The 288358-nt window shown below is 40.3% G+C and overlaps 1 protein-coding gene across 1 annotated transcript; it reads right to left on the reverse strand.

Moving 5' to 3' along the window:
- Positions 1-40039: 40039 nt before the first annotated feature.
- AR (androgen receptor) lies at positions 40040-231294 on the reverse strand. Its single transcript, XM_062184530.1, has 8 exons — positions 228976-231294; positions 140314-140465; positions 79626-79742; positions 59664-59951; positions 53553-53697; positions 48794-48924; positions 47656-47813; positions 40040-46990 (listed from the first exon to the last, which is right to left on the reverse strand). The coding sequence occupies exons 1-8, from the start codon at positions 230532-230534 to the stop codon at positions 46835-46837; spliced, it is 2706 nt and encodes a 901-aa protein (XP_062040514.1). The 5' UTR covers positions 230535-231294; the 3' UTR covers positions 40040-46834.
- Between the last annotated feature and the right edge of the window lie 57064 nt (positions 231295-288358).

The raw sequence follows: 288358 nt of genomic DNA on the forward strand, positions 1-288358 counted from the left end.
TGATCTAGTCCATATTTGTGAGAATTCCCTTTGGCCGCCTTGAGATCCATGAGCCTTCTTATTAAGCTTCTACTGTATGCCAGGTACTGTGCTTAGAGCTGTACTTGGGATTATCTCACAGAATAATCACCAAAAATCCACCATGGATTTTATCTCCATTTTCTAGATGAAAAACTAAAGCTTCAGAGACGCAAAGTGACTAGTTAAGATCACCACATCTTTTTCATCTCTGATCCTGCTTGCCAGGGCTTTGCACTGAGTAGTAAAGTGGGTGAGTCACAATCCAAGAAAGACTCTAATAAAGACATTGAACATTGGATTTATAGTAAAACAAAATTAAGGTTAGCTTTAAAATATAATCTTTGGGCCGGCGCTGTGGCGCAGTGGGTTAACACCCTGGCCTGAAGTGCAGGCATCCCATATGGGCGCTGGTTCTAGTCCTGGCTGCTCCTCTTCCGATCCAGGTCTCTGCTATGGCCTGGGAAAGCAGTAGAAGATGGCCCAAGCCCTTGGGCCCCTGCACCCATGTGGGAGACCCAGAAGAAGCTCCTGGCTCCTGGCTTCAGATCGGTGTAGCCCTGGCCATTGCAGCCATTTGGGGAGTGAACTATTGGATGGAAGCCCTCTCTCTCTCTCTCTCTCTCTCTCTCTCTCTCTCTCTCTCTCTCCCTGCCTCTCCTTCTTTGTATAACTCTTCCTTTCAAATAAATAAATAAATCTTTTAAAAAATTCTGAAATATTTACGCATTAAATAACGGGTGTCTAGGATTTGCTTTAAAATATCCCTAGAGGGAAATGCATGGAGTGTGGATAAATGAAGTAAGATGGGCCATAGACTGATAGGTACATGAGAGTTATTATTCTGTATTCTCTACTTTTGTATACAGTAGAAAATTTTCATAACACCAAGTTAACAAATAGAAGTTTAAAAAGAAAATTCCTTAACACTGAGGTATGAGCCTACTAAAGCACTGCGAGGATAGAGAGGAGGGAGTAGTTTTAACTGCCAAATAAAAACATCACTAAAAACAGGCTTGCTGGCATCTGTGAACCAGAAAGGGAGCTAATAAGACCTTCTTGGTGCACTTGTCCAATGGGATAGCCACTTTTGTATGTGGCTAGTGAGTGCTTGAGATGTAGATATTGCAAAATGAGATTTATGGAAATGTAAAATACATACTGAATTTTAAACTTTTAGCATGAAACAAGCAATACAAATCATCTTACTAATATATTTAAAAATGACTATATGTTGGGGCTGGCGCCATGGCTCACTTGGTTAATCCTCCATCTGTGGCGCCGGCATCCCATATGGGCACCGGGTTCTAGTTCCAGTTGCTCCTCTTCCAGTCCAGCTCTCTTCTGTGGCCCGGGAGGGCAGTGGAGGATGGCCCAAGTGCTTGGGCTCTTGCACCCACCTGGGAGACCAGGAGGAAGCCCCTGGCTCCTGGCTTCAGATCGGCGTAGCTGCGGCCCTAGCGGCCATTTGGGGAGTGAACCAACAGAAGGAAGACCTTTCTCTCTGTCTCTCTCTCACTGTCTAACTCTGCCTGTCAAAAAAAAAAAATGACTACATGTTGAAATGACTTTTGTGATGCAGTAGATAAAGCAAACATTCTTGCTAAAATTCATCTGATTTGTCTAAAAAAGCTTAAAAATGTGGTCACTTAAAAATTTAAAATTATGTGTTATGCTCACATCTATTGAATAACAAAATGTCATCACTCTTCAAAGTTGGTTTCACTGTCACTTACTCATTCCTTCACTCATTTCAATTCTCAGGCTGGTATTGAGTTCTTCCAAAACTCTTTTGGAGTTATGGTGAAAGGGAAAGCATGAGTTTCAGAGTCACATGAATATGTTGTTTACCAGCTCTGTGATGATCTTGAACAAATTACTTAACCTTTCTAAATTTTAGTCTTTTCATCAATAAAACCCATGGCTCAAGGTTGTTGACGGTCTTTAACATAATTTATTTCCACATTTCACCAAAGCTAAGAAGCAATTGATTGAAATCACACCATCATTACATGGAAGACTAAGAAATAAACATACTATCGATTATACTACAACACACTAGCAAGATACTATTGGTCTCAAGATGCCACCAAATTTCAGAAGTGTCAAAATGTGAAACACTTGCTTGTCATACTGCACATGCCATTATTGTTTGCAGATAATTATTTGTGGTACTAGTGAAAGTCTATTTCCATTTGACTGTGAGCTATTTAAGGACATAATCTGGATGTAAATCATTTCTTTCTCCCTCAAACAAGGCCTAGTACAGAGTAGGCAATTAATGTTTTTTAGGTGAATTGTCTTGACGTCCTTTCCTCCTCATTTGCTCTGTGACAAGTACTGGGGTGGCAGAGATGAAGCTGACTTGGCCCCTATCCTCTAAGGCTTCAAAATCTGTAAGCAACAACAACCATAACTTCCACTCATTGAATTCTTGCTATGTGAAGGTGTGTTATCATTATATTCACATATATCTTTCTCAATTGTTTTTAAAGTTTACTCCACTTATTTAAATTTATTTGAGTCTTTAAAATGGGTTTTTACAGACTCAACCCATTTAGTTGAATTTTTCTTTTAATACATTTTGACCATCTCTTTTAATTTGTGTATTTGAAACATTCATGGTTGAAGTCATTATTGGTATATTTGAATTAATATTTAATTGTTTTCTATTTGTTATAGTTGCTCTGTTTTGCATTTCCCCTTATTTTTCTGACTTTTCTGAATTTCATTGAACATTTTATATTGTTTCTTTTCCTCTTCTCTCTTAACACATAGATTATACATCTTTAAAAATATTGTGGGGGGTTGGCATTATGGTGTAGCAGGATAAACCTCTGCCTGCAACGCTGACACTCCATATGGGTGCCAATTCATGTCCCGGCTGCTCCACTTCCCTTCCAGCTCCTTGTTAATGTGCTGGGAAAGCAGCAAAATATGGCTCAAGTGCTTGGGTTCCTGCACCCATCTGGGAGACCCAGATGAAGCTCCTGGCTCCTGGCTTTGTCCTGGCCAGCTCCATCCATTGTGGCCACTTGATGAGTGAGCCAGCAGATGGAAGGTCTCTCTCTCTCTCTCTCTGTCTTTCCTTCTCTCTCTCTCTTTCTGTAACTCTGTATTTCAAATAAATAAAATTTGAAAAAAAATAGAAGTATTGTCATCGTGTTAACGTTTGCAATATAACCTATGGCCAACTTACCTACATCCACTTTCATGTCTCATTGCAGGTACTTTAGAAAATTCCTGATTCCTTCCTCCTAACCTTTATTATATTTCTGTCATTCATTTCCCTTACCTGTATGCTATAATTAGGTAATACAATGTCACTAATATCACTTTATTTTTTAAAGATTTATTTATTTATTTGAAAGGCAGAGTTACAGAGGGAGAGAGAGAGAGACAGACACACACACACATAGAGGTCTCCATCCACTGGTCCACTCTCCAAATGGCCACAATGGCTGGAGCTGGGTCAATATGAAGCCAGGAGCCAGGAGCTTCATCTGGATCTCCCATGTGGGTGCAGGGATCCAAGTATGTGGGCAATCTTCCACTGCTTTCCTAGGCCATTAGCAGGGACCTGGATGGGAAGTGGAGCAGCTGGGACTCAAACTTGCTCCCATATAGGGTGCTGGGGTCACAGGCGGCAGCTTAACTTGCTACTCCACAATGCCGGCCCACTAGTATCACTTTAAGCAAGATAAATTATGCATAAGAAAAATATTTTATTTTACTTTCACTTTTTCCTTCTCAGTGCTCTTCCTTTATTTATGTACATTCAAGTCTGTAAACTGTATCATTTTACTGTTCTTTGAATAAGTATTTCAACATTTCTTGCAGAGAAGTTCTGATGACAAAAATTCTTTTAGTTATTGTTTTTCTGAAAAAAACTTTTATCTCTCCCTTATTTGTAAAGGATACCTTTGTTGGATATGAAGATCAAGGTTAACGATATTTTTGTTTGTTTCAACACTTTAAATTAGCCTCTCCACTCTCTTCTTGCTTGCAAAGTTTCACGTGAGAATTCTGTGTAACTCTTTTTTTAAAAGATTTATTTATTTTATTTGAAAGGCAGAATTACAGAGAGGCAGAGAGAGAGAGAGAGAGAGAGAGAGAGAGAGAGAGAGAGAGAGAGTCTTCCATCTGCTGGTTCACTCCCCAGATAGTCGCAACAGCCAGAGCTGAGCCGATCTGAAGCCAGGAGCCAGGAGCTTCTTCCAGTTCTCCCACTCGGGTGCGAAGGTTCAAGGACTTGGGCCATCTTCTACTGCTTTCCCAGTGCATAGCATATTCAGATTCCCTTATATAGGGTGGACATTTAGCATTGGTTAGGACACCCACTCCTATGGCAGAATGCCTCACTTTGATATCCAGCTCCAGCTCCTGACTCCAGCTTCCCAATAACACAGATGCTCAGAGGCCACAGTGATGGCTTAAATGACTGGATCCCTGAAACCCACATGGGAGTCCTGTATTGAGTTCCTGGCTCCTGGCTTCAGCCTCAGCTTGCAGCTGTTGCAGACATTTGGGCGAGTGAGCCAGCAATTGGGAGTCCTCTCTCCATATGTCTCACTGGCTCTCATATTTTAAAAAAAAATCCCTTATATAAATGTCTCATTATTTTTAACCCAGCCATTGTTTACCTTCTCTACTTGGAATTCTATTATGAGGAACAAGTAAGGCCATTCAATACCTAACAGAAATGAGAGGTTATTGGTTTGTCATTCTCTCTCATTGGAGCTACATTACAAGTTAGCCATCTGGGCTTTGATTAGTCCTATTCTCCTCAGGGGTTCTGTCTTGGGAACTTATGGGGGAGAGTTTCAGGCTTGGTGATGGAAAGGCCCTGTCTTCATAATACTGGCCCCATAACACCTGGGATGGGGGACAAGCATTGGAAATAATTGTCAGTGAGTGAATCAATACTTGAGAGGATTATGAATTGCAGCAACAGGCAGGCTGCCTCTCACTCCCCTCAGATTAATGCACCAGATTGTCTTCATTATGCTTTCTAATCAGAATCCCTGGTACTCCCTAACTTGCAGAAAAGATGGTGACAACCCCCTTGCTTATAGAACTTGGAGCAAAGCTGATGCCTTTTCCTCACCTGAGATTGGAAGAGCCCCTTCTCATTTTCAAAATGGCGTCCATGCCGAGGGAATTAGGCACATTTAGGAAGTACTAGAGAGCCTCACTCCCACTTGTGGGAAGGAGCCACATCAGGTTGAGCTATGCCACAGTGCTGGTCCTGGTGGGTAGCTCTTGAGCAAGGCCTCTAAACAATAGTCTTTGTTTAACTGATCTAAAGTTACCTCATAGAAACTGCTCCCCAGTGAAGTTCTTCCAATGCCAAATCTTATGACCTTTGGATAAGAACCATGGAGATCTGTAAAAATCTTCCATTGTTTTTCCAGCCAAGGCGGATTACCTGAGGCCCTGCTCCTTATATGATTACTTTGGAAGCTTTTGCTCAAGGAAAGTAGGACTAACACCTGATGACTTACTCTGCCTGCACTTTCCCTTCTGGTGATGATAATCAAGGCCGCAATGTAGGCTTGCACTATTTGTGCCATACACAGCAAGTATACTCAGCTGAGAGCAGACAGCACTGAAAGGCAGATTGTCCTGCTTGTCAAATGACTGCTATAGTATTTCATCCACCCAGTTTGTGTACTTGTTATACCCAAAGAGGGTGTCTTTTTGAAAATTCACACTGTATTGGTGATTCCAGTATTGATGAGATCCTGAGGGCTCCTTTTGAGTGAAGTACTAAGAAGCTTTTCTGAGTTGAGTCCAAACTGTTTTGAGTCCAAAAGAAGGAGTCTCTGAGAACTGGGTCCTCCATGCCCAGTTAACTCTTTGGATTCCTCTACTTCAAGACTTCAAGTCTGCCTTATATGTTGATTTGTTCTCATCCTAATTCGCTAACCATACTTCTTTCCTGAATTCCAGGCAGGTATTAGCTGATTACCAATCCATCTAGCAGGTAGTAGTCTACTTGGAGAACCCATAGGCACTTCACACTCAAGGCACCTTCCAAGCTTCCTTCCCTGCCAATATTTGCCATCTGCACAGCAGGGCATTTTCAACTCACCATTCCATACTCTTTCTCCACCATTCTTTACACTGCTATACTTGCTACAACTATGACTTGCACATTCTTATTGCCTTCTTTGATTCTCCTTCTCGCATCCCTGTTAGCACTCTGGGTTTGGGGTGAGCAGGTTGTATATGTGAATGTCTTCCCTGGCAGAAACTGATTCCTTTGAGGGTAGGGGACATGTGATGTTCATCTCAGTAGCCACAATGACTGTCAGAGGGCTTGTCACTTCCTAAGTATTCAAAGAATACTGAAACAAAGCAGATGTTTTCTATTTTTCTTTCTTTTCTTTTTGTTTTGTTTTCGGAGTGTATGAGTATGCACTCAAGCAGTAGTGAGGGCAGTGGGGAGTCTGGAGATCACAACAAAGGAGGAGAGAGAGATTGAAACCAAGGGTGATGAATGAAATAGCACTAAAGAAGCAAGGCCTGAAAGAATTGTGATCTAGTGCGCACCTATTGCATGCCAGGCTCCTTTAGCTCAGAGAAATTAAATAACTTTCCTGAGGACACAAGACCAACTAATAAGTAGCTGAAAAAGTTGAAAGAAGCATTGAAACAGATTACCAGGTGTTGCTGAACTATGGAAATATTGAAAGGAAGGAAAGGAGTCAGTGGTTGGACTGGCAAGAGTTTACAGGATCCCATTCTCCAGTGGTGGCCAGGAGCATCATGCTTACTAGGTTCTTCACACGATACTAATACAACCAATGTGGGAACCACTTTGAGAAATACTAATGTATACAATGAGATCTGCTAAAGACTTTGTGATCTAAAAAAATCATTAAATAATTTAATCTCAGAGCTGGAAGTCACAGATATCCTCTTTCCAACATCCCTGCTAAAAGTAATCCAGTTCCTATTCCCATATCATCAGTGTGGAACTCTTACCACTTTAAAAGATAGGCTAACCAGTTTAGTGCTAAACTGACAACCCAAATTACTAGAAAATTCTTTCTTAAGCAAAATATAAATTGACCCCCGGGGCAGCCATTTGGTTCAGCAGTTAAGAACCTACTTGAGTCACCCACATCTCGTATTGGAGAGCCTGGGTGTGAGTCTTTGCTCCACTCCAGATCCTGGCTTCCTGCTAATATGCACTCCAGGAAGCAGTAGTTACGGCTCAAGTAATTGGATTCCTGCCACTGGCATAGGAGACCTAGGATGAGTTCTAGGCTCGTGGCTTTGACTTGGTCCAGTCCTGGCTGTTGGGGACATTTGGGGAGTGAGCCAGCAAATGAGAGAAGTTTCTGTCTGTCTGTCTGTCTCTCTCTCTCTGAATCTTTCTCTCCATTTTCCTCCAGATAGTTAAATTTAAAAAATAAGTGAATTGCCTCCACTACACCCATCACTCATGAAACTTAGCTCTGCTTTCTTTAGTAACACAAAGCAAGTTAGTTTTGGAACTACATGGAAGACACCTACAATACTCTGGGCCCTTTTACTGGGAGTAGGTAGGCAGAAATGATTGAAGAGGAATGTGAGAAGCAGGGTTTTCAGAAGGGAAGGAACTGTTGAGTAGAGATACTTCTCAACTTTTGACCTTTTGTCTCCCAATTGCCCCAAAGAGATCTTTCCTCAACTGTGATCACAGCATACTGAGTTAGGTAGTTTCATTTAATGAGTCATTGTATTCATATTATATGTGTATGCATCTGTTGAAAAATTACATTGTACTCCATAAAATTGTATGAGTATTACATGCCAAACAAAAAATTTTAAAAACATAATAAAGAGAAAATTATTTATGAAAAAATGGAATTATGAACTTTTTGAAGATCCCGCATATGTGTACTAGAAGTAATATAATATTACAAAATAATAGCCAATATTTATTAAATATTTTATATGGGCATGGCGTATTCTAAGTACTTAAAATGGATGAACCTGGTTAATCCCCATAGATCTCCAAAGCGTTAGGCATTATTTTTATCCCCACTTTACATATGAAGAAACTGGAGCATAGAGAGATGCCTGAGCTACCACGGCTAGAAAGCGTCAGAATCAAGGCCCAAATTTACAAGGTTTGAAAGAGCCTTTGTTGGACAGTACAAAGGATTAGAATTAAACTCTGGCTCTGTCCCCTAAGTCAGTGCATAGCTGTCCCCTCTCCTTATCCCAGTTTCCATATTTGTAACACAGAATGTAATAAAATAGGGAGCAGAGGCTTCAATGAGCTGACTCTTAATGGGTCTTCCAGCTCATTCATTCTGCCAGTCTAAACATTTTCGTTAATCACATCTTCAAAGCCAGGCCTTGTTGTGGATAGGGCATTTTCTCTGTCACCAAGAGCTTCTGCTTTAAACAAGGCCAGGGAGCCTGCACTAACACACTCTAAGTCTGGGGATGCGTTGTCTGAATGTGCATGTGTGTGCATCAGTGTGTGGGTATGCATGTTTGTAAGTATAGAAGATGCTGGGGGAAGCTTAGCATGGTGGAAGTTATCTCAGGTTGTACACAGAGGGTATGGAGGGGGAGAAAGCCCAGAAGGTAGCCCGTTTTGTGTTGTCTGTGCTCCCCTAGATAATGTTCATGATCTTACTCCAAAGATTTCCACTGGAAAACACAATTGCTGCTCATATACGCCAGCTTCAACGGGGATATGGCTTCTTTGTTAACGATTAATTATTTGGAATCTTTATGTACTAAGTGCTCCAAAAGGACCCAGGGTGGTGAAGGTGGGCTGAAGAAACACTATGAAGGCACGGGGGGGATACATCTGGCGATTTTGGCAGGAGGTTGGGGAAGACACCTGGGGGTAAGGGGAAGGAGGTCAGAAAGGGGTGAAGGAGGGAAGGACAGGAGGGGAGGTTCAGAGAGAGTGAGAGGGAAGTCATCCTATCTCTTCTACAGAACCTGAGTTATCAATAAATGCTTTTTTACAGTCTTTCAGTCCTTGAACCCCACAGGTTTCAAGTAACTTGTCTAAGAGTACACGATTTAAAGGACCAAAATGACAGTCAGCTCCAGCTCTATCACCTGTGTGGTGGTTGCTAAAGAGTGTGGGGATCCCAAGTGGTATAGAAAAGCACCGAATAGAGACTACAGCTGGAAAGTCCATTTCCATTCTCCAAAATTTCAGAAATGTTATCCTATGTGTCATTACTATCAGTTTCCAGCCAGCTTTCAATCATTTCTTGCTGTGGGGCTCATTAATAAGTCTCAGGCTATCCCCTTGGTTCTTCCCAGAGTTATTAACTGATGATAGAATTCTAAATTTTGGGTCAACTGATGGAGAGCTACATTTCAAAATCTGGAATGGTAATAGCGTAATAAGGATTACAGCAGACCGTCTTCTGGCTGTACACAAATCACTAACTGATGACATCATTTTCTTTAGCAAAACTTAGGTACTGGTCTCAGAATCATACTCTAGTACTGAATAAGCATTTGAGTGAAAAAGTATATCTGGGCCAGTGCTGTGGCATAGCGGGTGAAGCCACTTCTAGTCCTGGCTGTTCTTCTTCCAATCCAGCTCTCTGCTGTGGCCTGGGAAAGCAGTAGAAGATGGCCCAAGTCCTTGGGCCCCTGCACCCACATGGGAGACCTGGAGGAAGCTCCTGGCTCCTGGCTTTGGATTGGCGCAGCTCTGGCCATTGCAGCCATCTGGGGAGTGAACCAGCAGATGGAAGACCTCTCTCTCTGTCTCTACCTCTCTCTGTAAGTCTGTATTTTAAATAAATCTTTTAAAAAATTTTATCTATTTGTAATTCCACTTTGGTCTTCAGATCATATTAAGTAAGCAACTAACTATTCTACGTGTGCAGACACCCATGGTTGGAAGCAGCATTGCGTCTATGGGGGCTCATTTAGTGCATGTTTTTTTATGTGCTGTGAACACAACCTTAGAAAGAATCAGAGCAGGGAGCCCTGAAAGCATTCGTAGATTTCACCTAAGTTACTGAGGCATGAATACTTCTTGTAGGGAGGTTAGCTTCCTGGAAGCTAGAGAAAAAAGGGAAATATACTGGGCTATATCATTTCTACATTTGAGAAAAGGAGTTCCTCAGGTTATACAGACATCAGTTCAAGTGGTTGGGTCCATGCCACTCACTTGAGAGATCCAGATGGAGCTGGCTCCTGGCTTTGGCTTGCCCCAGCCTTGGTGGTTGTTACAGGCCTTTAGGGACCTAACCAGTGGGTGGGAGACCATTGTCTCTTTGTCTTTCAAATAAACAATAAGTCATTATTTTAGAGTATATACACTGGCAAGAAATTTTCTTAATTTTATTTCATTTGAGAAGGATTTTATTTTCCCTTTCTTGCTGAAGCTTGTTTTATCTGAACATAAAATTATAGACTAATCATTCCTTTCTCTCAATACTCACAAAATGTGTCATTTCCTTCTGTTTTCCATGTCTTAAACTCCAATGATACAAATATTGAATCAACTATTATTGTTCTATAGGTTATCCATTCTCTGTTCATGTTTTTTTTTTCAGTTTATTTTCTGTCTGTTATGTGAATTCTATCATGCTATTCTGTTTCTAATTTTACGTGCTGTAATTTGCACATTATATTGAACTAAATTAGTGATGGCTTTTCTGCCATTGTATTTTTCAGTTCCATAATTTCAATTAGTTCTTTTGTGTAACTTCTTTCTTAACTGAGGTTTGATAACTTTTCCCTTTGATTCCAGAAAAATTGCAATTGCTTGTTGAAGGACTTTATGATGGCTGCTTTAAAATTGTTGTTAGATAATTCCAACATCTCAGCCATCTTGGTATTGGTGTCATTTGATTGTTTTTGCTCATTCAAGTTGTGATTTTCCTGGTTAGTGTGATATGTGATTTTTTAAAATAATAAGATCCCAGATTTTATGGATGTTATGTTATGGCATTCTGAGTTCTATGTAAAGTGCTACTTTATCCAATTTTAAAACAGAAAGTCTCCCTCTTGAGGTGTAGTACAAGGATCAGGTTGGTGTGTATGTTCAGCTTTTCACTGGGACCTATGGATTTCAGCTCTGTAGAAGTGGTACACTGACTCGTGTTACTTCATTGCAAGTGGAAAGGGTAGAAGTTTAGCTGCCCCTTCAACTCCTTTGGCACTTAACCAATGAAGTCAGAGCACTCTCTTATTGCCTTCAAGTGGTGGTGTAAGAGCAACCCCTCACTAATTCCGCTGCCCCCACTGGAAGGCTGGTTCAAATTGCTCTGTTGCTGCAGGTTGAGGATGAAATCTCAGCTTCCAGTACACTCTGCTGACACAGGAGGAGATTGGAGGAGAGAGAAGAAGTGCCAACTAGCTCTGCTTTGTGCTGCTGCTTACAGATTTATTGCTGGCAGTGTGTCTGCAGGTTCAGCTCCAGCCTCATTGGTGCTACACCTATACCATCTTGGAAGAAACAGAAGTATAGCTTTTTAAATAAAGTTTTATGCCTGCATATGTATGCACAAAATTATAGACAGGTTTGTCTTTCTACAAACTTTATTTTAATGAAATCATACCGTGTATATATTTTTGCTTCTTTGGCTCAAGATGATGCTTTAAGATCAACACATACTATTGCATATAGCTATACTTCCTTATTCCCATTATCATAGAGTATCCCATCATAAAAATACATTACAATATATTCACTCTACATGAACATTTTGGCTGCATCAAAATTGGTACTACTAAGAAAAACATGTACTATCATGACAATTCTTGTATTTGTATTATGGTGCACAGGTACATTAGTTTTCAGATTATATCAGTTATTGAGGAGAATCTATATTATAGGGTATTCATGTGTCCAAATTAAATAGATAGTAACATAAATATTTATGAAGTGGATGTACCAATTTACAATGCTACCAACAACATGAGGGAACTTTAAAGAGTTTATGTAAGCAGTATTATAAATAAAAATATAAATTATATTTTCCATTAAACATAATGATAATAGTCATTTACTCTATTCCTAAAGAAATGAGGGTCCTCGGGACTGGCATTGTGGCAGCTCCACTTCTGATCCAGCTCCCTGATGATGCACCTGGGACAACAGCAGAGGATGGCCCAAGTACTTGGGCCCTGCAACCAGGTGGGAGACCAGGATGAAGTTCCTGGCTTCAGCCTGGCCCAGTCCTGGCTGTTTCGACCATTTGGGGAGTGAATATGCTCAATAGATGATTCTCTCTCTCTCCCCCCTCTTTAAATTTGCCTTTCAAATAAATAAATAAATCTTTTTTAAAAAAAGAAATAAAGGTATTGGAAGTTTAAAACATGTAGATTGAGTCTTTCTTACATTAACTGAAGTAAAATGGATGCCATTTAAAGATTTTTGAATGTTAGTAAGCAAAAAGGAATCAGGAGGAACCAAATCAATAGTGTAGGTTGGTTACCTAATGATTTTCCTGCCAAAATTCTTGTGAAGTTCCTCCTGTTTGAGTAGAGGAATGAGCAGGAACATTGTCAAGGTTGGGAATAAATCTGTTGCATCTTTCCCAGAAGTTTTTGTGCTAAAGCTTTGGCCATCTTTTCCTAAACATTTTCTTATTAAGAAGGTGTTATAATTCTTTGTTCAGAAAGCCAACAAGCACACTGCCTTGAGTATCCCAAAAACTTGTTGCTATGACCTTTGCTGTTGACTGGTCTTCATTTACTTTGAGTGGGCCACTTCTACCTTTTGGTAGAGTCGCTGCCTTATTCTGATCGGCTAAAAAGCCCATGAGAGCATTTCAGGCAAGGGAAATCAAGACATTGTGGCAAAAAAATGACCTTCATGAAAGATCTCTGTGAGTGAGATCCCTGTGGAAAGAATGGGCCATCAAAGAAGAAGGTACATTTCTCTGAAGGGAGGAGAGAACTTCCATTTTGACTATCACCTTGTCTAAATAAGGTCAGAGTTTGTGAACTCAAGAGGCTTCCATAGCCTTGGCAGCTCATGACAAGAGCCTCGGGTGATTACTGACGTCACAAATAAGAGTGTCAATTGTTAAATCAACAGCAGGAATCATTGTGCATTTGTTCCCCACGTAGGACCTCTGTCCTTAATGAGTTCTACTATGAGAATTAATGGTAAAACTAGTCTTCAAACAGTACTGTATACTTTGTGTGTCTGTGTGGGTGCAAACTGTTGAAATGTTTACTTAGTATAAAGTTGATCTTCTGTATATAAAGATAATTACAAATGAATATTACTGAAAAATGTGATGGGAGAGGGAATAGGAAATGGGATAGTTTGGGGGTGGGAGGGTGGGTATGAAGGGAAGACCGCTATAATCCAAAAGTTGTACCTATGAAATTTATAATTATTAAGTAAAAGTTTTCTATTAAAAACAAACAAACAAAAAGTTCCTTGCTCCTGATTTCAGCCTGGCCCCACCCTGGCTGTTACATGCTTTTGGGGAGTGAATCCATGGATGATAGGTTCTCTGTCTCTGTCTCGCTACCTTTTAAATACATTTTTTAAAGATTTATTTTATTTATTTGAAAGACAGAGTTACAGAGAGAGGTAGAGACAGAGAGAAAGGTCTTCCATCCGCTGGTTCACTCCCCAGATGGATACAACAGCCAGAGCTGTGCCGATCCGAAGCCAGGAGCCAGGAGCCTTTTCTAATCAGAATAAAAAGCAATGTTTCACCATGATTGTACTTTGTCTTCGGGATTTTACTGGTAAAGCCATGTCTCATCTCCTGTTCCAACCCTTTGAATAAATGTTTCAGGATCTTGATCTCACTTGTTAAAATTTCCATTGAAAACTCTTATATTATCTGCAGCTGATCTGGGTGCAACCAATTTTTTTATTATTTTTTTTTATTTTTGACAGGCAGAGTGGACAGTGAGAGAGAGACAGAGAGAAAGGTCTTCCTTTTGCCGTTGGTTCACCCTCCAATGGCAGCCGCGGTAGGCGCGCTGCGGCCGGCGCACCGCGCTGATCCAATGGCAGGAGCCAGGTGCTTCTCCTGGTCTCCCATGGGGTGCAGGGCCCAAGCACTTGGGCCATCCTCCACTGCACTCCCTGGCCACAGCAGAGAGCTGGCCTGGAAGAGGGGCAACCGGGACAGGATCGGTGCCCCGACCGGGACTAGAACCGGGTGTGCCGGCGCTGCAAGGCGGAGGATTAGCCTAGTGAGCCGCGGCGCCAGCTGGGTGCAACCATTTTGATGCCCATTGAGCAGAAAGTTTGTTCCACTTTATTTTTTCCAGTCAGGATTGGATAAGCAGAAACAATTGAGATACCTGTGGGATTGGCTCTTGTTCCTGCTGTTAATCATGGGTTCCCTTTAATTAAGGCAGAAACAAGACTAATTTTTTTTTCCTTGCAAATTGATGCGGGTGGTTTGCCACTACAGGCTTCATCTCCCACATTCTCTTGTAGAGTCTTAAAATGAGTACTCAATGTGTAAACTGCTGATTTCATTGGTTCACTGTTCCCATAATCTTCTCATCAGACATCAATGATTTTATTTTGCCATTCTTCCATCCAAGCTTCACTATAAATTTGATATGTCTTCTTGCTCCAATATGAGCAGACCCCACATGGCTCTGATAGGGCCTCTTTTCTTTTTTTAATATTTTATTTATTTATTTGAGAGGTACAGTTACAGACAGTAGAGGGAGAGACAGAGAGAAAGGTCTTCCTTCCGCTGGTTCACTCCCCAAATGGCTGCAATGGCCGGAGCTGCGCCGATCTGAAGCCAGGAGCCAGGAGCCAGGTGCTTCTTCCTGGTCTCCCATGCGTGTGCAGGGGCCCAAGGACTTGGGCCTTCTTCTACTGCTTTCCCAGGCCACAGCAGAGAGCTGGATTGGAAGAAGAGCAGTCGGGACTACAACTGGTGCCCATATGGGATGCCAGCACCACAGGTGGAGGATTAACCTACTGTGCCATGGCGCCGGCCCCAGGCCCTCTTTTCAAACTGATGTCTTACTCTGCTTAGTGTCTGAAATTATACTCTGTTCAGAAAAGTTATAACAAATTCATATGAGTTTATTCAGGCACTGACTATGTTTAAAATCCAAGCAAAGGTTTTTTCTTTTTTTCATAGCATGCATCTTCCATGAACTTTCTGAAGATGCCTTCATATGAGAGCTCCCATTACTCAGCATCGTTACCACCACCTATTATTGTCAGTCTTCTAAATGTTCTCCAATATGACAGATATGGCAGTTGTGCACTTTAAAAAAGATATCTCTGATGAGAAGCATGTCTTTTGGAAACAGTAGAACATATCTTCAATAGCAGTCTTATAGATGATGTAGACATACTCTTCATCTTAACTCAGATGACTATTACAGCAATGACATGTTGGAATAATAGAACTGTGACTAAAAACACCTTTCAGCCAGTGGAGGGAGAAGGAAAGAAGTTATTTCTAAGAATGTCTGGGAAACTATTGATTTAGTCATAGGGTCCCCCAGTTAGGAACTGAAGTTTATCAGGGATCATGGTGAATTCAAGGAGCATCATGGGATATTTTAAAGTTTGAGGGAAAACACAGTAGTATTTGACATCTTTCAGACATCTCACAAGCTCCTAGCTTGAGATACTTCACAGTTTTTTTTTTAAATATTGTTTATTTGAAAGGCAGGCTAAACAGAGGAACCCTCCCTAAATAGCCTCAATGGCCAGGGCTAAACTAGACCAAAGCCAGGAGCCAGGAACTCCATCCAGGTCTCCCACATAGGTGGCAGGGGCCCAAGAACTTGGGCCACCATTTGCTGCTTTCTCAGATGCACAAGCAGGGAGCTGGATTAGAAGTGGAGCAGCTGGAACTCCAACCAGCGCTCATATGGGATGCCAGCATTGCAGGTGGTGGCTTAACCTATTGTGCCATAGCGCCAACCCAAGTTCACAGTTTCAACATTAAATCATCTTCCATTCCTTTTGATGGGAGCTGTGATAAAAATCTAGTACTGTGTGAAAAAATCATGTAGAACAACAAATGAAGGTTATGGTATCCAATCTGATTGCAAGATCTAAGAAGCTGTGTACTGCTTGAAAGGTACAATTTACTATGTGTATCAGGTTTTCTTTTTTTATATGTGTATCACATTCTATGCAGTTACTAAGTTATTAGGGCAAAAACACTCACTGCATTGTGTGAACTTAATGGCTCCATAAATGGAACTATTAGATATTTCTTTTGACTGAAATACACTATGAAAAAAATAATGAGATGCAAAGGACATTGACCACAAGAAAGTTTGGGAACTTCTGCTATAACTTCATGAACTACAAGAAATGGATTGGGAAGGTGACCTCTGGCCTTTCTCCCTGTTATGTGATAAACATCATAAAATAGCTTAGAGTTTCTTTCCAGTTTTTCCGTCCTTTGTCCCTAACCCCTGACTGCTTAAGACACAGGCAATTGCTGTGGGGAGGGATTCGAGCATTTAGATATCTGATCTGACTGCAGAAGAAAAAAATGTCTTCGAATGGATCCCTTAAGTATGCATTGTAGTTTCTGATTTGGGGATAGATTTTTTTCACAGATCATAATAAAATGATTTTATCTACTCTATATTTGCAGTAGCACCTTATCTGTAGGAGAGGAATGTTAGTTATACATTCACATTGTCAATGGACAAAATTACATTTTAAGCTCCACTTAGAAGAAAAAAAAGACTCACAAAAAAGTTATTACAATCAGAAAAGGAATTACCATATATTTAACTGATGTTATTTTACACTGGCATAAGGGACTCTAATTCTCTAAAGGCTATGCTTAATACAGGTAGGTAGGTAGACATGTAGACAGATATATAGGCAAGTAATAGAAAGTATAGAAATGATAGATATAGATAGATAATAGATTGATAATTATAGAAATGAATACATGGATAGATGATAGATAGATAGATAAATAGATAGAAAGATAGATAGAAGGAAGATATAGGTTCTATATATATATATATATATATATATATATATATATATATATATAAAATGTCAAAACTAACCACTGAGGAAAAATATTAAACATTTAAATGTTTTCATTAAGAAGGACAAGGAAAAAAAAACTCAAGGCAAGGTACTGATGTGGAATGAAGACTACAGAATGTTTGGTAGGGTATCTGGAGATCCTTTGACCACATTATAGATGGGACATCAGAGAAGTAGATTCTAACAGAGGAAGTGCAATTTGTGAGGGAGAGACTGTTAGGACAGCAGCAAGTCCTGCGCCCTTGTTTGCTGAGAGAATAAGCACAGAGTAAAAGTTCACATGGTCCCTTTGTTACATGCTTTCATATTGTTATCATTATTGTCCCTTTCTTATATATTGGCAATCAAAACGTCAATGTATTATCTCTCTTTTAACGTTAAAAAACTCGGGGCTGGTGCTGTGCTGTAGTGGATAAAGCCACTGCTTGTGATGCCAGCATCCCATGTGGACACTGGTTCAAGTCCTGGCTACTCCACATCTGATCCAGCTCCCTGTTAATGAGCCTGGGAAAGCAGTGGAGGATGACCCAAGTCCTCATGCCCCTGCACTGATGTGGGAGACCTGTATGAAACTCCTGGCTCCTGGCTTCTGACTGGCCCAGCTCCGGCAGTTGCAGCTATTTGAGGACTGTACTAGTGGATGGAAAAAAATCTCTCTCTCTCTCTCTCTCTCTCTCTCTCTCTCTCTCACCAACTCTGACTTTCAAATAAATAAATAAATCTTTAAAAAATAAAATTGAAAATTAAAAAAAAAACTGTCACTGGAAGAATGTGATTAGGTGAGTGATTGCAGTTGTTCTGGGGGATTCTGATGAGTGAGATGGGGAAAAAGACTTCAATGTCACAGGCCAAGAATCCATGGCTCCTGACTGAAAGGCTAAGGCTCTATTCAGTCAATCCTAAGGTCCTGCTCCTATCACCCAGTACAGTGAGTCAGGAAAATTATAATCCAAACAAGTTTCCTGAATTTATCTGGGCTGAGAGACTCTTTCAGCCCAGGCAACTTGGCTTCCACATCTGATTTCAGGCCAACTGCTGAGTTTGCTGCACTGAGAAACTCTCTAGACTTGTCTTGGGCTCTTGACTTCCCTACCTACTAGCTCAAGGGGAAAAGATGGTGAATCTCTTGGAGTAGCTGGGATTTGAAGTCCCATCTGGGAGATGTACTGAAATGCTTGTACTGAGCTGGTCCTGAAAGGATACAAGGACAAAGGAGAAAAATGAGGATGGAAGCAAAGAGGCAGCGAGGTAGGGAGTTCCTCCTTCCAACTGTCCCACCCAGCAGGCACTAGCCAGGACCATTAGGCCCAGCAATCTTGGCCTCAGGAGGCAGAGATTTGAAGATTGTTTTGCTGGCTGGGATCCACCATCCTTTTTTTTTTTTTGTCTCCTTCTGTGTGGGTTATGGTGACCCAAAACAGCTCTCACAGTGAGTTCTGAGGCAGCCGTGTCTGAGAATAGCTCACAGAGCAGCAGCAATCTTCCCCACCCTCTGCAAAGACAAGCATGGGGAAAACTGTTCTGCTCCTCCTACTCCTAAGTGATTTGGGAGGCTGAGCTCTAGGGGGCTTGGAAAGTCAGGGCTTTATGGTATTTGATATTGGTTTTGACTGCATTCAAGGCGTTAAAAGCACATAAACAATGAAGCTAAAAAAAAAAAAAAAAACCGAAGGGCTAGAAAATGGGCCAGGCACAGACTGTGGGCTCCCAAAGAGCTATGGCTCTGCTCTCAGGCTTGGCTGGCTCACTATCCTTCCACAGTGCAGACTTGAGACAGGCCATGGCCGGTTGGCAGAAATTAGCGGATTTTGGTGGCATACACGATTTGGAACTATAGTGAGCTTTGTACAGGAAAGACAACGAAGGCAAAAATGGTGACCCTTAAGGCTCCATTTGTAGCATCCATGGATGCAAGACTAAAGTTGGTTTCCTTCCAGACAGCATTTGCTCCAACCAGCCTGAGAATATTAGGTTATTGTTGCCAGTATGCTCACCAGGGAATTCTGGGCTAAGAAGTAGGAGATGCGGACCTACCAGGGATAGGGGCATCAGGATGGAAGTAAAAGTACATGTGTCTGATCCTCAGCATGTGGTCCAAGCCATGGAAGATGCCTTATTCAGGCAGATACTAGGGAAACACTGAGAGACCTCTAGGAGTGCAAGGATAAACAGAAATCATCAGTGCCTGTTCTTTGATTATCTAGTGGTGGGAAGAGCCAAGCGAATAAATGAGTAAATAAATAAATAATATCTGTAGAAGTCACCTGTAAATGGCTTATCATCACTACCACACAGGGTTGTTCAATTGAGTATAAGACAAGAAGGGGGCCTTTGCCACATAGACCTTATTGAGGTGGAGGCAGAGGGCTAGATTATCCCAGAGGGGTTCTTAATGAAAGGGCATTATATTTGCAGTTAGAAAGCCATATTCTTGACTACTCTTTTTCTTCTTCTAAAGATTTGTTTGTTTATTTGACAGTCAGAGTTACAGAGGGAGAGGGAGGGGGAGGGGGATGGGGATGTTGAGGGGGAGGGGGAGGAGGAAAGGGAGGATCTTCTGTTTGCTGGTTCATTCCCCCAGATGGCTGCAATGGCCAGGGCTGGGCCAGGCCAAAGTCAGGAGACATGAGCTTCCTCCAGGTTTTGCACATGGGTGCAGGGGCCCAAGTACTTGGGCCATCTGCCACTGCTTTCCCAGGTGCATTAGCAGGGAGCTGGATTGGAAGTGGAGCAGCTGGGACATGAACTGGCACCTATATGGGATACTTGTGTTGCAGGCAGTGACTTTACCTGCTATGCCACAGTGCCAGCCCCTCTGCTGCTTCTTAACTATGCGATCTTGCACACATATATCACCTTCCTTTCAACCTCAGTTTTCTCATCTAAAAAGTGTTTATAGGACCACTGTTCTGATTAAATGAGAAAACTAATGTGTTTGAGAAGTGTCCAGTATATACATAGCACTCAACAGATTCTAATGCCCCCTCCTATTTATTAAAATCTAGGCCAGAAAAGGACAAGTGGAGAGGTTTTGGGACACTTCTGTATATAAAGATAATTGAAAATGAATCTTGATGTGAATGGAATGGGAGAGGGAGCGGGAGATGGGAGGGGTGCAAGTGGGAGGGAAATTATGGGGGGGGGAAGCCATTGTAATCCATAAACTGTACTTTGGAAATTTATATTTACTAAATAAAAAAAGAAATAAAAAAGAAAACCCAGATGATTCAGAGAGGGACAGCTTTCACCTGATGGAGGTCAAGTACACTTTCTTTTTCACACAGAAGTGATGAAGATGGGGACCTAGTGATAGGTGACTTGGCAACTACACTGGGCATTCTTGTAACTACCGTTTCTCTTCACCCTATTTGAGAATAGCCTTAACTCTGGTAATATCCCTCCCCGCCTGACATCCATCCTATCTTTAGCTTGCCAGGAGTCACCAGATCCCTGTTCTACTTGTCTAATACAGCCAACTGGCCTGAAGCCCAGTCTACGCAGCAGTAAAGGACAATCTTGGGATTTCCTGTCTCTTCCCTCATGTAGCCAGCAGGAAAGAGTCAGAGCAGCATGAAATTCACTTAATCCTTATAGATAAACTTCAATGATGACTTTCTGAGATTAAGATTGTAAAAATTTATAGAAGGGGAAACTGAGGCTTAGAGTTTAAACTGATTTATCTTCAGATGCTTAGTGAGATGATGGAGACAGGACTGGCATTCAGGCCTATCTATAGGCATATCTGTAGGCATCATACCTATGATGAAAACTTATGAGGGCATTCCTTAAAAGAAGAATAACCTACTATATAATGTGCGAACAAATAGAAGAAAAAAACCTTTAAGCCTCCATCAAATTCTAAAGTAATGTCAAAGAAAGTGAAATGTTGATTATCCTGTTTGATTAGTATATATCATACACACATATTGAAATATCACACTCTAGCCAATGTATATGTACAATTATTGCAGATTTAAAAAAATCTATTGGAATTTAAATGTGTGAAAGTGGGTGGGCATTGTGGCACAGTAGATTGTCACCACTTGGGATGCTTGCATCCCATATTTCAGAGTACCAGTTGGAATCCTGGCCTCTCTACTTCCCATCCAGATTATAGAAAATGAATTCTAGGAAACATCAGATGTTGACTCAGGTACTTGATCCCCTGCCATTCTTGTGGAAGACCTGATGGAGCTCCTGGCTCCTGGGTTCAACCTGGCCCAGGGGAATGAACCAGTAGACAGAATCAATATCTCTCTCTCTCTTTTTTTTTCTCTCTCTCTAATCCTCTCTCCCTCCCCTCTCTCTCCCTTCGCTCTCTATCACTCTGCCTTTCAGATAAAGAAATCTTTAATAAATAAAAATATAATGTGAGAAAGGCAAGGTCTCCCTAACCCATTTCTCTTCAACAACTTGATTCCTAAGCTTTTGTTCATTACTTCCCCTTTGGCCAGTTTTCTTAAGGCAGTCAGGCTCTCATGCACTGATAAAGACAAATTTTCTTGGGTTGTACACACTCAAATATAGAATTTAAAATTTAATCCAAATCTCTGGCTATAAGGCATGACTCAGGCAAGTATTTTTTATTCCCCTGATTCCTTCTTCATTGTAGGTTAGCCCTTCCTTTTCAACCTCCAAGAAACGAGTTTCTTCTGGTAGATTTGACTGCTACCACTGGAGTCCTAACTACTAATATCCCTCTGACAACTCTCCCACCTCTGAGATGGATGCTATCATCACTAGTCCCAATGTCAAAGTGTTTCTCCAGATTCATGTCTTTCCCAGATACCTGCTCCATCCTTTTTCCCATTACTAGCTCATCTTACTGCTGCTTTACCAACTTAGTCCTTTCTCCTGGGCTCACTCTTCAGTCTTTCTTTGTTGAAGCACTACCAAGTGGCCTTCCTAGGATTCCAATTTCCTTCCTTTAGTTCTGTATGTACCAAATTCTATAGGCTTTTCTTCTTGTCAGTTTCTCTTCATTTTTTTCTTTCCAGGCAGAATTTATTCTATCTAGCCTGAAATGATCAAGGTTCTTCTGCCAGCCTGTCCAGCCAGGAATTCGTTGCTAGTAATAAGTCTCAAGGGCTCCATATTTGTAAGGATGCTTCTGTGCTAACACTTACTACACTAAAATACTAAATCTCCCTGCCTCCAGCTGATATGATAAAGCAATATGATAGTTCACAAACCATCACGGGGAAAGAGGAAGCCTACTTTTACTACTCTTGGGCCCCCAAAACAGACATAGTGGGGATCTGGATCTTCCTGTGGCTGATTCTCGGATCATGGTGCAAGTGGGTGGGTGCCAATTATTGCAGTAAGAGTTCTGTGTCAGAATCATTATGCTTCAAAATGAAATATTTGTATGACATTTTTTCTCCTATTTCCAATAAAATTAAGAGCTTTGGGGTCTAAATGCTATAACCTTCAAAAATACAGTCTGAGCATAGCAGTGTTTGTCTATGTACCAGAATAAAGCTTATAAATTAGAATCTGTCAGTCAGAGTTCTCCATGGAAAGGTTATGCTGTACCTGAGAAACATGTACTATCTAATTAATTCTAGTCTGGATTGTGGCAGTAAAAGAAAGATAATGTGATGGGGGAGGAGATCAGGCTTAAATCTTCACTTGAGCTTAAAGTTTGATTTCTCATGACTCAGCTACAGGACTTCTAGGGGGCCCCAGGACCTTTATGACATACTCCTGATGGGGAGAAAATAGCCCATGGGGAAACTATACTTATTGCAATCATAGGGCTCTGTACATACAGGTAGCCTCAGCAGGGCAAAACGAGGCAGTGAAGAATTGCAGACCACTTTACCACTTGCATGGTGGGTGACATGACAACAGGTTGTGGATAACAGATGAGAGGAGTGGAAGGCTTAGAAGTGGAACCTATTCTCAGATGAAAAAGGCTAGGGGTTGGCACTGTGGCATAAAGAGTTAAGCAGCTGCCTGCAATGTCGGCATCCCTTATGGGCCCTGGTTTGAGTCCCAGCTGCTGTACTTCACAGCCAGCTCCCTGTTAATGCGCCTGAGAAAGCAGTAGAGGATGGCCCAGGTGCTTGTGCCCCTGCACCCATGTGGGAGACCCAGATGAAGCTCCTAGCTGTTTGGAATGAGCCAGCAGATGGAAAATCTCTCTCTCTCTCTCTCTCTCTCTCTCTCTCTCTCTTTCTCTCTCTCCCCTCCCTCTCTCTTCCCCCAGCTCTCTGTCTAGAACTCTGCTTTACAAATAAATAAAATAAATCTTAAAAAAAGAAGTAAAACACTAACTTTAGAGGGGCTCTGACTATGTGTTCAGAATTCCAGTCGTAGGCTCGCGCCGTGGCTCACTTGGCTAATCCTCCACCGGCACCCTGGGTTCTAGTTCCGGTTGGGGCGCCAGATTCTGTCCTGGTTGCTCCTCTTCCAGTCCAGCTCTCTGCTGTGGCCCGGGAAGACAGTGGAGGATGGCCTAACTGCTTGGGCCCCTGCACCCACGTGGGAGACCAGGAGGAAGCACCTGGCTCCTGGCTTCGGATCAGCACAATGCGCAGGCCGTGACGGCCATTTGGGGGGTGAACCAACGGAATGAAGACCTTTCTTTCTGTCTCTCTCTCTCACTGTTTAACTCTGCCTGTCAAAAAAAAAAAAAAAAGAATTCCAGTGCTAGAGCTGCATGTGACAGTGTAACTAGGCAGGAGGCCAAATGTATACCCTGGAAAATCATGAGCTAAGGGGACTCAGCACTGTAACTGGAGGCATATAATGATGCTCATGTCTCCCTCCTGCTCTTCCAGGTATCAGACACAATTCACACCAAAGATGACTAGGGAGAAGTAAAAGACATAGCAATGTAACCCAGGGCCAGGCCTCAGGTCTGAGGAATGCAACTTCTTTCCAGGCTACATTGGCTGGAGGGGTTCAAAATTCTAAGATTCTTTCTGTCATGGTCCAGATGGGTTAAGGAACTAGGGAAGAGGTCTGAGACTGAGGTCATGATGGCTGCAAATTTGGGGTGGAAAATTAGGCAGGTGGGAAACTGGGGCTTATTCCTCTCCTGTCCCCTCCTCATACCTACCTTCAACTTCTCTCTGCCTTAGCTCTTGGATAGGTATTAATCACTCCCAGCCAGGTATAGCGAGAATAACATAGACTTCAGAAAAGGGTATAAATCTTAATTCTGCATCTTTTTATTACTGTGATTTTAGCCATGCCTGTTTTTTTCTCTGGATATCACCGCTCAGTTCTGTTTTCTTATTTGAAAAAGGAGAGTAACATTCTATTCTTTCTCTGAATGCATGTTATGAAGTGTCAATGAAATTATGCATAATGTAATCAAGTTTAAAGTCTGATATTTAGAGGTTGCTCTATAATTATGGATTGAATTGGAGTATGTGAGACAAAGCTTGGTATCTATTTGAGGAGAATATTGAACCTAGTACCTTTCAAAGCTAACTACATTTAGCTTTGTACAGTCATGCAGCAGGAACGGGAAGTGCTTAGAAAACAGGGCCTGAGAGGACTCACAGGTAAGATTGGAAAAAGGAGAAAGAAACTGAGGTTGTAGATAGAGTGAAAGAAACTGATCTGGGAGAAAGGCAAGAGACAGATGAAATGAGACAGAAGAAGAACCTAAAGACAAGAGAAAGCAAGAGAGAGAGAGACAGAAAATATGAGAAGCAATAATGAAAGGAAAAGAAAGAAGCAGGAAGAGAGAAAGACCAAAACAGCAAGTGAGAGAGAGGTGGCAAAGATAGGAAATGAGAGTGGCAGAGAACAAGTGACAGAAAGCATGAAAGAGAAGGACAAAGAAAATGAAGGTGGTCTTGGAATTCACTAAATTAAGTTGCCATTTGAGGGTATCCTGCTATGAAACCTGTAGAAGAGTGGCCTGGAAAGTGAGCCATAAAGGATATTTTGACAAAATGTGTGTTATAGAGCCTTTGTGTATCTGATGGAGTAATACAATGGCAAGGACATTACTCTGCCAATCCTCTGCCCCCAATCCTCCCTCCTTTACTGCTAGTCTATCCAAGAAACTAGGTTTCATGTGGGTTTCCCATATTCTTGGCTGCTTCTCAAATCATTCTTTCTAAAGACCCCTTTTCTCCTCTAAGTGGTGCTTCCCTCCTTCCTTCTCCCACGCCTTTTCATCATTGTCAATAAATCCTCTTTGAGTCAGGAGGGACAAGTTATACTAGGCTTGATACCAGGCCTGACCACTAATGTGAGAGAAGACAGACACTGAAGTTTGTGGTATGCCTCCTACTAACATTGTAAGAAATCCCAAAGTTCTGCCCATGTTATCAACCATAGCCTGATCTTCTTGGATCGGTAAATCAAGGTGCACAGGCCCTAGATATGAAGAGGCTTTTGGGCGCCTTTTACCTGGAAATAGGCTGCTAGACTACTGTTTAGCTGTATGAATACTTCTCTTTTGGAATAACCTTGAAAGTACATTGATCTAGACTTTTCTTTGCTTGTGACCAATCATGCACCCTATCTTCTAGAATAAATGGTCTGTGGACTCCAAATCAAAAGGATCCAGGGTGATCTATCATTTGGAGCCTCCTCCTTTTACTTTGGTGACTTTCCTCTTCTGTGTGTCACAGACTTGAAAACACTGTATTTTTGTTATGTATTTACTTGGACCATGTACTCCTCAAGGGAAAATATCATGCACTCTCCTCCTCAGCAGCTATCAAAATGCCTGATAAACAGCGCACATTGATGGAGATTTCTTGACTGTATGAATGAATAAATGGAAGTTCTCACTTAGGTTGTATGCCTAGCACAGTCAATAACATAGTCATGAGTGTCATTTCAATTTCTGGAATAACCTCTAAGTTCAGGAGTTGTATAATAGACATTGGATACATAATTTTACATATTTGCTTATTTTTTAACACAAAATACAAAATTTGTCTTAGCTGAAGGGTATGAAGAAATCACACACATTTGGTATCTACTAAACTGAATGAAAAAAATATTTAAAGGCACCAAAACTAGTATAGCATAAAACTCTCCAGTGAACTTGTCTCACAGGCATTACCAATGACATCTGGATGGCCAGTGTCAATGGACACTTTCATTCCTTATAATGAAGTAGGTGTTTAATAAATACCTCTTGAATGACTACATGACTGAAAGAAGGTATGTTATTCTACTCTGCTCTAGGTACTAAATTAGGTATTGTGAAGGATACAAAGTTGAGCAAATGGAGGAGACATGCTCCTCCATTTGAACATACTGAATTAAAAGAGCATAAGACTTATCAGTTGAAGACATGAGTTTTAGTCCAAGCTTGAAGCCATTTTTAGTGGCTTTAGTGTGAATCTGAATAAGTAATTCTCTTCTTCTCTTGATAATCCAAATGTTTTCCATCTGAATGTCCCTCAATTCCTTCAGCCTGTGGGAAGCAAAAGTTTCCTTTAATACCTCAATTTAAAAAACTCAGTGATTTTCTACACAAACTGTCCCACTGCATAATCAAATAATAGGTGAAGGAAATTTTCTCTTTATGAAACTATTACAGATGGTAGATGGAGAATGATATGATTGTAATGTTATTGTTGTTCATCACCTAATGAATTAGTGAATCTAGTGATCATTAATGGCTGCTGCCATAGCAGAGACACAACTAGAAATTTTGATCCTTAAGATTAGAAGCACCTGTGAAGTAACTTTGCCAAAAAATGAAGTAAGTTTCATCTACCAACTTGTAGAAAATACAAAGGACCAAGAAACTTGTTAAACTATACTGTGAGGAAGCAAACAGTGAAATCCAAACTGTAATTCTTATTTACAATAGCATCAAAAAGGTTAAAACACTTAGGAATAAATTTAACCAAGGGGGATAAAGGAGTATACACTGAAAACTGCAAAACATGCTGGAAAAAATTAAAGGACTAAATAAATGGAAAGACATTCCATGTTATGTTCATAGTTTGAAAGACTTAGTGTTGTCAAAATGATAATTCCTCCCAAATTGAACTACAGATCCAGCACAATCCGTATGAAAATCCCAGCTGTCATTTTCTTGAAATTGACAGCAGATTCCAAAATTCATATTAAATTGAAAGGAACCTCAAACAGCCAAAACAATACTGAGAAAGAAGGGCATAGTTGTACAACTCACACTTTCTAATTCTAAAACTTTCCATAAAGCCATATATATATATATATATATATATATATATATATATATATATATAGAATGTGATACTGGTGTAAGGATATTCAAGTTGAACAACAGGATAGAATTGAGAGCACAGAAATAAACCTTTATATATACTATCAATTGATTTTTATAATAATGCTAAGAAAATCAAGGGGAGGAAGTAATAACTTTTTTTCAACACATGATGCTGAGACAACTAAACATCCACATGCCTGAGAATACAATTGGACTCATTTGTCACACTGCATACAAAATGAGTTAAGAACTAAAGGTAACAGCTAAAACTATAAAATTCTTACAAGAAAACAAAAATTATTCAGATCTTGGATTAAGCAATGGTTTCTTAGATAGGACTCCAATGGAAAAAGCAGCATAAGAAATAATAGATACAGTAGGTACCATCAAATTGAAAAAAAATTTTGAACTTCAAAGAAATAATCAAGAAAGTGAAAAGATTTCCCATAGAATGGGTGGCTGGTGGATAAATTTTGCAAATCATGTAAGGGTATTATTTCCAGAATATATAAAGAAATTACAACTCAGTAATAACAAGCCAAATAATCCAATTTGTAAATAGGCAAATTATGTGAAAGGACATTTCTTCAAGTAAGATATACAAATGCCCAATAAGCACACAAAAAGGTATTCACCATCATTAGCCATTAGGGAGATGCAAATCAAAGGAGAGAACTTCCACTTTGACTATGACCCTATCGGAATAAGATCAAAGTCAGCGAACTCTAAAGGCTTCCATAGCCCTGGCAACTCATGACTAGAGCCTAGGGAGATTACTGACGCCATGAACAGGAGTGTCAAATTGTTAAGTCAGGAACAGGAGTCACTGTGTACTTACATCCCATGTGATATCTGTCCTTAATGTGTTGTCTAATGTGCAGTGATGATATAACTAGTACTGAAACAATATTTTTACACTTTGTGTTTCTGTGTGGGTACAAACTGATGAGATCTTTACTAATTATATACTGAATCAATCTTCTGTATATAAAGAGAATTGGAAATGAAAAAACTGGTGTTAAATTGGAAATGGCATAGAAAATTAATTAATTTAAAAAAATTATGTAGGATCTCTGTCTTTAATGTGCTGTACACTGTTATTTAATGCTATAACTAGTACTCCAACAGTATTTTTTTCATTTTGTGTTGCTATATGGGGGCAAACTGTTGAAATCTTTACCTAATATATACTAAACTGATCTTCTGTATATAAAGAGAATTGAAAATGAATCTTGATGTGAATGGAAGGGGAGAGGGAGCGGGAAAGGGGAGGGTTGCGGGTGGGAGGGAAGTTATGGGAGGGGGGAAGCCATTGTAACCCGTAAGCTGTACTTTGGAAATTTATATTCATTAAACAAAAGTTTAATAAATGAAAACAAAAACAAAAAAACAAACAACAACAAAAAAACACAATGAGATCTCACTTCATACACACTAAAATTGTAATGACCAAAGCAGTGAACAACAACAAATGTTGGTAAGGATGTAGAAAAATTGAAATCCTCATACAACGTTGGTGGGAATGGAAGCTGCTTTAGGTACTGTAAAAAACAGGGTGGTCATTCCTCAAAATGTTAATCACAGAGTTGCCATATAATCCCAAAATTCTACTCCTGGGTATATACCCATGAAAAATAAAAACAGATGTCTAAAATCTTGTACACATAAGTTCATAGTAGTATTATTTATAATAGTTCAAAGATCAAAAATACATAAATGTCCATCAACTAATGAATGGATAATCACAATGTAATGTGTCCATACAATGAGATTTCATTTGTCAATAAAAATTGAGAGAGTGATACATACTGCAATATGGACGGACTTTGTAAACAAGTCAAAAAGGACAGAATATTTTATGATTCGATTACATAAAGTGCCCAGAATATCAAATGTATAGAGACAGAAAGCAGATTAGGAGCTCGGTAGGACTTCAGGATGGAAGTGGAGTGTGGAGGAATTAGAGGCTGATGGTAAGGAGTATGGAATTTCCTTCTATGATAATAAAAATGCTCTATAACTGATGTGGCAACGGACCCAAAAATCAGTGATGGATCTGCTAAATTATACACTATAAATGAGTTAAATGTATGGTGTGTGAATTGTATCTCAATAAAATGTTAAACATATATAACAAAAAACAGGCAGCAGACTGGATTTTACTCAACAGCTGTAATTTTCTGAACCCTGGCTGTTCAAGTCTCCTATTATTTTTACTTACTTTTTGGCTTTCTTAATCTATGAATTTCTGAGTGAAGCATGTTAAAATCTGTCACTATGGGGATGGCATTTTGGCATAGCTGGGTAAGCTACCGCTTATGATGTCAGTGTCCCATATGAGCACTGGCTCATGTCCCAGCTGCTCCACTGCTGATCCAGCTCCCTGCTAATGTGCCTGGGAAAGAAGCAGAAGATGGCCCAAGTGCTTGGGTCCCTGTTACCCATGTGGGAGACTCAGAAGAAGCTCCTGGTTCCTAGCTTTGGCCTGGCCTGGCCTTGGCTGCTGTGGACATTTGTGGAGTAAACCAGTAGATGGAAGGTATTCCTTTCTCTTTCTCTCCTTCCCTCCCTCCCTCTGTCTCTCCCTTTCTGTAATTCTGCCTTTCAAATGAAACAAATAAATCTTTAAAAAAAAACTCTCATTATGATATTGGGTTTGGTAACTGTGTTACATTTGTTCAGGCTTATTTAAAATGCTGTATCATACTTGTAAACTGGTTTCGTTATCATCATGAATTAATTCTCTGTTTATAGTAATGTTTTCATCATAAAGTTCATCATTAGTATAAATATACAAGTTTTATTCCATTAACATTTCCCTGGTATATGTTTTTCCATTCTATGGCCATAATACTTTCTGGATATCTAAGCAATTTTAAAGTAGGTAATTAATAGAGTTTGAAACTAATGAGTTTAATCTTCTTTCTTACCAACTTAAGGACCTTGGAACGACTCAACTCCAATTATTTCCTGTCTGTGTGTAAATTTTTATCCAGTTCTTTAAGTTTATCTTACTACTGCCTCACAGATACGACATTTTTATTTGTCGGTGCTGTGGAGTAGCATGTGGAGCCGCTGCCTACAGTATGGCATCCCATGTGGGCGCCAGTTCAAGTCCCCACTGATCCAGCTCTCTGTTATGGCCTGGGAAAGCAGTAGAAGATGGCTCAAGTCCTTGGGCCCCTCCACCTGCATGGGAGACCCAGAGGAAGCTCCTGGCTCCTGGTTTAGAATTGGCACAGCTCTGGCCATTGTGGCCATCTGGGGAGTGAACCATTGGATGGAAGACTCTCTCTCTCTCTCTCTCCCTCTCTCTCTCTGCCTCTGCCTCTCTGTAACTCTGCTTTTCAAATAAATAAATAAATCTTAAAAAAGACATTACTACTATTTTTGTATATGGCCAATGGATGCTTAGATTTACTCAGATGCCCTTTATTATTTACTATGTCTCAGACCTTCTATCCAGGATTGTGTTCCTTCTATCTGAAATAGTCATTTAAAATTACTTCTACCCCTACTTATCATTTCGCTGTCATAAGAATACTTATAATCTGGGCCGGCGCCGTGGCGCAGTAGGTTAATCCTCCACCTGCAGTGCTGGCATCCCATATGGGCCTGGTTCTAGTCCCGGCTTCTCCTCTTCCAATCTAGCTCTCTGCTGTGGCCTGGGAAAGCAGTAGAAGATGGCCCAAGTCCTTGGGCCCCTGCACCCACGTGGGAGACCTGGAAGAAGCTCCTGGCTCCTGGCTTCGGATCAGTGCAGCTCTGGCCGTTGCAGCCATCTAGGGAGTGAACCAGTGGATGGGAGACCTTTCTCTCTGTCTCTATCTCTCTCTGCAACTGTGCCTGTCAAATAAATCTTTAAAAAATTTTTAAAAAAATAAATAAAATCTTTAAAAAAAGAATACTTATAATTTGCAATGTTCTTATCTCTCAAATACACAATATATTATTATTAACCATAGTCACCTTGATATGTAATACTCAAAGCTCTCAAATCTATTCTTCTCATCTAACTGAAATTTTGTATCCTTTGACACATATATCCCCATTTCACCCTGGAGTTTAATAAACACCATTTCTGATTTTGACTTTTATATTTTAAAAAAATTACCTGTAACCTAGATCTGGTTTAAAATGTCTTTCATTTTAACTTTCTTAAAAGATAATTCTTCTAAGTTCAAAATTCTTTCAGTACACTGAAAGTATTTTCCAACTCTCTTCAGCTGTCATTATTATAGGTGGAAAGTTAACCTTAAATCTAATGAGTGTTTTTAACCTGGTGTTAAAATGGAAATGGCATAGAAAATTAATTAATTTGAAAAAAAATTATGTAGGATCTCTGTCTTTAATGTGCTGTACATTGCTATTTAATGCTATAATTAGTAATCCAATGATAGTTTTTTCACTTGATGTTGCTATATGGGCAAAATGTTGAAATCTTTACCTAATATACACTAAACTGATCTTCTGTATACAAAGAGAATTGAAAATGAATCTTTACATGAATGGAAGGGGAAAGGGAGCGGGAAAGGGGAGGGTTGCGGGCGGGAGGGAAGTTATGGGAGGGGGGAAGCCATTGTAACCCATAAGCTATACTTTGGAAATTTATATTCATTAAATAAAAGTTTAAAAAAAATCTAATGAGTGTTTTTTTTTTTGCATATGGTTTGTTCTGCTCTCATTTTACTTTTATGATATAGTCTTTTTATTGGGTATTCTGCAAAAGTACTATGATGTGCTAGTTGGGTTTCCTTTTATTTGTCTAGTTTAGGTTTTGTAAGGATTCAAAGGGTGTGCATTTGTCTGAGTGGTTAAGATGTTGGCACCCCATATCACAGTTCCTGGGTTCAAGTCCCAGCTCTAGCTCTTGATTCCAAGCCTCCTGATAATACACACTTTGTGAGGCATCACGGGTAGGCTCAAGTTGTTGGGTCCCTCACTCCCATATGGGTGACCTAGCTTGAGTTGTCTTCAGCCACAGCTGTTGTGGGCATTGGGAGTGTTAATTTGCATATAGGTCTCTTTCTCTCTCCAATAATAAAAAAATGAATATCTTACAACAATGTTGGAAAATTCTCAACTATTATGTCTTTGAATATTGGCTCTTTCCTATTCTGACTGCTCTGGAACTCTAGTTATGTATATAAAAGATCTATCTTTTCTACCTTCATGTCTTTCAATCTCCTGTATTTTCCACTTTCGTGCTTTTCAGTGTTACAATATGGATAATTTATTTGAATTCGTTTCCCCAATTGTCTCTTCAGTTGTATATACTCTGTACTTTACCATTGTATTTTTGATTCCACTATTGTTTCTAATTCTAGACATTTTTATTTCTTTTACATCACCTTTTTGAAAATTATTTTGCTTTTAAAAGTTTTGGTTAGCATGCAATACTTGTACATTTTTATGGGATACATGCACTATTTCAGCACCGCACATATACACAAAACCTAGCAAACCAGGCAAGAAGCCTTTCCATTTTCTTATTTTTCCTTTGTATTTTAAGCATACCAGCTCCTCTCTTTCTGTTCTTTATACAATATATATTATTGTAAGCTATAGTCACCCCATTGTACTGAGGACCACTCGAATCTGGAATTTCTATCTAAATGTGCTTAATACCTCTAATCCATTCTCCCTCATCTCCTCTACTCCCATGCTTCCATCTCTTTCATAATCATGATCTTGAGTTAACAGCCACTATTTTTAATTTAATTTCAATATATGAAAGAGAATATGCAGTATTTGTCTTTCTGCATTTGGGTTATTACACTTAAACATAATGGTCTCCAATTATATTCATTTTGCTGTAAATGTCAGGATTTCATTTTCTTATGGCTGAATGATATTCCATTGTGTGTATATACTACATTGTTCCTTATAGTCTCTTATTCCTTGCTCATTATCATATTTCAATAAGTTTTAAAATCTTAACCACTTTCAATAAAAGTTACTTTATGTATTGCATGTGATGGTTCTACATTTTGAAGTCCATGAGTCTTATTCTGATGCTTCTTCTTTATGTGAGGTTTTACTCGGGGTGGCTTGTTTATTTGTATGTTTTGTAACTTTTAAGGAAATTACATGAGAGACAGAGAGAGGGTTTCCAGCTACCAGTTCACTTCCTAAATGCCCACAACAGCTGGAAGTGAACAAAGCTGAAGCCAGGATCTGTGAACTCAGTCCAGAGCTCTCATATGGTTGGCAGGAATCCAAGTATTTGAGTCATCACTGCTGCCTTCCTGGGTTCAGATTAGCAATAAGCTGAAATCAGGAGTGGAGCTTACATTTGAACCCTGGTGCTCTGATACAGGATGTGGGCATCTAAACCACCCAAATGCCTACCCTTGTTTTATAACTTTTGACTGTTAAATGCTCATTTTCTTTAGACCTTTATCAGTTGAACTTTCAAAGCCTGACTCAAAGTTATATTCTTCTATAGATGATTTGCTTTTGCCAACTAATCATCATTAGTACTGTTGATTGGGAATCTCTGCTTTTGGGTTTTCAGACCTCATTAAGTATCATGAACTAGGACTACAAAACCATCTGAGGACCTCTGTGGTTACACATTCTTATGAGATATGTATTTTCTCTCTCCACCCAGAGCTAAGATGAAACCAAGCAATTTTCCTTGCTATCCCCTTTCTAAAAGACAGATGTCGTTCTTATTAAAGAGAATACGGCTCTTCAGTGCACTACCATTATGTGACTCCACTTCTTGCGCAAGCCTCTGTCTTCCTCTCCTACTTCCCTCACCTTTTATAATCATCAAAATAGAAATTTGAGAGCTCCTAGAGTTTGGTAAAATTCTCAGGGCAAAGTCTGGCTTTGACACTCATTTATCTCCAGGATTTCTGCTTTCATTTCCTTTATTGCTTGTGTGAATTCCTTACTATCATACTAGTTCCTAATTGAAATTTAAGAGATTATTTTAATACTTTACTTAGCATTGTAGTTGTTTTCATTGGGAGGGTCATTCAGGATATCTAGCAAGACACAGTCCTAGAAATAGAAATCTTCAGCCATGCTTCCTTCCTGTCACATATTTAACCAGGTTATTAATTCCTGTCTTGCTTTCTGTTTAGGGTCCTTGTGAACCTTCAATGACATAGTGGATATCAAAAGTGCTGTAAGCTATAAAGCACTCTTAATTGGCAGTACTTTGCTGTTGTAAGTAAATGGGAAGCCAAACCAGTGATTTGTGTTTAGAGGACAGAGATTCAAAGTTTAAGGGAAAGAGAACTCATTTCCAATTGAGGAAATCAGGGAAAACATCATGGAATTGGCTTGTGAGCTGAGCCTTAATATTTAGAACGTATTTGCCCATGCAGAAATGGAGGAAGGCATTTCATAAGGAAGGAACCACAAGCACAAATGTATTGCCTATTCCCAATCGGGAAGCCCTTGGTCTGTTTCTTGACTATTAGTGTTTTTCCAGTGGCACAGTGGCCTGTACTGTTTCATATAAGTTCATACCACGTCTACCAGAGAGATTCCCCAAGCTGCTACAATTGCCTACACTGATTCTGAATGGGATACTTATTTTTCAGAATCTTTGGTCTAAATCAGACTACTCTGGATATAGGATGACATAAGGAACAATAGTAGAAATACATTCCCACCAGAATCGCCGTGTGTTTAGAAATGGCAGACATTGGAGTGTGCTGTAGTGAGGGAGGCTTATTATGGAACAACAAGCACTATATTAGTCAGGAGATGAGGCACTGGACATTTGCAAGATCAGCAAACCATGTCACTGGTCTTTTCTTTTTTTTAGTTTTGACAGGCAGAGTGGACAGTGAGAGAGAGAGAGAGAGAGAGAGAGAGAGAAAGGTCTTCCTTTGTGCCATTGGTTCACCCTCCAATGGCAGCCGCGGTAGGCGCGCTGCAGCCGGCGCACCTCGTTGATCCAATGGCAGGAGCCAGGTGCTTCTCCTGATCTCCCATGGGGTGCAGGGCCCAAGCACTTGGGCCATCCTCCACTGCACTCCCGGGCCACAGCAGAGAGCTGGCCTGGAAGAGGGGCAACCGGGACAGGATCAGTGCCCCGACCGGGACTAGAACCCGGTGTGCCGGCGCCGCAAGGCGGAGGATTAGCCTATTGAGCCACGGCGCCGGCCACACTAATCATTTTAAAACATAGATTACGTACATTGCAGTGAAATAAAGTGGGAAATTTGAAGAATGGCAAAATTCTGGTTGTAATTAGCAATTTCAGAGTAGAAGAAGTCCTATGAGAGCTAGAAGAAATAAGTTCAGTCTCTATCTCCCTTGCTCTACATATTGGGATCCTGAGACCCAGAAAGGGGAAAGGACCTACTTAAGTTTACCTATTGATTAGTGGCAGAAGCTGGTTTCCTGATTCCTGGTCATGTGCTCTTTCCCTTTGTATCATAGATTTATCAGATACCCAATGAATTGCTGTGCCACAGGTACCTTTAACTAGGAATAGGAAGGAGAAGCAAGAGCCTCAGTAAGACACTTGATGATAGGTCTGGAGACCATTATTTGCCCTAGCAATCCGAAGTTTGGGGAAAAGGCTTTTGGAAATCATGAACTCACATATACTAGGCATAACTATCTCTCTTAGAGTGGGTGGTTGTGAAGACAATTCCATTATGATACTGCTCCTTCTTTACTCTTTTTTTTTTTATTTGACAGGTAGAGTTAGAGAGAGAGAGAGAGAGAGAGGAAGGTCTTCATTCCATTGGTTCACTCCCCACATGGCTGCTACGGCCAACGCTGCACTGATCCGAAGCCAGGAGCTAGGTGCTTCTTCCTGGTCTCCCATGCGGGTGCAGGGGCTCGAGAACTTGGGCCATCCTCCACTGCCCTCCTGGGCCAGAGCAGAGAGCTGGACTGGAAGAGGAGCAACTGGGACTAGAACCCAGTGCCCATATGAGATGCTGGTGCCACAGGCGGAGGATTAGCCAAATGAGCCAAGGCGCTGGCCCCTCCTTTATTCTTTACAGGGCTGCCTGTGTTGGAGCCAACCAGCCCTTCAAGCAAGAAACTATCATGCAGAGAGTTTGAGTTTAGATTTTAGTGCTTATAGAAACAACCTTGAGTCTAGGCCTGAAACACTGTTAGCCAGTGCCTCGGTTTCTTTATCTATAGGAGGATAACTGTGCATAGTTCATAGGGTTGATGGGAGGATAATAACATATATAGTATAAACAGCTTAGACTTAGCATTTTCTGGCACCTAGTAAGTGCTCAATACAGCTTATTATTGTTGCTGTTGTTAATTCCACCCTTGAGTTAATCTCTGCCTCACTTCACTTACTCTCTAACACAATAAATCTTAGCATAAGCTTCAATATATCCAAAATAATTATGGTACACCTTTGTTAAAAATTCCTTAGTTATCTCAGCTGGTGTTCCGTAATCAGTTGTGAGGTGCAGAGAGTAATCCATTAATAAAATTTTAAACATTGAAGTTTGTGGATAATTTCCTTAAAAATATACTATCCATGGTTCAAATGTTTTCCTTTCAACACTGTTGCCTCATTTACATGCATATTTGCTTTCTTAAGTGAGAGAAAAAAGGGGGCTCAATGATAGTTGGGGGTCAGGAATTGTATCTACTCTGGTGGCTCCCTTGAGAATGTATCACGTGTGTGGCAATTTTCATTCACATGTAGCTACTGAGAACGACTAGCCTAAAAAAAAGAAATTCTATTTCTTAACAGGATGCATCAGTCTTTCCACAGTGCGTCCTATACCAGACTCCAACTCTTAGACTGTACTAGTTCTCACTTGCTTTGACTGTCCCCAAACAGAAGCCATACTTTTTTTCTTGGTCTCTTATGCAGTTGTTCAGGCTGTTCCTTCTGCTTTGTTTGCTTGTGCAGCTACCTTCTCTTCCTGTGAAATTTCATCTCATTGTTCAATGCCAGAGTCAGATATTATCTCCTCTAGGAAGGTGGAGTATTATATCCTCTCCTCCAGAACTTTTTTTTTTTATTTCCTGCTTGGAAATTAAGGACTAACTTAGCTAATTTCCAGCAGCCTGCACTACTTCTTCAACACAGTGCTATTGCTCTGCTCTGGAGGCCCCTGTCTGCCATTTGGGATCCCTGTGCTAGGCCTCTCATACAATCTTCATACTCTACTGGCCTACTTTCTGATCTGAATTTTCTTCAGTTGATCAATAGTAGTTGCATGTATTTATGGGGTATATTATGAAAATTTGATACATGTATATAATCAGCGTAATAGGCATTTCTCTGCTTAAAATACCATTGACTTATGCTAGGACGCTTTGAACTCTTTTCTTCTAGTGCTTTATAGTTCTGTTTGCTTTGTTGTAGAACATTAGAACTTATGCCAACTATGTATTTTGGTATCCATTATATGGCCTCCCACTATGTCTCTTTCCTCCTCCCCTTCCTAGTCTCTAATGACCACTACTGTACAATCTATCTACTCCTTGGAAATTGTGTCTTTTATCTTCCACATATGAGTGAGAACTGCTCCAATGGGAGTGCAGGGAGAGCTATGTGCACAATCTGGTTTAAACCAGTTGTTTTTGGTGTGGAGCCTTGCTGATTGGCAGCTAGATTGAGTTCCACAAATGATTTCTCCTAGCTTGAAGGCCCCTGGGGAAGAAGTGAGACAACAGGCGAGGCTGCGGCCTGAAAAATGGTGACAGGATAATCTGAGGATTTGAATCATCTGCATCTGCCTATTAACTCAGAAAGCCAAGTTCTCATTCCTCAGCGTGTCTTTTAAATCTTTCTCATTGCTTCTGCAGTCCCTATTCCAGTTCCTATAAAACTTGTCTCCTTTAACCCTCCCCTATAGCAGCATGAAGAAAGTCACTTAGAGCAGGTGGTAGGTGGAGTAAGTATTGTGGTTAGGGTTGAGAATCTTGTTCTGCATACGTGAGAGCCAGACAAGAAAATACGGAGACTCTTCCGAGCTATGAGACAGCATGAAAGGGGATGGTAGGGGTTTGCAGGTGCTCTGCCACCTTGACAGACTGCCTTCAGTCACATGAAAGGGCCAGGAGCTGAGTGTTCTAGGGATGGTCTCTGGCCACAGATCCTAGTTCACAGTAACATCCATCAAATTTCGTGGCTGAGCTTCCTCATGTGAAAAATAAGTTTGGGTTAGACAATGTCAAACGTCTTAAAGGCAGCTATTCTAAATCAGAGATCAGTCCAATCTCTTTGAAGGGAAGGATGTGGGATGGGCAGCAGGGGGTGTGGTAGGTTGAAGTCCCAGATCGTCTGGCCTAAGGAATTTTAATAGATTGTAAAGTCACTGAAGGCACAGATAGTGCATGGACTGGGGCTTGACTCCCACTTATCTCTGGTATTCACGGTATAATTTCAATGGTAAACAAATTATTTCACATTTGAGCCTCTTCCTTATCCATCAAAGATCTGGCATCTTTTATTACATGGGACTCAACTGAAGTTTTGACCCTCTGCCCCCTATCTGTTTTGTGAATGTTTGTGATTCTAGCTCCAGAACTCTTCTCAGGGTAGTAAATGTCCCTTTCCTTTCACCTTACGTAATCATGAAGACATTATTGTAGTTTGCAGTAACCGTTGTGCCTACACCGGAAGCCACTTCTCATCTAGTCCTATTCATCACCCAATATAGATAGTTTACATAGGAGAAACTGGAAAAGGCAGAGGGATTCCTAGTGTCATCTAGTGACTCCTAGTGGGCCAGAATCCTAGTGATACACTAGCTGTGTGACCGTGAGCAAGTTATATATAGGACTCCTGAATCCAGGTTCTTTTCAACTTAGGTGTCCCAAGGCTCCCTGACTTTGCTTTGCTACTCCTTGGAAAACCTATGCTAACCACATCATCACTTTAGGTAGGATCTGAATGATGAGTGATGATGTGCTAAGGGGGCTCTTAGGTTATTCTCTATAGATGTATAAGAAGAGGACTGCATAATGGTGATCCGAGGGGGCTCCTCTGGAGGCAGACTCTGACTTACACACAACTCACAAACATACACTCTGTTTCTTACTTAAGACACTCACAAACCCATATCCCATGAATTTCTCATTTTCCTCTTCTCTTCATCAAGCACTGATCTCAAGAAAAAAATTGAGAACTTCATCTACTCTTAGGTAGTCAATGATAAACATGGTTCAGAGTGGGACCCCTCGGGTTCTGGCATTTGTACAAGGAATAAAGCCAGAGCAAACAACCTAGCAGCTGTGTCACATGTGTTCTCACTGAATCTCCAACACTTCCTGGGGGGAGGGATGTATGGTGATAACCCCTATTACTAGAGAGGACCTTGAGGCATATGGAACATCCAGAACAAATCCGTGACACCTCCTTGATGGCCTGTAAGTCAACATACAGAAATTCAATTTGGAATCTTAGAAGCACTCGCACTGGGGAGTGACAGAAAGGGGACTTGCTTGAGCTGAAATCCCCAAGAGAAGACTGATTTGGATTCGATCTTAGTGGTCCAGGATGGCATGAACTGTAAAAAACAGGTTATGAACTTATTATCTGAGTATTGTTCACAACTAGGCAGTGACGCCACCATTTTATGCTCTCACAAGCACGAGAATGTGAGTGTAAGCTGTTGGGCCCTGCTTGGCTTTGTAGCAGCTGGCAAGCTTGGGATTTTCTCAGGAGAGGTTGTGATGGGCAGCCAATGTCCATGTGTGATTTTTACTGTTATTTTTGAGGTCCCATGTCAACCTACGCTAAGGCCAACACAGGGAAAATCTAAAAACCCTGCAAAAAGATTTTTCCTGAAAATATATGAAAATGAAAGTAGCATAAAAGGCCACTGGGCATGATACCAATGCTTGACTTCAAAAAAGCTGGTCAATAAAAAGAGCTAATTAAAAGAACCCTGATGACATTCATCTGAAATTTTAGATGGTTTTATGTTTTAACAAATTAACAACAGTGATAAGAGGACATTAGCAGCTTTTGTAGGGTCTCTTTGTTAACAATAACTTGAGCCCGCAGCCACACCAGAGGCTGAGGCCAAGTTTTAGCTGGCAGATCAGTAAGGCAATAATTCACACAGTGGATGACATTTCTGAAAGCAGACGCAGAGACAAATCCAGAGTCACACATGTATTCCAACAAACAAGATTCTGCCATTTTTTTAATTGTATTTAGAGCAACAAAAAGATTTCAAAATTACAAAAAGAGAACAGAACACTAGCGCTTGGGGCTGCTTCTGCTGCCCAATGGAGGCCAAGGGCCACTGTGAAGCCCCGTCAAAAGAAGTTTCAAGCAAAATTAGTTTCTTTTTGTAAAAAACAGAAAAACCAAACCAAACAAAACAAAACGACTTTGTATGATGTTTTCTTTCTCTCTCTCTTTTGTCTTTCTTTTTTCCCTCAACATCGAAAATTAATTCTTATCTCTGGTTACATAGTCTGTTCCCTCCTGCTGCCAAATTAATCTCAAGGACAGCACAAGAATGTCATGTCCGAGGCACTCCCTAATCAATGTTCCAGTCTAGGAGAAAGCAGAAAGGTGTCACTGGGTGGCAAGGGAATTCTTGGTTTTTGTTGTGTGTGTGTGTTTGCTTGGGGCATCCTGATGGTGGCTGCTCTCAGCACCAAAGTGGCTTATGGGCCAGGACAACCCTATAGGCACTCCACTGCAGGACAGTTAGCACCAAGGGCTAAGGTTGTAAGATACTTCAAGCCTGGCTTGTCTCCTGTGCCGACTACAGGGTCCCAGTCTGTGAGGCAGCAGCCAGAAAGGGCACTGCCACAGAAGCAACCACATTTCAGAATGGTCTTTCCTTGGAGGGTATGGTACATGTGTGTGTTCCAGTCAATGGTCAATGGAATCTCCAGCTACATGACTATTTAGTTAAGTAGCTCATGTGGGAACTGTTTGAGGCCACAAGGGCCACTTATTTCACCGTTTCTCATTTAACGCCATAAAAGGCTAGGAAACATGGGCAAAGAAATAAACCCATATCCCTCTTAGACTAGTTTGGAATTGGAAACCAACTGATGCACATTACATACTTTCTGGCCAAATAAAATGAAGAAAAATCGAAGCTGGGTCGAAGGCTGTTTTTCATTCTAAAATTCCACCTAAATGTTCAAATAGCTACCGCAGCCTTTTTTTTTTGGGGGGGGGGGGATGGAGGAATTCCAAATAACTTGGTGCAATTTGTTCAGATATTTGCTGAAATGTCTGAGGAAGAGTGGCTAATATGGATGCGTCTGCCTTCACCTAGAAATGGTTGAGAGTTGGGAGGCTCTGAGTAACATATCCCAGTGTTGAACTCATACTCAAAGAGAAACACCCCAACCGTGGGCAGAGGTGGACCTGTATACCTACAGAGATACAACTTCTATTACACTGACAAGTTCTAACAGAGAAAAACACATTAGCATTTTTCAAAGTCTTTACAGAACATATTCAAAACCAGAATGAAAGCACAGAGACACCCAGTAGCAAGAGCACCTCAATCGCAGTGGAGGGAATTGGTGTTAAAGATGGAGCACTTGCTCCAGGTTCCCAAGTGCAGGCAACCGCCCTTTTCTGACAAGGATGGCGAAGACGAAGGAACAGCCTTCCTTCTCCCAAAGGCTCAGGTCCCAATAGGGGGTGACTGGCCAGTTACTTGGGCAGGCCTTCAGCTCTAAGCATGAGCCTTCCCTATGGGAAATCTCAGTCAGGTCCAATGAGTCTTCACCATCCTTTCCACATTCATCTGTCTTATGTCAGTAAAGTGCAATACATCATGTACCCGATGCTTTTCCCCCACTCTGTCCCTTCACAAGACCTGGAGTTCAGGCCCAACCAGGGCAGAGATCTCTTAATTTTTCGATCAATCCAGGTGTCTTGTCCATTCTGAGAGAGATACCAAAATGTAACTACAGCCTCTCTCACAAGCACATGGCATTGGATATGACCTGGAACCAAACATAAAGGTGCAGAGAAAGATAAAGCTATTAGAACACATTATATCTATATATATATAATTCAATTTTGAAACATGGATACAAATACTCATTTACAATATACTTCAACTTTCTGCCTTAAACTGCAGAAAACTTTTTATGCCATCCAAGTTGGGCAGAAATGAGGGTTTCTGCCTGCTGTCCTTCTAGTGCAAAATCTAGTCCTTTAAACACATCCCTTCTCAACAAGGGCTTCACATCTTCAGAGAAGCTTACATGGGCAACAGAAAACACAGTGGCCAAGACCAGCTCTATTTCCAACCATGCATTGATGGAGCTTCAAGAATTTGCTTAGCAATTATTAGAGAAAAGGAACGCTAGTTCTGCTTATAAAATCACTTAATGAAGGACCCACAATCCCATGTTTTCCAAATAATTTTCAACTCTTCTAAAAATGCATATTGTGAGGAAAAAACCCTACAAAACTCTTAAAAGTCAGTCACCAGCAAAGTCTGTTAGTCTGTCTTTGGATAGCTTACCAAAATGGTACTAATGCTTGCTCCCTCCCTGCCCTTAAAAATTTTGGCATCTTAGCAGATACACTGTAATCTTTGGTTACATAATGTGATGCTTTCAAATCTTTTTCTGTCTTTTTAAACAGTACTTTCAAAGAATTTCAAAGAGATCAGTGGTGAGAACAGGTATGCCTATAAGGACATCAAGGGGAAAAACTTTCTTTTCCAAGAAATTGCACATGCTAAATGGCTTGATTTGACTTTAAGATGGGGACAGGATCTGGTGCTTTAGTATTTCTGGTTCTCGTGACCCTTCACACAGGGTCAAGCATGGAAACGACTCCCTTGGCCCAGTGCCCTCTCACCTGGGTCACTGGCATAGGACAATGAGTAGTCATTCTCTTGTTTTGCAAGGTTGTGAAGGGAGAACAGAAAAAAAAAATGCAAGATATGCAGGATACTTAGTAGATTGTCTGGAGAAGGTCTCATGAAATGCAGTGCTGGCACAGGCTAGAAAGGGGCAGAGGGAGTGGCTTGGGCTTTGTGTCCTGCTGAATATCAAGGGAGAAAAGGGGGAACAAGGCCACATCTGTGCTGTGCCTCATGAAAATGATGTTCAGAATCTTCCTGAAGCTCAAAGTTAGGTCATTTTGTAGTGTCAATATCAGGTAGATGGTGGACATACTTTCTCTTAAAGTACAAGTCAAATACATCCTGTTATATATGTCTGTAAGTCTTTAGAAAGAGTATGGACAGGGAGGGATTTTAGCATCAGCACATTATTTGTTAACCTGAAAAATTACCTCAGCAACTACCCAAAGGACAGAGTGAAGCTCTTGGTTTTTTTTTTTTGTTTTTTGGTTTTTTTTGTTTTTTTGAGTGCCAGTGAACATACATAAAAATATACATACTACTGATTTTCATTTTTCAAAGATATATGACAGAATCCTTCCAAAAATCCCTTTCTTGGAGTAAGGTAATTAAAAAAATAATGAACTTTCCAAGAACAACAATGTTGCCTGTGGCATAGAAAAGCTATGGAACAAAGAATCTAACCCCCATGTTAGCTCAGAGGCCAGGCCCAGGCAAGAAGCCCAATGAATGAGAGTTGAAACTGCCACAGGGCTCTTTTCTTTGACCACAGAGTTCATGACTTTGGCAGCTGTCAGCAGCTGGGCCTTCCTCTCTTTGCTCCTTCTTTTTTTCTTCCTCACTCTCCGTGTACATCAAGCCCTGCAAACTTCTTTGGAGATGCTTCCCGTGACTTGTCCAGTAGATGATCCTCATCTTCCAGCTCACCAGGTGAATGGTTGTGGGAGACCAGTTCTTCAAGGGTGAGCACAGCGGTACATCAACTCTGTAGAGCAGAGTGCGTGCAAAATGAGACTTCTGTCTATTATACTGGCTGGAACATCAATGGCAAAAAAAGAAAGAAAAAAAGAAAGAAAGAAAGAAAGATAAAAAAATCCTCCCCTTTTTATCCATGGGAGAACAACAAAGCTGAAACCTCCTTTGCTCACTCAAACCCCAGTGCAGTAACAGTAGGCTAAAAACCTTGTTTAGACCATTTTTCCTTAGTCTTGCCATCTGGAAATTCAGAGCAAACCAGTTGTTGTTGCTTTGAATTACAATGCTGTTTCACTTGATTTTTTTGGCTTTTGCAAATAAAGAACATATATTCATAAAGGGTCAAATTTGGGCAATCCATCAAGATGATTTTGATAGAGATATGGAAAGAAGAGCCTCTAGTATTTACAAGGATAGTTATTAGAAAGATACAATTGAGTCTGTGTACCACAAAAGATGAAAATCGCTTTAAAACAAATGCAAAGGAGCTATTAAAATGTAACCTAGTTTAACTGAAAAGAGTGGTGATTTTTTTTTTCTGTTTAAAACAGCTAGAAGTGATCCTCTACATAAATCAGATGATGTTACAGAAAGAAAATCAGAATCTCTCTATCCTACCCCTGAAAGGGACTCTGCTATCTTTAGTTTTGCCCAGCAATCTTGCATTGGCATGTCACCCATTTTAGGTTCCCCTATCCCTTATTATTTAAAGAAGTTGTTTTGAAAGTTTATTTGGTTATTAATGTCAACACAGAAAACCATGGAAACCCATGTGGATAAATCATGTCATTCTGAATCTATCTTCTCAACAAGTAGAGTGAACCAACTGAAAAATGGGCAGCTTGGAAATTGCCCCTGATTTCTTGAGTTTAACATATGATCAGCCATGTGAAGAGGTGGTGGTCAAGATGAAAAGCAAAATAGGTGGACATTCCTCTTCGCATTTGAGGTTGGGGAACAAAATCCACAGAACAGAGGTGTCCCAAAGCATGATATGAAATCAGTGTCCTGGGAACATATCGTGAGTTTACAGGGTGCAGCCTACTAAAGTCACACCAACCGGAACTTTCCAAAGGAAGCCAAAGTTCTGAAGAACATCTCAATATTTCAACCTCCCTCTAATGGATAGGCAGCAACAATGGTGGGGAATCGGAGTATGGCCAATGTGAGAGCCCCGAATCAGCTGCAGAGGAGAATGGTAAGTAACCTCGCCGGATGGTTCCCATCTGGCTTTAGGTTTTGCCTAAAGTCAACGTCTCCTCTTGGTTCTTCTCATGACTTCTGCACGTGGATATGCTGGGTGGCAAGTACAGCATTTACAGGGTCTCTGGTTCTAATGCCTTTGTTCATCCTTGGTAACTGAGTTTTTTTTTCAACTTTGATCTGAGTAGCTGCATTAGCCCCTCTGAAGAAGGAATGGACATTTGTCCACATGGTGGGAGGATATCAGCTCCGGTGGACAAGGGCAAGACGCTCACTTGTCCTATCCCTCTGATACCATCTTACCAGTTTGTGGAAGGGCTCCAGCGATCTGACAGTTGATGAGAAAGTTTTGAGACTATAGTCAACTACAGAGAGATGTCAGTGCTGCTGGCCTGCTAGCCATTTTGGAGGTGGTGGGTCTCTTAGCAAAGAGTCTGTGGACAAGCCCAAAGAAGTGAACAAGTATCACCACCATGACTGAAATGCAATGTAGTGAAGTTCAGTCCCCCCAAAACACTAAAGGGACTGTGGAGAGAGCTTGTGGCCACATGAAGTCTGACAGAAAACTTCATTCAGGTATTTTAAAGATGGGAGAAGGAGTGGTATTAGTGAGAGGTCAATGTCCTAGGCAGAGGAATAGCTAAGTCATCACTTCCTTTTCCTCTGACTCCAACTGCAAGCTTCTCCCTGGATCACACATGGGAAATCAGTCCTGGATCCAAATGGAGCCTTAAAGGGTCAGAGCTCTCCTCATCTTCTCAGTGGTCTGACTCTTCAGTGGAAGCGGCCAAGTTTTGGCTAAAGATAACATTCAACTCAAAGCTCTTAGAAAGCCATTGAGAGTCAATTTGAGGATGGAGGTAGAGGATGAGAGAGAAGATTTGAGATGGGAAGGTGTTTACATGCAGACAAGTTTTCAAACAAGAAGCACATCTGTATTACAATGAATTTCACTCCAGGACCAAGGCTGTGGGCAGTTAATAGTGATCTATCTGCCCTCCTGGTCCTCTCCTAGCTCTGTCACCCCCCCTCCAACTCGGTTCGAGATCACCCTAGCCTCTAATGGCAATAGCCATTGGCAAAAATAAAGTCTTCCAGGGAGGAGGAGGGGAAACCAAAGCACTGACTCCCCATGGGCCTGCAATTTTCACCTTCTTCTAGTCACTGTTGGCCTCATTGGGGATTTCTATTGTTTATTTCCATTTTTTAAGAAGGAAAAAAAAATCCTAGCAAGGTTCTTTTTTTTTCTGTTGAGTTTTTTGTCTTTTGCTTTTTTTTCCTTGGTTTTGTTTTTGTTTATTTTCCCCAGATGCTCTTAGTTCTCTAAACTTCCCGTGGCGTGGCATAGGTAAGTAAATGTTTGCGTGGCTGGCTCACAGCATGGTGCTGTAAACAAGCACAACTTTAAACTGGGCCACGTGAGGATCATCATATATTTAAAGAAATACAACACCATTCAAAACACAGATAGTAGCCACAAGAGGGAGCAGAGTCTGAAGGTGCCATGGGAGAGTCAGAAAGGGAAGAAGAAAAAAAAGGAAGAAAAGAGAAAAAAAAAAGCCCAGCCAATAGAACTCAGGAACATGTTCATGACAGATTGTACGTCAATAGAGGAAATTCCCCAAGGCACTGCAGAGAAGTAGTGCAGTTATAACAGGCAGAAGACATCAGAAAAAAGGAGTGGGGTGGAGTAGGGAAATGGACACTTCCAAAGCTTCACTGCGTGTGGAAATAGATGGGCTTGACTTTCCCAGAAAGAATCTTGGGCACTTGCACAGAGATGATCTCTGCCATCATTTCTGGAAAGTCTACGCTCACCATGTGAGACTTAATAAGCAGGTCAAAAGTGAACTGGTGCAGCTCTCTTGCAATCTGCAGGGGACAATAAGAGAGAGAGAGAGAGAAAAAAAAACAGGGTTGACAAGGCGTTGACTTCTGCCAGACTCTCCCCCCATCTCTTATCTCTGCTTCTTTCAGTTTTTTTGTCCCCGCCCATCTTCTTGATCTTTCCCCAGGAGGCTGTGTGTGTATGAGTGCGAGTAAGAGAAAGAGAAAGAGAGAGTGAGAAATGGTCTCCAGGGAGTCCTTGAGGGCTCTCAAGAGATCACTTACACCATTGCAAGCTCTCTGGTTCAGGCCTGGATGTTTCTCTTTCACAGTACACACACACACGCACACACACACATCCTCACTCCTTCTTACACACACAGGCGAGTTCATATGCACATGACTGTGAAGAAAAGGAACAACACCCAGATCTGTTTTGTCTGCCTGGAGTATTCATCTGCTCGAAGCCCTTCCCCTGAGTCCCAGCTGCTCTGTCCTCAGCTCCTCCACCCCTTTCACAACATCCAGCTGAGACACAGTGACCTGTGTTCCCCTCTTCACTATTGCATTTTTTTCTCTGGACTACACTCAAAGGCATAGGCGAATGGAAGCACCACCTAGTAGGTGGTGCCAGACCCAAGAGGATCATATTATCACATCGCTCTATCAGGCTGCTCTCCTTGATCAAGCACCCTCCATCATTTGCTTACAGGCTGCACAGAGTCCAGGAGCTTGGTGAGCTGGTAGAAGCGCCTTGAGCAGGATGTGGGATTTTTTCGTTTGCATGCAATGATACGATCGAGTTCCTTGATGTAGTTCATTCGAAGTTCATCAAAGAATTTTTGATTTTTCAGCCCATCCACTGGAACTGATGTGGGATGAAGACAGAATGGGGAGGGGAAGCATGCCCACGAAGGAGCATTAGACAAAACACCAAATTTTCTGACCACAAACTTGACCCCCACCCACACAGGGAGGGAACATCTACTTGACTTCCTATCAGCTGAAGTCTGTGTGTCTGGGGCCTTCAAATCTCTCATGGAGAATTCAGAGAAAAGTATAGCTGGACGCAATCTGAAAGGGAGTCAAGGAAACAAAATTAACTGAATCTTTGCTCTTTATACTCTTCTCATGTACCCATTTCTTAGGATCTTACATTTTATGTCATTCACAGTTCAGTTCTGATTTAGCAAACTAAAACACATGACTTTGCATATCCAATTTTGCCTCCTTTCTCCTTCACAGAGGCAAAGGCAGTACTGCGCTTAGGGGAGATATTAACAAAGGATTCCTTGGCTTTCAAAAAGAACCCTTCTGAGTTGCTCACATAGATTTCCTCCTGTTGGCAGAAGAGGAAATCCCTCTTGCTGTACTATCCTGCAAGGAAAGAGTATAAGGGTACTACCAAAAGTCCATGGAAAATGAAATTAAAGTGTGGAGTTCATTTTGGTGCACAAAATATTGAAATGTATGCATGGTTTGTCCATAATATACATTTTCCATGAACTTTATGAAGATCTCACATACAAAGCAGTCCCTGCTTACTCTATAGCCAAAGCTGCAGAAATGTTCAGTGATCTAGTATATTCAGCCACGAGGTCTTATCCCAAAGAGAAATTGGGAGTAGGTGGAGAACTGATGGAGGATGAACTCTGGTAAAGAAATTGACCTCTATCCATGAAGTTGGTCTTTATTAGGATACAGGATGCTGATGGAAAGTGGAGGGGATGGGGGAAAGAATGGAAATGTCCAGGAACTGACTTCTCTCTGATAATTGTTTAATGGTAAAAGTGACCCCTCTGAACTTCCACGCCCCCAGGGGCATTCCCTGCACCTCTAAGCACTTACTAATGCTGAAGAGTAGCAAGGCTTTCATGCACAGGAATTCCTGGGGCGTTATTTGGAGCCATCCAAACTCTTGAGAGAGGTGCCTCATTCGGACACACTGGCTGTACATCCGGGACTTGTGCATACGGTACCTGGGAAGGAAACACACAAGGGAAGAAGAGGAATGTTAAATGAGACTTAAAGTTAAGTCCAGAAGGAATGTCTATAGTTGCCCTCTTTCCCTATGGTCTCCAAAGAAAGCTTGTTGTTTCTCTGTTGATGCTTCAGTGACAGGGAACAAGGATGTTCCTTTTTCACTCATCTTCTCTGGTCAGAATATGGGTCAATATATGGAAATTCCAGGTTTCCTTGCACCTTCTGTTGCTCTAGACAGGGACAGGAAAGCACAACCAAATGAACAGAATTGGACAAGCACTTTGTCTGCCTCCAGTTTTAGCATCACAGCTAGAGCTAGAAGCTGCATCCCAGGCAGCCCAACCTGGGAGAATTCTAGAGGAAAGGAGCCAGCAATCAGTTCTTAACATAAGGACTAAAGATTTGCAAGTGATCACAGGTGTTCTTCCTCCTGCTTGCCTCTTGGTTTAAATGCCATTTCTCATGCTAGCAATTGAGTCATTTCTTCAAAAATCCCCAATGATGTGGTTTCCACAGTGTTCTTTCTAATTGAGCTCCAGTTCTTACGTCTGCCAGGGAGGGTTGCTGACTGTCTAATTTCAATGTTCCCTGCTGAAGTGGAACCTCTACCTCATATACTGGCTGTTCGTTACCCCAGTTTGGGATCTGTAAACACATGTGAGATGCTTTTATTATAGTGACTTGTAAACAGATCATCACATTATCACCTATAAATTATGTGGGGAAATGTGCAAGGCTTGGAAAACTTTTCAGAGGGGAGTGACCTCTCTGTTCTGTGACTGGCCATGGCATGCCTCTCAGAGAAGACAGGATATCCTCCTGCTAGTAGGCCTTCTGGGTTTCAGAACTTAAGAAATTAAGTGTGTGTGTGTGTGTGTGTTTAAGATAGAAACTCATAGCATGTGGATAAGGGAAAAGAAATCTGACACACACTTAAGTGGTAAGGACAAGGACTTCCCAGATGGATCCTAAAGGCTGTGGTTTGACATTTTGGTCCCCAAGTCACTAGCCTGGTGCATAGGCCAAGAAGGCCTGGTATTGCCTGTGTGGAAGCTCAGAAATCTATCTTAGAGAGATGTTTGGCCCTGCTGGAGAAAGAGGAAAGGAGACAGTGTAGAATTATTCAGTTCAGGTTAAAGCCCAATTACAAAGAGGTAATAATAATACCATCTAAAGATGGTATTACAAGTCAGTTGACCAGAACAGTGTTGTCCCAAGCTCTTTGACTACATAAGACTTTTAAGTCTTTTTTTAATTTATTTGAAGGCAGATTAAAAAAAAAGAGCAAGAGAGATATTTTCTGTCTCTTGATTTACTCCTTAAATGCCCAAAATAGACAGGGCCTATCACTCTAAAGCCTGGATTCAGGAGCTCAATCTGGGTCACCTGTGTGGGTGGCAGGGACCCACATACTTGAACCTTTCTGCTTCCCAGAGTGACCATTAGCAGAAATCTGGAATAGGGATGAGAGTCAGGACTCAAACCCAGACACTCTGATATGGGATTTGGGTATCCCAAGCAGTGTTTTAAACAGTGCATCAAATGTCTGCTCCAACTCTAGAGAGTTTTTCAGTAAGATCTGCTGATCCTGGGGCATGGGCCTACTCCAGACTCCACTGTATTTCCGTACCTCTACTGAGCCAACATGGCAGTGTTTTGTTCATTAAGATCATTATCCTGGTATGGAAGATTCCTAGAAAATTGCTTCAGGTTCTCAGAACAGAGAAGCTGGAGAATGTAGGGTGTGGAGGGCAAAAGGCAAAGGAAGTAATTCAGAAAGAAAGGGAACAGGAAGGGGAAAGAAAAGGCAAAGGGAAAAAAGAGAGTTAAAGTCAATGGAGAAGAAAGTGGCAGGTAGCAAATGAGAAGCAGAAATGAGAGTGGAAAATGAAGACTGGGAGACACTGAATACAGTGACTGGCACATAGTAAATGTTCCATAAATGATATGTTGGAAGATGCTATTCTGATACTATTCATCATTTTGCAGACAAGATTTGAAGGTCAGAGAAATTCAGTAATTTATCCAAGATCACATTACTAGGGTTCAGGTTAATTATCCTTATAGCACATGGTCTGATAAAAAGGGAAGGAAAGAAGAAAACAGGGTTGATGACAGGGATTGGGCCCAGAGAGATCAGTAAATGGTTTGGCCCAGCTTGGGTAAGTCCTTCTCCTTCTCTTTGGCCTTCAGAATCCCCATGGGTACCTTGATGAGACTGGTAGCAACGAGTGGTTCTCAACAGTGCCCACTAGAGATGTGTTGGGGCATCTGGAGCCATCAGAGTGACTAGAATCCTATTTAGTAGGTAGTGCACAGGTGCTAGGATGCTCAGCATACCAATATGCAGGGATGTTTTGAACAATGAAAAAATTATTCTTCTCCAAATGTCAATAGCATCCATATTGAGAAACACTACTATAGATCTTTGTGGAGACCCTGAGAACTCTAATACAGTGAGTTCCAATAGGAAGAAGAGGCTACTGGTTGTTTTAAGAGCCCTGGAACTTGATCGGTCTACTGGGGGTAGCGCTGTTGCATGTGTTGATATGATGGGTTTGGTTGAGTCAGAAAGCTGGGGTGGGATTTCGTATGCTTTCTCAGAGACAGAGAAGGAGATAGGGACTTAGAAAGTCACCAATCATCACCTTTCAAAATTTCAAAGTTCTCAGGACTCTGAGGAAGATGGAGCAGGTACTCAAGAAATTGATTCAATCACTCAATGACATTAGGGGTTTGGGGGTAGAAGATAAGCATGCAGGAAGTTTTTCAAGGCCTACCCCCAGAAGATGGCATCACATGTAACTCTTTGGAGGTCTGGAAACCACAAAGTGGGTGATGCCAAAAGCCCAGTGGTTATTCTTAGCTTCTGGCTAGCAGGGCTGGCAGGGTTGGGAAAGGGCATCTGGGGACGGTCACCTTCTCTTGCATGGCACTTCTGTACTGTAAGGAACCAATGGCCTGTAGATTTTATTTGATGGCTCTTCTGTGCTAAAGGGATGAAGGAGAGGAAAGATCAATTCCTGCTCTGACCAAAAGGAGTCCCTACGGTGAGACTAATTCAAAATCCTTGGGAAGGTTTTTCTGACTAGCTTCATAAAATAATGTCATTGAGAGTGACCTCAAACAGTAGATGTAGAGAAGATTACCACTATTAAGCAAAGAAGGAATTGGAAAAGAATTTATTTCTCTTTATTTCTTCCCTTCTATGGGCCGGATATTCTACATCCATTACTTCCCATTTATTTGTCATAATTAAACATTCAAAAGGGTTCTACTATTATTGGCAGATGGGGAAATAGAGGGTCAAGATTAAAGATCTTGTCCAAATATGATGATGTAGGCAGTATGAAAACTGAGATTTTAGCGGAAAAGTATAGAAGTCCAAAATCTGTGCCTATAGCTAAATTAATAAAGAATAATTAAAGCTGGTGGCAAGGCAGGCACTAATTAAATCTGCTTAAGGGAAGGGAAATGGCAGAGCCAGGGTACACAGCTGGAGATTGGTAGAGCTGCTTTTCTTCATCAGTCATCACCATGAGGTAGAAGAAGAGCTGGATGTAATGCTGACATTTTTAAAAAGATTTGTTTATTTTTAATTTTTTTTTAACTGAGAAGCAGAATGACAGAGAGGGAGAGAAAGATGGAATGAGAGAAAGAAGGATGGGAGAGACAGAGAGAAAGAGGGAGAGAGAGAGAGAGAGAGAGAGAGAGGGAGAGAGAGAGAGCCATCCACCCATTGGTTCACTCTCCAAACACCCAGAACAGCTAGGGCTGGGCCAGGCTAAAGCTTGAAGCTAGGAAGCCTATGTCAGTCTCCCATATATGTGGCAAGGACCATCCAGGTGATAGGAGATAATTATTCCCCTACCTCCCAAGTGCATTAGTAGGAAGCTATATTGGAAGTGGAGTAACAGACTCAAACCAGGGCTTGCATATGGGATATGGACATCCCAAGAAGTGGCATAACCTGCTGTACTACAATTCCTGCTCCTGACATACTTTTGAATCTTGTATCCCACATGCACTAGCTGTGTGACCTTGAGTGAGTCATGTCTTTTTGCTGAGCTTGACTTTCCCCACCCATAAAAAAGCAGGGGGAGGGGAAGCTTTCTATAAAAAGGAGAGATCAGGTTACTATGAGGACTTAACTGAGATAGGATTTTAGAAAGTATTTGAACTATCTAGTATAGTCCTGGAATAAAGTAGCTGCTGCACAAATGGTGACTCACAGTAGTCCTCTGTGGGTAGCAAAGGGATCAAAGTAATGTTATTCCTCACAACCAGAGTCTCTCTGCCTCTTCCGGATGTTTCTCAGATTGAAGAGGAGGAATTTTTACATGAGTTCCTGAGATGAGCTACAAATCAGAAGTACAACCACAAGCTCAGGACTGGGTCTTGGATGGGAAAGGGGTGGCCTCAGCAACACTGCTCTTGCTTCCCACCATTTGACCTTCCAGTCAGGGCAAAGCTCCCCTCAGATTGAACTGGCTGGCTGGGACCTCCACTGCGCCATCTGTAGGTCAAATGGTTTAAACTCCACTGTTGGCCGCATCACCATAGCCACCAAGCAGGCCTGGCCAGGCTACTGCATTTATGTGCTGTCTGGACCCAGGGAACTTACTCATTGAAAACCAGGTCAGGGGCAAAGTACAGCATCCTGGAGTTGACATTAGTGAAGGATCGCCAGCCCATGGCAAACACCATGAGTCCCATCCAGGAGTACTGGATGACTGCCATCTGGTCATCCACATGCAAGTTACGGAAGCCTGCAAGAGAAAGGAGAAAGGCAGTGGTCATTCTGGGCACTGATGGTCTGTGACAATCGTGGGCCTCTCCTAGGCTGAGATTGTGGCACTAGGTGGCCCCTGAGGAGCCTCAGGAGTCATTAAGGCTGTTTTCTGAAGGGTGGAGGGAGATAACAAAGTATGTAGTAGGTCTGATATTCCTTGCCATCCCTGCTTCACTGAGCTGCTCAAGTGAGATGATGATGGAGACAAAAAGTGCATTGTCAGTTGGAAGAGAATAATAATCTAGCACTTACTGCTTTCAATGTTTGAATCTTTCTAAGCACTTTACATATATTACCTCCTTCAATCTGCAAGGCAAATGAGTAAAGCAAGTATTATCACTAACTCCATTCTGTGAATTAGTAAAAGTGAGTCAAAGAGAGGTGAAGGAACATGTCCAAGAACATATGGCTGGTAAGCAGCAGATCAAGTTCCAAAGTAAAAGTGGTCTAGACTCCAAAGCCTATGTTCTCAATTGCCTTCTGAAGATACAGTGGAACAATCACTTCTCACACACAACCACACTTTTCACTTTACAAAGCTCTTTTCTAGCTGTAATTTGATCCGATTCCTTTAACAAAACTGGGAGAGGGATATCTGTACTTTTCAACATCTAGGAGACACCTTGACAGCCATTGCCTTCTCTACAGCACCTCCGGGCTCCCTCTCTTCTCTTTGACCCTATTTCTTGATCAAACTCATTCTCTCCATTCTTTTATGAAACAGGTACCTTGTCCCTCTTATTTTCCTACTCCACTGCCACGACTACCCACAAACACAACCCCTGCCTACACTAGCTTCTTGCCACTTGCCTTCTAGCCATTCAAGTCCCAGTCATTCAGAAAATCTTACAACTTGTTGAACATATTATGCCTTCACATGCCTCTAATAGCTCAGCTATCTCTGCACAAGCAGTTGCCTTTTCCTAGAATGCATTTCCCCTCCACAGCCTTTCCATCTGATCAACACTTAGTCATCTTTCAAGTCTTCATTCAAACACTGCCTCCTCTGTGAGGCCTTTTCCAAGACATTCAAGTAGCAAGCTTGAGGATGCTTTATTCGCCTTCTCATTGCATGTTGTGCAGTCACACGATTACAGTGCTTATTTTACAGCAGTATTTACCTGTATTCATGCTTGTCTCTTCCACATGATTTAGAGCTTCCAAAAGATAGGTACTATATCTTTTTGTTCCTCTTTGCCTTATACTTAGCACAGTCCAGGTATTCAAGTTATCACCTGAGAAATATTACTTAAACAGATGAGTTAACGATACTCAATTTTTATTCTATTTTGTAAGATGGAAATCACAAGATCTCCAAATTACTTCCCTTAAGCTCAGAGAACAGAGGTTTCCAGAGGCTACCTCCACAATAACACATAGGTAGAACAGATATGGACACATACTACTGGAAGGTTTCAAAAATTGGATGTTTAAAGTTGTAAAGGCATGATGTCAGAGATCATCTGGAGCAGTGCTACCTTTCTCTTCGCCATAACAAATCTGGAACTATAGGAAATTTTATGTTGCTATACTTCACTAAAAATGCTTCCTTGAATTTAGGCCAAGCCTACCACTTTCCTGTTGACCTCAGATAGCCCTCACAATAAGCCCAGAGGGTAGGTGGTATGACAACTAGCTTACAACAAGGAACCTGCGGGCAAGAAAAGTTAGCTGACTAGCTTAAGATCATGTAGACTACCAGTGGCTGGAACAGGGATAAGAATCCAGGTGCTCTTATTTTTTTTTGCCAGTGGTTTGTCCATTCCACTGCTGAAAGTCACAGCTCAGGAAGTACCAAGATCACGGCTTGCTTTTACCATATGCTCAGGTCTGAAATCTATACTATCCAGACACATTGTTCTGCTTCATTGGCCCCTGCCCACTCAAACACCCCGCTTCCCTTTCTTCGCTTTTAGAATCCAAGTCTCTCAGACTTCAGGGATTTTAGAGAGTTCCCCATTCAAAACTCCCTGTGCTCCTAACCTCCCAATCTTACCCCGCCACCACTTCCAGTGTACTGACATGCTGACTGATTAGAACCTCAAGCCCCAGAATATTTCCTCTCTTGAGCCCTTCTCTACCAGACTGCCTGGAGCTGACCTTGCTAGTAGGAAACAAGAATCAGGGTCTAAGCATATACCATTCAAGTATCTCTTGGAGAAGAGATCCGAGAGCTTAAATCCTGCATTTTTGGGATGGGAGGCAGTGGAGAGCAAGGAAAGTCTGGCAGTTATCTTTGAATGGACATGTAACTGTAAGAGCACATGGAGGAATGAGGAATAAACTGTGCAACGATCAAGGAATCTGGCCATACTGATGCTTCTATTTCCCTCCATGGGATGTTAGAGAACTAACAAAGATGATACAAAATGGGAAGCTTCATTTGGCTGTCACAGTGGTTATTAGTGAGAGCTGTTCAGCATTCAAGCCTAATGACTGTGCAGCTATCAGCAACATGGACAGCTAATTTTCCTATAGATCCAATATGATGAAGATATTCTGCTATTGAATGCCCAGATTTTGAAGTCGTCTGTTCATGTAGCATGGCCATGAGGGAAGACTTAAGGAAACAGTAAGAAACCTGAGCCCTGCAAATGTCCTTAGGCATGCAGCCATTCAATACATATTTGCTACTGTGTTAGGATAGAAAAGAGACATTCTCAGGTTTCGAAGCACACCAATCAGTTTATGGAAGCAGGGAGAGTTTCTTTGATACTCTAATTACTTTCTCATTAGCATCCAATTCACATCAGGTTTTTACAATCTGCAGTGGAGATTTGTAGTCCTGTGTTTTGTCTGGGAGCATAGGCTCAAAAAAGGGATAGTTTAGAAATCTTTGCTTCTTTAGTGCACTTGCCAGTCAAGGTCTTCTAAGAAGACAATTCAACCTTGGGGTCCATGCATGAGCTTCCCAGGCAAGGCTAGCTTATCTTAAATTGAACACAGTTAAAACAGCTACTTAGCACTCAAGCCTCACAATGGTAAGCCACGATTTAAAGAACACATACTCTATCTCAGCAACTATATTAGATGCTCTTCAAACAAAAAAGAAATCTGGTGATAACAGTTTTTAAGGTAGCAAATATTCTACCACCTCTACCAACAAGGAAAGAGTAGAAAAAAAAAACCCTAAACCCTAAAACCCAAACCAAAACAAGAAGTAATTTGTTCAAGTTCATAACCAGTACATAGCTAGGATTTCAAACAAGATAATTTGATTTTAAATATACTGTGTATACACAATCTACTCAATCACCCCTAATTAATAGTTGCAATTTACTAATGTGCCAGGTCCCCTACTATGCAATTTCCAAATATCATAATAATCTCAGAAAGCTTACAACAAAATTTATCTGACCAGGTGACTTAGCAGGGTTCCTCACACTGGACAGGAACTCAATCTATTGAATAAACAAATTATTTGAATTAGTAAGTGATTATAGATAATGTAACAGTTCTTATGAATGTGGTAATCAGCCTTCTTTTGAAGCTATTCTTTTGAATAACTAAAGGTCAGAGATCTTTACCCTAGCAAGGTAGATGGCTAATTGATTTGACTTGCAGACTTGTTAATATAAGGAGAGGGTTTCCCATACTAGAGGTTGGGTCATAGAAAGCCAGAAAATCTACAGTCATACACATTCTGCCATGGTCATTTGCACTAGGCTGTTGTCAAGACCACCAAATTGGAAATCAGAGAGTCTGCACTCAAGTTCTTGTTTGATGTATTAAGTGACCAGTGGAGCAAGTTAGTTAAGCCTTGGCATGTGAAATAACAGAAATAACATTCTCTATGGTTCATAGGGCTGTTGTTAGGATTAAGTGGGATCATATATAGGAAAAGACTCTGTATCCTATAAAATGAGATATGCCAAGTATTTAGAAGCTGCTTGTAAAGATTTAACTGGGTATCTATCAAACACATGACTTCAAGGCATCCAGCTGAGTAAGTGATAAGAATTAAAGCAACTTTCTCTTCTGTTGGTCTTTTTCTTTCCTCCCTGTGTGAACCCTCTGTTTTAACATGGTGTATATCCAGCACAATTCCTTGGGCCTTCTTCCCAATTATATATATATATATATATATATATATATATATATATATAGACAGGCAGAGTTAGACAGAGAGAGAGAGAGAGAGAGAGAGAGAGAAAGGTCTTCCTTTTCCGTTGGTTCATCCCCCAAAATGGCCGCTATGGCCGGTGCGCAGCGCTGATCTGAAGCCAGGAGTCAGGTGCTTCCTCCTGGTCTCCCATGCGGGTGTAGGGCCCAAGCACTTGGGCCATTCTCCACTGCCTTCCCGGGCTACAGCAGAGAGCTGGACTGGAAGAGGAGCAAGTGGGACAGGACTGGCGCCCCAACTGGGACTAGAACCCGGGATGTCGGCGCCGCAGGCAGAGGATTAGCCTAGTGAGCCACAGTGCTGGGCCCCAATGATATTACTGGCTAGTCAACCTCAGCTTCCTGCACTGTGAAAGTGTTAGTGATGGTCTAGTGCCTGCAACTGGACTTTGCGAGTTGAAAATACAAAATAGGGGCTTCATAGCCAACAGGCAATGTCTTCAAATATAACAAATCTACAGTCTGATCCAAGTGGTCTTTAGTGAACACTGTAAAGCCCAGGGCTAGAGAACTGTTGGGGTGCTTCAGACTACAGGTAACTTGGAAGAAATGTGGAATTAAGAGGGGCTCTGGGCTCAAGTTCTTGCCCTGCTACATTCTGATTGTAACTGTAAGCCAATCACATCACTTCTCAGCACCTCAGCACCTGTCTGTAAAATAGGAGAAAGAACCTCTATTTTATAGGATTCTCATGAGGATCAAATCAGGCGACACATAGGAAACTGCCCTGTTTACTATAAATTTCCACTTGAATGGCAGTTATTATTAGAAGGCAGGTGAATCATTGACTCCACAAGAGGTTTGGTTGGTCATATTTCAAAAGAATCTTTGAATAATTAATCTCAGGATTAGATGAACCTCTAACAAACACATGCTTCATTGGTTTTCAAACTTGGAGCTAGAGCTCCCTACAGCTCCAAGACTCTTCAAGATTGACCTCAGCCTTCCGTGGGATAGTGAGGGAGAGAGAGCCAGAGCTGGTGCGGTCCAGGCCATAGACTATGTCTTTAAATCTGAAAGCTCCACTTTGACCCTGCATAATGCTTTTGAGAAACAAAGTGCTTAGCTACTAGAACAAGGTTTGTGAATCCTTTGATCGAAGGTCTCTAAGGTTTCCTTAAGCGGCAATACTTTAACAATCAGATTTGTTTAAATAATAGATGACCTACTGAAGAAGTGTCTTCTTTATCACTGGAGATATCCAACCAGACATTAGGCAAATACTTGGTAATTTGTTCACTAACCTAATAATTTAGTCTAAATCATTTTTATACATTATTCTGACAGAGAAACAGACCCATAAGGGGAAGGGTCACACTATGAGTTTTATCAGCAGAACTAAGACTAGAAATGAAGTGTTCTAACTCCCAACTCCATGTTCTTTCTACCATACCAAACTAGAAGAGTGCCCAAGGTGTAGCTCCTTAAGGGGACATTGAAGTCAGATTGTTAACGAGGCTTGAGATTATATTGAAGGTGAGCCTATGTGTACATACATAGAAGGGTACTCTAAGATGCATGTGGGGTATGTATGTGATTGGGAGTTTGCTAACCATGACTGTGAATTCAACATGAAAGCATGACCACAAGACATCTAGGTGAGCCATACGGGATACTCCATGGTGCTGCCTTCCTACGTGACTTCTGAGACTCCATTCCCTTATGTTTAAAGTGAGGATTATAACAATCCCTTCCCCATAGAGTGATGGTGATGACCACATGAATAAAAGGGCAGGAAAGTACCAGACATGCTGCCTGGCCCTGGGAGTATTCCTTAATGTGATCTCTCTTATCCCATGCCATCAATTTCCTTTTCCTTACCGGGCAAGGCCTTGGCCCACTTGACCACATGGACAAGTTGTCTTTCGCCCAGTTCATTGAGGCTTGAGAGCAAGGCTGCGAAGGAGTCAGGCTGATTGTTGTCGTGTCCAGCACACACCACACCTGGCTCAATGGCTTCCAGGACATTGAGGAAGATGGGCTGACACTCATAGCCTTCCATGTGTGATACTGTCAACTTCTGAGTTGTATCTTCAGTGGGGCTGGTGGCACTGGAAGACTCGCCTTCCTCTTGCAGTTTCAGATTTCCAAGTTTCTTCAGCTTCCGTGCTAGTTGGAAGGAAGAGACATTTGAATTTATTATGATCAGTGGCCCCCGAACACACAGCACAACTACTCTGTTTAAAAGCTGCTTGAGCTAAGAAAATAAGGATGCTCATTCTTCCTTGTCACAGACTCGAAACTCCTTTAGGACAGATGTTCAATACCAGTTGAATGAAAATTAATTCATCATCCCAAAGTAAATAAATGACTATCCTCCTGTAAAATGAGAATCATGGCAGGAGGCATTAGTTAGAAATGACAAAGATTACATTATTTAAAAAAACAAAAATAACTCAAAGCTCAAATCTTAAGAACTATCCTTCACACGTACTCACACACATTTTTTAAAGATTTATTTATTTGAGTTACACACAGAGAGAAGGAGAGACAGAAAGAGAGAGAGAGAGAGAGAGAGAGAGAGAGAGAGAGGTCTTCCATCCACTGGTTCACTCCCCAACTGGCCTCAATGGCCGGAGCTGCGCCCATCCGAAACCAGGAGCCAGGAGCTTCTTCCAGATCTCCCACATGGATGCAGGGGCCCAAGCACTTGGGCCATCTTCCATTGCCTTCCCAGGCCATAGCAGAGAACTGGATCGGAAGTGAAGTAGCCAGGACTCTAATGGGCACTCATATGGGATGCCAGCACTGCAGGCGGCGGCTTTACCTGTTATGCCACATTGTGAACCCCTCCCCCCACAATTTAGAGGTCCTTGGGCATTCCCATGTTTACACTGTACTATTTTCCATAGAATTTATATTGACAAAATTATAAATAATTTAAACAATCCTAACTTTGAGGTCTACACAGGCAGTTGCACTAGAGTGGGCCATAAATCACTTATTTCCAATCTATTACAGTAATAATAATAAATTAATAAAAAGTATAAAACAGAATTTGATTACTCAACTGAAATGGGTAACTATGAAAAACTCTATGGCTCTTTTGTTCTGGTTCTGCAGAAAAAATATATATATCTGGAACTGATTTGGTTCTAATCAGAAAAAAAAAATGTCTTGTTGTGCAAACTCCAATTGTAGTGTCACTGAGTAAATTGATGTAGGAATGAATCACTTGTTTGAATTGTCACCTAAGGTAAGGAAGAAGAAAATGGTGGGATTGGTGGTATACGAGGAGAAAGAACTTGTTTGGGTAAAATAACAAGGAAGCCTGCAAATTAATTCTTACTGCAAGATGACCTCATCCAAAAATCATTCCTGCATGGCTTGGGCACAGGCAGTTATAAGGAGACATGTACACCCACTCTTAACTCCCACCAAGGCTAGAAGGTATGGCATAGGCCAAGCCCATCTTCTTGCAGAGCTAGCCTGTACTCCATATTATCATGTCATCTGGTGAACTCACTGCTAACATAGATTCTCATTCACAGATCCACAGGCTGGTGGTACCTGTAACATCTGTTCCCCTGTTGCAGTTCCTACAAGCACACTGCACTTCCCCCAATCACTAGTATTTTCCAGCCTTGAGCTCAGGACTTTGCAGACCAGGGAGTCATCCTTCCAGCCCAGAAGAGATGCGTAATTAGGCATATGCTTGAGGTGACTAAGAGAAATAAGGATAGCTACTAGTTTTTTTTTTATGCCCTTCTATGTACCTCACTTTGTGAACACGCTCTATCATTTAATTACACAGTGATCATAGAAGATTAGTTATATTTCTTTTCCTGGTTTGCAAATGAGTACACTGACATAACACAGTTATCAGCAGGGGGAACCCAATACTATGAACCTGCTCTGCTAACTAAACAGTCCATTTTCCCTGTATTATATCATTTTGCCTCCCTAAGGAGTCTGAAGCCCTGACTGCTCCTTCTGGTCTAAAAGCAGAGTTGAGGAGTGGGGCTGCGATTTCATCCTCCTTGCCTTGCACCTTTATCTTTGACTCCAAATTTCAGTAATTTAGCATCACATACAGAAGGCAGGAGACGAAAAGCTATGAGAATACTACAGTCATCTGCCCAAACAGAGACAGATTTGAGGCAACACTGTGGCTTAAATATTCACAGCATGACAAAACAGGAATGGTCTTTGAAGTTATCTGATTGGGACTGTTGTTGTGGCATAGAAGGTTAAGCCTTTGCCTGCAGCACCAGCATCCCATATGGGCACTGGTTCAAGTCCTGGCTGTTCCATGTCTGATCCAGCTCCCTGCTAGTGTGCCTGGGGAAGCAGCAGAAGATAGCCCAAGTGCTTGCAATGCTGCTACTCATGTGAGAGTCCCAGAAGAAGCTCCTGACTCCTGACTTTGGCCTGACTCAGCCCCAGCCATTATAGTCATTTTGGTGAGTGAACTAGCAGATGGAAGAATATCTCTCTCTCTCTGTCTCTGTCTCTCTCTCTCTCGCTCTCTGTAATTCTGCATTTCACATAAATAAATAAATAAATAAATAAAATTTTAAAAATAAATTATCTTATCAAGGCATCTCTGATTAAAATACCTTCAGGGTGTAGGCAGGTATACAGTGATACATGTATGTGTGTGCATGTGCATGTAAGGAAATGGCTGCTGAACTGGAATGAACTCCTTTCCTGTCTTCCTGCTTCTGCATACACACACATACAGGCACACACACAGCTACTAGACATATGTGGCTATTTAATTTAAATTATATATAATAAAAAACATAGAAGGTATAATCTCTCAGTCTCACTGGCTGCACTTCTAGTGTTCAAAAGTCACATGTCACTAGTGGCTGCTATATGGGAAATCACATGTAGAGAACATTTTCATCATCTCAGGAAGTTCCATTGAAGAGTGCTATCCTCTGCGGCAGTTGTCCATTTACCATATACCCTATTAAAGTTATTGGCAATGAGGAAAAGAATCTAAATGAATACAGAAGACTCCATGGGCTTTGTAAAAAGGTGGAGAGCCACACAGAGCAACTGGTACTGGGACAATCAGTGAGATAATTTCTGTCACTTCGATTCATCCACCAAGAGTTCCAATCTCAGTGGAGTGATGACTCGTGGCCCTAAGCAAGCTCATTACAAGCAAGATCAATATGTGTAGAGACCGTGTGGAGAATCCATCAAGATGAAATAATTCCCCTTTTGCTGAGTAGTGCCAGTGAGAAATTGGCTAGTGATTTCACATGCTCCTCTCCTAGACCTATAAGGCATCTGCTTGAAGGAAAGAAGCCACATTGCCACTTGCCTCTAAATCTCAGTAACGTGCTGTCCCTTTGGCCACAGTGGCCCAAGTTGCACCAGGTGTTCTGGCCTTTCTGCCTGAAGAGGATGACTGTACTGAACATAATTGAAATCAGATTCCATTCATTCTGCCGGGGAATCCTCTGTTCTCTTTCTGCAGCACAGGCCAGCATGTTGCTAGACGACTTGGAATGCTGGACAATGAGGATTGCTAGCCTCAGCTGTTACTCAATGCCCAAGGCCTTGTTTTCTTCTATGAAAGCCACCCCTACACCCCTCCCGTCCCCTGCACCTGAGCCCCAGAGTCAAATCTATCTCTTTCATATAAGGCACAGGCCAGTTAGCTGCTGTGTCAAGGCAGAGATTCATTGACTTAGGTTGAGTGATACAACAAGAAAAGGTGTATTCAAGGTGAGTGAGTGCATGAGTTACTCTGCATCTGTCTTTCAGTTTTAGGTCTCAGCAGTGACACAAAACGACTACTGGCAACGTACTTCCCTGTCTCCATCAGCCCTTTACCATATTGCCTATTGGAGCGCTTGGCCTGACACGATGTTTGAGTCTCATGGGAAACTCACTTTTCAGTCCTAGGGCACGATATCCTTATTGGAGCTGTCACTATAACACCAGATAATGATTTTTTTTTAATTTTAAATTTTGTTTATTTATATAAAGGAAGAGGGAGGGGGGAGGGGGAGGAGAGAGAGGGGGAGTGGGAGGGAGAGGGGGAGCGGGAGGAGGAGGGAGAAGGGTAGGGAGGAGGGGGAGGGAGGGGGAGGGAGGGGGAGGGAGGGGGAGGGGGAGGAAGAGGGGAAGGGAGAGGAAGAGGGATAAAGATTGATTTTGCATCCACTGGTTCACTCCCCAAATGACTGCAACTTCTGGGGCCGGGCCAGCACAAAACCAGGAGATCAGAACTCAGTCTGTATCTCCCATGTGGATGGCAGGAACACAAGTTACTTGAAACATAACCTTCTGTCTCCCAGGGTGCATATTAGTAGGAAGCAGAATCAGAAGCAGAGTAGATGGCACTCAAAATCTAGAGCATTCCAAGCAGCATTTTAACTATTGTTTCAAATGCCTACCCCCAGGATTTTTCAAATCAAGTTCCCCAGTGTATTTGATTAATTTGTAATTTCTCTAGCTTCTGTGACTTTCTGCTCTGTTCTACCTTTATTTTTTGCTATCCCAAGATAGCAGGCCTTCTCACCGATGGGCGAGTGAAATTTCCAAAGTGTTAGAAACTTTGAAACTTAGAAACATAGGATCAAGGATGTTTCTCTTTTCCAGATTTCAGTAGTGTTTGGAACATAAAAAGATAACCTGTGTTAGGCTGACTTCTATGTTGGCCCCCAACATTCTGAGATTCTGAAATACACATATATTCTAGTTATTCAGTCAAACATTGATCTGGATACTGTTGTGAGATGATTGGGCAGATGCAAGCTTTTAAAAAGCATTTATACAAATTAATGGTAAAACTACTAGTCAAACAGTACTCTATACTTTGTGTGTCTGTGTGGGTGCAGTCTGTTGAAATCTTTCCTTAGTATACACTAAGTTGATCTTCTGTATATAAAGATAATTGAAAATGAATCTTGCTGTGAATGGGATGGGAGAGGGAGTGGGAGATGGGACGGTTGCGGGTGGGAGGGAGGTTATGGGGGGAAAAGCCACTATACTCCAAAAGTTGTACTTTGGAAATTTATATTTATTAAATAAAAGTTGAATAAAAAGCATTTATCTATCTGACAGAGAGAAAGCTCTATCTACCGACTGACTTGCAAAATGCCCACAGCAGTCAAGACGGGGCCAGTCTGATGCTGGGAGCTGAAGCTGGGATCCAGGAACTCAACCCAGATTTCCCACATGGATGGAAGGAACACAATCACTGGAACCAGCGCCACTACTTCCCAGAGTCTGCATTAGCAGGAAGCTAGAGTCAGCAGCCTGAGCCCAGTACTGAACCCAGGTACTCTGACATTGGACTCAAGGCTAAGTGCCCACTCAGGCAGATATAATTAAGGTCCAAATTCATTTAAATTTTAGGGATAGTTATCTTTTGGTGAACCTGACATGATCAGGTGAATCCTTAAAAAGGACTGGGCTGTTCCTGAAGACACGAATCATGGGGTGACAAAGATTAAACACAAGGACGATCCTCTAATTCTTGCTTTGAAGGTGTTGGGGCCTCCATGGCAAGGGAAGAGGGCAGTCTCTGTGAGCTCAGAGTAGTCCTTGACTGACAGCCAGCAGGCTAACAGGAATCTCAGTCCTTCAACTGAGCCTGGAAGAGGACTCTGAGCACTAGACTAGAACACAGCCTAGAGACTTCTGATACATAGAACTGTGAGTTGATAAATAGGTGTTGTTTGAAGCTGCTAAATTTGTGGTAATGTGTTATGCAGCAAAAGAAAATGAGTAAAACTGCCTTATAGAAATGTGCTGTTAAGTGAAAAGACTGGGTTTTGGAGTCAAACCATCTTGGGTTCACTGCCCAGCTCTGTCAGTTAGTAGCTTAGTAACTAGGAGCCCTTTGTTTACCTTCTCTGAAATCCAATTTCTTCATTTGCAAAATGGGGATGCTGCCATCTATCTCTTAGGACACTTGTGAGAACTAAAGGAGAGACTATCTAGCACATAATGAGCCCTCCAAAATGTTTTTTTTTCACTATCTATCCTTTCCTAGAGAATAAGGAGAGAAAAGCTTGTAGGCGCGAGGAAAAGGGGAATAAAGGATTGAGAGGGGAGCAGATAGACCAGAGAAGGGAAGGCTGGCACAATACGAAATGAAAAACAACCACGTTTCTTCAGCACATGATTGCCTATAAAACTAAACTGAGACCTTAAATGTGATTCTAAATGCTAAGTAAACATAAAGGTCTGTTTGGTGCAGAGCTGTGAATTCCTTGTGAAACCAGTCCAGGCTGTACTTATAAGACCATGTATGTGTGTGATACTTATAATGCTTAGATCTAGGGGTCATGAATTCCAATGCCTTCACAAGCCAGGCAGATATATACATGGAAATAAAAGTCTATTGAACACAAATAAGAGGGGTTGAGGAGAGTGACAGTGATTGGTGCCTCGTCCAGGCACCAATTTCATAAACAAACATTGTATTGGACAAACAGAATTCTGCAGGTGACATTTAGCCTGGGGAAAACCAGTTTGCGCCCTTTGGCTTAAATAATGCCAGCCATATTTGCATGTATTAGGATTAGAGGGGGGGTCTCATTATATGATTTTAGGATTGGAAGGTCAGAAGAATACAGGACTAGGAGCCAGGGAACTCACTGTGGTATCTTGGAAATATCCCTTTCCTTTCTGTTTCTCAGTTTCCTTATACATGTAGAAAGAGTAGTAGTTAAGAGTAAAGATTCTAGAATCAGACTGTCATGTTCGTAACCCTTGTTCTAATGCTGACCAGCTGTGTGACTTTGGGCCAGACCCAGGCCCTCTGTGCTCCAGTTTCCTCATTTGTAAAAATGGGGATAATAGATACCTGATTAATAATGCTGTTAATGAGGAACGCAGAAACTGGTTGATGTCTGAGAGCAGAAGGCAGATTCTATAACACTAAAAGGACTCTGCAAGACTGATGTATTGGGAAAAATAAACTGAAGTCTTGGAGGCAGAATGCATCACTGACATTGAAATTCTAAAATGCTCTCACACAAAAAGGACTTATTATTATTTGGTTACAGTATTCAGAGTTTTATGGGATGTGTGACCTTGAACAAATCCCTTGTTCTCTCCTATATCTCAATTTTCTCATCTATATCATGGTGACAATCTGACCTGACTACAGCAGATGCCAAATTTTAGAAGGAAATGAGATCTGCCTAGTGAAACTCTTCTAAACCCAGTGCCATTGTATGCCAGTAGTCAGGTTAAGACTTCTTTCACAAATGGATCTACTAGAAAACTTTCTGAAAACCAGCCTACAGTGGCAGACTATAAGAATTCCCTTCCATCTTGGGCAATTGGCATAAAATCAGAAGCTGAGGGCCAAACAGACAGGTTTTATAATCCAAGCATAAGAACAGGATCTATCTCACAAGGTTGGTGGGATTTTCCAAATGGGAATCTGTGGAAAATGCTTAGCAAAAAGTAAATTCTAAAGACCGCATTGATCTCTGTTACTATTTCTAGTTACTGAGCCTCATATAGCTCCCCTCATGTATTTTATCCCAACCAAGCAAACTTCTTTCTGACCAAGCTAGATAATTTCTACTATTTACTTGTTGACTAGTATGGTTATTGGTGCATTAAGCCTGTGATTATAGAGTGGACTGAAATTATGTTTCTGCAAAAATTAAAGAAAAAAAAAGAAATGAAGGAAGGAGGGGGTTGAGGGAAGGATACGTGGAAAGAGGAAAGTATGATTGTCTTAGAATTGTACCTATGAAATCGCTTCTATTTATATTAATACAAATTTTAAAAAAAGAAAACAGTTTCCACAGGGAATGGAATCTAATAGGATAGAGGATCATCAGAGTTATAAGGATTCCCAGATATCCACCTAGCACAGTAGTAGAATTCCAAGCATCTTACAAGGGTTTTGGAAGAGCCATGAGAAGAGGTGAAGTGGACATGAGCATGTGACCCCAGGCACCCCTCCTTCTTTCAAGCCAGGGTAGCAATCCTTTATTCTCTACCTTTATCTGTGGAGCTGTGTCAGACTTCATTTGAAGAAAAGGTTCCATTTCCAGAAAAAGAGTTTTAAAGAATTTTGTTTATCCCTTCCTCTCCCCTCCAAACCAATCCTTCTTTTAAAGATGAAGAGACTGAAGTCCAAAGGTAAGCCTTGCCCAAGGTCATACAGCTAGATAGTAGCAGAGAAGTTTGCAGAACCCAGGTATCCTGATTGAATAACAGGCTACTGGAGAGGAGGCTGAGTAGTAGGAGTTGGAGATGGGTGGAGAGAACCAGGATTGCCACAAGCGGCAGGGAACCGAGCCAGTCCTTGGCACACATGGAGTGAGAGATTTTAGTTAGGGGATGCAATCAAGTGGGATTAATAAGTGCATTGCCAAAGTTCCTCAAGCAAGAAGATTCCTTTGGCCTGCCCCTGAATCCCCTATCTTCCCTCTAGCCCCCATTCTCTGTCAGAGGAATAGCCAAGGGAAAGAATATCAAATTTTATCTTTCAAGGTTTATGTTGGACTATTTAGTCTAATGGTTTTTAGTTCACGGAGGAGTAAATGTAATTAATAATAGAATGATATGCAATGCTGAACATCCTTGCCAAAGCACAGGATCTGGCAGAAACTATTTCCAAGTCTCCTCTCTGACTACTGAGCCAGAAAAAAGGGGCCCACTGTCCAGATGCCATCCTGAGTGAGGGTCACAAGGTCATTGCCAAAAACCTGCTCATGTGACATGACAGAGTCTGGAAAGGTTTTCACAAGCAGGCTTTTCCACTGGAAAAAGTAACTACGTGAATTTAGAGCATACATGCTTTTACAATTACATTTAAACTGACATTAAAAACAAATGCGAAACAGTCCATGCTGAACAGGTCAGCATGACCTGGAAAGCAAACGAGAAGGGAAAAAAAAGAAAAAAGAAAAAGAAAAAAAGGCCTAATGTTAACAGCATTAATTCTGTCAGTCTGTTGTAAATAAGAAAATACCATTGGTGCATTAATGGCTTTATTAAAGGAAAATTTCACTAGCAGAAATATGCAACACTCAAACAAACAGAAAGTAGTTATTTTTAAAAAAAGAGAAAAAAACAACAAACTACATTAGTCTTTTAATTCACATTAGGGAACTTCTTATTGGCTTGGTGATTAAAAGTGTGCCCTGAGGAGGGGGAAATTCCCCTCCTAAAGTTCTTCCTTGGCTTTTCTCCAAAACATTGCTGAGTCAGGGGAAAGAGAAATATGTGTATGTATGTGTGTGAACGCAAGTGTGTGTGTGTGTGTGTGTGTGTGGGCAGAGACTGGAATAAGAAGAGAGTGGGAAAGGCAAAGCAGGAAGAGTACTTCTGACTCTCATATTTGTCTGCCTTGGGCCTCACAGAGTCAACCTCCACCAGAAGGAAATCGGCTATAATATGGAGGCTCTGAGGCAAAAACCGGGAGATCTCACAAACCCTAAATGCTTCTTTGACATTAGCGGAGTGCTTGGAGTCAGCTTGGAGGAAGAAAGAGGCCTCACATCTGGTGAAGAGGCAAGCATGTGGTATGAGGGAGCGGTGGGGGAATGCAGGACCAAGAAAGACAAGTCTGACTTGTTTTCCTCCGTCATCCTAACTTTAATAGGAAACAAGATAAGTAGGCACTGGTTCCCATGTTTTTGCCTTCCTCCTCCTTATGAAAGGTTCAAATGTGTGTGAGCTCCTGCAAACACAGTCAGCGCGACTTTGGGAACAAGAAAAGGAGAAGTGTCTGACTCTAGTCTCCTGGTATGTTTGAAGAGAAGGGCTGGCTGACTTCTCCTCCAGGAGAAGCAGAAATTTGGTCCTTCTTTTCTGACTATCTGTAGGTCAGCTATTACTTTCAGCTAAATGATGGGGTCTAAGACAAAAGGTTAGGTGCTTGATATGGGTCTGAAACAATGCTGTCAAAGGAAAACTCTATAAATTACCAAATAAACAAATAGAGATGGGTGGCCACATGAGCCTCAGACAGGCACAGTGGCTTCTTGTCAAAGGCAGAACCTTGAGTTCCATCAGCAAAGTTTCTTCCCGGAAGCACATCATGAGAAGTAAGCAACGGAGCCAGAACTTCATGGCATCTGTCTGAGTCAGTACTTGGCTGTGATCATATATGATCCAGAACAAATCAAGAGCGCTCTGTCAGTACCAAGCCACAGGATAGGAAATAGCAATCATGATACACAAAATTATAGGAATGGAAACTGCTGCTACTTCTAGAATGGGTCCTGACAACATCCCTGTGAGGTAGGGAAACACTATTGGTCTCATTGGCTAGCAACAGTAGCCCTCGGTCTTAATGCCAGAGTCTGTATTGGGAAGCAAAAGCATAAGCTCTTAAATTTCAGATTCTGGGGTTTTCTAGGCTATCCACTAGAGCCCTCCAGAGCCCTCATTTTGAATGAGACAGTTATGTAAGCTTTCCTTTGGTATTGAGATGCTTGCAACTGCCAACCTGGAATTTTTCTAATATGAAAGAGAAACACTAGTGCGTTTAACACCTTAAAGATGGGCTTTCACCTAGTAGACTCCATAAATAGATGCCTGGAAGTCAGGACTTCTGATATAGGAAGCAACATGGAAAGAGGGGCGGTGGTTGCCATTTTGAATGAGGATTACTTTTTCTTTATTCTTATGTATCTGTAAAATTGTGATGAGATGGAGAAACAGAAAATTGTTTACTTAGAATTTTTGTCACCTTTTCTGTGTTATTCACGAATATGCTGAAGTGTGTGTGTGTGTGTGTGTGTGTGTGAGAGAGAGAGAGAGAGAGAGAGAGAGAGAGAGAGATGTATGTATGTGCCTTTCTGCATACAGTGACCAAGCATTGTGGTAAGGGAGGATGTTGGGAAAGAGAAGGGAGACAGAATTTAACAATTTCATTATAGATTCTCAGAGAAAAAGAAAACTTACTGGAGGACGTCTGAATTTCTCGGGGCAAACAATTCCAGAATACGATAAACATTATCACTTGGCCTGGAGATGAAATTGCTTTCACATTAATATCTGTGTGCCTGAAAGCCTACTAATCAAAGCTGCATGACTCACTTTCCATCCTGGGGAGAGTTATCAATCTTTCAGTTTCACTGTGGACAGCATGGCACCTTCAGTGCAAACTTGGGCTGATGACCTTTTGCCTTGGCCAGATCCAGATTTTCTTCCTGGTTGCAGATAACTACTCCAAGTTTCTGCAGGTGCTCAGTGCTTAGATTTTGAACTGCTGACTCTCGGGATGCCGAAATGTTCCTCAACAATCAAGTGTCACTTCAGCCACAGAAACATTGGTCCAGTGGGGGATATTAAGAAGAGAAAAGGAAGAAGTTTATATGCCTGACTTAAGAGATCTAAAAGCTTAGCAAGAATGAACTAGAATGAGGAAAATAGAGCCTAATTCTAAACTTCAGAGTAGGGATGTCATTTTCCAGTTTACATTTTAAATAGCTGTTGTCATGGAATCATTATCATTAACAGATGATCTGAAGACTCTACTGACTTCTGGGTAGTTGTGTGTTTTTCTTCTTAGTTCTACTTCTTAGCAACATGATCCCAAAAGATGTGCAAAAGTCTCTTTTAAAAGCGTCTTGTTCGGGTAACTGTGTATGAGTTCAGGACAATAAGAAAATGGTTTGAACTTTTGTAAAGTTAAGGACTATGTCCTAGAGTCTGCAGAAACAGGTGGCACTCCTCTTAATCAAAAGTAAAATGTCTTAAAACAAGTAGCTACGTTATCCACGAATATGAAACCTTTTCCCTCGATTTTTGTATTAGGAAAATTCTTGCCTTTATAAATACATGGTCTATTGTGTGCTGTGTACTCTTAGTTTTCTGTCTACCACCTTTGAAAAACATTGCATGTGACATCATTTTACTTCCTCAAGAGCAACTGAGGGATTATGAGGAACTCAAAGCAAAAGTAAACAACCATAAAAAATTTTTACTATTACACTTTAAAAAGAATTTTAAGTAGAAATTTTACAGGTGAGATACTCATTCAAATATTAGATACAGGGTTTCAACAGTTTTGATGATTAAAAAAATTATTTACCCATAACCACAACTCTCTAAAAGTAAATACTAAGAAACACAGCACAACAAATAAAAGGATATTTCAAAAGTTGATGGGAAGCAGATTCAAAGATACGTTTAGGGGGAGGTATTTACCTGGCAGTTAATATTCTGGATAAGATACCTACATCTGTTATTGGAGTATCTAAGTTCAAGTTCTGGCTCTAGCTCCTGGCTCCAGCTTCCTGCCAATGCAGACTCTGGGAGGCAGCAGCGGCGGCCCAACTAGTTGGGTTCCTGGCACACATGTAGGAGACCTGGACTGAGTTCTTGGCCCAGCCCTAGCTGTTGTGGGCATTTGGGGAGTGACCCAGTAGATGAGAGTACTCTCTCTCTCTCTCTCTCTCTCTCTCTCACACACACACACACACACAAATAAATAAACAAATAAATAAATGTTTTTGGTGCAAAAGACCCAAAATCTTACGCTAACTTTTCCATAATACACATTTCCATGAAGTTTTTGAAGATTTTTATATACATGGATTTAATTTTTTTTCACCAAAATAACTTATCTCTCTTTTTAAAAAAGATCACATTTATTTATTTCAGAGGTAGAGTTACAGACAAAGAGAGAGAGAAAGAGAGAAAGAGAGAGATTTTTTTTCATCTGCTAGTTCACTCCCCAAATGGCCTCAAACAGCCAGAGCTGGACCTACCCAAAGCCAGGAGCTTCTTCTGGGTCTTCTATGTGAGTGCAGGGGCCCAAGCACTTGGGCCATCTTCTACTGCTTTCCCAGGCCATAGCAGAGAGCAAAATCAGAAGTGGGGCAGCTGGGACTCGAACTGATGCCCATATGGGATGCTTGCATGCAAGCAGAAGCTTAGCCTACTATGCCACAACGCCGGCCCTAATTCTCATTCATCTCTCTCTCTCTCTCTCTGATTTTTATCTATTTGAAAGGAAGAGTTACAGAGAGGGGGGGGGGAGAGATCTTCCATCCACTCATTCACTCCCTAAATGGCGACAATGACCACAGTTGTGCCAGTCAAGAGCCAGGAGCCAGGAGCTTCTTCTGGGTCTCTCACCTGGGTACAGAGGCCCAAGGACTTGGACCATCTTCCACTGCTTTCCCAGGCCATTAACAGGGAGCTTGGATTGGAAGTGGAGCAGCCAGCACTTGAAAGGGTGCTCATATAGGATGCCGGTATGGCAGGCAGTGGCTTTTTAGCTGTTATGCCACAATGCCAGTATGTGTTGTCCTAAATAACTTGATTTGGAGGAATTAGAGATAGAGTCTCTGATCTCTCTCTATGTAAATTCCTGTGAGAACTACAATTATAGAGCACCATAATTGTTTCCCCTCCCCCCTACAAATTGTCAGCAAATATGTACATTAACCAACTGAGAGGTGGCAATCTAAGCCACTGAGAGCAGATTTCAGGGGTTGTTTCAAGGGCAATTCAGAGACCAAATAACTGAATAAGGAACAAAAGCCACACCATAATAACAGAGAAAAATGTGCCAGTATTGCTCAGAAATGCAAAGAAAGACCAATTTTCACCCAAGAAAGAAGAGGGGAATACAGTGATATGTACTATGTGCCTACAATGTATAAACATCTTTCATACTTAGAGCAATTTTGTAAGAAAGGTTTTATTTTCAAAGCATAGTCAGGGAAACTGAGGCTCAGAGAGATCTAATCATTTGACCAAAATCGTCAACATAGTGAGTTGTAGGGCCATGGGTAAAAACAAGTCCTATCTATAGCTGGGTTGTAATTTCAACTATTCTATTTGACTTCTATTTTAAAAAAAGCAAACAAAAAAACCATACAAAACTCCCAGAGGTTCTGGCTGCCGAGTCACATGTTATGTAAGCTGATGCCAAAATTTGTAGATGATTCTGCTCCTCTGTCCATGTTTAGTTACCTAGATCTGTTGGAGTATTCAGGGACCTGAGAACTGTGTTTGAGAAGCAGCTGAGTTCCACGTTGTTAATTCTTTAGGCCACTCGTTTATACTGTTTGCTGAGTAGGAGGTAGAGGGGATTCAATCACTGAGCGACTTTAACAAGTCTGTGATTTCTAGGCCTTCTACTTTAGCAATGAGGTTATGTGATACCATCACAATGTGGTTCTGGGAGATATCAGAATGCTACTTACGTTGTAGAAATGGACTATTAAACTCTAGAATGGAATGTCTAGATATCCAAAGTATTTAGTGGTCACTCTCCATGATACTGGAAGTCCTTGCATTTCTTTGAAATAAGTTGTCCAGCATGAACCTCGAATCAGGAATATGCACTTGTGGTGATTACATGACTTGAGCAATAACCATGTTTCAGTCTAAGATGCTTTTGCATTCTCTCCTTGGTGTATGATAACAATGCTATAGACCCAATATTGTTCACTTCAGTGGCTTTGGGAGCCACTGGTGCATAGTCCTGAGGTGTAATTAGGATGGAGTGGTCTTGTTAATTAGTGCACTCCTGATTTATTCTCCCACTGAAAGATGTCACACGTCTGTAAAATGGATGACCTGGGCTAGTGTTGTCTGTCTACAGGATACAGTCTAATTATACCCAAGTTTTCTAATGTGTATTCCAGAGAACAGTGAGTTTTTAGGTTGTTAACAGGTGTTACATGCAAAAGGGTGATCTGGGGTTGCAGTAAATTTGGGAATCCTGAGTTATAAAGTTATAAAGCTCCTCAGGTTACTTTATTGCAATCCTTGCTGGGACCTGTGATATGCTAACATGCATTAAGAATTTCTCCAAGTAGTCCAAGCAGAGCCATAATTCACAGGTTGCCCTCACTTATTTGGCCATACAAATCATTTTTTCACAGAGCATGTCATAGCACTAGTTTTCTCAGAATCCACACTGGGAAACAATGGCCTAGACCAATGCAAATGGCTTTTGGCATACCAGTAAGCCCCTTATTTAAGCCAGTTGTTCTAGTTTAGGCCAGTGTTTCCTCATGTATGTTAGCAATACTTGCAGTTATCAAACCAGTAACTAGCCCCAGAGTGAATCCTAGGTGTTTAGGAAAATTTTATGCTAGAAATTTCTATGCATATTATTATCTCCCTTTCTTAAATATAAGCAACATTCACGCTGCTACCAATCATCTCAAAAAATAAACATACAAGTAAGCAAAATGAACTTCAACTTCTCAAAATCTAAACTTAGCATAAGAAGAAACTTCATTGTTGATGTAGCTTCATTTTGCCTTCTGCATTCTCTAGCACAGGCCATATTAAACCACTTGCTGTTTCTCAATAAACCCTTAATGTATTCTGTTCATGTCTCTGTGACTTTATTCCAACTGTGCTCTTTTCCTTGAATGCCTTTCCCTTCCATCTCACTAAACGTCTCAATAATTTCCAACTATCCTTTAAAACTAACCTGTATTCATTTTCTTTTCTTTCTTTCTTTCTTTCTTTTTTTTTTTTTTGACAGGCAGAGTGGACAGTGAGAGAGAGAGAGACAGAGAGAAAGGTCTTCCTTTTCCGTTGGTTCACCCCACAATGGCCATTGCGGCCGGCGCACCACGCTGATCCGATGGCAGGAGCCAGGTGCTTCTCCTGGTCTCCCATGCGGGTGCAGGGCCCAAGCACTTGGCCATCCTCCACTGTACTCCTGGGCCATAGCAGAGAGCTGCCCTGGAAGAGGGGCAACCGAGACAGAATCCGGCGCCCCGACTGGGACTAGAACACAGTGTGCTGGCACCGCAAGGCGGAGGATTAGCCTGTTGAGCCGCAGTGCAGGCCGCTGTATTCATTTTCACTGTCTGTATCCTCCTGTTGAACTGTGAGGGTAGCAATCATATTTTATTCTACTTCTCCAAAATGTCTAACACAGTTTCTGGCACATACTTGGAGTTAAACAAATATTTTCTATATGAATGAATAGATGAATGAGTAGATGGAAAGATGAAAACCCTATCTTCTTGGCTGGCTGGAAGGATGGATGAATAGTTATATGTATGAATAAACGTTGTGAAGAACCATGCCATGAGTGGTATTTCAGGATTGTAATTATTCTCTTGCATCAAGGATGTGTGATGTGGAGAGGGGAAAAACTAGACTTCTCTTAAGTATGGAGCACTGGAAACTTCAAGGAAGTTCAGAGAGTCCATGATGGCATCAGAACATGGCCAGAGGCTGTCTGAACCATTCTCCCAGCTGAAGAATTCATAGAAGTTGTTTAAAATCTGCAGATCTCTTAAGCTTTCATTCTCAGGTGCAGAGTTCAGTCTCCTAGGAGATTTCTCACATATGCTAGAAAAACATTTGAAAAATATGTTGTATGTCTCAGATTTTCACATATTCTGGGGGCTCTGTGTTCCTTCTCTTCTTCTGGGATTTGGCTGCCACCTAAAATTCCTAAAAGGCCTATAAACTTCCATGGGCCAGGAGAGGAAGGGGTAAACAGAGGCTAATACCAATTACTGAAAGCTGAGAATTCAAGAGTTGGAAAACACAAAAAGAAATGCTGTTTTCAGAGAAGCAGTAGGGATAGTGTGAAGAAGGGAAAGCTAAAGGGAAAAGAGGGCAGCAAAGGCAATTTTTTTCTTTCTTGTTCCATCTTGGAAACTGAGAGTATATTCATGGGAGGGGCAGAGAAAAGTGTGACATGGAGTTGTGCATTCGCCCTAATTATGTGCTGTGAAAAAACCTCAGCTAATTCACTGGAAGGAAGGTTTTTAGCTGAACAGTTATATTTATAAGTGTTTTCTTGGATGAAAAGTAGGAAAGTGTTTAAATTCTTGAAGTAATTAGCAATATGCACTTTTCAAAAGGAGCCAGAAATGAATGTTCCACAAAGAAAGATTTATCTTTTCTGTGGATGGGCAGTTGTGAACCTGGAAGAGGCCTTTAAGGGAATCATTCTGAGAATCCAATCACCCCTACAATCCTTTCAGAAATATCAAGAGCTGGTAAGAATCAAAGCAACAGGGAAGTAGGCCTGGAAGCAGGAAAGAAAAGGCCATATACACCTCTGAGTTGGAAGATTCCACCACCAAACAGTTAATGGAACAAAATAGAGAAAGCTGGACTAGAGATCTTGAGGCCTCAAGAACAAGCAGCCATCAACTGTACAGTGCCAGAAAACCTTCCATTCACACACAGACAACCTTTTCGCCCTCCATCCCCTCAATAATCTCCATCCAGTCTACTTTTTGACACATACTATGTCTTCTGTAGGTGTGAATGGAGGTAGCTAAAATTACTGTGCAAAAAAAGCACCCACATTTTGACTATACTTTGGGGAGCAGGGCAAAAACAATCCAAGAAAGGGCTGATACATTTGTAATCCTTTCTGGGTGGCTATAGCTATCAGATCAGTGCCAGAAAGTCCCTGCTGAAACTTGCCATCTTTTACGATGGGAAAACTAAACCTCACAGGCAGGAAGAAACTTGCCAAAGGCCACATTCTTAGTTGCGATTTTCTAATGTATTATGTAATTTTGATTTGAGTGATGGAGAAAAGAAAACAAAATTATATGAATTATCCTTTGAGCTGATCAAAATGTCTATGCCAGACCCTTGCCAGTGAAGTTAGTAGTGACCTCACTGTCGTACTAAACTTCCAGATTTGACTAGTACTTTGTCATTTAGCAGGGATGCTCACACTCACTCTGTCATCTGATCATCATTATAAGGCTGTAAAGGCAGAATTTCTAAAGTACAGACGAAGAAGTTGAGGCTCAGAAGAGGGACATAACAAAGAATGGAGATGGGCCTTTAACCCAAGTATGCCTGATAGCAAAGGCAAGGCCAATTAGACAATATCAAGAATGCTTATATCTTTTGGGCAGCTGCAAGCTCTAATACTTAACACAGTATCCTGTCTACAGCTGACACTCAGTAATACCATGTAAATAGAACTGAAAAGAAAGCCAGTCACAGCACTTCTCAGTTTGTCTTCATTGTGTTGACTAAGTCCACTCAGATTGGAGCACTCTAGCTAATAAATCAACCTGAAAAATTATTGTATCTCTCTGTGCAATGAATCAATTTACAAAGTTTTGTCTCACTGCTATACGGTATAGTGAAATTATCTTTTCAAAAGGTGTTCACTGAAATAATTTCACAGGCTGCTATATAACACAGGATATTCAACAAGACATGGAACTCATTTTAAGATTTATACTTACATATTTATAAGGATTTCTGTTATCACTAAACTTTACCTTTATCAATGTACATTTGTAATTCAAATAAGCAGATGGCAAGCCAAGGAGTTCTTTACCTGGGAATTCCTATATTTTCCATTTAATTCAGAGAAGGCTAAATAATACACAGTTCTATGTATCAGAACCCTCATTCTGGGGTTACAATATTCATTTGAGGAAACATTTCCTCTTGCCAATTACTGTGTCACCCTTCCTGGATTTCTCTCTGCATCCCCTCACCCCAGTCCTGCCTCTTCCCCTCCACTGCAGACCACAATTACAGGGCTTCCTTGGAGTACACCAAGTAAAGAAAAACAAGGTTAGGCTTCCTCAGATATTTGACTCTCATTTGATAATGCTGCCTAGAAAGCCACTCAGAGAACCTGCCTGTGAAGTCTGAGAGTACTAGATGCTACTCGAGATGCTTCTGTTGATACTACCTCAGGTGGAGCCTAGGTCAACACATATGTAGTACTCTGGCCTGCTTAAATACGACTGGCCTATAAGGAGGGGAGGGTATAATTATACAAAGTCTCACACATGACCCAGGCCAGGGTTAGGAAACTTGTTGCTATCTATAGATGTGCACAAAGGCAGACAAAGTATTGACTACCTCACAGAAAGCTGGACACAACTGCTGTAAATTACCCTTGAGAAGGGAGGGAAGAGGGTCAGATTCCAGGCATGTGGGTGTTCCAAGCTGATAATGAATAATCAGGTATGTGGCTACAGTTTTGGGCACTGAAAAATAGGCTTTCCTTTCTTCGGGTTCTATTCATAAATGAAAGTAGACTAATGAGCTTGCTTTTCTCATGAAAGAGGCACCTTTTGGAAGCAGCAGGCAGCAGGGAGGACCCTGGCATGGGGTAGATATAAACATGAATAAATGAGGAAATTGGAGGGGGAAATATTTGTCACTCAACTGATGTCAAGCCTTTCTGGAATGGTGACAGCAGTCACGGTGGGACACAGGCTCAGGGGACTGAGATCCTTAAGATAGAGGGTATGCCCTTAAAAAAGCTGTATCTTCCTTCTATCAAGCTTCTGTACTACTGAAAATGCTTTTGGAAACGATCAATGGGTTTTCAAAGAAAAGGAAATGATTAAAAGGCCTGCTCATTCCTAGCAAATGTAGGAAAGGAAATTGGCTGTGTTTGGCAACCTAGTCACAGTCTCCAAAGAGCAGCAGCTTGTCATTCCAGGTGGCCAGTCCTACAACATGGGCATCAGTTAGCTGAAGGATATTCCTGGGCATTCGGGGCCAGCCTGTGCTTGGGTCATCCTGCTCTTGTGGCTGCTCTTGATTTCTTAGTTCCATCATCCTAACTAACATTGAACCACACTGGTCAGTATCCTTATGTTCCCTGAGGAACTCTTCCTCATCAAGTCCACACTCACACATCCTCTGTTGGTCCTTGATCCCCGATTGTTGCTTCTTGTTCATATGGTGAACATGAGAAGACAGAGTGGCATTGTTTAAAAAGAAAGACAAGATACCAACTAGCTGATGGCCACTTTGGCTATGAAAGGATCAACATGCATCTACAGCATGGCTGGTCTCCTTGGAAGCAACAAAGAGGAAAATCTGGCTGAAAGAGAGAACCAGAGAGCAAGGGAGGGAGAAGAAGGAGGAGACAGAGGAATAAAAGTATCATACCTCCCAGAGTCATCCCTGCTTCGTAGCATTTCCGGAGACGGCAAGAAGGACAATTTTTCCTTCGGAATTTGTCAATGGTGCAATCATTTCTGCTGGCACACAGGTACTTCTGTTTGCCTGGGAAAACAAACACGACAGGAAACAGACATGTTAATGCACTTCCAGGGCCATCTCACTTTGAGTATTTCTACACAGAAAAGACCTGAAGACATATCCTACTAGATGAGAGATGTGGACAGAGAAGGTCCCAAAATAGTCTGATCACATGGAATTTATATTGAATTCAGTGCTGTACTCATATTGTTTGCTTTTCATTGACATTCTCTGAAGGGATAAACAATTCAGGTCCTGCTGATACCTCCATTATTAGGACTACTCAATGGTTTCGGGGGAAAAAAGATGCTTCACCTTTACCAAATGCCAGAAATATCTAGAAGAAAATGATCAATTGTGGAAATTGTTACTCTTTCAACATGGCACAGCAGAGGCTATGCTAAATTAATGTTTCCTCCCTTTGACACCTGTAAGCATGCATAGGATTGTACTCAGGCTAATAAGATGTTTATTTTTCAAAACACAAGTACAGGTAAAACCTTTATAGAAGACAGCTCCATGGGATTTCTAACTAGTTTTCAGTTCCAAGTGGAGTGATCACATCTCCAATCTTGCAGGTAATAAAAATCAGAGATAAAACCCACTCTTTTCATGGTGAAACACAGAAAGTAAAATGGAGTCCTCTGAAGCCAGCAGAGGAATAAAGGAATAAAGAATACTCATATGATGACGATAGGTATACATATACACAGAAACACACACACACACACACACACAGAGAGAGAGAGAGAGAGAGAGAGAGAGAGAGAGAGAGAGAGAGAGAGGCTCAAATCCAAAGATCCTCATATTTGATCACAGCTGCTCAATGATGTGGAGATCTACCCAAACCACAAATTTCACTCAATGCTTTGCTGTTTTGTTCCCACTACAAGCCTGGCACACACTAGAACCCCCAGTAAACACGGCAAGAGATGTGAAGGCACACAGACTCACAAGCATAAATAGACAAAGAGAAATCCCCAGCTGCCCTGAAACATGCAGAACTCCTCATGCTCAGATCCCTGTTGCAGCCTGCCCATGTGCATCCCTGCATTCCACTCTTTGGTTCTTCAAGCCCCTGATACTTCTTCCTCATATTTACTGCCATCCTTCTAACTTAATGAACAGGCTCTGGTTTTAGGGAAACTTCTTTTGGCAGAGGAGGAACGTTTGTCTTTTTTTTTTTTTTTTTTTGACAGGCAGAGTGGATAGTGAGAGAGACAGAGAGAAAGGTCTTCCTTTTTGCCGTTGGTTCACCCTCCAATGGCCACTGTGGCCAGCGTATTGCACTGATCCAAAGCCAGGAGCCAGGTGCTTGTCCTGGTCTCCCATGCGGGTGCAGGGCCCAACCACTTGGGCCATCCTCCACTGCACTCCCTGGCCACAGCAGAGAGCTGGCCTGAAAGAGGGGCAACCGGGATAGAATCCGGAGCCCCGACCGGGACTAGAACCCGGTGTGCCGGCACCACAAGGTGGAGGATTAGCCTGTTAAGCCACGGCGCCGGCTAGGAACGTTTGTGATGAGAGAAAGGAGGAAAAACAAAAGATAATTAGTACTTGATAATAGGAAAAGCAACAACCATCCAACATAAATTTAGCTTCTGCTCAGTTTTCCTCTCCCTTCACCAGGCCTAGAATATGCACACCAGGTGCAGAAATTCTTTTCTTTTTAGTAATTATTTTATGTAGAAGACTCAGTATTGACCAGGTCAGTAAAGCATTGCTTTTAAGGGCTACTTGCAAGAACATGGGTTAGCCTTATTATACAAAGGATTATTTTTTGCCTTCTTTACCTTTAGTATTATTCTTTTTTTTAATTTCTTTTTTCCCTTTTATTCTTTCTTCATCCTTTTGTCAAAGAACCCAAAAATGATGACTCAAAAGAACTATTAAAAATCACAACAGTACAATTCTTCCTTCCAAGGATGGGTTCTGGGGAAGTGACTTGCCTCAAGAATGAAGGCATGCACTGAATTAGAGGTCTCTGAAGGAAGGAAACTACCATTTATTGGGCACCTAATAGGAACCAAGACTGTGTTGGGGTTTTTACATATGCTATTCAAATGAATCATCTCAGCGGTGCTTTGAGATAGGTACTATTATCTCCTTCATTTAACAGATGAAAAACCTAAGGCCTCTAGGCCAGTACTCTTTCAACCATACTGCAGGATGTTATTTGTATAAAGAGAACACGTAATTTGTTAATAGCTTCTTTCCTGTTGCAAACTGAGGATTGTAATGTGTACCAATTCAGCCTTTGGGTGTCTGCTACAATGCCAGCTCATCACACTGACTACTGCAATAAGCTCCAGTTAGAATACTTGACTTCTTTGAGAAATCGTTCTTCTTCCACAAGAAAATATTATTTCCTGGACCCTAGTTTGCCAAGAAATGGCTGTCCAATCAGTGGAATGAGGCTCCCAGAGGGGTTCTAGATTGCATTTCTGAAAAAGGGATCATCTTGCGATTAAGGGAAATTGCAGTGGATAAAACATGAAATAGTTTTTTTTTTTTTTAATTGGAACTCAGATAGTTTCCCAGGGGGCCTCTTGGCTTAAAACAAGATGACCTAAAACACAGATATATTTAATGATTTACTCAGAAGTAAGTGCAAAGTCCACCATAACAAATGCCACTGTACATTAATTTAAGATTTACCAATCATGTATTATATGCCAGGCACTATAACAGCTGTTGAGATTACAGAGGAAATTTTCTACTGAAGAAAAGAATCAAAGGTCCGGATAAGAGAAAGAGCACTGGCTCAGAAATCAGAAGATCTCTATTCTTGTTCAATCTCACCACTAATGCGGTATATGAATTTGAACAGATGCATTTCTCTCTCTGGATCCCATTGATCAGGTGAGAGGCTGGACTTAAAAGGCATTAAAACCTTTTCCAGTTCTAGGCTTCTTGAAGGATAGCTGAGTTACATCTGTAATATATTTGAAAACTGTTTTGTACAAAGGAGTTACTTGTTGTTGGTAAACAAGAAATGATCCAACATTATGGTCTCTTTTCTCTTTACTCTGGCCTTTTAGAAAACTTACTGCAATGTTATCTCTTTCTTTTTGTTAATTTTATTTAAGTTATACAAGTTTTGTGTATTTCATATATACGGATTTAGGAACATAGTAATACTTCCCACCCTCCCTCCCTCTCATCCATGTTCCAATCCCTCTTCCTCCTCCCTCTCCTACTCCCACTCTTAATTTTTACAAAGATCTAAAATATCTATTTTCAGTTTACTTAATGATAGTAAGGTTAACCCTGTACTAAGTAAAGAGTTAAATAAACAGTATGAAGGGAAAAACACTGTTCCTCAACAGAAGAGATAAGGGCTGTAAACAATAATCGAATCTCAAAATGTTCATTTCACTTCAATGCGTTATATTTCAGGTACTCTATTAGTTACTTTGGATCAGGGAGAACATATGATATCTCTCTTTTTGGGACTGGCTTATTTCACTTAGTATAATGGTTTTCAGTTGCATACATTTTGTCACAAAACACAGGATTTCATTTCTTTTTACAGCTGAACAGTACTCCACAGTGTATATATGTCATAATTTCTTTATCCAGTCAAATGTTGATGGACATCTGGGTTGATTCCATATCTTAGCCTTGTGAATTGAGCTGCAATGAACATGGGGGTACAGATCACTCTTTCATATGAGTCATTTGGTCTCTTTTCTTTGTTTTCTAAAGCCCTCCAAAAAATCAAGATTCTCAATAGAGCTTTAGAGAGGCACAGAGGCTGTGAGCCACATGCAGCATCAATAAAACAACATGCTTATGCACACACGTGTATTCATACACATGTGAGTGCCCAGGTATTGTGTTCTGAATTATCTCTATGTGCTTATAAGTGTGATAACATACAGCATGCAACACACTAAAACATAAACATACATTTATTTATTTTGAAAAATAATAATGTATTTCATGTTTGAATAGACATTTAAGAGTGACAAAAGTGGTTGATGATTAAAAAGAAGTATATGGAAGGAATGTCTTTTTCTGGAGGTCCTAAAACAGGAGCAGGACTAACCTGTATAGTTTGGATTAGGGACAGAGTAAGGGTATGGAGATAACAATGTCTTAAGGTTGCTTCCAACACTCTTCTATCTAAATTATCACTTCCTGAAATGATAATGGTTTGCTATCTCTTTTTTCTTATTTATTCTACCTCCCTAAATATATACCTGATGTTATCAGAGTTCTTAATAATAATTATCCCTCCCATTTGCTTATTTTACATAGGTTAATAACAATCTTGTAGAAAGTATAACATGGATTATTATATGTCCCATTCTATGTTGAAGAAAATGAAGCTTATGACAATGAAATAGGCTAGGACTTCCAGCAGTACATTTAAAAGTAGCAAGAATGGGTATCCTTGTCTTCTTATTGATCTTAGGGGAAAAGCTTTCAATTTTTTACTACTGAGTATGATATTAACTGTGGATTTGTCATATATAGCCTTTATTGTGTTGAAGAAAATTCCTTCTATATCTAGTCTGTTGAGCGTTTTTATCAGGAAATAATTTTTCAAGGGCTTTTTCTGCATTTATTGAGATTATAATATGGTGCATGTTCTTCATGTTGCTAATATGGTGAACCACATATTTGAATTGCATATGTTGAACCACCCTTGCTTCCCAGGAATAAATGCCACTTAATCATGGCAAATGGTCCTTTTAATGTGCTGTTGGATTTGGTTTGCTAGCATTTTTTTTATGATATATGCCTCTATGTTCATCAGGGAGATTGGCCTACTTGACATTGCATCCTTGGTTTGCTCCAAATCAGTCCCTAAGGTATGGGTCACAGAGATTGGGAAGAATTTTAAACTCAATTTGTTCACACCACACTCTTCTATACAAGGCTTGAATTACCTCTGAAGCATCCTTGTGAAGTGACTGTTCGACCCTTTAATTCAGCCCATTCTGTCCTTGGACTCAAACTCTTCCTTCCAGGAAATTACCATCTCCTTGTAGGTGCAATCCATTGGGTCTAATTAGAAACACAGGACCCCTCGGCTTTAAAGGACCTTTAAGACTTTCTAATAAAATATCCCAATGTGTAAGTTACATGCACCAAGCCACAGCATGTTCATGGTAATGTCAGCACAACATCTGAAAACTTCATCTAATTGCAACATGGTGTGGGGTGGTTGTAGTCTGAAGATAAAGCATTCTGAATGTGTCAGGTTATATCTTGGTCATTTGTCTAGGAAGTGTATAACCCTGTGGTTACTCTCTATGTGGTCAGTTGATAGAAGAGTATGTAAGTGGGATCTGGACCTGGTCCAAGGTGGTTCTAGAGGTATTGTAGTCTAGTTGACTGAATAACTGACACAGAAAACAATCTCCCATCCAGCTTTCCCTCTTCATAAGAGTACAACCATTACATCCAGTTTTTCAACACAATTGACTTCTCACAGCAAAACTGTATCAACCACCTATAATCAAGATCTCACAAAAAGTTGTGAAATGATTGGAAAAATACAGAAATGCTCTCTCATGTTGAACAATATAAGGTCATACTCTACAGTTGAAAACAGACCACTCATTTAAATGCTTGATTAACTGCTTTATTAGAACAATCCCCAAACCTTTGACTTCCAAGAGTGATCATGTCATGGGCTAGCAAGAGGTCCTCTACATATCAGCTGGTTCTGAAATCCCTGACTGGCTTGATGGTGTTGTGCATCTTTCTTTATGGTCTTATTTTCTTTCATCATAAATGTTAAGTATGATTCAAAGCTCCAGCAGGAACTAAAGCCATGAGACAGCCTTCAGATTTTTTTTTTCTCCATGGGCTTCCTATTTCTGTTGTTTTCTGTCAGCCCTGTGGTGCTTCATGCAGTAGGTGTTGAGATCAATGTTTGATTAGGCTGAATTCAATTTGTTCATTCTGAAAAATCCTGTTTAGAGAAGAGGTGCTAAGAGAGGAAAGTTACCACTATTAATGGCATCACATCACACAAATGAAGAAAGGCTTGAGCTATCATATTCATTATTAACCTACAGAGAAGACTGAAGAAAATAGTTGTATGTAAGTGTTTATACACTTCATATCTGTAAGTGTTAATGCAGGACTTATGTGGACAAAATTAAAAAAATTTAATAGAGGTAGAGAAGAGGAGATCTGAATTAAATTTACAGATGTATCTTGTTCCTGGATGGAAAGAAGTAATTTTGCAGGGATTTCAGTTCCCCTGCAATGAACTCCATATATTTTGAACAATTCAAACAAAATTGTGACAAAATAATTTCAAAGTTTATATGAAGGAATAATAATAAAAATGCTATGATACTTATGAAAAGAAAGTAATATTTCCCTATACAACATTTAAAGTATTAAAAAGCTGTAACAATTACAACAGTTTGATATTGGCTCCAGTATAGGTCGATCGGTGGGAGATAACAGAAAAGGCAAAAAGAGATACAGGACATTTAGTCATTCCAATTTAGCCAAGAAAGAAGAAATTATTCACTAACCAGTGTCAGAACAACAGCTTAATCATTTGGAAAATAGAGTAAATTTCAATTACTTGTTAAAATCAAAATAAATCCCAGGGGCATTAATGATGCCATTACAAAACAAAAGGAAATTATCAAAGCACTGTTAGAAAACATAGGTGAAAATTAAACCTTTTTTTGAGATACAGATGGGATTTTTAAAGTATGGCAGTGGGGGAGGGAAGCACTGTGGTGCAGTAGGTTAATCCTCTGCCTATGGTGCCAGCATCCCATTTTGGCACTGGTTCTAGTCCCTGCTCCTCTTCCAATCCAGCTCTCTGCTAGGGCCTGGGAAGGCACTGGAAGATGGCCCAAGTGCTTGGGCCCCTGCACCCACGTGGAAGACCTGGAGGAAGCTCCTGGCTCCTGGCTTCCACCGGATGGAAGACTTTTCTCTCTGTCTCTCCTTCTCACTGTATGTGACTCTACTTCCCAAATAAATAAATAAAATGTTTTTTTAAAAAAATTATTGCTATGGCCCGGGAAGGCAGTGGAGGATGGCCCAAGTCCTTGGGCCCTGTACCCGCATGGGAGACCAGGAGAAGCACCTGGCTCCTGGCTTCGGATCAGTGTGATGCGCCGGCCGCAGTGGCCATTGGAGGGTGAACCAACGGCAAAAAGGAAGACCTTTCTCTCTGTCTCTCTCTCTCACTATCCACTCTGCCTGTCCAAAAAAAAAAAAAAATGATGGCAATGAAAAAATATATAAGTGAATATTTTGATAGATTTAACTAGCAAACATCTAAATTTCTTATGTAAAATGAAACAATAACTTTTTAAAAGATTTTATTTATTTATTTGAGAGATAAAGTTACAGAGAAAAGGAGAGATGCAGAGAAAGGTCTTACATCCACTGGCTCACTCCCCAAATGGCTGCAACAGCAGAAGCTGGGTTGATCCAAAGCAAGGAGCCAGGAGCTTCCTCCAGTTCTCCCATAGGGGCACGGGGGCCCAAGCGCTCGGGCCATCTTTCACTGCTTTTCCAGGCCATATCAGAGAAGAGGAGCAACAGGGACTCAAACTGGCGCCCATATGGGATGCCGGCACAGCAGGCAAAGGCTTTAGCCCACTACGCCACAGCCCACAGCACTGGTCCCAAACAATGAAATTTAAAGACAAATCACAAACAAAAAAAAACTTTATTGGGATCAAGTATATAAAACCAGTGGTCATTATTATTTATATATAATGATGAGCAGAACAATGGAAAATTGGGCAATAGGCATCAACAGACAATTAAAACAAAAAAAGTTACCAAAAACATGAAAACTGATCTATTTCTTTAGCAGTCAATTTTTTTTATTTATACACATATTTTCTAGAGGTTAAGTATTTTTAAAAGTTAGATTTGTAAAGAATGAATACTAAGTGTTAGTGAATAGGTGTTGATGGTAAGCCCATCATTTTTAGAGGGCATTTTGGCAATGTATTTCAAAAAAATTAAAACTCTGTATAATCTTTTACTAGAAAATCCAGTTCTAGAAATATTTTGTAAGAAAATAATCAGATAAGCATAAAAGTTTATTGTAGCATTACTTACATGGGGAAAATTGGAAATATATAAGTGACTAACTTGAGGAGGATGATTCAGTAAATTATTTCACATTCACAAGAGAGCATTGTGTGATTATTAATGCTGATCTCAATAATTTTAGTAGCTTGGAAGAATATTCAGAATATATTGTTTTGATAAAAAACAAACAACAACAGAACTGAAATGACCACACACTGTGTTTGGTTAGATTTCATTTTTTTAAAGATTTATTTACTATTTCTTGAAAGGTAGAGTTACAGAGAGAGAGAGAGAGAGAGAGAGAGAGAGAGAGAGAGATCTTCTATGAGCTGGTTCACTCCCTAAATGACCACAACAGCCAGGGCTGGGCCAGGTCAAATCCAGGAGCCTGAAAATCCATCTGGGTCTCCCATATGGGTAGCAGGGACCCAAGCACTTGGAACACCATCTTCTGCCTTAGTGGGGAGCTGCATCAGAAGTGGAATAGCCAGAATTCAAGCTGATGCTCATATGGGACGTCTGGGTTGTAGGTGGTGGCTGCACCACAATGCCAGCCCCTAGATCTCATTTTAATATTTTGGTCATTAGAGTTAATCTATTTAAACTAAAAATTTAATTGATAAATAAGAATTGTATATATTTATTGGGTACAATGTGATTTTGGTGTACATATTCATTGTAGAAAGATACAATCAAGCTAACTCAGGTAACTATCACCTTACCTTCTCATCATTATTCTTTTGGTGAGAACAGTTACAATTTATTCTTAACACTTTTGAAATATAAAATACATTGTTAATAATGATAGTTGCCATGTTATGCATAAATCATTATTGCTGTTATACAGCTAATACTTATTATTCTTTCACCAGTGTTTCTCCTTTCCCCATTAGCTCTTCATCCCTAGATCCTACCTTTTTACTCTCTTCTTCTATATGTTTGAGTTTCTTCAGCATTATTCACAATAGCTAAGATAGATGGAAGCATCCTACCTTCATCAATAGATGAATGGATAAAGAAAATGTGAAATATATACAGAACAGAATGCTATCCATCCTTTGAAAAATATTTAAATCCTGTCATTTGCAACAATATGGGTAAGCCTGTAAGATATTATGCTAAGTGAAATAGCCTAGGCACAGAAAGACAATAGCACATGATTTCACATTGAAAAATTATTCTTAATAACTATACTTAAAGAACAAAGAATAGGGACTGGCATTGTGGCACAGTAGAGTAAACTGTTGCCTGCAATCAGCATACTATATGAGCTGGTTTGCATCCCGACTGCTCCACTTCCCATCTAGCTTCCTGCTAACACACCTGGGAAAAAAGTGGAAGATGGCCCAAGTGCTTTGGTTCTTGCCACCCACGTGGGAGACCCGGCGGGAGTTCCAGGCTCCTAGCTTTGGACTGGCCCAGCCCTGGCTGTTTTGATCATTCAGGGAGTGAACCAGTGAATGGACGATCTCTGTCTCTCCCTCTCTCTGTAACTCTACTTTTCAAATAAATAAATAAATCTTTTTTTAAAAAAAAAATCTTTGAGCATGCATATCTATTCTGCTTCAGACACTATTCTAAGAAATTAAAAAAAAAACAAAAAAACTATTGGCCTTTCTTGGCTTCTCTCCTCCTCTCGTCTCTCTTCTCCTTCCTCTTTGTCTCTCTCTCTTACAGTCTCCTTCTCTTTTTCCTTCGCCGCCCCTTCACTCCGGTCTGTAGGATGTTCCCCAATAAACCCTTTCCCTTAAAAAAAAAAAAGAAATAAAAAAGGGAGTAGTACATAGAAAGGCCTTACCCTCAAGTTATGTGATCTTTTGGTGGAAGTAAACAAACAATAAAGGAGTCAGAAATAATAAATTTAATATTTTCAGATAGTGACAGATATAATGAAGGCAATAAAACAAGGTCATGTGATTGAATTGGGAGGATAACTTAGGTACAGTGTTTGGTAGAAAAGACTCTAACTGCAGATTAGGGAAAATATGATATTTGCCTTTTTTGGACTGGCTTATATAAAATTGTAATGTGTAATTATTTTCATTGCAGTCTGCAGAAAATTAGATTCTGTGCATAAATGGTTGAGAGGAAATGGCTTAAAGTCTAAGTGAATATAATTATTAGATTACAGCCACACGGGAATTATTTAGATGTTACATTGTCATTAGTTGTATTACATTGAAAGAAATTATGAATGACTAATTGATCAGAAAACTGAAATGGGTGAAATGGTCATTTATAATTCAATCATTGCTTATAGACATAGTCTATATTACCATTAAACTACAGGTTTTTTTGGTCTTTTACTTGTTAAACTCTTTTTTGGTGAAATATCAAACCTTTTTTTAAATGTGTTGTAGAATTCAGTTGTAAAGCTATCAGGTCCTGGTCTTTTCTGTGATGGGAGACTCAATTACTGCTTCAACTTGCTGCTTTTTAGGGGTCTGTTTAGATCTTCTCTAGCTTGATTTAATCTTGGTTGGCTGAATATATCTAGAAATTTATCCATTTCTTTGAGGCTTTCCAATTTATTAGTGTATGGTTGTTCACAGTAGTTTCTTATGATCCTTTGTTTCTGTGGTATGGATTTGTAATGTTTCCTTTTACATATCTCATTTTATGTGTTTTTTTCTATGTTATTCTGGCTAAAAGTTTGTCCTTTTTTTAAAAAAAGATTTTCTTTTATAAGATTTATTATATTTTATTGAAATGCGGAGTTACAGAAAGAGAGGAGAGACTGGAGGAGAGAGAGCAAGAGCGAGAGCGAGAGAGAGAGAGAGAGAGAGAAATCTTCCATTTGCTTGTTCACTCCCCAACAGCTGGGACTGGGCCAGGCCAAAGTTGGGAGCCTAGAAATCCATCTGGGTCTCCCACATGGGTGGTGAGGTCCCAGTACTTGGACCACCTTCCATTTTCCCAGGAGCATTAGCAGGGCGCTACACTAGAAGTGCAGGAACCAGGACTTGAAATGGCACCCATATGGGATGCTGCTGTTGCAGCTCGTGGCTTAACTCACAACATTATGATGTCAGCATCCAAAACCAGCTTTCCATTTTGTTGATATTTTATAGTTTTTAAATTTTAATTTCATTTACTTCTGCGTTGGTCTTTATTATTTCTTCTCTCCTGATAATTTTGTATTTAGTTTGTTCTTGCTTTCCAAAGTCCTTGTGATGCATTGTTAGATTTTTTTACTGGAAATTTTTCTATTTTTTAATATATGTATTTCTATAATCTTCCCTGTTAATACTGCTTTCCCTGCATCACAGATTTTGATGTGCCCTCATTCCAATTTGTTTCAAGAACTTTTAAAAAAGACTTTATTGATCTATTTGAAAGGCAGAGTTACAGAGAGAGAGAGAGAGAGAGAGAGAGAGAGAGAGAGAGCAAGTGAAAGACATCTTCCATCCACTGGTTCACTCCTCAAATGGCTGCAAGAGCCAGGGCTAATCAGAGCTGAAGCCAAGAGCCAGGGTCTCCCATCTAGGTGACAGGCCCAAGAACTTGGGTCATTTTCCACTGCAAACCCAGGCACATTAGCAGGGAGCTGGGTTGGAAGCTGCACATCTGGGACTGGAACCAGTGTTCTGATATGGAACACTGAAGTTACAAGCAGTGGCTTAATCCACTGAGCCACAACACCAGCCCCAAGAACTTTTTAAATTTCTGTTTAAATGTCTTCAATGATCCATTTGTCATTTAGCAGCATGCTTTTCAATTTCTATATATTTGTAAAATTTATTTTTTAAATTTTTTTATTTTTTATTTTTTATTTATTGTTTTATTGTTATTGATTTCTCATTTTATTCATTTGTGGTCTGAGAAGATGCAAAATATGATTTTAGTCTTTAAAACTTTACTGACAGTGGCTGGCACAGTCGCGCACTAGGTTAATCCTCCACCTGTGGCACTGGCATCCCATATGGGCGCCAGTTCAAGTCCTGGCTGATCCTCTTCCAGTCCAGCTCTCTGCTACGGCCCGGGAGGGCAGTGGAGGATGGCCCAAGTGCTTGGGCCCCTGCACCCACATTGGAGACCAGGAAGAAGCACCTGGCTCCTGGCTTTGGATAGGCGCAGCTCTGGCTGTTGTGGCTATTTGGGGAGTGAACCAACGGAAGGAAGACCTCTCCCTCTGCCTCTCCCTCTCACTGTCTGTAACTCTACCTGTCAAATAAATAAAAAAAATTTACTGAGAATTGATTTGGGGCCTAATATGTGGTATAGCCTAGAAAGTTGTTCATATGCTGTTGAGAAGAATGTGCATTCTCTAGCTGTTGGGTGAAATGTACTGTAAATGTTAGGTCCATTTCCTCTATAGTATCGGTAAATTCTGATGCATCTTTGTTGGTTTGTCAGGATGATCTGTCCAATGATGAGAGAAGGGTTTTGAAGTCCCCAATTATTATTGTGTTAGAGTATATCTTTCCCTTAAGATCTAATAATATTTGCTTTATATATTTGGGTGGTTTGTGTTGGACGCATATATATTTATGATTTTATTTCTTCTTGCTGAATCAATCTTCCTATCAATATAATGTGCTTGTCTCCTTTTACTCTTTTTGACTTAAAGCTTAGTTTACCTAATGTGAATGTAGCTACTCCTGCTCATTTTTTATTTCCATTTGCATGGTATATCTTGGTTTATCTATTTTAAGAAAGAGTTATTTATTTGAAAATCTGAGAGAGAGAGGAAGAGAGAGAGAGAGAGAGAGAGAGATCTTCCTCCCCAGGCCAGGGCTGGACCAGGCTGAAGCCAGGAGCCAGGAATTTCTTCCGGGTTTCCCAAGTGGGTGGTAGGGTCCCAAGCACATGGGCCATCTTCTGCTGCTTTTCCCAGGCCATTAGCGGGGAGCTGGATCAGAAGTGGAGCAGCCTGGGCACAAACTGGCTCCCATTTGGGATAGCAGTGTTGCAGGTGGCAGCTCTACCTAGTACGGCACAGGGCCAGCCCCTGCATGATATATATTTTTCCAACCCTTCACTTTCAATCAATGTTTATCTTTATCTATGAAGTGATTTTTGTGTAGGCAGCATATAGTTGGATCTTTTTTTCTTAAATCTCTTTTTACTAGCTTCTATCTTTTGACTGGGTAGGCTAATTATTATTTTTTAAACTTTTTTTCTCAAGATTTATTCATTTATTTGAAAGGCAAAGTTACAGTAAGAGGGAGAGAAGGAGAGAGGGAAAGAGGGAGAGAAGGAGAGAGGGAGAGAATATCTTCCATCCACTGGCTCACTCCCCAAATGGCCACAATGTCTAGGGACTGTGCCAGGCTGAAGTCAGGAGCCTGGAACTCCATCCTGTTCTCCCATGTGGATGGCAGGGGCGCTAGCACTTGGGCCATCTTCTCTTGTTTTCCAGGCACATTAGCAGGGAGCTGGATCAGAAGTTGTGCATCAGGATTAGAACCGGTCTCATATGGGATGGCAGCATTGCAGGCAAATTAACCCACTGTGCCACAATACCAGTTGCAACTTAATTAATTTATATTTTTGTATTTTTATATCTTTCTGTCATTATAATATTGGAGTCTCTTTTATTTCTCTTTTGTGCATCTGCTCTGTTATTTTTTAATGGCATGTGTTTTTGTGACTGTATTTATGATCCTTTTACTATTATTCTGGTACTCTCTGCAGGACTTCTTGTGAGGTTGTCTGATAGTGAAGTTCCTCAGTTTTTGCTATTTTGGGAAAGGCTTTATTTTCCCTGCACTTCTAATGGATAGCTTCATTAGACATAGCATTCTTGGTTGGAAGTTTTTATCTTTGAAGATTTTGACTACCTCATCCTATTCTCCTCTGTCCTGAAGGGTTTCTGCTAAGAAGTCTGCTACCGGGTCAAGCATTGTGGTGCAGTGAATTAAGCCACTGCCCACAATGCTGGTATCCCCTATGAGCCTTGGTTCGAGTCCTGGCTGTTCTAATTCCAACCCAGCTTCCTGCTAATGTGCCTGTGAAAGCAGTGGAAGATGGCCCAAGTGCTGGGGCCCCTGACAGCTACGCAGGAGATCAGACAGAGTCCCAGGCTCTTGGCTTCAGTCTGCTCCAGTCCTGGCCACTGTAGCCATTTAGGGAGTGAACTAGCAGATGGAAGACTTTGCTTCTTTCTCTGTAACTCTTTCAAATAAAATAAATTTGCTTTTAAAAAAGAAGTCTTCCTTTTCAGTTTTCTTTATATGTAATTGAATGTTTTTCTCTCACTATGCTCATGATTCTTTGTTATTTCTTAATTTTTGACAATATGTCTATAACATGCCGTGGAGAAGGTCTTTTTAAAAATATTTATTTATTTATTTATTTATTTATTTGAAAGTCAGAGTTACACAGAGAGGAGAGGCAGAGAGAGAGAGAGAGAGAGAGAGAGAGACAGAGAGAGATCATTCATCCACTGGTTCACTTCCCAATTGGTCACAAGGGCTGGAGCTGCACCAGTCTGAAGCCAGAAACCAGGAGCTTCTTCTGGGTCTCCCATATGGGTAAACAGATCCAAGGACTTGGAGCCTCTTCTGTTTTCCCAGGCCACAGCAGAGAGCTGGATTGAAAGTGGAGCAGCCGGGACTTGAGCTGGCACCCATATGGGATGCCGACACTGCAGGCGGTGGCTTTACGCAGTATGCCACAGGCCAGCCCTGGAGAAGGTCTTTTTTGACTGAGTCTGGTTTGAGTCATTTGAGCTTCCTTTATCTGGATGTCCTTGTCTCTTTTGGGAATTTTTCAGCAATTATTTCATTAAATAGGTTTTCAGTGCCTTCTTCCCTCACTTCTTCAGGCATCCCTATTAATAGGAATATTTGTTTGTTTAATGGTGTTCCATATGTCTTTTACAATTTCTTCATTTAAAAAAATTCCTTTCTTTTCATTTTTGTGTAACTGGATTATATTTTATTTGTCCTCAAGATCAGAAATTCTTCCTTCCTCTTGGTCTATTCTATTTCTGAAGCTATCAACTGTATTATTTTATTTTACTAGTTGAAGTTCTCAGCTCCAAAATTTCTGGTTCTTTTTAATGATTTCTTACATCTTGATTGAATTTCTCATTCATATTGTGCACGGTTTTCTTCATTTTCTTGAACTCTCTGTATTCTCTTGCATCTCATTCCAAATCCAATGTTTCCTTAGGATCATTATCTTGGACTCTTTTTTTAGGCATTTCATAGAAGTACGACCTCTGAGTAATTTCTTCAGCTGTAATCAGTGTCTACGAGTGTCATAGTCGTCTACTGTGTAGCAGTTTGTTGAGATAGCAGTGTGAATTTGAAGTGTACGCAGGTTTTCAGAGATGTGCTTACTGAGACCTCAGAGAGTTGGGCATCAATCACAATGTGTTTGTTGATGGCAGCAGTCATGTTTTTGGTGCTGTGTGACACAGAATGGGTTATTCCTTTGTCCAACCAAGAAAGTCTGAGTCATGCTGGTGCTTATGGTACCAAGATCTGTGGTATTGTAGCTGTAGTATGTCGATGGTCCCTTCCCTAAGCATGGATGGGTGTGGTTGATGGCAAGGCTTATGGTATCAAAAACCCCAGTCTTGGAGCGCACGATTAGTCTGGGGGACAGACAGGTTAATAAAAGTGGAGATACTGCATGGTCAAGGAAGAGTAGGGGATGAAACAGCAGAGGAAACTCTTCCGGAACTAGTGATTCACAGTGGACCTGCGTGGAGAGCGTGGGAGCCCAAGTTCGGGACACCAGCGGCAGACTCAACGCACCAGCGATGGAACGCGAGGTGAGCCGAACCTCAATAGCCCAAGACACCAGTGGGCAAACGGAAAGAGGAGGCTAGAGGGAACGAGGCTTGAAACTCCGTGGGGAAAAGTTCACCAGGCTAACTAGAAGAGAGAGAGGAAAAAAAAAAGTGACTGATACGGACACGAGTTTCTCTCTCTCCGCTCAACTCTCAAAGGCGAGCAAGACAAAGAGCAGGGCGCCATTTTGGACATACGTCATAAGCAGGGCGACCTCAGGTCTGTACCGGCCCTGAGCCTAGCAGAAAAACCTGACTCTGGGGGAGGGGTGAAATAACAGGAGATTAGCATCTAACTTGGCAACCCAGTGGGAGACTGCAGGAGAATTGGAGCCCACACTGAGGGCAGCAGAGATTCCCTGTGTGGTCCTTGGGAAAGAGCTTCTGATCTCTGGCTCCTGTGGGTATATCATTTGCCTGCTAACTACCTCCAATTACATTCAGCTGTGCGGAATTACTTCCCTTTTGAATCAAAAAAAGAAAGAGAGATTTACCACCCCAACCTGGGAGTGTCATCTTTGACACACCCTCAACCCTGAGGAACCAAACACAGCTCTCAGGCCACACTCATCTCAAGCCTCTAAGGCTCCACCAAAAGCAGACAGTCCACTTAATATAGAGCCATAGTATAACAAGAAAAACACCACAGTGAAGAAACCAAATATCTCCAACATGCCAAACAACAAACGCAAAAACCGAGGTAACAAGAACAAGGAAGACACTATGACGCCCCCAAATGAAAAAGACACCCAAATTCAAGATTATGAAGATGATGAGATAGAAGAAATGCAAGAAGCAGATCTCAAAAAATTGATAAGAACATTAAGAAGTTCTCAAAAACAAATTCTTGAACTACAGAAATCCTTAATGGACAAGATAGAAAATCTCCCTCGGGAAAATGAAATGTTAAGGAGGAATCAAAATGAAATGAAACAACTAGTGGAACAAGAAACGGTGATAGTGACGAGAAATCATAATGAAATGAAGAATTCAATAGATCAAATGACAAACACATTAGAGAGCCTTAAAAACAGAATGGGCAAAGCAGAAGAGAGAATATCAGACTTAGAAGACAGAGAACAGGAAAGGAAACAGGCAAACCAAAGAAAAGAAGAAGAAATTAGAAATCTAAAAAATATTGTCGGGAATCTACAGGATACTATTAAAAAACCCAACATTCGGGTTCTAGGAGTTCCTGAAGGCATGGAGAGGGAGAAAGGATTAGAAGGCCTTTTTAGTGAGATACTAGCAGAAAATTTCCCAGGTTTGGAGAAAGACAGAGACATCCTAATACAGGAAGCTCATAGAACCCCTAATAAACATGACCAAAAGAGATCCTCACCACGACACGTCGTAATCAAACTCACCACAGTGAAACACAAAGAAAAGATCCTTAAATGTGCAAGAGAGAAACGTCAGATTACTCTCAGAGGATCTCCAATTAGACTCACAGCAGACTTCTCATCAGAAACCCTACAAGCTAGAAGGGAATGGCGAGACATAGCCCAGGTACTAAGAGAGAAAAACTGCCAACCCAGAATATTATATCCTGCAAAGTTCTCATTTGTGATTGAAGGTGAAATTAAGACTTTTCATAGCAAACAGAAACTGAAAGAATTTGTTGCCACTCATCCTGCCCTGCAAAAGATGCTTAAAGATGTGTTACACACAGAAACACAGAAACATGGTCACCAATATGAAAGAAGGTAAAGGAAGGAAACCTCACAGCAAAAGATCACAGGAAGCTCAATTTCTCTTTGACATAGAATTAAACTCTGATGCTCTGTTAAAGCAATGTGTTAATCTATGATGTTCTCTTGATGTCTGTTAAATTCTAATTGTTCAAAAACAGCTGAATTTTTATTAAGAGCTATGGGTTATTTAAATATGTGCTTTTTTCAAAAATCTGAATAATCACCATGTAACAATGATCAAATTTGGTCTATGTTATGTCATGATTTTAAGGAATCTTACCTCAACCAGATATTTTGGATTTTGAGCCTTCTTGGCATTCTTGACAGGCATTCAAAAAATCAAAGTTTCAAACAATCTGGTCTCTGAAATTTCCAGTAAATCCTGGACTTTGGTTTTTCCAGTTTGGGCCCAACTGAAAAAATTGAAGGACCTATGTCTCTCATCTTATAGAGACACCGACTAATCAGGCTATTTGGATTATATTAGAAGTACTGTCAAGATGTGACGTGGTACCAAGTTCTAAGTTTCTATAATGGAAAATGTTATTAATACAAATGTTTGAGAATTAAAAAGTCTAATGATCTTGTGTTACTAGACATGATAGTTATCTTAATGAGAAAGCCCCAGAGGCCTAAAGGGTTAAATACTTGTAAAATCCTACAGGTGCTTTCAAAAATACTGTGAAGTAAGCAAGTGCCTCTTGTTGGCTGATGAGTTTATAATTTTAAACATGGCGACAAAGTCTTTTGTCATCCACAGTTATATATGATTTGCTGCTCATAAAACTAAAGCGTTTTTGGTTCTGTGTTTAGCTGTCCTCCTATAGGTTCCTATGGACTTTTTCCAGCCACTTCTACTGTATTCAGTACTTTGGGATGGCTCTGTAAACAGATGAAGCCAATAATGTATTAACAGTACCAACTGAGAGAAAGTATGGTTAACTGAGGTTACTAAAAAGAAAAAGCAATTCAAATCAATTGGCAATCTACAAAAAGAGTTAAAGATTTTAAAAGCTATTATTAAAATTGCTATATTGGTCTACTATGCTATGTTATATGTGTGTACATATTGTATGTCCACATGGGGAAATTTTATTAAGAAGTTTATTTTAATTGGATTATAGATAAGATTATCCATAAATTTAAGCTGCTAAAATCAATCAAAGATACATTTTAATTTGTGTGACCTGAATCTGTGTACCATATGTTTTAAACTTGTTGGTAGAAAGAAACTAAAAACATTTTATATGGTTGTGCTTAAGTTTACTGGTTAAACAAACTACACCATGTTAGATATTTAAGAGGTGTTTTCAAATACATGATTCTTAAAATTTATAGAAGGCATTGGACCTTCTGGTAAATGTTTTCTTAAGTTGTTATCTAATGGTTGAAACTATTTGCTAAGTTTTCATGTGATACTGCTGTTGTCAGCAAGCGATCTAGGACTTGCTCCCTCATTTCTCTATTCTAAGCCCACCTTGTTCTTTCATTTCTCTATTCTCTTCAAGGTAGGAAACTAATTCTGTTATGAAGGAATCTGTAGGACGCACAATTTAATCTTTAGACCTTATAAAAGAGATGGCTAACATTTTTCTGTAATAGCATAGCCAAAATAAGAACTTAAATAATAATCTCATAGCTAGATTCACTTTGCCATCAGCAAAGTATACAGTAAGCAGAAAAAACCTCCCTTTCAGACAAAAGGGAAAGAAAGTTTTTAAGCGAGAATATAATTTTCCTCATGGGCATTGCTTACCTTAGAAAAACTACTACAGAACATGCCTGTGACTATAGACTTGTAGTTCAGGCCACCGAAGATTAGAAATGGGACATGGGCACCCCCTTGACTTGCATCCTCTGGTCTGCTTTAACACAAACCAGGAGGAAAGGAAAGCTAGGCATCAGAAGCAATGGGTGGCAGGCCTATTAATGGCTGATCTGTACAGTGATCTGCCCTCAAGGAGACCCAACAGGCCAGTCCACTGCAGTGGCTTTCAATGTGGTAAGCCTGGGCTTCAGCAGAAGTCAGCTTGTGAAGAGCCCTGGCAGCTCTGCCAAGAGTTGGATCACTGGAAATGGACCTGCCCTGGAGTCGAAGGGTGCCCAGGTCAGAGCCACAGATCTTATTGGCTCTAAGCTGAAAAGCCCTTCACTCAGCCCAACTTCCAAAGTGACCACTGCAGCTGAGGGTATGGTCAAGTAGGGTCAGCAACATTGAAGGCAGAACTGTAAATTTCTTGTTAGAGATGCCACCTGCCTTTACCTGGCCAGCTCTCCTCCCAGCCCAGCCAAGTAATGAAAGTCAACAGAGTGCCTTCCCCTAGGAGGTTCACACCTCCCTTAGGATGTACCCCATGTGAAGAGATAGATAGGTCTGGGCCTCTTAACTTACAAGGCCTAAAGCCCACCAGATTATTATCAAGCCCCTTCTGTCAGGTTCTATTTGCCTCTCAATCAGAAAACTTAATTGTAGCTTAGACAGCACCTTTCTTAGATCCTCTAATAATGACTCTGTCCTTTGTTCTAGACCCTGTCTAACGTACTTGGGCCTCATTCCTGTGTAATCATAACCTCTACCACCAATGGCTCTACTCCCAACCTGTGTGTACTGATGGTCCTCTTCCCCACTTAATGCTGTATAATTGTTCAAACCTGGTAAATGCCACTCTTAGGATCATTGGTTACTATCCTCACTCTGTCTTTTATGACCTTGTCTAAATATGATCAGAGTCGGCAAACTTGGAAGGCTTCCATAGCCTTGGCAACTCATGACGAGAGCCTAGGGTGGTTACTGGCGCCATAAACTAGAGTGTCAATTTGTTGGGTCAACAACAGGAGCCACTGTGCACTTGCTCCTCATGTGGGATCGCTGTCCTTAATGTGCTGTACATTGTGATTTAATGCTATAACTAGTACTCCAACAGTATGTTTCACTTTGTGTTTCTATGTGGGTGCAAACTGTTGAAATCTTTATACTAAATTGATCTTCTGTATATAAAGAGAATTGAAAATGAATCTTGATGCAAATGGAAGGGGAGAGGGAGCGGGAGAGGGGAGGGTTGTGGGTGGGAGGGAAGTTATGGGAGGGGGAAGCCATTGTAATCCATAAGCTGTACACTGGAAATTTATGTTCATTAAATAAAAGTTAAAAAAAATAAAGAAAAATATAACTAACAATGGGAAAAAAAAAACAAAACCCAGTCTAGGAACTGGGTAATGTGAAGAGGATCTTTCCACATTTCCACAGGATGATTACAGGTTATTCTGAGGATTGTGCACTGACAGGTGTGGGCCTGGAGCAGTGGAATACAGGTAAGGTCTTTCTTATGTCCCACCATGAGTGTTCTGGTGATTCTGAGTCATATAGCACTAATAGCTACCATCCTGGAGCTGCAGTGCAAGAAGAATACTATGCCTATTTACCACAGAAAAAGCACAGTTACGCTGGGGATTATGTACTTAGAATTGTGGGCCTACAACAATAGAATGGAGACAGTGCCTTTGCCAGGTCCCACAGCACAGTTACAGGTATTCCCAGTACTTATCAAGTGAACAGTCACAATCCCAGAACTTCAGGAGTCAGTGAAAACCTTACCCCATTCTCAGTTTCCCGTTTCAAGTACAGGTTACACTGGGGATTGTGCACTGACAGGCCTGAGTCTAATGAAGTGGAATGCAGATAGGGTGCTCTCCAGGTCCCACAGAAAGAACTCAGGTGACCTTGGACTATAGCTCCAATAGTTCCAGTCCCAGAGATGCTGTACTCAGAGGGTACCTTATTCACATCCCACAGGTTGATTACAGGTTATGCGGAGATTATATACTAGCTGGTACACGTCTGGATCACTAAGATGCAGAGGGGCCTCCCTCATGGCCTGAAGGATGAGCACAGGTGTTCCTGGGACTTGTAGAATAAAGTCACAGACCAAGACCTACAGGATGGAATGGAGTTCTTAGCGAGGTCCTTCAGGGTGAACTTCAGTCCCAGTTCCGGAGCTGAATAAGTCAAAAGGGCACCTTACCTAGTCCCTACATGGTGACAACAGGTTATACTTGGGATAATGCACTACCAAGTATAGACCTGGAGCAGAGGAATGCAGATAAGGCCTCCCCAAGACCCCATGTGGGAGTTCTGTTGTCCCTGGGACTAATGCTAACAACAGTGCCAGTCGCAGAGCTGTGGGATGCAGTTGAGTCTTTAGCCAGGTCTCACAGGTTATGTGCAGGTTATGCTGGGGATTGTGGACTGGCAGCCACTAGCCTGAAACAGGAATGCACACAGGGTCCTCCAGGTCCCACTGGTGACTATGAATTACGCCAGGGATTGCAGCATCTGCAGCCACAGTCCCAGAGCTACAGGAGACAGACACAACTGCCGACAGTTCCCACAGGGCATTAAAGGGTGATGCTGGGGTTCTTGTGCTGGCTATCCAGCGCCCTGTGCTAAGAGATGCAGACTCCCCAGGTCCTGTCTCCTGGACTTGTATGTCCATTGTTGCTGATACTGAGCCCCAAGAAGTAGAGGGGGACTTCCCTGGATCATACAGAATAAGTAACTGTGGCTCTGGGGCTTGTGCTCAGCAATCTTGCAGTAGCAGAGGGTCCTGCTGTCTGCCCTGTCAAACAGACTGGCTTTGGCTCTGGCTCTAGTCTGAGAGCTGCTTGCAGTGATGAGTCCACCTGTTGTCTCCTAAGACATATGGCATTTAGCAGAGACTGTACCAGAGCAGCTCAGGCCTGGGGCTTTGGGAGTGGACATAGCCAATGTGGGTTTCTTTTTGTGGCAAAGCACTTGCTCAGATGCCAGAAAGCTTTCTAGAGTGGATTTAAAGCCAGTGATGACTATGTAGTTCTGTAGTTATGCTGCTGGTCTGCTGGTAGGGATTGCTAAGTTTTCCACTTACTTTTCCCAGCAAGATGGACCACTGAATATTTAAAAGCTCTTGCATCATTTCTAGTACATAGCTATGAGAGACAGCTACTGGGGTTGGATCTTGCAGGGTAGTCAAATGCTCCTGGAGATCTGTAGTTGACACTAGATTAATAATGTGATGACTATTTGACATTGGAATAGCACCTGTCAGATCACAAATTTCCTAGGTTTTCTCTTTCTTTGTTTCTTTTCATCCTATTTATTTATTTTGCTTCATGGAGACTGGTGAGGTTCAGGCCATTTAGGTGTGGAGTATGTGGAGCATGACAGAATTATGTTCTTCAGACGGGCTTTGGATAAGGAAAACACTATGAGGAGGAACATCCTAGTTCACTTCTGCCATGGTCATCTGACATTTGGCCAAACCCAAGTTTATATTCTCAAGCTGCCTTCCTTTAGTTTTGTCCAATCTTCTGTTGGAGCTAGTTTGTACTGAATAACAAAAAGGTATTTGGAACATCTCTTCCTAATTTCATGTTCAGTGTTATAACTTTAGTAGCTTGAAATTGGTCATAACAAGAAATCTCTATCATGGAAATCAGTAAACACTACAAATTAGCTCTTCTACTACCTAGTACACCAGTTTATGGGCATGCCATTGGTTCTTCCCATGTGATATTTATATTTCCTTATAGCGTGGTCTGACCTCCTTGTTATTTTATCCCTATACTTTCAACCAAGTGTGCCTCTGGGATTTTTGTAATATGGTTGAAATCACAGCCTATGTAGATCCAATCATATTTAAGAAACATATTGCCATGTTCACGTTTTACCCAATAGATGTGATGCTGAACAGTAGTGTAAAAATCATATTTCTTTGAACTAAGTCCTCATTTAAATGTGCAATGTTGATTGATCATATAAGGAATTTCTCAGATGAACACTTTTGCAAGAATAAGAACAATCTTTTTGAAAAACCAACTGCTACTATTTCATTTACCAACTTTGTCAAATCCGAATATTTTCTTTTCTTGTATCTGGACATTTTTGTTTCTTTTTTTCCCCTGAAGAAACCTTTTATTTAATGAGTACAAATTTCATAAGTAGAACTTCAGGAATATAGCAATTCTTCCCACCATATCCACCCTGCCACCCCCACTCCCACTCCACTTCTTCCTCCCTCTCCCATTCCCAGTCCCATTGTCTATTAAGATTCATTTTCAATTAACTTTATACACAGAAGCCCAACTCTATACTAAGTAAAAATTTCAAAAAATCACACACCCCCCCACCCCCCCACACACAATCAGAAACTGTTTGAGATAAAGATTTACAGTTAATTCTCATTATACAACTCTCTAGGGACAGAAGTCCTGCATCAGCAGTAAGTGCACAGTGACTTCAGTTGTTAATTTAACAATTAACATCCTTATGTATGAAGTCAGGAAGTCAGTGATCACCTGAGGATCTTGACATGAGCTGCCAAAGCTATGAAAGCCTTTTGAATCCACAATCTCCATCAATATTTAGAAAAGGCCATAAGCAAAAGTGGAAGCTCTCTCCTCCCTTCAGAGAAAAGTACATCCTTCTTTGATGGCCACTTCTTTCCATTGAGGTCTCTCTCACAGAGATCCTTCATGTAGGACATTTTTTTTTTTGCTACAGTGTCTTGATTTTCCATGCATGAAATGATCTCTAGGGCTTTTCAGCTAGACCAGAATGCCTTCAGGGCTGATTCTGAGATCAGAGTGCTATTTAAAGTGATTCTCATTCTATGAGTCTGCTGTGTGGACTGCTTCCCATGTTGAAACATTTTCTCCTTTTTAATTCTATCATTATTATCATACATTTGATCTTATTTATATGAGCCCATTAACACTTAATCCTACCTATATTGTCACTTTAACACTTAATAAGGTCACTTTAACACTTAAGATGGTATTTTTACCACTCAGCCTAATGGGATTTAGGGTCCTATGGCAAGTTTTTAAACTGTACCCTTAGAAGTAAGTCCATAGGAATGTATGAAGAACTATACAGCTTTACAGTTACAAACTTCCTACTCCCTCTCTTATTCCAACTCTTATTTATTACTGAGATATATTTCCTTTTTATTTATTTATTTATTTTTGACAGGCAGAGTGGACAGTGAGAGAGAGAGAGACAGAGAGAAAGGTCTTCCTTTTTGCTGTTGGTTCACCCTCCAATGGCCGCTGCAGCCGGCGCACTGTGCTGATCCGATGGCAGGAGCCAGGTGCTTATCCTGGTCTCCCATGGGGTGCAGGGACAAAGCACTTGGGCCATCCTCCACTGCACTCCCTGGCCACAGCAGAGGGCTGGCCTGGAAGAGGGGCAACCAGGACAGAATCCGGCGCCCCGACTGGGACTAGAACCCGGTGTGCCAGCGCCGCAAGGTGGAGGATTAGCCTGTTGAGCCATGGAGCCGGCCGAGATATGTTTTCAACTGACTTTACACACATATGATTAACTCTATGTTAAGGGTTCAACAAAGAGTATGAAAAAGAAAAAAAAAACTATTCTTCAACAGTAAGACAAGGAATGTTCAAGTCATTGTTTCCCGAAGTGTCAATTTCACTTCTACAGATTTCTTTTCAGTGCTCTATTAGTTATCCCAAATCACAGAGAACATATGGTATTTGTCCCCTTGGGACTGGCTTATTTCACTAAGTATGATGTTTTCCAGATTCATCCATTTTGTTGCATATGACCGGATTTGATTTTTTTTTTTTACTGCTGTGTAGTATGCCATAGAGTACATATTCCATAATTTCTTTATCCAGTCTTCAATTGACAGGCACTTGGGTTGATTCCATGTCTTAGCTATTGTGAAGTGAGCTGCAATAAACTTGGGGGTGCAGATAACTCTTTTATTTGTTGATTTCATTTTCCTTGGGTAAATTCCCAGGAGTGGGATGGCTGGGTCATATGGTAGGTCTGTATTCAGACTTCTGAGGTATCTCCAAACTGACTTCCATAGTGGTTGTACCACTTTACATTCCCATCAACAGTGGATTGGGGTACCTTTTCCACCACATCCTCACCAGCATTTGTTGCTTATTGATTCCTGTATGAAAGCCATTCTAACTGGGGTGAGGTGAAACCTCATTATGGTTTTGACTTGCATTTTCCTGATGACTAATGCTCCTGAACATTTTTTTCATGTGTCTGTTGAGTATTTGGATTTCCTCTTTTGAAAAATGTCTGTTTAAAGGGCCAGTGCTGTGGCTCATTTGGTTAATCCTCCGCCTGTGGCACCTGCATCCCATATGGATGCCAGGTTCTAGTCCCGGTTCCTCCTCTTCCAGTCCAGATCTCTGCTGTGGCACGGTAGGGCAGTGAAAGATGGCCCAAGTTCTTTGGCTCCTGCACCCACATGGGAGACCAGGAAGAAGCACCTGGCTCCTGGCTTTGGATCGGTGCAGCACCGGCCATAGTAGCCATTTGGGGGAGTGAACCAATGGAAAGAAGACCTTTCTGTCTGTCTCTCTCACTGTCTATAACTCTACCTGTCAAATAAATTAAAAAAAATTAAAAATGTCTGTTTAAGTCCTTGGCATATTTCTTCATTAGATTGTTTGTTTTGCTGTTGTAGAAGTCCTTGATCTCTTTATATATTCTGGTTATTAATCCTTTATCAGTTGCATAGTTTGCAAATAATTTCTCCCATTTTGTTGGTTGCCTCTTCGCTTTCCTGAGTGTTTCTTTTGCAGTACATAAGCTTCTTAATTTGACATAATACCATTTGTGAATTTTGGCTTTGATTGCCTGTGCCTCTGGCGTCTTTTCCAAGAAATCTTTGCCTGTGCCAATGACTTGCAGGGTTTCTTCAATGTTCTCTAATAATTTGATGGCATAAGGTCATAGATTTAGGTCTTTAATCCATTTTGAATGGATTTTTGTGTAAGGTGTAAGGTAGAGGTCCTGCTTCATTCTTCTGCATGTGGAAAACCAGTTTTCCAAGCACAATTTGTTGAAGAGACTGTCCTTGCTCCAGGTTCTGGTTTTAGCTCCTTGGTCAAATATAAGTTGGTTGGGGCCGGTGCTCCGGCGTAGCAGGTAAAGCCATCATCTGCAGGGCCGGCATCCCATATGGGTGCCAATTCAAGGTCTGGCTCCTCCACTTCTGATCCAGCTCTCTGGTATGGTCTGGGAAAGCAGTAGAAGATGGTCCAAGTCCTTGGGCCCTTGCACATGCATGGGAAGACCCGGAGGAAGCCCCTGGTTCCTGGTTTCAGATCGGCACTGCTCTGGCTGTGGCAGCCATTTAGGGAGTGAACCCACGGATGGAAGACTTCTCTCTCTGCTTCTGCTTGCCTCTCTGTAACTCTGCCTTTCAAATAAATAACTTTTTGCAAAAATATATGTTTGTTGTAGATGCTTAGATTGATTTCTGGCATTTCTATTCTGTTCCATTCGTATACCCATCTGTTTTTGTACCAGTACCAGTTTATTTTTATTACAACTGCCTTGTAGTATGTCTTGAAATCTGGGATTGTGATGCCTCCAGCTTTGTTTTTGTTGTATAAGATTGATTTAGCTATTTGAGGGCTCTTGAGTTTCCATATGAATTTCTGCATTATTTTTTCTAGATTTGAGAAGAATGTCTTTGGTGTTTTGATTGGTATTGCATTGAATCTGTAAATTCCTTTCAGAAGAATGGACATTTTGATGATATTGATTCTTCCAATCCATGAATATGGAAGATTTATTCCTCTTTTTGTATCTTTTTCTATTTCTTTATTTAATGTTTTTTTTAATTCTCATCACATGGATCTTTGATAACCTTGGTTAAATTTATTCCAAGGTATTTGATTTTTTTTAGTAGCTATTGTGAATGGGATTGATCTGAGAAGTTCTTTCTCAGTTGTAGCATTGTCTGTGTGTACAAGGAATGTTGATTTTGTGCATTGATTTTATATCATGCTACTTTACCAAACTCTTCTATAAGTTCCAATAGTCTCTTTGTGGAGTCTTTTGGATCCCTTATAGAGATCCCTTATATATATAGAATCATGTCATCTGCAAATAAGGATAGTATGATTTCCTCTCTCCCAATTTGTATACCTTTGATTTCTTTTTCTTTCCTAATGGCTCTGGCTAAAACTTCCAGGATTATATTGAACAGAAATTGTGAGAGTGGGCATCCTTTTTTTATTTTTTAATTCTTATTTTTTTTTATTTTTGACAGGCAGAGTGGACAGTGAGAGAGAGAGAGAGACAGAGAGAAAGGTCTTCCTTTGCTGTTGGTTCACCCTCCAGTGGCCTCCATGGCCGGCGCACTGCGGCCGGCGCACCGCACTGATCCGAAGGCAGGAGCCAGGTGCTTATCCTGGTCTCCCATGCAGGTGCAGGGCCCAAGCACTTGGGCCATCCTCCACTGCACTCCCTGGCCACAGCAGAGAGCTGGCCTGGAAGAGGGGCAACCAGGACAGAATCTGGCACCCTGACAGGGACCAGAACCCAGTGTGCTAGCACCGCTAGGCAGAGGATTAGCCTGTTGAGCCACAGCGCCAGCCCGAGAGTGGGCATCCTTATCTTATTCTAAATCTCAGTTGAAATTCTTCCAACTTTTCCACATTCAATAGTACTCTGGCCATGGGTTAGTCATAAATTGCCTTGATTGTGTTGAAGAATGTTCCTTCTGTACCCAATTTGTTTAGAGTTTTCATGATGAAAAGGTGTTGTATTTTATTAAATTCTTTCTCTGTATCTATTGAGATAATCATATGTTTTTTGTTCAGCAGTTTGTTAATGTGATACATCACATTGATTGATTTGCTAATGTTGAACCATCCCTGCATACCAGGGGTAAATCTCATTTGGTCCAAGTGAATGATCTTTCTGATGCTATTGGATTCTATTGGCTAGAATTTTGTTGAGGATTTTTGCATTTATGTTCATCAGAAAATTTGTCTGTAGTTCTCTTTCCCTGCTGTGTATTTTCCGAGTTTAGGGATGAAAGTAATGCTGGCTTCATAGAAAGAATTTGGGAGGATCACCTACCTTTCAATTGTTTTAACTAACTTGAGACGAATTGTAGTTAGTTCTTCTGTAAATGTCTGAAGCCATCGGTCCTGGACAATTCTTTGTTGGGAGGGTCTTTATTACTGATTCTATTATTGTCTTGGTAATGGGTCTCTTTAGGTTTTCTATGTCTTCATGACTTAATTTATATGTTGTATACGTCCAGAAATATATCCAGTTCCTCTAAGTTTCCCAGTTTGTCAGCATACATCTCTTCATACTAACTTCTGTTTTCTGTGGTGTCTGTTGTTATATTTACTTTTTCATTTCTAATTTTTTTTATTTGGGTCTTCTCTCTCATTTTTTAACTAGTTTTGTCATTGGTGTGTCAATTTTGTTTATTTTTCAAAAAAACCAACTCTCTGTTTTGCTGATCTTTTGTATTTTTTTGTTTCAAATTTGTTGGTTTCTTCTCTAATTTTAATTACTTCTTTTCTATTACTTGTTTTGGGTTTGATTTGCTGTTGTTTTTCTAGATCCTTGAGATGCACTGATAGCTCATTTATTTGGTGCCTTTTCATGTCTTAATTTAGGCTGCAATTACTACACACTTTCCTCTAAAAACTGCTTTTTCTGTATCCCATAAGTTTTGATATGTTGTATTCTAGTCTTCATTTGTTTCCAGAAAATTTTTGATTTCTCTTTTGACTTCTTCTATGACACACTGTTCATTCAGGAACATGTTCATTCTCCATGTGTTTGCATATTTTCTAGAGATTCCTGAGTTGCTAATTTCCAGCTTCATTTCATTGTGGCCCAGGAAGATGCTTGGTATGATTTCCATTTTTTTTAAATTTGCTGAGACTTTCTTCATGACCTAGCATGTGGTCAATCCTAGAGAAAGTTCTGTGCACTGCTGAGAAGAATGTGTATTCTGCAATTGCAGGATTAAAAGTTCCGTTGAAATCTGTTAGGTCCATTTGGTTTATAGTGTTGATTAACTCTGCCATTTCCTGTTGATTTTCTGTCCCGTTAATCTGTCCATTGCTGAAAGTGGAGTATTGAAATTCCCCATTATGATTGTATTTGAGTCTATATCTCCCTTTATATACCTTAACATTTCTTTTAAATAGCCAGGTGCCGGCCAGCGCCGTGGCTTAACAGGCTAATCCTCTGCCTTGCAGCCCCGGCACACCGGGTTCTAGTCCTGGTTGGGGCACCGGATTCTATCCCGGTTGCCCCTCTTCCAGGCCAGCTCTCTGCTATGGCCCGGGAAGGCAGTGGAGGATGGCCCAAGTCCTTTGGCCCTGCACCCTCGTGGGAGACCAGGAGAAGCACCTGTCTCCTGGCTTCAGATCAGCAAGATGCGCTGGCCGCAGCGGCCATTGGAGGGTGAACCAACGGCAAAGGAAGACCTTTCTCTCTGTCTCTCCCTCTCTCACTATCCAATCTGCCTGTCAAAAAAAAATAGCCAGGTGCCCTCTAATTAGGTGCATATACACTTATAATAGTTGCATCTTCCTGTTGAATTGATCCCTTAATCATTACATAGTGCCCTTCTTTGTCTTTTTTTAAACATTTGTTGTGTTAAATTCTATTTTGTCTGATATTAAGATGGCTACACCGGCTCTTTTTTGATTTCTGTTGGCATGGAGCATCTTTTTCCATCCTTTTACTTTCAGTCTGCATGCATTTTTGTTGGTGATATGTGTTCCTTGTAGGCAGCAAATAGATGGGTTTTGTTTTTAATCCATTCACCCAGTCTGTGTCTTTTAACTGGAGAGTTGAGGCCATTTACATTCAAGGTGACTATTGATAAGTAATGACTTTGCCCTGCCATTTTTCCATAAATATTCCTATTTTTTACTTTGGATTTCCTTTGATATTTTACTGGGAGGTTTCCTTCCTTTACTTTCTTTCATAGTGGTGATCATGTTTCTGTGCTTCTGTGTGCAGCACATCCTTAAGCATCTTCTGCAGGGCTGTATGGGTGGTGACAAATTCTTTCAATTTCTGTGTGTCATGGAAGGTCTTTATTTCATCTGCATTCATAAGTGAGAGCTTTGCAGGGTATAGTATTCTTGGTTCACAGTTCTTTTCCTTAAGACTTGGACTATATCTTGCCATTCTCTCCTAGCCTATAGGTTTCCTGATGAGAAATCCACTGTGAATCTAATTTCAGAGAATCTCTGAGAGTAACCTGGCATTACTCTCATGCACATTTTAGAATCTTTTCAGGGCTGGTGCTGTGGTGCATAATGCCCTGGCCTGAAGTGCCAACATCCCATATGGGTGCTGGTTCTAGTACCATCTGCTCCTCTTCCAATCCAGCTCTCTGCTATGGCCTGGGGAAGCAGTAGAAGATGGCCCAAGTCCTTGGGCCCCTCATTCATGTGGGAGACCTGGAAGAAGCTCCTGGCTCCTGGCTTCGGATCGGCACAGCTCTGGCCATTGTGGCCATCTGGGGAGTGAACCAGTGGATGGAAGACCTCTTTATCTCTACCTCTCTCTGTAACTCTATCTTTCAAATAAATACAATAAATCTTTTAAAAAAAGAATATTTTCTTTATGTTTTACTGTGGAGAGTTTGACTACAATGTGTTATGGTGAAGATCTTTTCTGGTCATGTCTATTAGGAGTTCTATGTGCTTCCTGTTCTTGGATGTCCCTTTCAGTCTCCAAATTAGGGAAATTTTCTGTTATTATTTCACTAAAAAGGCCTTCTAATCCTTTCTTTCTTACCACACCTTCAGAAACTCCTTGAATCTGCATGTGGGGTTGTTTTATAGTCTCCTGTAGATTACCAACTGTGTTTTTTTTAGTTTTCCGATTTCTTCTTGTGCTTGGTCTGACTGTATAATTTCCTGTGCTTTGTCTTTTAAATGAGATATTCTTTCTTCTGCTTCAATGATTCTGTTGTTAAGGCTTTCCAATGCATTTTGCATCTGTTCTACTGAATTCTTCATTTCCAAGATTTCTTGTTAAAATCTCAATTTTGTGGGAGAAATTTTATTTTATGTCATGTATGGATTTCATTAGTTTATGCCTTTGTTTCTTGAATTCCATTTCTGGAATTTCTTCAATCCAAGTCTTCACAATCTAGTATTGAAGTGTTCTTTTGGGGGCATCATTTTATCTTCCTTATTCTTGTTTCTTGAATTGGTGCATTTGGTATTTGGCATCTGTGGAGATACTTGTTGATTTCTTCTTTGTTTTTTTGCTGTGGAGGCTTTTATCTTTGGACTATGTGTTTGTTAGTGGAGTGTCTGCTTTCAGGGAATATCTAAAGGTGTGTGGTTGATGTGGCCAAGGAGATCTGTTCAGTGTCCTAAGGGTAAAGGGTGTGTCTGAGGTGACACACCCAAGGTTGGTGTGCTAAATTTCCTCTTTTTTTGATCAGAAGGGAGGTTTGTTCTTTTCTGTTGGCATAGACTCAGCTGAGCTCTTCTCCTCAAAGGAGGCCAGTGCCTGGGTGCTAGCACCAGTGAATATATTATTTATCCACTCTGCCACAAGGACCATACAAAGGATCCATGCAGTCCTCAGTGTAACCTCAGATTCCCCAGCAATGCCCCTCGCCGGGTAACCAGGGAGTCCTGAGTGTGTGGGGTCTCCCACAGTGACTGCCCAAAGTCCCAGCCACATCCTGAGTCCTCCCACTCAGCCTCAGTGTTTTCGCAGTCCTGGCACACAAGCCTCCCACAGTTACGAGCACCCAGCCTCCTGTCTGTTCTCCCCACCAGACTCAGTAGTCCCTGCTTGGCTGGTTGCTTGTCATGGACACTAGCTGGTGCAGGTGTTACATATGTCCAAAATGGCACCTGCTCTCTGTCATCCTCTTACAGGACACAGTTAAAGGGTGATGAGGGAGAGAGAAAATGTGTCCCTTCTTTGTTTTCCTCCTCTAGTTTGGCACGTACACAGGGCTCCAAGCCAGATTCTCTGTTGGCTCTTCCTGCAGCTTTTCCACCAGTGGCTTGGTTTGCTGCAGTCTGGTCTCACCTCATTCTCCAATGCTGATGTGGAGGCTCTCAGCTGCTGGGTCCTGAGTTGTATGTGTCATCGCCTTCCACGTAGGTCCACTGTGTCCCTCCAATTTGCATAGAGTTTCCTCTGCTATTTTCTCCCTAACTCTTCCCTGAGACTACACTCTTTCCATTTTTTAAACTAATCTTCTCCTAGACTAGAGCAGCAAGCTCCCTCCCTATTCCTCCATTTTAATCCAATCCCCCAAATCCAAATCTTGCAAGATGATATTATAAATTTTTTAATAGGGGAAAACTTTCAAAATTAAAGTATACATACCCTTTGATCAACACGAGCTTGCACGTTTTTGACATGACATATATATGAGAACATTTGCTGAAAAATTATTTATATGCCCATCAAAATAAATTATGATATAACCACACATAAAATGTAGCCATTAGAGAAGGAGATAGTTTTCTATATACTGACATGGAATAATCACTAAAATATACTACAGTTAAAAATATAAAAAGTATGGTACACTAGTTGTGTGGAGAAATTCATGTATTTCTGTATCTGTAAATGCATGAACTATGTTTGTAAAAGTGCACTATAATTAATAAATAACCATCTATGAGAAAGAAAACTGTATATCTGAGAGATGAAGGGGAATTATTTTTAAATCCTTAATCTTTGGTAATTTAAAAAAAAATTGTAGCATGTACAGGTATTGCCTACTCTAAATATAAATTTAAATAGTCTCAGCTCTGTTGTAAATGTCTCTGTAACACTGAGACAAATCCTTTCCCTTCTCTGGGATTCAGTATCTTCATTTACACAACAAGGAAGTACTTCAGAAAGGAAACCAAGAAAAGGGTATTACTGACACATTGTAGCTCCCAGTGTGTAGAATAAGAACAAGTATGTTGTTGGTTCACCATACTATGTAATTGGGGAATCTGGTCTCATAATGGGGTGGGAAATGTAAGCTCTGTTATTAGCAAACAGCATTAATAGGTACTTAACAAATTCCTACTGAAAGCCCAGTGGTCTACCCAGGCCTTTTTTTTTTTTTTTGACAGGCATATTGGATAGTGAGAGAGAGAGAGAGAGAGAAAGAGAGAGAGAGACAGAGAGAAAGGTTTTCCTTTTTGCCATTGGTTCACCCTCCAATGGCCGCTGCGGCCGGCGCACTGCGGCCGGCGCATCGCGCTGATCTGAAGCCAGGAGCCAGGTGCTTCTCCTGGTCTCCCATGCAGGTGCAGGGCCTGAGGACTAGGGCTGCCTTCCCGGGCCATAGCAGAGAGATGGCCTGGAAGAGGGGCAACCAGGATAGAATCCGGCGCCCCAACTGGGACTAGAGCCCGGTGTGCCATCACGGCAAGGTGGAGGATTAGCCTGTTGAGCTACGGCATCAGCCCTACCCAGGGCTTAATGTCATTAAGAAAGACAAATCATAGCTCCTGCCTTTAAGGAGCATGCAGTGTAGTGGGAGATAAGATGAATAAACATGGAGCTGAAATATACAAAAGAATGTATGAGAGTTCCAGAACGAGTGCAAGAGGTGTAGATCATGGTTTGTCTCCACTGGTTCATTGTGGAGCTTTGCAAATGTCCCTGTATTCCTCTCAGACTTAATTTCTTCACATTTAAAGTGATGGAGGAGTTTGATGAAGTGAACTCAGAAATTTCTCAATAAATTAATATTCAGTCCAGAGATTAAGAAACTATCAGGCCTGCGCTGCTGCTCACTAGGCTAATCCTCTGCCTGTGGCGCTGGTACACCAGGTTCTAGTCCTGGTTGGGGCACCGGATTCTGTCCTGGTTGCTCCTCTTCCAGTCCAGCTCTCTGCTGTGGCCCGGGAAGGCGGTGGAGGATGGCCCAAGTGCTTGGGCCCTGCACCAGCATGGGAGACCAGGAGGAAGCACCTGGCTCCTGGCTTCGGATCAGCACAGTGCGCCGGCTGTAGCGGCCATTTGGGGAGTGAACCAACAGAAGGAAGACCTTTCTCTCTCTCTCTCTCTCTCTCTCTCTCTCTCTCACTGTCTAACTCTGCCTGTCAAAAAAAAAAAAGCGAAACTATCAGACATAGATGGTGAAAGTTATTTTATCTGTCCTTAGCTATTTGTTAAATGGCGAAGTAGTGTGGTATCTACATTATGGATCTGAACAATGTCACCTACAAGCTGTGTGGCAAAGAGCACAATCTTGGATAAACAGCATAACTCCTATCATACTATTCCTTTGTAAAGTAGGAATCAGAACATCTAGTTTTGAAGAGCTGTGGCAGTTAAAAATAACATATGTGAAGCACCCAGGCATTTTTAAGTACCTGATAAATAAGCTATTAGAAGTGTACACATTCTGCTGGAATCATATGGAACTCAGGAAGAGCTGAGCAAGCCTGAAGTGCCTGCTGAAACCTTCACTGTGCAGCACGCAAGGACTGTACTTAATGTTGTTTATTTATCAAGCACTCTACAATAAAATGCTTTCATCAAATTATTCAGATTTTTCTTTTTACATAGTCCTAAAGTCTGAAGTTACCTGAGAACTAATTTGAAAACTGAAATTTAATCTGCTGCTCAGACATGCACCTGCATTGTGCTCTGCTTCTGGGTGCCATTCTGATTTGATTCCTGGAAAATTCAAAAGCAACTTATCAAGATGATTATAGTGTGCACCTTACAACAGCACTTACAGGCTACTTGACAAGATTAAAGGGAGGAAGGAAGGGGGGGTATGAGAGAGAAATATGATAAGAGGAGGAGGGAGGAAGTGAAGGACGAAGGAGGAGGGTGAGAAAGAGAAAAGAGAAAACAAAAGTATTTAGATAAAAAAGGCAAGTATAGGCGCTATTACGAACTGTTTGAGCTGTGTGATAGGCTTCAAGAAAAGTACCTAAGTGCTGCCACACTGCGCACAGCATTGACTATCTTGTCACTGCCATTCCTCATTGAGGGTGGAAGTATTGCTGATTAGGGGAGGAGGATGTGAGCTTGCATCCAAAATATTTCATAGTAACTTTCTTCAAAGACTATTTTGAGTGATTTCTTGGACTCAGAGCACCAAGAAGCTAGGATTCCTTTCTGAATCTGAGAAAAGGCCACAATGGTGCAATGGTGCCAAAAGATTGAGATGTGGTACTCATAGAGAAATCAGTGGAAACTACAAAAAGAGAGGGTGTGTCATATGTTCCGGAAGAAATGGGAAATTTCAGTTTGACAAATTTGTATTCAAATCCTTGCTCTTCTTCTTAATAGCTGCAACTTGGTACATGTTACCTGACTTCTCTGGGCCTCAATAAAGTCTGCTATAAACTGGAGATAGCATCACATAGATCTGCTGCAATACTTAAATGAAATAATATATGGGAAGCAATGAATGCAATTATGGAATACATATGCTTTCACCAAATATTAAGAGAAATAGAAGTAGAGAAGAATGGATGAGTGAGTTTTTAAAGATTCTATATAGGAGCAGATAGGGGAGAGGGTAACTGTAGTTGTAAAATGTCATCCGAAGACAAAATAACAGGATGATAATAATCAAAACAGTAATAGAAATGTTAGACTTATGAGGTGGATCAGAGTTAATGGAAGTGGGATTGCACAGAAGGGGTAATTTTGATGGAAACAGAATTTTGCTAAGTGATGAAATCACTGATATGGCATTCCAAGCAGAGTGGGTAATGCATTTGAAAAGGCTTGGAATTGGAAAGTGTCAAGATTGGCATATGAAACAGGTTGTGAAATTTGGTGATTTGTTAGTCATCAAAGACTAAAATATTCAATCAGCCTTGACCTCTTGGATGTTGAGTCTATTCACTTTTCTTTTTCCTTTCTACTAAAAATAGGGAATTTCTCTTTTATTTTTAAAGATTTTATTTATTTATTTATTTATTTGAGAGGTAGAGTTACAGACAGTGAGAGGGAGAGGTAGAGAGAGAGGTCTTCCTTTGGTTGGTTTACTCCCCAGATGGCTGCAACGGCCAGAGCTTCGCCGATCTGAAGCCAGGAGTCAGGAGCTTCTTCCCGGTCTCCCAGATGGGTGCAGGGGCCCAAGCACTTGGGCCATCTTCTGCTGCTTTCCCAGGCCATAGCAAAATGAACCAGAGCTGGTTCAGAAGAGGGGCAGCCAGTACTAGAACCGGCATCCATATGGGATGCTGGCGCCACAGGTGGAGGATTAACCTACTGTGGAACAGCACCGGCCCTGGAACTTCTCTGTTTACAATCACCTTAAGATGGCCAAACAGTTTTGCTGTTCCTTTCCCAGCCCCTGTTTTGGTCTGCACTTTGGTGATTATTATCTGTTAGACCAGTTACAGGAACTGAACAATAGGTGGGAACAGAAGAAATGCCCTCCGGACAGTTGTTGGGGCGCTGTAGGCATGCTGAGTGCTTAAATCATTGTTAGAACTTTTCATCCAACCATCATTGCTTAAGGAGGAAGAGACTGTACATCCTGGGAGAGAGGTCCACTTATATCATATATTTACCATGAAGATAATGTATTTTCCTGCTACATACTTGAGTTCCTTAATAGAATTCTCATAAAAATATTTATATCAACTGAATTATGAAAAAGATAATCATTGTTCAAAATGAGAAGTCTTTCATGTCTGGAAGATTAAAATTTCTCTAAAATGTAGAGTGAAAAAATTACTCTTTCCATTTGATTTAGAATGTCAGGAGAACTCTGACATTGAGTATGATCCCTTTCTATTTTCTTATCCTGTAACCATAGGAAATAGTTTATATATACTTAGTTTCTTTTCAAATCATAAACAGACACATCACTTGCATTTGTAAGTGCCTTTACAACTTACAGATAGTGTTCAAATGAAATATCTTCTTTGAATCTCAAACTAATCTATGAGAGATTCAGGGTAGTTATTACCATTTTATCTATGATGAAAGTAAGGCTCAGAATGGTTAACAGAATTGCTCATGTTCATACAGCTAAATAAGAAATGAACTCATTATCATAGGCAGATATTTTCACTCTTATTCCTATCCTTTTTTCACAACTTCTTAAATGTCAACAAAAATGTTAAATTACTATCACTCTGTTGTGTTCTGAAAGGCAAATCATTTTACTTTTTCTATTAAGAGAAATACAGAATTATCAAAGCCTATATAATCAAGAGATCAATTATCTGAAAACTTCACTTAAGCAGAACATTTGCTTACCTGACAATACCCAATAAACAAAGGGTTGAAAATTAGTATAATATTCATGATGTCATTCAATGAAAAATTACTAAGCACCTATTGAGTGTCAGGAATCTGATACACACTACTTTCTATGGCCATGAAACAGAAAAGATATTAAGAAAAACCTAGATAGAATTAAGAAATCCATTCATTCAAGTACTCATTCAATAAATATCTATTAAATACCTACTATACACCAGGCAGTGTTCTAGGTACTTGAACAACGAATCAAAAATCTCCATCTTGAATGGGATAGGCATTTGGCCTAGCAGTTAAGACACTGGTTTGGATGTATGCACACCATTTTGGAGTGCCTGAGTTTGAGTCCTGCCAATGCTACTGATACAAGCTTCCTGCTAAGGCACCACCTCAGAGGCAGTAGATGATGGCTCAAATCGTTGGTTCCTTGCCATCCATGTCGGAGATCTGGTCCCAACTTTCCAGCTCAGGACACTGCAGGCACTTGGGGAGTGATCCAGAGGATGAGAGCTCTCTATCTCTGTGTGTGTGTCTCTCTGTCAACACCTCTGCCTCTCTAAATAATCAAAAATTAAAAATTAAAAAAAAATATCTTGGGGAGCATCCATTTTAACTTATATGAAGAGAGGGAGGGGGCATGGAGGGGAGGAATTAAGCAATAAGCAGTAAGCCTAAGAAATTAGAAGGTTAAGTAGTTTATGTTGGAAGGCAACAAAACTTGTGGACAAAAAGCATAGTAATGAGAATAAGGAGTGCTGGAGGAGAGCAATTTTAAATAGAGTGCTGAGGGCAGCTTCACTGAAGTGACATGTGGGCAAAACATGAGGGCTATTAAGGAGTGAGCCACACAGATATCTTAGGCAAGAACATTTCAGACAGAGGGAACCACTGATATAAATGTCCTGATATGAGCGTGTGATTATCATATTCAATGATAGGTAAAGAGGACAGTGTAGCTACATTTGTGACTTTATAGATAATTAAAAAGCCACATTATATTATATTTGGTAACAGCAGTGCAGATCACTTGCGACATTATAAATCATTCATTAACAGAGCAAATACTTCAATTCTGAGATTAGAAGTCATGTCTCATCTTTTGTCCTGGATGTATAAGAGTCCATTTATGCTGGACATTTAGAAATTCACATTTTTAAAAGTTGAAGAGTGTTCAGTCAACAAAATCTTAGACTGGCGGGTTTTCAGCAAAAATAGTGGAATGAGTAATACCAAAAGTCTCTCTTCCATAAAAGCTCCCTCCCCCATAAAAAGAAAAACTGGTCAAAAAAATCACAATCAACATTGTCAGAACAATGGAAACTAACCAATGGCTTTCAGCAATCTGGGGAGAATATATTAAAGAAAAATAGTTAAATCTGGATAAGGATATGACTTTAGAAGAAAGATTTATTAATTTTGCTGCTGGGAAGAGAGTGAGGGAGAATATCTTCTATATGCTGGTTCACTCCCCAGATGGCTGCAATGGCTATGGCTGGTCCAAGCTGAATACAGAAGCCTAGAGCTCATACTGAGGCCCCCATTTGGGTGGCAGGGGCCCAAGTACTTGGACCTTCTTCCATTGTTCTCTCAGGCGCATTAGCAGGGAGCTGGAGAGTAAGCAGAAACAACCCTAAATAGTGACATTGTAACTTTTCCTAGTGTTAAAATCTCCTCCCCAGGTCCATAGTAGCCAAAAAAAACCCAACATCTCACAATGATCCTAAAAATTAGCAGCTTGGTAACAAGTGGAATGGCTAAATAGTGTGTAGCCACAATAACTTCAGCTGCTCTGGGGTATGAAAAGAACAAAGAAATGACTATGTTTCCAGGCATCTGGCTAAATGAAATTTTTAGAAAAGAAATAAAAAAAAAAAACAGTGAAGACCTCATGAGACACGAGGAGAGAGGACAGGGACACCACTGCAACCAGGTGCGGAACAGCCAGCTGCTGGCTGAGAGCCTCCATCATACCAAGACAAGGCAGGAAGAAATCCCCACACATGCCGCCGCTTGCAGTTTTAGTTGAGAGGGAATTCAGCCTGGAGAGAGCTGACTGGAGTCTTAGCTACTGCCAGGCTTGGAGCAGGGAAGCTCACCTGCTTCTTCTCCTCCCTAACTCCTGCAGAGCAGGAGCAAAATTGAGTTGAGTCTCCTTAAAGCCACTTTTATCAGGAAATTTTTATTATTTAGCCTGTCTGGTGGTTTACTGGAAGACTCCACTCTGCAAGCTGTGTGTAATTTTTTTCTTTTTTCTTTTTTAAAGACTTTTTTATTTGTTTGAAAGGCAGAGTTAGTATGAACAGTCCCCCACCACCACCCAGGGGTAATTTGTAGAAAATAATCAGAGACAAATGTTGAACACAGAAGTTGACCAAGTTGATGTATAACAACTGGGACAGACGACATGCCATTTTTTTTTAAAAAAATACCAGCTTAACAGAAGGATTTGGGAATGAATATAAATAGAAGAGTCTGAAAAGCTGTGATATATTCCATGGAATCTATATTTTTTAAAAGTCACTGAACAAGCAAATAACAATAAACATAAGCAATAAAGAATAAATTTATCAGCTGCAAATTCTAGCTCATCAGTAATCAAATTAAATAAATGTAAATGCATTAAGCACTGATATTAATGGAAAGAGATTGAAAGAGTAGATGAAAATCACAATACAACTAAATAATATCGGCAGGAGATAATTTAGATTGAAAGACAAAACTAGGTTGGAAGTAAAAGAATGGAAAAACATATTTCATGAGAAAAATAATCAAAGGAGACCTGGAGTGGCTATAGTTGTCTCAGACAAAATAGATTTAAAACAAAATTGTGAGTAAGGGTAAAAAATGGACATGTTATAATGATAACATGTTGAATCCACTAGATGCAATGAAGATGCTCCTAATAACAGAGACCCTTAAAAAATAAAATGACAAAACTGAATGGAAAGTTATACAATCTCACATTCATAGTTGGAGTCCTATGTATCCCACTTTCAATAAAGCATGGGAAATTAAGCAGACAATAAGAAAATGGCAGTCATGAATAACACCATAAACAAATTAGATGTAGCAGACATCAAAAACAGCCCACCTTAAAACACCACAATATTCACAAATTCTTCTACAGTGTATATGGAACAATCTCCAGGAAAGACCAGATTTAAGGCTATAAAACAAGAGTCAGTAATTGTAAATGGATCAATGTCATACAAAGGATGTTATCTAATGAAAATAGAATGAAACTAGCAAAAAGTAACTGAAAAGAGTTTGAGAAATTCACACGTATGTAAAAATTAAGCAACATGCCACTAATAATCAAGGAACCATAGAACAATTCAAAAGGGAAATAAAAAAACTTTGACATGAATGGAAATGAAAGGTAATATACTAAAATTTATGGAATTCAGTGAAGGCTATGCTTGGAGAGAAATGTGTAGATGGAAATGCCGACCCTTACAAAAGAAGAAAGAAATTTCAACTGATAATTCAAACATCTACTATACAGCACTAGAAAAAGAGCAAAATAAAAAGATTTACACTAGTAAGGTACTGATGCTCAATATACAAAGACCAATCAGTGTAAGATTTTACCAGAATAACAGACAAAACCCACATGATATTGAAATAGACAATGAGCATTTAACAAAATCCAACAGATTTTCATAACATAAAACTTCAACAAATCAAGATTAGAAGAGAACTTCCTTCATATGACTATGAGCATCTGTGAAGAACACACAGCAAAACCCATATTGAATAGTGAAAGATAGAAAGTTTTTCCTCCTAGGCCGGTGCCGCGGCTCAATAGGCTAATCCTCCACCTTGCGGCGCCGGCACACTGGGTTCTAGTCCCGGTCGGGGCACCGGATTCTGTCCCGGTTGCCCCTCTTCCAGGCCAGCTCTCTGCTGTGGCCAGGGAGTGCAGTGGAGGATGGCCCAAGTGCTTGTGCCTTGCACCCGACCAGGAGAAGCACCTGGCTCCTGCCATCAGATCAGCGCGGTGCGCCGGCCGTGGCGGCCATTGGAGGGTGAACCAACGGCAAAAAGGAAGACCTTTCTCTCTGTCTCTCTCTCTCTCACTGTCCACTCTGCCTGTCAAAAAAAAAAATAAGAAAGAAAGTTTTTCCTCCTGAGACCAGGAATAAGATAAAGATGTCGGCTCTAACCACTTCCATTCTACATTTTACTGGAGAGACTAGTAACGGAAATTAGGCAAGATAAATAAATAAAAGGTATCCAGGTTGAAAAGAAAAATGTCAAACTACCTCGAATTGCAGACAATACCTTCCAAAAGGAAAATTTTGGGGGCCTGCTCTGTGACATAGTTGGTTAAGCATCTGCCTGCAGCAACAACATCCCATATGGGTGTCGACTCGAGACCTAACTGCTCCATTTCTGATCCAACTCCCTGCTAATGGCCTGCGAAAGCAGCAGATGTCTCAGGTGCTCGGGTCCCCGCACCTGCGTGGGAGATCTGGAAGAAACTCCTGGGTCTGGATCGGCCCAGCTCCAGCTCTGGCCATTGTGGCCATATAGAGAGTGAACAAGCAGATGGAAGAACTCTCTCTCTCTCTCTCTCTCTCTCTCTCTCTCTCTCTCTCCCTCTCTGTCTGTAATTCTGCCCCTGAAATAAATAAATAAATCTTTCAAATAAGAAAATAAAATATTTATTGATTTGAAGAGGAGAGAAAGAGAATCGATTTTCCATCTGCTGATTCACTCCCCAAATGGCCACCACAGCCGGTCTAGTCCAGACCAAAGCCAGGAGCCAGGAGCCAGGAGCTCCAAACAGGTCTGCCACGGGGTGCAGGGGCCCAAGTACTCACTCCATCCTCTACTGCTTTCCCAGGCACTTTAGCAGGGAGCTGGATGTGAAGCAGAGCAACTGGGATGTGAGCCAGCAGTCTGATGTAGGGTGCTGACATTGCAGGTGGCAGCTTAGCTCACTGCGCTACTTTTCTTTAAGAAAAGATCAAAAGTTCAGGAGCTTCCAGAACCTAGACTTATTTTTAAAGAAGCATGTTACAGTGAGCTGCCTTGAGCAACAACATCATAAAAGATAAACAATTCATTCATTCAAATAATGCTTATGAGAATTTTCAACATGTTAGACAGTGGGATGAATAAAAGGAATATGCCTTATCCTTGGCTCCTTCACAATGGAGTGAGGGACTTAGCCATCTTTCAATTTATAGTGATATATAAGATTTCATATACTGCTGGATGTCTTCATGGAGTTATGACACAAAGAAATGATTGAAAGTGGATAGAGACCAGAGGAAGAAGGATTGAGTATAGATAGAGTCATTCGCCAAGCTCCGTTTTGAAATACTAGGATTGCAGTTTCAAAGGGCATTTTGTAATTCAACTCTCCCGCTGCATGCCACTGCAGATAGTAGAATCTTTTTGTCACTGGAGGCAAGATAGTAAGCAATAGAAGGAAATTAATTAAATGAGAAGTTGGGAAGAGTTAGAGTTCATTTTCTTTTAGCAAAGAGTGTACTTGATGAATCATGGCAGAGAAAAACCACACTAAACAAAGAGGGCTAACAATCTGACCACAGACTAGTCACTGAAGCTCTCTGGACTTGTGCTCCTACATCTGCAAAGCTGTTAATGTGATTTACCCTATCTATTTCGTGAGTATGCTGTGATATGGTGCATGGGAAAATTTGCCAGTGGCAACATATCTTGCAAATGTGAGATTGCTGCTAGGAAGTTATACAGGTAACTATCTCTTTGTCAATTCCCTGGAATGCCTTTAAAGGCCTCTGCATGTTTTTAATCAGATAAGGTATGCTACAATTTACAAGGTCTTCTTAATTCTTTTCTGAGTCCTCTCCTAGAGGATTGCTTGCACCAAAAGGCAGTCTAGCATTTTTCCTTTTTTTTTGACAGGCTGAGTGGACAGTGAGAGAGAGAGACAGAGAGAAAGGTCTTCCTTTTTGCAGTTGGTTCACCCTCCAATGGCCGCCGCGGTTGGCGTGCTGCGGCCGGCGCACTGCGCTGATCCGATGGCAGGAGCCAGGGGCTTATCCTGGTCTCCCATGGGGTGCAGGACCCAAGCACTTGGGCCATCCTCCACTGCACTCCCTGGCCACAGCAGAGAGCTGGCCTGGAAGAGGGGCAACCGGGACAGAATCCGGTGCCCCAACCGGGACTAGAACCTGGTGTGCCGGCCCCGCAAGATGGAGGATTAGCCTAGTGAGCCACGGCGCCAGCCGCATTTTTCAAAATTGAGATATAACCTACATGCCATAATCACCATCTTTTAAAGTGCACAATTCTATGGTATAATATGCTAAATAGGTTGTGAAATGTTAACACTATCTAATAGCAGGTGGTCTTAATTACTATGAAAAAAGTACTCATTAGCACTTCCTCCCAATTTCACCCTCTTCCCAGGCCCAAGTAACCACTAATCTACTTTATGAATCTATAACTTCGTCAATTCTGGGAATTTCATATATATAGAACCTTCTTTTAGGTGGCCTTTTGTATCTGGATCCTTTCACTTAGCATAGTCTTTTCAAGGTCCATCCATGTAGCATCTAACAGTAGTTCATTTTTCTGGATGAATAACATTCTATTATATGGATATAACATATTGTGTTTATTTGTTCATCGGCTGATGTACATTTGGGTTGTTTCCACTATTAGTCAATGATGAATACTACTTCCATGTGCAAGCTTTTGCATAAGCATATGTTTTAGTTGTCTTATGTGTGTACCTAGGAGTAAATTGCTGGGTCAATCTATGTTTTAACTTTTTCAGGAACCACCAGATTGTTCAATTCAGCAACAGCACAATTTTTCACTTTACATCATAAATGTATGGGAGTTCACATTTATCCACATTCTTGCCAAAAGAAGCTATTATCTGTTTCTATTATGATTATTATGATTATCAGTAGTAGTAGCATTCCAGTTCTAGAAGGTGTGAAGTGGTACTATTTCATTGTAGTTTTGATAAGTATCTTGCTAGTGGCTATTGATGTCATACAGCTTTTCATATACATGTTGGCAATTTATGTATCTTCTTTGGAGAAATATTCATATTCAATTCCCATGTTTTAACTGGGTTGTTTTTAAATTATTATGTATGATATTTATAATTTCTGGGGCAGTCCTCTTATCAGATATATCATTTGGAAACATTTCCTCTCATTCTGTGTGTTTTTTTCCATCATCTTTCTTTTGTTGGTGGTGTCTAATTGTCATATCTAAGAATCCATTCCCTACTCCAAAGTCACAGAGATTTATGACTGCTTTCTTCTGAGAATTTACAGTTTTAGCTGTTACAATTGTACCTGTGATCCATTTTGAGTTTATATTTGTCTATTATTTTACGTGAAGTGTCCAAATTCTGTGCTTTGCATGTGGATATCCTGGTAATCTAGCTCCATTTGTTGAAGACTATTGTTTCTCCATAAATTATCTTGCTATCCTTGTTGAAACTTGTGGATCATAAATGCATGACCTTGTTTGGACCCTGATTTCTATTCCACTGAACTATATGTCTTTCCTTATCAGCTACTATACTATCTTGATCTTAAAGAAAAGTAAGGGAGGGGTTGACATTTTGGGCAGTGAGCTAAGCTGCCACCTGCAATGTCAGCACCCTACATCAGACTGCTGGCTCACATCCCAGTTGCTCTGCTTCACATCCAGCTCCCTGCTAAAGTGCCTGGGAAAGCAGCAGAGGATGGAGTGAGTACTTGGGCCCCTGCACCCCGTGGCAGACCTGTTTGGAGCTCCTGGCTCCTGGCTTTGGTCTGGACTAGACTGGCTGTGGTGGCCATTTGGGGAGTGAATCAGCAGATGGAAAATCAATTCTCTTTCTCTCCTCTTCAAATCAATAAAGAAATAGCTTATGTTTTATTTTAAATATTGATTTATTTAAAGGCAGAGTTAGAGAGAGGGGGAGGGAGAGGTGGGAGGAAAGAGAGGGAGAGACAGAGAGAGAGATCTTTCATCTGCTGGTTCATTCCCCAAATAGCAACCACAGCCAGTGCTGGACCAGGCTGAAGCCAGGAGCCAGAAAATTCTTTCAGGTCTCCCACGTGGCTGCAGGGACCCAAGGACTTGAACCATCCTCTGCTGCTTTCCCAGGTGCATTAACAGGGAGCTGGATTGGAAGTGGAGCAGCCAGGACACAGACAAATGCTCATAACAGATTCCAGCACTGCAGACATCTGTTTAACCCACTGTACCATAATGCTGGCCTAAATAAATAAATCTTAAAAAAATAAAAGAAGTATAATTCTAGAAGAAAAAGAATAAACAGAAAGAGTGCCCTAGTTTTGCAAATATTATTCACTCCCTCCCCACCACCATAATGGATATTTGGACTCCTACCTCTTTGTCTTAGTGAGTTTGGTTAGGTCACTCCGCTAATGATGGCTTGGAGCTAGAATGATGAATGGAATGAGTCAGAGGATGCCAGGGACAAAGCTCAGCTTCCTGCCACCTCAATGTCAGCCCAGTACACCACTGCCAGTAGCAGCTTGGGAATCAAAAATAAACAAACAAAAAGTTCTTGGAAATAATTTCACAAAGCTCATGTGTAGTCACGTGGGAATGCCCATCCATGAACTCAAAGCAAGCAGTTTAAAGGCAGGAGCTACAGCTTTACAGATAAAAATTTGAGGGTAACAGCTTTGAAGAAGCCCATATACTTATAACTTTGAACTAATAAATTCGATGCAATAATAAAAATTTTCTTCCTCAAATTATATACAGCAACTTAGGAAACTGCTTTGTTGCTAATGCCAAGTCAAAGTCACGTCTGTTGGTGACTTAAAACACGGACAATGAAACAAGTGCTTGCTCTTGATGAAGTTTTATTGCCATTTACCCTACAACTTAAATCTGTATAGGTTCTAGTGTCCTTGCAATTAAGACCCAAAGCTGAGTTGTGAGGGGAAGGCACTCCCCTTGGTCTCTCTTCATTTTCTGCCTACTACTCTCTTGCTGGGAGACAATAATTACCTCTATAAATAAAATTATCTGTCATTTCCTGTGTGATACAAAAGTGATTGGACACAAGAGAGAACTTCAAAAAGTTCATGGAAAATGAACTCAAAAGGCGTTTGTTTTGGTGCAAAAAAATTGAAATCCATGCATAGTTTTTCATAATACATATTTACCATGAACTTTTGAAGTACCCTCATATTGTAATTTAATTTTCAGGTTATCATTGCAGTATATTATTGAGGGAGGATTATAAAGAATCCATTTTGAGGAGCCTTGGGAGGTACTTCACAGAAATGGTCATCCTGGTGTGGCTACAGACTGGAGGAGGTAGACACACTTAATGCATTAATAATCTATTACAAAGAGTATAGTGCAGTACTCTACATGTGAGGCTGTTTGTTCTATAGGCAACTCTGCAAAGTGTTCCAGGGTGGTCAGAGGCAAGTACTTATTTAAAAATAGAAATTGGTGTTTTTACAGTGGTAAGGAGACCTCCTAGAGATTAGAAAATAATATCTATATGACACTTTGCATTTTATGCAATATTTTCAAAACAATCATCACCACCTTTGGTGTTTTCAGCCACTATATTATTTCCATTTTATAGATGAAAAAACTGACCCTTAAAGAAGTAAAAAAATTTTATAAGGCTCAAAGCTAGTAGCTGAATTTACTCCCTCAAATTGCCCTTTTCTTCCACTGCTGTAAAAGTCTCTGAAGCTATTCAGAGGAAGGCTTCTCTACATAAATCATAAAAGGATATTGTATTCCATCAAATACAGTATCTGCACCTATTGAGAAAATCATATGACGTTTATTCTTCAGTTTGATAATATGATGTATCACATTTATTGATTTGCATATGTTGAACCATCCCTGCATACCAGGGATAAATCCCACTTGGTCCAGATCTTTCAGTGTTGTTAAATTTAATTATCTACTATTTTTGGTGAGGATTTTTGCATCGATGTTCATCAATGATACTGGTCTATAGTTCTCTTTCTTTCTTGTATCTTATTCTAATTTTGGAATTTAGGTGATGCTGGCCTCAGAGGAGTTTCAGAGGATGCCCACCATTTCAACTGTTTTGAATAGTGTGAGAAGAATTGGAATTAGTTCTTCTTGAAATGTTTACTAGAATTCAGCAGTGAAGCCATCTAGTTCTGGGCTTTTCTTTGTTGGGAGGGCCTTTATTACTGATTCAATCTCCATTATCCTTATTGGCCTCTTTGGGTTTTCTTCATCTTCATTACTCAGTTTTGGTAGGCTGTATGTGTCCAGAAATATATCCATTTCTTCTAGATTTTACAATTTGTTGGAATAAAGCTGTTTGTAGTGAATTGTGATGAATCTTTTTTATTTTGATGGCATCCATAGTAACATCTCCTTTTTCATTTCTAGTTTTATTAATTTGGGTCTTCTCCCTTTATTAGTTTGTTGAGTCAATGGTGTATCAATTTTGTTTATTGTTTTTCAAAAAACAGCTCTTCATTTCTCTGACCTTTTCTATCATTTTTCGTTCTAATTTTGTTTATTTCTTCTCTAACTTTAATTATTTATTACCTCCTCATAATTCTGGGTTTGGTTTGTTCTTGTCTTTCTAGATCTTTGAGATGCATTCTTAGATCATTTATTTGATGTCTTTCCAGTTTCTTGATGAAGGCATTGATTGCTATAAACTTTCCTCTTAACACTGCTTTTGATGTATCCCATAGGTTTTGCTGTGTTGTCATCTTCATTTGTTTCCAGGAAATTTTTTATTTCCCTTTTGATTTCTTTTATGACCCACTGTTCATTCAAGAGCATGCTGTTCAGTCTCCATGTACTTGCATATTTTCTGGAGCTTCTTAAGTTGTTAATTTCCAGCTTCATTCCATTGTGGTCAGAAAAAATACATGGTATGATTTCAAATTTTTTTAAATTTATTGAGATTTGCATTGTGGCCTAGCATATGGTCTATCCTAGAAAAAGTTTCATGTACTGATGAATAGAGTGTGTATTCTTCAGCTGTGGGATGAAATGCTCTGTAGATATCAGTGAGTTCCACTTGTTCCATAGTGTAGATTAGCTCTGATGTTTCTTTGTTCATTTATTTGTCTAGTTGATCTGTCCAGTGCTGAAAGTGGGGTGTTGAAGTCTCCCATTATTATTGTATTGGAGTCTACGTCTCTCTTTAGATCCCTTAACATTGTTTTTAAACAGCCAGGCAGCCCAGTATTGGGTGCATATACATTTACTATAGTCACATCTTCCTGTTAAACTCATCCCTTAATCATTAGATAATGCCATTCTTTGTCTCTTTTAACAGTTTTTGTATTAAAGTCTATTTTGTCTGATATCAGGATGGCTACTCCTGCTCTTTTTTGCTTCCCATTAGCATGGAATGTCTTTTTTCCATCCTTTCAATTGCAGTCTGTGTGTATCTTTGTTGGTGAGGTGTGTTTCTTGCAGGCAGCAAATAGGTGGACCTTCTTTTTAATCCATCCAGCCACTATTTATCTTTTAATTGGGCAATTTAGGTCATTTACATTCAAGGTTATTATTGGTAAGTAATGACTTGGCCTTGCCTTTTCCATCAATATTCCTATTGTTTGATTTGGATTTCCTTTGCTAGGAGATTTTATGCCTTCACATTCTTTCATAATGATGGCTAACTCTGTGTTTCTGTGTGTAGCACCCTTAAGCATCATTTGTTAGTCTAGTACTCACTGGGAGCCTTTTTTGGGAGTATGGGAAGCAGGCAATATGCTCTTGCTTCATGGGTTTAGGTGGGTAATTTGCACCCTGCTAGTGCTCCAGGTAGCACTCAAAGTCCACGTTGTCCACAAGGTTCTCCAACAGGCAGTATCACCAGTGACCCTGGCTGTTGCAATCTCCTCTCATTTCTCTTTCTCTGTCAAAATATGAGACTAGTATCAAATTTCTCCAGAGTCCTGCTAAGTGTCATATTGGCAATCTAATTCCCAATACTATTTCTTGGTGAGGGCTGAATGTGTCTGGATGCAAAGCTTTCTAAAACAATTCTGCATATTTCAGACACTGACAAATCATGGGTAGCAGGATGCTTTCTGGTATAACCACCACTCATGAATGCTTAAGTCATAACACAACATTGGCTTTATGGTCCATATACTCTGACCCACAACCCCTGTGTTTACCCAGATGTGGAACCTAAGGAAATTTTAAAAAGAAAAAAGTACATGAATACAAAGTACAGGGAACGAATAAATTTCCAACAATAGGCATGTGAAAAAAATGATGACTCTGTAGATTATGCACACATGAAGGTGATATATAAAGACAATGAACATAGTTTTTAATCTGTTATCTTACGGTGGTAGGTTTATGAAAAATGCAGAAAAGTAGTTAGTCTTTTGGTAAAAAGTGTAAATCTCCAGATAGGTTATATGATTTCACATGTTTAAGATTGAAGGCTGAAGCCAACTGGGCACAATGTGCTCCAGAAAAGATTTTCAACACATATAAATAAAGCCAAGTTTTTAGCAAACTCAAACTTCTGCTAAGGATCTCAGTACAGTACAGGAAAAAGATTGGTAAGTACATTATTAAATGATAATACAGGAAGTGGTAAGTACCACAAGAGAGACACCCATGAAGTGGTGTGAGTGTACAGGGGCAGGTGATGTATTTTTCCTTTGGGTAGATGCTTCATGGAGGAGGAGAAACCATTTGAGTATGGCCTTGAAGGAGGGAAGGACTTAAGGATAGGGATATGTGGAGAGAAAGCACTTGAGACAGAAGATATAGTCTGAGTAAAGGTGAAAAAAGGAAAAAAATGTGTGGGTGTGTGTCAGGATGAAAGAACTATTTAAGAATCTTGCCATGCAGCTCCCTGCAGTGTTTTAGCATACTTAGGTGGGAAACAAATACTGATCACCCATTTTAAGGATAGAATAAGAAATGGAAAGCTATCAACAAAGCTGAGATAAGATTAGAAAACACTGTTTCTTTTGAGCTTGGATTTAAATCAACTATTTGCTATGTAATTCTCAATAGCACCATTTTTTTTTCTTGGATTTTGATTTAAGCCAATCATTTGCTGCATAATTTATTTCTCATGACACTTTTCACATCTTTCTCATGACACTATTTAATTTTGGTTTCTCCATCAATATTTCCCAATAAATGTTGACATCTTTGGGAGAAGGACTGTATCACATGCATTACTGAGCCCCCAACATCTAGAGAAAGGCCTGGAATATACACCTGCCTGCATACAGGCTGCTACTACCACTGAACTGAGACAGACTGTGCTTTAGTCATTGCTGTCTCTCTGGCACCAAACACAAGGCCTGACATTAAACAGATGCTTGATGTTTGTTGAACTAAGATGAATTAGAAGTTTTATGTTCTCTTAGTCCTCTGTGCCTCAGTTTCTTCATTTTTAAGGTAAGAGAAGTAAGAGTATCTTCCTATTTCATAAAGGTTTTGTGAGGATTAAGCAAGCACTTAGAGTAGTGCCTACCATATAGAAAATGTTCAATAACGTTAGGTGCTCTGCTTATTTAAAATCTTAGGTATATCTTTACTTCTCAAACCGAAAGCTTTGTTTCATCAAGTTTTAACACATTTTGCATTTATAAGTGATTTTATCTGAATCCAGGAAGAAGGTTAATTACCATTACCAAAGCAGAAACCTCCTACATCATAAACATTGACTGAGCTCTGATTATTATCATCGTTGTTACTGTTTATTGGCAAGGTTTCCATACCTGCTGATGGGGGAAGACCTTCAAGCCATGTTATATTGTCTCTAGGGGGAGGGGCCCGTGCCTGTATATTTTTCTCTCTCCTGTCCCATCACATTGCCTCTGCTGCACTTAGAAACTCTATCTAGTGTTAAATCTGCAGCTGACCTTGGAAGTGATGCTCACCACATTTGAAGCTCATTGAGGACATGACTGGCTCACATTCATCTTTGGATCCACACAGGGGCTGACACAATGCATGCTTCTTGAAAAAATCAAATGAGTGAAAGCTACTAGTCTCTGGCCCTTCTTCCTGTCCTGTAACTCTGAGAAAACAAACACCTATAGTCTGGAGTTCCCTCTACCTAGGGAACAAGGCCAGGGTGTAGGGAGCTCTCTACTGCCCACTTTGCCACTGTTCTAGCCAACTTTTATTTGTTTTTGCTACCTATGAATCACTCATATGTAAGGCCACAAAACTGTCCAAGTCTGAAAATAATCACCATCAAATTATCCATGTAAATACAAAGAGATAAATTTTATTACTCACACTAGTCCTTCTACAGTGACATCACTGGTGCCCAAGAAACATGCTGTAATTTGATGGGAAACAGATTTCTCATTCACACACTAGGAGGCACTGTCAATCAACATGGTTGGTTTGTTTTCTTTTCAGAAATCTGGTACTTTGCTCAAAAATTTCAGATTACCTTATCTCGTTATCCTTATAACTTCCCTGGGCGTGTTCACCATTATCTCCTTTTCACAAATGAGAAAACTAAGACTTGGAGGGTGTGGTGTCATCTTCCCAAGGTTACACAGTTAACAAATATTGGACTCAATATCAAATCTTTAGTCCCTACATCAACAGCAGATTCCTGGATAGAGAGGACTTAAACATCTCTCTGTAGGTGAGAAGTAATTGAATATCTCCACATTCCTTTCTTTCTTTTGCTTCCTAAATCTGTCTATGCCCCTTTGGAACCATAATCTAAACTTGCATATGCAGTACTTGTTGAATTGCAAGAGTCCAATTCTTTTCAAGTAACACAAGCATTGGGGTGGAGTGAGTGGGGGTGTGTGTATGGGGGGGGGTGTTGGGTAGCCAAGGAGGGTACAAAGGTGGGGTGGCAGAAGAGGCCAAGTAGGAGAGTAAGAAATGGGAGGGCTTAGTCACTGGTAACACAAATGAAGAATTAACTTTGCTTGAGAGACCTCAAGGATTGGAAGTTTGCTTACTGATGGGCCCTGAGGGCCCTTGGCAGGGTGCTAACCCCATTCCTCATGTGGGGTTTTGAACACCATCTGAAAATGACTCAGGCAGGAGTCAGGTACAAGTCGTATGTTCCTCTTGTTTTGGGTAGGCTGCTTTTGAAAAGAATGACAATTGGCTAGTGGGTACAATTTCAGAGATGTAAAGCCAATCTATGAAAAACAGAATAAACTCCAGTTATATCACCAGAGATTCATATTAAACACAGTAGAGTTACAGGCCTTACTAAGACATTGCCCTGTTTTGGAATGCATTACCACCATCCACCAAAAAAGACAAACAAAATAATATCACTACAACAAAACCACATCCCTCCCAGGGGTCTAAAGCTCTAGGAATGTAGGAGATGGCACTCCAGATAAGATAATCTGGCTTGGTTTTTAAAAAATATCCATCCGGCTTCAGGAAAAGAAGCTTTAAAAATTATTTACACAGGTGCTAGCTCAGGTTTCTATTGAATCTGGCCTCAGTCTTCTTTAAGACACGCCTCTAGCTGGACAATAGAAGCCAATGGCTGCAGATTATGGAGGATAATTTATGTCCTTCGTTCCCTTTCCTCCTGCCTCGTCTGTGCCTTGGGACTTGAATTGCCTGGTGAGGTCAGACCTATTTTATTGTGAACCAAGATGGAGAAAGGGAGCTCTGATACCTTCAGGTCTAAAGCCTGGAATCCAGTGAAAGCAATGAACATGTGCTGGCCTGACTCCCTGGGGAACGTTACTCAGAGTCCTGGGAAGCAGGGAGGAAGAAATTGACATTTGTTATATACTGATGAAATGGTATTGGTCTTTCTCATCACTAATTAAGTAACACTAAAGAGAGGTGGTTGGCTAGGAATCTTATACCAACCCAGGACCCCCTTTACCTAGGGAACTGCCACAGATACCATCACCCAACTTTCTTTTCTGACTTCACAGGGGACACCATAAGTGCATGCGTGTCAATGACCAAGGATTCATTCCAGGAGACGTATCTAAAACTTATTTGGCACCAGAAGCTGTGCTGCACACCATTTACTTCTTACAGTAGCTCTGTTTGCCATTATTATTCACAAGGAGGCACAGAAAAGTTAAGTGATTTGCTCAGGCTCACACATTTATTAAGTCTTGCAGATAAGGATGAAACTGGTTTGCGTGCTTCCCAAGGATGATGCATACAAAACCGATCCACTGGCCAATGGATACAGAAGGAGAATCTATAAAATTTTAGAAATTTACAATTAAAAAGTATTGTTAAATATCTGTATTGTTATATGTTTTGTGTTGATATTTTCAAGATCATTTAATTCAACCATTTTATTGTTCTGATGGAAACTTTAATGTGCAAATAAAGTAGGAAAGTCACTTCCATTCTCTGCGTCTTAGTTTTCCTAATCCATGAAATGATTTGGTCAGATTTTTAGATCTCTAAGTTCTCTTCCTTCAAGTTTCAACAGGTTAGCATTTAAAGATCCTGAGATTCTGAGTACAGCAAGTCATTTAAATAACTGGTGACTGAATCAACTCTTTTGTAAATCAGCAAATCAGTGATCTATAGGGATATGACTATATAACTTAAAGAACTGTGAGAGTCCCATAGTCTCAAGGATCTACATCCACATACCACAATGAAATCAAGGCCTCTTAACACAATGAAGTGTTCCAGCTGAGGAAGGAAGAAAATAATTTTAAAACATTCATAGAGAAAACCTAGACTTTATGAGTTTCTAGTTCTGTATTAAAAGACAGTATTCTGTTTTATGACATCAAAGAGAAAGTAAATGGATTTCTCTTGTCCCTGGTCCCATGGAAAACACTCTCTATGCTCCTCCGAGAAGACTCAAAGCAAAGGGCCAAAGGGCCAAGGAACCACAGGTCTGCCATTTATATTCACACTTCCTATCTCTGCCATTTATAACCATACTTCCCATCTCTGTGTTCTTCCTACAGCTTGGTGATGAGGAGGAAAATTATCAGGAGTACAGGTGTAAAATTGTGCTTACTGGTCTGTGGTTGGGCAATGAAAATGAATTAAGAGCTACCAGACTGGGTTTCATTAGAATCAGACCTTTCCCTCCATAAAGTATGGCGGTGACTATGGCCCACATGTCCCTGACCCCACCTAATGAAGATAGCTGCCTATGTTTGATGGGGCAGGAAAGGAGTGTGGTCACCTGAATAACAGGTTCCAGAAACATGCACATATGGCTGTTATAACTGGAGAGCCTTTTATTTATTTTATTTTTTTAACAATAATGGCTTCTCTTAGAAGTTACTCAAAAGGAAAGAATGTTTCTTGTTATGGAACTACAGCCTAGAGCAGGAAGACATAACTTTACCTCCAAAGAGAAAGTGGTCCTAACACTCACCCTTGCAATAGCATCCAACTGCAAAAACTGAACCTCTCAGAGTTTGAGAGTTGCTAAGGTATTGTCTTGAGACAATGAAGAAACTTCTGGCTACAGTACATGCATCCTCATATGGGTGGGCACACAAAAAAGATAAGGGACTAGAAAATCAAAAAGACACGTGGAAGGGAGCAATACAATCAAAAAAGATCTGGCAATGAAAAGGAGCTGGAAACATTATAGATATTTACTTGGTGGCACAAGTATTATAGAAGCTTCTTGCTAATGGTTTCATTTCATGCTATAAATGAGCAGGCACAGGACACCATACAGCAGCAATGACAAATTTTTGCCATGGCTCTCAAGTTGAACACTGAAAGAGACTTGGGTGAGCACCAACTTCAATGAGTTACAGGGCTAAAACACTTAACTCTGTAAGCTGTTGGTCCAGTCTTACTACAGGGAGGACCAGAGTTAAGCTGGAAAATGTGTGAAGACATAGAATCATGGGGCATATCCATAACTCAGTTGGCCTCCTGGTCCCTAGATTATGTGATAAGAGTTTTTCCATAACACCTGGTCCCAGATAACCCACAAAGACCTTCCTCTTTCTCATGTGTAGTATATGCTGCATCCAGCAAAACCCATTCACATATATTTCATAGTTATCCACATGCTTACAGTATAAAATCTAGAAAATGTGTGAAATGTTTTTAATTACTCCTCTGGATATTACAAGGGGGAGTGATTTACTAGATCATTAGAAAAAAAAAAAAAGAACCTCATACTAGCATTCTTAGATTTGTTGATTTTTTTCCCCTGCTATTTAGCATCAAAGCTTAAGACCAAGAGATCATCAGAAGAGGCACTCTGTACAAACTTTGACCAACTGGAAAGACTTTTATACATTTCCATTTATTTACTTATTTTTCTTTGAAAAGTCAAGAGACAAAAAGAGATCGTCTATCTGTCAGTTCATTCCCCAAGCGCCCACAAGAGCCAGAGCTGGGCCAGATCACAGCCAGGATACAGAAACTCAATCTGTGCCTTCCACGTGGTTGCCAAGGACTCAAGTCTGTAATCGATGATCTGCTACCTTCTAAGATGCACATCAGCAGAATGCTGGAATCAGACGCAGAGCCAGGACTCTAGTCTTGGCATGCCAACAGGGGTTGTGGGCATCTGAAGCAGCATCATACCTGCGTGTCAAATGCCTGCTTCCAACTGGGAAGAGTTTATAAAATTAGATAAATTACAGAGTTACGAAAATAGCAGTATAAAATTCGCTATGCAGATTTGCAAGTGCAGCGATGACCATCTGAAACATGGGTCATCAGACTAACCTACAAGCCAAATTCAGTTTACCACTTTTTGTGAGGCTTAAGAGTGAGAATGATTTTCACATTTTAAATGGTTAGAAAAAATCAAAAGAAAAATAATATTTACTGGCATGTAAAATTAAATGAAATTCAAATTTTAATGCTCATAATTTTCATTGCAACATACCCACACCCATTAGTTTATCTTCTGTCTATGGCTGCTTAGACAGAGAGATCATATGACTTGCAAAGGCTAAAACATTTATTACTTGATCCTTTAGAGAAAAAAAAAAAACCCTTGATTTAAAACCTACAAGTGTCATTTAAGAACATCAGAGACAGAAAGATAACAGGAGCTTTGTGAAAATATTTCTACAAGTTGCAAAGTCAGGATCAGTCAGCTCCTTGGCCAAAGATACCTGATCAAGGCTCTGTTGAAGCTACAAGCAGATCCTCCTAGCGCAACTAATTTGCCCCTGGGAAATGTTACTTGAGAACTCAGCAAGTAAAGAGGACACTGACAAGCATCAAAAACTCTCTGCAAGACTCCAAATAAGAAGGAACATTCGATGCCACATGAGTTGAAGTGGGAAAGAGCGGATTTAGAGGACAGAAAGGGTTCAGTGAGGGTTCACTTACATTTCTTCTCTCACAAAAACCTGAAGGAAGGGAGAGAATCAAAGCCATACTTATATAAAATTTGCCAAAGAAACTAAATTGGGACCTATTGTAAACATCAGTGAGGATGGTGTAATTCTTTGAGTTCAGAATGTAAACTACAGTTTCAGTTTTATGATGTGTACCAAACAGCGCTCCATGTGTACAAAACAAATGGATGTACAATCTCCAATGTTTTACTAGAAAATGTCTGAAAAATAGTAAATTCTTGAGCACATAATGCACATGATGAATTAATTAACCCTCTTTGAAACATGATGAGATAGAGATGGGGATTCATATCCTTATTTTCCAGATGAGAAAGTGGAAAGAAAGGAAGTTATCCAGCCATGATCACAAAGGAGAATCTCAAGAGTCCTGGATTTTACTGTAGCCCATTCCCAGTGTGCCTCTCTTTGTTGACTCCAATCCTGTCTGAATATTGATTTTAAATGGATTAGAATCTGAGATTTGCCATCTGCTAGGAAGGCAAACAAAAAGCACATACAGGTATAAACGCATGTGTGTTTGCTGAAATAATGCCCATGATGTTCATAACTTGTAGAATTGTTACAAAAAGCCTAAGCTGAAAAGCCATTTTAAAAACATCCAGTGCAGGCTACCTTATTTTGTAAATGAAAAACAGGATCAAAGGAGGAAATTTCTCAGCTAAAAACTATACAACTAAACTTCTCTGAGTCATTACTGTTATGTATGGGCATCGTCTTCTTTTGATTTCCTGGCCTCTTAGACACTATCCAATGTCTACTTCTTCACCTCTCCACTTACCCCACCTACTCTACAAAACATTTGTTTCTTCTCATGCATCTTTCTAACCAACAGACCATCCTCAATAATACCCACACCCTCACTCCCCTATACTAGGCCCATGCACTCTGCCCTGAGAGTGCATTCACTAATTTTCTATCACACAGTTTTTAGTGATGTTACCCGATGGCCTGGTATTAGTTTTTCTTAGAACAATGCACAGATCTTTCCCTGCCCAGCCCCATATGCACCTCAACCCCACCCATTACTGACAGTGAGAAAGTATGGGGCTCTCGCCCCATTTCCTCTTCAACAAAAACCCTGACCAGATTACAATTGATTCTGGGCTGAGCTCTGTACCAATGACAGCATTAAAGCTGCTTGCTTTATGAATCACCAAAGCTAGAAATGAATTTCTGTCTGATGTCAGGCTTTTAAATCTTGTACCTGTGCCCAGTCCAGAGATTTCTGAGTCACGAATGAAGTGATAATCAAAGCTCTGAATACTTTGTCTGAGTTAACTGACAGCAGCAAACAATGAAGCAAAGAAAGATTTGTGCTCTTGCACTCTCCAAAACAGGTGGAATTCCAAGTTCAACAAGGCAGATTCAGAACCACCTTCAGAAAGGCCATTGAGGCAATAATGACACATCATAAAAATGGAAAAAAATAATAAACAAGACAGTAAATGTTCTGTTTGGGCAGTAAGACAGACCCCAGCCTTCAAATAGAGATAGCAATGGCAATAAACTGAAGCATCCAAGCTTTTACAGATGAGAAGACAAATGAAACACCGGTAAATTTATTTTTGCTTTGGTGTGTGTGTGTGTGTGTGCGTGCACGTGTGCGCACACTTCTAAGCCACTTTTTCCTATCTCTCAAAGGGTTCAGGACCAGAATCTGGGGTCCATATTCCCAAACAACCAAAAGGGCTCAGAAAGTTCCCTCTCCATGTTTTTTTAAGCAACCCATTTTTTATATTTAAAACAGTCAAGTGCATTTGACTCCATGAGCTCACAAAGGCTCATTTTCTCGATGAAATACTGAGTTTCCTTAAGTGACTATGGTCTGGAGCATTTTGATATCTTGTTGGACTTTTCACGTGTTCTCTAGGTTGGGCAACTGCCTCCCCCTCCACCCCACCTCTTGTCTTCCCTGTTTCAAATATCCCAGGAAACACGCTGTAGCATAGCTCCTCCCAGGCAGCCCCGACAGCTGCCCGTTCTGCCTGCCTCCAGCCTTCAGCCCTAACTTCTGCAGAAAGCTCACATGTGGGGTGCATGATACTACATTAAAGTCTTCCTTTTCACAATACATCTGTGCTCATTGCCCCTGTTTTCCAAAAACAACAACTTGATGACCTAGATTTGTAAAACCTAGAGGCAGCATCAAGTATAAGCTAACGTACCTGACTATTGAATTTGTTTCTTCTTCACTGGTTCATTTCCTACTCTATAGACAGTGCCTACTGGAAGACAGCATACGGAGAAGGAGCAGGGTCTCACAGGGGCTAGCTGAGGTGATCTGAAGTTTCTGGAATTGCTCCTCACTTCTTTTTGTGGCAGACATCCTTTCGTACTTACTTTTAAGAAAGGAAGGCACTGTGCTCTCGGGCTCTTTCTGCACTGCTTAGGGCTAGGCACTAGGGCCTTGGAACTCATATTAGCTCACCATGAACAGTAGCAATGGGCCACTTGAGCGTAGGAATGGATTATACAGCATGTTTCTAGTAATGCCAAATTCTGCCTCCTTGTCCTTTAGGGGACTGGAAAGAAACGAAAGAGCTTTCTGCTTTATAGGAGCTCCTACTACCCAGCCCAAATGATGAATCTATAATAATCATTGGTTGGTTGCCAATAAGAAGATAAAGGGCACTCATTTCCTACCTTTTCTCCCAGTGCAAGATTCTGGTGCTTCTGCCATCCTCTAGTGGATGGCAGCACACTCCTGGTAAAAGATATGCCCTACATCCTGTCTTTTAAAACTCTCCTCAAGGTTATAAGCCCTACTTAAGGACAGGTTCTAGGTTTGGGTTCTGACTTGGAGCTCAACACTTCCAGGCACGTGAGAGTGAAGAATAACTTAAATTAAAAAAAAAAAAAACACTGAGCAGAAAGTAGGTCCTTTATGAAAAGTGGAGAACTTGGGGAGGGATACAGATATTTAAAAGTGGGTCTGGTCCCAGGGCAGGACACTTCTGTCTAGTATCCCTTTGGGGAAGCCCTAGATAGAGGATGGGAGTGAAATGACTGAATAGGAGGCTGAATCCCAGGGTGGTTAGGAATGTGATACTGGCATATAGGATAGGTCTGGAAATGTAAGTTTCTGCTGTAGCACATATGCCAAACACCTTTGCAGATGAGTTCTAAGCTAAATAAAAGTAAAGAGCCAGGGATTTCGGTACACTTAGCCACACATAGGATGCTATTTAGCTTGGGGTTCTGGACCAATGGGCAGCCTCTGGAGAGGAGAATACAACTGTATCTTTACTTTAAGTATTCCCTACACAGGAGCTATTAACACAAAAATGTCCCAAGGAGGCAGCTGCAGAAGGGAGCAGGTGCAAAGAATGATTGTCTGGTGAACAGCGGGAATACTGCCTTTCTGGGGTCAAGGCTAGGAAGTCTTTGCTAAGAAACAGTCTTTTATTAACCACAGAGAACATGCCAGGGGGGGCTCAGTTGGCATTTTCCTATTTATGACCCCTCTAATAAGGACATTTTCCCATCATTAGGCCTCAGAGTGGAAAATAAGCAGGGAGGGAATTAAATATTTTCAAATCCTTAATTTTTAATTTTCATTTCATTCTTAGGACCTACTTGATCCCCAAACCCCAGCTGTATCCACCTTCATTGCCTACATTGTCTGTAAAATGAATGCATTTGAAGCCAGGGACTGGTAAGTTTGAAAATTTGTTTCCTTAGGCTCATAGGTTATTTGAGAGAGTCTTGTCAATTGACCCTGTACCTGAGATGATAAAATCATGGGCACTGGAAGTTTGTTGGCTCTCTCGGGAAGGTAAAGTGGAAAGAGAAATAAAAGTGAGTGTATAAAACCGTTTACCTTCAGCGGCTCTTTTGAAGAAGACCTTGCAGCTTCCACAAGTGAGAGCTCCATAGTGACAGCCAGAAGCTTCATCTCCGCAGATCAGGCAGGTCTTCTGGGGTGGAAAGTAATAGTCGATGGGCAAAACGTGGTCCCTAGCAGTCTCCAAACTGGAAAGACATACGCACACACATAAACACAAAACAACGCAACACATGTCAATGCGAGGCAGAAATGGGAAGGCAAAAATCTGAGGTCTTCAATAATAAAGTATATGCTGAAAGTATTATTCATTTCTGCATTGAATCAGTGTGAAGGTGAATTACCCTGAGAATTCTGTGAGGTGGGCAGAGAACTTTTGGATCCTGCCAAGGGGTTAGACAAATTCTTTGGGATTAGGCAATCTCACAGGCTCCATGTAAATGAGTGAAGGATGAAGTGAGGAAACTTGAGATTAAGGTATATAATTTAAAGTGGCAGTCAGGCAACATTTTCAGGGCAATTAAATGGTATGAGCCCAGCCCTAAGACTTACCTTACCCAAAGGGAGACCCATGGCCAAAGCAGACTGCATATCAAAGCAGTTTGATGTGCTTTGCGTTAGCTCTCCAAGCTTCATATCTCATGTGTAAAGGAGGGATAATATCATTCCCCCTATTGAGTTGCTGTTGTGAGTGGAAATATAAATCAAACAGTGGATTAAAGGTTCTTGGAATGGATACATAAGTGATGGATGATTAATATTATTACACCAATGTTCCTTGGTCGTTTTTCCTCCATTCTTGCACTCCCCTTGGGAGTCTCTCTACAGCACATGACATGCTTCTTCCCCCATTCTACAATGTAAAGTAGCAGAATCTCTATGTGTTAGGCTCTTGTTGAGAAGTGATGTACAGAGATGGTGAACATCCTTTCAGCTACCATCAAAACACTGGGCCACTAAAAGTCTCATAGGTTTCTTTGGCAAAGATAGTCACCTAGTCTAACTTCCTATCTCCAAAAATAGATGTGCTTGGCTTCTTCCAGGTGGATGTGAAAGAGAGGGGCCAGCAAGCCAGTTCTTTTTTTTTTCTTTTTTACTTTTTCTTTTTTTTATTTTTTGACAGGCTGAGTGGACAGTGAGAGAGAGAGACAGAGAGAAAGGTCTTCCTTTGCCGTTGGTTCACCCTCCAATGGCCACCGCGGCCAGCGCACTGCAGCCGGCGCATTGCGCTGATCCAAAGGCAGGAGCCAGGTGCTTCTCCTGGTCTCCCATGGGGTGCAGGGCCCGAGCACTTGGGCCATCCTCCACTGCACCCCCCGGGCCACAGCAGAGAGCTGGCCTGGAAGAGGAGCAACCGGGACAGAATCCGGCGCCCTGACTGGGACTAGAACCCAGTGTGCCGGCACCACAAGGTGGAGGATTAGCCTATTGAGCCGTGGCGCCGGCCAAAGCCAGTTCTAAAACATTCATGAAAGGGTGATTTGCAGTCTCCCACAGTAATTACTTCAAGTTTTAAAATATGTAACATGGTTCTTACTATCTAAATGCCAACTTCCATCTTCCCTGTGTCCTATATCTAACCGTTAAACAAACCTCAAGTGACCTGCAGTGTAAATTTGCCTCAAATAGATGATAACTGCCCACACTGTTACCCATAGGAATGTCACTGCCATAGTTTGAGTAATTCTTTTTTACTAAGGAAGTAAGGAAAAGAGGAACCGGTTGGTCATTTTGGGTGCTTCTGTTCATCAACACCTCATAACAACTGTGTGAGACAAACTTATTTTTCTCTTTATATGCATTGCACAGATGAAAACAATAACGCTCAGAGATGAGAATGCTAGGATGATTTGGACACCAAATCTACTGCTATTAGACTCCAAGTTCAACATGGTTTCCATTATCCTATTGTCTTCCAGATAGTTTGCCTTTACTTTCTACCAACGGCTGGTTAGTTTTACACTCAACATTGTCAACAGAATTCCAAAAAGCATGGAAAGGTATCCTCCTGAAACTAAAATGAGCAGTCTTGAAAAGGCAAGAGCAAAAAAACGTTTACCCAGGCTATACTTTACAAGCACTTGATCTTCAATATACAAATATTAGTGTTTATTCAAGTCCCAAGTAAAACAGAAAGCACTCAAAAAGTTCTGCTAGAATGCAAACCCAGCAGCTTGTTGTAGTGGCTTATCATTTCTGCACATAAGCCTTCCCTTCCCTACTGCGACTCAGAAGCCAGCAAGAGTCTATTCACAAAACCAAGACTAGTCAAGTCTTAAGTTACACAGGAAAGGAGCTCACTCCCAATATACAATTCAATCAAATGCTAAGAATGTTAATCATTTGGCTATAATACTAATTACTCTGACTTGACCATTCCACATTTTATTCATGTGTCAAATTATAATATTGTACACCATAAATATAAGTAAAAATACTATAAGTAAATTGCATTTTTAAATAAAAATAACATTAGAGGTTGTTCGGGGCAAGGGTCTAAGGTAGAGGTAGATCGTAAAGGGGTTCAAGAGAACTTTTGGAGATGGTAGACATGTTCTGTACCTTGACTGTGATGGTCGAATGCATCTATCAAAACTTGAACATTTCAAATTAATTAATTTCATTGCATGTAAATTATGTATTTTTTATTAAACCCAACTTAAAATAAGTATTAGAAAATATATAAAAAGCTATTTCCTTGAATAAAATTGTGCCCCCATCCTCAGTCCCAAAAATGAGCATAATTTTTTTTCGAATGTATATTCCTCCTCTCTACAATTTTTTCACTTCTGTAACTACTACAAACAGCTGAAATAAAATCAGTAGGGCATGGATTTGGGTACTCCATGGGCCAGGCTAATTCGTATTCATCATCTCATTTAATTTTCCCAACAACTCTGCCATGCAGCCTTTTATCAGTCCTACACTGAAGAAGAAATTGATTCTCAACGTAAACTTATCCCAGGTGATGCATCTGTAAGTGGCAATGCCAGGATTCCATACTAGGTAAATGTGTCTACTAAGCAAGGATTCTTAACCACTGATAAACTGTGTTCTGAGATTGGAGGTTGAAGTTAGGTAAGTGGGTTCCACTCAATTTAGTCCACTGCATTTAGTCCTATGGACTAGGCACAGCACCACGTTCTGGGGATATAGTGGTGATCAAGGTACTGTGCTTGACCCTGAACAATATACCATCTGGTAGAGCAAAAAACAAAGGAAGCATAGGATGTAAAATGACATAGTGAATGATATAATAAAGCAGAGTGCAGACTGCTACAGATATAGAAGCACCTAAAGACAGGGTTGTTTCTTAAAAGGCATGTATGGGTAAGTGAGATGATGATGATGATGATTTTATGGTTAGAAAATAAATTACAGATAAAAAAATGGGAACGTACAGAAAGTAAATAAGAGGTCCTTTTGCAATGCACTTTTAGAGAAAGAGAAGCAGGGAGTGGCTAGTCAATGGGTATAAAGTTTCAGTTGAGCAAGCTGAATAGGTTCTAGGGTTCTACTGTGCAGCATTGTGCCTGCAGTTAATAACATGGTATTGTGCCCTTTAATGTTTGTTAGGAGGGTGGACCTTATGTTGAGTGTTCTTATTTTTAAAATCTCTTACAGAAATAGAAATTTTCATCCATAGTAAGATGATACTTAAAAAATTTCATGGAAACATGCACAACTTATTTTGATGCAACAAATTAAATACATATGCATAGTATTTTCCCAATAGGCATTTCTATAGACTTTTTTAAGAACCTTCATGTTTAAAATATAGTTACTTGGGGCCAGCGCAGTAGCACAGTAGGTTAATTCTCCACCTGCAGCGCTGGCATTCCATATGGGTGCCTATTCTAGTCCCGGCTGCTCCTCTTCCTGTCCAACTCTCTGCTATGGTCTGGGATAGCAGTGGAGGATGGCCCAGGTCCCTGGGCCCCTGCACCCGCATGGGAGACCAGGAGGTGGCACCTGGCTCCTGGCTTCGGATCGGCGCTGCTCTGGCCGTTGCAGCCATTTGGGGAGTGAACCAATGGAAGGAAGATCTTTCACTCTGTTTCTCTCTCTCTTACTGTCTGTAACTCTGTCAAATAAATAAATAAATAATACTTTAAAAAATAAAATATAGTTACTTAAGAGATTCAACTGAATTAAATTTATAATCTTTAAAAGACTAAAAAAACCCATTAATATTTTTCTCTTAGATATGAGTTTCATAAAATATACCTTGTACAAAAGAAGAGAGAAAGATGAGGAATAATAATGAAGGGAATTTTAGAATCTAGACTTTTTCTAAGCAAAACTCACTCTGACTAAAGGTCTGAGATAACTTCTGACCTCACCAGGCTAGCCTCCATCTCTCTCTGTCTCTGTCTCTCTGGCAAAATACTCTGGACAACACTGACTCCAGCCTAGCGTGTACGAAGAGCACATTACAGTTCTGACTCATGGGTTGACCTTTGGGCATTAGAAATGAAATTTCCAACTATAGTCTTTGTTCCATGTTTGTATCCTAGAGAGACTTGTGCACAGAAGTTTTGTTTTTTAAAGCAGAAATTATAAATGTCTAGTGATGGGAAAAAGGTTAAACAAATTATGATACACTTACTTACTAAAATGCAATTCAGCAACAGCAAGGGGCTGAATAAAGCTATGCACAGGTGAATCTCACATGCTGATATTGTTTAAAAGACATAATTCACAATTACATATTTACAATATGATTCCATTGCATAAAGTTCAAAAAAAGAAGCAAATATAATGTTATTTGGAAATATGTATGTGAAAAAACACTAATACTAAATTAGAAATTAGGGCAGTGGTTATATGATGATAGGAGGAAGGAGGATACAAGTAGATTTATAAGTTCATTTTATAATTATTTATTTAGCCCCCCAATTATATTTTGCACATCCTTCTAGGTTCTGAGGATATGTATTGAAGAAAATGGACAGAAATCCAGGCCCTTACAGAATGTCCATTCTAGTAGAGTTGAAGCAATGGAATTGCTAATGTTGTTGGTTCTTTAATAAGCACTTGTGTTTTACTGTTATGCTTTATAACTTACTTATATGTTATGTTTATTACTTTGTGCTACTATAACAGTGTTTATTAATGTACTGAATTACACAACTGGTTTAGTCCCCAGATGCCTGCCAACAAGTCAGGACTGGGCCAGGCCAAAGCCAGAAACTCAGAACTCCATCCAGATCTCTCACATGAGTGGGAGGGACCAAGTACATGAACCATAATATACTGCATCACAGGATTTGCATTAGGAAAAAGCTGAAATTGAAAGTGTAGCTTGGACTTGAACCCAGGCCCTTTGATGTGGGATCTGGGCATCCTAAGCTGGATATTTAAAAAAAAAAGATTTATGTTATTATTTGAAAGGCAGAGTTAATATCTTCCATCTGCTGGTTCACTCCCCAAATGGCCGCAACAGTCAAAGCCTGGAACTCCATCCAGGTCTCCCATGTGGGTGGCAAGAGCCCAAGTATTTGGGCCATTTTTTGCTTAAGCAGGATCTTAAATCCTGAGCCAAACACTAACCCCCTCTTTCTTTTTTTCCCTCCCCTCTTCTCCACCCCGTCCCCAAATTCTCTCTCCAAAGGAAAACTTGGGGATAGATTGAAGGGTCTATCTCATTTGAGCAAATTCCCCAATGGACTGTGGATCCAAAGTGAAATGCAAAAGTCACACATGAGTTTTCTTTGTTAGATCAATTCAGTAGTGTTCTGGAGCCAGTCAGACCTGGATAGAAATCCTGAACTGAACTTTGACCAAAGCCATACAGGCTCTCAACTGGAGAATCAGGGATACTTCCTAACTCCACAGAGTTTTTCTGAGAATTACATTAAATAACATGTAAAGCCATGCCCTCTGTGCCTGTCACATGTTTGGTACATTTAAGTCTAGGTTACCTCCTTTTTTTGTCCTACAGTAAAACAGGGACATGTCTAATAGCCTAAAAATTAAAAAAAAAAAAAGCATCCTAGTATCCTCCTTGGCTATACAGAACTTGCTATAACCTTCAATATAAAAGAGGATAGAAATCATGAGAATGGTTACACTTGATCTGTTCCTGATTTTACAGGGAAAGATATCAGTCTTTGAATATTAAATATGTTAGCCATGTTTTTTTTTTTCACAGATGCCCATTATCAGGTTAAGAAAGCACCCTCCTATTCTCAGTTTTTCTGAATGTCTTAATATGAAAAGGTGTTGGATTTTTTTGTCAGTTTTTTTTTCTGAATCTATTGAGATGATCATGGTGCTATTATCCTTTATTTTTTTAAATATTTATTTATTTATTATTTGAAAGGCAGAGTTACAGAGATGCAGAGGCGGAGAGAGAGAGAGAGAGAGAGAAAGTCCTCCATCTGCTGGTTCACTACTCAGATGGTTGCAATGGCCAGAGCTGTGCCAATCCAAAGCCAGGAGCCAGGAGCTTCCTCCAGATCTCCCATGTGGGTGCAGGAGCCCAAGGAGTTGGGCCATCTTCTACTGCTTTCCCAGGACATAACGAAGAGCTGGATCGGAAGTGGAACAGCCGGGACTCAAACTGGCATCCCTTTGAGATGCTGGCACTACAGGCAGCGGCTTTACCAGCTATGCCACAGAACCGGCCCCTATTCTTTAGTCTTAATATGGTGTATTATAGTAAAGAATTTTCAGATGTTAAAGCAACCTTATATCCTGATATAAATCCCACTTTAAACAACTTTATAGCCCTGAGAGAAATCCTACTTGTTTATAGTCTTTTTTTGTTTGTTGTTGGGACTTGTCTTGTTAGAATTTTGTTGAGGTTTTCTTGAAAAAAAAAATTAACAATTTTCAAAAGGAATCGTGGTCTTTAGTTTTCCTTGTGTGTGATATATCCAGTTTTGGTTGTAATTCCTACCTTACAAAGTTAGTTGGGAAGTGTCCCTGCCTCTTTAATTTTTTTGTAAGAAATTGTGAAGGATTGGCATTAAATCCTCTTTAAACATTTGATAGCATTTACCAGTGAGGACACATGGATCTGGGCTTTTCTTGTGAGAAATTTCCTAATTACTAATCCAAACATATTACTTGTTGTATCACTATTCAGGTGTCATCTTTCATTATGAGTCAATTAAATACTATTTCTAGGTGTTTGTCTATTTTATCTAGGGTTTTTTTTACATTTTAATTTTATTAACAATAGTTGTAACATTTAATTGGTTACAGTGCAGCATTTCTATACACACACACACACACACACACACACTATGTACTGATCAAATCAGAATAACCAGCATCTCCCCTTTCATGACATTACTTTATAATTGGAACCTAGGGACTCCTGTCGTTCATTTGCTCATAAAATGTATACTATGTGATTGTGAGCTATAGTCACCCCATTATGCTGTGTAACACTTGGGATTAATTCCTTTATTCTAACTCTAATGATTTAGTGCAGCAATCCCACTACTGGAATCTCTTGTACCAAAGAGATACCTGCTGTACCTTATTTACTGCAGCACTGTTCACAATAGCCAAGCTTTGAAATTGACTGAGGTGTCCATCATCAGATGATCAGATAAAGAAAGTGTTGTATATATACATAAACAATACTATTCATCCATTAAAAGGAATGAAATCCTGTCATTTACAGCAAAGTGAATGGAACCATAGGACGTCATGTAAGGTGAACTAAGTCATACACAGAAAAACAAAGACCATGTGATCTTCCTCATATGTGGAAGTTAACAAAAAAAATCTCTCTTCTTTTCTTAAGTTGACACAGGTTCATCAGTTTTGTTGGTCTTTTCAAAGAACCAACTTTTTGTTATGTTGATTAAAAGGAAGATTATTTATTTACCTGAAAGGCAGAATAACGGATCTGAGGGGAGAGGGACAGGGAGGGGGAGGGGGGGAGGGAGAGAGAGAGAGAGAGAGAACCTGGAACTCCAATCAGGTCTCTCACATGGGTGTGAGGGTCTCAAGTACTTAGGCCATCTTTCATTGCCTTGCTAGGAACATTGGCAGGGAGCTAAACTGGAAGTAGAGTAGCCAAGACTTGAATAGGCAATCATACAAGATGCCAAGATGTCCTATGCAACAGCTTAGCCATCTGCACCACAATGCTGGCCCCTATTTCATTGATTCTTCTGTTTTTCTATCCTCTACGCCATTTTAATACTCTAACATACTCTAATTTTTGCTAATCATTCTTCCAGATTTCATTATCTTAGGTTGCTCTTGTTGTTTTTATTTTCTAAGGTGGAGGTTTAGGTGATTAATTTAAGATCTTTTGTCCTTGCTAATATAGGCATTTGCAGATAATTTCCTTTTAAGTATTGTTTTAGCTTAGATATATCTTATAGGCTTTGATATGATGCCTCTTCATTGTCATTCAGCAAAAAGTATTTTCTCACTTCTCTTGTGATTCCTTCTTTGACCTACTCTTTATTTAGGAGTGTGGTGCTTAATTTCACTTTTGTGTATTTCTGAAATCTCCTTCTGCTGCTGGTTTCCATTCATTTCTGTTGTAATCAAAGAACTTACATTAGTTTTTTCTTTAATAAATGCTTCTAAGATTGTTGCAAGTCTTTGTTTCTTTCCAGAATTCTGGAAAAGTTGATTTTTATGTTTTTGTGGTGTTTTAATTACTTTTATAAAAGGCAAGTCTACAGAGGCCCGCACTTCACCATTCTGGAAGTATTGCCTTCTAAGTCAGGTTATATTTTACATCGTATAAAAATCATCTCCCCATATACATATACCTACTCCCATTGTTAAGGGGAGGAGCAGAAGGATCAGACTCTTGATTCACTCATGCATTCATGTTTGAATTGGTTCACTCAATAATTTATACATTAATCGAAAAGGCAGCTCTGCTAAATGGTGAGCATGTACAGTAGAGAAAGGCACAGTTATTGTTCTTGAGACGCTCCCATGTCCTTACTTAGGGTGAAGATAAGTGTGTGAATGGCTAACACAAAATGTCGTAAGAAGAATGCTATAAAAGGGGCCAAGATAAAACTGCAGGTCCAAGAGGGTAATGCCCATGATGGACTCAACCCTATTACTGACCAACTTGGATATTTTGCATACTTGTCAAACATTTACTTTGGAATGTACCTAGAGATTAAATGGTCATGTCCATAGATCCAGCACATACTCAAGTCTCACACATGACACGCAACAACTGCTTTTTACAATACACAAACGTGAAAATCTTACTTGTCACCATATATCAGGCAGTCTTTGCCTTACTGGCGGTTTCCATTTTCCTGTGGCTTACATCACTGACCCACATGCCAAGACAGCTTGAAGGTTGGTAGCAACACTGTTTTTAATTTTTTTTTTCAGTGTGTCACACCAGCATGACAAATTTGTCCTTTCCTCCTGGAAATCTGTCCATTTCTCTCAGAAATGGCACAGAACAGATGAATCCTTACTATAGTCATGTCCTTTGATTTCCCAAGCTACATCTGCTGTCTTCTATCAGATAACATTTTTCCAATGGCTTCCTAAGCTATTACAGACAATCAGCCATGGAAGAACTAGCCAGACTGCATTCTGTAGTGTCATCAAATCTGAAAGCTGAGGGCTTTTTCCACATTCTCTAGTTTCTGGATTCCATCAACAAGGCAACAGGAAATGAAAAAAAAAAAAACAGATTTTACTTTAACTATTAAATCTTACCAAACTGATATTTTCCTCACATCTCACACTTGAACTTCTGATACTAGAGAGACTATTTACTAAAGACTTACTATGCTAAGCACTGGAAAAGCCACTTAATCTCCATAATTATTACTACAGGGTGCATAGTATAACTCCATTTTACAATGAAGAACCAGAGGTACACAGGCATTGATCAATCAAGGTCATGCAACTACTAAGTATCAGAGCCAAAATCTGAATGTATTCCTTGCTTAGTCCAAAGCTCATGCCTGGCCCATCATGCTATACAGCATTGCCTCTTGTTAGTTATCAGAGCTGATGGCCTTTAAAGATCACCTATTTGAGTGATTTTTGCCTTTGCACATTAAACCCATGAGAGAGCTCTCTTAAAACACCAGTGTTCCTCCTCATATTCCATGTTCTAATGTCTGGACATCGTTTTTTTTAATTCTCCCAAAATTCCCAAGCTGATATTAATTTATATTCAGGGCTGAAACTAACTGAGCTAGTCTAATTCCCTCAAATTTGAGGGACAAATTTGAAGCCAAGAGATAGAGACTTGATCAGGAAAAACAGTCATTCAGAGGTAAGACTGAGACTAGACTTAGGTGTTATGATTCCTCTGCCAGGATTCTGTTGTAGAGCAGTATTTCTAGGCACATTAAGTTCTCCCAGAGCTTAGGAAACCTATGAAAATATGACAACCACCATCAACAGTCTGTTATAGTCTAGGATCATTTTAAAAGATTGTGAAAGTATTACACAGGGTAGCAGCTTCCAAAATGTATCTCATTCATTATGGAACTATTGCTTTGTTGGAAAAATTTCAGATAATATTTATTGAGGATCCTACAATGTGCAAGGCCTTGTGACAAGAACTTACAATATATTAGGCCCCAAATATCTTTTTCCTCTACCCTAAGTCTGATCAGAGGAGATTGACTGTCATTTGGAAAGAGTTATACAGCCCTATTTTGCAATTGAGGAAAATGAGGCTCAGAGTTAAAGTCATTTTCTGGTAAGCTGCAGTGTCACAAAAGAAAAACACAAAGGCTTAGAATGGAGGAAGACTTAGATTCAGATCTCATCACTACTAATCACTAGCCATGTAATGTTGGGTAAAAGATGAACCTAACCCTGCCAATACTTTCTTTATGTATAAAACAGGGAAAGTAATATTCCAGACTCAAAAAGATATTCGAACAAATGCCTCAGACAATACAAGAGAAAGTACCTGGTGGACTCAAAGTGAATGGTAAATTTCTCCTTGTCTTCTCCCATACCATTCCAAATTCCCCTTGAGACCAGAGCCTAAGGCATCTGCCCCTCAGTGCAGTGAGCTCTGTAATCATCACACTTCATCCTATATCAGACACTACTGGTTAAGGCAAAAAAGCAGCAATCAGCAGCACCACCGCCTTACCCAAGACTTGTGAAAACACAGGGGTTTCGGCGGGGGGAACTATCTTTAAAGTCCTTTTGTGACTTTGTCTGAGGTGGAGAAAACACAGACAGTGTAGCTTAAGAAATGTGAAAAATGTCCAGCCAAGTGTCTGAGGGAATCAGAAACCCAAAGAAGGAAGATAGCACCATGTGAGCAGACACAACTTGGGTAGCAATGAAATCCAAATGGGATTTCAAGTTCAGTCTGCAACCAAGAAGCCAAGGTTAGACAGTTCATGTTGGACCAAAGAGCCTAGAGGACCCAGAAAAACAGTCCCATTGAGATACTCACAAAGAAGAGTCCTTACCCCTATCTCTCTAGCAGATGTACAGTGAGGACTGGTGTAAGGTAAAAGAAAGCTAGATGTTGACTTGGAGAAAACTGTCCTGCTCCCCAAAATAAAAGAATGATTACTACTGCAAGTTGAGGGATCATTTGAAGAGATGAAATATCCTTTACCCCATTTCACTCCAGTATATATCATGGCAGCACAATAATAATAGATGATGTTTACTGGGGCATCTATACATACCAGCTATTATACTACACTCTACGTAATTTAACCTCATTTAATCTTTACAACAAATGAATGAGGTATGAATCATTATGCCTGGATTATAGAAGAAAACACTATGGTCCAGAAACCTTAATTCTTCCCAAGACCCATATACAATAAATTATGGCTTCAAGATTTGAACTCAAGTCTTTCTGACACTAAGGCTCTAAGATTACACAAATAGTTTCTTACAGTGAATGGCAATCCCCTATGACTCAACTCAGAAAACTTTGAGTCATCTTGGATTTAATGTAATACACTTCTTCGAAATACCTCACCTACCACTGCCATCCAATCAGTCAATCAGTGACTAAAATCTGAGAATTTCACTGCATAACTAGGTCCCCCCAACACACACACACATAACTCACACACATATAACTCACATAGGCACATGTATAGGTGCATACACACAGAGAAGAGAGAAATAATTTTGCCTTCAAAATAACTGCAATTGTCTCGTTCAAATATTTCTGCTTCTTGTCTGATCCTCTCCAGTCCATAAATAACATAGGACCCAGAGGAATCCTATTTAAAACATCTGCTTCTGTAACTCCTCTTCCTTTCAATAACTTGTCATGGATTATAGCAGTGGTCCTAACTCACTGATATGTAGAATCTTTTGGGGACCTAGTTAGCAATGCAGAGTTCTGATCCCATCCCTACTTAGCCCAGACTTTCCGAAACCCGAAGTAAAGGGGAAATCTGAGGATCTATCACTTTATTAAATGACCAAATGAAAACCACTTGGCGCTCAAAATACATATTCAAAGCACTAGCATGGCATTCACAGCTTATTTCTAGCTCCTTCTCTCACCACCACTACAAGCCTTTTCCGGATCATCTTCAGTGATAGGTAGCACTCTGTTGCAATTCCCCAATCTAACCCTGCTGATTCCTGCCCCTGTGTCTTTATTACACTGCCACTCCCTCAAATTTGAATGACTTTACCCTGCCCCCAACTATCTGTTTACTTTGCCACATCATCTAGTAATTCAGGTCTCAGTTCAAGAGGCCACCATTTACTCCAGGAAGCCCTGCCTGATTCTGCATCCCATAGTAGGATATGATCATGTCCGCACTTGTACAGTCTTCTTTTAAAAGCTCCTATAACTTTATATCGCAAACAATCCATGTTCACGTCTAGTTTTCATCCACCATGTGATCGCTCTAGATGGATTTCCAGCATCAAGCTCAGACACTGTTTGTGTGCTTCCTGCTTAACTCTTCTTCCTCTTTACTTTCGCCCTCTTCTCACTCTTAAACCAGAGAATAAAGTTTGAAAACAACCATGCTACCTCTCAAAGAGTATCTTAATTCGAAGGCCAAGACTTATCCTAAAATTCCAAGTTCTAAACTAGGACACAGTTAAACTACAACAAACGAAAACTTATCTTTTATTTTTTCATAATATTTATTTGATCGCTGTACCTCTCATATCCTGGCCATGGAGTTCTTCCTCATATCAAAGCCAGAATCCCTCAGATTATTTTTTTCTCTGTCCTCGGTATAATTGAAGAACTGCTTGTCATACTGCTACCTTACCTTACACTTTTTTCTATTAAATAAAGGAGATGAATAACATTTAATCTATGGTGAAACCTAAGAAGGAAAATATGCCACAGTTGGAACCCTTTTGAATTAGGTAAAAGTGAAGTGGTAAGACGCTCGTGGAACTGTCACTCTTAGATAAACACAGATAAACTGTTCAACTTGATGAACAAGCTTTTTCCATCCTGCAAGTGATCATGTGGTCTCTGGCACAGCACTCTACTATTTCCTCTTTGCCATAATGATGAAGAGACAAGTTACGGCCAGACAGAGCTTGCTTTCCCTTATCCCTGGTCAGTGCTTTGGAATCTGCCTTAGTATACAAGACTGCAAGGTGAGGGCCTGAAAGTCCATCACAGATTCTGAATCACAAATTCACTGCATGACTGCAGATCGATCACTTTTGTCCCTCTCAGTTTTCTCAGCTGCTAAAACTCATGTTTGTAGAGTTCTTCGAGCACATTAAGACCATGCATGTGCATTTATCTCATGGGGCCTGCACAACCCTCTGTGGAACAAACTGATGAGTCTAGGGAAGCATGGGAGGTTAAGTGACTAGTCTAAAATGGAGCAGCCAGGAGGCGGCAGGGCTGTAATCTGAACTCTTTAACACACAAAACTTCCTTCTGATATCTACAAAATAAGGGGACTGGATTAGAGGGCCTTTAATTTAGCAACAACAACAATGTGTTCCCAGGATTTCATACATTTCAAAAAAATGCCTTCACTTTCATTATCATCCATCTGTCAATAAAAATATATTTGTTACGGGCCATAAGCCAGGCATCCGTCAGACTGAGGATACGGTGACAAACAAGTCAGATAAACGACCTGACTATCCTAAGGGAGCTTCCATTTGGGCTGAGGGGTGGGGTGTAGAAAACAAGCATTGGAAGGGTTGAAAAAAAATGTTTCAGAGACTGCTAAGTACAGCAGAGTAAGGGGAGACTGAGTGGACAGTACCATTAACTCCATTTCCAAAAGAAGGCAGTGAAGCTAAGATACTTCACCAGTGATCAACAGAGCTGGGCCTAGACCTCACAACTTTTTTCCCCTTTTTTTTGACAGGCAGAGTGGATAGTGAGAGAGAAAGAGACAGAGAGAAAGGTCTTCCTTTTTGCTGTTGGTTCACCCTCCAATGGCCACTGCGGCTGGCGCATAGTGCTGATCCGAAGCCAGGAGCCAGGTGCTTGTCCTGGTCTCCCATGCGGGTGCAGGGCCCAAGCACTTGGGCCATCCTCCACTGCACTCCCTGGCCACAGCAGAGAGCTGGCCTGGAAGAGGGGCAACCAGGACAGAATCCGGCTCCCCGACCGGGACTAGAACCCAGTGTGCCAGTGCCGCAAGGCGGAGGATTAGCCTGTTGAGCCACGGCGCCGGCCGACCTCACAATTTTTGACTTCTGTGCTCATTCCATCCTTGTTGACTCGCTCCTGGCACTAGTATTCTGGGATTTCATAATTAAAGTCTCCACATGACTGACTCCTGAGGACTTGGTTCAGTAAGGCCCTATCTCTGAAGGAGGATGAGACTTAGACTAAATGTTTTGTAACCAGGTGATAGAAACACTGGGCACTTAGCCTTCAGAACAGGATCAGGGTGTCTGCCTGCTCGCTTGTCTTTATCAGTTAATTGAGAATAGCTGGGACTTGTCTGGTTTGCTGTTCTCTCCCCAGTGCCTAGTATATGGCTTGCCCCTTAATTAGTGTCTGTTAAATATTTATTAAATCTATGGATGCATGAATGAATGAACAAATCAATGAGAGAACAAATTAACACAGCTTGCAAAAAACTGGATAGGAATGCTTCTTACAAAGGAAGTTAAACTATGCCTGGCTGCCGCCCCACTCCACCCCCACTGAGCTTCAGATGCTTTCTTCCTTGGAACAGGCAGGCATGGCAAAGAGATAGGTGGGAGTTGGCAGCCAAGGGGGAGGAGAAAGGAACGTTATCATACAAGAATAACCAGGCCAGTTGAAAATGAACTAACTGATCCCATCACAACAACAGTTAGAAGAAAAGTTAGAATTTTGTTCCTCTCTCAGCATGGGAAACTTATTCTTTGTGCCCTGTACAAAGAAGAAATGGCTCTGAAATGTAGTGGTTTCTACCTCCTGTAACATTTGGAAGGTTTAAAAGCAACATTTTGTCCAATGAGGGCTACAGTGGTCTGGAAATCATTCTTGTTGCTAAGTAATTTTGGACTGTCTAGGTCCGCTCCATTTTCATTAAATATACTATTTACATTGCCTAGATGCTCGTGCAACCCACATATTAAAGACAGAGTAGTTTCTGAACACCTGCAACTGACTTAGATGGGCAAAGAAACAAGTACTCCTGGAAAGGAAGCTAATATTTATTAACAAGTACCACATACCAGCACTGCAATACCTATAGCCACACTTATTAAGTAACTACAGTTTCCTATCTGTGAAACGGGGATATTGCTGTTCAGCACAATACGTAACAATTAATATTTCTGTGCTGAGTAGCAAAATCCACTTCTACCATCATCATTATCATCATCGATGTGCAGTTCTATTTTAGGTGCTTTCATATCTTTCACATCAATTATCATAACGTAGCCTACTGACAATACCACCTCCATTTGACAAATAAGGAAAGAGGCATAGGAAAGCATAATATGTTTCCCAAAGTTCTGTAATTAAGAAGAAAACCTCAACAATCAGAAGCTAGATGCATCTGACTAGTCCTTGGTGGTGGTATCACACAAGGCCAAAATAAAACCTCACAGCTAACAACCAGTAACAGATGCTGAGAAATCCTGATTGATTTATACCAATCTCATCTATACACCAATACTAAAAGCAAACATAATTAAATTTTGAAAGTCTAATTTTATTCCCTGAGAGTATAAAGGTGGTAACTAAAGCTGAAAAAATACAGTGTTTGTACCTCAGAAAGGAAAAATATACTTTTATAGAAACACATACCAAAACAGAGTTTTATATATGATATACAAAATATAAAGCTCATTTTTTTACATCGAAAAACACATTTCCTACAAGGAATCCCTCTGACCACAGAACTCGCATTTTGTAGATTTGCATAAATAAAATTGTCACACTCTACATATGCTACAGCTCATTGTCTACTCAAGGCTTCAAGCAGCCATTTGAAAGTTGGCAGCTGACCCCTCTGTGGTCCAGGGACACAGAAAGGAGCAGGCTGCATACCTTGTATCTTGAGGCTGTGATAGGCAACACAGTTATTAAAATGTAATTTGAAAGAAATTCACAAGTGAAAACAATAGAGACTGATGTAAAAACATGGAGGAGGGGAGTGCTAGTCTTTTCAAACAACTTTATTAAGATATAATTTACATAACATGAAATTCATCCATTTGAAGTGTACCATTCAATGGTTTTCAGTGTATTTACAGAGTTGTGCAAATATCACCACTATCTAATTCCTGAGTATTTTCTTCAAGTTAAAATAAAGCCCTATACTCATTTTTCATCCTTCCTTCCCTGCAGCCCCTCTGAGCCTACTGCATTTTCTGCTGCTATAGATTGGTCTATTCTGGATATTGCATATATATGTATTCATAAATTAAGTGGCCATTCGTGACTGACTTCTTTCACTTAGCATATCCATGTTGTACCAATAATCAGTGCTTCATTGGTTTTTATAGAGGATAAATAATCCATTATATGAATGTATATTTGAATTGTTTCTACTTTTGGCTAATATTAATACTGTTGTTATAAACATTTGCTTCCAGGTTTTTATGTGGATGTATGTTTTTAATTATTTCATAAATAAACCTAATGTAATGAAATTGCTGATACCTGTATACCCACGGATGAACTGTCATAGGGTAGCTATGTTAAGCTGTTTATGGAACTCCCTGAGTGTTTTCTCCAAATCAACTGCATGATTTTTTATTCCCACAAGCAGTGTATGATGGTTCACACTTTCCAACATTCTTGCCAGCACTTGTTATTTTCCATGTTACTACTATTTATTATTATTATTACAACCATCCTAGTGAGTGTGTAGTGGTAGCTCAGTGAGGTTTTGGTTTTCATTTTTCTGATGGCTGATGATAGTGAACATCTTTTCTTTTTTTAATCTTTGGACAAAGATCTATTCAAATTCCAAACTCATTTTTAAATTGAATTATTTGTCCTTCTATTATTATAAGTTATTTATAAATCCTCCAAGCAAGTTCCTTCTTAGATGTATTGTTTGTAAACATGTTCTCCCATCCAATAGGTTGTATTTGTACTGTCTTGGTTGTATAATTTGTAGCAGAAAAGGCTTGTCTTCTGGCCTAATATATGGAGTATAATGGAGAGTGTTTCATGTTCACTTGAGAGGACTTTGTGTTCTGCTCTTGTTGGGTGGAGTGCTCAGCAGATGTCTATCAGGTCTAATTATTTTACAGTTATTAAAGTATTCTATTGCCTTGCTGGTCTATCTACTTGTTCAATCCATTACTGAAAGTAGCATCTTAAACTCCCCAACTATTATTGTTGAACTGTCTACTTCTCTGCTTCATGTAGTTCAGTGCTCTGTTTTAGGTATTTATACATTTACAGTTGTTTTATTTTCTTTATGGATTGATCTTTGATTATTGTAAAATGTCATGTTTTAAAAACGCTGGTAATAGTTTTTGTCTTAAAATCGATTTTGTCTAATATTAGTAGGAGCCACTGCAAGCTCTCTTTTCTTTACTATTACATGTACTATCTTTTCTATTCCTTCACTTTTACCCTATTTTTTTCCTAGAATCTGAAGTGAACCTCTCTCTCTCGCTCTCTCTCTCTCTCTCTCTCTGATACTTTAAGGCAGGATGACAGAGACAGAGACCTTCCACCTACTGGTTCACTCCACAAATGGCTGCAACAGCCAAGTCTGGGCCCAGCTGAAGATAGTATCCTAGAACTCTATTAAGGTCTCCCATGTGGGGCCGGCGCCGTGGCTCAACAGGCTAATCCTCCGCCTTGCGGCGCCGGCACACCGGGTTCTAGTCCCGGTCGGGGCGCCGGATTCTGTCCCTGTTGCCCCTCTTCCAGGCCAGCTCTCTGCTGTGGCCAGGGAGTGCAGTGGAGGATGGCCCAAGTGCTTGGGCCCTGCACCCCATGGGAGACCAGGAGAAGCACCTGGCTCTTGCCTTCGGATCAGCGCGGTGCGCCGGCCACAGCGCGCCAGCCGCGGTGGCCATTGGAGGGTGAACCAACGGCAAAGGAAGACCTTTCTCTCTGTCTCTCTCTCTCACTATCCACTCTGCCTGTCAAAAAAAAAAATCTCCAGCACAAGCACTTGGGCCATCTTCCGATGCTTTCCCAGGTGCATTAGCAGGGAGCTGGGTCAGAAATGGAGCAGCTGGGACTCAAACTGACTCTCAGATATGGGATGCCGGCATTTCAGGCAGCAGCTTAACCCACTGTGCCACAAGGCCAGCCCTCATGTTTGTTTCACTTTTTTCTGTGGATTCCATTTACCACATGATATCATTTTTATATTCCAATTTAGTTTTATCTAAATTTCATTGTCATTGTCAAATGTGTTCCATTTTCATGTTATGGACCCAACAATATAATTTTACAGATATTATATGATGAAATTAATTTTAATAAGAGAAAAGTAAACAAGTGTAATTCAAATTTTGTCATTATTTACATAATTCGGTTTAGTAGAACTCTTTGTTTTTTGTCATGCAGCTTCCAATCGGGGTGGGGAACCATTTTTTTGCGAAGGCCACTGGGATATTTATAACTTCATTCAAGGGCCATAAAGGAGGAGGGAGTAAAAGAAGGAGGGTAGAATAAGGTGGGAAGTTTCATTATGCTCCTAAAACTGTATACATGAAATGCATGAATGTTTTTGCCTTTAGATAAATTTTAAAAATTAAAAAAAAATAAATTGCTATAGATTTATTGAGTCCTGCTGGAGGTTGCTTTGGCAGTGCTACAGCAGATGATTTCAGTCCTGATGTTTCGCATTCCTGGGACTGCAGTGTCACTTCCTTTCAGTAGCTCTTGCAAGGCCCATCAACCAACAATAAATTCCCCCAGCTTTTGTTTACCTGAAGATGTCTTTGTTTCATCTTTACTTGTAAAAGATAGTTCTCCTGAAATATATGATTGTTGGTTGACAGTTTTATTCTTTTAGCACTTAGAATATGTCATCAGACTGCCTTCTGGTCTATGTTATATTTCCAACACGAAGTCAGCTGTTAGTCTTATTGTGGTTCCCTTGTCACTTTTCTCCTGCTGATTTCAGGATTTTCTCTTGGTATTTGGCTTCAGCATTTTTACTATGTGTCTGAGTGTCAATCTGCTTTTGCCTGCTTAGCTTTTTTCCTTCTTTTGTGTGTACATGATTGTTCTTCATCAAATCTTGGAAGACTTTAGCCACTATTTCTCCAAATATTCCCTCTGTTCATTTCTTTCTCTCTCTCTTTTTTTCTTTTTGACAGGCAGAGTGGACAGTGAGAGAGAGAGAGAGAGAGAGAGAGAGGTCTTCCTATGCCATTGGTTCACCCTCCAATGGCCGCCGCGGCTGGCGCGCAGTGGCTGGCACACTGCGCTGATCCGAAGGCAGGAGCCAGGTGCTTCTCCTGGTCTCCCATGAGGGTGCAGGGCCCAAGCACTTGGGCCATCTTCCACTGCCTTCCCGGGCCACAGCAGAGAGCTGGCCTGGAAGAGGGGCAACCGGGACAGAATCCGGCGCCCTTACCGGGACTAGAACCCGGTGTGCCGGCACCGCTAGGCGGAGGATTAGCCTGTTGAGCCATGGCGCCGGCTCTTTCTCTTTTTTTAATACTTCCATTACAGATATATTGGTGTACTACTACGGTGTTACACATTTATTTAAACTCTTTATTTTTCTTACTTTTTTTCTGTCCTTTAAAATGCATACTCTATCAATCTATCTTCAAATTTTTTGAATCTTCTCTCAACTCAAATCTACTCAAGTTTCTCTAATGAATTTTTCTTTTTTTAAAGTTCTTATTTATTTATTTATTTTTATTTAGTAAATATAAATTTCCAAAGTACAGTTTATGGATTACAATGGCTCCCCCCTCCATAATTTCCCACCCAGTCATACCCCTCCCATCTCCCGCTCCCTCTCCCATCCCATTCACATAAAGATTCATTTTCAATTATCTTTATATACAGAAGATTGATTTAGTATATATTAATTAAAGATTTCATCAGTTTGTACCCACACAGAAACACAAAGTGTAAAATACTCTTTCAGTACTAGTTATAGCATTACTTCATATTGGACAACACATTAAGGACAGATCCCACCTGAGAAGTAAGTACACAGTGACTCCTGTTGTTGACTTAACAATTTGACACTCTTGCTTATGGCATCAGTAATCTCCCTAGGCTCTAGTCATGAGTTGCCAAGGCTATAGAAGCCTTTTGAGTTCTCCGACTTCGATCTTATTCCGATAGGGTCATAGTCAAAGTGGAAGTTCTCTCCTCCTTTCAGAGAAAGGTACCTCCTTCTTTGATGGCCCCGTTCTTTCCTCTAGTGAATTTTTCATTTTAATTATTACAATTTTCAATTCCAGGTTTTCCATTGCTTATGTTTTATAATTGCTGTCTCTTTATTACTATTCTCTAATTGGTGAAAATTGTTATACTTTACAATTTTGGATATGTCTCTTAGTTCTTTGGATATATTTTAAATAGCTGATGTAAAGTTTTAATCCAGTAAGTTCAACGTCTGGGTTTCATTATGGATAGTTTTTATTGACTTAAAAAAAAATCCTGTATACAGTTGTGGGCATTTGGTGCAGTGGTTAAACTCCCACTTCAGGAACTGGTGTTGTGGTGCCAGCAGGTTAAGCCACTGCTTGTGATGAGGGCATCCCATATTAGAAACCCAAGTTTGAGTCTTGGCTGCTGTGCTCCCCAAAACAGCCCTAATTCTCGGGCCCCTGCCACCCATGTAGGATACCCGGATGGGTTTCTGGGCCCTTGGCTTCAGCCTGGCTTATCCCTGGCCTTGTGGCCATTTCGGGGAGTGAACCAGCATATGGACGATCTCTCTTCCCCTCGCCTTCTCTGTCACTCTTTAAAATAAATAAACAAATCTTTTTTAAAAAGTAGCACTTGGGAGACTCACATTCCATACTGGAAGGGCTGGCTTGAGTTCTGGCTCTATTTCCCCATTCCAGCTTCCTGATAATGCACACTCCAGGAGGCTGCAGCTGACACCTCAGTTATTAAAGTATTCTAGTCATTAAAGTATGCTCAGTTATTAAAGTAGTTTGCTGCCTGCCATGCACGTGGGGGAGCCAGATTAAATTCCAGGCTCCTGGTTTCAGCCTGGCCCAATCCTAGTTGTTGTGGGCATTTGGGAACTAAATCAGTATGATAGAAGATCTCTCTCTCTCTCTCTCAAACCAACCAACCAACAAACTAAACAAATTAAATAAATATCCTGTGTATGGGCCATATTTTTCTCTTTCTTTGCATGTTTCATGTTTTTTTAAAATTTTATTTAAGGTCTACAAATTTCACGTATTTCATATATACAGATTCTGGAACATAGTGCTGATTTCATGGATTTTAGTTAAAAACTGGATTTTTACATCCTGTGTATCTTGAGGAACACTTTAAAGTCTGCTCTATATCCTGCTCAGATTTCTCCTGAACACAGCCTAGCATAATGTATATGGCTTTCCACACACCCAGTAATGAGTGTGATCCCACAAAAGCTCATCTTAGCTTTCTCTTTCCCTGGGTCTCTGGGAATCAGAGTCTGGTTGGTCTACAATTTGTCTTGTTGCTACCAATATCATGGAACTACCAACACATTCTTAGTTTCTCACCACCAAGATATCTGTTTTTTTTTTTAAGATTTATTTTATCTATTTGAAAGGCAGGGTTATAGAGAGAGGGAGAGACAGAGAGAGAGGTCTTCCATCTGCTGGCTCATTCCCCAAATGACCTCAATGGCTGGGTCTAGGCCAGGCCAAAGCCAGGAGCCAGGAGCTTCTTCCAGGTCTCACACGTGGGTAGCAAGTTGCCCAAAGACTTGGACCATCCTCCACTGCTTTCCCAGGCTCATTAGCAGGGATCCTGGATCAGCAGTGGAGCAGCTGGGACTCCAACTGGTGTTCATATGGTTATGCCAGCACTGCAGGTGGGGACTTTAACCCCCTGTGCCACAGCGCCGCCCCATATCCATTTTTTTTATAGTGTCCTTAACATGGACTTTTCCATGCTTTGTTCCAACTAAAGTTACTCATCTTCAAGAGAACTGTGACGCTCTCCATCATAACCATCTGCTCCTCTTGCCCCCAAAGAAATTCTGTGTCACTACAGTGCAGCTAGTCAGAGACTCTGCTTCTCCCAGAGTGACTAGCTCCCATGCTCTACAAAAGGACCCTGAGAATGATGGTATCCCCTAGTCTTCTTGGCTTGCCTTTCTCACTATGGAAGCTTCATCTTATATATGAGCTAGGACAGGTATATTCAGGGCTCCCATATTCTTCACTTGTGACTCCTGGGGCAAAGCCTCATTGAGAGGAAACTGGATGAAGGAAGAGATTTCCATTTCTCTCTGCTGTGTCTGTTTAGAATAGTGTTTCTGCAATCCAACATAAGAGATTGTAAGAAATATTGGTGACCCGCTAATGGGGTAATGAAACTGTAGTTTCAGAATAGAAGTTTGAAGGAGAGGAAGCTCTCATTTATTTTGATTGTACACACCTGAAGATCTGCTTCTATCACATGGAGTTAGATGTGGCAATGAGAGCAGGTCATGGTTCAAATGTGTTCTTACTGACAGTAGATTTTATTGAATAAGAGCATCTCCTTTTGCTGTGTGCCCTTTGGACACTTTCTGGAGACTTTAAATGTTTGTCTTTGCCGCTCTTAACAGTTAACTTGTTGCTTCCCTAGGTAAAGTGTCCACAAACATCCTTTATCTGTTATTCTAGAAATTCTGCTTATAGGAACAACTTTGACGTAGAAAGACTGGAACAGGATTCACAGAAGTTATAGAAGTGATGCTTATGAAAATTTGGCTTTGTCAAGCAGGCAAATGGACAAGAAGAAAGTTGCTCCATACAGGGAACATGTGCAAGGGGAAGTATAAATAAGACTGGAAGACTATGCATGGGTACTAGAGATCACTTGGCTGCAGTGAGTAAGCCAGGCTAGAAAACTTGGACCCCATCCTACAGGCAATGAGGAGCCATGAGGGAACTTTAGAATGGGAAATGATCTGAGCATATCTATATTCAAGACAGGTCATGCTGGCTAAGTTCCCAAACAATTTAAAAGGAATTAAATTTAAACCCAGCCTTTGCCAAAACAGAAAAAAGGAAGGTGAGAATGAAGTTATTTGCCAAGCCAGTATGTTACAATTTTCATATCTATTGTACTAAACAACTACTTAATTTCTGCTAAGATAAACCCACATTTCACATTTATAGCTAACATAGCTAAGGAAACAAACAAAAAAAAAACGGGCATGATCCTTTGGTTAAACTATTTGCAAATTTCTTCACCTAAATATCCAAAACATATATGTAATTTATATTGAAATAACACATATAAAAATAAAAACAAGTACTTGTTTTCAAATGCATTGTACATAGTCTTTAAAAGAAATCCCATACCTTAGTTGATTAAATATGTATTTCTAATTAATGAGGTTCTTTTTGTGAAACAATCTAAACTAAGTAATCACTAGAATATCCAGTATATACTTTTACCCTTAGCTTAATGTGGAAAGTTTAGAACCCATTCCCTTCTTTGAGACTAATGTTTTTCCTCTGAAAAGGAAAATAAAAAAGATATGAAGACAAAAGTATTGAATTAGGTAATGACTGACGTCCTTTCCAGCTTTTATATTCATAATTAATTAGCCTTTCTGGTAGAAATACTTCCAGTATATGATTTAAATCAAACCCACCTAGAAAACCTTCAAAGCCTGACCTCCAAACTCTAAAGCTTTGAAGAGAAAAGGATGATGAATTTAATTACAGTATATCATTTTAATTTAAGAGTATTGGATAGCAAATTTTGTAATCAAAGTTGAAAGTTAAATTGGGAAAAGTATTTGTAAAACATGACAAACAGCCAAATTCCTGTATATACAAAGAGATCCATAAATCAATAAGAAACAGATGAAAAGCCAAACAACACAACAAATGGGCAAAGGCCAAGAACAGGCAGTTCACATGGAAAGAAAAATAAATGTCCAATAAACTTGTGAAAAGACACTCATTTTCACTTATAATTAAAGACAGACAACTTAAAATGATGACAAACTGTTGTTTTACTTATCATTTTTACAAATATTAAAAAGCTTAATAATATTCAATGTTTGCAAACTTTTGACAGGGAAAGTAGTAATATTTACCAAGACTTAAAATTTATGGATTTTTTATCCAGCTATTTAACATCTGAGAATTTATGTTCAGAAGCATGTCAATCAAGATATACAATTACATTAACTAATAATTATAGAATTTTAGTACACTACTTAAAACATATAAAAACCTAAGTTCTCAATGTACATTGTTAGCTCATAGTAGCTCTACAGGTTAGAAACCATTATTATCTCCAATTTTCACATGAGGACTCTGAGGCAAAGATAAATTAAAAAACTTGCCTAGGGTCACACAACAAAGAAGTGACTGCACCAATACTGGACTCAAAGAAAACTGGCTCCAGGGCCATTCCTTTTAAATACCCTATATACTGCCTATGGAGAGTGCTAATGTAGCTTTTCTTACAATATCGGAAATTTCAGACAAAAACCTCTGAATGTTCATTAGAGGAGTAGCAAAATAAATCAGAACACATCCACATCCATACAACTGAAAAATATTCAACTTTTAAGAAAATTAATCCAAATCTCTGTATACTGACATGGAAAGATATGAAAAATACATTAATTAAGTGCAGACATCAAGTTGAAGCACAAATATGATAGCATTTATGCAAGAATATGCATATATTTAATTATATAAACATATTTAATATGCACAGAAAATCTGTGGAACCACACACAAGAAACTGGTCACTATAGTTACCTCTGAGGAGTGAACTTGTGGATGAGGTGCAGAGAATGGATGAAATCATAAGTAGGACTTTTATAATTTCATACCCTTTGGTTAAGTTTGATCATCTTACTATAAGCATGTGTTACTTTTATTATGTATAAAAACCAACAAGGAAAATCAAACAAAGTTTAAGCACCTTACTGAAAGTTCCCATTTACTGTTTCCCTCTCTACCAGGAAAGAGAACTTTGAGACACTACTTAATTAGTGTGATGTAGGAAATGTTCTAATACTAAGCTGCAGTTTCATTGAGTTCCTCTTTGGGTCACCAAGTCCAGGACCACAAAAAATTCTGGACGCTCTCAGGACTGACCCTTGTGAATTAACACAAGCATGTTCTCTTGGGTGGTTGCCTCAGGGTTTTAGATGTGCTGTGAGTAGAAGGAGCAGCCAACTAAGCCTAAAAATAATTAAGAACCCTCAAGTTCTAAGTTTTGTTATAGGTTAGGGAATTGGGGACACTTACAAAATTATGAATCCCTTTCTCTCTTATCTGTAGAAATCTACATGTCTCCTGAATTTCCCAAGGGTTAAATTGCCATACTTTTTACTAAAAATTGATTTAACATTCACTTTTTCAAAATGATCCTTAAATTAACATTTAAAATTGGCATGAAAATAATCTTAAAAATCTTGAAACCTTTCTAAAAGATTATATTGCAACTCTGAATTTAAATTCATAGCATATAAAATTCTTCAATATATATTAGATTCACTACCATTGGTCTGTTGTGTGGGTCAATGCAGTGTTTCTCTGAATGATTCTAAACTTCCTTGCCAGGAACAAAGAGATGAAGAATCAGGATACTTAGTCTTTAAAAAACCTTTTAGTCTTTAAAAACAACAGTTTAAAACAACATAGTCCATCAAAGTTGAAAGCCAGAGCCTCTCAAGCTGGCTCTACTAAAATTAAAATAAAAGAGAATGGAAACAGAGTGGCTAAGTAAGTAGCTAAGGAACACATTTCTGTTAATCAAATAACCTTTGGGGAGGGGAGTGCACAGGCATTTGGTACAGTTTTTAGAATACCCACATCCCATACTGGGTGCCTGGGTTCAAGTTCCAGTTTCCCACTAATGTGCACCCTGGGAGGTTAGCAGATGATGGCTCAAGTACTTGGGTCTCTGCCACTCATGTGGGAGACCTGGACTGAGTTCCAGGCTCCTGGTTTCAGCCCAGCCCAATCAGACTTTGGGGGAGTGAACCAGAGGATGAAATTTCTCTCTCTCTCTTTCTAATAAATAAAAATAAGCTCTTTTCTAATTTGATGGGAATTTTTAAAAATTAATCAGTGGGATAGAAGGTTACCCAAGGCCTTTTAATCTTGGAACTTCTAGGGTAGGAGTTAGAACTATTGTGATTTCTTATGTTTATCTTCTACCTCGCAGATACCAAAGGCAGAATCTCCATGTGGTTATGAACAGCACCAGAACAAGCAAGCTGTGGTGGAGTTTGCCTGCTAGGGTATTTCCTTTGACCACAAGCAGTAGGAAACTAGATTTACAGATCATGCTGGTTTCATGATGATTGTTAGCTTATGAAAAACCTACTTCATCAAAGATGAGCACTGAACTTGAAAACTGCTCTATCTGGCTAATTTGAATGGAAGGAACCTTGGGGCTCCTGTTGCAATTGGGGTCCTGGGCATATGGGCAACAAAACTAATGACAAGATTAATGGCAGCTCAGGCAAAGTGCGTATCCTCTCAGTCCCTGAGCCAAAATCTGACATAGAGAAGACAATGTGCAGAATCTTTTGGTCTGGGAGCAGGCAATTTGGTCTAGCGGTTAAGCCACCTTTATCCCACTTCAGAGTGCCTGGTTTCAATTCCCAGCTCCAACTCTTGACTTCAGCTTCCTGCTAATGCAGACCCCGGCAACAGTGATGATGGTTGAAATAATTGATCGCTGCCACCCACAGGAGACCTGAATTGAGTTCCTAGTACCTGAGTCTGGCACCAGCCCAGCCCTGGTCATTGGGGATATTTGGAATTTGGTGAATGAACTAGTAAATGAGCTGTCTCTCTCACTTGCAATCATTTTAAATAAATAAAAATTAAAAACATTTTTAAAAAGCATCTTTTGGTTTCCTTTGATTATTATTATGTGGAATTCTAGCCAGAAAAAATTAAATGGTGGTTCATCTGCACAGCTCTGAATGAACACATGAGTCACATGGAGACAAAACATCTGGATAGAGAATGAATTGTTCTGTTTTATTATTTTTACTAATTCTTAACATTTGACTCACACTTTAACACTAACAAAATGCTTTCAAACCCATTATCCCATCCGATGCTCACAACAACCCCGTGAAGTAGGCATAATGCTCAGTCCATTAACACCAGTTGGCTCAAGAACCCATATTTGTATAGCACATTGTCTTTTATATGTATTATCTCACTTGTTCCTCCTAACTTAAGCAATTAACTAGAAAGTTTCAATTTCCCACATTATAGCTAAGGAAACTAAGGCTCGGAGAAGAATAAGAACATTCCTATGGACTCACAACTGTTATTAGTAGTGCCATGACCCTAAACCCTACTGTTCAAATTCTAAGCTCCTTGTTTTTACCAAAAACACCAGAGTCTCTCTGTATTGATATACGTTCACGATATGCACAAAAAGCCAATAAAAGGCTAAGACCCTTTCATTTAAGTTCTATACATTAGTAATCCTCTGAACCACCCATATTCATAATGTCATCCTTTTCTACCAAGCTACTGCTCAGTTTAGGTAACTGAAAGCGGTGAAATGTCTCATGATTTCTGATTTCACCACTCTACTGATCATTCCCAAAGTCATCAATGTGAATCCTATCAGGGTACATGGTACACTTCTGCTTAAAATCCTTTCCAAGGACATACAAACAAATAATTGCCAAACCTCACTGAGGAAAACTAATATTGAAAAAGGTGGGGGTAGGCGCTGTGATGTAGTGGGTAAAGCCGCCAGCTGCAGTGCCAGCATCCCATATGGACAATGGTTCGAGTCCTGGCTGCTCCACTTCCGATCCAGCTCTCTGCTATGGCCTGGGAAGGCAGTGGAAGATGGCCCAAGTCCGTGGGCCTCTGTACCTACCTGGGAGACATGGAGGAAGCTCCTGGCTCTTGGCTTAGGATTGGCACAGCTCCAGCTGCTGCAGCCAATTGGGGAGTGAACCAGAGGATGGAAGACCACTCTCTCTCTCTCTCTCTCTCTCTCTCTCTCTGCCTCTCCTCTTCTCTCTGTGTAACTCTGACTTTCACATAAATAAATAAATCTTAAAAAAAAGAGAAAAAGGCAATACTTGTTTCATTCTCAGTATGCCTAAGACGCGTTCAATAAATGGTAAACTACTTTTTGACTCTTTCCACGACTTCACAAAGTTCAAAGAAGTTTTAAGGTTTTTTTTTGGGGGGGGCAGGCAGAGTTAGAGAGAGACAGAGAGAAAGGTCTTCCTATCCGTTGGTTCGCCCTCCTAATGGCCACTACGGCCAGCGCGCTGCGCTGACCTGAAGCCAGGAGCCAGGTGCTTCCTCCTGGTCACCCATGCAGGTGCAGGGCCCAAGCACTTGGGCCATCCTCCACTGCCTTCCCGGGCCACAGCAGAGAGCTGGACTGGAAGAGGAGCAACCGGGACAGAATCCGGCGCCACACCCGGGACTAGAATCTGGGGTGCCAGCGCCGCAGGAGGAAGATTAGCCAAGTGAGCGGCGGCGCCGGCCCAAAAGTTTTAAGTTTTTAAGAACCACTGCATGGAGGATGGCCCGGGTGCTTGGGCCCCTGCACCTGCATGGGAGACCAGGAGGAAGCACTTGGCTCGTGGCTTCGGATCAGCGCAGCGTGCTGGCTGTAGTGGCCATTAGGAGGGCGAACCAACGTAAAGGAAGACCTTTCTCTGTCTCTCTCTCTCTCACTGTCTATAACTCTACCTGTCAAAAAAAAAAAAAATAAGGACCACTGCAGAACATGGTGATTATAACCAAACTAATGTAATGTCTATATCAAAATCACTAACAGTAAATTTTCAATGTCATCACCACAAAAAAATAATAAAGATGTGAGATGATAGACATGTTAATTTACTGGATTTAATTATTCCACATTACATGTAGATGTGCATCGTAAGAGCCTTGTAAATACATACAATTATAATTTGCCAGTTAAAATTAAAAATACATTTAAAAAAAACCTTTCAGGATAGCATTCAATGTCCTTTGTAACCTTACACTGACTATTACCAAACTACTTGGACATTACTGAAGCAACACTGCACTAAGTGCCCTCAAGCACTAGCGTCCCTCTGTCCCTGGTGACTTTCTTTACTAAGTTTGATTTCCTCTGAGAACCTTCCATTGTCACTCTTTTCCCTCAGAATTAATCACATATTCAGCACCTTATTCCCCCATATACTATGACATGTTTAATGATTAATAATTTGCTTATAGGTTTGTCTCCCTTGTGACACTGCAAATGCCTAGGGGACAGAGATTTATCTCATTTCTGCTCACAGGATGCCTAGCACTTAACATGTGCTTATGGGATAAATTCATTTCAATGAAATAGTGCCAATGGCCTGCCAGTTATACTTCCTGACACAGAATAATACATGCTCATTCTGGGGCAACCAGAGAACCTCAGATTTAATGAACAATCAAGTCCAATTCCTTGTCAGTCTCTAGACAAACAGATGAAAGGATTATCACATGGCTTTCCTGGGTTACCCTTTCTGCTGCTTGAAGATAAGAAAGGGAGCAAAAAGCTTCTTTTCTTGGACCAAGAAAGAGGCCAGATGATCACTTCATAGCCTGCAGAGTGTCTATAAAACAAAATGGCAAACCACTCAACAAATATGTTCCTCTAAAGAATGCTCCAGCGAGGAATGCACATACACGTGCACACCAGGCTGGCCCTCCAGAGAGTGTTCACAATGAAAAGTGGAAGCATCCAAGCAAAAACGGTGAGTCATGCCACAACCATGTACACATTGCCTCTCAACACCAAGCAACACTTTAAACTGTGGCCTCTGGAACACATGCCACTGGGAGAATCCTTTGGAAAAGCCTGAGGGGCAGACCGTGGTGCTCCCCAGTGCATTAAGATTCCTACTGAAATCATTCCCAGAGAAGGAAACGCCTCCCTAATTATTTTTGGAATTCATTTAACCAGCTCCAGGAGATAAATTTCTCTTTCTCACACTGGTTACAGAGGGACTAGAGAGAAGGAGCCTGACCCAAGATGCCATGACAATCAAGCTTGAAAAGAAGTTTCAAAACACACTCTCTAGTTATCATTAGCAGACCAGGTCTCCTCCTCTAGAGGTAGACACAGTTACTTCGCAGTGAAAACTGCTGTACTATAAGCATCATTGGCTCATAGAAGAAAGAGACATGTAAACACAAATTTGTTCCACTTCCTAAATTTCTTCAGCCAGTTGTTGCACTTGCTAATATTAATTTTTACATGTTGTGATCTTGAGACAGTCACATACAACTTGTTGAATCAAGAGAAAGAATTTTTAACAAGAGTAGAGACCTCTGTTCTCATTCTCTAGGTCAATGGACTATATGTACCGATGATCTTCAAAGAGTGGTGCCAGGGAAAGTAACAGAATCTCTGGGAGATGGTGTCATCCAGAGAAATACATGCAGTATGTAACTGCTTTGATATTTTGGCATTATGACTAATCCATTTGGGAATTTCAAACCTTAAAAGAAGGCATGAAATTTTCATGTTTATTAGAAAAGAGCCCATGCTTATTATAAATGTCCAATCCTGAGCCTCAGTAAAACTGAAGTGGGGTCTGAATTTATAACAGGCACCCCACCCCCACACACACCCCTTAGGGACAATCCTGAGATCTCACTTAACAAATTCTGGTGTTCTATAACGTCTATAATGTCTAAATTATGATTCTATAATTTCCCAACAGATCAGTATATACACGCTAGGAGTCAGAGAGAGTAACAAGCAAAACGTTGGCAAATGTTTAGAATTGAGAATTCCTTCAGGCATAGTGAAATGTTGTCACCTTACTTTTCTGAGCTTTATAAATTTGTAGAACGTGGTAATGCCCAGGGAAGTGATCCACACCTTTCAAACCTCTCCTTTGAGGAAGAGAATACTGGCAATTCCCAGAACCCACTGCAGTAGCCTTGACTAAGCTGCTTATTATAGGTTATTATAATGCCATCTGCATTCTCAGGAGTAGCACTCACACATAAACACACACACACACACACACCACCCCAACTCCTCGCCTTCTGTCAAGTGCAGTTTCCAGGTTGGGTGGGAGTGTTGTTGCATTAATATCAAATATGAAATAAAAGGGCTCTTTTATCCTGAATATCCATTCCTGTTGTCTACCCAATCAGATTTGCAACCTAATGGTTAAGCATGAGATTTAAAGCCAACCTATCTGGTTACTAATCCTGATGGATACTTCCTAGCTCTGTGACTTGGACCCAACTCAGTTCCTTACAAAGCTCTTGCGCCTTGCTTCTTTGCCATGACACGTCCATTTTACCTCTTGGCCATCACCAAGACATTTTCCCTCTTCTCTTCTCCCAAAACCATCCTCCTAAATGATATCTATATCACCTCTCACTTTGTTTCCCTTCTAAATGGTTTCCTTGTCTCCAGACTCTGCCTCACCACACTCCACACTTCACCTCCAACCCTTACCTACACCATTGCCAGAATTTATTTTCTGAATCACAGGTATGATCAGTTCATCCTTATGTTCAAAACCACATGATTGTGTTTAAACTCAGACTGGAAATCATGGCCTTCTATAAGGGTACTTTAAAACCTTCATGAACAAAATCAAAATCAAAGATAAGTTTATTTGGTGCAACATTTTGTGAAATCTATGCAAATTTTTTCATAATATGTGCTTTTCAGGAGCATTTTGAAGTCCACTTGTTTGACTATCCACAATCTGTACTTTTTACTTTTTAAATTCTAGCTTGTTATTTAGTTATTTGAAAGTGGCCAGACAGAAAGAGAACTCCCATCCTCTGGTTCATTCCCCAAATGCCCTTCCTGTGTGTATTCACAGGAAGCTAAAATCAAGAGTTGAGCCAGGACTCAAAGCCAGATAAGCTGACATGGGATGCTGAGACACAGGTGTCCAACTAGCATCTTAGTTGTTAGGTCACCTCCCAATTTATCATTTCAAACTCATGTTTACATTTATTTTTATGTATCATATGCCTGTATTATACTGAACTATTTTATAGTCCCCATATAATCTTCAAAGTCTTTGCTTGTGTTCCTTCTAGCTGGAATACATTTCCTTGTCCATCTCCTGCTATGTAAATCATAACTATTCTTCAGGATCCAATTAATAAACAACTTCCTTCAAACTTTTACTAAACGTTACTTGTCCATCTCAAGTCATCAAAGAGTTCCTATCTTGGAATAGAGTTAGTATGATCCATATCTTGTGGCTTAATTACAAGATACTTGAGGGCAGGGACCAGGTCTGATTCCATTTCTGTTTGTACCACATACACAGATAACCACAGTGCCAGATACAGAATGAACTTCCAATATGTATGTGATTCAAATGGACAGTTTTCCAGTATCTGTATTTTGTCTGTTATGACAGAATGTCAGGCATATGGCCAAGGAATCCTAAAATCACATGGTGAAAAAGTCTTCCTAGGGTCAAATTTCTATGCTACTATTCACTTACATGTCAAATGAATTCTGGTATACCTTGGAAAATCAAAATCCTAATCAATGATATTACCAAAACATAATACACATCTCCTATTATTCTGGAAGCTAGATTTTACAACTACTTGTCAGGCATGAAGAAATTGAGGCACAAGAAGCTAAATGGCTTGCCCTACATGGTAATTATAAATTTTTATTGCTGTATAACAAATCATAAAATAGCAGCTTAAAACAATACCCATTTATTATCTCACAGCTTTATAGATCAGAAGTCCCTGTAGGTTGAAGTGAATTCTTTGATAAGGGTCTCACAAGGCCAAAAAAAGATGTCAATCAGGCTAGGCTCACATATGGAAGTTTGGGGAGGTAAGGGAAATCTGCCTCCAAGTTGAAGGTTGTGGAAAAACACATTTCTTTAAAAAAATCGATTTATTTTTTTGAAGGCAGAGGCGGGGTGGGGGGATGGTGGTGGAGAGGTCTTCCATCTGCTGGTTCACCCCCCAAATGACAGCAAGGGCCAGAGCTGAGCTGATCTGAAGCCAGGAGCCAGGAGCTCCAGGTCTCCCACACGGTTGCAGGGGCCCAAGGACTTGGGCCATCTTCTACTGCTTTCCCAGGCCATAGCAGAGAGCGGGATCAGAAGTGGAGCAGGCAGGACTTGAACTGGTGCCCATATGGGATGCCGGCACTGCAGGAAGCAGTTTTACCCACTAAGCCACAGCGCCAGCCCCAGGAAAAACACATTTCTTAATAGTAGCAGATCTGAAGTCTCTATTTTCTTGCTGGCTGTCATTGTAGGATCACTCCTAAACGTCACTCTCTATGTGCTCCCTACATCTTCAAGCCAGTATCTGCACATCAAATCTCACCTAAAGCTGCAAATGTCTGATTTTCTTTTCTATTTCCAGGTGCAGAAAAACTCTCTGCTTTAGCAGGGCTTGTGCAATTAGTCCATTCTTAAAGTCAACTGTGCCATATAATAGAACTTAATCATGTGAGCCATAGCATATTCAAAATTTTTACTTTTGTTCAAAGAAGAGGGAATCATACAAACACAAGATCATAGGGGTCACTTTAATTCTATTTACCACAGTAACATATTTAGGAAGCCAGGATTTTAATGACTTAAGGCAGGCAAAGAAATTCTCGAAAAAATAAAAATTCGATCTGGTTAACTTTTTTTTTTTTTTGTACTAAAATGAACCGGGAAGAAATAATTAAGTTCATCATGCTAAAATGAAAAGACAAATATAAAACAATGGTAAACTTTTCTTTTTAAAAATATACTTCCATGGTTTTTAAAGATTTATCTATCTATTTATTTATTTACTTATTTATTTGAAAGGCAGAGTGATGGAAAGAGGCATAGTGAGAGATGGAGAGAGGGAGGACAAGAGACAGATAGCTGATTGATTCCCCAAATGCCTGCAATATTCAGGGCTGGGCCGGGCCAAAGCCAGAAGCCAGGAATCCCAAAAGCAGGTATCCCATGTATGTGGCAAGAACCCAATAATTTGGGCCACCAGGTCTCCCACGTAGGTGGCAAGAACCCATGTATTTGAGCCATCACCACCAGGCACATTAGTGGGAAGCTGAATCTGAAGTAGAGATGGGACTGCATCCCAGGCACTTTGATACAGTATGCAGTCATCCCAAGCAACAGCTTCATCCACAAGGGAAGTGTTATAATTATATATTACTTGTGGTCATATAAACTTTCTAGAAAAAAATTTATGGGACCGGCACTGTAGCATTCCATATGGGAGCTGATTTGTGTCCCTGCTGCTCCACTTCCTCAGGACACACCAAGAAAGGCACAATTCTCAAAGTAAACAATGAACTTAGAATGGGTTTCTTGTTTCATTGTATTCAAAGATCAAAGTAGATTTCTTAAACATTTTAAAGGGGGTCAGCACTGTGGCACAGTGAGTTAATCTTCAGCCTGCGGTGCTGGCATCCTATATGGGCACCAATTCTAGTCCTGGCTGCTCCACTTCCAATCCAGCTCTCTGCTATGGCCTGGGAAAGCAGTAGAAGATGACCCAAGCGCTTGGGCCCCTGCATCACGTGGGAGACCTGGAAGAAGCTCCTGGCTCCTGGCTTCCTTTTGGCCCAGCTCCGGCCGTTGTGGCCATCTGGGGAGTGAACCAGCAGATGGAAGGCCTTTGTTTTCATCTCTCCCTCTCACTGTCTATAACTCTACTTCTCAAATAAACAAATAAAGTCTTTACAAAAATTTTTAATCAGATATTCAAAAATAATTAAAATGCCTATTAATTTTAACTGCTTTGTGTTTAAGTTATGTATTAATTGAAAATAAATTAAAAAATAAATTAAATAAATACATCATGTAGAAAGATACACAAGCAAAAAAAAGAATAAGTGAAGTCTCCAAGGAACCTCTCTTCCAGATTGGTTTCCCATCATGCTGAATACGATGCCATTCAATTTAGCATTTTACAAATGAGAATACTGAATCCCAGAAAAGTGTTAAATGACATGGTGTTTAGTAATACAGTTGAGACTAGATTCATGCTTTCCAGAATGTGTAGCATCATCCTTGATCTCTACCCACTAGAAACAGTAGCTCTATCTCTATTTCTCATTCCAGGTGTTGACAAATATGTCACCAGACACAGCTAAACATCCTAGAAGTAGTGAAGGGCAAAATCAAAACCAGTTTGGAAACACTAAGCTATACTATTCTAGTGGTAACTTACAGTATTTGGATTTTAAAATGATTTAAACATTTACAATTGTGTACACATTGGAAAATTATTTAGGAACTGAAAAAGTAAGGAAGTAATTTCTTTCCTAATTACCAATTGATAGAAAGAGAATGCTGAAGGCTTAGTCTGTCCCATAAGCCATTATTTTTAATTAGCCACATTGATTAGAATGCAAATGCATGTAGTGGGATGGGTGCTACATTGCAAGGCATTAAGCCACTGCTTGGGATATCCACATCCCATATCAGAGTGCTGATTGGAGTCCCAGTTACTCCACTTCCAATCCAGATCTGTGCTGATTTGCTGGTAGGAAGCTGATGATGACTAAAGTATTTGTGCCCATGACACCCACATAGAAGATCTGCATAAGATTCCTTGTTCCCAGCTTCAGCATGGCCCAGCCCTGGCCATTGTAATCATTTCAGAAGTGAACCATTGGGTGAAGACTCCTTAAGTCTGTCTGCTTCTCAAATAAAATTAATAAATGAATTTTTTTAATTAAAAAAATCTGCCACTATAATGTTTTTGATTGTTGATACCATCCCACAAAACCTTGCCTTGATATTCAAGGTAAGAGTAATCTTTTCATTTTTATTAAATAAAACCATTTCAAAGACTTGTTTACTTAGAGGGAGCTGTTGGCTACCACATATGAGTGTATTATGGTTTAAAAAAAAAAGGCCCAGATATCTATACTTTCTCCATTATGTTAGAACTGATTCTTTCCAAAGCTTGACAAGGATCTACAATAACCAAATCACTCCTCATTTACTCTCTGATTAAAGGTTTTTTAATGCCTGAGGTTAAGCAGATAGAAAGAAGCAGTCATTTTTCTAAAAAATTAATTAACCACTGCTTTAAATTTATTATGCATCTTTAAAACTGAAAATCACACTTATCTATTAGTTGCAAAAACATGCTCAATGTTATAAAGTCATTAGTTCACTTTATGAAAAAATATTTTTAACTAAGCAGAAATTCCTGTATATCTGTCCTTGTTTTATGAAATGATTTGACATTCTGTTGCCTGTCTGAAAAAACAGGCTGTGTCTTTGAAATAATTATATCACTAAGAAATCACTTAAAGGAATCTTTTAATTGGCACCAATTATGGAAGTACCAAAGCAGCCAGTCTAAGAAGTTCAGAAATTCGAGAAAGATTCCAGAGAACAAGCTACAGAAAAAGATCGAATCCAGAAAAGATCATCTGGACTTCGACGCAAAGGAAAAAAGTTTCAAAGGGAATCAAATATAAAGGAGTCTAAGAGAACTTAAGACACTGTGCCTTTCAAGAACTACACTGACAAGTCAAACAATAGTACTAACAGTGAGGAAACATTGGAGCTCTGATTCCTAAATCAGCTGGGTGGGACTGGACTAAAGAAGACAGAGTTAGAATACCATTATCAAAGGAAAACAACTACATTGTAGACTTTTTGGGTAGCTAGACACTGTATTATTCTTCTTTGGCATATTTGACTTTTAAAAATAAAAAACACTATGGTGGTATTTCTTTGGAGATTCTTAGTTTCGCTCGTCCAAAATCTATTCACACTGCTCTGCCATCAAAACAAGATACCAAAAATCAGTTGCTAGCAATAACTCAATGAATCTTTGCCACAATTTGTAGAGATAACTGATCTTTCCCTGGAGGATATATTCAAAGTTCTACATTTATAAGAATTTAACAAAAGTCATTATAATTGGCATAATTTAAATAATTTCATCTTCAATCTCACCTATTATACTTAGTGAAAATGTTTTAAAATTCCCCAGAGGGGCTAGAGTTGTGGCAGGGTAGGTTAAGCTACAGCCTGAGATACCAGCATCCCATATGAGTGCCGGTTCCAATCCCAGCTGCTCCACTTCCTATCCAGCTCAGTGTTGATGTGCTGAGGAAAACAAAAGATGGCCTGAGTGAGTGCTTGGGCCCCTGCCACCTTCTTGGGAGAGCTGGATGGAGTTCCAGGCTCCTGGCTTCGACCTGGCTCAGCCCTGTCTGCTGCAGCCATTTGGAGAGTGAAACAATGGAAGAAAATCTTATCTGTCTCTCCTTCTTTCTTTGTCTTTCCAAAACATGAATAAATCTTTTTTTTTTTTTGACAGGCAGAGTGGATAGTGAGAGAGAGAGAGAGAGAGAGAGAGAGAGAGAGAAAGGTCTTCCTTTTTGCCGCTGGTTCAGCCTCCAGTGGTCGCTGTGGCCAGCGCATCTCGCTGATCCAAAGCCAGGAGCCAGGAGCCAGGTGCTTCTCCTGGTCTCCCATGCGGGTGCAGGGCCCAAGCACTTGGGCCATCCTCCACTGCCTTCCTGGGCCATAGCAGAGAGCTGGCCTGGAAGAGGGGCAACCAGGATAGAATCCGGCGCCCCAATCGGGACTAGAACCGGGTGTGCCGGCACCGCAAGGCGGAGGATTAGCCTGTTAAGCCACGGCGTCGGCCATGAATAAATCTTTTAAAAATATTTCTAAAACAAGAAAAGAGAGAGTATGCAACTGATATGCAATCAGTTCACTTAACAATTTCTGTAGAATGACAAATGTATGCAAGGAAGCACATTCTCTTCTACACATTCCAGAATTATGTGTGTTATATAGAAATGTAACATAACACACACATACACATATGTACATGTACACACATACACATGTATCTAAAAAGGTAGGGACACCTTAAATGTATATAAATAAAACCATATTTGAGGTGTATTTAGATTTGCTTCCTATTCAAAAGAGAACTCTTATTCAAAATCTGTTCAGGAAGTGAAAAAGAAGATACTGACTTTCAAATGAATCCATTGTGTAAATCCTTATTGCCCTATATTGTGTTTGATTAGTGTGTGAAATATTTGTGGAGTTTCCACTCCCACTTGTTGTTTTGCCTGTGTCTTTCCTAGCTCCAACCTTTAACAGAGGTCCTAATTGGTAGACACAGATCTTCACATCTCCATAAATATGTAAAGTGGATGATTTCAGCGAACATTCAAATCACAAGTTCTTTATTGATAAGTCCCTCGTCGAAAAGAATAGTAAGGTACCCAGTGGGCTCTATGTCAACAAAGTATCACTCTTTTTTTTTTTCTTTTTTTGACAGGCAGAGTTAGACAGTGAGAGAGAGAGAGACAGAGAGAGGTCTTCCTTCTGTTGGTTCACCCCCAAATGGCCGCTACGGTTGGTGGGCTGCGGCCGACACACTGCACGGATCTGAAGGCAGGAGCCAGGTGCTTCCTCCTGGTCTCCCATGCTGGTGCAAGGCCCAAGCACTTGGGCCATCCTCCGCCGCCTTCCCTGGCCACAGCAGAGAGCTGGACTGGAAGAAGAGAAACCAGGACAGAATCCGGCGCCCCGACCGGGACTAGAACCCGGGGTGCCGGCGCAGCAGGCGGAGGATTAGTCTAGTGAGCTGAGGCGCCGACCAAAGTATCACTGTTGAACACATCATCCTAGCTTCATTTTTAGATCCAATGACATTTAAATTCAGCATGTATCTCCTAGCTTGATTATGCCTCTTTCGGTATCTTCTACTCTACTCTCTGCACAGAACCATCCCTTAAGTGAAGAAAATACTCACAATGAGCTTTCTTCTAGATAGTCCTCCTTTGGTCATTTAGAAGACAGTACATCTTGCTTGTTTAACCAAAGAAATTCCTTCACAACTAGTGTGAGCAGGGAGAACAATGTAGGGAATGACAACTCAGAGTTCCCTGGAGAATGGCATTGCTACAACAATGCTCATCTAGTCTTTGGTTTTCATTCCACAGCCCTTCCCTAGGAATCCTAGGAAGATTTTGTATTTGGTTAACCAATTATGAGAGATGATTCTCCTTACCCACCTTCCCTTAATAGAAACGTGGACCCTCATGACCTTGTTTCCTTGAGGAACCCTGTTGGGTCACACTGGGCTTGCAGAGGGGCACAGTGTTTACAATCCGCCCTGCAAGTGCATATTAAGAATTCAGCTTTGGGGGCCAGCGCTGTGGTGTAATGGCTAAGCCTTTGCCTGCAGTGCTGACATCCCATATGGACACTAGTTCATGTCTGGCTATTCCTCTTCCAATCTAGTTTTCTGCTATGGCCTAGGAAATCAGCAGAAGATTGCCAACTGCTTGGGCCCCTGCACCCATGTGGGAGACCCAGAAGAAGCTCCTGGCTTCAGATTGGCCCAGCTCCAACCACTGCAGCCATTTGGGGGAGTGAACCAGAGGAAGGGAAACCTTTCTCTCTGTCTCTCCCTCTCGCTGTCTGTAACTCTACTTTTCAAATAAATAAAGAACTGCTCTTTAAAAGAAAGAGTTCAGTTTTCCTCTGCCATGGGGCCAAGAGTTAGGAATCAAGAGTGTTACATTAGGAGTTGAAAGGGGTTATCTATTCAAAACTATATTCAAGAAAGATATGTTCAGCTTCCTTCAAACTTGATATCCTGTTACCTGGGAACATGTGAAAGGAACCTGTTTCCTTTCACTTTCTTTGTTGGCTTTACAGAAACACCTATCCTGACACTATTCTTTAACACAGCCAGTTAGCAGAATCTCTCACCAACATATCCTATATTTGTTGCTATCCAGTGTAACAAGTTGACAGTCACTTTTCCAGGCCCAGGGATATGGTCCTAAATTCTATCTTTAATAGCATGCTTGCTTCTTTTCCATAACTATTGAGTGTTTTCCCAGGAGGCTAATTTCTTTCAGGCCCACAATTCCTGCAAATACACATGTCTACCTTAATGTCTAATGTGATATGTGAAAGAAGCCCCAATATAAAATGGGAAGTGGAAGGAGAATCCTTGGACAAGTGTAAGGTTGCATAAATAGCAAATCAAAGGTCACAGTGACCATTAGAGGCTTACTGTTACCCCAAGTGAAAACAGAATTCAAAAATACAGCCAATTTCCTATCATCTGCATTTTATTATTTATTCACACAGTTGTCAGAAACTGGTACTTCATGGAGGAGTACTATCCCTGATCACATTTTAAGAGGCATTATGAAAACTGATGAGTTCCAGATTTCCACTCTCTCTTAAAAGTTGACTTTCTTACTTTGGGCAGTCTGGAAGAGGTGCAAGCACAGTTTGCAAACTCCTAACTGGAAGAAGGAATCCAGTTCATCCCCTCTGTGGAAAGTCACATCTAAATCATGTCTGTTGTACAAACAGCAAGAAAGTGGAAGTGTTGTGAACATAATAACAAGAAAAGAATAATAGCTTTTTACATTATCATATCATTTAATTATTTACAAAATGCTTCCCCAAGTCCTTATGTTACTTCATTTCCTCCCTGGTAAGAAAGTTATTGCCATCAACTCCTATAAGGTAAAAACTGTTGTTCTTTCCATTTTATAGAAGAAAACTGAAGTTTAAAAAAGCTAAATCATATGCCTGAGATCATTAGTGTAGCTGGGTCTTGATGCCAGACCTTTAGATGGGAAAACCTGAGAAATTACTGTTACAACAAAAGACCACTCCGTGCTAAAGATATACATGACAATTCAAGTCTTTCACGCTGAGAGCTGAATACTTTCTGCTTAAACCCTGGAAGGAGTGAAGCCTTTTTCCTTCCCTATTCCAATCTAGTCCTTGAATTCCCACATTTCTTTATGGTCTAAACCATGTTCCTGGCTCCATATTTGGCCAGGGAGCAATGATGAGGCTTCTGCTGACCTTCAAACAACTAAGAATATGGAGGAAATAGAAGCAGAAGGAAAGGAAAAAAAAAGAAGAGAATGTGGGTAGTTTAGGCTCTGTAACTTTAAGAAGCACAAAGATCAATCACGAAAGGTCAAAAAGAGGTTTCTTCAAACCCCAGGTTTCTCTTTTAAAGATAACAAATTTCAAATGGGCACTCCATTTGTGGTCAAAGCTTCTCTACTGGAATATCAAATAGTTACTCAGCCAGGAGTAGGCGCTACTCCACATTGTCACTAATCCAGTTCCTTCTCTAAAGGCTCAGCTCCGCCCCTAGGCTATGTAAGCAAGAGAAGAGAAACAGGACAAAGTGACTGCATATATCCCACCCTCCTGCACACCAACAACACAGCTGCCATGTCTAATTTTAGGCCTCTCTGCCTTGAGAGTACTCCTATAATTCTCTTTTTAGCAAGGCATAGGCAGTGATCTCTAGGAGGCAGATGAAGGTGGCTCACTCTACTTGGGCTTACTTGGGTTTCATCTTACCTTCAAAATGTACATCAATGACAAACTTTCCCCTGAGGGACTCCAATCCCATGTGACACACGGTGACTGCAACAGGAAAACTGGTCTTTACTGTCACTATATGCAAGTCTAGTTGACAATTCATACGAAATAGAAGGCTTGTGGAAGGGGAGTTGGTTTCATTTTAACATGTGTTCTCTTTGCAAGGCCCTGAGCTAAAGTTTGTTCTGTGAGATAGGGAAAAGAAACTAAGGCAGCCTACAAATAGAAGGAGAAAGTTGCTGAAAATCAAGACGAGATAAGAAACTAGCAGTAGAATTTTTAAATATGAATTTATCATGAGAAAATCTTTTACCAAGGACTTGCTCTATGTGCCTGCCAACAGAGAGTGAACAAGACAGATATGGCTCTTGCCTTAATGAATCTTAGTGGAATAAGAAAGACAAATTTAAACATGTAGTTACAAGTGTATTGAGTGCTACTTGTAGGAAAGAAGCCCAGGGTGCTCCTGTAGTTTTACTTCTAAAAATTTCCTCACTGTGAAAGCAATGGCTTGATGGTGATGGATCAGAAAGGTGAACAGAATGGGATCATCCTAAAATGCCACACTTTATACAACACACTGGGGATAGAGGAAGGTAGGAAAAAGAGAGATAGAAAAAGAATATATGGTGGGGGGATGTGGTGGAGGATTAAAAAACAACTGTGATGCCAAGCCTATTTGGTCAATGTTCTGGGGCATCACTCTGCCATCAGCTTGGCACCACCACATTCTGGGTTTTTTGATAGAGTAAAATTCCCCTGAGCTGGTTATTCAGGTGAAATTGGAAGAGCCAAGAACACTTTCATAAAGGGTACATAGGGAAACTGCCAGCTAACATTCCCTCCCTCTCTTGCTCTTCCAATAAAAACAGGCTTGATGATCCCAGGCTGGGCATGACTAATTGTGAAGTGTTGGGTGGCGGTTGCACTGGCCTGTGTGGCCTCAGTGTTTGTCACATTATCTTGCAAAATGTTTTGGAATACCTTGAGGACAAACAGCACCACCAATAACTTTGATTCTAGTTTATATAAAGTCCAATGAGTTCAAAGTGTCTCCTGTTAATCAAATGGTGTCGGCACAAGGGCAGCTTGGTACATCTGTTCCTTGTACAAGTCTGAACCTGGTCTTCTCACCCTTGAGGTGGATTTAGGTACAGGGAGCAGTGCAATGCATGACACATACATAAGCTCTAAGACCTGTAGTGCATCTTCTTACGGAGCATGTGCAAAGAGCAACTGGGAGTGTTGACCAGGAGATTCAGTAACTGCCTCTGATGCTTAACAGAACATTCTGTACCTGCCCATTTTGGAAGCCCCTAGAATTGGGAAGGTGGAGTGGAACACAGGAGGCCTTGGAAGAAAGACTTCATCATCAGTTCTTGCAGAAGCTGTGCATTTCAGCATTGAGCAGCAGGCCGACTTGTACTAATGACTTGGGTGCTGGTGGAGACAAATAATATTTATTGAGCAGCTTCTATGGAAGTATTTTAAGAAGTTTAATGGAAAATGGAATTCAAAGATGAATTTATTTTGGTAGAAAAACTTTGAGGGATGGGTGTTTGGTGGAGCAGTTAAGAGGCTAGTTGGAATGTCTGCATCCCATATTGGAGTGCCTGAGTCTGAGTCCTGACTGTTTCTGATTCCAACTTCCTGCTAATGTGTACCCTGGGAGGAAGTAAGTGATGACTCAAGCGGCTGTGTTCCTGCTACCAATGTATGAGGTCTGTATTGAGTTCTTGGATCTTGGCTTCAGCCTGGTCCAGTCTTGGCTAATGTCTGCATGTGGGTATTGGAGGAGTAAAATAGTGGATAGATGGGAGCATTTCTCTCTCTCTCTCTCTCTCTCTCCTCCTTCCTTTAATCCCTCCCTCCAACCCCCAAGAAAGCAATAAAAACTTTTAAAAATTTGAAATACAAGCATCGTTTTTTTCACAGAACACGTTTTGATGAACCTTTTGAAGACCACTCATATGCATCAATTTCAGGGGCTTTTTGTACCAAAAAAGTTACCTTTTCACTTGATTTTCTGTGATCCCTTTAAAATCCTGCGTCTGGTGCTGAATCTCATTTTCATTTTCAATACAATGAGGCAAGACGGCATTTTAAAATTCCACCTCAAAGGATAAGGAAAGGGAAAGTGAGGTTCAAAAAAGTTAAATAATTTGACCAGGTTCACACTGTGAGTGAAAATATCCCAAAATCTAACCAGTTTGAAAGTGTATTTTTTATTAAACAAAGTAGTCTTTCCAGAAACATTCTAATAGAATTCTCTAGTATGCCAAAAGTGATGATGATGCTCAAGGAATGTGTCTAAATTGGAAAATATTCTGGGATCCGTGAATATGTTTAGTGATTTCTTGAAAAATGTCTGTAATGTCCATACTAAAGCAATATTTTATCACCAATAAGTGTGTTTTTCAAAGACACAGCTAGTTTTAAAGGAAAGTGCCCACATCTTATGCCTGTGTGTCTGCATCTGTCTCAGCTTGCCCTACAACAGGAAAGCATATGTGTAGCCAAATAAATGAAAAACATATTATTGAAAATGTATCCAGCATGAATCAAGGGTGATTTCCAGCAAAGATGTACACACTTGGGCAAACATCACATATGGCACCTCATCCCCTACTAGGTTTTACTGCTTATTGGTTTATCTAGCATGTATCAGTAGACAGAGTTGAGACAGGGTTGAGGACTCTGAAGATCTGAATTCAAATCCTGCCTCCCTCATTTCCTTTATTTTAAGTAACTTAAATAACTTCCATTATCTTTAGTAACTTCATCTTGTTGACTCTTAGTTTCCTCATCCAGAAAATGAAAACACCTATTTTATAGGGCTGTACTGAGGATTAAATATGACTTTTGGAATGAATGATCTTATTGACAGAGCTACAGAAATGTACAGGAGTGTTCATATTTTCACCAGACAGGCCAAGGAAATCAATGAATAAGCTGAAATTGACAGTAGTGAATACCCACCCACACTTTTAACAAAATAAGGGAAGTGACATATCTTAGCCCAGTCTTAAAGAAATGCAGTATAGGTGGGGTCAACTCTCCATAACAAATGGGTCTGAAGTAGATTTATGTTTGGAGCTACTTTTACCCTGAACTCAACATAGAGAAACTATGTAGCACCACAGTACCTCATTAACAGTCTCTGAGTATACCTATTAACTCTAACATCCTTGAAAATTTGTAATTTGCATTCAGATCTTCTTTTCAAAGAGAAAACTAGAAACTTGAAGGATTGAAGGTCATTTATTAATTCATCCAAGCTTTAAGGATTTACAGAGTGTTTATCATCTGCTGGGAGCATGAGATCCAGCGGTGGAGAAAGTATTTTATAACCTGAAAAGGGGATAAAAGAATAGATGCACACAGAAGGAGTTACAATAAATGGAGTAAGGACATAGTTGGTATACATAAGGTGGCTGACATCTGAATTGAGATTGCTGTTCAGATGAAAAAAATAAAAGGGCATTCTAGGCAGAAGGAGCAGAACATGCAGAGCCAGGAAGAAGTAAAAGGAAACAGTGAGAAGCTCTATATGGTTGAAGCACATGTGTATATTTATATGTTTATGAAATTTCCGATATGGAAATGCAAGAGGCTAGCATCTTTTCTCCATTATTTGAGGCACTTGTGGAAGAGTATCTCCCCCAAATTACCTACCCCCATAAACTTAATTCCTAAAATTCCATTCTAAGTAATTCATTATTTTGCATTTTGCAGGATTTTACTCAATTAAGAGTTTTCTATAGTCACATGCCACATAGTGACATGTTAATGTGACAGCTAATGTGGGACCAGTCTATGACAATGGTTCTATAAAATAATATTGCCTATAGCTTATGTAAATATATTCCTGACATTGACAGAATTGCTTAACAATTTTGTTATTTCTAATGCTGTCATGGAGAGAAGGAAACAACTCTGATCAACTGTAGTCTAAATGGAAAAGACCTTATCAAGTTCTAGTTAGCACTCCTGCTGTCTTTATATTACAGGGAATTTCTACCTGGATACACCTGTCAAGAATTAAACCTCTATTTCTTGAGGTTCACCCAGAAGATAATCCGGCTTACAATCATGAGCCAATTGAGGACCACAAGTATATCTTCAAAAAGCAAAAAGATAAGTATTAGAGCTGTTGTACTTTCCCACTGACATACTTTTAAACTGCTATAGGCAGAGAAAAAAAAAACAGTGAACTTTTCCACATCGATGGGAGGAAACCATGATATAATGCTAATTGCCAAAATTATCTTTTCAAAAATTCAACTATATTTTGTATAGTTCTATACAAAAATGGTGGTCATTCAGAGATTCCAAGCATCCCCAATGACTAATGGCAGACTTCTAGCCCCTCAAAAATAATCTCCAGACCAGGTAGCAAAGGATTTTCATTCCGTAATTAGGCAGGGACAACACCCTGACCCAGCATGAAGAAGTTATGGAAGACAGACCTTCAGCCTTCAACCTCTCATAAAGATTAAAGAACAAAATTCTCTGAGGGGGAAATGTTGTGAGATAAACAGGGAGTCAGTGAGGGGACAAGGTACTAAAGGCTGGTAACACCCAAGACATGTGCACTGCCCAAATTCCATTGCCAGCCATGCCAATTCAACATGGCACAGCCACTCCTCATCATGCAGATAAGCCTCACTTTCATCAGGCACCAGAAGCCATGAGACCTTCTTGGAGACCACCACATGTGCTGCAGCCCCACCGCCTGTCCTACGAAAAGGATGACCTCAGCGTGGGTGGAAGGAATTCTCCCTCATGAGGTGACACATACTCATGTCTTGACTGTGCACTATCCTTGTGCCTGCATTTATTCTGACCTTAAAAAAAGAATCAGCTCCTTTTCAGTTTGTTTAATATCTGTTAGTTCATTTCTCCTTGACTTTGGGAGCAAACTAGCCCATTGCCTTGCATTTGCTATATCAATAGGCAGAAACAAGCAGAGTCTATGAGCATGTCATAAACATTAAACCAAAACTAATAGCAAGAAAACTCCACCAGCACTGCCTAGAAGTAAGAAAGTACCTCAAAGTTTACAGATCATATATGCGTCCCTCAATCTTCTTCATGCTGAGAAATTATATACTACCAAGAACTACACTCTTGAATTGAGCCTTATTTCTTTTCTCTGTGGCTATTCAATATATTTGGCATATGTTATGTTTATGCCACAAAGTACATAAAGAATTGGATCTAAGCAGGGATCTATTTAAAGGAGATAAAAAGAGGTTAGTGGAATGGTTTTAGCACAGTGATCACTGGAAATAGACATTCAAAGTCAACCTCTTGGTTCACAGACCTACTCCTCAGATTACTTCATTAGCGAAAACACACATTTACACATCAATAAATAAAGTATCAAGCACTTATATAGTCGCATAGCACCATGGTGGTGTAATAGCCACACAAATATCAAAAAGCTATTGTAGCTGGTACCATTTTCACTCTGTGACTCCTGGACCTTTGCAATAGAATAGATTACTAATTTATAAAGGAAAACTCTTGAGGAGTTCAATAATTTTATGTGAATCAAAATGAAATGTAGCATTAAGCAGAGTACAGTTCTTCTGGAGGTACCTGCAAGAGGGGAAAAAAAAAAACAGACTAATACAGGCTCTATTAAGAAAACAAGTATATCTTTTACACTTCAAGGCCTCTAGTTGGGAACAGATTCCACAGTGTTCTGTGGCTCATAGGTAAATCTTTCTAGTTAAGCTTTTCTTTAAAGCAGAAAGGTGTATCAGGTGTTCCTTACAAAGGCCTTCACCACCTTTTTTTTCCTTTATCCATACATGGGCACTGCTTTTTGCCACAATCAAAGATAAAGATGCGAGTTATCTCCATAGGGGGAAAAAATCCAAGCTCTGGATATTGTCACATTTTTGCAAATTTTTCTTGCAAATTCCTTCCATATAGAAAGTCTTCACTTTATTCTCATGTTTTAATATTCAAATATTAGCTATACTTCAAGGTCCGGCTTAAGGAATTGTTATGGAGGATTGGGAAATGGACAAGTTTAACCACAGAATTTCAATTACAGCTGCATGTCAAAATTGCATGTGTAGAGTCTGGTGTTATGGCATAGTGGGCAAAGCTGCCACCGATGACATTGGCATCCCATGTGTACACCAATAATTTTTGTCCCAAATGCTCCACTTCTGACCCAGCTCCCTGCTAATGGCCTGCAAAAGAAGCGGCAGATAGTCCAAGTGTTTGGGCTATTGCCATCCACGTGGGAGACCTGGATGAAGCTCTTGGCTCCTGGGTTTGGCTTGGCTTACCCTTGGCCATCCGGGGAGTGAACCAGCAGATGGAAGATCTCTCTCTGTTACTCTGATTTTCAAAAAAATAAAAATAAAAATAGATCTTAAAAGAACAGCATGTATAACTTTAAAAATACAGCTTCCTAATCTTCACACCAGATCAAATGAATCATAATATCCAGGATGGGAATTGATACAATTAATTTTGATTCCTTATGAGATTTTGAAGTAGACTCATGGTTAAGAACCATCATCTTCATTTTTGTAATAGACCGCAAACTAGGAAAAGGCTTAAAGTGCTGGCATCCCTCAAGAGGACCAGGGCATGAGCAATTTAAACAGATTAGGTCAAAGGCTGTTCTACTTATTTAAGTTGAATCTAAAAGCCTCCTCTCTGCCAAAGCTAACATATATCAGACACTCTCTTCTAGTGGAAGACATAAAATAGATTCTTTCTGGTAACGAAAGGAGAAATCCCTATCCAAGGGCTTTACAGATTCCAAGTCTCCTAATCAATGTGATACAAATACAATGTTAGGAAAAAGTGTGCTATATGCTAATGCTCTAGTAACCAGAAAGGGCAGGGACAAAGATGAGGAAACTTAATGCTTGGATTGTTAGTGTATTGAATCTTTCCTCTAAAGAGCCCATTACATTTGCACAGTCAAGGAACATCACAGTCAGATTGAGACACCATATGTACAAGTATGCAATATATTCATCATTAGAGCTTTGCAAAAGAGAAATGAGTCTAAAAAGTGCTACTGAATCTGGTGTTAGCACTGAATCAAATTACAATACTGGAAAACTATTTCCATGTTATGGGGTAGGATCTTCCAAACAAATTAGATCAATATTGCAGATAGCAAAGATGTTAAGATGAATAATCTAAACTCCAATGAAAGTCAGGTACTGATCTCTGGAACACATTCTAGTAGCTGAGAACTCTTCACATTCTCCCTTCCTGGAATCATGTAAAACTGTACTATTTCTTTTTTTATAGTCATCTAAGTGATCTCGTTTGTACAGGGGAGAAGGGAAAACTTTTGGAGGCTGTTTTCTTCTTTCTTTACACATATTACCACCCGAATCTAGGATTAGCCACTCATTGGTGATACAAACTCACTTATCTGCGATTAGTTTCCTCAATTATAAATTGGAGGTCATATTAACTACCTTGAAGATACATTAAATGAATAATAATAATATTAATTCTGTCCCTACAAAGGATCAAGACTTGGGCTGCAGCCAAGGACAATATCAGGGTGGAGAGCCACATGCTGTACACATCACTTGAACATGATGAAAATTCGTAAGTTTGGGCATTATATAAAAATTTTTATTACAACTTTATAAATATTTAATGTTGATTTTTGTATGCATTGCAATTTCTTACAATGAGTGGTGTTCTGTAAAACCTCATGTTCTATATGAAGAACCTGAACTTCTGGGAGGCAATTTGACTCATTCTCCGTGACAAATCTTAGAAATGACGTTGTGAATTTTGCTAAGCCACACTAATCATGAAACTATAAGAGAGGAGAGAAGAAAAAGTAGTGGGGGTGAGAGGAAAAGAAAGAGATTTGCTTTTATTGGTTGAGTACTGGACATATTCCAAGTACCTTGCTAAACATTGGATCTAAGATAGTTCATGTGTAAACAACACTGTGAGTTGTCATTTGCATTTTACAAATAAAGAAACTGGAAGCAGAGAGAAATGAAGTGACTTGTCTAAAATCATCCAACCAGCAAGTTGCTTTTACACTGTTTCACCAGTGGTTCTTAGCCCTACATATGCATTAGGATCACTTATAGTCCTTTTATAAATACACATGTTCAAGTTTAGACCAGATTATGAATGAGTATATCAGGACAGCTTTTGCATTGTCTTAAAGCTCTATTAGTGATTCTCATATAACAAAAGTTGAGGATTTCTGGCTTAGACTTTTTCAACTCACAGTACAAATATGAACTCTCTTTTTTTACTTATTCATTCAATAAAAATATACTGAGACTCTTCTATGTGCTAAACACTGATAACACTCAAAATGTATACAGTGAACAAGAGATCATGGCCTCTGCCCCCATAGACTTGATGATCTCGTGGAGAAAATACATAATCACTGAAACAAACCCTTTAATAATGAAAAATTGGAACAGACACTTCAAAGGACACAAACGAGATGCTATGACAGGGAATAATGGGAGAACTAGCGTGAAAGAGTGGCCAAGAAAGGCCCCTGTGAAAAGGGGGACATTTAAGCTGATATTTAAAGAGTCCAAGAGGCAGAAAGATTAATCATAGCACGAGCAAGCCAAAGAGGATACTTTAGATTAGCAAAATCGGTAACGAACATTCAGATTACTAGGAAACAACTCTCTTATTAGCCCATTTTTATAAGTTTCCATATTATGGGATATAATTATTTAAAAATAAGACTTAATAAATCTAAAGCTCTGTACATTTTGACAAAGGCTATTACTGCTTATAGAAGTCATTATTGTATACAATAAAAATCCTAATTATTATGCTACAAATCTCCCTTGTAAATAAAATTAAAAAAGCAACTGGAAGAAGTTTGTGTCAGGGCTGTGGGGCACTAAAATTTCTCTAAAGATGCCTTTTCCTTTGTGACCTTTAGAAAAAAGACAATCATCTGCTTAAGGTGAATTAAGAATGCCTGTGGAGTCAGGGAAAGCAGGCTCTGACAATCATGTGTTGGGGATAGCGCTGTGGTGTAGTGGGTAAAGCCACTGCCTGCAGTGCTGGCATCCCATATGGGCACCAGTTCAAGTCCCGGCTGCTCCACTTCTGATCCAGCTCTCTGCTGTGGCCTGGGAAAGCAGTAGAAGATGGCCCAAGTCCTTGGGCCCCTGCACCCACGTGGGAGACCTGGAAGAAGCTCCTGGACTCTGGTTTGGATCGGCATAGTTCTGGCCGTTGCAGCCAGAGGATGGAACACCTCTCTCTCTCTCTCTGCCTCTCCTTCTCTCTCTGTGTAACTCTGACTTTCAAATAAATAAATAAGTCTTAAAAAAGAAAAAGAAAAAAGAACTGATAAGTGACAGTTGAAGACATGCAAAAAAAAATGTTCATGCCATTCTGATTGTGTGTCAGGGTCACGTGCCAACTTGGAGAAACAGGAGCAAACTGACAACCTATGGTACCACTCACAGAAGGAGTCAGTCCAACTTTTTCAACCCCCTGGATGCCACCATTTTGTTTTGCAAGGGGTTGAAGTAACAGATGAAAAATTACCAATGTTTGTATGATTACATTTGAAGAAAAACAAACATACTTACTGCTTTAACTAGGGAAGGCTAGGGGGAGAGTGAACAAACAAGCAAGAGCAAACTTGAAGCAGATTAAATAGATTTTAATAGCTGCAAAAAATCCAAAGCTCATAAATTTTCCTTCATGTCCCTAGGACGACAGAGAATTTTAGATTTATGAGCTCCATGTTGGAAAACTTTAACAGTATTTTCAATATTATACAATGCTTATTGAAGTAGCATCCTAATGGTTGCTTTCTTGACATTAATAGAAGTAATGCAACATCATCTACTACATTTTCCATCCATGTTTACAGCTCTTCTTTCATTCCAAGTGCATTATTCTGTCCTCACAACAGTATTTTTAAACGATTTATTTTATTTATTCGAAAGGCAGAGTTAGAGAGAGAGAGAAAAGAGACAGAGATCTTCCATCTGCTGGTTCACGCTCCCAAATGGATGCAATGGCTTGGCTTGGCCAGGCTGAAGCCAGGAACTCTATTGGGGTCTCCCATGTGGGTGGCAGGGGCCCAAACACTTGGTTTATCTGTCGCTGCTTCCCAGGTGTATTAGCAAGGAGCTGGATCAGTAGTGGGGTAGTGGAGCAGTTGGGACTCAAATCAGTACTCACATGGGATGCATCAGAGGCAGTAGCTTAGCCCACTTTACCACAATGCAGCCCCCATAACTGTGTTCTTAAGTAGGGCTTTTAGGTAGCATAAAGCAGCTTTTCAAATAGTTTCAATAGAAAGTCAACCAGTCCTGAAAGTGATTGGAGTCTGCCTACCTAATCTTCCATAGTCCTATAGTTTGCAGTGTCCATCTGCAGGCAAAGCACCTTACCAGGACCACCAGAAGTATTAAGATATTCAATGACAAGGCTATAGGTACAATAACAGACAAAAGCTTAGTTTTTCATCATGATTTCATATCTCGTCCCTTCTGAATTCCTCTGTAGGTCCACAGAAGGCAAAACTAAAATAAAAGGTCCCAAACCCAAGCAAACTAAAGCAAAACAACAACAACAACAAAATACAGAACTTTAAATCTAGATTCTCCCTGTCCTAGATAAGGATGGAGGGTGAGTGGGCTTAAACAGTCCGTTTCTGATACATTTCTGATAAATTTCTGTTCCTGGGCTGCATGCTCAGCACAGAAACCAAGGTCACTCAGATTCTGCTGGCTTTCATAACCAGAAAGAGACCAATGGGGATAAAAATAAGTAATGGCAGTAGAACAACACAGATACTTGCAAGAAAACATACCATAACTGATAAAGTATCATCATCAAAAAGATAAACATATCCAAAATATATTTTGACATTTTATAACGCAATTGCAGAAAGGCAACCCAATTTGCAAATCACCAAAACTCCCAAGAAGATACACAAATAGTGAATCAGCACATAAACAGACGTTCAGTATCTATAGATTTCAGATAAATGTAAATCAAAACCACAATGAGGTCCCACTTCAAACCTACAAGGATGGCTATTATAAAAAAACTAAAAAAGGCAATAACAAGTATTGTTGAGGATGTGGAGAAACTAAAACTCTCATATGCTGCTTGTGGTAATGAAAAATGGTTCAGCTACTTTAGAAAAATCTGGCAGCTCTGCATAATATTAAATGTTAAGTTACCAGATTACCACATGAAGCCACTCATACCCAAGAGAAATGAAAACAGATGTTGGCACAAAAGCATATATGGACATGTTGAGGGCAACATTATTTATAATATCAAAAAAGGGGAAACAACTGATGAATGGAAAAACAAATGTACTACATTCACACAATGAAATATTTTTCAGCCAGGAAAAGGAACGAAGTATGAACACAACATAGATAAACCTTGAAAGGAGTTAGTCACAAAGGACCACTTATTGTATGTTTACATTTATACTAATTTTCCAGAAGAGGCAAATCTGTAGGAATAGCAAGTAGACCTATGATTGTCTAGGGCTGGAAAAGATGGGGGAAATGGGGATTAACTAGTAATGGACACTATGTTTCCTTTTAGGGTAATGAAAAAGTTCAAAAATTTATTTTGATAATGATTGTACAACTTGTGAATATACTGAAAACACTGAATTGTATAATTTAATTGTACAAGCTTTACAATATCTAAACTTTATATCAATGAATCTATAGAAGATAATATACCACATATGAAAATCTACCACCATTTTTTTCCCAATTGAGAGAACAACAATAGAAAAGGAAATAGTGTTACACAGCCTGCAGTCTTGAGAAAGAGACAACCAGTGAAAGAGCCATCTGTTTGAGGTCAGTCTGTCCTACCAGCTGTCAGCACACCAGCTCCCAACAACTGGAGAAGATAAAATCCTTTATTGTGGGTGGCCATTTTGCTGAAAACATGACTCCTAAAGCTGAGACCAAAGTATCCAAACTTGGATAGGGGAATCAGGGGGAATGTACTTGCCAGTCCCTTTCTTCTCTTCCATAGTTTCCTTTTCAAAGAAAATTCTCTGGGGCCAGTGTCATGGCGCAGCGGGTTAAGCTGATACTTACTGTGTTGGCATACCATATTTGAGTGCCAATTAGAGTTCCCGCTGCTCGGCTTCCAATACAGATGTCTGCTAATGGACCGGAGAAAGCAGCAGATGATCCAAGTGCTTGGGCCCCTGTCAATCACATGGGAGGAGACTGGGATGGAGTTCCACGCTTCTGGCTTTAGCCTAGCACAGCCCAAGCCACTGCAGCCATATGGGGAGTGAACCAGCGGATGGAAGATAACTGTCTCTCTCTCTCTCTCTCTCTCTCTCACTCTGCCATTCTAATAAATAAAAATAAAATAAATTGGTAAAAAAATAAATGTTCTTTAAGTAAGGAAAACAGCAAATACTTAAACTTACGAATATGATTCCCTGGTAGTGTTGTCCATGTATACATTTGATATGGTAGCTCTTCTGTGGGCAGAAGACGGGTATAGTGCCAAAGAAGTGAGGAGTGAGTTCAGTTAACAGCAAACTCTGTCAACCATACAATTGGACCAAGCAGGTCATGGTTGTCTCCACCAATGTTAGTAGCAATAATCCATGGGCAAAAAGGAATACCAGGGCCTGAAGTAGAAGCCTGATATAACTGAAGAGTAATTTAAAATGTCCACATTACAGCTTGCCATTAGAACTTCATGGTCCCCAGCCACATTACTAATATGGGATCACACTTTCTGAAGAAAGAGTACTTTTTGCTGTACATTATAAATCTCTCAGCCTTTACTGTTTAGCAACCAGATGATGTAAAATCCTTCCTGTATAATGTATAAGAGGCCTTCAAAAATTCAATGGAATTATATATTATGAAAAAATTGTATATGCATTTCAAAAATTTTGGCACCAAATAAAGTTAAGTTTCAAATCTTTTTTTCCATTAGCTTTTAAAGGCCCCCATACACAAAATCTACAGGTTTTCTGGAATTTCAAACATGTTTTTCCAATTTTTTTCATCATTCAATTTCTGAAAAGATATTTTTCTCTTCCTTTGCTTTGTCTTCCCTTTCTCATGTAAAATTTCAACAAATTAACCTTTAGTTGAAAAATGAAGTAATATTTACCAAAATAAATCATGCACCAGTTTCCTATGCAAACAAATGCAAAACGGATAAACAGAATGGTTGGCAACACGGCCTACCCTAAAACAACAGCCCAAAATAAGACATAAAGGAAACAGCATCTGAAGGTACTAGTAAGCTAAGATTTTGGAAATTACACTTTTGAGATGATATAGGAAGTTTACATGTTCTTTTCAGTGTGACTTACAAGGAGAGGTGTGATTGTTGCTTTTCCATGTTTGTTCTCTTACAACCATCAGTCCTGCTCAGTGTCTCAGTATGGCACTTAAGTTCTGAATTTTTTTAAAAAAAAACCCTTAATGTCTTCCTATAGCCTCCTGATCACAAGCATTTCATTTATCCTTTTAGACAAAACACTATTTCTTTAAAGGGATTCCATTTTGACAACCCGTGGGATCTTTGGTATCTGCAAATCATATGCATACAGATCCAAAAGGCAGACTGCAAAAGTTGTAACCACAGCCAGGGGGAAACTAAGCCATTGTAACCCATAAGCTGTACTTTGGAAATTTATATTCATTAAATAAAAGTTTAATAAAAACAAAAAACAAAAATAAAACAATCATTTCTATAACCTTTCAACATTTTGCAATAGAAAAGAAAACTTTAAACTCTACATTGGCGGGGGAAAAAATAAACAAAACACTTATGATTTTTAAGAAGTCAAGGATTTCGGCCGGCACCGTGGCTCAACAGGCTAATCCTCCACCTTGCGGCGCCGGCACACTGGGTTCTAGTCCCGGTCAGGGCGCCGGATTCTGTCCCGGTTGCCCCTCTTCCAGGCCAGCTCTCTGCTGTGGCCAGGGAGTGCAGTGGAGGATGGCCCAAGTGCTTGGGCCCTGCACGCGCATGGGAGACCAGGAGAAGCACCTGACTCCTGCCTTCAGATCAGCACGGTGGCCATTGGAGGGTGAACCAATGGCAAAGGAAGACCTTTCTCTCTGTCTCTCTCTCTCACTGTCCACTCTCTGCCTGTCAAAAAAAAAAAAAAGTCAAGGATTTCTAAGGATTTTTGGACCTTTTTCAAGGTGTTTTTTCAATAGATTATTGGCCCAGATTTTCCTTTTCTCTACCCCTCTCCTTCTTAAATATAAATTATATTTTATATTCCCACACTGACTTCTTCACTGCCCAGTAGGTTTATTTACATAGTGTTGAAGATGTACTAATTGTTAACTCAGTTTTGTATCCTCAGCAGATCTGTCTTTTTCCCCTCTGCATACACTCAGTCCACTAAGGGCTCTGCAGGTGCAATTAGCAAAGATCTTAGGTATTGTCTCTATTTTGGATTAAAAAAAAATTATTCCCTTGCCACGCCTTGATGAAGAAGGAAATTCCTTTGTCATCTCCTCCTTTGCTTAAACTGTAGTACTTTTCCTCTAGAAGAATTCATCTTTTAAAGGCTAAGGAGCAATTGGAAGAAACTTAGGAAACACTCCAGTTGATTCAAGCTCCCTTAAATTTAACACTACTGCCAAGGTTCTGGGGGTGACAGACTAAGCTACTGCTACAAAGCTAGTCAAAGAAAATTGAGTGGCAGAATAAGATAAAAGGGCAAATCCAACTCTGAAAAAAAGGCTGGAACTCATCATCTCCTAGAAGACGTGTCAGGAAGGAAACAGTCTTTAGTAGTTTTTCAGACTACTATCCATGGGTGCTATCCTATAGGCCTTCCAGAGCTGAAGTGAAGTAAACTACCATTTAAAAGAATCATATGCCCTAGTGTGCTGGCAGGGACCTTAGCAATCAACTCCTATCTTGCCTATACAACTATCATGTTGTACAGTTCAGGAAAAATAGGGTTCAATGATAGAAAGGGATTTCCTATTTAATAGCTATAAATTAAAGAGCATTGTTGATCTAATTGTGAAATGTTTCTATGCTACTAATGCATGATGAGATGAATTTGGGTGGTAATGAAATAAAATTTTTAAAATAAGATATGCATTTATTTTAGTCATCAGAAGTTTTAATAATTAATTATAATTAATTTTTATTTCTAAAACTTACAATAAGCTAAAATACTATAGGTAAAACCAGGTACTCTACAAAGTAAATTATTATTTGCTCCGACAATAACTAGCTTTGCATCTCTGGGAAAGTCCCTTTGTCACTCTTGGCCTCAATGTGCCTTATATACTAATTAGACAATGCTAATAACACCCTTGAACTGTAGGTCTAATGAGAAGGGGGAGGGACTTTAATCCATACACGCAGTGGGTCAGCTTGCAGCCTTTGCTGTTAGTTACAAAGGGAGTAGAAATGGTATTACAAACAGAGGCTTCCAGCCACAAGACCCCAAAGAAAAGTCACAGATTTGAGGGGTTGAGAGGGACTTTTAAAAGTCAGAAAACCAATTCATCTGTGATGAATCTACTGTCCCCAAATGGAAAACCATTGCAGTGCCATTCAGAGCAAATAAGACTGTTGGCCCAGACCTCAGAAGAGCAAGATAAATAAATACCAATCCAAGGAAGAACTGGCTCCTTCATCTTACTCCACCTTTCTAACTCAAAGCCAAATTATCAAAGGTTAAATATTTCACAAATGCTTTCTGAAGTACTTTAGTTGAAGGATATTTAGTTGTCTTTGTTAAAATTTTCCTTAAGCATTGTTAACAGTACTCTGAAAATGCAGATGCCTCAACTGAACGGCCTTTCAGTTTCTGTGTTGTAGAATGGTTAATATCAGGCCGCAGAGACTTCAGGTTGAACAGTATTTTCCACATAATCAAAAAATGAATACTTACAGGGAAATAACTATGTACTAGAATCAAATCCTCACTCTATCACATTCGAGTGCTAGGACTCTAGCCCAGTTAAATTATATCCGTCAGTCTCAATTTCTTCTTCCATAAAATGAGGGTAAAGATTGCTACCCATCTCAGAGGATTTAAAATGTCATGGCCCTTTACACCTACACAATACCTTTTCAATAAAGAAGCTGAGTTGATCCTGGAAGGCAATTGAAGCACACAGGAACAATTTCTGGAATACTGATTTGGGTATGTAGCTAGTTTTGATTTCCTATGATATATTGAATTAGCAAAATACACAGCAAAGTTTCTCACTCAAAAAGTGATGCATTTGAGAGACTGGTTGGATTACTGTTAGTGCTCAAGCATCAAAGCTTCCCTTGCAGTCTAATGATCTACTTACAACTTGAAACCCAGCTTCTATCACACCAGTACAATGGGAAAAAATTGGATAGATGTGTTATAGAGAGTCACAATCAGCTTCAAGAATCTATCCTTTTCCTTTTATAAATTGGAATTTTAAAATCTAATATTCTTTGAAGAGATGGGTCACTATCTAGGACTTATATTCTTTGAAAGGAAATAAAAAAGCATCTTTACAATAATACTTATAATGAGATTCTACCTGATATTCTAATCTAGAGTTTTTCGGCAATTTTTTTCTATTTTAAAAATAGACTTATTTATTTGAAAGGCAGCATTACAGTGTGAGATGGAGGGAGAGAGAGAGAGAGAGAGAGAGAGAGAGAAATCTTCCCTCCGCTTGTTCACTCCCCAAACGGCCACAATGACCAGGGCTGGGCCAGGCTGAAACCAGGAGCTAGGAGCTTCTTTCGGGTGTCCCACATGGGTGCAGGGGCCCAAGCACTTGGGTCATTCTCTGCTGCTTTCCCAGGCCATAGCAGTGAGCTGCATTAGAAGTGAAGTAGCCCAGACTCCAACCGGCATCCATATGTGATGCTAACACTGCAGGCAGTGGCTTAACCCACTATGCCACAGCATCAGCCACTACAAGTTTATTTTTTTCAAGGAAGTCATTATATACCTGAGAGTCTAACAGACACAAATGAAATATTAGTTGCCTAACAAAACCAGACACTTGGGCCCGGCGCTGTGGGGTAGTGGTTAAAACCCACTGCCTGAAGTGCTGGCATCCCATATGGGCATGGATTCGAGTCCTGGCTGTTCCACTTCTGATGCAGCTCTCTGCTAAGGCCTGGGAAAGCAGTGGAACATGGCCCAAGTGCTGGGGCCCCTTCACCCATGTGGGACACCCTAAAGATGCCATGTGGGAGACCCGGAGGAAGCTCCTGGCTCCTGGCTTCTGATCAACGCAGCTGCAGCCGTTGTGGCCATCTGGGGTATGAACGATCGGATGGAAGACCTCTCTCTCTCTCTCTTTCAGCCTCTTCTTCTCTCTCTGTGTAACTCTTTCAAATAAATAAATAAATCTTTAAAAAAAAAACCTGGATAGCAGGTGCAAAGTATTACTATTTTTACCATGGACATAGCATCTCAAGAAAGTGATGACTCTCCCTTAACCAAATACTCAGTGCTTCTCCCCAGAAAAGGTAGAAATTAAACTTGATCAATGCTTTCCTATGCAAAACAAAATGGCCAGGGTTTGCTGCAAAAGACAATTGCACAATATTACTTTAACTGAATAAATTTTGCTTTACAAACTATCACCTCATTCTCATTATTTTTCTTATTCTTCCCTAAAGAAGTGAGATATATGCAGTATGTAATCATTTGGCAGCTCCTCAGACAGACATTATTAATTGCCATTTTACAGATAAGGGGAGTCGGGGTTGAAGTTATATCCAGGTTAGTTGTATTGTAGAGCCCACTTAACAAACTTCCATCTTCTGATAGGAATCCAGTACCACAGGCTCCTCTGTATTTCAATCAATAAAATAAGAAAAATTCAGCTCTCTGAATTATAAAAGAGATCTGATCCTCTACCACTTGGTTTTGTTATTTGCATTATTTATTTGCATTATTTTGTATTCAGTCATTTTTTTAAACTTTTATTTAATGAATATAAATTTCCAAAGTACAGCTCATGGATTACAATGGCTTCCCTCCCCCATAACTTCCCTCCCACCCGCAACCCTCCCCTTTCCCGCTCGCTCTCCCCTTCCATTCACATCAAGATTCATTTCCAATTCTCTTTATATACAGAAGATCAGTTTAGTATATATTAAGTAAATATTTCAACAGTTTGCCCCCACATAGCAAGACAAAGTGAAAAATACTGTTGGAGTACTAGTTATAGCATTAAATCACAATGTACAGCACATTAAGGACAGAGATCCTACTTGATATTTTTTTAAAAATTGATTAATTTTCTGTGCAGTTTCCAATTTAAAACCAAGTTTTTTTTTCATTTTCAATTATCTTTATATACGGAAGATCGATTCAGTATATACTAAGTAAGGATTTCATCAGTTTGCACCCACACAGAAACATAAAGTTTAAAATACTGTTTCAGTACTAGTTATAGCATTACTTCACATTGGACAACACATTTAGGACAGATCCCACATGGGACGTAAGTACACAGTGACTGTGTACTGTTGTTGAATTAACAATTTGACACTCTTGTTTATGGCGTCAGTAATCTCCCTAGTATTCAGTCATTTTTAAAGGTTTATTTATTTATTTGGGAGACAGAGAGAGAGAGAGAGAGAGAGAGAGAGAGAGAGAGAGAGAGAAGTATTTTCCATCAGCTGGTTCACTCCCCAGATGGCTGTAATGGCCAGGGCTGAATGAGGCTGAACTCAGGAACTTCATCCAGGTCTCCCAGATGGGTGTCAGGGGCCCAAGACTTGGGTCATCCTTCACTGCTTTCCCAGATGCATTATCAGGGAGCTGGATAGAAAGTGGAGTAGCTGGGACACTAACCGGTGCCCATGTAGGATGCTGGCACTACAGGCAGCAGCCTAACTTTCTATGCCACAGCACTGGCCTCTGCATCCAATAATTCAAACCAAGCTAAGAAACTGCTATTATAAAACAGATACAATGATTTACTATCATGTCAATTTTTAAATTTTATTTAAGTTATACAAGATTCATGTATTTCATAGATACAGACTCATGGACAATTTTTTTAAACATGTCTAGGAGCCGGCACTGTGACATAGCAGGTAAAGCCACTGCCTGCAGTGCTGGCATTCCATATGGGTGCTGGTTCGAGTCCTGGCTACTCCACTTCCTATCCAGCTCCCTACTGATGCACCTGGGAAAGCAGTACAAGACAGCCCAAGTCCTTATGCCCCTGCACGCTTGTGGGAGACCCAGAAGGAGTTTCAGGCTCCTGACTGGATTGGCACAGCTTCGGCCATTGTGGCCATTTGGGGAGTGAATCAGCTGATGGAAGACTTTCTCTCTCTCATTCTCTCTCTCTCTCTACCTCTGCCTCTGCCTCTCTGCAACTCTGCCTTTCAAATAAATAAATAAATCATTAAACATCATGTCTAGGATATTTTCTTTTTTCAACATTTTTATTTATTTGAGAGGTAGAGTTACAGACAATGAAAAGGAGAGACAGAGAGGAAGGTGTTCCATTCGCTGGTTCACTCCACAAATGGCCGCAATGGCTGGAGGAGCCAGGAGCTTCTTCCCAGTCTCCCATGTGGGTTCAGGGACCCAAGCACCTAGGCTGTCCTTCACTGTTTTCCCAGGCCATAGCAGAGAGCTGGATCAGAAGAGGAACAGCCAGGACCAGAACTGGCACTGCAGGCAGAGGATTAACCTACTGTACCACAGAGCCGGCCCCTAGGGTATTTTCTAATTTTGAGGTTTTTTTTCAAATGTTTTAGATATTCTTCCTATAAATGTATAGGGTAAAGTACTCATGAAGTCATTTGTACTACTGAGAATAAAACTGCTGCCTTCCAGGTAGATATTTCTTTAGCAGAAAATCAAATTAATTTTCTACACTTAGATAACTTAGAGATTTCCACTGAGCCTTGTGATCCACTACTGTCTACTTCTTTCTCAGGGACTAACTTACTTGAGAAAGAACTGTATTTTTAAGGATTCTGCCTATATACGAGCCAACTGCACACAGGTTGACATGGAAACAAAATCATGACTGCCCCTAGTAAGCACCACAAATACACTGGGAAGGGTGCAGAACTAGCATAAAAGGACACTGCCTGTATCTAATGGATCAGCCTATATGACCATTGCACTGACATTTAACATTACCTCTCTCATATCCTGCAAAGAAAAACGTACACCAAGTGGGATCACATTTGCAAATTTCTTCCTTGAAATAGCACAACAATAACAGAAAGAAAATATATTCAAGGTAAAAAAGAGAAATGACAATAACATATTTTAAATACAGGAGGCGATCTTCCACCAGGAAGAATGATAATACCTGGCCTCCTCCTCATTCTCTCCTATCTCCTTCCTTGGATACACACAGAAAGCCTAAAATAAGGAAAGATAGGGCCCTGCTAATTTGCCTGCTCTGCCTCCCATCTGTTCATTTCCTGCCAACTCCTTCTTGGGCTCTTGGCTAACTCTACACAGGCTTGTCTCTGTGTCATTTTTTATCCTCCCTTGTGAGAATAAATGTGCCCTAAGTCAACCTCAGAGCTCCATGTCCCTAAGATGACAAAAACTCCAACTAAGAGGAATAAACTCCACTGTTCTACAGTACAATAAAGTAACTATTGTTAAGAATAATTTAAATGTATGAGGATGTTTCAAAAACTTGTGTAAATGGAATTAAAATTTATTTTGGTATAAACAAATCTTGAAATACTTGTGTCATAGTATGCATTTTCATGAACTTTTTGAAGATCGCTCCTATGCATAGATTTCGAAAATTTTTGGGCTAACATAAATTGATTTTTTTTTTTTTTTGAGAAGGAGAAAGAGCCCCCATGCACTGGTTCACTCCCCAAAAGCCTGTGATGCTTGGAGACACTCCAGGCCAAAGTTGGGAGCCTAGAACTCAATCCAAATCTCCCAAGAGGGTGGCAAGAACCCAACTAACTGAGCCATCACCTGCTTCCTCCCAGTGTCTGCATTCACAAGAGGCTAGAATCAGAAGCTAGAGTCGGGACTCCACCTCAGGTGCTCTGAAATGGGATGTGGCATTTTAGCTGGCATCTTAGCCACTAGGCCAAGTACGCACACCAAACTTAACCTTTTAACTTCATTTTGCATGAACATTTTGAAGTACCCTCATATATTTCAAAACAGGTAGAGGAGAGTTGTTTGAATGCTGTCAGCACAAAGAACTGATAAATGCATGAGGTGGCGGATATGCCAATTATCTTGATCTGATCATTACACATTGTGTGTATGAGTACATATCTCTCTCTCCATGTGTGTGTATGTGTAAATATCAGCCTTTACCCCATACATATATGTATTTATAATATATCATCTTTAAATAAATAAATAACCAGAAAAATAGCATTTTCTAACCCAATAAAGAACATCACTATTAACATGCTGTTTCTGTAAGAGCACGTAATATCTTATGCAGCCTGCATATTTCAAATTTAAGTCATCAACATTGTAAAATTAACATTAAAAAGCTTACAATCTAATCATGACCCATTTTCCAACAATTCTGCATATATAACTTTCCTGTTACTAAGGACATAGAATGTACAATTTTTAGCTGACTCTCACATCATGCATGGAAAATTATGCCTATTAAGTGCCAAAAACATACCTAAGTGCCATGGAGGCCAGCATGAAAGAAGAAGGAAGATAAAAATTGAGACATGTGAGATATCTCACAAAATAATTAATAGATCCCAGAGACAGCCAGTGGTGTTCTTACCAGACCAGTGGCCACATACACAGAGAGGCAGCCAACATCACAGAAACAGACAGAAACCAAAACACAGAGACAGCTGCAGGGAAGTATCTGGCCACGAGGAAGCAAAAAAGATACATGGAAAAGTACACACCCAGTCAGATGCACATATAGGGACCCACACAGAGATAGTCAAAACAACTAATTGCAAACAGCAGTTCTGCTCCTAAAAGTCTAAGCAGTGTGTGCTAATATACACAAACTAAAAGGAAGGGAGGTAGGTATACAAAAATAATGAAACAGTCACCCCAAAATAGGCCTGAAAAGACACACAAAGACCAAATCAAACATAGAAACTCACACATGAGGGGCCTGTGTTGTGACGTACTGGGTGAAGCTACTGCCTGCAGTACTGGCATCCCATGTGGGCAACAGGGTCGGATTTGGGCTGTTCTGCTTCTGATATAGCTCCCTGCTAATGGCTTGGGAGGGGCAGTGGGGGATGGCGCAGGTGCTTGGGCCCCTGAATCCCATATGGGAGACTTGGGGGAGGCTCCTGGCTCCTGGCTCCTGGCTCCTGGCTTTGGCCTGGTCCTGCTTTGGCCCAGCCCTGGCCAATGTGGCCATCTTAGGAGTGAACCAGCAGTTGGAGGCGCTCTCTCTCTCTCTCTCTCTCTCTCGCAAATAAACAATCAAATCTTAAACAACAACAAAAAAGGAAATTTACACACCAATAGGAGGAAAGAACCATATATAAAGACTCAGGAGCCAGGCAGGTGCCGTGGCTTAACAGGCTAATCCTCCGCCTTGTGGCGCCGGCACACCGGGTTCTAGTTCTGGTTGGGGCGCCGGATTCTGTCCCGGTTGCCCCTCTTCCAGGCCAGCTCTCTGCTATGGCCCGGGAAGGCAGTGGAGGATGGCCCAAATGCTTGGGCCCTGCACCCGCATGGAAGACCAGGATAAGCACCTGGCTCCTGGCTTCGGATTGCGCCATGCGCTGGCTGCAGCGGCCATTGGAGGGTGAACCAACGGCAAAAAGGAAGACCTTTCTCTCTGGCTCTCTCACTATCCACTCTGCCTGTCAAAAAAAAAAAAAAAAAAGACTCAGGAGCCTGGAGTGAGAAATGCCTATAAAGACAGAGACATGCCAACATTCCAAGGGAAAAAAATACAAGAGAGCACAGATACACAAGGACAGAAGAACACTGACTCAGTAAGACACTTAATTATACAGGTACAAAATAAGAGACACAGTTTTACCAGAAAGCACAGACTCAGACAATGTTTCTGAATCTGTGTGTCAAAACTGTTCAGAAATTAATCTACAATAGCAATCACACAGACCCTGGTACACAATAACAGGTAAACATCAAACCAGAATACCTGTGAAAATCCATAACTGCTCCTTGCCCAAAGGCTGAAATCTAGAGGACACTATGTACTTTGCATATAGTCTCCATAGGTCCAGGTTAATATATATGAAAAATAATCCTTGGCTCGCAGATAAAGTATTTTTTTCATGTTTATAACAATTAACTGCCCAACTATCCCCCCAAAACATATTTCCCACTCACACTGATATTAAAATAGCTTATCAAACAAGTTGGTGAGATGCATAACAGGTAATACCATGGGTATGTCCTATAGGTCACAGTACCAACCTTATAACACTCACTACCCTAGAATCCAAGTTATGTTTTCAAGTGAAGAACCTCCCACCTGTGAGGCCTGAATACCTGAGGGAAAGTGACAGAGGCTGTCAGGAGCAGTCTGCATGCATTTGTCTGTAGCCCTACACAAAGTCCTGGACAAAGCCAGACTCTAAGAGCCTGGGGCAGGCTTTGGCAGACAGGGAAATGTGGAACAGGAGGCCCCTGAGGGCCCCTCTCTGTTCTCAGCACCTACAGGAAAGGCAGAATCTGGGCAAGTTGAAGCTGACAGAACTTTGTGCTGTTTACAGGACAAGGCAACAGGGGGAGGGGCAGACACCACAACTTTCCCATGCATACTACTGCTCTGTGAATTGGTACGATTCAGGGGCCAGCACAGTGGTGCAGTGGGTTAAAGCCCTGGCCTAAAGAGCCAGCATCCCATATGGGTGACGGTTCTAGTCCCGGCTGCTCCTCTTCCGATCCCGCTTTCTGCTATGGCCTGGGAAAGCAGTAAAAGATGGCCCAGGTCCTAGGGCCCCTGCACCCACGTGGGAGACCAGGAAGAGGCTCCTGGCTCCTGGCTTCGGATCGGCTCAGCCCGGCTGTTGTGGCCATCTGGGGAGTGAACCAGCAGATAGAAGACCTCTCTGTCTCTGTCTCTATCTCTCTCTGTAACTCTGTCTTTCAAATGCATAAGATAAATGTTTAAAAAAAATGGTAGGATTCAAAATGTGATTTTATTGAAGACAGTGGCATGAAACCATTACATGTGGAAATCAGGCTCCTGCGTTAGGACCCTGGACCCAAAAACAGAGAAGAGCAGAGGGCACATATTCTCATTTCAGAGTTGAGTCTTCAATATGCATTGTTACTAGTGTATACTAGGAGTCAGCATCAGAGATCAAAGGACATCTGAGCTGGAAAGAGCATCTAGTACTGCCCTAGCAGCAGAAACGTGAAGGTTCCAATCTGAATGTGCCAGTGGTCTTGTGAACTTGGTGTAATCCCCTTTCCTGTCTGCGTTTCTGTTGCCACCTTCTGTACAAGAGGAACTGACCTTTATGGTTCCCTCTAAATTCTATCTCTAACCCTTTGGTGTAAGTGTGCCCCCTTTCAATGCACTGTTTTGAACTCATGTCTTGAAGAAATCACAACTATCCTTGGGAATGGAAAGTGATGCTTTTACCCAAACCAACAAATGCCTGCCATTGTCAAAGAAGGAGGAAAAAAAAAAACAGCTACAGACATTCCTACTTGAACCAAGCTTTACATATTAAGTATGAATAAATAAGAGGATCTGTAGGGGGTGGGGAAGGAACTTGGAGGAGCTTTTCTGCCTGCTATCTGTCCCCCTCCAAATACATTACCTTCTTTTCAGATCTGTTCAGTGTATAAACAGACCATCACCCTCCATCCACAGTTATTGTGATTGTAATGTATTCGAAAACCATTCCTTAAACCACACATGCTCAAGTTTTTAAGAAAAATAGGGCAAGGTTTCATCACTAAAATATAGCATTTAGCTTATGATAACAGAAACAGCTAGACCATAAATCCATCAGCGTTCTCTGAATTTAGAAAACACTTTTAGACTTAATATTTTTAGACTCAATATCTTACCTATAAAATAGAACTTCTGTTCCAATCTCCAGATGAGAAACATGGATAGTTGAACACAAACCCTAGGATTGGAGGCATAGGTCTATTGCTTTGTCAAGTACTCAGCCTCCTTCACTTACGGTGCTCAAAGTTGCCACTCAACTTCTCATATCTTGGTCCAGTCAGAGGTAAAGGAAATCCTGGCTAGAACTCAGGGCTGAAACGAATTCACATCTAGCTCCCACCCTCAGCTCTGCACAGCACATAAGGAAATCGGAGAAGGTGTGTCACTTGGCTGAATGACTTTTGGAAAGGAAGGAAAGGAAGCCTTCCTCCATCATCCCTATTACTCGGAGTCCTCAGGGAACATTGTGGGTAAGTTTATAAAGTTCAAAAAATCAAAAAAAAAAAAAAAAAAGGATGACAAGTTGCCCAGGAAATTCACATCCCAAACTCATTTTTCCTGAATTAGATGTGACTTTGATTTTCCATTTTACAGTTAACCAAGGCACTTAAGAGCCTGGAGTAAGACTGTGTGGGCCACAGTGCCCAGGAAGGCTGTAAAACCTTTTCAGGGAATTATTAAGAACATGCTAGAGAAGAGTTATGTTGAAGGGAGGCAAGAGACTTTGGCTAATGGAAAATAGATTTAATAGCCTCTATGAAAAATAAAGCTAAAGTGGTTTGAAGTAGTGAAAACAGCAGCGGGACAAAAAACAGAAAAAACAAAATTCAAATCCTAAATCCATCAAAGTAGTCACTGTGTGACCTTGAACAAGTCATTAATCTCTCTGAAGTTTGGCTTCTTGTCTATAAAGTAGAGCTGATAAGAACTGCCTCCGTTTAGAATAAATACTCAAAAAAAAAAATACAGACATAGTTAACACAACACCTAGCACCAAGACATGAAAGCTCAAAAAAGGACAATATTTGACCAGAAACAGTTTACCCATTCTAGGAAAGAGCCTTAAAATTTTCAAAACAAGTATAATAATGATGCTCCAAATTCGCCAATCATGTACTTGAAAAAATCTAAAATCAACAGATATACAAAAAAGCTTTGCTACCCTCAACCTCTGTACAATACCTATACAGAGGGATGGAACTCACCAGGCTAACCTAAGTCCCCCATAAATCCAACTTAGAAATTGCTCAGTTCCTGCCCACACATACACATAGGCACATACATACACACGGTCACACACGCACACATGGTCACACACACACAGACACACACACAAAGGCTGAAACAATTCACTTCTGTTCCTAGGAAGACAAGGACAGATTAAGATGCAATTACTCATAAGGCTTCATCTTTGTGTACTAAGAATATATCCCCATTTTTAGGATGACCCACTCACTGTTCACAAAGTATATGACATAAGATTTTGCTAATGGTATGTTATAAGCAGCTGCTCATGTGTTTATTACTGAGATAACAGTCTTAAGTCTCTGATATCTTTGAAATCTAATGTGGTTTTTATCCTAAGGATCTAGCACAGGGGGTGGTACAATATTGGCACTCAGGAAATTGATTGACAAATAATTGGTGAATTACTGAATGAAGTGTACCAAACTGATAACTGCTGCGAATTGCAAAGATGTTTTACAAAAGATGGAGAAAATCCTTAAACTATACATACTGATAAAGGAGATTAATATCAACCTTTATTTTTTATTTTTATTCATTATTATTTTATTTATTTGAATGGGAGAGAGAGAAAGAGAGAGAGAGAGATCTTCCATCTGCCGATTCACTCTCCAAATGTTTGCGACATCTGGGCTAGGCTTGGAATGTCTCCCATGTGGGTCACAGGGATCTAAGTACTTGATTTATCACCTGCTGCCTCCCAGGGTGCACATATGCAGAAAGCTGAATTGGGAGTGGAGTCAGAACTCAAACTTGGACACTACAATATGCAATGCAGGCATCTGAAGCTGTGTCTTAACTGCTGTGCCAAACAGCCACGTCTATATTAACCTTTTTTAAAAGTATGTATGTATTTATTTGAAAGGCAGAGTTACAGAGAGGCAGAAATGGGGAGAGGTAGAGAGAGAGAAAGAGAGAGAGAAAGAGAGAGAGAGATCTTTCATCCGCTGGTTCACTCTCAGATGGCTGCAATGGCCAGAGCTGCACTGATCCGAAGCCAGGAACCAGGAGCTTCATCCGGGTCTCCGATGAGGGTGCAGGGGTCCAAGGACCCAGGCTATATTCTACTGCTTTCTCAGGCCATAGCAGAGAGCTGGATCTAAAATGGAGAGGCCGAGACTCGAACTGGCGCCCATATGAGATGCCGGCACTGCAGGTAGTATAGGGGCACTGCCGGCCCCTATACTAATATTTTAAAGTCATCCAAGAAGCATCTTTTTTGGATCCACTCTGACTCCTCTGCCCAGTGGTGGTTTTGGCCACATGAAAGGCTGTTAGAAAGTTTTTTATGGTAGGGATTTGACAAAATAGATATGAAATGGGAAGTCGCAATAAGCATGGGAGACAACCTTATGAGCTAGAGCCAGGAAAAATAGATAAAGGAAAGGGGCAGTGGGCAAAGAGGAGGGCAATCATCTTCAAAGACACAGGGGATTGAGGTCTGTGGAGCAGGTTTTATAGAGTACAGGACCAAGGAGAAGTTCTGGATTTTGCCAACTTGGAGGACGATAGGTTTATGAAGTGAGCAACAGAGGGGCATCTGGCTCTAAGGAAACACCAATGAGTCCTACAATAAACACCTGCTGACTGCTAAATTATTCACTAATAAATTCAGAAGAGCAGTGGAGAATTTTATATATATATATATATATATATATATATATATATATATATATATATCTCTTTCCACAAACTAGCATGTGCCATGGTAACAATGCACATGACTAGAAACCTGTTAAAAGGAGGGAGGGAGATGAACCTATCAGGATAACACTTTCACACTACTCTCAGCTCCAAATGGCAGGGCATTTTAGTTCTAGACAACAAAACCCCCTCCTACAAATTTCCCTCTTTTTCATCCTTACTTCCTCTTTCACAAACTGAGACAAGTCCCAGAGCAATAGAATAAGAAGTCCTAATAAATGCTTTCTAGAGTCATGGGGGCCAGAATTGGGTCCTGTTTTTCATCTTCATGGGAATAAGCCAAACAGATTTCCCCTCTCAACTTACTCCCCCATACACGGGGGTATATTCCTTGCCTCTTGTGATCTGCCAGCTTGCACTTAAATGACTCAGCAGATCTTTAAATACATCCAGGCAAGGAGCTGCTCTGAGACACAGCTTGCCATTAAAAAAAATGTTTTAATCTGTTCTTGGTGTTGAGAGGCAGTCAGGAAAGTTCTTTGTTAACATAAGGTTCCCAAGAAAATTCGGCACTGCTGCGAAGCTCTATCTCTATGCAAAATGGCTTGTTTTTGTTCTGCTCCCTGTCTTTGTGCCAGCTGCATGGATCACAAGGATGAGAAGGGGGATGGTTTCAGGCCATGGAAGGAGTCAAGGGAATCCCTTCACAGTGATTCTGTGGGGGAAGGTGACCAAAGTGTGCCATGGAGTGACTGGTTTAAATATAAGGGCCCCAAATTTGCCAAGGGGTCAGACTTTGCACTGGGTCATTCTGTTCTCTGTGGAGGACCATGACCTCTGGCTGAGAAGAGGGATCTTCTCACTCTCCCTCTTTCCTCAAAGCAGCACTTTGATCAACTAGGAAAAGATTTCAGGGAAGTAACTTAATAATTTGAATTGTCAAAGAAAATCAGGCCCCCTGTTATCTGCAATGACCTCACACTTATATTCCAGCCAAAGCATTTTGGAGACTCAGAGCTTTATAGAAGGGAAGGCTGGGCAACAGTGATCTGAGGAGAAATCCATGTCTAGCATTTCTTCAAGCTCTTCTAGTCTGGTCTGATGACTATGATGATGTTGCCAGCTATCACTTATCAACTCTTAACTATGGGCCAGGAACTGCCTAGATATTTTACATTCATTACCTCATTTGTCTTCACAAAAACTCAACAAGGGGAGCTTTAGCATCTTCATTTGGAAAAAACAAAGAAACTATAATTCAGAGAGTTGAATTGGTCCAGGATTGAAGATAGAAAGATAGTAAGAGTCAGAGCAGATTTTAAACCAAAGTCTGTCAGATGCCAAATCCTATGCCTAAACCTCAGTCAAGGACCTTTTAGCCTGTTATTTATTTAAAAATCTTGATGAAAAATATGCCAAGAATCATTCCAGTTGGGTATTTTGGAGCATTGTATAGACTTTTAAATGGTTAAGAAGTGACTGTGAAATTATCTGTGAGTCCAAGCATCTGCCCTATACACGGTTCTCACAAGGTTCACTCTCTTCCCAAATGTCTTCAGTGACAGTGGATTTATCCTGCTAATGTACAGACAGATAGGATATGAGATATAAGAAGAAAGGAACCAATATAGCACCCAGTAAGTGTCATGCCCTTCATCCATGTTGTTGTATTTAATGCATTTAATAGTGCTGCAAGAAGAACAGAACTTGAGAGGAACTTGAAAAACTTGAGGCAAAGAGAGGTGAAGTTATTCACCCAAGGTCATAGGGCTGGTAAATGGTTTTCCAAAACAGAAAGTCAGATGTGATCTGGTTACAGGGTGCCCTGTATATTTTTTTTCAGCCCCTCATCTTTAAAGAGTGAAAAGCTCCTGGAGTAAAGAAGGCTATTGAGATCTGCCTAAGTCTTTGAACTTGCAGGATGGTAAACTCAAATACAGGCCTATGAGAGTCAAGCACATAGCTTAGGTGAATAAAGCAAGTCACTGGCATCTGGGCAAACTGGAAAGCACATGCGCCATTTAGAGGAGCAACTGCTTTTCATCTCCAATTGGTCATTGCCAGGCAAGAATGCAGGCCCAGGGTTGCCAGATTTTCACCTCCAACAACAGACATCTGAATTTTATAGGAAATGCTTGCAAACATTTCAACACACACACACACACAGTGTGCACACTGTAAAGGACCAAACAAAACTCATCTGGTCCATGTTGACAATTTCTGATGTAGGGTAATACCATTCTGAGAAAATCTGCCCTCTTCTCATCTGTAATCTTTCCTCATTGATTCTGCCCTTTATGGTACTACAGAGAAAACATTTGACTTCTTTCTTCCATGATAATCCTTCAGGTATGTTGAGACTAAAGTTCTGTCTGCTGCTATCTGCCTCCCTTACTATATTTAACACAGAACTTAAGCTCCTCCATGCTTTACAAGAAGAGATAGCCCATGAATACTGGGGCTGAACAGCACATTGCAAATATGGCCTGACCAGAATTTAGCAGAACAAGGCAATCACCCCCTTTATCCTGAACCTCATATTTCTATTAATGGAATTTATGATGCATCAGTTGTTTTTGGTGTTACTTAATACCACCGACTCAGAAATAACTATGGGATACCTACTTGGTGTCATGTGCTTTGCCCTAAAAGTTATTTATATGACTATTTAGAAGGATGTACCAGGCATGCACACAATTATAATTTAAGGGCTTAAATATCATATGGATGGAGAAGGAAGAAAAAGAAAAATCTAAACCATATTAAGCACTGATTCTTGACTCTTGATCCTCTCCCCTCCAAATGTTATCCACTAGAGATTTCTAGCCCTGATGTGTGGAAGAGGAAACTGAAGCCAACATTCTTTTAATGATATCTTGTCATAGAGACATCACTTGTCTTTTTGGTTCGCAAATAAGAACATTTGTCTTGTAGGAGTCTGCATTTGAACTAAGCTTAGAAGAACAGATAGTATTGAAATTAGGATAGCCTTCAAGGCCAAAAGGATAATAGGAAAAATAACAAGTTCAAAGAACAAAGTGTGAGGGTGGCTTAAAGCGACAGTGATTTGATCCATTTGACTTGGATTTAGGAATTTTGAAAGGAAATTGTGTAGGAATTCTGGATGAAAAACAAGCCAGATGATGAAAAGATGTAAACACCAGACTGAAGGGCTTGATACTTTATTATATAAACAAATGTGGAGGTACTCAAATTTTAATTGCATAGCTTATCAGAATAGCCTCCTCTGTGCTAAGCACTGAAAATAGGGAGATATGAGGAAATCAGACTGGGCAGCAGTACTGAAGGAACTCACAGACTAATGGATGTTTAAAGCAGGACACTGCCAAGATTGGAGCTAAATATTGGGAAGGTCTGGTGGGATGGATGCATTACGAATTAGAGAGCAGCAGAGAGAGTCATCAGGTAGAAAGAATAGCTGAGAAAGTTTCAGGAAACAACACATCCCTTTGGCACCCTAATTCCCACAGCTTCCAGTTTGGCTTTTCCAGACACGGTGGGATTGTCTCTGATGGAGAACTCTGCACTTGGAAGAGGAGAGACGTCCCTGGAGGAGAATTCACCATATTCAGTTTCACATCTAACCTGGCATAGTTTGAGTCAATCAAGCACCTTAAGGGGGTACAGCAAGTGTACAAACCAAAAAGCATACCATCTGAAAATACAAACATGGTTAAAATTTTTGGTTACTGATAGGTAGTTGATTACTGACATGTCGCAGTCTAATTTGGTCTTTTTTATTTAAAAGGCTGATCAAACAGATTTTGCAGATGAACAACTGGAAACTCCCACAGACTATACACTTGCTAGCCTTGATTTTTAAACAAAGATGGCAGGGAGGGAGAGTCAGACAGGGTAAACAGATTTTTAAAAAGTTCTTGGAATCCTTTCTGCAACCACACATCAAACATCAGCTGTTTCCATCTTGATGTTACCGTCAACTTTCAGTTTATGCAATTTCCTCATCTAACTAAGGCTGGACAATGCTTCAGAGAGGTGGTTCAAAACGACAAGTTTTGAAAGATGCTTTCTTTTAGGCACTGCCAATTTTCAAAAGAAATGTCCAGGTAGTTGCCACTTGTGTGAGTAGCAACATTGCACCTTATTTAACAGAAAACCTAGAGAGAAGATGACTTTCACAGTAGCCTGCTTCCATTTCACAGCAACAAAAATATTACTCAATGACCACATTCTTGAATTCACACAACTCATGTGTACCTACCATGATGAAGGTAGCATATCTTGTCTATGCTGGTAAATTCCCTTTCTTATTTACTGTAAATCTCATATGCTGACATGTTTTCCTGATATTTTATTTCTTTAGTCAAGTCTCTAGAAGAAGATAGTCTCTGCTCACTCTCTTAATTATCTGTCCAAATTTACTGATGAATATAGCTTTTCTTTTTTTTTTTTTTTTTAAAAGAAAGGGTGGTTGGGGGTAGGACTATATAGAAGGAATAGAGTGACACAAGTCAGTTTGAGGAGGGAGCTAGACTGATAGAGTGGAAATCAGTCTGGCAGTCTCAAATACAAGCACTAGTTCAGTTATTCAATGTATGATCTTGGGTAGGTATCTTTTCTTCTAAGAGCCCTTAAAAAAAGTTGGCACATGTTAAGGATAAGAGTTTCTCAGTGTGTCAAATTCAGACAGCAGTGTTAGTAGTACTTCTTTCCATACATATAATGGGAAAGAACCTAAGTTGTAGAGCTGGACTGCCTGGATTCCAACAAAGGCTATTCCACTTACTTGTTCTATTATGTTGGGCGTGTTTACTTAATTGATCTGTGCCTGTTTCTTAATCTGTATCATAAGCATTATAACAATACCTACTTAATGGAATTACTTTGATGATCAAGTGAATTAACACATATAAATTACACAAAATATTCCCTGGCTCCAAAAAACTGGTTATTCTTTTTTCTTACCTTTGTAAATCTCTTTTTTAAGCAGACATTGAATTATCCATGTTGACAGCAAGCTCTAAGATTTTTAAACACTCTGAGATCTTTAGGTTTTTTTCAATAATTATCATAGTCCTGCTTTCTAATCTATATCACAAGTTAGCAATTTTTCACTACCACTTCCTGCCCCAGGCCACTCATCTATTTCGTGAGGATGAGTGGATTAAAAGAAGGGCAGTGCATAATGAAGTCACCTCGGTCACCAGTAATTTGGAAAAGGCAAAAGTCAATGGCTGAGCAATCTTAGAAACTGCTGGTATAACACAGTGCTTAGAACGCTGTGTACACCAGTCCTGCTACTTCCTAGATGTGTTGCTTGTGTTTCAGCAAGTTATTTAAGTTTTCTGGGTCTCATTCCTAAGGTTGATATGAGAATCAAAAGGAAAATTAAATTAAATTAAAAGGAAACAATCAACAGAGTAAAGACACAATTGACAGAATGAGAGAAAATGTCTCCAACTACTCAGCTGACACAGGAATAATATCCAGAATATTTTCAACAATGCCAAAAAAAATCCCAATACAGTTAAGAAATGAGTAAAATATCTTAATAGGTATTTCTCAGAATAACTAAACTAGCAAACAAATACGTGAGAAAATATTTAGTATCACTAGCCATCAGGTAAATGTAAATCAAAATCATGAATACATACCATCTTACCCCAGTTAGAATGGCTATTTTCAAAGGATAAAAAGTAGGGGTTGGCATTGTGATGTAGAGGGTTAACACACCACTTGCATCCAATGTCAGAGTGCTGGATTTGAGTCAGCTGCTCCATTTCTGATCTAGATTCTTGCTAATACACCTGGGAAGACAGTAGAAGATGGTACTAAGGGCTGGCGCTGTGGCATAGCGGGTAAAGCTGCCGCCTGCAGTGCCAGCATCCCACATGGGCAATGGTTTGAGTCCCAGCTGTTCCACTTCTGATCCAGCTCTTTGTTATTGCCTAGGAAAGCTGTGAAAGATGGCTCAAGTCCTTGGGCCCCTGCACCCATGTGGGAGACCTGCAAGAAGCTCCTGGCTCCTGGATTCAGATCGGCTCAGCTCCGGCCATTGAGGCCATCTGGGGAGTGAACCAGCAAATGGAAGACTCTCTCTCTCCCTCTCTCTCCCTCCCTCCCTCTACTCTCTGGAGCTCTGCCTTTCAGATAAATAAATAAATCTTAAAAAAAGAAAATGGTATGAGTTCCTAGCCCTTTGCCACCCAAGATGGAATTCCTGGTTCCTGGCTTTGGCCTGGCCCAATCCTGGCTGTTAGGGGGATTTGGGGAATGAACCAGGGAATGGAAGAGTTCTCTCTCTCTCTCTCTCTCTCTCTCTCTCTCTCTCTTAATTAAATAAGTAAGCAACACTCTTAGTAGGAATACAAATTAGTATAGCCATTATGGAGAACTGTATGGAGGTTCCTCAAAAAACCAAAAGCAGATCTACCACAGGACCCAGCCATTCCACTTCTGGGTATGTATTTAATGGAAGCTAAATCAGCATGTGAAGAAGATGGCTGCATGCCCATGTTCATTGCAGCACTATTCACAACAATCATGAGAGACATAAGGCTAGGTTTCCATCAAAAGAATAATAAGTAAAAGAAACATTGTAAATATATGCAATAGAATATTATTCAGTCATAAAAAGTGAATCTTGACATTTGCAGTAAAATGGATGGAACTGGAGATCATTATGTTAAGTGAAATAAGCCAGATACAGAAAGACTAATAACACATATTCTCCCTCATATGTATAAGTTTAAAAGTACAGAACTGAACTTAGACTTGTGATATTAGAAACTTGGAGGGCTGGGGCCGCCACTGTGGCATAATGGGTAAAGCCACTGCCTGTGACACTGACATCTCATATGGGTACCAATTCCAGTCTTGGCTGCTCTGCTTTTAATTCAGCTCCCTGCTATGGCCTGGGAAAGCAGTAGAAGATGGCCCAAGTCCTTGTGCCCCTACACCCACGTGGGAGACCTGGAAGAAGCTCTTGGCTTCTGGCTTTTGGCTTCAGCCTGGCCTAGCCCCAGCTGTTGTGGCCATTTGGGGAGTGAAGCAGTGGCTGGAAGATATTCTCTCTCTCTCTCTCTCTCTCTCTCTTTCTCTTTCTCTTTCTCTTTCTCTTTCTCTCCCTTCTCTTTCTGTAAACTCTGCCTTTCAAATAATAAATAAATCTTTAAAGAAAAGAAACTTGGAATAGTGGAGAAGAGCATACAGGGAAGTTGGAGAAGGGGCACCAAATTGCACTTAGGTAGAAATAAGTAGTTCTGGTGTTCCACACCACAGTGGGGAAATTATAGCTTACAGTAATATGCTATATAGTGTATGAGGAAGTAAAGTGTAAGAAAGGAGCTGGTTAACTTCAAACAAGAAAAGGATAGAAAAGCTAATTACTTGATTTAATCAGTTTATGCTCTAAGTGTGTGTGTGTGTGTTGAAATACTGAGCTCTACTCCCTAAAAATGTAAAAATATTACATGTTAATCAAACATTTAAAAAATAAAAGTTAAAAGAAAAATTAAGCCATATAAATTGCCAAAGTTTGGCATGCAGCAAATACTCAGTAAATGCTATCACCATGAGTATTGTTGCCATTAGCACAATTCTTTGTTGTGAGTATGAAATCACTTTTCTAATAGACTTTTCCAACGAAGCAACATAATGCTAACCTTCAGAACAAGCTCTGACTAAGCTCAGACTTTAGCTTGCTTTGTGACTAAGTTCCCTTTCCAGCCCTGTGCCTCAAGCTCTTCATCCATAAAATTAACTAGCTGGATAAGATGGTCTCTCAGGTTCCATGAACTATAATAGCCTAGGACTTAGAGCCATTTCTGTTCAGTTTCTCTGTGGATTCCAATTTTTTAAAAGTTAGTGCAGTAACTTTTTAAAAATCTGTTTATTTTTATTTGAGCAGAGAAACAGAAAAAAAAGGAGGGAAAAAGAGAGGGTGAGAAAGGGAGAGTGAGCTCCCATCTGCCTCCCAAGTGTCTCTAAGGGCAGTGGCTGGGCCAAGCCCAAGCTGTGAGCCAGGAACTCAATCCAGGTTTCACACTTAGATAGCAGGGGCCCAACTACTTGAGCTGTCACCTCCCAGGGTGTATATTAGTAGGAAGCTGGAATCAGCAGCAGAACTAAGACTCAAACCCAGGCACTCCAGAATGGGACACAGGCATCCCAAAGGGCACCTTAACCACTAGGCCAATTGCTTGCCCAGGTTCCAGCTTTAATAAAACTCAGTAGTAGCCTTTTAAAGTCTTCTTACTGTGTTTTTTTAGGAACACATTACTTCAATATGTGGTTCGGTAAACACATAATAATATTTTGGCTTGATTGGAGGCATCAGCCAATTTGCAGGGTTTTCCAGTTTTTGATTCACTATTTAGTATAATTACCTGATTTAAGGCCTGAGTAAGAAGAAAGGTTCACTCTATTCCCCAAATGAGGCCTTAAAACACCCTTAGCATGAAATTACTGAGTTGAAATCCAACAGAACCAAGTTTGCATCTTAATTCTATTGCCAGCTTGTTTCACTTTGGATAACTCTTTATCTTCTTTGGTCCTCAACAAAGTAAAAGGGGAGATAGGACAAGGCAATCTCTGAGAACCCACTGACTAGGTGATCTCTAAGGTCCATTTTACTGTCTTGAAGAGCAGGAAAGTTGAGGGCACTCCATGAAAACTGAGAAAAATGCATCAGGATGTTCACCAGACTAATTCATATTTTGTACATCCAAAATCAAGCTCCTGATTCCTGCCTCACCCCCCATATACCTGTTTTATATACAATCCTTACCATCCCAGCAAATGAGGATCTCATTTTTCCAGCTGTTCAGACCAAAAATATGGCAATCATCTTTGTCTTCTCTTCTTTCACAAAGAATATCCAGTCAGTAAATGCTGATGGCTCTACCATTAAAACACATGTAAAACTTAGCCACTTCTTATCTCCCTGATTACCTTAGTCTGAGCCACCATCACCTCCCAATGTATCACTGTGGCAACCTCATTGCCATGTTTTCCAGTTGTTCCCAAAGTTTCTTCAAAAAGACAAATTTAAAAAAATGTATAACATACCAAAGCATGATAGATGATATAAAGAGGAGGGGACTTGCTGAGCATAAGTCAGATTATGTCATTGTGCTCAAAAATTTCTAATATGTCTCATCTTGGAATAAAAACTAAAATCTGAAGGAAGATCTATAATGCCCTTCATTAACTTTGGTCTCATCTCCCATCAGTCTCCACCTACTTACCCCTTATTGCCCTCTATCACACCAAGTGTGTACATGTCTTACATCCTTTGTGGTTGTGGCTACCAGTGTCTGGAATATTCTACCCTAGGTAACCATATAGCTAATATCCTCATCTTCTTCAAATCTCTGCACAAGTGTTACCTTCTCAGTAAGACTTTCCCCTACCAACAAATATAAAACAGTCCCTTCCATCATCAAGCTCTATCTGCCAACATTCTGTGAAATGATGATGACACACTATCACCCTCTGATATATTCTACATGCCTTCGTTCACTAAACTGTTAGTGCAAGAAAGGATTTCCTTCTGCTTTTCCATTCTCTCAGTTCTGAGTACAGAGTTTGCCATATAGTAGTTGATCAATAAATGTTGAGGGGATGGTGCTGTGACATAGCAAGTAAAGCCACTACTTGCAGTGCTGGCATCCCATATGGGCACTGGTTCGAGTTCCAGCTGCTCCACTTCAGATCCAGCTCCCTGCGAATATGCCTAGGAAAGCAGAAGACAGCCCAAGTCCTTGGACCCCTGCATCCACGTGGGAGACCCAGAAGACGCTCCTGGCTACTGACTTTGGATCAGCCCAGCTCTGGCCACTGCAACCATTTGGGGTGCAAACCAGCAGATGGAAGACCTCTCTCTCTCTGCTTCTGCCTCTCTGTAAATCTGTTTCTCAAATAAATAAATATTTTTAAAAATAAATAAATTTTGAACATATGCAGGATATAAAGTAGGATGGCAATCTTACTGTCATTCAGAAATCCCAGACATCCAATCCATCAAGCATATTGGGTGGGTAAGAGACCTAGAAGCCATAAGAGCTTCCCTAACCAGCTTCCCTGACCCAGCTGTGATTCATTTGCCTCTCTCAATCTCACCTTCCCTATCTATGATATAGAAAAAATTGTGGGATAAAAGCATAAACACATGATGTTCAGAAGGAAGAGAGGGACTGAAATCCCAGCTCTGCCACTTTGAAATTGTTTGAATGTTGGCATGTTACCCATACTCTCTGAGCTTAATGTTTACAGTTGGAATGGCAGTACTATAATACTGTGAATAACATTAAAATACTCTAAATCTTGGAGACCTACACAGTGTTAATGCAGTGTAATAATGGAATGTGAAACTGTTCTGTAAATTGTATGGTTCTGCCAGAATATATCCTTGGTCTGCATGCAGAAAAAGGCATCAGAGTCAAAGTACTGCTAAAACTGTTTCACCTTCAGGAAATAACATCTCAGTTGAAATATTAAGTACCACAACAGCTTATTTATTGTCTTGTGCTAAGCAGTTCTGGTTCAAGTTACCCTGTGATAGGGCCTTAACTATGTGTTGAAATCACCAGAGGCTTACCACTAGCATGGAAATCCTGTCACGGGATGCTTGTAGTCCCCCCAGCGGTCAGATAGTGGGACTACACTTCCACAAGCAAGGAACTTTGTCAACCTGCCCAGAACTAAGCCCTTGATTAAGGAGTGGACTGTTTCAAAAAGCTAAATCATCTAACTCAGCAAAGCTTTTATAAGAATGTCATGTTCCCTTTATTCCTACAATTGACTTGTGGTTATCACCTCTCTCCCTTAACCAACACACTGAAATCCTATTTCTAAATTGAACCTCAAAGCAAGTCACCAGGACCAATGGAAACCTTTGGAGCAGAATACATCTTCGTCTATCCAAAACACTAGGCACTTTCATTGGCTCTCATGTCAAACAGAATTATTTAATTGCCCTCAATTTTAATTCAGTACTGAATGCAGACTTCTCCAAAGACCTCAAAAAGCATGTTTCCAGCAAGTACACGGATATAACCAAAGAAACTGAGGAAGAAACTAGCAACCAAGCTGACTGGGGTGGCACTACTGAGTAATCAGAAACAGATTCCCACTCCTCTCTCAAATTCCCTCCTCACCGTCTTTCCAGAGATACCATGCCCTGCTGTTTGAAGTATTCATCTGGATCTGTCATCCACTGCTTGAGTTCAATCATACCCCAGTCGACTTCTATAAGGGAATAGAGGCAGGCACAACTAGTATTGCTTACCACTTAAACTTACATTAGTTCTTTTCTTTTTTGAATGCCTACATTAAAAAAAAGCCTTACTGTATAATCCAGGATCTCATCATATAGACATATTCATGCTGCCTTTCTTTCATTTTCCAAATTGTTATAAGCTTCTTGAAGGCAACAAACTCAAAATTCTTCCTGAATTGCATTCCATTTCCCCTGTGTCTCTTCCACACATGCGGGGCACATATCAGGTGCTTAATGAAAAAAGTGTTGATTGATAGTTTCTTTTTTTAAAAAAGATCACTTTAATAGGGTAATCTCTAAAGCCAGCTATTAACTCATCATATGACCTTTTTTTTGGGGGGGTGTATAGTTGAACTTATCATTTGTTATATTACAGCTGTGCCTGATTACTGAAGACTGTGAAGTGTTAAGGACACAATTCAGTTCCTATATAGGTGAATTTTATTTTTGCTTCATGGCTATACAGTTCATCTCAAAAAAGAAGCATACATTATGAGATAGTAAATGAACCATTTCCCCATCTAGAAATAAACACCAGAAGGAATGGTGGCATTTACTTTATCCAAAGGACAACATATAAAAACATGAAATGATTACTTCAGTTGCTTGTACAAACCTAAACATAAGCCAAATAAAGCTAGTGATTTTGGTGGCCCAGTTTACATTTGCTCTTTCTTCAAGCTACTTTTTACATAGAAATTATTATTAGTCCTCACCTTCTGTTAATAGTTCCCAAATCCAAATTCTAAGAAAAAAAATTTAAGTGCAGAAACCTTACTAGGGATCTTCCCTGCTATTCTATAAAGAGGTAAACATCCAGCAGGGGCGTGACATTAGGAGTTCCAATTCACAGCTGAATAAAACTGTGAATAGTGTCCCTATGCAGTCCTTATGCAGGATAAAATGAAATCTGCTTTAACTTTCTGGGTAGCAAAAGAAACCTTTGCTCCTTAAGACAGTGGGATTCAAATCTCAGGTCCTTTCAGCAAGGCTGCAGAATACAACATCAATATAAAAATGAATCAAATCTCTATACAATGAAAACAAACAGTTTGGAAAGAAAATTATGAAAACAATTCCATTCGTAACAGTATGAAATACTTAAATTTAATGGAAGTGCAAGACTTAAACTCTGAAGACTACAAAATATTGAAAAAAAGTAAAGAAAATATAAATAAGTGGAAAGCAACCCATATTCACAAATCAGAAGATTAACAGTGTTAAGATGGCAATACTCCATAGGTTGATCTACAAATATAACACAATACCAATCAGGATTCTACCTAGCTTCTTTGTAGAAATTAATAAGCTGATCCCAATTCATATGAAAATTCAAGAGACCCACTGTAACCAAAACAATATTGAAAAGGAACACAGTTGGAGCAATCACATTTCTTCATTTCAAAACTTACTGAAAATCTACTAGTAATCAAAATAATGTAATATAGCATAAGGATAGATCAGTGGCATAAAGTTGAGAATCCAGAAAATAAACCCCTGCATTTACAGTCAACTGATTTTATGTGAAGAATGCTGATATAGTTCAATGGGGAAAATTTCAACCAAAGATGTCATGATGACCGGATACCTATATGTAAAAGAATAAACTTAGGCCCCTACTTCAAATCATATATACACATTAAATCAAAACTGCTCAAGGATCTAAATGTAAAGAGCTAAATTATAATTATAAATCTCCTACAAGGAATCAAGAATGAATCTTTGTGACTTCAGATTCAGCAAAGCCTTCTTAGATAAGACAGCAAAATCATAAGCCAAGAAAGAAAAAAAGTAAATTGGACTTCATAAAATTAAAAACTTCTGTGCTTAAATGGGTATTATCAAAGAAATTGAAAAACAGCCCACATAATGAGAGAAAATATTCACATTTCATGACCTATTAAAAGATTTTGTGTCCAGAATACTATTAGAACTCAATAAAAAAGACAAATAATTCAACTAAAAAATGAGCAAAGGATATAAATGGAAATTTATCCAAAGAAGCTATATAAACAGCCCATCAGCCAGTCACCACATGAAAAGAAGCTGAACAATATTAATCATTATGGAAATACAAATCAAAACCACAATGAGATACCACTTCATGCTCACTTGGATACCCATTTTTTTTTAAAATGGAGAGAGAATAACAAGTATTGGGTCAGAAGTGCAGAAAACAGAACCCTCACACATGGCTGGTAGGATTTTAAAATATTTCAGCCACTTTCAAAAACAATTTGGCAGCTCCTCAATAAGTAAGTAAAACACAGAGGTACATGTGACTGAGAACTTTCATTCCTACGTATGTACTCAAAAGAACTGAAATCATATATCCACAAAAACAGTGTATAAAAATTCACAGTAGTGTTATTTATGGTAGTCAAAAAATGGAAACACCACTGATGTCCATCAATTGATGAATGGATAGATAATATATGGTACTTCCATGCTATGTAATATTACTCAGCTATTTTAAAAAAACAATGAAATACTGGTATGTGCCTTGAACACATGATTTTGTGTGAAAGAAGCTAGTCACATAAGAACCTATATTGCATAATTCCATTTATATGCAATGTTAGAATAAGCAAATCCATAGTAACAAAAGGTAGATTGGTGGTTGCTCAAAACTGGGGAAGGGCAGGGAACTGAATGCTAAAGTTTGCAGAGATTATATTGGGGGTGATTAAAATGTTCTAAAATTGATTGCATGATTGAGTATAATGGCTGCATATCTCTGAATGTACTAGAAATGATTGAACTGTACCTTTCAAATGTGTGAGTTATATTGATTATAAATTATGTCTCAATAAAGCTATTATTAAAAATAAAACTCAAACACAATGTGATCAAAATTGATAGCATTCTAAGGTTGATAAGCACTTTAATGTCACAAAGTGATCTGGATTAGTCACTGTCAACCCTGGTGTGCCCTGCAGGATGACAGTAGGAATCAGTGTGAGAGTAGCCCTTACTGAACAGCAAACTAAAGCATTATTTGACAAATGGGAAGCTTTGGAAAGAAAAAGCTGGAAGATCTGCTCCAGGAAGGTTTTTCTCCATGATAAACAAGCATCACAGCTAGCAAAGAGATGATTACGAAGTGCCCTCCTGGCCTACTCAAACTAACATGAGTACTAGTGAAAAAACTGGAAAAGGATAGGCCTTTTCTTTGAAAAGGTTGCTACATAAATATGAGATTTCATAATTCTCTTCCCTGCGACATAAAGGACAACTGATGCTGCTAACTGCATAGAACTTCACAAGCAATTTTTAAAGTCAGCTTTTGTGTTTAAGATAAAGATAACTTACTCTGGCAGGGGAAGTAGGAGATAGAATCATTTGTTTAATATCTTTCATTGTTTTTCATTAATTAATTTACACATAGCCTGAGCAGATAAACTCACTTGGCCACATGCAGTGCACACCCTCACATGCGAATTAGGTACTGCCTGTGATAGCACCGCTGAGGTCTGACCTAGACAGAACTGTCTGGGAAGGGGAGGGATCCAGTTTTTCTCGGCCTCAGAGAGAAGGGTGGCAACATGACCTGCAGACAAAAAGAGGGAACAAGAGAAAGACAGAGAGAGAGAGAGAGAGAGAGAGAGAGAGAGAGACAGAGAGACAGAGAGGGAGAGACAGAGAGGGACCAGCGAATGCTTCATTAAATCTCTGGGTCCGCAAACCCTCTGGCTTCTTTCCCTCAGCAACTGTTGAATCAGGCTCTAACCTCAAGGTAAAAAAGCCTGGCTATTCATTTTGCAATCCTCTCATGTCATCTGGTTTTAAGAGAGGTGCTAAGGTTGATCTGATCTGTTACTCTGCAGATTTTCTTTAAAAAAGAAATTCTTTAGGAGCATGCCACAGGTGTAATGAGAATAATATCTTGAGAAGTAGAAAGAAGAGTCTATATTTCAGTGTCAGAAGCATAAAAGGAGCGGAATAAAAGAAAATTGGGGACAGGCAGCATTTGCGGAAGCTGCAGACAAAGAGAAAATGGTGGAGGTAGTATGTTGCGGGGGGGATATTTTCTTTTCCCTCTCAGATGAACATCACAAAACTTGATTTTTTTTCATTTGCTTTTTATTATTCAGAATCATGGCTTCAGGTATGGCTTTAAAATAAGCCCCTTGCTTTGTTTTACCTAGCCCGCATTCTGTTTCCTGCTTGAGCGGGGTTCCAAAGGAAACAGGAGCTCTTGATCCCACCATTAATAAGAATAAAAATGAAGTTGTCCATGTCTATCTAATTCCAACTCACATAATCCCACTAAGAGTACAGTACATGTATGAGTCCGGCGACTAAGGAATTCTTTGTTTTAAATGTGTATATGCATACCAGATGAGAAAATTGCTACAGGGAGGAAAAACACTCAACAAAGAGAACTAAATACTCCAGCAAATTAAATATATTTTTTCCAAGTTTACAGCTCAAAGAATGGAAGTCTGATGAGGTAAAATTAGCACTGGCAAGAAAGCACCCCAAAGTGACCCTGCAATCAGAAGGCTGCAAGCTTCTTCGACAATATCTCTCACCGATGTTAACCTTTAGCTGAGCTGAGACAGATATTTTGTGGACAAGCGACAGATCCTTCCATCTCTATCCTGCAGGCTCTTCTAAATGGGGTTCCATCCCTGTAGTTATTGGGTTTTAAAGCTCTGATTACTAGAATCCAGACAGAGTTCATCAGCTATTTACTGATTACGGAGAAAGGATGCTTCTTCCCAACACACCTACTCCCAAAGCCTGTGGATTTGTCTGCCTTGGTCTCAAAGCAAAATTCTGCTTTACAATACAGAAAAACTGCTCCTTGTGAGAAAGTCATAAAAAAGCTGCTATTTTAATAATAGGGGAGGGGAAAGGAAATAAGAGAGAATTAATAAAATGCTGTATTTTAAAAAATAATAACAACAAAGAAAAATCAGGATGTGCCACTATCAAATCACTACTAAAATACTACCTATTGTGGAGATCAGCACAAACTACCAAAAGAAAAATTGAGATGTTCTTTTGCATCTGGATAATTTCTCTAAACCTTAACTCCAATTCCTGCGTGGGCTTCCTTGAGCCCCAACTCCCAAGAATCAATGTTTGCTATATTGTGCTGCTTGTTGGGATACAAGATTCTCTACTTCTGTCAAGCGAACTAGTGGTCAATTAGCAAAATCATAATATTGTTTGCTCTCCGAGTGCAGACTGATCCATAAAGTATCATCAGCATTGCACACAAACCTCCTCACTTTTTATTATTGCTTCTGTTCAAACCACATGCTACATTTAAAGAAAAAAATAAGGACCCCCTTCAGCCCATGTCCGTCTCTAGACAGAAACATTGTAAATATATAAGAACACAGAGTTATTGCAGAAGTTGAAAAACAAAATCCATCTGCACAACTGACTTATGTACAAGAAGGCACACACTACTGGAAAAGGGAGGATACCAACTGATTATCTGGTGGAGCCAAAATTTAGAGATTTTTTTCAACTCAGAGTTGGCACAGAGTGCATGCGATACATGGGAGGAGGAAGCTCTGAATTTGGCTTAAAAATACCCTTGCCTTTCAGCGAATTGGGCCCCTTCGAAGTGAGGGAAAGAAAAAGAAAGTAAGAAAATATGTCAGCCTTTAGATTGTGATTGATTGCATTCTATTGAAGTTTATTAATTTTCAGTCAAGTGACTCAAGGCATTTTCCATAACGTAGAAATGGAAATTATTTGTCAACACACGAGACAGCAACAGCAGTTTTCCCTTTCACTGGACTCCTCATAACCACTGCTGCAATCACAAACCGGGAAAGATTAAATAACATTGTCATTTTGAGAGCAGGACTAAAGTCTCAATATTTTGAATAGTTTGTCAAGGAGGCATTAGGGTATGATGTCCTCCTAATGGAGAAGATTTTCAATTAAGATGTGGGATAAAATCAGTAAGATCATCGAATACCTTATGGGAAGAACATTTTGTTCTCTATAGCCACCTCTTCAAGATTTTAGTTGTGTCTTCAAAGACACATATCCCTTAAAAATATGTGGGGTCATTAGTTTCCTCTCCGTTAAGTGAGTATAAACTGTTTTTTTGGGGGGGTGGTAGGGAGTGAGCTGAAGATCAAAGGTTCTAGAAACTAGGTTTAGCATCATGGCAAAAATAAACACTCCAAATTAACTGAAAAAAACTTTGACGATATCAAATAAACCCTTCAAAAATCCTGTAAGCCAAACCTTAAAAACCTTATGGAATGTAGAGCCTAATAAGAAGCTGTTTCTTCACCAAGGCAGAAACCAATAGCGTCTGAACTGCTATCCTCTCTTCCTTTTATGACACTGTGCTATCAACCTTCCAAGAATGGATGAATCAGTGAAAAGAAGCAAATTGTTAGACTTTGGTCATCAAACAAATAGTGAGTGATGAATAAATTTAGGGGAAATTTGACAGAATTATAGAGTAAGACACAATTATAGAATAAGTCTGTGGGGATATGAGCTCCTGGCCGGCCTGAAGAATTAATTTCCCAGTCAATAATCTCTCCCTCACCAGAGAAACTAATATCTTAATTTACAGGGGAGAAAAATCTTCAGCATGATCTCTAAGAAGCTCAACATGTGCAGAGGAAGAATTTTTAATAAGCAAAATGAAATTGTCTGCCACTTTTCTCATGTCCTAATTAAAACTCTGGGGCAAGATTATGGCTCATAGGTCACTAACAGTTCTTAGGCAATTTGTTAGCACTAACAGCTCATGTGTTTAAATGCAAGTGTATCCTTAAAATGAAGAAACACTCTGAAGAGCCTCAGGTCCTCCCTCCTCACTGCAGATTTCTGAGCTCACTGGATAGAGCAGGAAATGTTTACAAAATCTTTTTTTTTCCTAACACTTTTGTAAGTCAAGATTCATGCCGGCATAAATTGTTTCTTAAGAGGACATTCTCCTTTTCATAGACCTCATGCAGATCTGAGGTAGTACAAGGCTGCAGATCTGTTATAATCCACAGAGAAAATGAACACCTAAGAGATGAACGACCCAAGCAACTACTTCCAACACAGTTAACCAACGCTGAGAAATCTGGCAGGGCAAAACTTGCCCTGTCTTTACGGACAAAGTTGTCTGTCTGCTGGCTCTAAACATGTTTTATTCTCTTCCTTGACCTCCAACCCTGGAGCAAATCCCCAGCTGCTTCCAGAAAAGGAAGTTCGCCCCTTCATACAGGAGTCAGAGACCACAGTCTCTCCCTAACCGGGTGTTCCATGTTATCTTTTTGGAGTAGGCGGGCTGAGAAAAGCTTGGGTCAGTCTTTTGCCTCTAATACGCCGACACTGACCACAAGCTGGAAGACAAACCGTAACAAACCTTCTCCCTTCGAGGAGAAACTGATCGCATGTCTGATCGCAATTCTCGAATTTAGGGGAAGAGTGGAGGGCTTAAAAGAAAAAAAGAAAAAAAAAAAAAAAGAGTGCAGGGCTTAAGGGCTCTATCTCCGAAAGTGAACAGTGCGATCAGATTTAAGTTTGGAGCCCGCGGGATCTGGAGTGCTCGGAGGTAGCATGGATTTTAGGTGATGGAGGGAGTTTTCGAGGAATCCGAAAAGGGCATGAACCAGGACGAAAGGCACACACAGCAGAGGTTGGGATCGCTCAGGTTGACTCTCTGGCAGTCCAGGAGTCCCAGGAGGGCTCCAGATTTAGGGCAGACCTTCCTACGGAAGGAACCCTGCTGAGTTTCCCGCAGGGCCAGTTGGGATAGTTTGCACTGGGAGGAGCGAGATATCGGAACACAGAGTGACTTTGCGCCCTGGGCCGAAAGGCGACAATTCTTGGAGGAAAAACTTACCGCATGTCCCCGTAAGGTCCAGAATAGCTCTCCATCCAGGGTCCCATCTCGCTTTTGACACAGCTGGGATTAGGATAGGGCACTCTGCTCACCACGCCGCCGGGATACCACACTTCGGGTGCCGGAAAGTCTCCTTCCTGTCCAGTCAGCCCCTGAGGTGGCCGAGTGTAGCCATAGGGAGCCACGGCCCCTGCCTCGCCAGGGCCACTGCCGCCGCCCCCGCCACAGGGCCCATACAGCTGGCCTTCTTCGGTTGTGAAGAGTGTGTGCCAGGAAGAGGAAGCGGCGGTTGAGGGCGAGCCGGAGCCGGGTCCCGCTGCACCCCCGCCGTGCAGGCTTGCCAGGTCCCCATAGCGGCACTGTGCTGCGGCGGCCGCCCAGGCGCTGCCGTAGTCAAGCGGGTTCTCCAGCTTGATGCGAGCGTGGGGATGAGGAGGTGGTGGAGGGGGTGGCTGCCCGGCCAGGGCCAGCGGAAAGTTGTAATAGTCACGAGTCTGGTACGCTGCTGCTTCGTCCAGAGTTCCGGACTTGTAGAGAGACAGAGTGGACGGAAGTTCAAGTGTCCCGGAGCTCCCTGCTTCGCCGCTGCCAGAGCAACCCAGGCTCTCGCCTTCTAGCCCCTTGGTGTAACCTCCCTTGAAAGGGGTATACTCAGCCGTCTCTTCGGTGCCCTTACCTGGGCCATCGTCCAGCAGGGAACCTTTGCATTCCACCAGCGGGAGGCAGGGAGTGGGACGCACAACGGGTGGACCTCCCAGGAGCGGAGCATACATGCAATCTCCCCGAAGCTGTTCTCCAGAACTCAGATGCTCCAACGCCTCCACACCCAAGCCCATGGACACTGACACTGCCTTACACAACTCCTTGGCGCTGTCGGAGATGGCAGAGGTGCTCCCTAGGTAACTGTCCTTGGAGGAGGTGGAAGCCCCAGCGGCCTCCCTCGCTCTCCCGCTGCTGCCTTCGGTTGCCGCGTCCTGCTGCTGCTGCTGCTGCTGCTGCTGGTGGTGGTGGTGGTGCTGCTGCTGAAGCAGTTGCATGGTGCTGGCCTCGCTCAGGATGTCTTTAAGGTCGGCAGAGCAGCTGTTTAAGCCCGGGAAAGTGGGGCCCAGCAGGGACAACGTGGATGGGGCAGCTGAGTCATCCTCGTCCGGAGGTGCTGGCGGCTGCTGCGGCAGCCCCTTACCGCCGGCTACAGCGGCTCCAGGCTCTGGGACGCAGCTGTTCTCGGGACGGCCCTCAGGGGCTGGCTGCTGATGTGAAGGCTGTTGTCTCTCATCCAGGGCCAGGTAGCCCGTGGGGCCTCTGATCTGGGCTTGAGGAGAGCCATCCTCACCCTGCTGCTGTTGCTGCTGCTGGCGGGGGCTGGTCTCCTCCTCCTGCTGCTGCTGCTGCTGCTGTAAACGGGCGCCGGGAGGTGCTGCGCTTGCAGCCTCAGGGTGCCTGGGGCTCGGGTTCTGGATTACTTCGCGCACGTTCTGGAACAGATTCTGAAAAGCTCCTCGATAGGTCTTGGACGGCGGCCGGGGGTAGACCCTCCCGAGCCCCAGCTGCACCTCCATCCTTGAGCTTGGTTCAATCTGCCACCTAATTCCCTTACCCCTACCTGCTCTTTCCTTGCTCAGAAGAGTTCAACAGGCTGTGACGATGCAGTAGTCGCTGAAGCCAGCTGTCCACCTGCGGGAAGCTCCAGGGAGCGAACTTGCAGGAGCAATGAAAAAAAAAAAAAAAAAAAAAAAAACAGCTCTGGCAACCTCAAAGTCTCGTGCAGAGAAAAACACGCGCTGGGCACGATCTGCCTTGCTAGGCTTGGTCTGTCCCTCAGTACTTCAAGCGTAGATTGAAAAAATTCTACATATCTTGAGGGGGAGGAAAAGAAAAACAAAAACAAAAACAAAAAACTTCTGCCTTCCAAATTCAGCGTCCACCGAAGCAGGTGCAAATAAGAATCCGGTTTTCTTCTTGTTTTGTTTTTGGTTTGGTTTTTGTTTTGGGCTACTGAAGCCCTGATTGCCTTCTCATCTTTTGATCTTTGGCTCGGCACTCGAGGTGGGGGCAGGCAAGAGGGGGTGGAAAGGGAGTGGAGGGAACCCTGGAGCCCTCTCGGCTTGCCGCCTAACTAGCCAGGTCCTGGCGGCGGTGTCGAAGCCGCTCCCTAGTCGCCAAGAGCCTTCTTTGCAACGTGCAGCTAGTTCACCCGCTCTCAGTCAAAGGGAGTTTTACCTCTCTGCAAACTGGCTGGCAGCTCTGGGCTGACGGGGTGCTGACTGGGACCAGCCCGAGCAGGCAGCTGCGGGAGAGGAGACTGGGGGTGACGGGGGTGGGGGGTAAGGGGTGGGGGGTAAAGGGGTGGAGGACAAAGGCGGCCTTCAGTCCTACCGGGCACTTTCCTCTCTTCCTCTGAGTCTCAAGCAGCTTTTAAAAACTTCACCGAAAAGGCAGCGCTGGGGCGGCGGCTTTGAAACCGCCGCGCTGCTAGAGATGGTGGCTGTAGCTGGAACCCGGCTGGGGCTGGCGCTGTGCGTCCCTTCGGCTCCTGTTGGGCACAGGAGCCGCTAGGCTCGGTCGTTTTCCCCCCCGGCGTCTGCTCTGCCTCCAGGCTTGCTCCGGACCCTCTCGCTCTCCCAGCAGACTAGCTCCCCGGGATCTCGGAGGGGGCGCTGGGAGGTGGAAAGCAAATGCAACAGTTTGGACTCGGGTCCCGCCCCCCCGCCGGCCCAGCCTCCACGCCTTCCCACCTCCTTTCTCCCTCCCCTCCCCTCCCCTTTCCTTCTCTCCCCTCCCCTCCCGGCACGCGGCAGCTTTGGAGAAACAAGTGCTGGCGCAGCGTGAGGGAGGGCCGGAGAGGCTCGCTCTAGCTCTGGAGGACTCCTGCTCCCCGAGTAGCTCCTTCTTTCCTGGACCAGGGTTAAGGCGCGAGGGTAGGAGCTTTAACCTGCAGCTTTATTTTGAGGGCTGGGCTACCGGATCTCCGGAAGGCCGGCACTTGCCAGATTTGGTTCCCAAACCCAATCTCAAAACAGACGCTGGGGGGAGGAAGAGGGGGAGAAGAGAGGATAGAAGTACCAGCTCCTTCCTAATGGCTGCCAGGGGCTCTTTTCAGGGCCGAAGGGGATACGCAGAAGGAAGAATCTCCTATAAACTGAGGGGCAAGAAATGGCCAAGCCAGCCGACACTTTGTGAAACCTTTGCGATTCCTCTTTAGGAGTAGTTTGGGAACCTAGGACCGAGAGGTCATTTCTACCCTCTTCAGTACCCCTCCTGTCTAGAATCGCCTGTGTCCATGCACTTCTCACCTATTCTGACTTATAAAAGCAAAATCACTCAGACAAGCAAGCAGACGCACATAGACGGGCGACACTTGCCATGTACACACGAACCCTCGATTTTGTCCAGGGCTTTGCAAATGTTTGCTTGTACACAGTCGCTCGGTTTTCAAAGTGTTCTTTGAACATTTTAAGCTTTCAGACCGCACGATCAAGAGATAGTACCTATGTAAAGCTGCTTTTCTTCCTCTTGATGGACAGCTTTGCGTGGAGGGTGATATGGACTACCGCAACTGCTGCTTTGTGGAGGATGTCCCATCGCTCCTGCGTAAAAATGGAAAAGGCAGGCGGGAATTGAAAGGCAGAGTAAACCGAAGCGTAGATTTATAAAGGAGATTTCCCTTATGTCAGCAGGGACCCTAGGCTGCCCTAGCTTTTTCAATTCCTTAGACCCCCGAATCTGGACAGTGTTTCTCCAGAAGGCATGTGGAGGTTTTCACCTGGGTCTGTCCTGCATTTTTAAGGCTTCTGCGGAGACAACAGGGATAGTAGCTTTATCTTCTGCATGGCTAAACACCATGGGCATTTCCTTACCTTGACTTACGGAAGTAACAGAAAAACCCAAAGTCAAGAAAGTCATGATTAATTCTGTTTTCTGTTTTACAGATAAACAAACTGAAGCAGGACATAATTTGTTCTGTACTCCACACTAGTCAAATCTAAACTAGTCTTCCATGCCACTGCTGTTTTACTCAAACTCATCAATATATCATGGCACTTGGGAAATAGCTATAAATGAACCTTCCAGAGCACAAAGGCCTGATGACCCTTTTCCCTGAGGCCTTTTACCTGAGGAAGTGAAAAATTATCCCTTGTGGAACAGTAGGCTTTCTACTTTTTAACTTGCTGAACTCTTTCTTTAGTGGAGCATTAAGGCTTTGACTGTAAATGAAAAAAATTTATTGTCTCAAAGATTAAAAAAGAAAGTAAAGAAAGTAAGGAGGAAGGAGAGCGAGGATGGGAAGTATCATTATATTCTTAGAATTGTATCTACGAACTACATTAAATCTATCCTCTATATAAAAAATAAATTTATTAACTGGAAAAAATAGTACAGAGATCTTTCATGCAGCCTTCCATTTTTATGTAAATAAAAATGTAAATTTAAAAAAGAAAATTTATTCTTTGAAGATTTAGTGGCTGCAGCTCTGCCAGGACATAATCCCAACCGTGTCCTCTTTGTTGATGAGGTCTCCCTCCTCCTACTCTTACTTTACTGCAGATAGTTCTGCATTGCACAGGCAAAGGGATTTTTTTTGGACACAGCCTTTTTAAAGTATGCTTGGCATATATATATATATATATATGTATATAAGGCATGCTTGGCATATAAACTTCACATACAAGGAGTCTTCAATTGAAAGGCATATGATTAAAAAACTATGCATGAGTTTCAAATTATTTTTGTATGAAAATCCATCCTTAATTCCATTTTCTGTGAACTTTTAAAAACAGGTTTGTATTTAAAATTGTACAAATTGATAATTTTTGAAAATTATCAATAGCATGTGCATATACTCATGAAGCTATCACCAGTCAAAATTGTCAACAAATCCATCATCTCCAAAGTTCCATTTGTGCTTCTTTGTACTTCTTCCCTCCACTCTTCCCATCCTCCTGTTTAGGCAGTCTGCTTTCTGTCAATATCGATTAGTTTTAATTTTTCAGACTTTTATATCAGTAGATTATACAGTAAGTACTCTTCTTTCAATTTTAAAGCTTTATTTATTTGCTTGTTTATTTACTCACTTATTTAAAGGGCAGAGTGTGTATGTGTGAGAGAGAGAGTGACAGAGAAAGAAATCTTCCCTCTTCTGGTTCACCTCCCAAATGGCCACAACGACAGGGGCTGGGCCAGTCCAAAGCCAGGAGTCTGGAACTCCATTCGGATCTCCCATGTGGTTGGTCATCTGCTGCTGCTCTCTCAGGAGCATTAGCAGAGCACTGGATCGGAAGTGGAGTAGCTGGGACTGGAACCTGTGATGTGAAATGGGATGTGGACATCTCAGGTGGCAGTTTCACCCGCTGTACCACAAAGCCAGGATTCTTTCTCTGTACTGCATTTTCCACTGAGTAGAATGTCTGCAATACTTAATCTAGCTGTTATGTTCTTGATTGCTAAGTAGTATTCCACTGCATTGTTATAACATGGCTTTTTAATTCATTCATTTGTTGACAAACATTTGAGTTCCTTCCAGTGTGGGGCTATTACAAGTAAAGCTGTTGTGAATGTCCATACAGAAGATTTGTATGGGTATCTGCTTCTATTTAAATAATAGTGGAAATAATAGGTCACAGGATAGATATGCATTTACTTTTGTAAGAAACTTCCAGATAGGCTTGCTAAATGGTTGTACCATTTTCCATTTCCACCAGCAAATGAAAATTTCAGTTCTTCCATATCCTCTCCCATGCTTGGAATGGTCAGCCTTTTTAAATTTAGCATTCTAATCAAACTTGTAAATGTTTTTTATTTAATTTACATTTCTCCAGTGAATAATGATGTAGACAATTATTCCCATGCTTATTTTCCATTTGTATACATTCTTAGATGAAGGCTCTGCTTAATTTCTTTGTTTTTTAATAATTGAACTACTTACAGCTTTGTTATGGATTATTTAGAGTTATCTGTATGTTCTGGACATAAGTTCTTTATCAGAAATATAATTTAATAATATTTTCTCTATCTGTAGCTTGTCTTCATTGTCTTACCAGTGCCTTTTGAAGAGCATGCATTTTAAACTCTGACAAAGTTCAGTTTATCAATTTGTTCACTTACAAATTCTGCATTTGCTATCAGATCTAAGAAATCATTTTTCAAATCTAAGATCCTAAAGATTAAGTAGTTGAGTAGTTTTCAGTTATACATCTAGATCTATCTTACATTTTGAGTTAATTTTTGTGTATTAGCTATCTAGTTTGGTAGGTATATATCCTACTGTTGCAATATCTTTCTTTCCATAATTGCTTTTGTTGATAATCAGTGGTCAGTACATTTTTGTGTAGATGGTTTTCTTTTAGAAAGGCAAATCTGGTCATATCATTTCTCTATTTCAATTGTGTCACTGGGTATTTACTGCAATGGTTAAGTCACCATTTGGGATACCCATATCCCATATTGCAGTGCCTGGTTTGTACTGGCTCTATTTCTAATCCAGCTCCCTGCTAATGTGCCTGGGAGGCAGCAGATGGTGGCTCTAGTACTTGGGTCCTTGCCACCCACATGGGATATCCAAATTGAGTTTTAAACTCCTGGCTTCGGCCTGGCCCAGCACTGGCTGTTTTGGGCATTTGGAGAGTGAAGTAGTAGCTGGAAGATTTCTGTCTCTCTGTCTGTCTGTGTCTCTCTCTCCTTTCCTTTTCAAATAAAGTGAAATTATTGCATAAAAATTAAAATTTAAAAATCCATCATGCTCTCCCATTGCTCTTAGTATAATCCAAATCTTTAACCACACCCTCCACAATCTGGCTTCTCTCCACCTCTGTGACCTAATTACATACCACTTTTCCTTCTGCTTTTGGAGCTCCACTCACACTGGGCTTTTTTCAGTCTTCAAATACCCTATAGTCCTTTTTGCCTTTGCATATGCTATACCATTTACTTGAGATGCTGGCTCATCTTTCTGCCTATTTACCCAGCTAATGCCTGTATTTATCAACACTTCCAGGAAGACTTCTTATACATCATAAGCTAGCTCAAGCCTTCCCCCCTCCCTGCCTTTTAAATATGTTTTAATGAAGCCTAGTATTTCTCATTCAGAGGACTTTTCCCAATCTTTCTTTTTTCCTCCCTAGACTGTAAGTTTCCTTACAGCAGGGACCAGGTTGGTTTCTGTTCACTATTTATTTTTATGGCTCACCCTGATGTGACACATGGTTAATGCTCAATAAATATATGTTGAATAAACAAATGGCTTTTATTTTCACCAAATTAAAATTTTATTTCCAAAGTGGGGTTTCAGCTTAGTTATAAACGCAAATAAACCTTTTTCCACTTAGAATCAACATAGAGAATTCTTCCAGTTCATGCACTGAATTAGTGTTAAGCACTTTCTCTGTGCCAGGCTCTGTTCTAGGCACTTGGGATTCACTGATGAACAGGAAGCTGTGGACCTTGTCTCTGAGACATTCATTCATGATCAGGGAAGGAGAGTGTATGTAATAACTACATTTGAGCTGTCCTGGTGATTGTGATTGGAGCCTACAAGTAAGTCCCTAGAGTCTTCCCTCTGCTGTTTGTGGACATCTGCTATTTTTTTCACTTACTGGGTTATAAAAGACTACATTTTGTTTTTTTAAAAACTTTTATTTAATAAATATAAATTTCCAAAGTACACCTTTTGGATTATAGTGGCTTTTTCCCCCCATAACCTCCCTCCCACCCACAACCATCCATCTCCCGCTCCCTCTCCCATCCCATTCACATCAAGATTCATTTTCAATTATCTTTATGTACAGAAGATCAATTTAGTATATACTAAGTAAAGATTTCAACAGTTTGCACCCACACAGAAACACAAAGTATAAAGTACTGTTTGAGTACTAGTTATACTGTTAATTCACATAGTACAACACATGAAGGACAGAGATCCTACATGGGGAGCAAGTGCACAGTGACTACCATACATTTGCATCTCATATGCTCTTTGTACCTTTTAGTGTTGATGCCTTCATCTCATTGTATCTGTTCCCACAGCTCTAGCCCTAACTTCTGGGTTTCTCTCTTTAGGGCTGTCTTCAGCAGAATTAGAATCAGAGGGTTATTTCTAAAACAAGTCTGATTGCAGCAGATAGTTCTGATAGCAGCTTCTCTGTTCTGTAATCTTCAATTGCCCACATCACGAATTTCAAACCAGAATGCCTCTGAAGTAACAAAAACAAGTGAAGAAACCCTGCTATTGGAGAGACAAAAGGGTGCAGTGGAGGCTTTGGCTAGCTAGAGAGTCGATGCCCTGTCTAAAGTGGGCGTCCACTTCTCAGCTGTAATTGTTTGTCACCAGGCAGGCATGTGGCCTCAGTGTTTCAGATGGTTTATTATTTTCAAGACCAGCATTCCAGATTATAATGTGAAATCTCCTGGTTTTTTTAAAATGTTGGCTCCTAATTCTGAAGGCTTAAAAACATCATGCAAGCCAACCTTCTGCAAGCCAAACAAAACATGTCTGTGGACAAAAATTAGTTTGTAGGCTGCCAGTCTGCAACCTCTGGCCTACAGGTTCAAGTCCAAGTTCCATAGCCTAGCCTTTAAAGTTCATGAAAACTAGGGCCCCATCTCCCTCTGAAGCCCTGCTCATATCTCTGTTTTTCTGCCAACCAACCACCTCTGCAGTCACATCAGACTTTTTGGGCTTCCTCTGAGCATAACCCTACATTCCCAGATCTGACTACTTCCAGTCTCGCTGTTCCCTTTTACTGAAATGTTATTCCTTCCCTTCCTTCATTACTAATTAGGTTCAACTTATACAAAACACAGCTCAAATGTGATCTGGGAAGCTTTTCTGGATTTATTCATTATTTTCATTTATATGGAAGTTTATTCTTATCTCTTTTAAAATACTTATCACAATCAGATATGCTTCGTAACTTTATACGAGAGTACTGCAAAAAACTCATAGAAAATTAGATTAAAATGTAAGCTTTGATGCCTAAACATTCAAGTCTATGTATATGAAGGGTCTTCACAAAGTTCATGGGAAACACATACTATGAAAAAAATAAGCAGAAATTTCAAATTTTTTTGTATCAAAATAAACTTATGTTCCCATTCCATTTTTCTTGAATTTTTAAGAACCTTCACAAAAACAGATATCTTCTTCCTCCACCAGGCCATATCCTCTACCTTATGTATTTTTTTAAAGATTTATTTTATTTCAAAGACAGAGTTACAGAGAGATGTAGAGACAGAGAGAGAGGTCTTCCATCCGCTGGTTCACTCCCCAGATGGCCACAACGGCCTGAGCTTTGCCTATCCAAAGCCAGGAGCCAGGAGCCTCTTTTGGGTCTTCCACATGGGTGCAGGGGCCCAAGGACTTGGACCATCTTCTACTGCTTTCCCAGTCCATAGCAGAGAGCTGGATCAGAAGTGGAGCAGTCTGGACTAGAACCGGCTCCCATATGAGATGCTGGCGCTTCAGACCAAGGCTTTTTTTTTTTTAATTGTTGACAGGCAGAGTGGACAGTGAGAGAGAGAGACAGAGAGAAAGGTCTTCCTTTTTGCTGTTGGTTTACCCTCCAATGGCTACCGCGGTAGCGCGCTGCGGCCGGTGCACCGCGCTGATCCGATGGCAGGAGCCAGGTGCTTATCCTGGTCTCCCATGGGGTGCAGGGCCCAAGGACTTGGGCCATCCTCCACTGCACTCCCTGGCCACAGCAGAGAGCTGGCCTGGAAGAGGGGCAACCGGGACAGGATCGGTACCCCGACCGGGACTAGAACCTGGTGTGCTGGCGCCGCAAGGCGGAGGATTAGCCTATTGAGCCGCGGCGCCAGCCTCAGACCAAGGCTTTAACCCACTGCGCCACAGTGCCAGCCCTACCTTATGTATTGACATTGTTTTTTTTAATTTGTTCAACAAATGTATAGAACTCTTACTGTGTGCCAAGTACTTCATTAAGCACCGAGACTAAGAGCTTTAAATCTTCCATTTAACCGAAATAGAAGTATAAAATGTTAAATGTAAGCATATTACAAAAGTAGTACAGGAAAGGAAAGATTTGTTCAGAGTTTTTTTTATTTTACTGCTAATGATACTGTTTTACACTGGCATTGTAGGACATTGGTAATTATTTACTTTTGCTTAAGAAACTAGGTGAGTAGGAATTATTTCTGTTTTATGGAGGGGCAACTGATACTTAGAAATATTAAGTAATTTACTCAGGGTCAACCAGCTGATAGGAGGCAGGATCAGACCTATGAACCTAGATGTTCTATTGAAAAACAACTGATCTCTTATCACTACACTTCAGCTGCCTCTTTGATGCTATGGCAAGGTGCCCTGTGTCCAACCATAATATGTAGGGCAGACACTAGGTAAACAGGGGCATTATTGAATTTTTGGTGTACTAAGTCATGTTGTAGCAATTTTACAGTTACATTTAATGAAAAATAAAAATATTTTCTACTCCTATTAATGTGCCATGTGATCTCTGACTTAATTTCCTAATCACTCTGGATTTCATTGCACTTCTTTTTAAAATAGATGTAAAAATATCATCCTTCTCAATGATTGTGGTAGAAAATAAAATAAAAAATGAAATAATTAATGTAAGGGAAATATATATATAAGAATTATTATAGCTTCCCATTATATGACAGCATTTAGATTATTTGTAATCCTAACAAGTGCTTTCCAAAGGAAAGATAGAGTCACAGAGACCAAGCAAGAGACAGAGAGAGGGAGACAAGAGACAGAGAGAGGGAGACACACACACACACACACACACACAGAGAGAGAAAGAGAGAGAGAGAGAGATATCTTTTTTCCTGTGGATTCACTTCCCAAGTGGCTGCAATGGTCAGGTCTGAGGTAAGTGGAAGCCACGAACCAGGAACTCCATTTGGGTGTCCAACATAGGTGGCAGGGGCCCAAGCGCTTGGGTCATCTTCCACTGCTTTCCCAGGTGCATTAGCAGGGAGCTGGATCAGAAGTAGAACAGCTGGAACATGAACTGGCTCCCCTATGGGATGCCGGTGTCCCAGGTGGCAGCTTTACCAGCAAGACCACAGCACCAGCTCCTATCATTCCCCTTTCAAAGACAACAATATTGAGGCAGAGGTAGAGCTTGGGGCCTGTTCTGTTAGAAACAAAAGACACTATGGCATATTCCCTGTTAGGCATTGGGCAACAGTTCATCTATGCAACTATGCAGTATCATCTGTGTAGTTCTATTTACTTTTCAAAATGCCTAAGGATATTTGACCCCAAGTTCAGGTGCCAGGGATAATATTAGGATTCAAAGTTTAAACTCCACATTTAAAAGATTTCAAAACATATGAACTAAAGGTCAGCAGATAGAAATGTTTTAGCAGGACTCTTCTTTCTCCCCACTCACATCTCCCTTTTCCTCAGCAAAAAAGGCCCTATTCCATTCTACTCTAGAAACATCCTTGGCAACATTTGTTTACTCAAAACGCATGTTTATAGATGGAAACATACAGGGAATGTTGTCTTATATTCATTTTGGCTCTAACAGGAACTGAGGAAGGAACCAATAGCTGCCAAAGAGAAAATGATCATCAATCAGAGAACATATGTCACCTATTGGCCTTTAAAGATTGAGTGTTTTGATTAAATGAATGGGGCCAAAAGATGTAATTGAGATCTTTGATATAATTCATAGTGGTAGGGTTCAAAACTAGGAGAGGTAAAGTACTGAATGACTGCTCTCGCATCTGTAGTTATTTCCTTTGATTAACAGAAAAGATTTTCCTTCACCCTGTCTTCTCTTCTTTGACCCTGGCAGCTGCAATACCACCTGACCCTTGAGTAAAACTATGTGGTTAACAAAGAACATTTGCATATGATGCCTCATAGGTTTTCAAAACAACTAAGCAACTTCTGGAGCTAAGCAAAGAATGTATTGTCAGCTGTGTTGAGCCTCTGAAAGTTGACCTGACTTGCCCAAGGCCATCCAGCTTATTCAGATGCAGAGTAATATAGGGCCACCATTCTATCCTTTGCCATAGTTCTTTCTTCCATACCAGGTTTTTCAGTGATTAATATCCCCTACCCCCAACAAGATCCCGTTACCAGAGACAAAAATTATTTGCAGCCAGTTGAAAACCTTTGTTAGGATTAGACTACCTCTGTTTAATATTGGGACAAATTCTCTATAGTCCAGTTTCCTGGAAACTGCTTCTGGGACTGGATGACAATGAAGACAAATAGGGGTGTGGAGAGTGCTGAGGACTATGTTATAGATGGAGTCCCACAATCCATTGCTACAGTCTTCCTTTACATGCTTCCCCATCAGAGAAATATGATATATCTCACAAACTCCTGAGAAAATGCCCCATTCACCTAGTTGTACTTCAATTCAAATCAGCAAACTACTTAGAATATTAATAATCAACCTATGAACATCAAACCTTCCTTTGGTTTCTTGCTGAGTTGAAATGTAAACCAATAAAAGGAAGAGGTATTATTCTCTTATGCTTTGGAAAATGAAGAGCTATTAGTAAGTATTTTTGTACTTTACTTAATGGTTCACAAACCCTGCTGTTATATTCGTGAGTTCAAAATTTGTTACTTCATTTAGATAGATGATTCAAGCTTGTATGTACTGGAATTTTGAATTATTAAGATCAAAGCCATAGAGAAAAGCAAATAATGTTTTCCAAAGGGCAAAAACTGATTACATTCTAATAGAGAATTGCATTGGGTACTAATTGTGGCTATTTTCCTTTCTGAATCAACTTAAATCTGGGTCTAGAGCAAATCCAAATACAATGATCAAATGCTAGTCCAAAGCAATAGTTCCTTTATCTCTCACCCAACATCATTACTTCTTAATCATCTGCTTTCCAACGTTGGCCCAAATGCAATTGTGTGTGTGCTATAGGAATATCCAGAAAACTCACTCGAGAAGCTGCTAAAAGCAGCTCCTGTCACTGACAGAAAAACAGGACAGTAATATGGACACAGAAGTAACACCGTATTACAAGAACATTTGGATTCTGTTAGATTGGAAGCAAAGGATCTCATCAATGAGTAACTAGGTTGTGGTTCTGTTATCCATAGTATATGAGAGACTGTAATAACAGCTAGCATTTATTACATATTTCAATGTGCTAGCCATCCTCATGATCTGACTCAAAGCAAAGAATGCGTAAGTTGTGCTCAGCCATTCTTCTAAGGACTTTATGTAAATGAAACCATTTGCGTAATCATATGTAATCACAACAATCACATGAGAAAAAGTACTATTACTACTCTTCTTTTACAGAGGAGGAAAGGAAATCTCAGTGAATCCAACAACTTCTTCATAGCCATCAAGATTTTATACTCAGGATCAGAACCCCTGAAACCTGACTCTAGAGTTTGTGTTTTTCTGACTCCTAAACGACAGTTGTATAACATCTGTGTGGGCCATTTCTCTTTATCAAAATTCATAGAAATTCTCAATGAATAACTCCCCTTTTCAAAGCACCTACTATGTTCTAGACATGCTTTTAAGAAGTTCACAGTCTACACTGAAGAGATGAGACCGTCATTTTTCAACATTAATGAAACAGAATGGTACTTTGTGGAAAAAATCAAAACAATTGGGACATGATTGGCAATTCAGTTTTCAAAGATTTTTTCCCCTCATCTAATCTTAATGTAGTCTATAAGTTCAGCTGGGAAGTTTTCTTTTCCATCTTCTGTTTTTCCTTTTTTCTATTTTGTTTTCTTTCTCTGATCTCCCCTACTTTTCTCTTAACAATATGTTTTTTGGGGGCCAGCACTGTGGCATAGAAGGCTAATCCTTTGACTGCAGTGCTGGTATCCCATATGGGCTCCGGTTTGAGTCCTAGCTGCTCCACTTCCAATCCAGCTCCCCACTAACGCTCCTTGGAAAGCAGCAGAAGATGGCCATGTCCTTGGGCTCCTGCACCCAAATGGGAGATCTGGCAGAAGCTCCTGGCTTCTGGCTTCAGCCTAGCCCAACCACTGCCTTTATGGCCATTTAAGAGGTGAACCAGCACATGGAAGGTTTCTCTCTTTCTCTCTCTCTCTTTCTCTCTCTCCTTCTATCTTTACATCTCTGCTTTTCAAATAAATAAATAAACAAATCTTTTTTTCAAAAAAAACAAGTAACATGATTTTTTCCCTAGTATGGAGAATATCATTATGTTGTTCTAGCTCAGCTCCTGTAGATGCAGCATCAGAGCCTGCTGTTAAAACAACTGTAGAATCAAGAGTGGAAATTGTTGTAATTGTTGGTCCAGGCATAGTAAGAAGCTCAGAGGATTATTTTGATTTGTCTACCTCTAAATAGGACTCATCTAAGGCAAGGTAAGTCCCTATTGACTCCTTGTGTGAGAAATCTACATATGCAAACCCTTTGGAATAGCCATTAAATTTGTCACAGAGTATGGTAACATACTTACTGCACCACAATCATGAAAGTGTATGTTCAGCTCTTCTGCTATTGCATCACAGTCTACAATTGCCAAAATGGATGGACTCAGAATTAGCCACCATCTTTTCTCCAATGGATATGATCATTAGGCCAACATTGCCTGAAGGTAGACTTACATTCATCTGTTTCTCTACCTCCTTCTGTAGTTCCTTTAGCTTTTTAACTTCTTCTATCTGCCTGACTCCTCATTTGGTCACTTTTGGCTCCAGGTACCCAATGGTGCTAACCCACGGGTCAGCTTGATCTGTCTTGATTCCTGTTGCTTATCTTATCTGGCAGTGGACTACAAAGCTAGGCCTAGGGTCTAGTAGGGGGATGACTTAGCTCCTCTTCTAGTTCTGGGGCTCCAGTCCAGAATCCATATTGCTGTAATACCAGCCCTGCTGAAAAGGTATTTTTATCCACATACAACTGAGAAAACTGAGATTCATAGAGTTTAAGTTACTTACACAAGGACATGCATCTTTTGATGGCACAGCTTGTGCTCTTTTAAGCACTATCTGTCATACTACGTTTATTGAAAGTCTGGTCCACCTTGGATTCTGAATAGCTTTGCTCTAACACTATGGTAGTAGCTTTAGGCCCACAGAATCTATCATTTATTTGCCAAAAGAATACATTTTGGCTTCATTAGTTTTCTGTCTCTGTCAGTGAGAATCATTAATGCAAATTTAAGGCCCCCCATCTTGAACTGAGAAAACAAAGTTTATGAATAATCCAAAACAATATACCTTGGGATAGACTTTAGCTTTAATATTGACCCTTGAACTCTGTAATTAACACATAATTATTCTTAGGTGTTTAAATTTTAACTGAAAAGTGATCGCTGTTAAATATAAGAGTGGGAATAAGAGAGGGAGGAGATGTACAATTTGGGACATGCTCAATCGGACTTGCCCCAAATGGTGGAATTAGAAACGTGCCAGGGGATTCCAATATAATCCCATCAAGGTGGCATGTACCAATGCCATCTCACTAGTCCAGGTGATCAATTTCAGTTCACAATTGATGGCTCTGATAGGTCTAAGAGTCAAAGGGATCACACAAACAAGACAAGTGTCTGCTAATAGTAACTGATAGAATCAAAAAGGGAGAGAACGATCCATCATGGGAAGCGGGATACACAGCAGACTCATAGAATTGCAGATGTCCTAAATAGCACTCTGGCCTCAGAATCAGCCCTTAAGGCATTCGGATCTGGCTGAAGAGCCCATGAGAGTATTTTAAGCATGGAAAGCCAAGACATTCTTAAAAAAAGAAGAAGAAGAAGAAGAAGACCTAAATGAAAGGTCTCTGAGAGTGAGATCCCAGTGGAAAGAACGGGGCCATCAAAGAAGGAGGTACCTTTCTCTGAAGGGAGGAGAGAACTTCCACTTTGACTATGACCCTGTCAGAATAAGATCAAAGTCGGCGAACTCAAAAGGTTTCCATAGCCTTGGCAACTCATGACTAGAGCCTAGGGTGATTACTGATGCCATAAACAAGAGTGTCAAATTGTTAAGTCAACAACAGGAGTCACTGTGTACTTACTTCTCATGTGGGATCTGTCCTTAATGTGTTGTCCAATGTGAAGTAATGTTATAACTAGTACTGAAAGAGTATTTTACACTTTGTGTTTCTGTGTGGGTGCAAACTGATGAAATCTTTGCTTAATATATACTGAATCGATCTTCTGTATATAAAGATAATTGAAAATAAATCTTGATGTGAATGGAATGGGAAAGGGAGCAGGAGATGGGAGGGAAATTATGGGGGGGGGGAGCCATTGTAATCCATAAACTGTACTTTGGAAATTTATATTTACTAAATAAAAAAAGAAAAATATTGACCCTTGATAAATATTTGCATTGCTGTGTACCTCATTTTCTGCAGGTCTCTTAACCAGGTAAATAGCTCCTAGATTGCAGTTCTATTATTAGAATATTAAACATGAACTAGTAATAATCTAAGTAAATGCAATAAATTACCTGTAAAATATTAGGATTGTATGAATATGAAAGCTCATTAATGACTTGTTTTTGGTTTTCATAAGTATGGAGTTTATTAGTTGGGAGTCTTAGTGGCAAGTATTAGAAGTCCAATGAAGTTCACTTGAGCAAAAAGAGAAATTTATTAACTTGGCTTACAGAGCTACTTACAATTAAGTGTATAGGAATATCTCACAGAACCTAAATTTTGCTGGGCCTTAGAAAAAATTAGAATGTGGGGCTCAATGCTTTCATGGTTCTCATTCTCCTTATTCTGTCTCTGCTTTTCTTCTCTTGCTATGTATGCTCCTTCTCTCTATGGAGCACTTTCTTCATTCTGAGTCCACATTAGAGAAAATGGCCACTGTCAACATCATTACAGTTCAAGTTTCAGATTTCAACTGAACTGAAATCTCTGGATCAAAAAGTTTAGGTGAGGACCTTGAGTACTTGTTCTTGGATCAGATGTTCATCCTTCAACCATTTCATGGTCACCAAGAGCGAGATCTCCTTGTAGGAAAATCTGAGCTATCAGTAATCATATAAAAAGGAGAAGATCCCTTCTGAAAAACAGTGAGGGACCATTCCCTTCAAAGGGCGTCTCCAGAAAGGTAATGAAATAAATAGTTTATTAGACCAAGAGAGAAAGTATAATGGATTTTTGCCATTCTGAGGACCTTATAAGTGAGATTTGAAAATGGATTTCTCTGAATGTACCAGCACACCTGTGCTCTACCCCAACCTTAACTACATTCTATAAAAGGTTTATGCTTTGAGGCCACTAAACAAGATTTCCACAATACTAACCACCACTTTTCCATCCTCCTCCTTCATAGAAGAATAGGTGAATGACTAGTGTTCAAGAAAACATAATTTGAGAAGTATTTTAGCTCTGACACTTTATGTTTTTTATTACTATTACATTTATTTATTTATTTATTTATTTTTAAACTTTTATTTAATGAATATAAATTTCCAAAGTACAGCTTATGGATTACAATGGCTTCTCCCCTCCCATAACTTCCCTCCCACCCGTAACCCTCCCCTTTCCTCCTCTCCCCTTCCATTCACATCAAGATTCATTTTCAATTTTCTTTATATATAGAAGATCAGTTTAGTATATATTAAGTAAAGATTTCAACAGTTTGTCCCCACATAGCAACACAAAGTGAAAAAATACTGTTGGAGTACTAGTTATAGCATTAAATAACAATGTACAGCACATTAAAGACAGAGATCCTACATGATATTTTTTTAAAATTAATTAATTTTCTATGCCATTTCCAATTTAACACCAGGTTTTTTTTTTCATTTCCAATTATCTTTATATACAGAAGATCGATTCTGTATATGCTTAGTAAAGATTTCATCAGTTTGCATCCACGCAGAAACACAAAGTGTAAAAATACTGTTTCAGTACTAGTTATAGCATCACTTCACATTAGACAACACATTAAGGACAGATCCCATATGAGATGTAAGTACACAGTGACTCCTGTTGCTGACTTAACAATTTGACACTCTTGTTTATGGCGTCAGTAATCACCCTAGGCTCTAGTCATGAGTTGCCAAGGCTATGGAAGCCTTTGATCTTATTCCGATAGGGTCATAGTCAAAGTGGAAGTTCTCTCCTCCCTTCAGAGAAAGGTACCTCCATCTTTGATGGCCCCGTTCTTTCCACTGGGATCTCACTCACAGAGATCTTTCATTTAGGTCTTCTTTTTTTTTTTTCCCATGGTGTCTTGGCTTTTGGCACCAGTCTTCAGCTTGCTGGTATGATTTGAGAGAAACTCAACATTTATTGATATTTCCTCAGAATTTAACCATTGGTTTTTTGTTGTTTGTCTTAAGGCTAATCTTTCATCTTAATGTGCCTTTACTTTGGAGTGTCATCAATGAAGCCTTTTCAGGCATTGAAAAACCAATGCAAATGAACTGATCAGATCATTTCTTTATGGAGAGGCCCCTTAGAATATGGAGAAAGGAGAAAATTTGGAAAGCAATGGGAATATGGGCTTCCTAGTAGGGAAAGCATGAAAGTTAAGCACAAGAATGAATGACTGGAGTCCCAAAAGATGAATGCTTTCTCTCACTATTACAGAGAGTTGGACCTTGGTGTCTGTACAAAGTGCCTAGATACTGGCAACTGAGCTAATGATGTTGATGGCATTCTCATATTCACTCCAAATTGGTAAGGTTCCTTGTCAGGATCCTGTGATAAGATGCTCTCTGGGACCTGCAGCTACAAATCCATGTCTGTTAGTCTTCCTTGAGATCAAATAGGGACACAATTAGTAATTCATCAGCAAACTGATTTGCAGTACGTAAAAATCTGTGTATGTGCATTATCTAATCTTATCCTCACAACTTCCCTATAAAGCATGTCGAGCAATGACTATTATTGTACTGAACAAAATTAGCCTAAGTGGAATTAAGTATTACAGGTACACAGCTTGTTATGTCAAAGAGAATTGCCATGTGCATGCTACAAAATAAGGACTTTGCTTACTGCTCCATCTCTGGTCCCTTGCACTGAGCCTGATATTGAGGAGGAACTCAATTGCAAATTGTTGAATGAATGAATGAATTCTCTTCCTTTGGATTCACATCTTCTCTGATTCTCAAACCTATATTCTATAATGTCAGGGAAGCACAAAAAAAAACAACTCATATTGGAAGAACACATGAGGCTCTGTATCTACATATTTTGTTTAAGCCTCGAGAGAATTCTGCAAAGCAGGGATGATTTTTTTTTTGTGAGGTTCAGAGAAGTGTTAATTTCTCACAAGTAGGAAGTCAAAGGGCTGATATTTTAACCCAAGCAGCTTGACTCCATAGCCCTCAAAACTGCTTCCATATAGAAATTGCAATATTAGATATCAATTCTCATTTCCAAGAGTCAGAGCAATGAGTCCATGCAAGTCACCAAAGGGATCAAAATGTTGTGCAAAGTGAGACTTCCATTAATATTGCTGGCTTATTTTGCAAAACTTTATTTATTTCTTCTTAATAAAAAATAGCTTTTCCCAAACCCATTTCCTCTGAGAAGCTCACCCTAAGTATGAAGGACTAACAGTGTCTGAAGTCACTTAATTTTTAGCTCAGGCTTGTCTGAGCTTCCCAAAAGCCTGTAACAAGATGAGATGGTAAAGTTTTTCTGGACAAAGGTTCTGCCGTTGGTTTATGGAAAGAGCCACCACTCAATGATGAAACTCAGTGGTCGTCAAATCAAACCATTTACTGTATTGCAAAATAGTTGTAACAAAAGCAGTGTTAGTCACTCCTATTTGAGTTGTGCTTGCAGTTTATAACATGATGTCACTTCTAGTAACTCATTTCAGGGCCTCAGTCTCCCACTCTCCTTCCTCTTTATCACCTTATTTCAGTCCTCAACATCAGCTGTATTTTCACTTAACACATTTTATTCAGAAGTTAGTATCTTACTGTTGGTCTAAGCCAGCAACGCCTGACCTGGGTTTTCAACACCCTGGGATGCTTTTGCTGTTATTATTTCCTCTCCAGAAGACACCTTTTTTTCCTTTCCCTTCTCTCTCCTCTCTCTTCTCTCTCTCTCTCTCTCTCTCTCTCTCTCTCTCTCTGTCATCAAAATTACCAGTCTTTCAAGGCTCAGATCAAAGTTCACCTTTCCTGTGAAACCTTCTAGGTCCACCTCAACTCACAATGCTCTTGTCCTCCTTAGAAAGCACAAGACCAATCTTTGAGTCACTCAGCACTTAGCAAACTAAGTTATCATTACTATATTTGTATCATCTTTCCTATCTAGCAAATAATTGGTGTCCAATAAATGTTTGTTTATCATACTGCTGATATCCTCAAAAACTATAAATTTACCCAATGTATGGAGATTAAATGTATTTTATTTAAATTAATGTATACTGTTTTTCTTTTTCTTTGGTCTTTTTTGTTGTTGTTGGGAAGAGTTTTTGTTGTTGTATGGGCTTCACTTAATGTTTCTTTCTTACATTCCTTTAGTCCTTTTTTCTAAACTGTGTGCCATGGGGCTGGCCCTGTGGAGTAGAAGGTTAAACCTCCACCTGCAATGCTGGTATCCCATATGGATGTCGGTTCAAGTCCTGGTTGCTCCACTTACTATCGGGATCCCTGCTAATGCACCAGGGAAAGCAGTAGAAGATGACCCAAGTCTTAGGGCCCCTGCACCCATGTGGGAGACTGGGATGAAGCTCCTGGCATCTGGCTTTGGATTGGCCCAGTTCTGGCCATTGCTGCCATTTGGGGAGTGAACCAGCAGATGGAAGACTTCTCTTTCTCTCTCTCTCTGCCTCTGCCTCCCAGTAACTCTACCTTTCAAATAAATAAAAAAAAATCTTAAAAAATTAAAAAATAAACTGTTTTCCTTTCTTATTTATCTTTAGGTTAATTTTTTTCCAAAGGCTTGTTCAGTACATTTTGAGGTAAGACTTGATGAATTATTTTTCTGATAAATCAGAGCATGTTATTAACTATTTTATTCAACTTAATTTTTAGAATATTTGTTAAAGACTAACTCTCTAAGCTCTGACATATTATAAATCATAAATTTCATATGACAAATTATAAGTCCAACATGGCAGTATCTCATTGTTTATGCAGCATTTGTATTTATATTTTTCAGAGAGAAAAATACTACTATAAATTGTAAATAGTTAATACATAACTCAGAAGAACAGATCTTTTTTTTTTTTTACTTTTTTTTTAACTTTTATTTAATGAATATAAATTTCCAGTGTACAGCTTATGGATTACAATGGCTTCCCACTCCCATAACTTCCCTCCCACCCGCAACCCTCCCCACTCCCGCTCCCTCTCACCTTCCATTTGCATCAAGATTCATTGTCAATTATCTTTATATACAGAAGATCAATTTAGTATAAAGATTTCAACAGTTTGCACCCACATAGAAACACAAAGTAAAACATACTGTTTGAGTACTAGTTATAGCATTAAATCAAAATGTACAGCACATTAAGGACAAAGATCCCACATGAGGAGCAAGTGCACAGTGGCTCCTGTTGTTGACCCAACAAATTGACACTCTAGTTTATGGCGCCAGTAACCATCCTAGGCTGTCATCATGAGTTGCCAAGGCTATGGAAGCCTTCCAAGTTTACCGACTCTGATCATATTTAGACAAGGTCATAAAAGACAGAGTGGGGATAGTAACGAATGATCCTAAGAGTGGCATTTACCAGGTTTGAACAATTATACAGCATTAAGTGGGGAAGAGGACCATCAGTACACACAGGTTGGGAGTAGAGCCATTGGTGGTAGAGTAGAGGTTATGATTACAAAGGGATGAGGCCCAAGTGCACTAGACAGGGCCTAGAACAAAGGACAGAGTCATTATTAGAGGAGCTAAGAAAGGTGCTGTCTAAGCTACAATTAAGTTTTCTGATTGAGAGGCAAATAGAACCTGATAGAAGGGGCTTGATAATAATCTGGTGGGCTTTAGGCCTTGTAAATTCAGAGGCCCAGACCTATCTATCTCTTCACATGGGGTATATCCTAAGGGAGGTGTGAACCTCCTAGGGGAAGGCACTCTGTTGACTTTCACTACTTGGCTGGCCTGGGAGGAGAGCTGGCCAGGTAAAGGCAGGTGGCATCTCTAACAAGAAATTTACAGTTCTGCCTGCAATGTTGCTGACCCTACTTGACCATCCCCTCAGCTGCAGTGGTCACTTTGGAAGTTGGGCTGAGTGAAGGGCTTTTCAGCTTAGAGCCAATAAGATCTGTGGCTCTGACCTGGGCATCCTTCGACTCCAGGGCAGGTCCATTTCCAGTGATCCAACTCTTGGCAGAGCTGCCAGGGCTCTTCACAAGCTGACTTCTGCTGAAGCCCAGGCTTACCACATTGAAAGCCACTGCAGTGGACTGGCCTGTTGGGTCTCCTTGAGGGCAGATCACTGTACAGATCAGCCATTAATAGGCCTGCCACCCATTGCTTCTGATGCCGAGCTTTCTTTTCCTCCTGGTTTGTGTTAAAGCAGTTCAGAGGATGCAAGTCAAGGGAGTGCCCAAGTCCCATCTCTAATCTTCGGTGGCCTGAACTACAAGTCTATAGTCACAGGCATGTTCTGTAGTAGTTTTTCTAAGGTAGACAATGCCCATGGGGAACATTATATTCTCACTTTAAAACTTTCTTTCCCTTTGGTCTGAAAGGGAGGTTTTTTCTACTTACTGTATACTTCGCTGATGGCGAAGTGAATCTAGCTATGAGATTATTATTTGAGTTCTTATTTTGGCTATGCTATTACAGAAAAATGTTAGCCATCTCTTTTATAAGGTCTAAAGATTAAATTGTGCATCCTACAGATTCCTTCATAATAGAATTAGTTTCCTACCTTGAAGAGAATAGAGAAATGAAAGAACAAGTTGGGCTTAGAATAGAGAAATGAGGGAGCAAGTCCTAGATCGCTTGCTGACAATAGCAATGTCACATGAATACTTAGCAAACCGTTTCAACCATTAGATAACAACTGAAGAAAACATTTACCAGAAGGTCCAATGCCTTCTATAAATTTTAAGAATCATGTATTTGAAAACACCTCTTAAATATCTAACATGGTGTAGTTTGTTTAGCCAGTAAACTTAAGCACAACCATCTAAAATGTTTTTAGTTTCTTTCTACCAACAAGTCTAAAACATATGATACACAGATTCAGGTCCCACAAATTAAAATGTATCTTTGATTTTAGCAGCTTAAATTTATGGACAATCTTATCTATAAGCCATTTAAAATAAAACTCTTAATAAAATTTCCCCATGTGGACATACAATATGTATACACATATAATATAGCATAATAGACCAATATAGCAATTTTAATAATAGCTTTTAAAATCTTTAACTCTTTTTGTAGATTGCCAATTGATTTGAATTGCTTTTTGTTTTTAGTAAGCTCAGTTAACCATACTTTCTCTCAGTTGGTACTGTTAATACATTATTGGCTTCATCTGTTTACAGAGCCATCCCAAAGTACTGAATACAATAGAAGTGGCTGGAAAAAGTCCATAGGAACCTATAGGAGGACAGCTAAACACAGAACCAACAACGCTTTAGTTTTATGAGCAGCAGATCATATATAACTGTGGATGACAAAAGACTTTAAGTCGCCATGTTTAAAATTATAAACTCATCAACCAACAGGAGGCACTTGCTTACTTCACAGTATTTTTGAAAGCACCTGTAGGATTTTACAAGTATTTAACCCTTTAAGCCTCTGGGGCTTTCTCATTAAGATAACTATCATGTCTAGTAACACAAAATCATTAGACTTTTTAATTCTCAAACATTTGTATTAATAGCATTTTCCATTATAGAAACTTAAAGTCTGGTACCACATCACATATTGACAGTCCTTCTAATATCATCCAAATAGACTGATTAGTTGGTGTCTCTATAAGATGAGAGACATAGGTCCTTCAATTTTTTCAGTTGGGCCCAAACTGGAAAAACCAAAGTCCAGGATTTACTGGAAATTTTAGAGACCAGATTGTTTGAAACTTTGATTTTTTGAATGCCTGTCAAGAATGCCAAGAAGGCTCAAAATCCAAAATATCTGGTTGAGGTAAGATTCCTTAAAATCATGACATAACATAGACCAAATTTGATCATTGTTACAAGGTGATTATTCAAATTTTTGAAAAAAGCACATATTTAAATAACCCATAGCTCTTAATAAAAATTCAGCTGTTTTTTAACAATTAGAATTTAACAGACATCAAGAGAACATCATAGATTACTTTAACACATTGCTTTAACAGAGCATCAGAGTTTAATTCTATGTCCAAGAGAAATTGAGCTTCCTGTGATCTTTTGCTGTGAGGTTTCCTTCCTTTACCTTCTTTCATATTGGTGACCATGTTTCTGTGTTTCTGTGTGTAACACATCTTTAAGCATCTTTTGCAGGGCAGGATGAGTGGCAACAAATTCTTTCAGTTTCTGTTTGCTATGAAAAGTCTTAATTTTACCTTCATTCACAAATGAGAGCTTTGCAGGATATAATATTCTGGGCTGGCAGTTTTTCTCTCTTAGTACCTGGGCTATGTCTCGCCATTCCCTTCTAGCTTGTAGGGTTTCTGATGAGAAGTCTGCTGTGAGTCTAATTGGAGATCCTCTAAGAGTGATCTGACGTTTCTCTCTTGCACCTTTTAGGATCTTTTCTTTATGTTTCACTGTGGTGAGTTTGATTACAACATGTCGTGGTGAGGATCTCTTTTGGTCATGTTTATTAGGGGTTCTATAAGCTTCCTGTACTAAGATGCCTCTGTCCTTCTCCAAACCTGGGAAATTTTCTGCTAGTATCTCACTGAAAATGCCTTCTAATCCTTTCTCCCTCTCCATGCCTTCAGGAACTCCTAGAACCCGAATGTTGGGTTTCTTAATAGTATCCTGTAGATTCCCGACAATATTTTTTAGATTTCTAATGTCTTCTTCTTTTCTTTGGTTTGCCTGTTTCCTTTCCTGTTCTCTGTCTTCTAAGTCTGATATTCTCTCTTCTGCTTCGCCCATTCTGTTTTTAAGGCTCTCTAATGTGTTTGTCATTTGATCTATTGAACTCTTCATTTCATTATGATTTCTAGTCACTATCAGAGTTTCTTGTTCCACTAGTTGTTTCATTTCATTTTGATTCCTCCTTAATATTTCACTTTCACGAGAGAGATTTTCTATCTTGTCCATGAAGGATTTCTGTAGTTCAAGAATTTGTTTTTGAGAACTTCTTAATGTTCTTATCAATTTTTTGAGATCCGCTTCTTGCATTTCTTCGATCTCATCGTCTTCATAATCTTGAATTGGGGTGTCTTTTTCATTTGGGGGCATCATAGTGTCTTCCTTGTTCTTGTTACCTCGGTTTTTGCGTTTGTTGTTTGGCATGTTGGAGATATTTGGTTTCTTCACTGTGGTGTTTTTTCTTGTTACACTATGGCTCTATATTAAGTGGACTGTCTGCTTTCGGTGGAGCCTTAGAGGCTTGAGATGAGTGTGGACTGAGAGCTGTGTTTGGTTCCTCAGGGTTGAGGGTGTGTCAAGTATGACACTCCCAGGTTAGGTGTGGTAAATCTCTCTTTCTTTTTTTGATTTAAAAGGGAAGTAATTCCGCACAGCTGAACGTAATTGGAGGTAGTTAGCAGGCAAATGATATACCCACAGGAGCCAGAGATCGGAAGCTCTTTCCCAAGGACCACACAGGGAATCTCTGCTGCCCTCAGTGTGGGCTCCAATTCTCCTGCAGTCTCCCACTGGGTTGCCAAGTTAGATGCTAATCTCCTGTTATTTCACCCCTCCCCACAGAGTCAGGTTTTTCTGCTAGGCTCAGGGCTGGTGGAGACCTGAGGTCGCCCTGCTTATGACATATGTCCAAAATGGCACCTGCTCTGTCTTGCTCGCCTTTGAGAGGTGAGCGGAGAGAGAGAAACTTGTGTCCGTATCAGTCACTTTTTTTATTTTTTTCTCTCTCTCTTCTAGTTAGCCTGGTGAACTTTTCCCCACGGAGTTTCAAGCCTCGTTCCCTCTAGCCTCCTCTTTCCGTTTGCCTGCTGGTATCTCGGGCTATGGAGGTTCGGCTCACCTCGCGTTCCAGCGCTGGTGCGTTGAGTCTGCCGCTGGTGTCCCGAACTTGGGCTCCCACGCTCTCCACGCAGGTCCACTGTGAATCACTAGTTCTGGAAGAGTTTCCTCTGGTGTTTCATCCCCTACTCTTCCTTGACCCTGCAGTATCTCCACTTATATTGAACTTTCTCTCCCCCCGGACTAAGTGTGCTCCCTGCCTATTCCGCCATCTTGCCGCCTCCCCAGAAGAACAGATCTTAGAAGAACAGATAAATAAAATTTATTAATTATAAAAATAAACTAATATACTGGATAGTTACCCTCAGGGAGATACAGTATGTGCTAGAGACAACAGAGGATCCAGAGTATTAGACTTGAGTCAGAGCTCTAGGTCAGTCATTTATTAGCTTTGTGAACTTGAACAAAAAAGTCCCTTGATCTCAAAAATTTTTTTAGTTTCCTTTTTTTATAGAAAAAGGTTGGACATACCTTCCTTGCATTGTACCTGGTAAGTAGAAGACCCTCAATAAATATTTTATGAAATATGGCATCAGTGTTTATTTAAAAGGGTGGATGCTATAGTTTGAATGTTTTTGTCTCTTCCAAAGTTGTTATTGAAACTTAATCTCTGATGCAATAGTATTATGTGTCATGGTCTCTGGGAGATGATTGAGTCATGAGGGCTCTGTAATGATGAGTGGAATCAGTTGCCCTAAAAAAGGGGCCTGACACAGACAGTCTATTTCCTTTTTTTGTCCTTCTGCCATCTGTTGTGTGAGGACATGGTTTTACTACCATCCAGATGGTACAACACTCAAGGCGCCATCTTGGAAGCAGTTTGAACCCTCATCAGAAAGTAAACCTACAAAAACCTGATCTTGGGTTTCTTAACCTCCAGAAGTATGATAAAATAAATTTATGTTCCTTATTAACTTATCTAGTCTGGAATTTTGTTATAGTACACAACATGGACTAAGATTAGTAGATGTGATTGTCCAATACTTTGTAAACTGTGTCTGTAAAAACAATATCAATAACCACAATTATACAAATGAAGAAAGACTGATATATGGGATGGCCAATCAAGGAGCTGAAAAACTCCTCCAAGGAAATGAAAGAAGCATAAAAAGTATAACTGTAAAGATAATAGGTCAGAGTAGTATAAGATTTAATGAAGTGTTGGGGATGGAAGTAGGAATGGAAGGCAGTCCTCACCATAAAGAAAGGTTTACATAGAGGTTGAAGATGATAATGATATGGTTCTGAGCATACAGTGAGCACCTTGGATGCAGAATAGAGTACATAAATGAGATCTGACAGAAAAAATGTTGGCTGAACAGGGCAGGAGGAGATTAAGGAGGATCTCGTAGTTTGGGAAGAATAATTTGAAATTGATGTGGTTAAAGAGAGGAAGCTATGTACTGGAGCTATGGAGTAATGTGGTGTGAGTGATCTTTAGAAGGTTGTATTAGATAAGAATTAGAAGGTGTGGGAAAACTGGAGTCAATGAAATCATTTTGGAAGATTTTTATTGAGTCTAGAGCTTTGATCATTGTAGCTCCACCATATCACCCTATATACTACTTGTTGATTTTGTAGCCTATGAAAATTGTCTTAGTTTGCCAAAGATTTGTGATATTGGGTGTGGTCCTGAAACAAGCAACCTGAGATATTAAACAAAATAGTAATAAGAGCTATTAGGAAGATATTTAATAAAATAAATCAGTAAGAATTTAATAGGAAATATTAAAGTGAGTATCAGTATATCTGAAACCTTGTGATCAAGAAGACCCGGGCTCAAATTTCAACTAATGTTTTCTAGATGTACAACTTTGAATAAGTTATTCAATATTTTTGAACTTCATCTGTAACAATGAAAGACATAATACCTTTCTTCAATAAATAAGAATTATGCACCTAGTATATGCCTAACATTGTGCTAGGTGCTGGAGAAACAATGGGAAGTATATAAAACTAACTGTTATAACATACACACCACCAATTTTCTGTGATTTAGCATAGATTTGTTGCTCACATGAGAATCCAATATAAATATTTCTGCCCAGCATACAGCATTTCTTCACATAGTGTTCCAGGGATCCTGAAGTCATCCCTAGGCAGTACTTCTCAACTTTAATACCCTAAGGAGTTAAAAAGACTTATGCCAGTGTCCATTTCCAGAGATTTAATGAGCCTGGGGCGCAGCAGAGGTGTCAGAATTCTTTTAAAAGTTCCTAAATGATTCTAGCATGCAGTCAACTTTGAGAACTAGTGCCCTTGGACATCAGACTGAACCCCATGAAAGAGAATATGGAAGGCACACTTTTTTTTTTGACAGGCAGAGTTAGACAGTGAGAGAGAGAAACAGAGAGAAAGGTCTTCCTTTTCTGTTGGTTCACTCCCCCAAATGGCTGCTACAGCCTGCGCGCTGCACCATTCCGAAGCCAGGAGCCAGGTGCTTCCTCCTGGTCTCCCATGCGCGTGCAGGGCCCAAGCACTTGGGCCATCCTCCACTGCTTTCCCAGGCCACAGCAGAGAGCTGGACTGGAAGAGGGACAACTGGGACAGAATCCGGCGCCCTGACCGGGACTAGAACCCAGTGTGCCGGCGCCGCAGGTGGAGGATTAGCCAAGTGAGCCGCAGTGCCAGCCCAAGCACACGTGCATTTTAACTGTTGCAACTGGGAGGTGATGCACATCACTTCTGTTCACATTGCATTGGTCAGAAATAATTATTGGCTATGTGACCTCTGCACAAATGGTAAGAGTTATAAGACATATAGTATCTGATTAGGTAACCATTTGTCAGTAATAGTTTTATAGTGTAGAGATATAATAAAACAATCATTCTCCTTTGTACAAAATTGCAATTATGATAGCAGAAACAAGGAAAGGCACTCCTGCTCTGAATGTGTAACAGGGAGACTTGACAGGGGTAGGGAGTTAGGGAATATTTCTGTAATAAAATGACCACTGACCTGAGATCTGAAGCATTAACAGAACTAGGCAAAGATAGGTGGGGAGAGCTGTCAAAGCAGAGGATAGCAGGAACAAAGGCCCTCAAATTCACTACAATATAATTATTTCAAGAATCTAAACAATTTATGCAAAAGACTATTACAAGAGTAAAGCATTACACAAATACTATAATTTTGTTTTTTATTTTATTATTTTTTAAAGATTTATTTATTTATTTGAAAGTCAGAGTTACACAGAGAGAGAGGAGGAGAGGCAGAGAGAGAGAGAGAGAGAGAGAGAGAGAGAGGTCCTCCATCCATTGGCTCACTCCCCAATTGGCTGCAATGGCTGGAGCTGCGTGGATCCGAAGACAGGAGCCAGGAGCCAGGAGCCTTCTCCAGGTTTTCCCATGTGGGTGCAGGGGCCCCAACAATTGGGCCATCCTCCACTGCTTTCCCAGGCCATAGCAGAGAGCTGGACTGTAAGTGGAGCAGCTGGGACTTGAACTGGTGCCCATATGGGATGCTGGCACTGCAGGCGGCAGCCTCATTTGCTATGCCACAGCACTGGCCCTGAATGCTATAATTTTAAATTGTCATTATTATTTATTCGCACACTCTCTTTTGGAACCCTCACTTTTCTTTTGGAAATGCACTTCCCTGAGCTCAGCTATCCCATTTTTTTCCCAACAGTGGATGGCAAATGGACTACGATTGTAGAACTTCAGGATAGAAATTAGGCAAAAAAGAACATGGGCTCCATTTTTCCCATTAAATGAAAGTATGTAAAGTGATCACTGACGTAGCACATTGGCCATCATTTTTGTAGATATTAAACTCTCCCTTTTTGCTTCAGCCAGATAGGAAAGGTCCTGATAATACATGACTATGCATTGATTTGAAATTTTTTGCACCAAAATAAACTTATCTCTTAATTCCATTTTCCACAAACATTTTGAATTGGCCTTGTATTTAATTCAGATATGTCCCTCATCCTTACTTGGCTTGCACCTTTGTAGCTTTGTTTTCATAGCACAATCTAGGGAAACACCTACCTTTTCTAAAATGGACAATATGATTTGGGGCCTAAAAACTACAAAGGAATGAATTTTTTGTCTATGAAGTTTAGCTTACAAGTTGACTTTGTGGAATCCTTTTTTAAAAGATTTTTAAAATTTATTTGAAAGGCAGAGTTAGAGAAAGAAAGAGAGAGGGAGGAAGGAAGGGAGGGAGGGAAGGAGAGAGAGAGAGAAAGAGAGAGGGAGAGAGAGAGAATGTCTTCCATTTGCTGGTTTGCTCCACAAATGCCCACAGTAGCCAGGACTGGGCTAGGCTGAAGCCAAGAGCCAGGAATTCAACCTCACTCCCACATGAGTGGCAGTGGCTCAACCATTTGAACCATCATCTTCTCCTTCAGGGATGTGAATAGTAAGAAGTTGGAACCAGCAAAAGGACTGGGACAGTAACCCAGACACTCTTATATAGGATGTGGGCATCCTAAGTGGCATCTTAGCCATCTAGACCAAATGCTCACCCCTTGCCAATTTTTTAATTTATTGTTTATGCTATTGATATTTTTTAATTCCTTATATGTTCTGGATATTAACTTCCTGTCAGATACATAGTTTCCAATATTTGCTCCCATTCAGTAAGTAATATTTTCACTGTTAATTGTTTCCTTCACTGTGCAGAAGTTTTTTTTTTTTTTTTTGATTCTCTGCTTAAAGCTGTTTACTGAGGGGCTGGCATCATGGCATAGATGGTAAAGTTGCTGCCTGTAAAACTGGCATCCCATATGGGCAGTGGTTCAAGTTCTAGCTGCTCTACTTCCAATTCAGCTCCCTGCTAGTGTGCATGGGAAAGCAGCAGAAGATGGCTCAAGTGCGTGGGACCCTGCACCCTTGTAGGAGACCTGGAAGGAATCTGTCTCCTGACACACCTGACACAGCCCCGGAGATTCCATTGTGGCCATTTGAGGAGTGAGCCAGCAGATAGAAGACCTCTCCCCCGCCCTGCCAACTTTCCCTGTAACTATGAAAAATAAATTAGCGACCATGAAAAAAAGCCCTGCTTACTGGTTTTCTATCAACTTTGGAATATAAGCTAAACTCCTTAATGTAGCGTCTGCTGCTCCCATGACTAAGTCTCCACCCATTTGCCTCTCCAGCTTCATCTCCCACTGCTCCAAACCTTACACTCTAAGTTGTGTTTGTCCTGCTTCCTTATAGTTCCCTGAGCACAGAGTGATGTTAAAATCCCCTTGCCTTTTTCACCTTGCTGCTCCTTCTGCATTTATTTCACCCCATTTTCCCCCTAAATCCTTCGAACACTACCTGGTAACCCCTCACACAGAAAGTCTTTCCTGATGTCCCTAGGCTGAGTTGGGTGCTCCTACTCAGTGCTTTAAAGACATTGAGTTCTCATCGCTAGTCTATCATTAATCACATTCTATTGAAATCATCTGTTTATGCCTCTGGCTTTGTAAATAGGCTTTGAGCTCCTGAAGGATAGCGACGTGGCCTCAGTCCACTTTTTAACCCCACTTCTTAGTATTGGCCTGGCACAGAGTGATTGGCTCAGTAAGTGCATGTTGGATTGAACTGAAAGTTGGCCAGTTTGAAGCCTTGGAAACCTAAGGTTCTTATGGCTCTTTGAAATCAATTCAGATCTCCAATGCACCAGAGTCAAGGGCCAAAGTCAATATAAGACCTCAAGCCATGCCTGAGGAGCTTCTGAAATCAGATAATTTTAAGAGACTCAACTGGTTATGGCTAAGGTAAGGTTGGCAGCTGAATTTTAACAGTATGAAGGGAGGTATCTTGGACACACAGCAAAAAGCCAGGGGCTAAAGAAACACCTCCTCTCCCCTGTCATTTGTGTCCTGATACAAATACAGAGATACCTGGGTTAGCCAGGCCTACAGCCCACACAAGAGGCAGGTTAGGGAGGTGGGGCGAGTCATGAGTTTGGCTGGAGATTTTCCCAGACCCAGACTTGTGCTAATGCTGGAGCCCAAAGCCAAGCCCAAGCTGACGCGCACTGTGGAAGCTTCCTGCTTTCAAGGTGCTGCTGCAAAGAGGTACACTCTGGACAAGCTGTAGTTACCCCGATACAGAATGAGAAACATAGACTTCCCACCAACTATCTTCCGGGAGAGGGGTGGGGCCCTCTCAGAAGCCCAGAGGAAAATAAGCTCAAAACCAACTTCTGTTTTCCACAACCCCCACATCTATCTTGGGCCCTCATAGTACTATAATAACAGAATAAAAAAAATGCACCTATAAACTAAACGTATGTGTAAAACTACTGTAATTACTGCTTTTCACATGGGTTTGCTTTTTTTTTTTCTTCCAGATTTCAATCAAATATGTTCCTGCGCTTAAACAAAGACAAAATGCCAGCCACAGGGTATGCATGCCTTTCTTAAAAATATACAGCGCTTCCTTGCTAAGAACCATCTCAGGTATGGTGTGAGAGGGGTGGATGCTGAAGGCCAGAAAGACGAAGCAGCCAACACTTGTGTCTAAGGCATGTTGGGCCTTCAGCACTGGAGCTACACAATAATCCTGTCCCATGTCACAGTATCTTTCTCGGCTTTTGTTATTTCACCGAAAGGAAAGTACATCCAATCAGCTACCAGAAAAATCATGTTGTTTGGTGGCGGCAGTTCTGGAAGGAGGCCCAGACCTCACAATTCCTTGTTCTATCCACATCCAATGTTTTCTCTACCTCACAAAGATTTGATCTTCAAAGTATTTTTTTGTAAATATTAACTAGTGGAGGCTTTGCCCTAACTGTGTGGGCTGAATGCAGCAGTCACGTACTGATCTAGCGAAGAAATGTGAAGCGGCAAGAAGCCAAGATGGGCAGTTAATTTGGGCCAAAAGTGATCTAGGAATTTATCAGGGGAGGTCAATAAGGATCACAGAAATAACAGCATTTCAAAGCATGAATAAAACTTTAGTCATTCTTCTGTCTCTAGGCAGTCATCATCTAAACTTGTAAAATCCTCTAGTCTTCTTTAGTGTTGTTAGGTCACTTTGGTTTTCTCTTCTTGCAGCAGTCCACAATATAATCATCGCTTACAGGATTAGAGTGTAAAAACCATTAAATCTGAGTTTGGGTCATGGTGCTGGGACTTGAACCAGCACTCTGATACGGGATGTCAGTGTCGCAGGTGACAGGCAGCTTAACCTGTTGCACCACAACACTGGCCCTTTTGGATTTATTTATTTATTTATTTTTCACCTTTTCATTTTTAAAAGATTTATTTATTTATTTATTTGAAAGGAAGAGGAACAGAGAGAGAGAGAGAGAGAGAGAGAGAGAGAGGTCTTCCATTCACTGGTTCACTTCCCAAATGGCTGCAACTACCAGGACTTGGCCAGGCAGAAACCAGGGGCCTCATCCGGGTCTCTCATGTGGGTAGCAGGGGCCCAAGCACTTAGGCCATCTGCTACTGCTTTCCCAGACACATTAGCAGGGAGGTGGATCAGAAACGGAGCAACCAGGACTCCAAATGGTGCTCAATTGGGATGCTGGTATTGCAGGCAGCTTAACTTGGGGAGCCACAAGGCTGGTCACAACATTTTCATTCTGGGATGGGTTTCAGGAAAATTATGTGTCTTGTCCAGGCAGCGTGGAACTCTCCCTAGCCCTTCACATCTCTGCATTTGTCAAAAAGACACTGCCAATTCTGGGCCTACCTAATATAGGAAATACAAGAAAATGTACATAAGTATCGTGAAATTTTAAAGACATGTCTGAGGACATTGCAAATCTGAATTCCCCTTCCAGTCTGGATGTTGCAGAATAAATAGGTGCTGCTGACTGTATTTTAGATACAGCTTAGGAAGTTATGGCCAGAAGTGAGAAGCTGTAAAAAACTACCCAAGTGTCTCATAGTTACCATCTAACCATTCTGAACCACTCGGAATACACATTGAAACAAGGACAAGTGCCTAAGTGCCAAGCTTCCAGGACCCACCAGGCCTGTGAAAAGCACAACCGACTCTTTCTCTTTGTACTTTGATTGGTGGGAAAGATTCTTACAACTGGTGCTGGCAGAGCTTTGGAGTGGTGCAGGAAGCAGAATCAAATCCAACTCACTCTTTTCACAGCTGTCCTGGCTCCTGACAGCTGCAAAAATTTGTTTTTGTGAAGCATGCAGCTCTGATTCCAAACAGACCTCAGAAGAAACAGGTCCTAGGGAAGTTGATTGCACAGTGTTTAGTTCCTGACCACAAGCCTTCTTGAAGGCTTGTAGCTCTTCATCAGGGAATGTTCATTCTGAACTTGACAGTTAAACTGGTGCTGCTTGGCTTGTTCGCTAAGCGTAACAAAACAGCAGCATGAAGGGGTATGGCTAAGGCACAATTAACTGCCGTAAGGGTTTGAAACCATTATTCCCTTGGAGTGGACTGTATAAGCTATAGTCCATTCACCACCAGAGAAAGGGAAGGGAGTCATCCAGTGCTTTTACAGCTTTAATTTTTCACCAGTCTTAATTTACAGCCTTTATATTTATAAGCTTGTCTTAGATAACCTTGAGAGAATCTTTTCTGGCTAAGTAATGCTGATATTAGCTTTAGAAAATGATAATCTTGACAAAATACAGCCTGGCTTGAGGAGTTCTGGAATCTATATCCAGTCTTTATGTTTGTTTGTTTGTTTGGATTCCGAGTCATATTTTCATTGTTTTAGGAAAGGGAGTTTACAATCATGGCCCTGGGATAGTCTTGACAAGGGTTATGTTGAAGAGAGAAAGCTTATATTTGTTCAACTTCCAGATATAGGGAAAGGAACAAACAGAAATGCCAGGTTTGTGTCTGGTGTCCTCTCCACAGTAACTGTGGGAGCCTTCACTTCTCAGAGCCTCAAATTTATTATCTGTCAAATGGAAATGATGATTTTTGTTGTACCAGCCAGACCAGTCGTGAAGATCAACTATGATCATTAATTTTTAAGTAAATATTTATATTTGGTTGTACATTATATTGATTTAGAAGCAAAGGATCTAGGACTAAATAATTGTGCACAGAAAGAGCTGTAAGCCTTCACTCAAAGTAGAACTTTCTTCAGCTGAAGGGATCCCAAGGTTTTTATGGATCAAGGGCATATTAGTTGGCATTCTGACACTGATGAATTGTCTCACCGATCTTGGAGGAGATGGGACAGATGAGGACTCAGAAGAACAGACCTAGCCCCCTCAGCAAAGCCAAAAGCTTCAGGAAAGCATAGATTGCACAAGTGAGTATATTTGTGTGTGTGTGTGTGTGCCCATGTTGCTGCATGTGGGAGGTAACAGTTCAGATAGAATGTAGCACAAAGTAAAGAGTCGGACCTGCTCAAAGTCCCATAGCAAACCTTACAGAACCTCTGAAAATGCCCAGTTTTTTTTTCTGTCTTTCTGACTGACTCCTTGGCTTTAGAGGAAATATGAAGCAGTAGTAATCTCCTTCTGTGCTATAATTCCTATTGTTGTCAGGCTTTGTCAGTTTCACTCAGGCCTGGCAGGAGAAGCAGCCTGGGAACCACCTGTTCCTGGCTACTATACCCACAAGGAGGCAAGAAGCCAGGTTGAGTATTAAAATCTGTAGTTTCTTAACATCAAGTGAAAAATGGACGTTAACTTGGGAACCTGGTGGATCTCAGAAAGCCACTTGTTTCTTCTTGGAAGGCTTGGGTCAAGTGTTATCCATTGGCATTCTCTGCAAATGTACTGTGCGGTTAGTACCAGCTCTGCCTCTAATTCATTGTGAGGTCCTGAACAGAGTACTTTGTCTTGCCATGTGGCCCACCCACTACAGCCTTTAGCAGCAAGTGTCCCAATTCTCCACTGGGCACTACATGACTCCCTCCTACAGAAGCTGAGAACAGCACAGTGACCCTTCCACAGCATGGATGTGGCACATCCTTGCCACCTGGGACTCATCACTGCCATTTATTTTTATACTTATGTCTTACTATCTTTAACTATCTGCATCCCCCCCAAGGTAGGGGAGAGAGGTTCTGGGGAAAGTACAGGGTTCTTCTCTTGGTGCTGGCAGGGCCATTGGAGGAGGATGCATAAGGACCTAGCTTTTGCTTGTCAGCCCTGTTGCCTCAAGGGGCTGCACAGGATAGCAGAGAGAGACTGAGTGTAGGCTTAAAGACTTGATTCCAACTCATTTATTCTGAGTTCTGTGTCCTTATACAAACTACCTAACTTTTATGAGTCTCATGGCCCTCATCTGACAAAAATGGGGCTAGCACCCACCTCACAGGATTGGCGTAAGGATTAAATAGACTATTGTCAATGACAGCTCCCTGTATAAGGCCAGCCGTTACACCCAGTAGGCATTCAATAAATGTTGGTTTCCCTTTAAAACAATTTTTTTTGTCTTTCTGGGTCTTTATTTCTCATCTGGAAACTTTTTGCTAAAGTTAGAAAATAATTAAGTAAGACATTCCCTTTGATTAACATTTAAATGCAAAGAATCTGTCAATGTATGAGAAGGTATATACAAAACAGAGTTGAGGAGACAGCAGTGGAAACATGCTCAGTTTAGTTCTTTTACTGACTGTTCTGTCTTGAGCAATTCACTTCCCCTCTATGAGTCTCACTGGCCTCATTGTAACATGGAGTGAGGTGGGGTTTGTTGGATTAAAGAAATTCTGAGGCCCTCACAGCAGGGGTGTCCTCTGATTTTGTGCAACAGTGTTAAATGAAGAAGGCACACCATAAAATTCATATACATGGGGCAGTTCAAAAAGTTTGTGAAGAAATGAATTTAAAAGACAATTTTGCTTTAGCACAAAAAATTTAAGATTCATAGTCTTTTCATAGCATGGCATTGCCACAACAATTTTGAAGGCCTCCTCATGCCGGAATAATTCTGTAAAGATGTATGTGTGAACACCCTTAAGAATCACAAGAGAACCCTAGACTGATGTAAATAACTGTCCAAAGCACGTGAGACATTTTTTCCTGATTAAATGTATAGTGATATAAAACATAATAAAATTGAATGTCTATGGACCCAGTTCTAATATTCTAGTATTTAAACTTCACTTCCTGATAAGTTTTTAATGCTTTTAATTTCTCTTCTTCCTTGAACCCTTACAGTGGAGTGATAATAAAACTTGAAATGAAATGATACAAGGGTTGGCAAGTTTTTCTGCAAATGACTCAAAAATAATTATTTTAAGCTTTGCAGACAATTTAGTCTCTGCTTCAACCATATAAATTTGCCAATGTAATGCAAAGGCAGCCAGAGACAATATGTAATGAAATGGGTACTAGAGGTTGGGAAGAGTGGAAGGATGGAGGAGAGAGTGTTAGTTAATGCGTACCAAAACAGTCAGGTAGAAGTAACAGGTTCTTACTGGTCCACAGCACAGTGGGACATTATAGTGCACAGTAATGCATACTTCAAGAGTGGAGATGGTAGACACCAAACACAAAGAAAAGATGAGAAATGGAAAAGCTAATTGCTTGATATGATCAGTTTACACTGTATGCATGTATTTAAACAGTGCAGTGTACTTCATAAAAACGTACAAGTGTTACATGTCTGCGCAATGGAATATTTGTTATTCCCACTCTGACTACTGTTCTTCTCTGAAGATCTTTTTCTTTATGTATGTAGGTATGTATTATCATCACTGTTATGATTTTCATTGGTGAAAAGTATTTCTAAAAATCAGTCATTTGCTTTGAGAACCAAGATTTCTATTCTATTTACCAACATGCTAAGCACAAATCAACATTTTCTTTAAATAGTCCCAAATTTTTCTTAAATGAGCAGCAATATCCATAAAAATTTGGGGGGAGGGCTGGCATTGTGACATAGTAGGTTAAACTGCCACTTGTGATGTTGGCATTCCAATTAGGCACTGGTGCCAGTCCTGGCTCCTCCACTCACTTCTGATCCAGCTCTTTGATAATGTACCTGGGAAACAGCAGAAAATGGCCCAAGTGCTTGGGCCCCTGCCACCCACATGAGATTACTGTATGAAGCTCCTGGCTTTGGCTTCGCCCAGCCCTGGCCATTGTGGCCATCTGGGGATTGAACAAGCAGATGGAAGATCTCTCTCTCTCTAACTCTGACTTTCAAATAAATAAACAAACAAACAAATACATCTTTTTTTAAAAAATGAGTCAATTCTAGAGCACATGGCTTAAGCTTTTTGAAAATTATAAAAAAATTTAGAATGAGTATGATTGTGTTTCACGGAGACTCTATACACAAAAACTTGGAAATAGTAGATGATAAACTCCAAATGTATAGCTTATTTAGTTTAAGGTTCAATATTTGTAAGTGTCATTAATATATTCAAAGCATATAAAAGAGAAAATACCATAAATGTAATTCTTTATATGCAAATCCACCTTGTAATCAACTTATTATTTTTATTTTTAAATTTAATGCTATAACTAGTACTCCAACAGTATTTTTTCACTTTGTGTTGCTATGTGGGGGCAAACTGTTGAAATTGTTACTTAATATATACTAAACTGATCTTCTGTATATAAGGAGAATTGAAAATGAATCTTGATGTGAATGGAAGGGGAGAGGAAGCGGGAAAGGGGAGGGTTGCGGGTGGGAGGGAAGTTATGGGGGGGGGGAAACCATTGTAATCCGTAATCTGTACTTTGGAAATTTATATTCATTAAATAAAAGTTAAAAAAAAGAAAAAATTTAATTTTTAAAATTTTAACAGGTTCACTATAGCTCATAGCTACAATTCTAAGAATATAATATTCTCTTTATCCCTCCCTCTCCCTTTCTTCCTTATTTCCTTCACTTTTGAGATAACATATCTTTAATTTATATTGCAGCCAAGAGCTTAATGCTCCAATAGCTAAAGAGTTCTACAAGTACAAAGCAAAAATTCCCTAGGTTAGTGGAAATATAGACAAGGGGCATAAAGAACAATAAAATGGAAAAAAAAGACTATTTCATCCTTGTACAGTAAATTTCATTAAAACTACAGTAGTATATTATTATTATTATTATTATTATTGACAGGCAGAGTTAGACAGTGAGAGAGAGAGACAGAGAGAAAGGTCTTCCTTCGTTTGGTTCACCCCCAAATGGCTGCTACGGCTGGCGCACTGCTGCTGGCAAGCCAGGAGCCAGGTGCTTCCTCCTGGTCTCCCATGCGGGCGCAGGGCCCAAGCACCTCTGCCATCCTCCACTGCCTTCCCGGGCCACAGCAGAGAGCTGGACTGGAAGAGGAGCAACCGGAACAGAATCCAGTGCCCCAACCAGCACTTGAACCAGGGGTGCTGGCGCTGCAGGTGGAAGATTAGCCAAGTGAATCGCGGCGCCGGCCAACAGTAGTATAATATTCTTTACCATTAGTTTGACAAAAGTATAAAACGAAGTTTGGCAAAATTGTATTTACAGCAATACTGATACACACAGGAATTTTTTTTTGTTTTTTTTCTTTTTTTTTTTTAACTTTAGCTGCTACATCTAAGGGAGAACACGTGGTATTTGTCTTTTTATTTTCAGTTTTCTTCTCTCAAATTGATGTCCTCCAGTTGCATCCATGTTCTTTGAAATAGCTGAAAAATATTCCATCATATATGAATGCCACATTTTCTTTATGCATTCATCTGATAACGGACACCTTGGTTGATTCCATATTTTATGAATAGTGCTACTATAAAAGTGGTGGAATAAAACATAAAATATAAACAGGTACAGAGTGCAATTTATGGTAATGTTTGCACACTTATACCTGGATTTGACTGGTGTATCATGACCCTTCTGCCACTTCAGTTTCTAGCATATGTGAGCTTCACAGATTGCCAAGATGACATCAATGATAAAATCTCATAAGGGCCCTTAACATTTCATCATATCCATTCAAGCAAAATGGCAATATTACACATTATGTTTTCTGATTAAATGTTCACCTGAATCAACCCAATAAGTGACTTTTAAACTTACCCCCAACAAGTCAGATTGGGTTTGTTGATGTATTTGATTATTTTTTTTGTCATCAAAGCTCTATACCACTATAGATTTGGAAGAGAGACTTGATATATGTTTTTGGAAGGTGTGGTTAGTATGATAAATGATTTGAATTTCTGAGACATTTCCAGGATTTATAGAGACACCAGGACAAACTATTTGCAATGAATATTATCCTGAATACTTTAATGATATTGTGTTTTTTATATGTGTAAGTCATTTCTAATAGACTATATATATATATATATATTCTTTGAAGGTAAAGATTGTTTCTAATGCTTATTTTTATATTTAGCACAGTACTGTGATAAGCACCTAGTATATGCTCAGTCATTATTTTGGAATTTATTGAATACCCAAACTAGCCTACTGCTTCGACTATAACTGGAGAAATTAAAAATGTTTAAAATTTTTGTTTATTTTCATTTTATATGAGAGGGAGAGAGAGGGGGAGAGAGAGAGAGAGAGAGAGAGAGAGAGAGAGAGAGAGAGAGAGATTGAGAATGAATCAGATCTTCTGTCTTTTGTTTCACTCCCCAAAAGCCCACAACAGCCAGGGCTGGGACAGGCCAAAGCTAGGAGCCCAAGTTTCCAACTGGGTCTTCCATGTGGGTAGCAGAAGCTCAAGTACCTGAACCATTATCTTTTGCTTCCTAAGATGTTCATTAGCAGGAAGCTGGATCAGAAGCCAAGGAACTGGGACCTGAACCAGGCACTCCAGAGGTGGATATGGGATGAAGGCCTCTCAAGCAGCAACTTAAGCTAATTAGAGAGAATAATTAGTTTCTGAAGCCAGAAAGCCTGTGTTTTAACCCTACCTTTATTTTTTAGCTGTGTCACCTTACACAAATTAAATGGCCTCTCTTGTGCTTGACTTTTCTTATGTTTGGAAAACGGATAATGATATCTGTTTCATTGGATTTTTAGAAAATAAATTAGTAATATTTGTGTAAAATGCAGTAGATGTATGTATTAGCTATTCTTATTAATATTTGCTAAAAGATAAAGGAAGGTATGGTAACTGAAGTGTCTAGCACTTGTAGATTTGAGAGTAACCATATAAAAAGTCATTATCTGTAAAATGATAGTGACTGTCCATGATTTGAATAACATTAAATTACATTAATGAGAACAATATCTTAGCTCAAGGATTTCTTAAGACTGACTTGTTTTTCCAACACATGGGCTATAGCCTATTGAGAAACAGCAGGTCAGATAGAGCTGTCTGGTTCATGTTAATTAGAAATGAGGGGAATGGGAAAATGTGTGTGTGTGAGTGTGTGTGTATGTGTTTTCTGGAGCAAAGACCTGGGTTAGTCCAACTGTTGAAGATGTGTTCTATGAGTACCTGCTGTGAAACCTGTGGCTGCAGACTAAAAGGCAGTCTTCCCATCTGGTCAAAAGACAAAAGACTTCCTGGTTGTTCAGCAGTCTTTTTATTCTAGGCAGTGATTCTTCAAAGTGCTGTAATTTTTTTTCCTTCAAAGGATGAAAGATAGGTGCAAATATTCTCTCCCTCATTCTTCCTAATGGATTTCTAAATGACTAGTTTTATATCTACCAGGGGTGCATGGTGGTTTAGTATAAATGCTGTGGGCTCTGGAATCATCTTTGAATGCCAAGCACCAACTCCCTGCATTCTCAGGTGTTAGTTATTTGGAACCCTGGACAGAACTATATGCATGTTCTAATTAATTTTCATCGTATTAGGTTTTAATATATTTTTATATTTTCATTTGGGGAAATAATAATATCTATTGCCTTTCTGTCATCTCTCATCCACTTATATATCTTCCTTTCTTCCTCCTTTTCATTAACAATAATTGAGCAACTAAAATATGGCAAGTACTCTTGAAACTAACACTGTAGATCCAAGAATAAGTTATACACTTGCTGTCTTCAAAACCTTCCAAACTCTTGAGCAAGACTGATTATAGCATAGTTAATTTGAGAGCACAAAGATGGGAGCCAATAAATCTGCCAAGGTAAGGCATGGGTCATAGAAACCTTAATGAAATAGATGATGTTTGAGATAGGTTTATAGAATGATAATGATAGGTAGTATTTATACTATAATTCAATAATAATACTCTTATAGTTCCCTTCAATACATATTGGCTTATATATCTAATGAACATTTATGAAATGCCAATTAGGTTCCTGGGACTATGCTAAACACTGGCAGATATAGTGATAAATCACAAAGGCATAAAACAGGTCATATAATCCAGTGTGATTCCATAAAGATAAATCATTAAGTAATTTATGGAAGTTAGAAATGACAAGTACAGTGATTGAGAAGAGCATAGATTCTGGGGCCAAACTGTCTATGTTCAAAACCTTAGCTCTATATTACCCTGGGTAAATAGCTTTCTCTCTGTGTGCCTGTTTCCTCACCTGAAAACTGGGAATAAAAATAGCACTTAGTTCACAGGCTTGTTGTGAGGATTACATTGGATAATAGAGCTAAATTGCTTAGATGAGTTCATAGAAAATAGCCAGTGCTATATGTTTGCTACTACTATAAGTGCACAAAGAGCAGCAAAGAGCTTTGGGAGCACATAGTATATAAGAAGGGAGGAGGGAAACCTACTTTTTAAAGAAGGCCTTTCTGAGGATGTGACAGTCAAGCTAATACCTAGATCAAGGAAAGTTTCTCAGAATAAGGAACATTAAAGTTGACAGATTTGAAAGAATTGTAGGAGTTATGATTCCAGGTCCTTGAGAGCTGCTTTAAAGATATTCATACGAAAAGTGAGAACCCATTTACAGATTTTAAGTAAGTGAGTGACATGATAAGCTTTGAGTATTAGAAAAAATCACTTAGGCTGCTTTTTGAAATAAGAATGGATTAGAATAAACAAAACTAGAAATAGAGATAGCAAGACACTGTGGTTAGATGGAAGTAAAAGATGTTGGTGGCTGAGACTAAGGACATAGTAGTAAGAATGAAGAGATGTGGATAAATTTGGGAGATATTTAGGAGGTAGTAATGGCAGAGAGAGTTAAATAACTTATAAGTTGATGGATTTTATGATTTATGTATATCGATGATAACGAGGGTGATGAAAGTATTAGGAATTCAGGATTATATCCAAGTTTTTACTTTGAGCTACTTGATGGATGGCAAGGCCATTTATTGAGAAAAGAGAACTGTGATGGGAAAGAAAATTCACAAGGAAATGAGATGGAACTTCAGTTTATTGACTTCTTAATATGTGTCAGATATATCACATTATTTATATGTATTCTTATTCAATATTTATCAGTTACATGAGATGAATATCATTATTTTATGTTATAGTTTATGTATCTGGAAGCCAAAGTTTAGAGTGGCTAAATAACTTGCTCAAGATTACCCAACTGAGTAATCTGAATCTAGGATTTGAACCAGGATCTGCCTGACCTCTTAAACTAATATTTTTTCCACAGTTCCCTAGAGCATTAGAGGATGACTTTGGGCAGCTTACTGAATGTCAACCAGTGTCAAACACCAGACATCTTCCTTGTCTTATTTCTGAATAACTGCCTCAATGACCAAAAGAGAGCTCTTAAACATAAATGCATTGTCCAGGATTATTAAGTCTTCTATGATTTTGTAACCCAGAAAGTTTGGGAAGTTTGAGGATCTAAAGTAATGACTTGTATAAGCAGAGAACTAAATATAAATAGCTCTCATTCTAGCTAGCATTGCCCTATCACTCTTATTGAAGCCAATTTTCTTGCTGGTATTCTTGCTCCTCTACTTTCATCATTCTGTACAGTTGCTGGAACAATCATATTCCTCACCAATGATGATTATTTTACAAACTCTTAACTGGCATATATAATCTGGCAAAGTTATTCTGTGCCACATCCAGTTGTGAAAGGAAGTCTGGTGGATGTATTTTACATGCCAAAATTTTGGAATTTCCAGGACATTTTGATCATTTTGATGGTGTCTGGGGACACTGGGACAACATATTTGAAATTGAGGTTTTTATAAAAAATTCAGGCCATTTGCTCTCCTTCCTCACACTCATAAATACAATCAGATTAATAAATCTTTTTGCTATTCAGCCAGATATTGGATAAAACAGTGTGTGGCTTAACTAGTTGTTACTTTTCAGAGTTGACCTTCAGGCAATTATGAATCCCAACACTATTCTCCTGTAGCTACTAAAATAATATGAGCAAGATAGCGCTTGTCAAATGCCTTATTGACTATCCACACTCTAATCTCCTCTGTGGGTACCTTGTTGAAACTACAAACACAAACAAACTAGGTTGATTTATCATCACTTATTCTTAATGAATGGATGCTTGTTTCAAGTATATACATGTTTCTGTATCTAGTCTTCAACTCACTCTTTAAATCTCTTCTGGTACCAAGAAGTTTATTTGTGATTAGTCAAAACCATCCTCTTCTATTTTGTGAAAGTGCTTACTCTGGGAACTGTCTTCAGCTTTCAACCATCTTCATCCTCCAGGACTGCCTGAAACCAAGTGGGTTGACCCTTACTCCCAATTTTTGCTATGTGATTTTTTTTTCTGGATTAGGAGCCTTGAACTCATTTAAAGCAATTAAATCCTATTTTACAATCCCCTCATGTCATTGATATTTCAAATTACTTCGAATCAGTGTTCATTCTAGAATGTTTGGACCTGAGCACCATTTTCCTTGTCACTCTATTTAACACTGGCAGTAGTAGAAATTAATGTCTCAGTTAGGCTAGTCATCTCCCAGAACAGTGCCTTATGTGGTGAGATAGTGTAACACAAGTCTGCCAAAGCTCTGAGAATTGTCTAGAATGGTATATCAATGAGGCATGTGCTAGCTTCATGCCACCTTTGCATGCCTTCACAAAATCCATTTCACACTGTTCACATTCTCAACTCATCCTCACCCAAAGCAGGTCCATCTCTGCAATTGAATGGTATGATGAATGGACTGTGGTTTTCTGCAAATTAGCAAAAGTGCTCTATCTGTGCAGAGATAAAGCTTGAAACCAGGACACACAGGATGACTAGAATAAGGACTAGGATTAGATACACATCTGTAGTGAAAAATATGGAAAAACTATACAGGGTTGGTGTTGTCTGCAAGGACAGGAGAAAACACCAATAGATAGGGTAATGCCACTGTCAAAGCTTTCCTACAGGGGCTGACACTGTGGCATAGAGGGTAAAACCACCTCCCACAGTACTGGCCTCCCAAATGGGTGCTGGTTCGAGTCCCAGATGCTCTACTTCTGATCCAACTCTCTGCTATGGCCTGGGAAAGCAGTAGAAGATGGCTTAAGTCCTTGGGTCCCTGTACCTGAGTGGGAGACCTGGAGGAAGCTCTTGGCTCCTGGCTTCAGATAGGCCCAGTATGACCTTTGTGGCCATTTGGGGAAGTGGATCAGCAGATGGAAACTTTCTCTTTCTCTTTCTCTGCTTCTCTAACTCTGCCTTTCAAGTAAGTAAATAAATAAATATTAAAAAAATTCCCTACATTAGTGCTACTAATGGTTCACTCAGGGCACAGGATTCAATTCTTAGTTTATTGGAATTATACATGTACTTTCAAAGAAAATTCTCTATGAAGAATTTATCTCAAAGGAATTTATAGAGACATTAACTCTAGGCAAAAATGAATGAGTAGATTTTTATTTTCAAACAGTGATGCAAAAAGTGTCCAAATATAAAAGCAAGGTGGCCGTCGCCTTGGCTCACTTGGTTAATCCTCCCCTTGTGGTGCCGGCATCCTATATGGGTGCCGGTTCTAGTTCTGGTTGCTCCTCTTCCAGTGCAGCTCTCTGCTGTGGCCCAGGAGGACAGTGGAGGGTAACCTAAATGTTTGGGCCCCTGCACCCGCATGGGAGACCAGGAAGAAGCATCTGGCTCCTGGCTTTGGATCAGTGTAGCGCCGGCCATGGCGGCTATTTGGGGAGTGCACCAATGGAAGGAAGACCTCTCTCTGAGTCTCTCTCTCTCTCACTGTCTATACCTGTCAAATAAATTTTAAAAATATAAAAGCAAACAAACAAAAGTACTTAATGATACCAAACTGTCTTGTCTGATCAAAATGTGTCCTGTGAGTTTTCTGGCGAATGAATGGAATGGAAGAGATAGCCCTCTCTAGTGATCTCAGTGGCTTTAAATTGTGGGATCTTAAATCAAACCACCTGGGTTTGAAATCTATCTCTGCCACTTCCTAACTATGTGATTTTGAACAAGTCAGTTGTTTAGTCTCAGTCTCCTCATGAACTTAATGAGGATTCTAATGGCACCCCCTTAATTCATAGATTGCCATGAGAATGAAATAAGTTAATACATGTAAATTACTGAGTACAGTACCTGGGACATAGCACATAATAAGTCCTAATTATTTTTAAGCAGCAAATCTCATAGAAGTATAGATTGTCAAGCTGTAACAGATCTTAGAGGGATTTAGTCCACTATGTTATATTTACCCCGAATTGGATTTTATAGACTCTGAACACCGGAACCCAAAAACTGGTATATGGGAAATTGAGTCTTTCAAATGGAATGAGATTTGGCCTCAGTTACTCAGAGAATTAGTATAAGTAGAACTAAACTTCCTTGTCTCCTAGCTCAGTCTTGTCTGAGATCCATATAGTCTTGTCTTGAGACCTATATAGTTCTCCACTGAAACTGAAGATTTAGAAGACAGTTTGTTGCCGTTGATTTCTCAACAATGTTGCAGTGGGTTCGTTTCTGAGAGGAGCAGCGTGGTGGGGGCAAGAGGCGCGGAGTCAACACACAGACCCCGGGAGTGGTGAAAGCAGGCTTGAGGCGAGCAGCCCGTAGTAGACTCGTTTATTACAGTTGGTACAACAGCTTATATAGCCAAGACCAGCCAATCTGGTCAAGGGGCAGTCTATGCCCCAACCAATCACAGCCTGTTGCCAGGCAGTTTCAAATCCATCCAATCACAGCCTGTCACCAGGCAGTTTCCAAAGCCATCCAATCACAGCCTGTTGCCAGGCAGGCTCCGTTGCCAGGTGGGTTTCAAAGCCATTCCTGAGTTACTGATGCTCGCTTGCCAGTGGCCACCTTGGCATGGCCTTCTCATTCCACTACAACAGTTGATTATTTAAGAGATATGGACCAATGGGTTTGTTCTTTTTCTCTAACTTTCATCATTGACCTCCTTTCATTTCCCGAAGGAAGCCACAACTATTAATGACCTAATGATTTCACTGACGCAGAGTGTAACAGCAAAGGGAGAATGGAATTTGGTTGTTAGGAGGCTTGAATGCTAGTACTGAAGCCATCACTTAATCAACTGTGTGACATTGGGACATCTCATGTCCGCACTTGAAGTCTCAATTTGCTCACATGCAAAATGCAGATAGAAATAACTGTCCTGCTTTTTGACAGAATTTTTGGAAAACTGAATTAAAAAATGTATATGTATGCTGAGTGTTATCCAGATGTTGATTGCTATTTTTGTTGAAGATAGGGTGTTAATGTCAGTTGTTTATGACATTTCCCAGGATTTGTTAAAGTGTCTTCATGGTTTGGATTTACCTTCCAATTACAGGTACAATTTTCTCCTCCTTAGCTTAAAGGAGCTTTTTTTTTTTAATTTCACCACTAGCTATTATCCTTTATTGGAGGTGTACATCCCCAGTGTTTGTGAAGGATCATAGAAGTTGAGGTATTGCTTTGAATAGCCTGTGTAAAAACTTTGGATTCTGGGCCGGCGCCGTGGCTCAACAGGCTAATCCTCCACCTTGCGGTGCCGGCACACCGAGTTCTAGTCCCGGTCAGGGTGCTGGATTCTGTCCTGGTTGCCCCTCTTCCAGGACAGCTCTCTGCTGTGGCCCGGGAGTGCAGTGGAGGATGGCCCAAGTGCTTGGGCCCTGCACGCGCATGGGAGACCAGGAGGAAGCACCTGGCTCCTGGCTTCGGAACAACGTGGTGCACAGGCCCCAGAGCACCAGCCGCAGCGGCCATTGGAGGGTGAACCAACGGCAAAAGGAAGACCTTTCTTTCTGTCTCTCTCTCTCTCACTGTCCACTCTGCCTGTCAAAAAAAAAAAAAAGTAAAACTTTGGATTCTGGAACTCAGGAATTCAATTCTATCACAAATATAGAAATGGAGAAGGTGTGGGACCAGCGCTGTTTCACAGTAGGTTATTCATCTGCCTGTGTCGCTGGCATCCAATATGGGTGCCAGTTCTAGTCCCAGCTGCTCCTCTTCCAATCCAGCTCTTTACAGTGGCCTAGGAAAGCAGAGTAAGATGGCCAGGAGCTTGGGTCCCTGCACCTGCATGGGAGACTGGGAAGAAGCACCCGGCTCCTGGCTTCAGATCGGCGCAGCTCCGGCGGTTGTGGCCATTTGGGGAGTGAACCAGCGGAAGGAAGACCCCCCCACCCCGACTGTCTATAACTCTCTACCTCTCAAATAAATAAATAAATAAAATCTTTGAAAAAAAGAAATGAAGAGAGTGCTCAAACCCCCAATTCCATTCCCCACATGTAGTCAATTAGCACTTTGGACTATTTCTTTCATATTTATTTACTTCCTAATACATATTAATATGTATATGCCTAAGTATTTGCATAGATAGCATTTTAGTTTTACAGAATGGGATTTTTTTGTATCCTTTAACTTAGTAGATCATGAATCCATTTCCACTTGAGTACATACAGATTGACTTCACTCCTCTTAAGAGCAGCATAGTATTCTATTTAATTAGCCTCTTCTTGACTGACATTGAGATTGCTTCCAACTTTTCCTGATACCAAACAGTTTTGTAATCAGACATTACTCTATGTCTCTCCCTACTGTGTGTATGTGTGCATCTTCCTGCAATTATCCAGATATTTCTGAAAGACAAATTCCTATATAATTACCGGATCAAAGAGTTGGTACATTTCAAATTCCAATAGAAACCAGCACAATCAGTCCTTGGGAATGCTGCATACTGTATCCCTTGCCAACATTTGATGCTTTCACATTGTTTAACATATGCACCTGATAAGTGAAAAATTGTCCTGTTCTAATTTGAATTTAGATATATGAGCTGAACCTCTCTACATGTATTTAATGGCTATTTCCATGTCTTCTGTCAACTTCCTAATTCTGTCCTTTGTTCATTTATTTTAAAGTACTTTAACCATAAATATACTAAGACCAAAATGACATCCAATCCATATGAGAGAAAAGTGATTCCTATGAGGATTAAGAGTCTTGGTTTCTATTCCATTTTTGGATACTCACTTGCCCTACAATATTGGGAAAGTCAGTTAAATTCTTCATGCTTCTTGTTCCTTAACTCAAGATGAGGTAGTAATGACTATTTGTTTCTCTTTGGCTGATAGCTTTTCTACAAAGACAAATGAGAGTCTTTTGGTAAATACTCTGTAAATGAAGGAGCCCTATGAAAGTATAAAGTGATATTGGCAAACCAAATACTAGCCTGACAACTGACAGAATAAACAGAAAAGTGCAACTGGAACATTAAAAGCAATAATATTCATTAAAATATTTTACTAATTTAAAAATATGTGAGTTAAAATTAGTCTCCACAGAAACATTTGCAAAAGTAAAAGTAATATGAAGAGATATTTAATATAATAGTCATCTGTTGTAAAACTTTGTAAAAAGTTAGGATTTTTAAAAAGATTTATTTATTAGGGCTGGCATCCCATATGGGCACTAGCTTGAGTCCAGGCTGACTCCTGGCTTCAGATAGGCCCAGCTCCAGCCATTGGGGCCATTAGGTAGGTGAACCAGTGAATGGAAGGTCTCTCTCTCTTTGTCTCTGCCTCTCTCTCTTGTGTGACTCTGTCTTTCAAATACATCTTTTAAAAAATGAGAAAAATATAAATTGATTTTAAAAAAAGCCTATGGCCATACCACCTTGAACACGCCCAGTCTCATTTGTGTTCAGATTTATTTATTTATTGAAAGAGTTACAGAGAGAAAGGAAGACACACACACACACACACAGGGGGAGAGAGAGAGAGAACACAGAGAGAGAGAGAGAGAGAGAGAGGGAGAGGGAGAGGGAGAGAGAGAGAGGGAGGGAGAGGGAGAGGGAGAGGGAGAGGGAGAGAGAGAGAGAGAGAGAGAGAGAGAGAGAGAGAAACCTCCCATCCACTGGTTCACTTCTCAAATGGCTGTGACAGCCAGGGCTGGGTCAGACCAAAGCCAGGAATTAGAAGCTTCTTCTGGGTCTCCCACGGAAATGATTAAATATATTTGAGAATACATAAAAAAGTTTAAGGAAAATGGAATTAAGAGAAAAGTTTATGCTGGGTGGAAAGCCAAGACACTGTGGCAAAAAGTGACCTTCATGAAAGATCACAGTGAGTAAGATCCCAGTGGAAAGAAGTGGCCATCAAAGAAGGAGGTACCTTTTCCTGAAGGGAGGAGAGAACTTCCACTTTGCTTATGGCCCTGTCTAAATACTGACGGAGTTTGTGGTCATAAAAGGCTTCCATAGTTTTGGCAGCTCTTGGCAAGAGCCTCGGGTGATCACTGATGTCATAAATAAGAGTGTTAATTGTTAAATTAACAACAGAAGTCACTCTGTACTTCCATGTAGGAACTCTGTCCTTAGTGAGTTGTACTATGAGAATTAACTGCAAAACTTGTTCTCAAACTGTACTTTATACGTTGTGTGTGTGGGTGGGTGCAAACTGTTGAAATCTTTACTTAGTTTAGAGTTGGTCTTCTTTATATAAAGATAATTAAAAGTGAATCTTAATGAAGAATGGGATGGGAGAGGAAGTAGGAGGTGGGATGGAGTGGGGGTAAGATGGGGGGTATGGGGGGAAGAACCATATATTCCTAAAGTTGTACCCATGAAATTTACATTCATTAAATAAAAGCGTTAAAAGTTTATGCTGGTGCAAAAATTTTTGAAAACTATGCATAATATTCTCTTTACACACATTTCCATGAGCTTTGTGAAGGCCCCTTGTATGCATAGATTTTTTTTCTTTTTTTAAATATTTATTTATTTATTTGGAAGGCAGAGTTACAGAGAGGCAGAGGCAGAGAAAGAAAAAGAGAGAAGTCTTCCATCTGCTGGTTTACTCCCCAAATGGTTGCAATGGCTGGTCTGAGCTGATGTGAAGCCAGGAGCCAGGAGTTTCTTCTGGGTCTCCCACGTGGGTGCAGGGGCCCAAGGACTTGGGCCATCTTCTGCTGCTTTCCCAGGCAATAGCTAAGAGCTAGATCAGAAGCGGAGCAGCCAGGACTTGAATTGCAGGCGGTGGCTTTTACCAGCTATGCCACAGCGCTGACCCTGCATAGATTTTTCATAAGGTCAATTATTCATGACTTTTTAGAGCCCCTCATGTGTATGGATTTCATAGTAAAATACTGCAATCCATGAAATGGAAGAACATTGATATATTTCTTTTTTTCTTAAATTTTTTTGTTTATTTGACCGGTAGAGTTACAGACAGTGAGAGGGAGAGACAGAGAGAAAGGTCTTCCTTCCATTGGTTCACTCCCCAAATGGCTGCTACGGCTGGAGCTACGCCGATCCGAAGCCAGGAGCCAGGTGCTTCCTCCTGGTCTCCCATGCGGGTGCAGGGCCCAAGCACCTGGGCCATCCTCCACTGCCTTCCCGGGCCACAGCAGAGAGCTGGACTGGAAGAGGAGCAACAGGGACTAGAAGCCGGCACCCATATGGGATTCCAGCGCCACAGGCAAAGGGTTAGCCAAGTGAGCCACGTGTCGGCCCTGATCTATTTCTATTGACACGAAAAGATGTGCAGGATGTATTGCTAAGTGCAATAAGCAATTGTAAAATATTATTATGATAAGGCATATGAAACATGCACAAAGTATGGTTATAAATGAATGTTATATATAAATCTAAAATATAAATATCACTTAAATGTGGTATATTATATATCTAAGATGCACTTGACATCTAAAATAGGACTTGTAAAACAATAGACCATGGGTCAAATCCAGTCCTGCTACCTGTTTTTGTAAATCAAATATTATTAGAACACAGCCACGATCATTTGCTTACAAATGATCCAACGCAGGTTTCATGTTATGACGCACAAATCCTGAAATATTTACTATTTGACAGGGAAGTTTTCTTATCCCAGACCTAGAGCAATGTATATCGTACCATTAATAGTAGTTATCTTAGGGTAATGAAACTGGGAGAGACATACATTTATTTTCAAAGATACCTTTCTTCAAGGAAACACTGTACCCTTCATTCAGTTTCCCAACATATTGACATCTTATATATTTAGAGTACAATATCCAAACCAATAATTTAGTATTTGTAGAATGTGGCTAGAGCTTTATGTCATTTAATTGCACGTTTAGATTTGTGTAAACATCACTGTTATCAAGATTTCATCATAGTAAGATCTCTTTTGGCTACTCCTGTACAGTCACCCATAGTCCTTCCCCACCACTCCTATCATCCTTAAACCCTAGGAACAACTAAGCTATTCTCCACCTCTGTAATTTTGTTACTTCAGGAATGTTATATAAATGGAGAATGCTGTATGTCACTTTTGAGACTGGCTTCTTCTATTCAGAATAATACCGCTGAGATTCATTCAAGTTGTATATGTGTGTCATTCATTATTTTCTGTTGCTGAGTGGTATTCCATTGTATGGATGTAAAACAGTTGCTATGCACTCACACATTGAGGGACCATATATATAATTTCAGTCTACTCAGAATTAATATTTTTACCACTTCAAGAGTAGTGTAGAAACCTTACATACCACCATATAGGTTCCTTTACTCTTCTTTATGTTATAGTTATCACATATGTTACATCTATATAGATTGAAAATTTTTCACCATAGTGTTATCATTTTAAAGCACTTAGAAAAGAAAAAAAGTAATTTACTACATTTAAAAAATACTTATTTTGCTGTTTCTCTTACTTCATCCCCGATGTTCCAAGTTACTCCCTGTAATTATTTCCCTGTTGTCTAAAGAACTTCCTTCATCATTTCTTTTAGAGCTGATCTGCTGGTGATGAATTCTTTTATTTTTCATTCTTCTGAGAAATGCTTTTATTTCAGCCTCATTCCTAAAAATTATTGTCACAAAAGTGGAATTCTAGGTTGACGGCTGTTTCATCACTTTAAAGATGTCTTCTTTCCTCCATGGTTTCTGATGACAAAATTTATAGTCCTTTGAATATTTGTTTCCACACAAGAAATGCATTAGCTTTCTCTGATCATTTTCAAGATTTTTCCCTTACTTTTACTTGTTAGAAGTTTAGTTACTATGTATCTAGATGTGGATTTCTTTGTGTGTATCCTTTTGAGAGCTGTCAGAGTTTCCTGGCTCTGTGAATATGCCTGTCACTGATTTTGGAGAGTTAGCAAACATTATTTCTTCAAACTTATTTTTCTGCTCATCATTCTTTCTCCTTCCTTTGAGGAACTCCGATAACATGAATATCAGAACTTTTGGTATGGTCCCAAAATTATTTGAGCTTCTGTTCATCTTTCTTTTCTCTCTCTTTTCTTCACATCAAATGATTTATATTATTCTATCTTCAGAGGATTTTTTTTCCTGTCTTATTTCCAATCTGACATTTGGTGCCTTCAGTGAATGTTTTATTTTACTTGTAATCTTCAACTAGAAAATCTCTGTTTTATTTTGTTTTATAGTTTCTGATTTCTTGCTGTTTCTTTCTAACTTTCCATTTATTTCTAGAGTATTCTTCCCTACTTTTATTTTCAAATAATTGTAACGTGTAGGTCATCTCAGGATTGGCATATTTTGATTGTTTTTTTTAAGTAGTTAGTTGTTGAGATTTTCCTAATTCTTTGTATCCTGAGTAATTGAATTTTTATTGTAGTCTGGACATTTTAAACATTATGTCATGAAATGCTCGGTCATGTTCTAGTTCCATTGAACATGTAAATAAGTTTTGTTTTCAAGGCTTCAGTTCTCAAGTTCCCATCTACTTCCTGTGGGTTGCAGTTGTGATATCAGTTTAAATTTTAATGTCTTTCAAAATTATTTTTACAACTTCTGGGGCTGATGCTCTGGCGTAGCAGGTAAAGCCACCACCTACAGTTCTGGTGTCCCATATGAGTGCTGGTTCAAGTCCTGGCTGCTCCACTTCCTATCCAGCTCCTTGCTATGGCCTGGGAAAGCAGTAGAAGACGGCACAAGTCCTTGGGCCCCTGCACTCGTATGGGAGATTCAGAAGAAGCTCCTGGCTCCTGGCTTTGGATGGGCACAGTTCCTACCATTGTGGCCATTTGGGGAGTGAACCAGCAGATGGAAGACCTCCTTCTCTCTCTCTCTCTCTCTCTCTCTCTCTCTTTCTCTCTCTCTCTTTCTGCCTCTATGTAACTCTACCTTTCAAATAAATATTTTGCAACTTTTAAAGCATTTTTCCCCATTAACTTCAAATGTAGACAATATACATACACATATATATCTTTTTTTTGAAAACAGAGGTATTAATATCACAGATTGAAGGTTTCATGACAGTAGTCATAATGTGGGGGAAAGAAGAATATATTATCATTTGCATGGTATGATTCAGTGAAGCAATATTTATAAATAAATATCAAATGACATGGCACCACTGCAATTTTTATACTTGCTATATATATTGACTTCCACAGATAACATAAAACATGTGATATTTATCTTCCTCGGTTTGGCTTATTTCATTAGTATAATGATCTCCAGTTCCATCCATTTTGTTGCAAATATCAGGATTTCATTCTTTTTTATGATTGAGTAATATTCTATTATGTGTATATAGCATATGTTCTTTATCCAGTTATCAACTGCTGAAACATCTGGGTTGATTCCACATCTTTGCTATTGTGAATTGAGTTGCTATAAACATGGAAAATGCTGGCATACCTTTCATATGCTGATTTTATTTCTTTTTGATATATTCCCAAGAGTGGGGCAACTGTGTCATGTGGTAGATCTCTTATTAGTTTTCTGAGGAATTTTCATACTGTTTTCCAAAATAATGGTACAAATTTGCATTCCCAGCAAAAGTATATGAGAGGACACTTTTCTCCACATCCTTGCCAGTATTTGTGATTTATAAAAAGATTTTCAGATAATAGTTATTCTACTGGAGTGTGGTGGCATCTCATTGTATTTTTCTAAGTTCATTTATGTATTTATTGTAGAGGCATAATTAGTGGGAGGAGAGCAAGAAAGAGAGAGAGAGAGAGAGAGAGAGAGAGAGAGAGAGAGAATATCTTCCATCTTCTGGTTCACGCCCCAAATGCCTGCAAAGGCCAGGGCTGGGCCATACCAAAGCTATGAGGCACAAACTTCTTCTAGGTCTTCCATGTGGGTATAGGGGCCCAAGGACTTGGGTCATCTGCTGCTTTCCCAGGCACATTAGTAGGGAGCTGGATCAGAAGTGGAGCAGTAGGGACTTGAACTGGTGCTCATATGGGATGCTTATGTTGCAGGCAGCAACTTTACCTGCTACACAACAATGCTGGTCCTTCATTTTATTTGCATTTCATTGATGGCTAATAATCATGAGAATTTTTTCATGTGTCTGCTGTCCACTTGTATTTCATCCTTCAAATAATACTTGTTCATATCCTTTGTCTATTTCTTAACTGGATTGTTTTGTTGTTGAGTTTCTTGAGTTCCTTACAAATTTCATTATTAATCCTTTATCAGATGTATAGTTTGCATATATTTTCTCCCATTCTGTCGGGTGCCTCTTAATATTGCTAATTATTTCATTTACTGAATAGAAGCTTCTTATCTTGATGTCATCCCATTCATGTATTTTTGCTTTAATTACTTGTGCTTCTGGGGTCTCATCTAAGAATATTTTGTCCAGGCCAATGTTTTGCAATGTTTCTCCTATATTTCTCTGTAGTAGTTTGATGATTTCAGGTCTTAAGTTTAGATCCTTGGTCCATTATTAGTTGACTTTTGTATAGGGTGTAAGGTAGGGCTCTTGTTTCAAGTTTCTGTATGTGGAAATTCAATTGTCCTAGCACAGTTTTTTGAAGAGACTGTCCTTTCTCCAGGAAATGATATAGTTCATTTGTCAAAGATTAGTTGGCTGTAGATGTATGGATTGGTTTCCAGATATCCTATTCTGTTCCTTTGGTCCACATGTCTATTTTTGTGCCAGTACTAGGATGTTTTGATTGCAACAACCATGTAGTATGTCTCGAAATCTGGTAATGTGATGCCTCTGTTTTTATTTTGTTGTTGTTGTTGTTGTTTAAGATTGTTTTGACTATTTGGAGTCTTTTGTGTTTCTATATAAATTTTTGGATTTTTTTTCTAGTTCTGTGAATAACGTCCTTGGAATTTTGTTTGTGATCATACTGAATCTGTAAAATGTTCTGGGTAGTATGGACATTTTGATGATATTAATTCTTCCAATTCAGGAACATGAAAGGATTTGCTATTTTTCGTTTGTGTCTTCTTCTATTTCTTTCATTAGTACTTTGTAATTTTCATTGTAGAGATTTTTCACATTGTTGTTTAAATTTATCCCTGTATATTTATTTTTTTGTAGCCACGATGAATGAGACTGATCTTATAAGTTCTTTGAGAGATCATTGTTGCTATATAGCAATGCTATTGAATTTTGTTTGTTGATTTTATATCTTTTTTTTTGACCAGCGGAGTTAGACAGAGAGAGAGAGAGAGAGACAGAGAGAAAGGTCCTCCTTTTGCATTGGTTCAGGCCCCAAATGGCCGCTACGGCCGGCGCGCTGTGCCAATCCAAAGCCAGGAGCCAGGTGCTTCCTCCTGGTCTCATGCAGATGCAGGGCCCAAGCACCTGGGCCATCCGGCGCCCCAACTGTGACTAGAACCCGGGGTGCCAGCGCTGCAGGCGGAGGATAGCCTAGTGAACCACGACGCAGGTCTGAATTCTTTTTCAGGCATTCCATAAATCTCCCATTATTCACAGTCCAATATTAATGCATTATTGTGTTCCTTTTGGGGAGCATATTTCTTTTCTCATGTTACAAGTGTGCCTCTGGCTACAGTCAGCAAGTGGAGGGGATTTTTGAGCTGACTGGTTTGTTCCAAGTCACTATTTTTCTCTGTTCCAGCATAAACTAGCTGATGCACAGCTTAGAGTGCAATCACAGTGCCAGCACACTTCAACCACCCAGATGTGTGCACCATCCAGAACACCAACATACACCATGTGTGTCCCTGACTCTACTATGAGATCCATCCTCAAAATGCAGGGAGCTCTGTAGTGTATGGGGGAAGGGACACCATGAGAAAGAGGATGGCTATTAATTCCATTGGTGCTTATCTGCTAATTTCCAGAGTACAAATAGTTAGCCCAGCTGCCCTGCCCCCACTGTCCACTGCAACACAGACCACTTTGTGGGCCTTGGCTCTGGGCCCAGCTGGACCCATGAGGCCCTGTCTGCCTTGCTAGAAATCGGGGATATTTCTGGGTTCCTGGAAAGAAAGCAGGCAAGAACTTCTTATGAGCCATTACCCTTTCAAGATGGTGGCTTCCTGCTGCAATCCCTGCTGTATGTAATGGGGAGAGCTGGGTGAGCTCCCCCTCTGAAGTCCAGGAGCTCCAAGGTTTTTTTAAAGATTTATTTATTTTATTTGAGAGGCAGAATTACAGAGAGAGAGAGATAGAGAGAGAGAGGTCTTCAATCTGGTGGTTCACTCCCCAAATGGCCACAATGGCTGGGGCTGGGCCAGCATGAAGCCAGGAGCCAGGAACTTCTTCTTGGTCTTCTACATGGGTGCAAGGGCTGAAGCACTCGGATCATCTTTTTCCATCGGCATTAGCAGGAAGCTGGCTTCAAAGTGGAGTAGTTGGGCCTCAAACTGGTGCCCATATGGGATGCCAGCATTGCAGATGGTGGCTTAACCCCTTATACTGGAACACCGGACCCCCAAGTTTTTGAGGCAGCTCTCTTCACTGAGCTGCTGGTCTGTAACAGAAGAATTGCTCAGATTATAGGTCTGCACAAATGGGCTCTGTATATGCTCTCCTATTCACCCTTTCCCCTGGCCCAGGGGGGTCTTCCTCTTTCTACTCTCTCCAAGTCTCTATGTTTGCTATAGATGTCACACTATGGTTCCTACTTCTCTCCTACTGCCTCTAACACTCTTCCTCAAGCAATGACATATAGACATAGCTGCTTTGGAGTACCTTGGCAGCTAACATTGGACTTTTCTATATGGCCAGTACAATTGACTTTGTACTGCCTTTGTGATGCTACTCGTATCTGTTCAATATGGCTACTCCTCAGCAGCCTATCTAGAACCTAGGCAGTTCTCTGAGGTAATTCAATTCTCAACACTTTTGAGGATCAGATGCACACATGTACAGCTTGGAAGTAAGTCTAAAAACTCATAAAGATCTTTGCAGTCTCCCTTTCCCAAGCATCCTCCTCTTTGTGTTCCTTCTGGACCGCTGAATACCCCACGCTCTTTCTCCTAGGCTTTTTAGTCTCCCCACGATGCCATGCAGTTCTTCCAACTGAGATTGCCTCCAAGATAAGCCAAGGGAAGGTAGAGTAACAGAAAATGCAATACAATTTCCTCCCACATTCTGCAGACCACAATTCTTTTGTTCAAATGGAAGTAGTTCCCTCTCTGAGAATTTTAGTTTCCAGCTTGGCTACTACTGCTGTTGCAATCATTGCATTTTTGTACCATATGGACTGGGCTTCCTTGGAAGACAGAAAATAAAACAAAACAAATGCTAGAGATTTTTCCCCAATTTCACTTTCTGTAAAGACTCTCATTCCCGGTTTTTGGATCAAAAGGATAGCACTTCTCTTAGTGTTCTTTCTGTCAATACCAATTGTGAAGTTCTGGACGTTTTGTTACTTTTAAGTTCAGGAGAGGACATATACAGAAAGGAAAATAGTACAAGAAATTCTCCGGTGGATTGGTTGTACTGTGATGTTTTATTTCCTTTCACAATTAACCTACTATTGTTTACTTTGCAGAATTCTCAGATAGTTCCCCTATGCATCCTCCACAGGAATTCTAATTGCATTCACCAAGAGAAACAGAGTAACAAAGTGTGTTTCACCATCTATTTATTTTTTATTTTAATTTTTAATTAGTTTTTAACAGATTCAATATGATTTGTAGATACAATTCCAAGAATATAATGAAATCTCCTTCCTCTTTCCTTCTCTTCTCTCGTTCCCTCCCATCCTCTGTTCTTCTTCCTTTCTTTTTTGTAGTTTTTGAGATAACATATTTTAAAATTACATTACAGTAAAAAGGCTTAATACTTGACCAAATAAGAAGTTTCACAAGTAAAAAGCAAAAATACCCCAGTTTAGTGGGAACATAGACAATGGTTATAAACAATAATTGAATGGAAAAATGACCATTTAACTCAAATACAATAAATTTTAAAGAATCACAAATCATTAAAATTATTACAGGATAACATTCTTCACCATTGGTTTGGCAAAGGTCTAAAAGTTTCACAAAACTTTATTTGCAACAATACTGATACACACAGACTTTTTTTCTTTTTCTTTTTTAATTTTATTTTTGTT

Source organism: Lepus europaeus, chromosome X, assembly GCF_033115175.1.
Source record: "Lepus europaeus isolate LE1 chromosome X, mLepTim1.pri, whole genome shotgun sequence".
NCBI classification, from domain to species: domain Eukaryota; kingdom Metazoa; phylum Chordata; class Mammalia; order Lagomorpha; family Leporidae; genus Lepus; species Lepus europaeus.

What these genes read in the sequence shown, in the direction of transcription:
- AR (XM_062184530.1), bottom strand. Translation starts at nt 230,534, where the DNA reads ATGGAGGTGCAGCTGGGGCTCGGGAGGGTCTACCCCCGGCCGCCGTCC. An exon ending in GTGGGCCAAGGCCTTGCCCG is followed by an intron (nt 53,698 to 59,663) that starts GTAAGGAAAAGG and finishes TTTCTCTTGCAG; the next exon opens with GCTTCCGTAACTTGCATGTG. An exon ending in CCTGACCTGGTTTTCAATGA is followed by an intron (nt 48,925 to 53,552) that starts GTAAGTTCCCTG and finishes TTTCCTTCCCAG; the next exon opens with GTACCGTATGCACAAGTCCC.